Source organism: Hemicordylus capensis, chromosome 5 (genome assembly GCF_027244095.1).
Source record: "Hemicordylus capensis ecotype Gifberg chromosome 5, rHemCap1.1.pri, whole genome shotgun sequence".
Lineage (NCBI taxonomy): Eukaryota > Metazoa > Chordata > Lepidosauria > Squamata > Cordylidae > Hemicordylus > Hemicordylus capensis.
This window is the reverse complement of record NC_069661.1, coordinates 103,548,026-103,764,725: the sequence shown is the minus strand read 5'-3', so window position 1 is coordinate 103,764,725 and position 216,700 is coordinate 103,548,026. Positions and strand designations below refer to the sequence as shown.

Sequence of the window (216,700 nt, the reverse complement as noted above, 5' to 3'; positions counted from 1 at the left end):
CTACTCACACGCTTCAGTCTTTAGGGGAGATCCTCTTCCATCTTCCACCACCATCTGAAGTGTGCTTGGTGGTTACGAAGGACAGAGATTTCTCAGTGGTAATGCCCAGGCAGTGGAACTCCCTGTCCTGGGAGAGCCAGTTGACTTCATGTGTTTAGGCATCAAATAAAAACCATACTGATTCAACCTACATTTCAGTAGGACATCTGATAATCTGGTATTTGCTGATTCCCCCCCCCCCCACGGAAGCTCTATTTGTTTTGGTCTGATTTTTATTCTATTTTATGGGGCAGTATATTATTTTACTATAGCTCTGTTAGCCACTTTGTAGGTTCTTTTCTGGAACAGAAACATTGCATATCGAGAAAGGAAGAATCCCAGCACCTAGTGAAGTAGGCTTTAGCCTAGGACAGTGCATACCACAATAAATGCCTTAGTCTTCCCTGTTCCACAAATCACTATTGTTTTTACTTCCAACAGCTGCTGAAAACAATTGCTGTTCTCCTTTACTTCTAATAATTACAGATTGTGTTAAGTAGTGATTGCTTGTTCTGTATGTAAGTAATTGTGTCAGAAAGCCCATCCTTCTCTATTCCCTTGAAATTTAACCAAATCAACAGCCAGCATCCTCTGACAGCCAGCTACTACAACTGCAGTTTCATTTCAAACGGCTATAAATGGACTTGAGAAGCAGTAAGGATGATAACTTCTTTCTTCTGTGACAACCAAAGACACCGGCTAGGTGTCCTGGTGATTATAAGAAGGCCACCAGCCTGGGATTACGCTGCTTTTTGTGACCCATCCTAAGTCCTGCAGTCCAGGCTAATCATTGACAGGGGTTTTACAGTCAGCAAGCTTTTTACTGAAGCCTTGATAAGACACTCCAGCAGTTAGTGGCAAATGAAGACAGGCTATGCAGCAGGGATTCCAGAGAGTGAATGGATTTTCTCCAGCCTCCGTAAGAGAAATTTGACTTTTAACACAAGCTCCAAAGGGACACAATGTTTGCCCCGCAACTGAAGCGATCCGTAGTATTATGGGCATTGTTTTTCATATGGACAGCTACTGGACTGAGCAAGGATGGAAGGATGGTGTGGGAAAGAGACCACAGTTTAAGTCCTGTGAATGAAAGCCAGCTGTTTCTGCATGACACGTTTCCAACAAAGTTCATCTGGGGCGTGGGGACCAGTGCATTTCAGGTGGAGGGCACTGAGAGGAATGATGGAAAGGGACCCTCAATATGGGAACACTTCAACCCTTCACACTCCCAAGCTGACTCCAGGACAGATAACTCCAGTGACAGCTACAACTTTCTGCAAAAAGATTTGTCAGCTCTGGATTTTTTGGGAGTTTCTTCTTACCAGTTTTCAATATCATGGCCAAGGCTCTTTCCCACTGGGATGGTAACAGCTGTCAATGAAAAAGGGCTCCGTTACTACAATCACCTCCTAGATGCTCTAGTTCTCAGACAGATTGAACCTGTAGTCACCCTTTACCACTGGGATTTGCCTTTGGCACTGCAAGAGAAATATGGGGGCTGGGCAAATGAATCTCTCATTGATGTCTTCAACGACTATGCCTCTTTTTGCTTCCAAGCTTTTGGGGATCGAGTTAAGTACTGGATTACGATCCACAATCCTTACTTAATTGCTTGGCATGGGTATAGCACAGGTATTCATGCTCCTGGAGAGATGGAGGAAAGCGCTGCCTACACAGTAGGACATAATCTGATCAAGGTACAGTACAGCCAGATTTTATCCTAACAGATCAAGTGCTACTGCAGCAAACAACAGAAGGAAAGGCAGTATAAGAATATAAGGGTGAGAGTAATGTATATATGTAGTGTGAATTTAGATTAATCATCTTTCTCGCTTTTTGCTGTAGCCTAAAAGCCTTGACAAAAATACATAAGCTTTCCATTGTCTCTCTTCAAATGTTGGTTATTATAATTGGACCATTCTGTTAATGGAACTGCTCCCGGGGAATTAGCAGCCTACCCTGTGCTATGTTTAGGCTTGTGTGGGGGAATTAGCTAGCCTAAAAACACAGCATGGGATGTCTGCCAATTCCCCAGGATGGAGCAGTACCATTAACAACCCATGTTGTTAAATGTAAAATTAACCTGCAGTTTTAGGGCATGACCCTGCCAAAGCTAAGCTCTTTTAAATCCCATTGATATCACTGGGAGAGTTAAGCATCTGTTTCAAGCTACAATCCCTATCAGGGAGTAAGTCTAATTGGATTGAGTTGGTGGCATCCAGACCTTTGGCAGAAGGGCATACTGGCAACAGAAGCTCCTTCTGAAGGAGAACTGCATTCATGCAAGGAACCCGTCTACTCATGCAAAGGAGCTCTTGGGTGAACACAACTCTCCTTCCACTCACAGAAGAGTTTCTGTCAATGGTGTGCTCCTCTGCCAAAGGTCTGGATATCCTCCAGTGGGTCTTATTACTTCTGATTGCCCTGCACATTTCCCATTTAAATCAATAGCCCAAAGCATGCTTAATTTTTTGTATAGTGTCCTTAAAAAAATGTTGTTTACTTGCACTCCCCCCAGTGCTTTGTTTGCCTAGGCCAATAACAATACCCTGCATAAGTTGACATTATGTTATTGGCATAAACAAAAGCTCATTCAATAATCCTAAATCTGACAAATTGTAGCTAGATGAAGCATTAATACATAAAGAATAATTAAATAAAATACATCTTAGCCTGATAACATCACATTGCAAATAGTGCCCACTATACTGAACTAACAAGGTTACCAGGTTCTTTTTTAATTGTTTGAAGAGAGACATCCTTTATGTCAATATTTAAGAACTTCAGAATGACGTCAGTCCAATTCTATGTTCATCTAATTAAGTTATTAACAGTGAGTTAGCATGCCTAGCTTTCCCTCACTATGTTAAATTGTGCACTCGAGAAATTATTCTGTTTCTATTGACTTAACATTTTATGAAATTAGAGTTCTTATTCCAACATTGGATCAAATTCTGAATATGTATACTGAAACACGCTGCTAAATTAGACTCTGTCTTTATTTGAAAGAAGGTACAGCACTGTCATATAGATAACTACAACATCAGAGAGATAGCATACCTTAAAGAAGTACTGCAAAAATACTCATTGGTTTTCTCTTGGTAGCTTTACAACAGTTAATAAAAATTACCTACAAACAACTAGAACTCTGGACTTCTTTCAGTTCTCTTGCATTTCCTCTCTCTTATAATCACAATTTGCCACTAGTCCCTATTCCCAAATCTGGGGAAGTATCTTTCTTTTAATAGTAATAGGAAATAAAATAGTATTTCTAAGGAACCTTGCAGTATATCCATACCAATGTTATTTTCTTCCATATGAACCATGCCAAAAGGTATACAGAAAAATCAATTAATTAAAAAATGTGGGGACAAAAAATGTGTTGTTAAATTGCCCACACACTTCCTCACATGCCTACTTATGGTTGCCAACCCCCCAGCATTAGTCTGAAATCCCCAGAAACTAACATCTCCAGGTGAAGAAATCCTGATGATTTAAATGGTTTGTGAAAAATACTGGAGAAAGTGTTGAGGAGAATAAATCTTGAGGAATAGCTTCAGTCAGAATGGACAACCCTAGATGGGATCCCTGACAACGGAACACAAACATGCATGCTACTGGTGCTGTGTCACTCATGATTCCCATGAGCTTTTGGGCTGCCATTTTCCTCATTCAGCCTTTTCCCCTGGATTTCTCTTTCTCTTTTCTCCTCATTCAGCCTTTTCTCCTTCAGGCATTGGGGCAAAAGTGCCAATTATCGTGGAGAGAGATAGGCTTTTAGGAGGGTAGCAACAGCAAAAAGGGATGTCTGTGGCATGCCTAAGGAACACATAACAGTTGTAAAACACTCACCCTAGTGTCCTTGGAGCGGTCTTGTAAATAAGTCCACAGGAGTCTTTAGCCTATAAAGACAACCACTAGCCTGCCCAGGGGTAGCCCTTCCTTGAGGTGAGGTGAAGCTGCTGCCTCAGGCAGCAGGTTATTGGGGTTCCAGAAGGGTAGCATGATGCCCTCCTGCTCCCACGGCTTAAAAAAAGAAAGAAAAGGGATAGGAGGTTGCACACGGGGTGGGGGAAGTGGCATTTGACACCCTGCCTCAGGCACACAGAAGTTTTGAGCCACCTGCCTCTCCACAGATACATGTGTTAATTGTTTGTAACAAGCAGACAGCCCCCAACCCCCCAAAAAACAACCCAATAAAGCCTAACTCTAATGAAGTTTCACTTTCCAGGTTGGTCTCCTAGAGGTGATTCTTAGGCCACTAGGCAAGTGGCTATTTTCAAGCCTGCCTTGGGTATTTTCTCAAGTAATGGCTGAACAATGGATCAGATTATATTGGACACCAACATTATATGGAGAAGAGTGAATGCTCACAGCTGCTACCTAGATAGTATCCATCTGGCATACTATCTCCACTAATGGCTGGCTGTCCCTGTGGCCATATGTTCAGATAGTATTTGGGCACTCCTTTCTCAAGTATACATGCAGGATAGCCAGGGATGGGGATGACTTGTTGGATGGGTGGGGGAGACCTCATACACCCCTCTCCACATAATGGGCCAGCATATTATCAGATCTGGCCCAATATATAAAAGTAAGGGGCAAAGGGCAGGGAACAAAGAGCTGGCTCACATATGATGTTCATCATCTGATGACTGCATTTCATGTGGTGATGATGTGCTTGTGTGAATGAGCTATCACATACCAACCCCGGTAGAACTTTAATGTCACCTCAATGCAGCCGCAAGTCACCAAGTGATATTCAGATATATGAGATAAAGCAAGATTTAATGGGAGAAGGAAAAGCACGTGTTGTGACAAGGAAAGGGCGAAAAGTTCTGGATGCCCCCCTACATCACAGCTGGAGCCAGGAGCAAGATCTGGTTGCTTAGTGCCTTCTCTCCATCCAGAGTCCAGAGTTAAATGACCCTTTAATTCAGTGGAAGGAATGGCATTTAAATATTGCCCAGTGATCTCCAAAATAATGAAATGCAAATTAAATTAAATTAAATTAAATGACTAAGGGTTGATATGATGTAGTGTTCAGGTACCCCAAAAGTGGGAAGTTCAGCTCAGCCCTTGCAGGTTCATTTCTCTTGGAAGGAGAGAGTGGATTCTTATGGTGTTGTAGTATTCTTGTTTGATGTAAAAATCTTATTATTTACAGTCTTGCAAGTTGAGAAAGTATGCTAGAGTCTCTGTTGCTCTCAAAACAAAATCAGTGCAGGCTTTTTCTCCATTAGATAGAAATTGAGGAACAATGTGTGTTTTATATCAATGGCAAACTCTCCAATGTTTTGATCTCCATTTGGAGTCAGTTGGTCAGGTTCTCTCCACCTGTTATCAAAGCCAGATAAGAATTGTTTTGCCAACATTAGCTGAATGAGTCAGCTGGGCTTTTCCCTCATATCCTACTTCTTGCAGGACAGGAGGATTCTGTCTCTTTAGTTAACTCATAGTCCACTATTCAGTAGATTTTAAGAAAAGCTGAATTAAAATAATATACATTAGAATATTTGTGAGGAGACTTAAGCTTAGGGAATTCATTTGATTCTATCCCCACCACCTCCACCTTGTTTAAGTGCTGGAATGTATCCCCAGATTTATTGCTGCTTATGAAGAAAACAGGGGAACATCACCAGGCTGCTTCACTATTATTTTTATTTATTTATTTATTTATTTATTTATTTATTTATTTATTTATTTATTTATTTTATTACATTTATATCCCGCTGCTCCTCCAAGAAGCCCAGAGCGGTGTACTACATACTTAAGTTTCTCTTTCACAACAACCCTGTGAAGTAGGCTAGGCTGAGAGAGAAGTGACTGGCCCAGAGTCACCCAGCTAGTATCATGGCTGAATGAGGATTTGAACTCGGGTCTCCCCAGTCCTAGTCCAGCACTCTAACCACTACACCATGCTGGCTCTCTCATCATGGCACTCATTGTGGCAACAAGCAAGTTGCAGAAGAACCGCTGATAGCCATTACGTGCATGATCCCACTATGTGTGACGCCTGAAGCATTGAGTGGAGAATGTTGGCTGTCACCTAAGCCTGACATCATCAAGCCAACATCAAATGTTGGTTAAGAACATCAGGCTGAGGTAGGACATTCTCCAGACATTCTCTGAGAACTGACATTCTCCATCTAAGATTCACCAGACATTTCCAACATTATATGTCACAGAAATGATAGCAGTAGCAGCAGGAGCACACACCCAGCAGCAACCAGTGGCTCTCTCATGCTTACTTGCAGCCGTGACAAGTGAAGCCACTCACTGTGTTCTGATGGTAGCAGAGAGAAATACCCACAAACTAGGATCTACAAATAGGAAGTCTAAGGACTTGATTGCACATGAGTCATACAACTTTTTAAAAATTTGCATAGCAAGTGTTCATGCCATATTAAAAGAAACAAAAACAGATGGTTTACCATGCAACGTCAAAGACTGCTGTCTGAGGGGAAAAACAAAGGCAAAGCCCTAATGTGCACATATTTATTTGCATGGATGGCTGTCTATCAACAAACTAGATGTGAGCTTATATGAGTTATTAAGAGGTGTGCTTATGAATGATAGAATTATAAAGCTGGAAGGGAACCCGGGAGGAATTCTAGTCCAACCACTTTTTCAGTGCAGGAAACCACTACAGCCTCCGTAACAGACGGCTGTCTAGACTCCCTCCGTTTTAACCCTTTAGCAGAGGAGAGCCCACACTGCACAAGACAGGCTGTTCCACTGTCAAACAGATCATGCAGTTAAGAAGTTCTTCCTATTGACACTAGCCTGAATCTGTTTCCTTGTAATTTCAACTCATTGTTGTTCCTGCCCTGCCCCTCAGGAGCAACAGATCTGCTATTTCTTCTGTGTGACAGACCTTCAGATATTTTAAAATAGCCATCGTATCCCCACTGCACAGAACTGCTTCAATTACGTAGAAAGGGGGTATTCAATTTTAACAATAAAGATGAGAGGAGCTGAGCCCTCTCCCCACTTATACTTGCAGCTTTCTCTCTCTGAGTGCTTTTCTTCTCAGCTGACCTTTGATACCGGAAGTTACCTTAGTTGGGTGAAAAGTGCTTGGAGAAAGGAGCTGCAGGGAGGCAAACTGTGTGTGTGTGTGGCGGGGGTGTGTGAGTTTAGCTATCCTCAACTTACATGCTCCTTTTGCTGTTAAAACTATTTCCTAGTTCCCCTCTTCCTACATGATTGGAGCCATGCTATGGCTAAACATGTGGAACTTTCTTTGGCTGTTGTTGTTTATTCAGTTTCTGTACCGACTTTCCAAAAAACGGCTCAGGGTGGTTTACACAGAGAAATAATAAATAAATAAGATGGATCCCTGTCCCCAAAGGGCTCACAATCTAAAAGAAACACCAGACAGACACCAGCAACAGTCACTGGAGGTACTGTGCTGGGGGTGGATAGGGCCGGTTTCTCCCCCCCCCCACTTGCTAAATAAAGAGAATCACCACATTAAAAGGTGCCTCTTGGCCAAGTTAGCAGGGGACCAAGTTAGCAGGTTCCTTCACATGGCCAGGTTTCCCCCTTTCCATCCTGCTCATTTTTGACCAATATTTAGTGATGTAGAGGAAGCAGGGGGGGGGACTCCGCCTCCTGCTTCCAGTTGGTAAATTCACCTGTAAGTCTCGCAGAATCTGTAAATGTTACAAATATCGAGATCTTAAAAGATATGTAAGAAGGGTTGCCTAATTTTCAACCAACCACTTGGACAACAGATGGGGAAACATTAGCAGCTGGATAAGTTTCACTAAATGATTTCTGCACTTCAAGCTGTAAAAGGCACAAGAGCAAACTAGGACATTGTTTGTAGTCAGTTGGCAACCTTACCTGTATGTGAGTGAATGGAAACCCAACTGAAATTGGCTCTGTTTCCTGAAAGGGGCCCTTTTCCATACCAAAACTGACATGAAAAAAAACAAATATTTCCACATAACATACCATTAAATCCATAGGTGGCATGTAATGGCTTAAGAGCTAGTTTCGGCTAAGAATTAAATTAGAAATTATAGCATTGGCACTGTTAAGATGAGTTGTTTCAACATTCTATAGTTATAAGCCCTGAACATTCTATTGGTTGGAACATCTAAAGTGTCTATTACATCTGCCTGATCATATGTAGATATCAACTAGGTGACAAGCAACACCAGATTTGGTGCAGATTGAACGTAAAATGGCTGAGCTGCAGCAGCTTAAAATCTTACCTTAGACTCTAGAAAGTAAGTGTTGGATAATTTTTTTTTAAACCATCAGATAACATATCTTGTGTGCATGTGTGTGCGCATCCCCTAAAAAAAAAAATCAGGTATATGCTGAAGCATAATACTGTTTTGTTTGGGGTGGGGGGGGTTTTGTGGGGGTGGGATCCATTCAATATTTCCCAAGTTACTAACCTCTGAAGTCCCCATAATAACAAGGTAAAATCAACTAAGGACATTGATCAGTGATTTTGCCCACTCAAGGTTTTGTAGCCACAGTTGAGAGGGGCAAGTCCTGGCAAGTTCTGGAGAGTGACTTTCTGGTTCTTCTGAAAGTTATTGATAAGGAAAGTCCTGGAGCATTTTGGCACTTCTGTAGTTAAACAAATGTCCATTTCCCCCTCTTCTTCCTTGTATGGACCTTTGTTTTCTCCCTCACTGAGGTAAGGCCTAGCAATGAGGTGGAGTGGCCATGAGGTGATCCACTTACCAAGGGAAATGTTGCATACATGATGTCAGAATTTTGACTCTCTGGGCCTGCTGTGCATATGAAGGGCAGTCCCAGGGATGCTGCAAAGGTGGGAAGTTACACAACTACTTAAAACCATGCCCAATCACTTCTGCAGCACTCATTCCATTGTTTCCAATTGAAACAATGGAAGTTGCATTTTGGGAATGCTTGCACACTGTAGCTGAACAACTGCCCATTACTGCAACGACCACCTAGGTCAGCCTTTCACATGGACAGCAGTCCCAGAAGGTTAGAAATGCTAATGTTGGAGTGAGTGTTATGTTGACCATAGATTATTTGTTAAGAAGTATGTTTGTACTATCTGTGAAGTAACAATAAGGGATCATTCTTTTGATCTGAAACGAGTTTTTGCTTAATTTGAGTATAGGCCCTAACATGAATGAATTGTTTATATTTAACTTATAACAAGATATGCAAAGAGCCTATGGTAAAAACACAAGGGTTATTAAGCCTATTGTAGTGTTGCTATCACCCATTCCCAAGATTGTTTTTCACTGTCACAAAGTGATAAATTAGAGGCCATACACATTGCTTGCAATTCACTACTGCAATCTGTGGGCTCTTCTCTCCATAAAAAGTGTGTGGGTAGGTACAGATCAGCTATGACACAGGGTGAGACGGGCCACATCAGATGCTGGATTAAGAGCCGATTCTCAGAAGTGACACAGCAGTGCACACAGCACCCCGCCCCCATAGAGAGCCTGCAAAGGAAAGAAGGTGGAATCATGGCACCATTCTGCTGGAAAAGGAAGGAAAGAGGTTTGAAAGCAGGAAGGGACTGAGTGATTTTAATAGAAGGAGAGAAACGGGGGGTGGGAGGTGGAGAAAGGTGCCATTTGGTGCTCTGCTTCAGGTAGCAAAATGTCATTAGCTGGCCTGGCCTTCCAGGGTTTTTAAACTGTTGTAAAGGGTTTTGATGTACTTGGCTTTTCAGGATTTTTAAACTGTTTTTATTGTTTAACCGTTGTTTTATGGTATTTTAAAATTTCTGTTTTAATTGTTGATTGATCTTCTGTTTTATCTGTAAACCGCCCTGAGCCATTTTGAAAGGGCGGTCTAGAAATTGAATAAATAAATAAAAGATAGTTGCTCGATCTCTAATAAAACCTACCCCTCATTTGATACTTTTCAATTAACTTGATCAAATTTGACCGTTGCAACCGACTGAATGCTTTGAGAAATATAAAATAAGAACCAAGGGTTTCTTCGACTTCCTCTCTTGGTAAACACAGTTTAAAATTCAACAAATTGGATCAGCTAATTTTCTATTTTTAATAAATCCCATTTGGTCTTGGTCTTGGTCTTATCTAAATCATCTTCAACAATTAGTGATTTGGGTGTTAAAATCTCCAAAAACTTACCTGAGTTAAATAAATTAAATTATACTCCTGTTGTTAAATATATTAAAGTTAAGATCTGTAAATGGGATAACAGTCATCTATCCTGGTTGGGTCATAATGCTGTATCTAAGATGTTTCTTCTGCCCAAGTTGCTATATTTGTTTCAAGTCCTTCCTAGCTATTTATCACATTGTACAATTAATAGATGGTAGAAATTACTTTTTTAACTTTTATAAATGGAAAGAATAGATCCAGGCTTTCAAATAACGTATTATATACTAAAACCAAGGATGGAAGATGGGGTGTCCCCAACATTAAGATATACTAGCTGAGCCAGGTGCAGAACATCTGCGCCTCCTCCAGCCCACTTCTCTCCCCTCTGCTTCTCCCCCCACTCCTGGTGTGGTTTCTGGCTGGTGGGTCGGCCAGAAAGCTAGCCCGCCACCTCCTCCCACCCTCCCTCCCGCCAATTCCTGGTGGCCAGGCCAGGCCGCCATCACCATCTGTTGCTCCTGGCGGCCAGCTCAGCTGGCGGGCAGCCCAGCTTGCCGCCTGCTCCCACTGCTGTCTGTCCCGGCCGGCTGGCCGCTGGCAGGAGCAGCCCACTTCTTCGCCCACCCGTGGTTTCTGGTTGGTGGGCTGGCCAGAAAGCTGGCCTGCTGCCACCTCCTCCCGCCAATTTCTGGCAGCTGCCCGGCCCGCCGCCACCTGCTCTCAGCTGGTCACAACCCTATTTTCTTCCCTGTCCCTTCACTAATTGGCAGCTGCTCGCAAACTCTCGCGAGAGCTGCCACACATGGGATTAGTGACGGGTACCCCTAAGAGAAATAAATATATAGCTTATGAGGCATCACAAATGAGAAATGTTGTGGGATTAATGGTTAATTTTATTTTATTTATTTATTTGTTTGTTTGTTTGATTTATATACCACCCTTCCAAAAATGGCTCAGGGCGATTTACATCAAAGTAAAAACTATTAAAATCAATTAACAATTAAAATTTGGAACCTAAATCGTGATATGACATTGAATTTGTAAGTGATAGTAATATAATGACAATATGTATATTCCCCCAAAGTGGTCTTTTTTTTTTAAAGGTCAAGAATACAACTAATCCCTTTTTAAAAGTTACTTTGATAATTTGGAATAAATGGTTATTCCATATATCATCTTTTCATTCCCCACTTACCCCCCAGTAACATTTCATCCCAGAATTCTAGGAATAATTGGCAGAATAAAAAGACCTAATAATTGGCAGAATACAAGGAATAAGTTAGTGAGATTGAGAGATGTAAACCATAAAGGTGAACGTAAGACAATCAATCAAATAAAATCACTTTTTGTAAAACTCAATTGGTCGTGGTTTCAGTTGACACAACTGAAGTCATTTCTTTCTTTGTCCCAATGTTATCTATGGCCTAACTAATTTTGAGAAGCTGGTAACAGAAAGTGACTATGAAGCAAATGGTTTAATATCTAAGTTCTATTCAACTCTGTTAAAATATGAATTAAAACCATTGACTGGATTGAAACTTGCCTGGGAGATGGATTTGTCAAGAGCTTTTCATGAAGGAGAATGGGGGAAAGTCTCGACTAATAAATCTTGATATTCTGTCTCAGCCCAAATAAAAGAAAATTATATGAAAATAGTCCATTGATGGTATATGACTCCAGTGAGATTAGCACATATTACAAAGAACATGTCTGCCAAATGTTGGAGCAATGATTGTAAGGAGAAGGGGACCTACTACCATCTATGATGGACTTGTCCAAGAGTTGGGAATTTCTGGAAATTCTTTTTTATAGAGATGGTGAAAATCACTGACCAGCAGATTCAGCCAGATCCCTCCTTGGCATTGTTAGGTATTTTTTCGGGAGAATTAGAGACACTGAATTCTAAATATTTACTGTCATTTATATTGATAGCAGCTAGATTAATCATAGCCAAAAATTGGAAAGAAGAGAGTTTGGTACAACAAACTCTGGTATATTGCAACAGCCAAAAAACTGACTTATTATTTAAAGATTCAAAAAGGTGTAATTCCATCCCAATCTTTCATTATGGTTTGGTAGGGTTAATTATTATTTTTGAACTATAATAATTATGGTAATAAGGGGACAACCCAATTCATTTAAGTTTTGTTTAAGAACAATCAAGAATGGCATTGTAGAGTATTATATGTTTAATGTTTTGTAATCATAGGCTTGGGCCTCTTTTTTCTTTCTTTCTTTTTTTAAAGATGCTTTTTACAAATGTATTGTAATGGTATCTGGTGGTTTTAAATATTTTTTTAAAAATGCCATAAAAGGACAGAATAGCCTAAACACCTGAATGCTTTGGACTATTTTAAAGAACTTAAGATCTGAAACCTTTTTTTAAATTAAGGTTGCAGACCTTTTCACAATAACTTAGGAAGCATTCCCTTTGAATTCCATGGTATTTAAATGTTTAGGCTGGACACAATATAAATATTTCCTAAAAGCCTAGGCCTTCTACTATTGTAGATTGGTTGGAAAAATTCAAAACCTTTTAACAGAAATTCACATCCAACAGATGGCACTTCCAGCTCATGGTATATGATGTTCAAGTAGTAACATAATCTGCATTAAGGGGTCTTGAAAGAACAGTGGTAATTTTAATCTAAACGATAACATCCATAGGCATAGTAGCACTCGTGGAAGGACTTGTGGTTACAGTCTTTCACAAAGTATTGCTACTGCTAAGAGACAAGGAACCACCAAAACACAAATTGCACAAGGAGTTCCCCATTTGCACATATAAGAGCTTGTGCACAAGATGCTATTCTAGTTCAAGAACTAGATCAAAACAAAGATGCAGTGACCATGTGGTACATCATTACACTGGCACAACAGCATATGTGTTGGCTCAAGACTAGTATGGATGCTATTCTGTGTTTGCTTTTGGGATAACAGAATTGAAACGAGAGGTGAGATAGGGCCAGATTTCCCAATAGGCAGCTTCCTGACTTTATAGGGCCCTCAGAATGTCTGAAGATAACAAACAGATCTGTTGATAAATCCCCCCAAGACAGTTCTAGGAAATGTTTGCTACTGAGATGCTATCAGATGGTAGGAATGTGTGTAGAAATGTGTCCATGAAGATGGGCTGTAGGGGGAGTATCATTGCCACCTTTCCTTCCCAGGTGGCTTTGCCTCACCTTTCCTTCAGATGACTTCTAGTTTTTCCCACTCTCCATTTCTGAAGGTCTCATCTCTGTCCCTGTTTCATCTCCACCTTTAATTTAGGCCCATGTTTCCTTAACTTTCGTCTCTTTGAAACCAGAAAAATTAGTATGAGGGAGCAAAAGGATGGTAAACACCATTATTTGGTGAGCAAGGATTTTGTTAGACACATTATTTTTATTATTTATTTTTACACTTATATCCTGCTCTTCCTCCAAGGAGCTCAGAGTACATGGAGAACATAGTTATTTGTTATTTTTATCCTCACAACAACCTTGTAAGGTAGGTTAGGCTGAGAGCTACATGACTGGCCCAGAGTCACCCAGTGAGTTTCATGGTTGAATGGGGATTTGAACCAACACTCTAACCATTATACTGTGCTGGCTCTACTTTGGGTAGCATCTACAGTTGTCCTTCGTCTGGAAAAAGAGCCCTTACACTAGTAGAGCAAGCACTCCTACTCTGGAGCATTTTTGGAGCATTCTTGCTCCAAGGACAACTACTTACATATATGATAGAACTGAGCTAAATAATGTTCCATAATTTAATTTGGTGACATAATTGAACTTATAGCTACAAATTGATAGCTTTTTTTGAAAACACTTTGTTTGTTGTTATAATCCAAGGGTCCTGAAAAGGACCCTTGGATTATATTTTGTTTTTGAAGCATTCTTCCTGATGAGAAAGATAGATATTACATTATTTTCAGTGTAGTTGCTATACATTACAGTATTTTAACTTGTGCTAAGCTGAATTTGGGGGAGGGTGCTGGGCTGGGCCTAAAGAACTAAAGGACAAGAGCAGCTCACACCATTCTACAAACACTTGTTCAAGAGTTTGTACATACACGGTTTCCATGTGTTCCATCAGCCCTGGGGCCTTGGTCAGGGAGGCGGAGTGGCAGTAATTTATAGGGAAAATCTTGCGTTGATTAGGGGCCCTGCCCTGCAGGCAGCAGGTTGTGAGTGCCGTTTCATGACTCTGAGTCTTCATGATAAGTTGCTTATGTACCAGCCACCCCGCTGCCTGGCCTCAGCCCTTCCTGAGCTTCTCGACCTTGCTGCGGGCCTGCTGGTTGCAAACCCCAGTTTTTTTATTCTAGGGGATTTCAACCTGTCAGCCCTGGGCAAGGATTTGATGGTGGCCTGGGATTTCATGGCCTCCTTGGCAGCCATGGTCTTGTCTCAACTTATCCCTGGCCCAACTCACGTTGGCAGTCACACTTTAGACCTGGTTTTTGTCTTGGAGTAGTGGTGACGTGATCTTAAAATGGGGGGTTTATCCATCTGTCCATTGACATGGTCTGATCACTCCCTAATTCATTTGCGGATCGCTGTTGCTCCTTCCCTTCACAGGGGCACTGGACCTATTTGGATGGTCCGCCCCAGGCACCTTATGGATCTTGACGGTTTTTAGAGGGCACTTGGAGAGTTTCCCAGCAATCTGGTAGGCAACTCACCCACGCTACTCGTTGAGGCCTGGAACATTGGGGCTACTAGGGCGCTTGATGAGATTGCTCCTAAGCAACCTCTTAGGGCTCGTGGATCTTGTCTTCCTTGGTTCTCTGAGGAACTTCGAGAGATGAAGCGAGCCAAAAGGTGCCTAGAGCACCGCTGGAGGAATACTAAGACAGAACCTGAGCAAGCATGGTTGCTTGCCATTCAGGAGTATACAGTGGCAATAAGGGCGGCAAGATCTGCTCATTTCTCCGTGCTTATTGCATCAGTGTATTCCCATCCGGAAGCCCTTTTCCGAATCACCCACTTTTTGCTGGGAAGGGATGATTCTGGTGATCTTCCATCTGACCACTTTGACATGTTTGCCAGGTTTTTCACTGATAATGTTGCTCGCCTTCGGTTGGAATTAGATTCCAATTGCTCGTTATCCATTGAGGTAACAGAGGCTGGGTCTTGTGAAACTATCCGGGATAGCTTTGAACTTGTTGAGGCTGATGACATGAACAGGATTCTCACCAACGTGGGCACAGCAGCCTCTAGCCTGGACCCTTGTCCCTCCTGGCTCGTTAGGGCTGCCAGGGGGGATGTTATTTCCTGGTTTTGGTAAACAGTTAATTCTTCTCTTCAGGAGGGGTTTGTTCCATCAGCCCTGAAATAGGTGGTAGTCTACCCTCACCTGAAGAAGCCTTCTCTCAACCATGACAATCTGGATAACAATCGTCCAATCTCCAATCTTCCTTTTCTTGGTAAGATTTTGGAGAAGGTGGTTTGTGCTCAGTTGCCCTGGCAGAAACTGATTTTCTAGACCCTTGCCAGTTGGGTTTCAGGCTGAAGGACAGCACTGAAACGGCATTGGTCACCCTGTTGGATGACCTTTATTGTAACCTTGATGTGGGAAATGCACCTCTCTTGGTACTCCTTGATCTCTCAGCGGCTTTCAGTACCATTGACAATGCTATCCTTCTGGAATGCCTAAGTGGGCTGGGCCTTGGGGGCCCTGTTCTTCAGTGGTTCTGGTCCTATCTCACTGGGTGATTCCAGTCGGTGTCGACTGGGGGGGGGGTGTTCTGCACCCTGGCCCCTTTCTTGTGGGGTTCCACAGGGCTCGGTCCTTGCTCCCATTCTCTTTAACATCTACATGAAGCCACTGGGCCTGGTCATCCTTTGGTTTGGGGTAAGTTTGCATCAATATCCTGATGATACTCAGTTGTATATATCTCAACCCCTAGCCAAACAGGTGATGCCGTTCATGTGCTGGCTCAATGCCTAGAGGCTGTCAGGACCTGGATGGGCCAAAACAAGCTCAGGCTTAATCCCTCCAAGACCAATTTGCTCTTGTTCAGTCTGCAATCTGGCCAATTGCTGGCCAGTCCGTGAGTTTATCTCTACACAGGGTTGCGCTTCCCTTGAGAGAGATGGTTCGTGATCTGGGGATCCTTCTGGACTCGTGGCTCCTTCTTGAATAGCAGCTGGAGGCCATGGCCAGGGGTTCCTTTGGCCAGCTTTGGCTGGTTCGCCAGTTACAGCCTTTTCTTGACCAGCAGGCCCTGGCAACATTAACTCATGCTTTTGTTACCTCTTGCTTGGATTACTCATGCTTTACCTAGAGTTGCCTTTGAAAACGATTCGGAAGCTTCAACTAGTCCAGAATGCAGCAGCCCGCCTCCTCATGGGTGGCCGTAGATTTGATAGTGTTACACCTCCTTTATGGTTGCTGCACTGGTTGCCTGTTCACTTCCAGGTCCAATTTAAAGTGCTGGTTCTCACCTACAAAGCCCTTATGGACTTAGCACCTGTATCTCTGGGATCGCCTCTCTCGGCCAGTTGTATCCCATCCTGTGAGGTCTTCTCAGCTGGCCCTCCTTAGTGACCTGGGCCCTGGTGTAGTGCGTGGTGCCTGGGCCTGTAGGAGGGCCTTCTCTTTGGCTGCCCCTCTTCTTTGGAACACCCTTGCCCCCCAGATTTATTCAGCCCTCCTTAGTGGCTTTTTAAGGCCCTTCTTAAGACCTACCTTTTTCGCCAAGCGTTTGCCCTGTATTCCCATATTTATTTATTTGTTTGTATGTTTATATTGTTATTGCTGTTGCTATTGTTATTGTTCACTGCCTAGAGTCTTTGGAGGAGGCAATATAGAAGAAATTTCTAATAAATAAATGACTATAGTGATGCATGGATTCTACTGCAGTTCTCATGCTGCTGCTTGTAGAAGCATTTGCACAAGAGGTTGCACAAGCAGGAGAGCATTGTTGGATTTAATTTTACTTTTCTTGTGCAATGTTAGTGCAAATAATAAAACAGCCATTCCATTAGCAGAAGATACTTTTCTCCTGTAGAAGGGCACCTCTGGATCCAACTTGCTGTCATTAAAAGTCTCAGCATTGCACATTAAATGTGTGATAATGAGAATGGACTTTATTTTTTGTTTTCCCCAGGAGTTCTTATTCACTATGATCCAATACAGATAAAATCTTAGTTATCTAGTAAACATTTAAGTTACTAGAAGTCAACAGCCTAATCCATGGGCTCTAGTTGGCATAAGACCTTTGATACTCTGAAAGGTATTGTCCGGAGTAGGTCATTGGCTGAATTAGGATAAAAGATAAACCTTTGTTAACTAGCATGGTATCGCTTGATCCTCTAGTTTCTCCTGCACAATAGGCAAGGTGATTCAAGATAATCCTTTGCCTGTGTAATTATCTACAGTCAATACTATTTAACTGCAACGTAACATCTCCCACTCAAAAATTTTTCTGCAAAAATTTTACATATTTCAAGTATTTTAAATGTAATACATGAGTCTAAAGTGTGTCTGTCAGGCCTTTGTAAGGAAGAAAGAGTTTAAAAGTATAAATAAATATATCCGAATACGCCACTGTTGTGTTCTTCCTAAGATCCAAAACAAAGTGGCTGGTTCCAAGCCTCAGGGTTCTGTTTTAGAACTTTCAACAAGATATATTGATTGTTTTTTTAAAAAAAGAACTAATTCCTAATTTCTCATCTTTTTACAAGTCTGAAAGAGTCTGTGTCGTAACATGTCATTTTTTATACTTGGGGCAGGTTCCCAGTTTGTATCTTTTATAGGAGATACCTCTGGACCCACCTCTTGGGGTGACTGGTAAAATTCAAGAAGACTTACTGTACATGCCTGTGGCTTCTTCCTAGCATTAATCAGTGGCTGAATATGCTCACTGTGTTAGGCACAAGGGCCACAGAGAAGCTTCATGGATGCTACTCTGCCTACCGTCACAAAGCCTCAAAGCCAAGTGTTATCCAGCTTTTTATCTACCATCTTGAAAGCATATTCCAAATGGAAAGAAAGCATTATACAATTTAATGTTATTTTCAATAAATAGCAACATATTATATTACCCTTATGTCCATTATATACCCTTCCCCAGGTTGTGTCTATTGTCCTAACTTAGGACTTATTGTCCTAACTTTATTGTCCACTTATTGGGTGTCCACTTTATTGTCCACTTATTGGATGTCCACTTTATTGTCCACTTATTGGGTGTCCACTTTATTGTCCTAACTTATTGTCCTAACTTTCCCAGGTTGTGTCTATTGTCCTAACTTAGCTACACTATTGAAGAGTCAACACTTCTTGAAATACCAAATGTAAATACGAGCTGCAGCAGAATAACACATCCGCGAGTTATGCCTCTTTTGCCTTCCTTCTAATATTGTCCTGAAAAATCATTTAACTTTAAATATTAAAAAGGACAACTATGGTTGCCTAACCTTTGTGGTTTTTGGAAGTCAAGAAGCACTCCTTCAGACAATAGGCCATGATCTACTCTAGAGAGAAGTGTGTAGAGAGATTCTCTATTGCCACACTGTTATTACTGGTTTTTCAATCTCCTTGAACATTCAAAAGCAACTTGTGATGAGGCATTGGAAAGGCAGGAGACACTGAGAGGGAATCTAGGCAGCTGTTATTTGGGAAAGGAATCAGGTGAGCCTTTTGTACACTGTGGTTATCTTGACTACAGGGTACAGAATTACATTCTCTTCTGCTGTTTTTTTGCTGTTGCCATCCAGACAACTTTCAGAGAAAATAATCTGCACACAGGTTAACCACATTAGAACAGATGCAATATAATCTAATACTTTGCAAACGTTTTAGTAAAGAGGAGTTGTGTTTCTGAAACTTGTTTCCACATTGATGCCACCAGATAGTATTGAGAAAGCTGTACAAATATGAGCAACTGCCCAATGTTTGTACTATTTTTGAAATTAATATCTGTTCAGTAGTACAATCCTGACGAATCTAAGCATTCTTAATGGCTTTATAGTAACTAATTTAGCATTGTACATTGACTGCACTAGTAACAGGAAAATGTAAAGAAATTAATGTCATGTGTACCTAGAATATATTGTCCATTATTGATTGTACTGCCACTATCTTCTTAGCTTTCATATTTAGCCTTGATCTTCAAAGCATAAAACAGATTAGGCATTAAAGTAGCAACTGGGTGGAGGGGGGGAACCCAATTGTAATCAAGATCTTTAAAAAGCTCATATACGGGGGCTATGCTTAACATGTTTATTTTGCAGTCAATCTGTTGCAATAGGCTATCACTAGGATCATGAGGTAGTAATGGGTATCAAGAGTAGGAGCCAGGGAGAGGGGGTGACAGGATGTTCTGACTAGGAAAAGTTATTACCCCTTACTCTACCAACCTGGAATTTTATTCATAGATCACATTTGTCTCCCACTCTTCCTCCAGAGGGTTCAGAGTAGCGCATATGGAACCATTCCATTTATTTCCACAACAGCCCTGTGAATAGGTTAGGCTGAGAGGTAGTTATCAACTCAAGGCCACCCATTGAGTTACATGGCTGAGCAGGAATATGAGTCAAAAATATATGGCTGATACTGACTTCTCGCTTTTCCTCTGTCTCAAAGGTGATATGAATGTCTAGACCTTGGACAAATGTTCTAAGAGATTGTGGCATTGGAAACCCATAAAGCAGCTGATACCACATCACTCCATGTTATCATTCTGAAGTTTTCCCCAAGGCTGCCACCTCTACTCTGCCCTTGCAGTTAGCTGTGTCCTGCTTTGGAGATATGTTACTTGAGTAAAAATTTTGAAGTAAAACAATGTCTAAGCAGAACTGGTTTGCTGAGTCACTGATGATTTAACTCCAATGAGAAGTATTTCCCAACATCTGTCAGCATTTTCTTTGTATGTAAAGAGATGTTCTCTTCATCTCAAAGCAAAGATACCCACCTCAGAGGCAAGGCAAACTCTAGATAATCTGAGAGGCACCTTTATCTAAAGTGGAGAGGTCAAATTACTTCACACAAGTCAAATATATTTAAAGGAACTTCTTTGCTCAGGGCCTTTAAACAAAACTGATACCCCTCATCCTATTCTCAATATTGTTTTGCTTTTATGCACTGCTGTTCATCTGGAGATCACAAAGTCTGACTTCAGTGATACCTTACTCAAATAAGGAATGTGAAATAAGATATGTAACGAAGGGCACTGGGGAAGAAATCAGCAAACTACTCAAACTGTGAGCAGATTCAGGGTTGAATCACAAGCATTTACAATTTGATAGAAGATAAAGTTGGCCCTGCCATCAGGCATGGTGAAGTGGCCCAGTTAATGCAGCGGGATTTTAAAAAATGGCAGTAAATTGTCAATTGTTGCATTTATTATTTGTTGTTGTTGTTACCACCACCATCTGGGCTGCCCTTTAGATTTTATGCCTCAGGTATCAAAATATCTGAGTCTATCCCTGGTGGGCTCACCACACAGCAGCTCTTAAACACATAGAGAGCTGGTTGTCTGTAGCATCATCTGGCTACAGATTCCAAGCATGGAATTGGCCTTTTTCACAGCTGCTATACATTGAGTCGACACTTCCAATGAGCTGTCCACCATGACCTCAAGATCTCTCTCCTGGTCAATCACTGTGACAGCTTAGACCCATCAGTGCCTGATAACTTGCACGGACTTTGGAGTAAATCTGGCTGATATGTGAATGCACACCCTCCATTCTGGAGGAGGTGCAAGCTAAAAGCCCTGTGTGAAAAATGCCCTGGGAAGGCAGCAGATTTGAGCAGAAGTATGGCAGGGGTAGAGGTGTATTTAACCCTTTTCCTACTAGCCAGTTTTCTACTTAGACCACATACACACACACCATTATGATGATGAGTGCGATTAAGGCTGATCGCACAAGCAGCACTCCCCAGACTTGGGCAGCCCTACTTGGGTAGGGCTGCTCGCAGGATTTTGGCCAATCCCAATGCTGCTTCTCCAAGTAGCCCAGGGTTTTTATCCTGGCGTTTACCTGGGTAGAAGAGTATGAGCATGCCCTTCCCTCTGAGTCCACAGTTGTGTGTCTGCCCGGGCTGCCTGTAGCCTGAGCAGAAACAGAGCTAGGTGCCTAGAGTGCCCGGCTGAGGGAGAATCACTCTATGCACCACGCTTCTTGAACGGTGCATATAGGGATATCTGGATGCCAGGCTGCTTTTTGCCTGGCGTCCAGATGGCTGCACAGCTCCCAGGAGAGCTGCTTGTGTGGGCGCAGAAGCTGCACAGCCAGAAGAAGACCGGAGATTGTCTGGAGATTGTCTTGCTTCCCCTGCCACCCTCCCTGCCTGACTTGAAGGACATGTGAATGACCTCCATGTTTTACATATGAACACTTTGCATTATTAATCTACACAGAGTTCTGGATTCCCAGACAGGTTAACCATCAAAAGCACTGGAGAAGAATGGAAATTTTTTTTGAATGGTTGTAAAAATACTGACATCAGTAAAGATAAAGTGTGCCGTCGAGTCGGTGTCGTCTCCTGGCGACCACAGAGCCCTGTGGTTGTCTTTGGTAGAATACAGGAGGGGTTTACTATTGCCTCTTCCTGCGCAGTATGAGATGATGCCTTTCAGCATCTTCATATATTGCTGCTGCCCGATATATGGGAAACATACCAGCAGGGATTCAAACCAGCAACCTCTGGCTTGCTAGCCAAATGATTTCCCTTCTTCGCCATTAGGTGGCTATTGACATCAGTAGGTTATACATATTGCATAGAAGACTGTCAACTGTATGAACACTGCTAATGTTAAGAGAGGTATCTTCAGATTGCAACCTAGTTTATAAAAGTACAACCATGTCTCTTGAAAACTTTCTACCATAAGAGCATTCAATAGTTATACATTTGATTAATAGCTGTGTCTTTGAAATGAAAACAACCAAGGGTCTTGTGGCATTTTTAAAGACTGACAAACATATTGTGGCAAAAGCTTTCATAGACTGCATCAGATGAAGTGGGCTTTTATGTCTTATCCACAAAAGCTTAAAACTCTTAGCTATAGCATATACTCTGTGAACCACCCAGGGACTTGCGTATGGGCCAGTATAAAAATGTGTTAAATAAATAAATAGATAAAATGCTAAAGAACTTAATTAACGAGTGTTTCTTTTTTTCTATGTGTTTATTTTATTCTCATTAGGCTCATGCAAAAGTTTGGCACAACTATGACAAGCATTTCCGGCCACATCAGAAAGGATTTTTGTCAATCACGTTAGGATCCCACTGGATTGAACCAAACAGATTCAACAACCAGTTAGACATTACAAAATGTCAACAGTCCATGCAGAGAGTGCTTGGGTGGTTTGCCAAGCCAATACATGGGAATGGAGATTACCCAGAAGAGCTGAAGGCTGAACTTGCCTCTATCTTGCCAAATGCTACCCAGACAGAGAGGAATTATATAAAAGGGACTGCTGACTTCTTTGCATTTTCCTTTGGCCCTCATAATTTTATACCAACGAACACAAAATTTAAAATGGGGCAAAATTTCTCACTCAACCTGCGTGGAGTATTGAACTGGATTAAACTGGAATACGACAATCCAAGAATCCTGATTACAGAAAATGGGTGGTTCAGCCAGAGCCCTGTAACGTCAGAAGACACCACCATTATCTACATGATGAAGAAATTTATTAATAAGGTCTTACAAGGTTTGTAAAGCTATTAAGTTTTTTAAAACCACTAAATAAATTTGGAAGGGTGTTATTCAAAATGGACAATAGTGAAAGCCTAAGTAAGAGCTTTGAGTGTCTGCAACTTGCATTTCTCTGTGCATGTCCTAAAGGCTACTTGGCACATTAGGTGACAGCAAACCAAAGTGTACCCTTCCCAGAGAGTGTTAGCCAATCCTGGTTCCCTGATTACTAGTATTTGCAGACACAAGTATGTTTCATTCATACTAGATTGCATTTGTAGAGGGGTACCTTCTAATGGCACAGCGGGAAAATGCTTGACTAACAAGTAGAATTTGCCAGTTCAAATCCCTGCTGGTAGTATATTTTTGTTTGTTTGTTTGTTTGTTTGTTTACTTACTTACTTATTTAACATATTTTTATACCGCCCAAAGCTTACGTCTCTCAGGCAGCAGCGATATAGGAAGGTGCTGAAAGGCTTCATCTCATACTGCGCGGGAGGAGGCACTGGTAACTGTTGCTGGTGTCTATCTTGTGTTTTTTTTTTAGAATGTGAGCCCTTTGGGGACAGGGAGCCATCTTATTTATTTATTATTTCTCTGTGTAAATCGCCCTGAGCCATTTTTGGAAGGGTGGTATAGAAATCAAATTATTATTAATAATAATAATCCCCTGACAACTGGGCAAAGAGGCACCTTTTACCATGGTGATTCTCTTTATTTAGCAGGGGGAGAGTAACTGGCCCTATCCACCCCCAGCACAGTACCTCCAGTGACTGTTGCTGGTGTCTATCTTATGTTTCGTTTTAGAATGTGAGCCCTTTGGGGACAGTGATCCATCTTATTTATTTATTATTTCTCTGTGTGAACCGCCCTGAGCCATTTTTGGAGGGTGGTATAGAAATCGAATTATTTATTATTATTATTATTATTATTATTATTATTATTATTAATGTAAACCTCTCCTGTATTCTACCCAATAAAACCACAGGGCTCTGTGGGTGCCAGGAGTTGAAATCGACTTGATGGCACACTTTACCTTTAGCTTGGAATTGGAACTTGAATTTAAACATAATAGTACCCAGGTTGAGCCTAGAGGCACAGTGCAGAGTATGTCAGTCTCTTGTGGGAAAGCTGGGCAGGAGCCAGAGCTTTTTAGAGGGGATGGGGTGGAGCCCAGTGCAAAAACTGTCTATTCACCTAAGGTGTGCAGCTATTCCGCTTCCTTTTTAAGCAACTGACTCTAAAACAACAACAAAGTGGCCAAGCTGGATTTTTTCCTGACAAACCTACACTTAAGTTGACAAACCTACATACACCTACAAATATAATGTGTGGTAATCCAAAGTTACTTATACATCAGCATGACTTAAGGCCAGAACATGCATTAAATATTAAATTTGATCATGGTGCAATAAAATTCCACAGAAAATAAACATTCACAATAGGATAACAATAATAATGTCAGATCACATCAGCAGTCAGTCACAATGTTAGCCTGAGAAGGAAGCACCTCCACTGTGCAGCATATACGATCCTATCAAAGCCACATGAAATCTTGTCTCATAAATAGTCCCCTTGCCATGACAAAACACACGTGTTCTGCAATACAAAGGGCTACTTAGGCAAAATCCATGCCAGTGGGATTTCCCCCTTTTCTCTTTGAACAGTCCCCCCATGCTTGTCATGTGGCTCAAGGGAAGTTGTTTGAGGAACAGGAGTCCAAAGTTCTCTAACTGTGTGGTTCTTTGGATCCTGGTTGAAATAAATAATGAAAAAAATCACAATAAGTTGTGTCGTCATTCTGTTGTCTTATTTATTATTTAGTTATTTTTAAAATGTATATCCTGCTTGATAGCCAAAGCACACAAACCTGTTTACATGGGATAGACATTAGAACCATTAAATCACAATAAATATGATGCAAAACACAAAATCACAGAATCATTAACTAAAACTAATTATCTATAAAACAACCATTAACTAAAACCAATTATGTATGAAATACTAAGAAAGGCCAGCCTGGAAAAGTTGCATCTCAACTGCTTCCCCAAGGGTAATGATTTTATTTTGCTTTTATTTATTTATATCCTTCTTTTCCACTTTACATAAAGATGCTCAAGGCCGCTGCATATTATGTCATTGGAACTAGAACTATGCTACTCTGGTGTTTTCTGCAGTAAATGTATAAACAGTAGAAAAGATCCATGTACACATAAGGGGGCCCAGTCAGGTTCCCTCATGCACATATATACATCTTCATATGTGCATGAAGACACATGTATGTGCATGCAGATCATTTTATGTGTTTGCTGCAGGAAAAACTGGTGTAATGCTTATGTTCCAGCTGCAACTGAAACCTGTAGCACTGCTTGGTTGCTCAACAGAGAGCAAGCTTGGTGGGCCTCTAGACAACATATTCCATTATGAGGGGGCAGCCGCTGAGAAGGCCCTGTTGCATGTGGACACCTACCTCACTAGAAGACAGAGCACTCAAGTCAGGCCCTCCTCAGATAATCTTAATGCAAAAGGGGTATATACAGGAGAAGTCTGTCCTTAAGATACTCTGGTCCAAAACCACCTTACTCTGCATACTCTGCAACTCATGCTACCTAATTGGGTAATTTTAAATTTATTTACCTTCTGCAGCTATTAAGTATGATGAAATTGATGTGTTTGGTTACACGGCTTGGTCCCTCATGGATGGATTTGAATGGCATCATGATTATGATATCAGACGCGGATTGTTTTATATCGATTTCAACAGCAAAGAAAAAGAGTGGATTCCCAAGTCATCTGCATTTTATTATAAGCAAATTGTAAAGGAAAATGGCTTTCCAATGAAGGAATCTATCCCAATTTTGCATGGTCAGTTTCCCTGTGATTTCTCCTGGGGTATGACTGAATCAGTTATTAAGGTAAGCATAATAAATTATTTTTTAAAAATAGTCTTTAATTTGGTTGAGTCAATTAACCAAAATACTTTTGTAAGTGGACATTTTGGAAATAATGTAGAGCCTCACATTCCATCCAGTGTTTTACAAATATTACACATCGGCTTCAGCAAACCCTCTATGAACTATATTATTGTTTTTATAGGTTGGTCACTGCATTTAGCTTCTATTTTCTACCTAGAAACAGGGGCGTAGCTATAATTGAACGAAAGGGTTCAAAGAACACGGGCCCCCGCCAGCTCCTGAGGGCCCTCCAGCTCCATCCCTCCCTATTTTCTTCATTGTCTCCCTCACCCTGGGGGGCCACCTGAGAGAGGGATGAACACAGGCCCCCTCTCCCCTAGCTACGCCCCTGCCTAGAAACCTGTAAATTACATATTAGATGAATAGTGGAATAAAATTAGTAACATTGTTTCATGCCCTCCACTTCCTTGAGTGGAAGGAAGTTCCAGAGCAGTCTTTTACAGGGTCAGTTATGAAAATAAGTACAGAAGAATATGGCCCAGACTGCAGATTTGGTAAAGACTCAGCTCTAGGAGACTGGGACTGTATTGGACGACTGCATTGGTGTTTGGCAGGATATGCCATAAGAAGCAGAGAAATGCTGGGCAGGAAGTGCTTAATTCTTCCCTGGCTGCCACTTTCTCCCTGCAGCCTGGTTTTCCCTGCCACCTGGAGGCCTTACAGACAGGGCTGTTACCCCGAATTTCCTTCAAAAGAGAGTGTGTGCGTTCACACACCCGCCAAACCTACCCCGAAGTCCCTTTGAGATCCTTGGAAGCACTCCACACACAAATCAGGCTTTGTTTTGTGAATTCTAGCTTATCTCGATGTATTTCCGGGGTTTTTAAATGCTGGTTTTAAGCTACTTTTTCTGAAAACGCCAGAGCAAATACGGAGAGGCACTGAAGTATTATCATTAGCATGATAAGCGCGATACTCTCTCTTTAGTAATCTCTCCCCCCACCCCCATTGGCTAGAAGGAAAACATAGAGACATGTGATGTGAACTTGCAAAAACAAAAACAGAGCAGAGAGGAGGGGCTGCTTCCCTCAATGCCACGAGAATAATTCGAAGTGGCTTCACTCAATATTTACCCTGCAGCATGAAGCCATGTGCAAATAACTCCCAGGGGGAAATGTAGCTGCAAAATGTAACTGCAGAGAGGAAGCAGGCAGGCCAAGGGCAAAGCTAAAGACCTTCTCTTGCCCATCGCATTTTTATTTCAAATGGTGCCTCTCCTTCTTCCCCACTGCTTTGCAACCTTTCAGTGAAGACCCAGGTCTCCACAGGCTATGCAATGGCCTTTACAGAGTTCTTGTAACATCTGTTTATAGGCAGGTTGAGCAGGATGGCAGCAGCAGCTACATTGACAGACTGTGCTAATACCCAAGGCAGCATCACTTTCCCAAAAGCAACTGCATAACTTCACAGCCTCCCAAGGTTGCTTCTGACCAGTCAGCTGCAAAAAGGAAAACCCACATGCCACGCAGCATACTGCCAGTGTTTCTGAGCAGACCAGGCTGCTGCAGAGTCTAAGGAAGCAATTTACGTTGCTTTTAAGGACCACCAGTGCTTCCTTGGATGTCCTCAGCAGTGCGGATCAATTTGAAACACTGGCATAACTGTGCAACATGTGGGCCTCTCAGACAGACTGTTTACCATGACATGTTACTTCTCCACACACACACACCCAACACACATTACACTTAGCTCCAACCCTGGCTGTTAAATGAGATCTGCATTCCTAATTGAAGGAACATGGACCATTGTCGGTGCTCCTTAAGCAAGCACCTTCCGTTTCATCCAGCTCCATAAATGCCTCGTGAGAAGGTCTCCTGTTTCACTTTGTATGTCAGAAGTGTATGCCCCATAAATTACACTATTTGGTTGCTTCATATCCAATTTTCCTTCTGATATCAAACCATGCCAATATGTTTACAATAGTCTGATAGTTTATGTCATAAATACACATGACTGAGTATGCATAGGGCTGTGTGTACTCTGCATTCATTCATTCACTCTCACTCACGCTTACACTCACTTACTCACTCACTCTCACTCTCACACACACACTCACACACACACACACATCACACTCCTGCAATATAAACTAAATTCTGTGCAAAGAGAAATTGAATTCTGCAACAGTTTTATATTAGCCCAGTCCAATTAATCTACTTGTAGTCCAACCTCCGTAGGTCCGAATGTATAGTCTCAAGTCACTGTTCAATCATAGGATTGGTTCAAGAGTCCTCTAACACAGCAGATATCCTAAGTCAAGACTGGTGGCATTTGGGGGGGGGGGACCAAATATAAATCAACCTAAACCAACAAATAGTACAACTTGTCTGTTTTAAGGAGGGAAATGAAACCAATTTTCTTTCTTGAATAAATAAAATATTTTCTGCTTGTCTACAGGCAGAAACTGTTGCTTCTTCTCCACAGTTCTGTGACCCTAACCTTTATCTCTGGAACATTACTGGAGATGGTCTTTTCCATCAGGTGAAAGGAGTGAAACTGAAAACTCGACCAGCCCAATGTACAGATTTTGTCAGCATTAAAACACAGCTTGAGCTGCTCTCGAAAATTAAAATCACCCATTATAGATTTGCACTCAGTTGGTCATTGCTTCTACCCAGTGGTGAATTGTCATCCATAAACAGGCAAGTTCTTCGATACTATCGATGTGTGATTCGTGAGATGCTCAAACTCAGAGTCCAACCAGTCATCACCTTATATTACCCAACTCACCGCTCTTTGGGCCTGCCTAGTCCTTTACTTCATAATGGCGGATGGTTAAATCAGTCCACTGTCCAGGCATTTAGAAACTATGCAGAAATATGTTTTCAGGAACTTGGGGACTTGGTTCAATTCTGGATCACAATAAATGAACCCAACCGACTCAGTGATATTTATAGCAGCAGCAGTAAAGATACCTACCAGGCAGCTCACAATTTATTGATAGCACATGCCTTGGCTTGGCATGTGTATGATAAACAATATCGGTCCTTTCAGCATGGTCTAGTGTCTTTGTCTCTGCATTCTGATTGGGCAGAGCCTGCCAATCCCTTTGTTGACACACACAGGAAAGCAGCTGAAAGATTCCTTCAGTTTGAAGTAGCTTGGTTTTCAGATCCAATTTTCAAGACGGGGGACTATCCAGTTGCCATGAGAGAATATATCAACTATAAGAATAGCAAAGGCCTCTCTAATTCGTCTTTGCCATATTTCACAGATGAAGAAAATAAACTTGTAAAAGGTGCCGCTGATTTTTATGCACTGAATCACTTCACCACAAGATATATAATGCACGAATCTAGAAATGGAAGTAGGTATGAATTTGACCAGGATGTTCAATTTCTACAAGATCGCACCTGCCTAAGTTCCCCATCTCGCTCAGCAATAGTGCCCTGGGGGCTACGCAAAAATCTAAACTGGATTAAAAAGCATTATGGCAACATAGATATCTACGTCACAGCAAGTGGGATAGATGATCATTCAAATAACGATGTACTTCGTAAATACTATCTTGAAAAGTATGTACAGGAAGCCTTAAAAGGTGAGTGGAAGGTAAAAGATAACCTAGAATATGTTCCTAATGCTTTCAAACTACCTGAATGTTTATACAGAGCATATAGATGTATATAATGTTTATATAGAGCATTTTCAAGTGGTTCAATGTGCTTCACGTATTTTCCATACATCAGCCCTGGAAAGGTAAAATAGTATTATTATCCCCATGTTGCAGATGGGGTAATGATCTGAGAGAAGCAAAGCTTGTGCCAGCTAGTGAGCCCAGGGATGGAGTGAGATTTGAACAATGGACCTTAAGGCTTGCATTCAGAGTCCCTGCTGTATACCTTTCTAATACAGGCCTAGTTCCCACAGAACAGTAGATAAGATGGCAAACCTGGGTCTGTACTGAACCATTTCAGATTGCAGATGAGGACACACAGGATGGAATATGCCTCCCCCACCCCCAAATCTTTCTCTCAGGCATCTAGTTTCTCTCAGGCATCTAACCTATAAATCTTTCTCTCAGGCATCTAGTTTACTCTGTATGTACAGAGAATGTTTTGCACATGGAAGAACTATGGAAGTTCCATCATATGGGTGTCCCCCCCACACACCCTTTCAGTTTCAGGTGACATAATTCAGGCACAACTCAGGCTTCACTCGAGGCACAAATGACCAGGCTCAAACTATCATACTTGAGACACATTATGCGAAAACCTCTCCGTTGAGAAGTCTATAATGCTAGGGGAAGTTGAAGGAAAGAGAAGAAGAGGACGACCAGCAGCAAGGTGGATGGACTAGATTATGACAGCAATGAATGCACCACTGAGAGACCTTAAAGGCCAGGTTGAAGACAGATCACCCTGGAAAGAATCTGTCTATGTGATCGCTAAGAGTCGACACCGACTCGACAGCACTTAATCAATCAATCGATCAATCAATTCAGGCACGGGTTTATCACCTGTGAAGAGAACTACTGCTTGTGAGGAGCAAGCACACCACAGATTCAGGACCAATTCACACATTATATATGAATGTGGGTCAACATTAAGCTCAGGGCAGTCTCACCTTGGTAGCTTAATGTGGTGAATATTTCTTTTGCCTGCAACCCCATCTGGTGGCAGCTGGTATTTATCATGGCAGGGAGCTTGTTCGTTCTCAGGGTTTTTGCTTGGAACAGTAAACAGCAGTTGTCACCATATGAGGATAAATTTCCAAAACAAACTGACAAGGTTGAAATTATTACTTTACAATGACTTTATCAAATTAGAAAGTAAGAATGTTTTGTTATCCATGTGACTGCTTCCTCAGCATTGATCTTGTCTACGTGGGCACATATTCAGGGCTGAATCAACGTAAGATATATTCTGATATCTTGGTGGAGATCTGGTCTTGTGGTAGCAAGCTTTAATTGTCCCATTTACTAAGCAGGTTTTGCATTTGAATGAGTAACTATATGTGAGCACTGTCTGCTGTGAGATATTCCCCGTAGGGGACTGGCCATAACTCAGTTGTAGAGCTTCTGTTTGCATGCAGAAGGTCCCAGGTTCAATCTCTAGGTAAGGCTGGGAAAGATTCTTGTCTGAAACCCTGGAGAGCTGTTGCCAGTTAGTGTAGACAATACTGAACTAGATGGAACAATGCTCTGACTTGATGTAAGACAGCTTCCTATATTCCTATGTTCCTAATTGACCTCGGTCCCTGCAGTCTGCATGGTTCCGGGCAATCACAGTACTAGGGGAGGTTGCCACCTGCTTCCTGGTAAGAATAATTTGGTACAGCGTTTCTCTCTACATTGAACTTGCTTCTATGGGTACCCAGTTCTGGTTGTAAAGAGAAATGGGGGTGTAGAACATACTGTGCACACATCCTGCTGGACACTCCGGACTGAGTTTGATTTCTCTCATTGGTCCTTTCATTTAGTGCTACTGTTCTAGGCAAGGGAGGATCAGATGCTGCTGTCTCCATCATAGACTGGCCAATAGCACAATGGAGATTGACTTAAGCATTAATTATTCAATTACCAGTTTGCACTGCAAAAGCCATCTGTTGCCATCGACCAAAATACAACCACAGACATTCTAGTGGATTAATGCAATCATGTCTTGTCACATGGGGTGGCTGCAGATCACTCATAAGAATGTAAGAACAGCCCTGCTGGATCATGCCCAAGGCCCATCTAGTACAGTGTCCTGTTTCACACAGTGGCCCACAGAATGCCCATGGGAAGCCCAAAGGCAGGAGATGAAGATGTGCCCTCTGTCCTGCTGTTGCTCCCCTGCAACTGTTATTCAGAGGCATTCTGCCCCTGAACCTGGAGATAGCCTCTAGCCATTCACTTGGTGGCCCAGACAGTTAAAATTTCTATCCAATGCTTAAGACAGATTTTTCAAAATACACTAACTATTAGCATCACAGGGGAACAAAATAGATTTCTGATGAGCTTTGCTCAAACTAATAGGAGACATGAAGAGCTTCCTGAATCTACCCACAACTGTGGCAAAAAGAAAGGTGACCCCTTAACTGAAATGCTGTAATATGCTAAACATTATGAAATTCATGTTTAGAAAATGGTAAAATATAATTAGTATAACTATATAATTAATATAACTTAATATAAGTAAAATATATAAGAGTAACAGAATCTAATTCTGTAACACAATAACCTAGAATTTTTTTTCAGGTTTTCCGAAACCCTTTCAGGCTATGTTTTAAGGCACGTTGCCACAAAATCTGAAGATTATAATAATTGCTTCGGATACTATTATACATTAAAACCAACAATGTAATTATAATGCAAAAACAATCACTTCTTACCTCTTGCCTGAAAATACAGATTTTTGAGAGAAGGTTGAAGCAAGGAAACAGAGTGAGGGGCTACTGGGAAAAGCACTGGGGGGAAAGGATCATTATAAGGAAATCACATCAGGGGTTTCTTTAAAATGTAAAATAGCTTTTCAGTGTATAAGGAAGAGTGATATGTTGTAATAGTTACAATTCTCTTTACTATTATTTTCAGCTTACCATATTGACAAAGTCAACGTTAGAGGCTACTTTGCATTTAAATTGACTGATGAACAATCCAAACCAAGATTTGGATTCTTCTCCTCTGAACCAAAAGCCAAGCCTTCTGTCCAGTTCTACAACCAGCTGATCAGCAACAGTGGCTTTCCCTTGGAGCCTACAAATAATGTGTGTGGTCAACCAAGAGAAAAAGCAACGTGTACTCTTTGCTTATTTCTAGTGCAGAAAAAGCCTTTAATATTCTTTGGATGCTGCCTTTTCACTACTCTAATCTTATTTTTAAGTATTATAATATTTCACAAAAGGAAAAGGAGAAAATGGCATCGGTCAAAAAATTCCCAGGTCAGTGTTCCTGTTAAAACGAGATACAAGAATGTTCTCAACCAAATATAGAGCCATATTTGTTTCTGCATGCATGTTAACAGCAAAGGTGAGAGAAAGTCTTGGAAGCACTCCATGTCACTCCAGTTATATATATCAAGGTACTTGCAAAAGAGAACTTTAGGGATGGGATGGGGCCATCACTCAGTAGTAGAGCATCTGCTCTGCATGCTAAGTTCCAGGTTCAATCCCTAGCATCTGCACGTAGGACTGGGAAAGACTCCTGCCTGAAACCTTGGAGAGCCACTGCCAGTCAGTGTAGACAAGACTGAGATAGATGGACTAATGGTCTGACTCAGTATATTATTATTTAACATTTATATCCCGCTCTTCCTCCAAGGAGCCCAGAGCAGTGTACTACATACTTGAGTTTCTCCTTACAACAACCCTGTGAAGTAGGTTAGGCTGAGAAAGAAATGACTGGCCCAGAGTCACCCCGCTAGTATCATGGCTGAATGGGGATTTGAACTCGGGTCTCCCCGGTCCTAGTCAAGCATTCTAACCACTACACCACGCTGGCTTCTTATGTAGCTTTGTACTATTAGAATATCCAAGGAGGATGGTTCAGGGTTATTCTAAATCAATGGTCAATGTTTACACAGGCAGGGAATCCCATGGGATTTCTAGACCTTTGGTGCAGTTGTGGGCCATTGGCAGATGCTCTTTCTATGAATTGACTCAAGGACTCTTTGCTTGGGCACAACTCTCCTTTCATCCAGAGGTGTTTCTGCCAGTGTTGTGTCACAGCCCCAGAGGTCTGGGTGATGCCCAAGGTATTTAGCACACATTACTGTTTACCAGCAAGGCACTCTTAGAACACCACTAGGTCTGGGCATTCATTTTATTATGTGCATGGTCAGATAGCATGAGATGAAAGAGTTTAGGAAAAGTACCCAGTTACCAGGGCCTTTCCCCTTCCAATATTTTCCAGTCTCAGATGAAAAATGTAATTGCATAATCAGATTGATTCAAATTTAACTGCTGCCATTTCAGGATGTGAGCAAGCCCTAGAAAGTTATATGCCAATGGTGTATATTCAGTATAGCTATTCCCCCACCCCCTCCATTATAATCCAAATAGCCATGTTTTTCTGATGTAACTTGGTATAATTGTTTAACTAGTTTGACTTGAAAAGGACATAAAGTTGTAAGAATGTGTGCACTTGTATAGACAGGTCTTCAGATATGTGGAATTCAGCTGTGCCTGCAGCTATTGTGGTTTGCAGATATAACATTTAGACTTATTTTTAAAGTTACCATTCAACAAATACTTCAAATGAAGCAAAAATTTAAAATCTCATTTGTAAAGTCTGAATATCTCAGATATGCAAATATTAAATACCCAATTTGCCCTCCAACAAATTGGAAGTTTAATGTAGAGAACCACACTGTTTTTAGACAGCTGGAAAACTGAACTCCAAGTCAGAAGGGTGTCCTCCGTTATGAAAGAAAAACTAAAAACGTAACTGCAGTCATACGAAGAATTAAAGGGTCCTCAAAAGTGACAATTGTAGTAGCATGTAATGCTCACCATAATCTGCATCAAACTGTTATTGGGAATGGACCTGAAATAGAGTATGCAGACACTTCTATTGGGCCAAGTGTGTCTCAAGAGTGGCAATGAAGCAGAATAGCCAGAAGAGACTCAGGCAATCAGATGTAAATTAGCATGAAAGAACTTCAATCAACAGTGAGAGGGGCTGGGTGGAGGAATGAGACTAAGGGAGACTGACAACACCAATTTATGCACACAAGTGTCAGCCTTAAAAGCCTTCTGAGCTTCAAAGGGGGGAGCTCTAAAACTAGTGAGGCCATTTTAGAGATTTTGACAAAGGGGTGGGGAGACATTTGTTAGTGGGAAGCATAAATAGTCCCAGGGCACAATCATATTTGAGAAGCATAAACTACTGAATTTTGTTCAATACATTTGTCAAATATAATCCTGTTTATCCTTCAGTGGATGTAAGATACATAAGGAATAGCTGCAAATAGTTTCTTCAAAGGCTCTTATTTAAGAGCTGGGTACACTTCAGGCTGTTCAGGACCACAGCAATACAAATACAGCTGTTTCCCATTGTCTTCATACTTGTCATACACTGTTATTGAAGGAAAAACCTAATGTTTTCCATTGCATATTTATTTCAGGTGTGCAAATTAAACAATCCTTTGTGAAACTTTGGATAGTTCTTTATCTGAAATTGTAATTGTTTTTAATATGCACTTTACTCATTAAAGTCATTGTCACAAGCTACAAGAATGTCAGTTTTCATTTCCTCTAGTTGCTAACAAGCTTCTTTAAATTCACATTTTGGTATTTTCCTTAGGTATGCAAATGCCCATCTGATGGAATTCTAGCACTAAACTTTCTATACCACAAGTTTTGAGCAGTGTAGAAATATTTTAAATAAATAAACCTTTATATTTCATGTTGCTCTGTTTCCTCCCAGTTTGTGTAAGTCTCATCAAGCACCTGCAGCTGTATAGTGAATTTCACATTGGCTCAGTCAACAGTTCAGTATGAAACTGTGCTGTAGAATTAAGACTCAGATTCCTGGGACAACTCTAGGGTTATAGTTGTTTGATGCAGAAATCCAGGACTCTGAATTGCAACATCTATTTGCTATGGTTGCTGGTGTCTATTTTTTGTATGAGGGCATAGTCTGTGAAGTTCTTAATTTGCTGTGTGAACTTAGCTTAGCAATTTGCATAACATATACTAGCAAGTTGTCAGTCTTGCACTCTTGCCTGCTTTACATAGTTTATTTTTAAACGAGCAGAAATGTATACATTCGTCTTTCTCCTTGCAAAAGAACATCAAATATTTCAAACAGTTGCAAGAGGGCATGGAGGCAAGTAGGATGTGTTGGTGGTAACACAGGCACTAGCCAATCAGGGAGAGGAGAGCTGGTCTTGTGGTAGCAAGCATGACTTATCCCCTTAGCTAAGCAGGGGGGGGACAAGTCATGATGCATATGAATGGGAGACTACAGGTGTGAGTACTGTAAGATATTCCCCTTAGGGGATGGAGCCACTCTGGGAAGAGCATCTAGGTTCCAAGTTCCCTTCCTGGCTTCTCCAAGGTAAGGCTGAGAGAGATTCCTGCCAGCAATCTTGGAGAAGCCACTGCGTCTGTGAAGACAAAACTGAGCTAGATAGACCAATGGTCTGACTCTGTATATGGCAGCTTCCTATGTTCCCATCAGTACCCTTCACAGCTTCCTTTTCCCAGTTTAAACTTAATAACGCTGCTGCAGGCTTGCAGAACCAGTTTTTCTGACTTTACCTCTAGAAAGGCCCATCAACTAAACACACTTAAGTCACTCAAACTGCCCTAATACTGTAAGGGCTGTCTTTATTGACCAGAATGTATCTCTTGCTTGGATCATTGACGCTCCGGTCCTATGCTACCAAGAATACTCCAGCTCTACCATCAATCTTCCTTAACCACTATCTCAATTTTTAATTGGCATACTGATGGACTGCAAGTGACAGTGTAGGCTATATGTTCTTTCTGTGTTTACAATAAGCCCCCTGTGTACTATTGGCATCAGCACAATATTTTAGTTACTACAGGCTGTCAATTAATCATTTGAGGACGAGGATTTAAACAATTAACTTACATATGTATTACACCCAAGAAATGCAGTTTTAATAATATAGAGCTCTAAGCTCTGTAAAACTCTAGCATTTCAGGCAGGATCATGAAAAAAGAACAGCAATTTTGTATTTTATTGCAGTGTGGAATTTTTTTAATGGAAGTTCTGTTGATCAGCTAAGGACTAGTTCATTTGTGTGGATGCATCAAAGTGAATATAGGATAGATATATTCATCATCAGCTCTTCCCTTCCCCATGCCGAGTCACTTCTTTACCTCCCTGTTGCCACTCCTGTCCTATGCCCCCACCACCCATCACGGCTAGAGGAGAGCAAAGCTAAAGGGGCAACCAAGTCCCTCCCTGCTCCACTGTTGCTGCATACCCCCTTCCCATGGTGAAATGAGATATTGCCACAGGGGTCTCTGGTAGCAATCTCCCATGTCCCCAGGTAAGGGGTGCCCCATTGTTTTAGCACTGACAGCATCAGCAAGGCTAAAAGGAGAGTGAAAGAGTTGTGCTCTGCTCCCTCCAACTGGAATGGCCTCCCATTTTCCAATGGAAGAGGCACCTGAATCCCCCATGACCACCCATTTCTTGATGGGACTGTGACTAAGGAAAGGAGCTGCTGGAATCACAAATGGCTCCAAAGACTGAATGGGGGCAGCTTATAGAGGCAAAAGGTGGGGTGGTCCCTGATTAACTGGAGGTCTCCTTTCCTCAGTCTTCAGAATTTTAATCTGATAATCCATCCATTATAAAGAATCATCCAATTTTATGTATGAATATAAACATTTAAAACAAAATATTAAACTGTTCCACTCTCAACACTACAGCATACTGAAGATAAAGTTTATTTTTTCCCATCTTCAAACAGTATCAAAGTATTCAGCTGACACAGCTGACTCCTGATCTGGATTGAAGTTGTCCTTGGATGGTCATTTCAGAACCTAAAATGATAAAAATTAGAGTATTAAAGCATCTAAAATACTAAGTGCCTAAACTTTGCAACAATTCATGCAGGCAGGAGTCTCTCTCAGCCCTACCTTGGAGAAGCCAGGGAGGGAACTTGGAACCTTCTGCTCTTCCCAGAGTGGCTCCATCCCCTGAGGGGAATATCTTACAGTGCTCACACTTCTAGTCTCCCATCCATATGCAACCAGGGCAGACCCTGCTTAGCTAAGGGGACAAGTCATGCTTGCTACCACAAGACCAGCTCTTCTCTCCTATCTTAAAAGTTTCACCATCAGGAAGGCAGATGCATGTATGAAAAACAAACCACCAGAGTTTGCAAAGCAAGATTCTGACTCACTGCACTCCAACTTACTTTTAAGTTTAGTTATCAGAAATCATGATTAAAATGAAAGCAGGTTTCCCCACCACCATGGTTTGCACTGTTACACACATTTTGAGTGAAAAAAATGTCAGGACAACCACCATGCCTATATCAATATGTGAGCAGCTCACATCCCATGATGCAAGTCATGCTTCTGTAAAAAGATGGAGCTACTGACTCTTATTTTTCTAATTTCTAGAACAGTAATTCTAACTGTTCAGAACCAGAAGCCAGCCTTCCACATTCAGGTGTTTGGGCCCCCAACTCTTTCTGCAGATGAATCAGTGTGGAAATGCACACTGTTTTGTAGCAACTGAGGATAAGCTACACAGTTTTTGTAGTGGAGGCAACTGTTGCTATAAACCACAGCTGGACTGTGGGGTCCATTAAATGGGAAACACCTTTGTATTTACAGTACTGTACACAGATCCATTGTAATAATTTTTTTTAAAGTGCTCCAAGAACCATGGAGTGCTCTTTCCCTATCTGAATGTTTACAAGAAAAAACATTACAAGAATGTTTACATAGCTGGGCACATGATAAATGCATATTAATTTGAGGACCCACCAACAAGTGATCAGTTTGGATACCAGGCTTTAAAGTGCTTTCACCACCATCTATTTCCAAAACAGAAGCTGGGGAGAGACATTTCTTACTTGATATATAAACATTCTGGATAGATAGATACAAGAAATAGCATCCATTTGCCAGAAATTAGTAGCCCACACACACTTTTATCCAGTAATACCATAAGTCACTCATACTGAATGATTAGAGACCACCATTTAGACCATAAAATGACAAGTTACCACAGGGTACACACAACTACTTGGTCAGCCAGTCATCTGTATTGTCCTGCTGGGTGATCAGAAGAATTTTACCACTGCACTACCTCCCAGGATTTCTGGTGCAAGTCTTCTCACCATCCAGCAGTGCAATACAGATATCCAGGTTACGTGGTTACATGGACACTCTGGTAAACTGCCATCTTTACTGCCCTAAGAATCTCAGGGCTTCTGAGTAAAGGTTTCTGGTGCAAGAACATGCCAGATACTTCCAAACCATTTAAATAATCTGAAGCACTTTAGAGATGTATGGCTGAGATTTGAAACAAGGATTGCCTGGGTCATGGAGCAAGCAATCTTATACCCATGATACTATATCCAAAGTATCATTACGCCAAAAAAAATTTCCTCTGATGAGAAGACCTTACTTCCAGTATTTAAGGGTCTGGATTTTATTTATACAATACACTGAATAGTTATCTAAAGAAAGAGCACAAACCTATCAGTTTTAGTCATCTGCCTGTTGTACTGTTCCTTTCTCAGAAACATAGATACCATCCAAGAATTTTCTGATATCTTTGTTCTTCACTGTGGTGGCCTGCTGAATCAAGGCCGCTATAAATAAAATAAGATAGTTTAAGTCAAATTTCAGTAACAGAACAATTATATCCACCCTTATTTAATCTAATAAATCAAACAAGGTCAAACTCCCCCAGTCCCATTTCAATTAGGATAAAGCAGGTACTTCTAGCTAGAGCAGGGCTGCTCAATTTCAGCCCTCCTGCAGATGCTGGCCTACAACTCCCATAATCCCTGGCTATTGGCCATTTTGGCTGGATATTATGGGAGATGTAGTCCAAAAACAGCTGGGGGGCCCTAAGCTGAGCAGGCCTGAGTTAGAACAGTGAAAGCAAACAACTGTGGAGAATTCCAAACTTATTTAACAGAGCAGTACTTAACATAATAGCCACCTAATGGCATAGCGGGGAAATAGCTTGACTACCAAGCCAGAAGTTGCCAGTTCGAATCGCTGCTAATACGTTTCCCAGACTATGGGAAACACCTATATCAGGCAGCAGTGATATAGGAAGATGCTGAAAGGCAACATCTCATACTGCATAGAAGATGGCAATGGTAAACCCCGCCTGTATTCTACCAAAGAAAAACCACAGGGGTCTGTGGTCACCAGAAGTCAACTCACTTTATCTTTACTTAACATAATACAATGAAGTTCATCTGAATGTTAAACAAATGAGACAGCCTCCAGACTAACACACCATTAGAAGACGCTCCTCATGTGAATAGGAGCGTTGCATTCATGTGAAGTCTTGGGTCTCCCATGATAAACTAACTGGAAATTGTCTGGATGATATGCAACTATGCAAGCTGAACAAAATTGTAATTGTTATGTCTTCAGACAAGACACAGAAATAAGATTAATTTCCATTATGAAGCATTTAATTGGCATACCAGAGTTAGATACCAATTCAATGTCATTTCCTTCAAGGATCAGCTCATCCTTCTGGGCTTGGGATACCGCACAATTTACACCTAAGATAGAGATTAAATATATTTGTTAATAAGTCAATACACTGCACACAGAAGCTAATCGCTAAAGAAGAAATGTAGTAAATTACCACATCTATTATATAGCCTAATATCTTAGCTACCTACACCAGGTCCCTTTATATAAGGTTCTCACTTGCCTACACAAGCTGAGTACCAAGGACCAGGTTTTGCGACCTAAGGGAAGTGGGAGGATTCCGCTTAACTAGACATTACGGGCAACATCTAGTCATGACTAACTCATGCACAAAATGCTTCGTGAACATCCCAGGGGGTGGGGAAGGGTTCCCTTGAGAGGAGGTAGGTAAGAAGATGGGGAGCCTCTGCCGCCCCATCGCAGCACTACGGAGTACAGTGCTACCGTGACAGCAGCAGCCCATGACAGCACATAAATTTCTACTGTGACAGCTCCCAGCATCCCTCACACGGCATTGGCATACAATAGCATGCTGGCCCTGTAAATGGCATTGGTGCACGTGTCAGCACCAACTGCGTGCCAATGCCCCGCGAGGCAAGCCAGGAGCTCCGTCCCATCGCCACAGGGGGTGCTTTAAAGGAGACAGCAACACGGGCTGCTGGTGTCACGACAGAACTTTACGGAGTACAGTGCCGCGATGGGGGAGGGGATGGCTCACAGGAGGGGCAGGCAGGACCTGCCTCCTCTTAAGGGAACCCCTCACCCCATGCCAAAACATTTCAGCTGCAGGGAGCCCAATCATTTCGCCACCTTTGAAGAGGCGGCGAAATGATTCAGGCATATCCCTAGTCTTGACTAACTTAGTCTGGATATTGCCCTATGGTTACAGCCTTGGATAGTATTTGATTTATTACTGTAACTGGGATTTCAGATTGAGAAAGTAGCCTTGAGACCCGTTCATCAGTTCCTTTTGGTGAAATGGGTAAAACCTCTTGTCTAGTTCAGAACTGGAAACATGGATTTCCCTAGTCCAAAAAAGATGTTGCAGCATTTTATTCAGTAAAGGCATCAATAATATGTACATCAATGATCCAACATCCACAATAGCTTCCTGTGGTCTTCAGAACACAATCTGAAGTGCCCTAAGAAACCTCAGAGACCTAAAACATCATCTTGATCATAATGGCATGTAGGAAGGCATCATCCTTCTTCCCAAAGACTAACTGATATCTAAACCAGGGCACTGTTGTAAGACCTTCCCATTCAAATCTGGCTTTTTGTAGCTGGCATTAAGCCAGTACTGGGGAATACTAATTTTGTTGGCCTTTAATGAGGCAGTCTCACCTCTGGCACAAACTCACTAGCTGGCCTTTGGCAAACTATTTCCTCCCTGTCTAAGATCCCCAGATGTAATACAGGGATAATTCCACTTACCTACCTTATAGCATTATACCACAAAAAGATAATATATGTAAAGCATTCTGAACTCAAAAGTGCTATACAAGTATTATTATTCAAAATACTTAGTAAATAATGCACACGTATAAGCACTCTGCATTGAATATTATTTAAAGAATGTTATAATTTAAATGTTCTATTTAAAGCAAACAAGTTGCACCAATCTAGGACAGATGTTAAATCATCTCCCAAGTTGCTGGAGGAAACATCCCTACCAATTTCCCCTCATATGCCATAGAAATGAATACCATCATGCTAACTGGCTCCTTACCTGGCCTCATGCGCACTCGACGGATATATTTCTCGCCAAGAAAGTTACGGATTTCCACAAGTGAGCCATTCTCCTGTATAACCACGTTGATGGGGAAATGAGCGTACACAGACCTCATCTTGTAACGAAAGCCCTGAAATCATACCATTTAAATAAAAAGTTAAGACAACATATTTAAAGTAAAACAGCTGAAAAGATGACTGGTTAACAGAAATTGCATTTTGAGTTGTAATCCCAGTTAAGACTTACCAGTGTGACACCCTTGATCATGTTTTGTACATGACTGCAAATTGTACGGACTGTTGCCAACTCCTTTCTGTTACCCCACCATTTGTCAACACGCAGCTATGGGTGAAAAAAAAAAGCAAGTTGTTCAATTCCAATTCACGATTATAAAACAAGCTTTCCATTAAAAACATTCGAAGAGTAAAAAGCTTCACTAAATTACTCTTATTTCCACATCAGCAGCATTAGGTGTATTAACTCAGGTATGTGGCCAAATCAGGCTACTAGTTTACCAAACTATAAAGTCGTATTGATACATTCATCCACTGAAAGATAATGACTAAACTGATATCGCCACATGCCCCTTTTGCATAACAACTTCATACAGCACATGTTTAAATGAAACCACTTCATTACCACTTCAGATAAACTAAGAGTTGGTTCATAAAAGACATTACCTTCTCCAAATGCACATCATCCTGATTTCTCAGGCACACACAGATAACGCAAAAAGTATAATAGATGTACAAAGATACAGCCAGCTGCTTGATTGCAGCTTTTTTTTTGAACTGCAGAGATATTTTTCATTATTCATATAAATATATCTCCAGCAATGGTGAGGACTGATTGCATCACGATAACATCTTATGAGAACTAATTCTGTGTTTCCATCACTTTAAGTTTCAAGGGCAAACTATCTTTCAATTATGTGTTTATTCAGTGTGTATCAGTTAGACTACTGGTTTTCATGTTAGGGCATATGTCAGGAACATGACTCAAAAATGTATAACAAATTGATGCAATTTGACCACATCCAGTTTTTAGGGAGATGTAAAGAGAAACACATTTTTAAATAACGACAAATCTAAACCATCCTAAGTAAAACCAATAATACATAAAAACATGAGAAGCCAGTCCCATGTTGTAGACTGGGATTAAAAGGTGAATCATGGCTCTAGAAGGCTGATAGCCAATATTCTCAGAAATACTATTCAGAATGAATGTAGCTATTTCAGTACTCAAGAAAAAGCAGCACAGGGTTCTATTTTGAATCTTAAATTATCGTGACTAGTTACTGCCAGGAAAAAGCACATTTTAACAGGACTGATATCAATTGTCTGGATCGAATTGATATTTACAGCTAACTGGGATTATCATAATTTGCAGCAAAGATATAGTTGGTTAGTGTCTAACCTTTCCCCTGCCCACAACTTTCTTCCTGCAACACCTTTCCTCCTCCTGGTATTCCAAATGCATGTTTGCTCTATGACAAGGAAAAGTAACTGTGGGAGAGAGTTGCAAGATAGAGCTGTGGACACGAAAGGATTAAGCACCACACTCTTGCCTGCTGCTTTTCCACTTGCTCACTCCTCTGTAGGTGTTTGGTCACTGGGCCAAAATAAGTACTGATTGTTTTGTAGGTATACAGCAGAGACCCACCGGAGTCTGCTGTCAAATGTGTAGTTTCAGTCACAGACACTAAGAAAACCATGGACAACCTACAAACACAGCATCAAATCTGGAAACCTGACACAGGACTTACACCTTCCCCTTTGACAACAGAACAGCAGAAAAGTTTATAATCTCAGAAGATACCCAAACTGCTCACCTTCCTTCGTTTCTTTCCCAAAAGAGAAAGCTCCACATTGATGTGGTTGAAGTCCCTTCGCAGGGTTCCTCTAGGGCCCTTCACAATAACTGTCCGGCCCTTCAGAGTAATGTCAACTGGGTGGGGGGAAACAAACATCCAAACATAATACATTGTACAACAGATGATAGCAGTATGGTTCAAAAACTTGTGGTGTTTTTTTAAGTTAACACATCCAAACATTCACATACCTTTCTGAGGGATGTCGACTGTCTGGTTGCTGAGAATGGTCTTCATTTTAAATCTAGCACAAGAAGTAAAATGAGAAGCTAAACATCCAATACAGTATAGATCAGTGCCTCTACTAAATTCTTTCCAGACAACCACAACTAAGCCACAACACAGGCCAAGAAACCTCTCAGCATCACAACAGAAACTCAAAAAGAATATAACTTAACCTACATTATGCAGAACCACAACAGCACCACACAAGGTTTCAAACCCTTGATGCACACACTTTTACCATTCACACACACAGCGCCAATCACTCACTCACCCTATTCTATGCTCTTTCTCAAAAGCTCACTAAAGAGGCGGGCGAGTCCCAACGCGACCCGGGGTGCCTTTTTCTCAAGAAAAAATACAGAGCACCCGCGGAGCAGTCAAAGGGACCACATGCAGAGAGTGCTCCTCGTCCAGCAGGTCAGGACAGCCGGGTCGTCCAGGCTCGCACAGCGTGGGGCGCGCGGTCGCTCTCTCGCTGGTCAGACCCGGGAAGGGGCCCGGCTTTTGGGTCTCCCTATCTCCAGAGCCCAGCCGCACCCAAGCCCAAGGCCAGTCTCGTTCCCTACATGGGTTCCCGCCTGCGGCCCTCGCCTAACCTTCAGGACGACGGGCGGCCCCATTTCCCCGGATGGAACCGGATTCCCCCCTCAGACCGCGAAATTCCTCACCTTTTAGTTAACGAGAAAGGAGGAAAGGAAGAGCGTCTTGCGTCATCACGTTCTTGTAGCCTCCGCGACGCGGCGCTTTGGCGCAAGCACGTTAGCGTGCCTTGAAGGATCGAGGCGAGGCTAATCAATCACCGAACAAAGAGTATCTGCTAGGCCGTCAGCAGGGCAAGCCAGCGGAGAGCTGAGCTCTCCGATTGGGAGCCTTCCGCCTGTGCTGAACTTCAAGGCAAGCGAATCTGGCTACTGGCCCAGGCCGGAGGGGCTGTTTGTGTCCGTCTGCGGCCAGATATGTCTTTGCTGTACGGGGGTTTCCCCCGTGGAGCTGTAGCCGCAGCCTCGGGGAACCTGAAAAAGTTGGCGGTGTTGGGAAGGCCGCCGGTAAGTACGCTCACGCTGGCGCCAAAGGCGGGGGGGGGGGGCGGCGGTGTAGGAAGGGTGCCCAGCAAGGTGGGGGGATCTAGAGCCCTTCTGGATCTCCTCTCCGCACCCCTCGCCCTTCTTCGCCGCCCTCCAGTGAAGGGCAGCAGGCAGCGGTTCCGCAGACAGTCGCCGACGCTCTGATAGCCCCCGAGTCTCAGGGTCGGTCCCGATTTGCCGGCGCCTGCCCCGGGCACAAGCCTTGCCCTTTGCCTTCTTGTTGTTCCTGGCATGGTTAGAGTGGCCGTTTGCTCGAGCGGCCGGAGGTTTCAAGCCCCTTTTCATGGGTCGTCATTAGGTTAAATCTTGGAGGAGGGTTGGGGAGCGACAGGTGCGTTTGGGACCCCTGTGTGCGTACCTGAAAGCTACACTGCGCACTTGTTCTGAGCCAAAAGGCCGAGAAAAGTACGCTGCCTTCGCTTCCCCTCTAGACCTACCTCCCGAATGCTGTAGCCAGCCTAAAAGTTTTGGGGGTCCCCACAAAAGTCCGGGGGGAGGTTATATGGGCTTTTAAAAACAATTTGCAGTCTGGGGCACTTATTGAAGTAGTGCAAAAATCAACAGAAATTGCAATTTTCAGAATCAATGTCTAATAAATGCAATAAAATTTCACATTTCACAATGCAATTTGTGAAGACTTCAAAATACTTGAGTGCTCTGGCAACATTACATCACTGGGGTGAAGTGTACCCCCCATGCCATTCTCTGGTTATGGGTGCTGGGAGTTTGTGGGGTTTTTTGTTTGTTGGTTTGTGTGTGTTGTATCTGTTGGGGGGGCATTTTTTGTGCTTTTAACTTCTTGCAGATTTATTAACTTGTTTTTGTTTATTTAAGTTTTCTAGATTATGGGAAACACCTACATCTGGCAGCAGTGATATAGGAAGATGCTGAAAGGCATAATCTCATACTGTGCAGGAGATAGCAATGGTAAAGCCCCTCCACAGGGCTCTGTGGTCGTGAGGAGTCAACACTGACTCCACAGCACAACTTTACCTTTTTACCTTTACACCATCCCAAACTTGCTTCCCTGGGCATTTTAAAGGTAAAGTTGTGCCATTGAGTTGGTGTCAACTCCTGGCAACCACAGAGCTATGTGGTTTTCTTTGGTAGAATACACGAGGGGTTTACCATTGCCATTTCCCTCACAGTGTGAGGTGATGCCTTTCAGCATCTTCCTGTATCGCTTCCTATATCGAAACATACCAGTGTGGATTCGAACCAGCAACCTCTTGCTCCCTAGGCAAGTTACTTCCCCGCTGCACCATTAGATGGCTACCTGGGCAGTTTACAACAACATAAATAAAAACAAAAGTTAAAACCTTGAAACAATTTAAAACCACAGTTCTAGTTAATAAGCTTGGGTGAATAAATGTGTCCTCAAAGACTTTTAAAAAGCTATCGGAGACAGAAAGGCTATTTCTGCAGGGAGCGTATTCCGAAGTCTCAGGGCAGCAAATGTATGCAAAATAAAGAGTACCCCATTTCACCTAGATCAGATACCCTGTTTTGATGGAATAGTACAGATTCAGTCCCTGTTATCGCCAGTTAAAAACAAAAAAAGTCGCAATGCTGAGAATGCTTCAACCACAGTTAGTGAGAGCAGGCCTACCGAGTTAGGTGGACCAATAGTCTGAACGAGTTATATCTTTAAGCAGAAGTATATGTTAATATACCTTTTAAGGATTACTTTCTCTGACTCCTGTATAGCTAAGGTTTGTAAAGATTTAGTTGATCTCCTAGTATGTTGCCACTGGCCCGTCGCCAGCTGGTAGCATGGTGTGTACCTGGCACACACAAAAATTCTCTTTCCTTCCCAGCCTCACTGACTGTTTTCACTGAACATTTTTTAACCTGCCTCCCCTGACTTCTGCAATCCCCCCCAAAAAATTTTTTTTGGAGCTGGTTATAGGCCTAGTTGCCAGGGAGAGTTGCTTGTTTTCCTACATCCATCTGCGGTCAAGGCTTTGTGTTTCTCTTTATTTACTATGAAGCAATCTGTGGACATGCTCCTTTCTCTCTGGGCAGCAGTGTAACATGCAGCTGTGTGCTTCTCCAAGCATATCCTGATAGATGGTACTGCTCATTGGAGAAATCTCTGCTCGCTTCCCTCTGCTTTCTGAATACTCTCCCTTAAAAGCCATTTGCTCTGTTAAGGAAGACTTATATTAAGACAGAGCGAGAAGCCTTTTATCTAGATTATTCTTTCAGAATAAAATCTATTGAATTGAATGTAGCTTATTTTGTTAGCACATCGGAAACCGAACAACTGTTTGAAGCTCTATGCATGGACTTCTGAGCCCACAACCCAAAGCACTCCCTCTCACTGCTGACAAGATACTCCTGAAAATTAGAGACATTTCAGAAGAGGTCTCTGATGCAGTTTGGTGTTGCTGCACGGCAAGGCAGGTCACAGAGAACCCTGGTCTATGCAGGCATAAACTCTTGTATGTGCTAGAAGAGACTCTTCTGATCATGGTCTACCATTTTCAGCTACTGCATAAAGCTGGGGTTACTTTTTTTAAAGCTCTATATCACATTTTCAGATAAATGTAATTACATTCTCATAGGTGTTTGGAAGCAATGAGTGCAACCAATCCAGAGCATCAAGTTCATTACCAGAAGAACAGAAGGCATGTTTGCAAAATGGGCCTGATTTACAAGACTTTGTTTCTGGGGAACTTTCAGACAGAACCAAGTGGGCAGAATATAAAGGCAATTTAAAGCGCCAGAAAAATGAAAGGTAATTAAAAGAGTGTTTATTATTCTTTCTACTAGAATTACTTATAAGCAGGTGTAGATTCATTTAGGAAGATATATGCTGGCTCTTTAACAACTCCTCCTCTACCTAAACAGTAGGTCAGCGTCTTAAAAAGCATGTTTTTGGGTGGAGGAGGAGAGAAGAAAAGGACATATACTTAAGCAACTTCTTATAGTAAAAATAAGAAGCTTCAATCAAAGATTGGCATCATGATTGAAACCAATTGTCAAGTTTTTACCTCTCTACTATATAGGTTGTGTAATAGTATAGTATTATTCTATATGGTATGGTATGGTATAGATAATAAGTACCAATTTAATTTTTAGAATTCGGCATTATCTATTTAGCCTGAAATATAGAGTGCCACTGCCCTAAGAAGCCCGAATCCTTCCTACTGGGAATAACACAAGGTTTAATTTCTACAAATAATTTAACATTCTTCATGTATGCTTCTACGGCGGCCAGAATAATAAACGCACAAAAATGGAAGAGTAATGAACTGCCTTCAGAAGAAGATTGGCTGATAAAAATTTTGGAATATGCAGAGATGGCAAAACTTACAACACTGATAAAAGACCAAAACTTAGAATGTTTCAAAGAAGATTGGAAACCATTTTTGGTGTATCTAAAAAACTATTTTCCTACTATGGACCTTACAGCTGGATTTGAAATTTAGAGAGAGAGAAAAAATGCAGGTTGGGTAGACTAATTGTGTTTGTAAGGGTTTAAATTTATGTTTTGAATTATTATTATAGCAAGGGTAAATTTTATAGCTGATGTTTCACGAAGAGAGATGCGCGGGAAGTCCTCTTCTGTTTATTATGTTTGTTATGAATGAATATTATTACTGTTAAAATAAATAAAAATTCAATTTGGGGGAAAAAGAAAGAAATATAGAGTGCCACTGCTGAGTAACAGGAGGAAATGAAAGTTTTTATGAAAACTCTCTGAATGTTGTGAAATGTTCTTATAGGTTTGATAAATTAACTGAATCTCCATATTACTAAAATGAAAAATGAAGCAAACAAAAATAATTCTGTATTTGTTTATAGGCTACGACTTCCACCATGGCTGAAAACTCAGATCCCAGCTGGAAAAAACTATAACAAATTGAAGAATACATTGCGAAACTTAAACCTACATACGGTAACGAACGCCTGTGAAATTCCGCATAATTTGTAGTCCTGTTCATTCTTGTGATTAAGGCTGGATGCTTACTTGAAAATAAATTCCATTACAATCAGTGGGACTTGTTTCCATGCAAATATGCTTAGAATTAGTCTATAATGTTAAAGAGGTTGATTCAAAATCCGTATTTTATTCCCAGTAGTGGTACCTTATTTAGTTACAATAGTGGCTTACATTGTATTGTATTCATTACAATATCCCATTCTTGTCAAAACTCTGCTTTTTACCAGCAAAATCCACCCCTGAATAGCTTGAGGCCAGATCAGGATTATGCTAGCATGCATGCTTCAGAAATACTTAAAAGAAGCATACTGTATAGCTTCTGGAGCCTGCCATTATAGTTACTACAACAATTGTAGTTAGCACAACTTTGTAGTTACTACAAATTATCCCTTGTAGTTTGGTGTGTGTGAGTATATATCAACACTACAGCAGGGGAGTTGTGGCTGTTACACTGGTTTCTGTGCTGAGACTGGTTGCGGTAACTATGGCATTGTGACTATTGTGCATAATCTTAATTTCCTGCACAATGTAATGACAGTAGTAGTTACTGTATAAAGCTGGCTATGAGGCCACACTCCTTATATGCAAGGCATTGTATGTCCTCATCACAATGTGTATAACTTGCATTTCATTTTAACTGTAGGTATGTGAGGAAGCACGTTGTCCAAACATTGGAGAATGCTGGGGTGGGGGCGAGTATGCTACTGCCACGGCAACTATAATGGTAAGTTGGCCATTGATGAATCAGCTCAACAACAAACTTCAGTATTCAGAAAGCTCTCTGCTGTGGCTATTCAGGGGCATGAAAACAGCAAGAGGGAACCACATGTTGTTGCTCCTGTCGTTTTAGAAAATAGTGGGTTGTGATCAAGTAACTGGCTGTTTCTTGCATGATCTGAATAGTGTTACTGAAATCCTGTGAAGTTGTATCCCACAGTTGTCTGGTAACAAGGAGACCATATGTGGAGGGATAGATGGCATGTTTACCCTCTGTGCCATAGGGTTTTAGGAACTCACTTCAGCTGCTGTGTGCAGTTAAGCAGGGGTTGGTGCTGTCTTGCTCTGGGAACACAAGAACTAATGCAAGCTCAACAGATGATGCCACTCTTAACGTGTATTCAGTGTTATCTACCAAGGGGTGAAACCCAAACTGGCTTTCAGCATAATCTGGCTGTATGAGTTCCTAGCCCTAGTTTGTGTCATAACATTAATATGAGTATCAAAGAAAGGTGCTTGGTCTTTACTCAGAAAGCAAAATCTCAATGAATTGTTGTGAACTGGTGTGACCAGTGACCACACTAGGAAACAGGAGGTGATCCGTGAGGTTATGCAACTTGCAGGTTCTGGGCATCATATCTTGCTTAAATTAGCCATGAAGCACAGAAAGAGTTTTTTTCTTTTCTGCAGGGTGGCTGCTGAGAACCTTTGAATTTTTATAGTAGAGAGTTCTTTTCTGAAGACCCACAGAACAAACATACACCATGCTTTTTCTTATTTCAGCTAATGGGTGACACATGTACAAGAGGATGTCGATTTTGCTCAGTAAAGACGGCAAAAACCCCACCTCCATTAGATCCTGAAGAGCCATACAACACAGCGAAAGCAATTGCTGAGTGGGGTCTTGGTTATGTCGTATTGACCTCTGTTGACAGGGATGGTAAGCTTATATGTCTGGTTTTTTAAAAAAGAAAATGTCCTTGCTGTGTATACAGGCATCTAATCACTTAATGCTTATCTTAGGTGTTATAAGTTGTGCAAATAGTTAATTGTCTATAGATATTTCTCTCTGGTCTCAGGGTGGTGTTTGAAATGTCAGAAGCTAACTAATGCACGCCACCACTTTGGAATCATGTGGAGGCTGCTACTTCTAGCATAGCTATCTGCACAAACCTCCCAGCTGTTCCCAGGGATATAAGGCTCTGCTTCCTGTAAAGAGCCCCCCCCCCCCCCGCCGCCCCCACGAAGTGCACATTGCATGGAGATGACTGTACTGGGAGCGGTTCCAAAGAGACAATACACATTATTCAGCTTTGGACATTCAGAAGAGCACTCCTAGTTGCTGTTTGAGTGGAAACAGTACTACAAAATAATGTTCAGGTCCTTCTCAGTTCTTATAACTACATTTATGGGGGGGAAAGGAATCTCTATAAAGGAACCTAAAATAAATTATCATATGCAGCATATTGAGGATTAGGATTCAACTCCCCCATCGCATACCTGTCACAGCTAGAAGCCCCGTGCCACAGAAGAGCTTTTACCCTCGCCCATTGTCATGCCCTTCCCTCCGCTGTATTAGAACTCAAATACAGAAAAATCTCAGTTGCAGAGAGACTTTGTCCCTGTGACACGGGGAAGGTAGAAACCACAGAACATGTACTCCTCTTTTGCCCCTTTTACAGAGACATTTGGGCCAAGCTTATATTTCCACTACTTCGCATGTACCCTGGCTGCCCAAACCAGGTCTATCCCCAGTGGCTGCTTTCAGATGAAGACCCGGCCTTCATGTGTAACACTGCCAAGTTCTGCATGGCAGTGTGTAGGATCCGTCGGGTCGTGACTACCAGGCCATTCCCTTGCATCAGCTCTGTATCGTTTTAAACTGCTGACTTTTTTAGTGTTCCTATTTAGATGCCTTATTTTATATACCCAGTTTTAGCCACTGCTTTTTGCATCATATATTTAAAAGCCTCAGGACAGGACATATGTCGCACATCCTGCGGTACGTGGCGCATCTTGCGAGAGTTGTCCAGAGGAGAGAGAAGGCACGGAGTAGGGTTGAGCAGCGGACAGAGGGGCAGCTGCTGCGGGGTGGGGGGGGCAAGGAAGCGGCGGTGCTGCAGCTACAAGGAAGAAAAAGAGACATTGAGCAGTGGCCTCCATCGCCCTGCTGAGTTTCCTCACGAGGAGGACAGCCGGGGCAGAAGAGCGCACCAAGGGCCACCCATGCAGGCTGGAAGGGAATCCCTAGCTCGGCCATTCTCTTCATGAGGACACTCAGCAGGGTGGTGGAAGCCGGCTCTTGGTGTGCTCTCTCACCCAGATAGGCCATCCTCCTCGCAAGGAGGCTCAGCAAGGTGACACTACAGAGGCCGGCGGTAGGAGCCGACCTAGGCCGCAGCGATGCCACTCTCCCTAGGAAGATGGGTGGGAGGCTGAGGGATGGGGGAGAGGGAGAGAGTTGTGAGGGAGAGAGAGAGTGGGAAGTTGTGAGGGAGAGAGATTGTTGCGGTGGGGGAGGGGGGGAGTGGGAAGGTTTTACCACCTCTGCTGCCATCCCGGATGGCAGGGGGCCAGATTGTCTGGGGAGGGGTGTGAGACGGAGAACTAGGGCGCAGATGTTCTGCACAGGGCCAGCTAGTTTTATATATTTCACATTTTATATGTTCATAATTTTCTAAATACAGCTGTTTAATAATCTCATAGCTACCCTCTTTTCTAAAGACAGCAGCTTTACAGTTTCATAATATAGCTTAACACTATTAGAGTAGTAATTTTAAAGTAATATAGTTTTATGGGTCCATAATTTGTGTTTATTATTTTGAATCATGCTCTACTGTTCTATTTTACACTGGTCTTGGACTTTAATAAAGATGATTGATTGACTGGGATTCAAATATGTTCCTAGCACCACATTTTTCAACACTATGGTACTAAAGGTATTTTCAGGTGTAAACAATTCAAGAAATAATTCCATGATAGAATGTATAGGGTTGTTCGTTTGTTTTTTAACTTAAGAACTATGGAGGGATAGAATAACTACAAGGAACATACCAAGTAAGATACTTTTTGAAATATTGTAAGCCATCCTGTGTGTGACGTGCGCAGAAGTTACTTCCGCTTTTCGCAGTCAACATGAGGGCAGGGGCGGCAGGGAGTAACGCTGCCACCCCGAAAACTTCACTAAAAAGTGGAGCGTTAGAGGGGGAGAAGTGGCGGGAGGGGTAAGTACAACCCTCCCTCGCCCTTAAAGCGACACGCCCCACTCCGGCTTCGAACAGCCGGACCAGGCCACTTGCGAACCGGTTCGCAGGCCTCTAACATGGCCTGCGGACTGGTTCGTGCACATCCCTATTTGTAACCTGTCATACTGGTTTACAGTTGGTTCTTATGGTGACTAAGGAATATAAAAACACACTATCATGTTAAGAAACAAGACAAAAACACAGCATAAGCGGGGTGGGAGGTGGGAATCAGCAGAGCCAGAAAACGCACAAATAATAACAAGCATACCAGATTCTCCTTAATAGTTCGTGATTTCAATGAGATCCCTTCCAAATAAGATGTGGATTCAAATTCAGTTTCATGCAACAGTGCACATGCAGTGAGCATGGTGGCGGGAGTTGCAGTTTCTTACAAGCACAGCAGTGCGGCTGAAAATGCATATTCCCATTCGCACTATGGTGTGAATGAGGGCAGCATCAGATACCTTGTGTTCAAATGTATATCATGTTACAAATACACATCTGAACTTGCTGTAGCTGAGCTGCATGTGCATTTCCCAATCCAGCAAAGGAATCCATGTGTATAAGCTACCTCTGTGTCCACGTCTGCTTGTAGATTTAAGTACACCTACACATTGCCTTGAGTTATTCTATATTCATGAGAATTATTTACACTTCTCCTCTCAACACCACCATAGCTTCATAAAAGTAGATACCCATTTTGCATGTAAAAATATCTCCTGTTTATTGTTCTTAGATATTCCTGATGGTGGAGCAACACACTTTGCAAAGACAGTATCACATCTAAAAGAAAGGTATGAATAAAGTTAAAGAGGTTGCTTTAAAAAAAATTGTAGGATTTTACTGACTGCCATTAATACTTCATAATATAAAGACCATGCTATGTATATTTTTAAACCTTGTTTCTCAGGAACCCAAAAATCCTAGTGGAATGCTTAACCCCTGATTTCCGAGGAGATATGAAAGCCGTGGAGCAAGTTGCACTGTCAGGGTTAGATGTGTATGCCCACAATGTGGAAACTGTTCCAGAATTGCAAAGGTGATGAAAGGTGATATATATACATACAGTGAAATAAGGCTTATGTAGTGGAATAGCTTAATTTTTAGAGAATATTTTATTTCAGCTAGAGATGCATGCAAAAGGACACGGCAAGGACAGACCAGCTATGTATGCTGCATCATTATTGGGCCTGTTTCTGCTTACAAAATTATTGGGCCTGTTTCTGCTTTTGAACAGATGGAAGCAGATCTGTTCTACCAATCTGAACAGAAGCCCTTTAAATACATGCAGCCAGATCCCATTCAGGTTTCTGAATGTAGATGATGAGCCATGGATCTGTTTTTGTTTTCTGCTCACAGTGGGTTTCTGTACAACGTTGGACACTTATTTCTACTCACAGAAGGTGTCCCACCCCAGTTTCAGGGGTTTCCCTCCTTTCTCTGCAGCTGCCTGTACCATTGCCAAGGGTCCTTCAGCCCTCAACAATGACTTTTAAGGAAGCTCAGGGCTTCAGGAGGAAGCAGCTATGGAAATGGCTTGTGCTATTGCTGCTCTGGATGTTAGCCAGTTGTGTTAATATCCACCTTCACTGGGGTTTTTTCCTCTGCCATGCTTCCAACTGCTTGTTTCCCTGTTTCAGAGTAGGGAAGATATTTGCTGGTTCTGAAACACATCAATAGTTGTTATAAAGATCAGAGAAAACACACAAGAGAGTAGAAACTGTAAAAGGCAGATTCTGGACTTATGAAAACACAAGGATTTTACAATATATATCGCAAGAAGAACGTAGCATTAGCAGAAATGACAAATTTAATAGAAAACCTTTGTCACTTCATTGTAATGATTTTTGTTGTGACCAAATCCTTGATGTCTGATGAACCCAATTATGATTTTTTTAAAAAGTCTGTTAAACACTAGAAAATATGTTTTTGACTTTCTGTATTCTTTCTTAGTATGAGTGTTCTGATACATCAACCTCTGCAGAATACTATATGAGCCATGTTGCAATCCAGTTTTATGCTCAAAACATTATTGCTATCCTTCTTGTTTAAAGAATGGTTCGGGATCCTCGGGCCAACTTTGACCAGTCCCTTCGTGTTTTGAAGCATGCTAAGAAGGTTCAACCTGATATAATTTCTAAAACCTCCATCATGCTGGGTCTGGGTGAAACAGATGAACAAGTATATAGAACACTGACACGTGAGTCAAGCTTCTGTGTGCACCTAGGTCATGACTGAAAGGGAGTAGGGACCATAGTTCAATGACAGAACACAGTCAACAATACCATACCATGATTCCAGTATCTATTAAAGATATGCTTTATTCTTTTATAGTATTACGTGAGGCAGATGTGGACTGTTTAACTTTGGGACAATACATGCAACCAACAAAGCGCAGTTTAAAGGTAAACATGTTTTGTATTTGTATTTGTCATGGGCCAGTGTTTGAAAACTATCACTCTTTCTGGATTGAAAGTTTATTACGGTTGGTTCAAGGCATATCTGCACCAGCTGTTTTTCACTTGACATTTTCCAGAGCACAGTGCAAACGCAATTGGGGTGGTCTGTGCTTCATCCCCAGATCTGTCCTGATCTGCATGTTCCCTCTGCACTTTTCTTTAGGGAGATTCAGGGCCAGCACTAAAGAGGTTGGGCATTTGACTGAGTGTCAAGACTGATAAAGAACCCATTATCCCAACGACACCATTCCCTCATCTTGCACAGAGCAGCCAAGCAAGTCAGAAGCAATATAACTGAATTCTTAGTTTGCACCTTTCCACCTCTTCTCAGTTAAGGGGAAACCACTAAGAGTGCCTTGCCCAGGGGCCCACAGAATCCTGGATGCATCACTGAGCAGTTAGTATTTATTTGAAGTGATACAAGCTTCCCTAGAATGTTTTTCATGACATTTGAACATAAATTGTGAGGGACATGATCCTCCTTTTGAATGTTAAAACTGCCACACTTGAACATAGGTAAGCTTATTCATGAGCTTTATTAATCTCCCAGTCAACCTTTGTGCCACAGCACTCACTGTTAAGAATTATTATTAAAAATATTTATATATTTTATAAATTTATATATTTTATAAATATATAAAATTTATAATTTTTATTTATATATAAAATTTGCAACAAAATATGGTTTACATAGTGGTTCTCAAAATGGTTTACATAGCAATGGTTCTCTGTTCCAAAGAACTCACGTTCTAAAACATGCACACGTAGGAGACACCAGCAAAAGTTGCTATGCTGGGATATACAGGGACAGTTTCTGTCCCCTTGCTGAATATAAGAAAGGCACCACTTTAAAAGATGCCTCTTTGCCCACTTAACAAAGGTTAAACAACAACAACATTTATATACTGCTTTTCAACAAAAGTTTCCAAAGTGGTTTACATAGAGAAACAATAAATAAATAAGATGGATCCCTGTCCCTGAAGGACTCTCAGTCTAAAATGAAATATAAGATAGACACCAGCAACAGTCACTGGAGGTACTGTGCTGGGGGTGGATAGGGTCCCTGGATAGGACCAATAAAGTAAACTTACATTGCAATCCTTTGCTTGTTTACTTGGAAGTAAGTCCCTCTGTGTTCAGTGGGGCTTACTCCCTAGTATGTACATTTGGCTGCAGCCTTAACTGTGAGCATGCATAGCAGCGTTATTCTTGGGGAAACAATCATTCTCTGCCCTGTAGTTTTTTTCAGTATCTGCATAGCTCTCTGTGCACAAATTCAGCTCTGTTTGGAAGCAATGGTTTGGAAATAGTGTGTGTTGGAATAATGTCTACTTCCACACTTAAATACACCTGAAATTGTAAAACTCCCCCCCCCCGCAAAAAAGTAAATCCTAAGGTAAGGCAATTGTGCCAGCCACTATTTACCATGGGAATAGAGACCAATGTACCTGTGTAATTTAACAATTATGGGTATGTTGTTTATGTTAAGCTTAGGAAAATATGCATTTCCAAGTTACTAAATCATGCTCACTGTTAATTCATCCTATCCAGGTTGAAGAATATATTACTCCTGAGAAGTTTAAATACTGGGAAAAAGTCGGAAATTCCCTTGGATTTCATTACACTGCCAGTGGGCCTCTTGTCCGCTCTTCATACAAAGCAGGTAAAATATACTATGTGTTGGATTAGCTGTGCCCTAAGGATTTATAAACCTCCCTTTCCCTATACTACTAAGTTACAAAGCTAGTGGTTGGTGCTAAAGGTGCCTTGGGTGAGCAGAAAGGTATTTCTGCTTGTACAAGATCCCCACCCACCCAGTTTCCACTGATTCTCCCTTCTGTTGCATCCCACTGCATCTTGTTTCACACCGTTCCTGAGGGTTCCTCTGACCTTCAAGTGGATTTTGAAGAGGTGATAAGAAAGGTCTCTGAAGCTCTATTTGCGCTTCTTGCAACCTAGCCACTTTATTTTAGATATGTAGGTTAGCCAAATAGATTTACTTATAGAAAATGTTATATAACTATCAAGAATATGCCTATACATTCTATTCCATTTCTGAAACAAGTTGCATAGGGTGCAGTTCCTCAAACCCCGAGTTGTAGAACTTCCATCCCTGTCTGAATCTCTCATGCAAGCTCCTTTGGAACGAATGGCAGTGCACAGTAGATGGTGGCCATGTAAATTGCTGTGTACGGGGCTCAGGAAATCCACTAGTCAACTCGTCCATGATGAGTGAAAAATGATGCCTGATGAGTGAAAAAAATCCTGACAAGTCATTTACCAACATAGCTCAACGAGTAAAATTTTTGTCTGGCTGGTGAACAGAGCCAATGTTTCTTGACCCCTGGCTGTGTAGATATAAACAATTGCTGTGTAGCTTGCTCTGTTTGACACAGAGTTCATCCCTTTAATGCCAAAGAATGGAAACCAAAGGGTCTTGTCTTTTCAGTTCTCTGTTGCAGTTGCTAGAGATCTGGTTGCTAGGATATTGGCAAGAGAGTACTCATGCTCATTTCCTTCTTGTCTGTGTGTAGGTGAATTTTTCTTGAAAAATTTAGTAGAGAAGAGAAAGACAAGAGTAATCTGAAATGTCAACTACCCACAGGAAGACTTCTGCATTTTAGTGCATTTCAAATAGCAGCAACATAAACAAAGGAAGTGCATTCAAATAGCTTTCAGTGACTTATCAGAACTAAACTTCACCTTGAAGTATTTGGCTTGACAAGAGAAACAGCTACAGCATATTTGGAAAATGAAGACACCTAAGCTCATATTTAAAATATTGTTTGTGTAATAATAGTGACAAAATAAAGACCTGCTGGATATAGTGAGTGGCTTTCTCACTAAAATGTTCACACATAATTCAATATCCTTTAATTTCACCTTTTTGGTTTGTTTAGCCCTACAAGTCAACAAGAAAACCATGTTATAAGACACAACCCAGTCAAATCAGGCAGTTCTCGATTCCAGTTATTTTTGGCAGGAGGGATGTACATGCCCATTGAAGTGAAACTTAAATATGCTTAAATGTGGCTGGATCATAAATCACATCTTTGAAGGCTTAACTCATAACTGTGGACCACTAACCACTTGTAGTGAAGAGTCTGATATTATTTAGACACAGGATTAAGCTGCTCATAATACACTCTTAGCTGTGCTGACAAATCTGCACAGAGCTGGTGTTACCATCCACGCTTATTCTGCCTGACTCTCAGGAGCCTCCCTGTTTGCAGTTGCATCTCCAGGCATGGAGATTGCACTTTGGATATGCTCAGGAGCTGTACTGTAATGTGAGCTCTCAGTTTATAGTACATATGGGGACAGATCACTTAGTTGGCAGTGGGATAGTCGCCCCTAGATTTGGCTACAAACAACAAATTGGAACATGGATCTGAAAGGCGGTATATAAATTTAACAATAAATAAATAAATAAACAAATAAACAAACTCCTGAGGTCACTCTGAACTCAGAAGTGAACTCTAAGCTGCCCTCATCCCCTCCCAGGAGATAGCAACACGCTAACGAACTGATTATGCCAAGCATTCGATGCTCTCTACAATCTTCGTGCTCTCCCATGCTATACAATGGAGACTCTAAGGATCCCAACAAACCATCTTTGTGCTCCCTTGTTTGCAATACTTGGGACTCCACTAGGCACTGCTTCTGCCCTCCTGCATCCTGAAAAGAGTTTGAAATTACTATCTGGATCAGTCTCTATGCCAATCCATCCAGCTTGCCTTGCACCTATAAGAAGCTGGACCCATGGAGAAGCCATTCTCGTGGTCATCCCTCATATTAATCCCTGCACCCCTTCTGCTTTCCACCATGCTGAGGAGCGAGATTCTGCAGCCCAGAAATCTTGTTGTCTAGATCAGGTGAATATGAGTCTTAGCCCCTCCTTGGGCCCCAAAACTATCTCTGCTCCCCTTTCTTAAATCTAACCCCATCTCTCAGGTCTCTTTCTCTTGCCCACCTAGGAAACTGACACAATTAGACCTTGAGCTAAAATGCCTCATTGCAGTTGGTTTATTTAGAAACATACTTTATTGCTCTTTAAGTTAGAAAGTTAGTTAGTTAAGTTAGTTTAATTGCTTAGTACAATTTATTGCTTTAACCACAATTCTCTTCCTGTACCCCCACTCTCTCAAATAAATTCTTTTTTTAAATTTTGAAACTGATTTAATTTCTTGAGTCCAAACATTTGCACAAATTAAAACTAGTGGAGCTGACCCCTTTAACAGCTAATTCCCCACACAGCCCAAACATTGGGCCAGTTCCATTAACACAGGGTATAATAGTGCTATGTTTTGTACTGGCAGCGTGGCCCGATTCAAGACTCTTCACCATACAAACAGCCTGGGACAGTAATGTTGCTGGTGCACCAGAGTGGGAATTAGAAAAGGAATGTATGCATTGATAAGGGACCATACAGAGCATCGGTTCCTTGGGAACTTCATCTGCAGCAGTTCCTTCTCATTAAGAGGCAAATCTCTATGGTGTTTGTTCTGCAGCAGCAACTGCTACCATTTATTCCTGGGTAAATTAGTTTTTTAATTTGTGGCCAATTTCACCATTGTCCTCAGAACAGAAATTGTTGGAGATGTAAGTCGGTATGGGAAGGACTAGGGTCCTGAAATGGATGTGCACAGAAGAATTAGAGGGGGAATTGACTGTGCAACCCATAACAAGTGTTGGATACTAACATATTTTTATACTGAAGCTTGATTAAAGTTGAAACTCTAGCTTTGCTATGAGACACTGTGATATTGCAGTCTTTTGCCAAAACATTACTAGTTCTCCAATTTGCTAGACATTAGGAACCTGAAACGTGACAGCTGAAATAACATGAATTTGAGCTCACTGTCAATGACCTCAGCAGAAGTTCTAGCATCATCTCCATGGGGAATTGGATTGCTTCTAATCATGCCAAGTATTTTTTTTTTAATTTTGCATTTTCCTTCACTACTTTTCATGGTTGACTTCCTATTCTTTTGCACGAATCAAAGGAAGTGCCTTGCATTAACAAAAATGAGGCTTCTGCTCTCTTTTAAAATGTCTCTCTAATCTTGATTAGTGGGACAGCTGGAGATACATTAGAGGAATTGCTGTACCATAAGTATTGAGTGTGGTCTGTGGTCAATAACCCACCATTAAAAATAAAGCCTTTAATGGCTTGGGCCCACGGTTTTTCAGAGAATGCTTTCTTCATTATGAACCCCGCCACTTATTAAGGTCTTCAGGTGAGGTTCATCTGAGGGTGCTGCCATCTCATCTAGTGGTGACTCAAAGGTGTGCCTTCTCTGTAGTTGCCTCAGGGCTGTGGAATGCACTTGCTGCTGAGATTAGAGCTGCTCTATCCCTGTTGGCTTTTAGGAAACAACTGAAGACACATCTCTTCAGCCAAGCTTTTTAGTTAGTTGGTGTTTTTATGGATATTTTAATCTGGTTTTTACATTTTTTAACTCTTAAATTCTTGGTTTGTTTTTGTTTTCTGCTGTAAACTGTCTAGAGACTTTGGTAGTGGGCAGTATACAATTTTATTAAACAAAACAAAACTTCAAAAGGTGACCTTTTGAAATCTTGTAATGCAGGGGTTCCCAAGCTATGGTACTCCAGATGTTGCTGAACTACAACTCCCATCAATTTACTGTGGCTGGGGATGATGGGAGTTGTAGTTCACCCACATTTGGAGTACCACAGATTGGGAACCCCTGCTGTAACACATGGGCAATGCTTACACTATTTAACAAGAGCACTGAACTATAACCCTCTGTGGCTGCCTGGGACTAAATCAAAGCAATGGCAACTTTGGAGCATGGCCCCAGGCCCATTGTGATATCGGTCAACAGCATCAAGGAGGTGGGGCAAGAGAGAAGTCAAGCAAATTACCAGAGTACAGATGGCGGAAGATGATGAGATGCATTCCAGAGTTTGGAAGTTTTGCAAACTATTTTCCACAGTTTCAGAGATACTGCAAACACAGAATGGATTTGGAGTATTCCTGCATATGGCTAAGAATATGCTAGTTCAGGAGAACATGTGATGTGTATTAGCCATCAATGAACTATTGCATAGAGTCCATCTATCAAGACTGTGCTACAGTCTTGATAGTTGGACTATAATGCTGCTTATAGTCCTGCTACCTAGTGCAGAATCTGGTAGCACAGAAGTCCCATCTTTCTCTTAAGAGAGAAACTCTTAATGACTGATGTAAAAGTCACCTGCCTATATTTAATGTGTGCACTTAAGTTTTGGGTCTAGGGATAGATTGGGACTTCTGTTGATATACTGATCACCCTGCTGCCTTTCATCCAAGACTCAAATACAATATGATCAGTCCTCTCATATTTGAACCAACCTGGATACAATAATTGGTGCAGAGTCTTTTGAGGAGTGTCCAGTGACTCCTTTTGTATAGTCAAACTCTTGAGGACATGAACAAGCTGCTTGGAGCAGTGCATCCTACCACTTGTTCCCTTGCCCCTTGCCCAACTTGACTCATACTGTCTAGCAGGGAGATTATTGAAGAGGCTCTGCCTGAGGGAAAGTAAGATGCCCCCGTCTCAAGAAGGCAATTATCCTTTTTTTCTTTTTAAATAAGCCTACATTAGATTCCCTGTTAGGCTCTCCAACCTTTTATGGTTGGCCAAGGTGATTGAGAAGATGGTGGCCTCTCAGTCTTGGATTAAACAGATTATCGAGACCACGGGTTCCCAGCCTGTGGTACTCCAGATATTGTTGAACTACAACTCCCATCACCCCTAACTACAATTTATTGTGACTGGAGATGTGGGAGGTATAGTTCAGCAGTCTAGATCTAGACCTATTTCAAACTGGCTTTCAGGGAGGTTATGGGGTGGAAACTGCCTTGGTCAGCCTGATCTCCAACTGGGAATTGTGCCTGTCAGTCATTATGGATCTCTTTTATGGTTTTGATACCATTGACTATGGTATCCTTCTGGACCGCCTGATGGGGTTTGAGTGTAGGAGGCACTGTTTTACAGTGGTTCCACTCATACCTTGGAGACAGCTTTGCTGCAGCTTTTATATGGTGTCCCTCAGGGCTCCAGTTTGTCTCCAATGCTTTTTAATACATACATGAAACCACTGAGAGAGATCAACAGAGGATTTGGTGCAGGGTGCTATCAGTATGTTGATGACACCCAAATCTATTTCTCCATGATGCCTTCATCAGGAAATGGCATCTTCCCTAAATGCCCATCTGAGGCAGTAATGAGCTGGATGAGGGATAACAAACTGAGGTTGACTCTAAATAAGATGAAGGTGCCCATTGTAGGGAGCCATAATTCAGGAGATGGGATAGATCTGCCAATTCTAGATAGGTTACACTCCCCTAGAAGGAACAGGCACATCAGTGGGGAGAACTTCTGGATACAACTTTCTCTCTGATTACCTTAGGTGGAGGTGGCAGTGGTGCTCTTACCCCCGGACTTTGGGGCTGAAGTCCAGGGCCTCCACAACCCTTGGGGCCCCCCAAGTCCTCTTTAATCTGTCCTGAGTGGTGTGTTTGCCACTGGCCCGCAGTGCACCAGGCAGCCAAGCGTGATTGTGACCAGTGCCAGGTACTTTAGAAATAGAGGTGGGAGGGGAAAGAAATATGTGGGATAGGAATATGTTATTTGTTGAAATGTTGCTGCTAAAGTATATTTACATAAATATACTTGTTTTATATTCTTACCTTCTTGTGAATTCAGTTGCTGTTTGTGCCCTCAAGAACTCGTGTTAAAAATACTGTGTGTGTGTGTGTGTGTGTGTGTGTGTGTGTGTGTGTGTGTGTAGGAGATGATGTTTAACTTGTGGGGAGGGGGCCTCCAAGGCCTTTAGGTCCAGGCTCCAAAATTACCCAGATGCACCTCTGGGAGGTGGTGGTGAGGAGTACTTTTTATCAACTTTGGCATAACAGCACCCTCTCCTGGAAGACAGTGACCTTACAACAGTGGTGCACATGTTGATAACCTCCAGGCTTGACTACTGTGGTGTGTTCTTGCCTTTGTAAGTAGTCTAGAAACTGCAATTGGTGCAGAATGCTGCCAGGCTGGTCTCTGGGATCCTGAAAAGTCCATATTGCTCCTCTTCTGAAAGAACTACAATGGCTGCCAATAGGTTTCCAGGCAAAATACAAAGTGCTGGTTATTGCCTATAAAGCCCTTAACAGCTTGAACCTAGAATGTTTAAGAGAATGCCTTTGTTATGAACCCCACCTCCTATTAAGATTGTCAAAGGTGGTTAATCTGGGGGTGCTGCCAGTTCATTGGTGGCAACTCAGAGGCAAGTCTTCTCTATAGTTGCACTGGGCTGTGGAATATGCTTCCTGTTGAAAACAGAGCCACTCCATCCCTGATGGCTTTTAGGAGAAACAAAGACACCTGTTCAGCCAGGCTTTTAGTTGAATGCTCACTATTTATTTGTTTTGAATGGTTTTTAAATGAAATCTGTATATGTTCTGATCTTTGTTTTACATTTTTGGCTGTTTTTACTGCTTTGTTATCCATCTTGAGACTTTTGTACTAGGTAGTATACAAATATATTAAATTTATTTATTCATTCAATAAAAGCTTCGAAATAGTTAAAGAGTCTAGTGTATAATACGCCCAGTGATGTATGCTTTCCATGCCCTCCACAGTATCCTGCATCTGCTGCCTGATTCTATTTTCTTGTCTGGTGGCCCGATTCTTGGGGGAAATAAAAATCTAACAAATGTGAAAGCAAAATACATCATGTCTTATTAGGTAGGTATTAGGTATTGTCTTATGAGATAGCAAATAAAACCATATCTGCTTAATTTCTACTTCTTCTACTACTACTACAATATCTATATACTGTGTGTCAACCAAAGTTCTCAAAGCGCTTTACATAGAAAAATAAATACATAAAGAAGATGGTCCCCTATCCCCAAAGGGCTCACAAGCGAAAAAGAAATATAAGGCACATACCAGCAACAGCCACTGGAGGGATGCTGTGCTGGGGATGGATAGGGCCAGTTGCTCTCCCTCTTCTAAATATAACATAATCACTGCTTTGAAAGCTGCCTCTTTGCTTAGTTAGCAGGGGTGCTAACTAAGTAATAAAGACCTTTTATTACCTTTAATAAATGATTACCTTTAATAAATAAATAATTACTTTTAATTAAAGAACTACAGCTTCCCTCCATCAAATGTTGGATATGGCCACTGTCCTGAGCAGAACCTCTATCTTCAGCAGGTCATGGCTGAGTTGAGACTTAGCAAATTAGACAACATGGAAGGATGTAGTGTTGGCTACTAGTCTGGATGGCTTTAAGAGGGGTTTGGATAACTTCATGGAGGAGAGGTCTATCAACAACTACTAGTCTGAGGGCTACAGGCCACCTCCAGCCTCAGAGGCAAGATGCCTCTGAATAGCAGTTGCAGGGGAATAACAGCAGGAGAGAAGGCATGCCCTCAACTCCTGCTTGTGGCTTCCAGTGGCATCTGGTGGGCCACTGTGCAAAACAGGATGCTGGACTAGATGGGCCTTGGGCCTGATCCAGCAGGGCTGTTCTTATGTTCTTATCACAATCTTATTGTAATATGCATTGTATGTGAAGATAATGTATTAGGATCTTTAGCCTCTATCTTTCAAGTAGTTTAAATTATGGTATGATATTTTCCAATATGATGTCTTAAGGCAGGGGCCTGGGTACCCAGCCATTTTTAAGATGTGTACCCTTTCTGTTGCAAACATTCAGCTCAAGTACCCAGAGAGTGCATGTACACACACATCCAGACTAAATTACTCATGCATATTCCCACTGAAATTAAGTGTATGATATTAATTTCAATGGGCAGACTCAGTGCTAATGTTCTCAGCCCTTTCAGTTGGGCTGAGGGGAGGGGTATTCACACAACCAGCCAACCAGGAGCCGATGAGGAAGATCTTCACCCTCCAGCAGGTAGATCGCTGAGGACATGTCTGCTTAAATCTGACAATCTGCAGATGGGAAGCTGCAGCACTGAGAGGAAGGAAGGCTCTGAGTGTCCCCTAGGAGCCCTTCAAATGGCCCTAGGGTTACTAGTACCCCTGTTGGGAACTTAGGGGAAGAGTAGAATACCTGAAGCTGTTGTGGCATTTGGTTAGAAAGCACAGAGGTTACAAGCAACCCAAAAGCTGTTTTTCTGTCACTGAAATAAATGGAAATTATAATCTGTATCTTTTCAAAAATTGCCTGTGCCTCCAATGAAGTGCTAAGCATCAGAAAATGGAGTGGGTCTCTACGGAAACCTGGGGGCGGGGGGAAGGCTACACTTTTATTTCTTGTTTTCGTCTTCAAAACAAAATAAATACAGCATCTTTGTTTTCATTCGTGTTGCTTTTGAAAACCAATGCCCATTCCTAATACCCAGTATTCTGTGTCATAATAAGCATTAGAACAGCTGTTTGTTTTCCTGGGCATTTATATGTTGGAATTAAAAAACATGAGCTTTTAGATTGAAAGCAAATGGCCCAAGGAATTAATTACAGTCACAAGCTAATTTGGGACTTCTATAGAACATATTTTTTAAAATAATGAAATGTAAATAGGTGGGGAGTTATAATGGGCTGAAAAATTTCTAGCCCTCGTTGAAGTAGAGATGCACTGTGACCCAATGATATTGTACCAAGCTAGGGCTCCTAGATAGTACAAGGAGTTATGTTCATGCTTCTCTTCACAGTGGCCATTGGGAAGCTCTGGACATGGACACCAGTGAGCCTGTTCAGCTCATTCCCTCTGACAAACTGAGAAGATAAAACTAAGAAGGAACACAGCAAGCGTATACCAATGAGCATAAAAAATTTATTTGTATAATCACAGTGAGGTAGTAAGCAGATTAATATATGCCATAAGGTTTTGTACCAGAATGTTTGCTTCTGTAACACAGCAAAGTATCAACATGGTGGTGAGAAACCACTGGATTCCATGGTGATCATAAAAGAAATGGCTTTGCTTCACTCAGGCCGAGGGTTTCCACCTAAACTCATGGAAATGTCTGTGGTGTGTGGTTCCTGCCAACAGCAGCTATAGGTCTGCACTTATGCAAAAAGCCCTATAATAAGCCTCCTAACAAATAGTGCAATCCTCCTCATGCTAACTGAGAAGGAAGTCCTACTGTGTTCAACAGGGCTTAATCCCAGGAAAGTGTACATAGAATTGCAGCCAACAGTTTGTTTTTTTGTTGTTGTTGTTGTTTTTAAAGTATGGGAAATCGTTTTCAGGCAGTTATGATAAAAAGGCAGTTTTGAAGGGCAGTGCTCAAAGATGACCAAGAGGGGGAAAAGAAGGATCATGGCCACTTGTTATGCTTTAAGTCCCTAACCTTGAGAATGCAGGGAAGGAAATATTGGGGGGAAAGTGATTGTTCCATGGCCTGCAGCAAGTTTCAGAGAACTTAGGGAGGTGGGCAGGAGAGAATTACACAGCCATTCATGTTGCACTGACTGGAATGCCTAGGCCTGGAAGTGGAGAAGGAACTTGCCCTATTTTTACCAATATCCACACCTCTCACTTTAAGAAGCGCTGATATAGTGAAATGAAAGAAACATCAATAAAACTGCAGGGAAACCAAGGCGGGGGGTGGGAATAAAAGGGGGTGGGGTGTCAAGTGTTTCAGAGCCAATCCAAAAGTGTGGAAACATGACTTACGCAAGTCTAATTTGCCAGTACCACTGTTATCCACCGACAGTATTAGTTTAAAGCTGTACGGAGGAATAGGCCTTCCCAAGACGTTACCCAGCCTTTTAAGGCTTCTCTCACTGAATTTCACCCAGATCAACTCCAGTATATATGTTGGTGGAATCGCTCCTATCACTTAGAACGGGAAGTGGGATACTTCCTTATCCTCTAACATAGCCTTCCAAATAAGCCTGCAACATTGCTAGCCTATATTTTGGCACGGGTAGCCACATTAGTCTGCTTCAGCAGAAACCAGTCTTTTACAACCTTAATGACTAACAGATAAAGCTCCTGCATTATCCTGGCAGCTGTGGGTGACACTTCAGGTCCATCATTTGGATGAAGCAGACTCTTGTCTACAAACACTTATACTGAAACAGATCAGTGAATCCATATTTTGTCATTTGTGGCAAATCATCAACCTCAGGGAAGAACCGAATCTACTCAATAACATGTAACAAAAGCTTCTGATGACTGGTTGCCTTGAAATGAGTCTTACTCGCCTCAGGTGACCAGATGAGATGCTATTCACAAGCCTGTAATGGAAGTTAAAACAATCACACACATCCCCAAAGTAATACTGAGAAGCGTTAGCTACATATGGACTACATATGCAACCCATCTTCCCCTTTTAACGTGGCTCTTGAGTCTGCAAAAATATACTGCATGTGGTATTGGTGGTCACCACTGTTTTCAACAGGACCTGCACATTTACAGTGCAAGGAAGGTACTATTCCTAATGAGAGCTTGCTGCTGAAAGTTAGTCAGGAACAGCTGTACAATCAAGCAGGCTGAAGTGGCCGGCCCCAAATGGCACTTCTGTGGGTAACAGTAAAGGGGCTACAAATTGTTATCTTTTTATCCCCAGGGGATAGGCATCAACATGTCTAGGGCAGACTCTGAAGTAGGTGAGGCCCCACATCAGTGTTTGCAGAACACTGTCAATGTTCCCATTAACTCCTGGGGGTCACACATCATGCTAAGAAGTGGTCCTTAAGTAAGCTCCCCACACTTACTAAAGTCAAATTAAAAGTTTCCACAAGAGCAATGCTACAAGATATAGTACAGATTGTAGTATCAAAGGCAGGGAGCGGGGGAGAGAATCATTTGTTCCTTCTGGATTTGAAAACATTTCCTTGAAAATTTAAAGTGCAGTTTATAACCCTTCTAAGGTAGGGCTGCAGTTTGAAGCCAGCGGGATCTTTAAAAAAAAAAATATTAAAAAGTCATTACTAAAATTGTTTACGACTCTACATTTTTCCTTCTGTGACAGAAGTTCCAATATTATAAAAATAGAGATTACAAAACAGATTCTGGATTGAAATGTCCCAGGTACACGGCTACTATTCATGTAAAATTGTCTTCATTATGAGAAAATACTTAGAACAATCTCACCAGAGTTGAGTACTTTTTAGTCCTGATTGATTTCAAAGGGAGATATTTAAGTGTATTCTAAACATCTCCGCTGAAATCCAAGGAAATTAGAAGTGCTTAACTTTGGCTAGATTGCATCCATCCCCCGCCACCCACTTTTTCTTCTTCTAAATCATGCTGGTTTACAGCTCATATGTGAAGATTCATTATAACTCTTCAGTACTCATTAAAGTCTATACTCTCGGCTTCTTGAGTGGGGGATCCTGCAGGCTAAACTTTGGTATGTCACATGAAGAAGCAAATGGAATCCTTTTTGCTGATATCTTCTTCCCAATTGTCTCAATCTGAAAAGGGGAGAAGTCATTAGACAAGTTAAGTCTGACAAAATATGCAATTAAATTTTTAAAAATAAATAAATATGGGGAACATTCAAACATACAGTTCCCCCCATCTACTTCCTGAAGTGGTACAGTCCAAGAAGTGCTGTCTCATTTGACAGTTCTGAACATGTGGCTTGCCATTTTAATATGGCAATCAGCATGTATAGTTTTGCCAACTACAGACTGGTCTGTAGTTCACACACCTAGGTCTATTCAGAAGTTACTTCCTCTCAACACACATACCTACATGCAGTAAGATCAAGAGTGATCCTTGGGTTTATATGCTTATTCCATGCTCTTCTCACTTGGCATGAAAGGCAACACTCAAACTGGGAGATCCCTGTTATTTGAACAAAGGGTCTTCCATGTTCAGATATGTGAACTAGGAGATCCCACAGTTATTAGCTTCTCTGCGTGGTAAGGGTGGCAAGGAATGGGAGGGGCAGGAAGTAAGTGTGCATGTCAGAGGCCTCTTCCTAATCTCACCATACATAATATCCTAACAGGCCTCTGGCTCTTTCCTTTAGAGTCAATTTAATCTGGATGAAAAAATCCTTCCTAACTTGGAGTACGGCAATCCGTCATATCTGGGGGTGAGTTAAAATCTATCCACTTAATCGTTCTCTGTTGTTCCTCAACAGGAATTCCCAGGGCAGCTTGCCAGAGAGGAGAGGAGAGGAGAGGAGAGGAGAGCTGGTCTTGTGGTAGCAAGCATGACTTGTCCCCTTAGCTAAGCAGAGTCCACCCTGGTTACAAGTGAATGGGAGACTAGAACTGTGAGCACTGTAAGATATTCTCCTCAGGGGATGGAGCCGCTCTGGGAAGAGCAGAAGGTTCCAAGTTCCCTCCCTGGCATCTCCAAGATAGGGCTGAGAGAGATTCTGTCTGCAACCTTGGAGAAGCCGCTGCCAGTCTGTGAAGACAATACTGAGCTAGATAGACCAATGGTCTGACTCAGTATATGGCAGCTTCCTATGTTCAAACTGCTTTTTACATTCAGGGGAGTTCAAAACTGAAATTTGGTGGCTCAAGTGAACAGATCACAGGGTGACAGTAAATAGCAGGCTACCTGCAGGGCTGGCTCAAGGATTCTGGAAGCCCCACATGAGTGCTGCTTCAGAACCTCCTGCTGAAGATCCTAGGGTAGTGCCACAGTTCAGAGCATGTTCCCATTGGACTGTGCTGCCCCAGAAGGCTGCTCAGTCTGCCTGTATATTTGGGTTGTCCTGGCTCTGTCCTACAAACCAATACTTGCCCATATTACTGGACACAGGAGGCATGTTTTAACATTGTTACAGCTAATCAAACAACACTTTGTTATAAGTCTTTTAAAAAATCAAGATACTGAAAAGCTGATATATAATGTTTGATGAGTGGGGACTAGAAAAGCCCCTACTCTGTTTCCCTTAGAAACCATACAGGATCTTATGGTTCACCAGACCAAAAAATAAATAAATACCTGGAAACCAATGACTTGCAGCTCATTATGAAGATCATCCAGGACTCTCCTGCCATCGAAGATGAAAGCTGGCTTCAACATCTTTTTGTGAATCCGCTCGTAATCCAGCTCCTGCAAATGAACCCAGAGACTCTTTCAGTGACAAGGTTTCTTCCCCTTGATTTCTTGCATGCTACTATGCTGCATTTGCATTACCTTAAACATGTCCCACTCTGTGCAGATAACAAGGGCATGGGCTCCATCGCATGCTTCATAGGGATCTTTGCTAATGGTGACCAATCGAGACACTGTAGTGAGGAAACAGATCACAGAAAAAAGCTGTAAAAGCTCAATGCTGTAAGTGACACTGAGCCAAAGTCAAATACTGTTAAGTCCTATTGGTTTCACTGCGAGAGATATAAGCGCTTGCCTAACTGTCCTTTTGAAAGCAAACAGGACTTTGGCTGCAGCATGTCTTTTGTGGTCCTCTTCCCAATATGACATTTCACAAACAGCTACCATCAAGGTCATGTGTTGGGTGCATTAAAAAAAACTGCACCCAAAAAACCCCAAAGCACCGCATTCTGTGACCTGTAGAAATGATGCCTCTTCTTTTGTCAAATAATGTCATCTTCTTTTGCAGAATAAAGAGGAGTCACACTCCTAACGATCGCAAGTCTTAAAACATTAAGCACTTCCTGCTTTACATCTTCATAAGAGTTCAGTCTACTCCAGTAGTGGCTAGATGGACACTAATGTTCCAAGGAGTCTCAGGTTTAATCCCATTTCAGATTTTTCCACAGCATGCAATTTTATATGTTAACATCTATGCCACATTTTCCTTTTCCTGTACTCAGTTGTTGTTTTGTGCTATCAATAAATGTGCTGCCAACATGTTTCCCCAATAAGAAGGGATCTAATGGAAGCTCAATGCCATTCACACCAGCAACCTTATTCAGCTGCCCCTTTTGGTTTCTAAAATTGCAGCAGGCATTCAAGGATAACTTTACAGGCTTGTAACTTCCTTATTAAAATAAAAAAACCCCACAGATTCTCAAAGAGCTGAATTCTATACCCCCATATCATCTTCTGAAGGTTTGGGGTTGGGTGTTTTTTGTGTGTGTGGTGGTGTTTTGTTTCTTTTTTGCACTCCCCTTGTACATGAAACATTACTTGCAAATTAAAATGAAGCCAATTAACATGCTAAGATCATAATCAAGAGCCCTGTTCTACTCCGGCAGACACATTTTAAGCAGTAAGGAGCAACAATTTCTCAGTGGTCACTTTGAGCCCCCCAGAGAACAGTTTGTTATGGTGCGGTAAACAAATAAAGTTGCTGTTATTAGATGATGATGATGATGATGATGATGATGATTTTGCTGCTGCTCTAAAATTGTAAGATTTCATTTAACATGATTTTATTGTTGGTTTGCTTACACTCTCAGAATAGCAGGTAAAAAGTAAACTTTGTAAAAAGCAAACTCCACTCACCTTGATCATCCTCTGATACACCTGGGTGAGAAAGATCCAGAATGATCTGTTCCCTAAGCACTTTGGGGTCATAGATGTGTAGTTTTGCACCTTCGTCCATTAAATACTTGCTGATGTAGATGCTGGACGATTCTCTAAGTATAAATTCAACAGTCTTTTATTCACTAGTCTTGATGAAACAGTTACATTCAGTAACTAAAAACCACAATGAGACATACAGCATGCAGATAAGCAGGAGCAGACTGGACTATAAGACGGGAGCTGTTAACAAGTATCATAATCTAGCAACTGCAGCCTTCTAATTTCAGAAAAGATTTTTTTCAGTGAAAGTTTTCTCTGTGACCACGAGGGCTAGAAACATCATTTTGAAAGCTATGAGACCGGACCCTCCCCTGGTTCGGTTCGATATAAAACCAACCACCCCGGCCTGTTCAGGGGGTTCTAAGTTTAGAAAGTTTTTGTTTAGTCTCCCTTCTGGGGGGCACTGCCACAGCTGGGGGGGAGTTATGGAAGTACACCACCCCCACCCCACCCCGCCAGCCTCCATTTATGCCCAAATTGCCTGGTTTGGGAGATCTTCGCCCTGTTCCAGGCCTGCCCTCCATTGTGGTGGCCATTTTGGAGGCTGTCACACATGCCAAATGATCCAGTCATGCAGAAGCCCATTGGACATGTGTAGCAGCCTCCAAAACGGCCACTGCAATGGAGGACAGGCCCAGAACAGGCTGAAGACTATCTGAACCGGGTGATTTGGGCATAAACTGAGGCCGGTGGGGGGAGGGGTGCCTCTAGAGGGCCCCCTCCATGGCCATGGCAGCACCCTCCCCAGGGGTGAGTAAATTTTAAAAAATAAAATAAAATAATGTGTCACACACACACACCCAAATTGAACAAGTGGTTGGGGATTGCCAAAACCAAACATTCCCAGTCCAGTTCAAGTCTGGTCTGGACTCGAACTGAGGCGGGCAACCTGGTTTTGTGCACACCTCTAGAAGAGAAGCAGGCTCCCTGGTTATCACAATCTTACAATGCAATAATAAACTAGCAAAAAGTATAGAATGAAATGAAATACAAATGCATTAGTCTTTCTTCCCTGCTGCTCCTGGCCACACTCATGACATTTTCTAATCCCTGTATACTGTCATGTTTTTGAAAAACAGATCTCGTTTTATTAATATCTCAGTGGTAAATATATTTCTACAAGCATAAAGTGTAAACCTGGGAATTACTGCTGAGTCACAGAACTGGCATGCTCTGTTAACCTCAAGGCCATAAAGAGAGGGTCACCGAGGGAAAGGTGACTAGAACAGGAGATACCAGTTGGCAAAAACCTCCTCTTCCCTGCTTAGTGTAAGAGCTTTACTTGAATGTATGAGACAACAAGAAATCAAGCCTCAGAAAGAGGAGGAAGGATATCTGTGCTCTATTGTGCACAGTATGAATAGCTAATCCGTACACAGTTTGCAACCTCACAACACTGATCTATAGCAACAGGGACAAGATGTTGGACTTGGGCAAGGCAGACCTGGGTTCAAACGCACACTCAGCCATGACATTCACTCTGGACCAGCCTCCCTCTACCCCAAACAGTCAGCCTAGCCTACCTTGCAAGATTATTGTGAAAATGTTAAAAATGGGGGAAATCCCAGGATGCCACCCTAAGCTACCAGGAGGAAGGGCAGGACAGCCAAATGTTAACAATTATCTCACAGCAGCAGACACATGGAGGATAGCAACCCTATACCATCAGCTCTTTGATGAATCCTTGAGGCTTTACAGCTGCTATGGGTTGCTCACAGAATCATTAAGTTTTTATAGGACACCATGCCTTGTCATGCAGATCACAGTCAAAGTGTCTTTTTGGAACTTTAACCCCTGGTTCTCTCTCATTTATTCACTCACTCACTATAATGTTCTACTGCCTTAATATGAGCCTAAACGAAACCTTACTTTTAACTTGTGCCAGGTGATCATGTCACCAATTCTCATGGAGGAAATCTGGGTCAGGCTGTACAATGAACTCAATGTGCCTCATAACTAAGACACACAGCTAAGTTTCCACTGCAATGGCCTGATACATCATTAGACTGATTTTTAATCCATGGAGGTTCATAGTACTAAAGGTCCATTTGGCTGTATTACAGACTAATCAAATGAACATCTGGCAGCAGAGTTGTCTGTAATGTGCACTGAACTCACTACAAGGATGGAGGCAACCACCGATAGGCACCTAAGAGCTCAGAATCAACCAAGCTTGGATGAATAATGAAGGCCCATTGATTTAACAGGTTAAAAGGAATTTATCTATCAAACTTTCCCCCCTAATACTTTGTTATACAATTATGGGGCTTGAGATACAAATCAATACCAGGAATGTTAACCTTTTGAAATTCTGATCACTGGAAACTGGTGTCTGGTGCAGAATTTGCATTTCTGAGAATCTCAGCCTTCTCTCAATTCTCTCTCGTAATACGCACATTTCCAGTCCTTATAGTTCTATAGGTAATATTCTGAATACATGGAGGCAGCATCCACAGACAGAGGTTGGATCCCAAAGACCAATCCAATAGTATTTTCTACTTTTTTTATTTTGAAGAGCAGACCCCAACCCATCATAAGCTATCTTTGAAAGTCCAGTTTCAAAAGCAGTTTGCTATGTGGCATCAGGGTTGGTAGTACAGAAAGAACAGCGAGAACAAGAAACACAAGTCTGAAGTCTCCTGGGGCACATAGAACTGCTGTGAAGCTCTCTGGGTTCTGGTCAGGGGAAAAACTACTCTTGTTTACAGAGCAGAACTTCTGCACCTTGTGTAGCACTCCCTTGCTCTCACTCTTAGGACTTTTCCACACATCCCTGTGGACTTGGTCGAAAGAGTCTGGCATTGTCCAGGGATATGGGCACGTCCTTGTCAAGAGACAGAGACAGTCAGGACAAGGGAGAACAGTGGTGGATAGGGTCATGGGAATTTAGCAGCAGTCTACAATGATTCATCTTTGGCGGGGGGGGGGGGTGTGGAAGCTGAGCTTCAGAAAAGCTAATATTTCAAGGTGCCAAACTGTGCTCCAGATACACAGCTCCCTTTGTAAGTTAAATTCCTCTGTGTGATGACTCTGATCCCTCCTTTTCAGAAGTTCTGCATACACATTACAGTATAAAAGGGCCTGCATGGGATGCAGAGTTGTCCCACTATTACTTCTACTCCGTAAGTTACCATATTGCTTGTGGTGGGGGAAACCTTAAATTCTATACATCTTCCAATGTCCAATAGAGCAGGATAGTTAAAAAGAAGTTATAAACTACTTGTCACTCAATGTAGGCACAGAGTTTGGATTTGCTTTGTGCAAGGCGGATTTGATATGGCACGCAGCGTGGGCAGCCCAGGGGATAAGTGCCGAGGCATTGCTTATGACTTTTTGTATTACCTTGTGTCTCCTGTGTCTTTTTTGAATGCAAATCCTAAAATAGCAATCTTCTTGTCAGTGACTGTGTTAAATAAGCTGTCAATGATCCGGGAAGCGAATCTTCTTCTCTGATAGTCATTCATGTCGATCACCTGCCATTTATAGAGGAGACAGTGATGGGATTTAGAAAGTGCACCTGTTTGGTGGTAATGCAGCATTGACAGTAACTGTCATGATTTTGCTGAGGAGTTTATACAAACTCAGATGTGGAGCTCTGGATAATGGATTCCGTTCAATAAAGCATATGCAAATTCGTTGCTTTTGTGTCTTACAAATGGAGTTAGATTTTCTGCAGAGCCAGATATCTATTCTTGTCAGGGTGCCCTTGACCAGGAACTGAATAATAGCATCAGGGCAGTTATGCATCAGTAAGGGGCAAGACAAGTGTATGAATGAAGGCACAGAACAGGAGGCCATGATGGAGATGTAGCTAGAAATGCCAGAGAGAGAACCTCCTACGGGATGTTTTGAAATGTAATCTCTACAACAGCAAGGGTAAAAACATGCTTTTTCATGTATTTGCCTGGTTTAAAAACCTAGTCAGTTTCAAAACTGTACAGGAGGGAGGACCTCAGGTCTGCAGGCCTGGATCTGAAGGTCTCCCTCCTCTTCAGGCAGCTCCAGTGCAAAATCCCCAGCCTCTGCTAAGAAGTCAGGAGACAACTCAGGTTCCCTTGGCTTCTAGATCCTGTAGGTGGACTCTGGCTCACGGCCAGAGAGCAATTTCCTAGCTATCAGGAAAAACCCAGGTGTAGGTATACTCAGAATTATGTCAGAATGATGCTATTTTTTACTTGAGAAGGAAGTGGGGTGGGGTGCAGACCCTCCACAAGATCTGATCCCTTCTTATAACAGGTTAATAAATAAATGTTTGACCAGAACCTCAGAATTCCCAATTCCACTCAAGGACTATGTGCATAAGAGCAGAAGACAAACAACACTAAATACAACAGTGAAGAGGCCTGGATTTGCTTGCCAATTCTGTTGCTCTTTTGCCAGGAAATCCTGGTAAGAGATACTAGATTTCTCTTTGTGAATACTATGTCTCATCTGCTTAATAAAATCTGTAAAAAAATTGAGAGGAGGCAAAGAGCTCAATTTGATAAGCACCTTGAGCCTAAGAACTCAAGGCTTTTCTGATATAATGATTTTCCTCCATAGAAGACTATAATCTGCACAAGTGTAGCCATGAAAAATAAGAATGCCAACTGGATTTCTCAAGGAAAGCCAGCAAACAGAAAGCCAGAATTCTGCCCATCCCCATTTAGGGCTTATTAAAAAATAATAATAATAACATGGATGTGGAATTCTGTCAATGTTCTTTTCCTCACATTTTGCAAGCCTGAGCCAGATCCAAATGTGGGAACAGACTCACTCAGATGAAGACCTCACTCCCCACAGGAGATCTCATCTGTTCCAGATGCCTTGGCAGTTGAGGCCATTAGGGGAATGGACAGGTCAGTAAACTCCCTGGCCATGATTGTGGGAAAACACACCTACATCAGGCCTGCCATCAACTAGCTCTCTCCAATGAATGCCAGGAATGACGACGACAACAAACGTATGCAACACAATTATAGGCATATAATACACAAGTGGGCAATCTGTGCTTCAGAAAGAGTCAGAACCAGATTATTGTTGGGGCATTGGGCCACAGAATCAAGCCAGAATTCAGACTCCTTCCCTGGCCTGGCTACATGTCTTCAGCTGCACCTAAGCTGGTGCACCTTCTGCTGTATACTGGATTTGTTTTGCCTTTCTCCAGACCAATCCCGAACTTTGTATCTCTGCTCCTGACTTGCTACCTTGGAAGACTATTGCTGGGTTGTCAAGTCCTTGGTTTCTCCTACTGGGTGAGCCTGGCACTTCAGCCCAGCTCCTCCCAGACTCCGCTCCAGCGGCTGCTGCTTGCTTCCTCTGGGTACTCTCCCTTTGCTTCCAGCTTGGCACTGTATCGGACAAGACACTCTGCTTCTCCACATATATTTAGATCAGATTTTACTCAGAAGTGTTCTGTTGTTTTCAGTGTGGTTTATTTCCAAGTAATGTGTTTAGGGGTGGGGAAACCCAAAGCTATGAAATCAACTGGAATGTTGCTATATCTTAAAGAAAGGTGGGTGTTTTTCAGTTCTGTTGCAACTCAAAGCTTATCAATCATTTGGAAGGAAGAGGTGGGAGGTTAACAAATGCACAAGTGATGTGAAAGTAGATACTGGCTGACATCCAGACTCATATTGTGTGTGCCAATTGACGTTTGGTACATGCCATGGGAGAGAGGCAACTTTTGCCGACCCTCCCTTCCATCCACAGCTCTCTATGCCTCCCAAACATATGCCTCTGAGGGCTGAACAAAACATTATTTGCCACATAGAATGCTAGTCTAGATGCCAGCCATTATTTTCAATTCTATCAAAATGCTTGCTAACAAAGAGTGGGAGAACAAATGTATTCATGAAGTTCCATCAGGGGAGAATTTCCACAACCTGCATTCTTACCTGTTGCCAGTAACGAGCTACTTCTGGCAAATTCAGAGCCTCACAAAGGTAAACCAAATTCAGAACATCTTTTTGAAAACAGCTCCCACCAAACCCTGGGAATAAAGGAAACAGTTACTCATACTCAGTCTACATCAGAACTATTTCTCTTTTATGCACCCTGATCTTATGCATGTCCTGATGAGTTCAAAAGGGCTTACTCTTAGGTAAGTGTGATCAGGTACTGTAGTCTTAGAGGTGCCTGATGAGCCTTATCTATGTCTAGTAATTATTAACCAAATGGTTTATTTGTTTCAGGATTAAGGATCAATCTTTAAAATATATATATTAACCAGTTTCAAAGGCCTTCCAAAAGAAAAAAGAATCCGCATTCTGAAAATGTTTTATATTCCTCTGAAATAGAAGACAAACATGTAGCTTCAAGTTTGAAGTCTAAAGCATAATTACTTGGTTGACTCCATCTTAAAACTACACTCTCATTGACAACAAAATTGTTAATATTTTTTCCTTTGACTGCAGTCATGAGTTATATTGCTTTGACTATTCTTTAATCAAGAAGTAACTGGGTTTGGTTTTGTTTTTTGCATGCAAGCAAGCAAGCAGGATTAAGAAACAAACAATTACAGATAAAAAAAACCAAACAATCATTTGTACCACCAAAAATAAGGGCACATTCTATACTGGAAGGGAAAGGCGGGGATCTTATTCTGTTTCACTTCCTGAAAAACCTCTTACTAACAAGGAACAGTGGCAAAGGGTTGTACCTCTGCTTCTAGATCTAGAGCAAATGGATGCTCTACAGAGAGCTGTCACAAACATCTCCCCAACCCATGGGAATGCCTCCCTGCAACATCCTGGCCCCCAAAAGCTCCTGTGAAAGTTCCTGAGTCATTTCTAGCCAGATGTGCCCTACAAGTTCAAAGGAGAAAGGCTTTAGTGACAGGATCCATAGGTTGCTTCATTCTAGCCTGCAGAGATTTCAACCAGTGCCAGCTCAGTAAAAAGCCTTGATATGTAATGCCAAAGCCCTGCTTCCTCCCACCAAGAGGGCAGGAAACAGGGCAGCCTCATCTGGGTCCTAGCTTCTCCCAAATTACTAGATTTTGTGAGACAATCTAACTTTTTGGTGGGTAGCCAGTTAATAGCTGTCTAGAATCCCTTCCACAGCACAACCATATTATAGAGGTGAATTGAAAGGGCTCTAGCACTGTTAAATCAGTGGTGCTTCTGCATCTGCACCGGGCTCCTTTGCCAAGAGCTGGAAAGCATGAAAAAGGTTTGGAAAATGGTAGCATATGTTTGGAAAATATTGGGGGAATAGTGACAACATGTCTGGGGGAAAACTGGAGGTGAAGACCAATGTTAGAACTTCACAGAGCTTGTTTATCAAAGTACGTAGTCTAAACATGGCATTGCCCAAAGACAGCTCTCAGACACAACAAAGAAAGAAAACATTTGCACTTTACCAACACTGGCTTTCAAAAACTTATTTCCAATTCTTTGGTCCATTCCAATTGCTCTTGCAACTTCTTCAACATCAGCACCAGTTGCCTCACAAAGAGCACTTATGGAGTTGATGCTGCTAATTCTCTGGGCAAGGAAAGCATTAGCTGTCTGGAAATTAAAACAACAGAAGAAAACCAAATGTTACGCTCTGTTGAAATGTTTGACAGACAATAGAGAATCAGTACAATATCGGCATCTAGACTGAAGCAGGAAAATAAAGTTACATACTGGATTGCTGAGAAGACAATTTCCATACATTACTAACTTCCACAGTAATATACTTTCAGATTCTTATTTGTACATATGTTTTGAATTCTGGTCTTTGACCATAAATAAACTTGACTGACTACTTTCAGCATGATACTAAGATGTTCACTAGCATGCAGAAAAAAAAAGCATAATGACTATCAGAGTCATATTCTTGCATACCACACTTTCCTAACACTGGAGGCAGGTTATGCCTTCTGCAATGTGTGCTGTATGTGAACACTGAACTTAGCACTTGGCACAGAGTCAGCATGCTGAGAATCTCATTAAAAGTATAAATAAAAAGCAAGTTTCTAGCTCTTAAGCTTGATCCTGTCTGTCCAGCGTCTGGCCCAAGCTCAGATACTAAAGGCGGTACAGTGGTTGGGGTCAGGATCCAAAGCACTGCATAGCCCTCAAAGTGATGATTAGCAGAATAAAGTACATAAAGTTAGCAAGTATATTTCAGTGCCCCTAATTTAGATTATATATACTGGCAGCAGAGTTTTATGTTGTACGATACATCTCTGGACATACAAGTGCTAATGCTGATGTTTGGAACATGTGTTTGTGCTCCTGTCATTTGCATAAATATGGCAGTTCTCAAACTACAGCTGCTAAAGATATATTACAGTTATTTTGGATATTCCTAATCTAGAAATATTTGCCTCCAACAAGTTAAAAAGTGAATTTTGAAATCATTAGGATTGAGGCAGGGGGGAAGGGAATGATGATTTGAGAGTTCTTAATTACCATTATGGTTGCCAAGTATATTTCTGAAACCATGAGGTACTGAAACTTTTTCAGTCACAATGAATGCTTGGATTCAGGGGCGTAACTACCATTAGGCAAGGGGAAACCATTGTCTTGGGGCCCCACTGCCTCGAGAGGCCCCCCAGAGGCATGTCACATGACTCCCCGCCCACCCGTGTTGCACCCCCTATGAATTATGTTGAGTCTCTTGGAGATCGGCAGGAGCAGAAAGTAAAAAAAACCTAGATTCAGTGTGAACTAGATATTCACTGTATTCATAATGGGGATGTGAGTGTGAGTGCTCTATATACTGTGAAGTGTGTTTGTGTGTGTATATCAGCAGGGGGGCCATTTTAAAATCTCGTCTCTGGGCCCACTCCAACCTTGCTACGCCCCTGCTCGGATTCCTAACATTATAACAAAAGTCACATCAGCATACTACAACAGCCACTTGTAGTCCACAAGCCATTTAACAAAAAATATCTATGGGCCGGTTCTTATGATCAGTGTCAAGTAGATGAAAAGTGAGGATCCCATTGGCATGCACACTCCCACAAGCATGTTGTATGAACTCTAAAATAGACAGCGATGCCACATTTACCCAAGACCAGTAATCTAAGATTTGAACTTGGCTTACTGATCTTGGGTAAAATGTCAGGTTGCTGCAAATTCTTTTGGGTTCCCACAATGTGTTTCGTGGCAGTGTGTGCACCACTGGAATCTCCAGTTTTCATTTACCAGACTTTGGTTTGATCATGAGAACCAGCCCTATCTATATAAACCTATCTGCTATTACATTTAATTTAGTCTTGTTTTTCCTAATATGTACAAATCTGAAGTGTTTGTAGCAGACTACTTCTGATGTAGAGAAGTTGCAATTTAAAGAATATAGTAGTGGAATTGTATCCCCTGAGACTCAACAATGAGCATATATTCACAGCCCACCGGCTGCTCTGATAGGACTGTGGAACTGCATAGGCCAAGGGAGATGGTCTTGAACAGTTGCAATCAACGCAGCTAATGGGATCTTATGGAGGGGTTAGGCAGCCTGGGCCAGGCAGAATTAGAACTCCAAGACCGACAAGCAATTAAAGTTAAATTAAACCATATACATGTTGTCTACATGCCACTGACTTTTGAATGACACCTTGTCAATGCAAATCAATGGAGCAATTTCTGTGGAAACAAACATGCAAATTCAGCTTGCTTCTTATATGTGATATTTTATACTAGTGTTTTTTTCAGAAAAAGGTTGATCTGTCACTGCCAAGCTGATATTTTATATATTTATACTTGTGTGTGTGTAAATATATTTTTATACTTTCTTTAGTTCACCGAGATAAAAACTTTAAATGACACCAACCAATTTGGAAAGTTCAGACGACCAGGTATTAGTTTTAAGGATTCTGTCTTTGGGCACCCACTGCTCATAGACTGCACAGAGTGCACTAACAGCTTTCTGGCCCTCAGGAGTCTCATCTCCACCAATCAGTACTCGGTCTGGATTCTTTAGGTCTTTGATAGCGGTGCCTTCTGCTAGGAATTCTGGGTTAGACAGAACCTGCACAAAAACATAAAGAACATAAGAACAGCCCTGCTGGATTAGGCCCAAGGCCTATCTCGTCCAGCATCCTGTTTCCCACACTGTCTCAGCAAATGCCTCTGAGAAGCCCACAGGCAAGAGGTAAAGGCATGCCTCCTCTCCTGCTGTTGCTCCCTGCAACTAGTATTTAGAGGCGTCTTTCCACTGAGGCTGGAAGTGGCTTATAGCCACCAGACTAGTAGCCATTGATGGAACTGTGCTCCATGAATTTGTCTAAGCCGCTTTTAAAGCTGACTAAGCCAGGGGCCATCACCACATCCATGGCAGAGAATTCCATAGATTAATTACATGCTGTGTGGAAAAGTACTTCCTTTTGTCAGTCCTACATTTCCTGGCCTTCAGTTTCATGGGATGACCCCTGGTTCTAGTGTTGTTAGAGAGGGAGAAAAATATCTCTCTGTCCTACTCTCTCTTCTCCATGCATAACTTTATACACCTCAATTATGTCTCCCCATAGTCACCTCTTTTCCAAACAAACAAGCCCCAGATGCTGTAGCCTTGCCTCATAAGGAAGGTGCTCCAGGCTCCTGATAATCTTTCTTGCCCTTTTCCACACCTTTTCCGTTCTACAATGTCTTTCTTAAGACCAGAACTGCACACAGTACTCCAAATGTGGCTGCACCACAGATTTGTAACGGCATTATAATATTAGCATTTTTATTTTCAGTTCTCTTTCTAATGATCCCTAGCGTGGAATTTGCCTTCTTCACAGCTGCCAAACACAGAGTTGACACTTTTAACAAGCTGTCTACCAAGACCCCAAGATCTCTCTCCTGGTCAGTCGCTGACAGCTCAGACCCCATCAGTGTAAATGTGAAGAGGTTTTTTTTGCCCCAATATGCAACTCTTTACACTTGCTTACACTGAACCACATTTGTCATTTATCACCCACTCATCCAGTTTGGAGAGATCCTTTGGGAACACCTCACAGTCTGCTTTGTATCTCACTACCCTAAATAGTTTAGTGTCATTTGCAAATTTGGCCACTTCACTGGTTATCCCAACTTCTAGATCATTTATAAACAAGTTAAAGAGCACTGGCCCCATACAGATCCCTGGAGGACCCCACTTCTTACTCCCCTCCATTGTGAAAACTGTCCATTTTTCCTACCCTCTGTTTCCTGTCCTTCAACCAGTTAAAAATCCACAATTAAACCTAACCCCTTATCCCATGACTGTTAAGTTTGCTCAAGAGCTTGTGGTGCCACACAGAGAGTTACTTGAAATGCATAAAATATATCAAAATCCACCCAGTACAAACTGGCTAGTATTTGTTATTTTACCTGCAAATTTAAGTTAGGTTTTGTGTTGGCATCAAATATACGTCGAATGCTCTCTGCAGCACGGACAGGAACAGTGCTTTTCTCAGTCACAATTTTATAACCATTTGAGTTTTGCACAATCCGTCTTGCACAGGCCTCTATGTACTTCAGATCTGCTGCCCGGCCTTTTCCCATGCCATATGTCTTTGTTGGAGTGTTAACCTAGTTACAAGGGGAAAAAAAAGGGGATTCTTAGACAAATCTGTCAACGTTTCCCTTTTTGGTTGTCACAGAATCATGCCCAAGTCTGATTAAAATTTAGAAAACTATTAAAGAAAAGAAAGCAGTTTCCTACTTTCTGTGAAGGTCCAAGGGAATACACTGCTACAGGGCTGTGTGTCAGTAGTGGGTTCGGGAGCCTAAGGGATGCAGCCTCAGCCATTTAATATATTTGGGAGGGAGTCTCCATTGGACATAGCGGTACCGATTCCTGAGTAAACATGCACAGAATCATGCTGAGAGTTTCCATGAACATAAGAAGAGGAATGATTTGTCAATTGTTCCTTCCACATTTATTCTAGAGAAATGCCACCACTGAAACATGCATGCACTAGTCACAATTGTCAGCACTATGCAAGTATTTTGCCATTTTGGTTTTTTTGCACCCAAGCTTGTGCAACCCACAAAAAAATGGGAGAAGTTGGGGTTTTTTGGTTGATTTTTTAAAAATTATTTCACTTTGCAACCCCCCCCCCCTGCACTGCAGCCAGAGGTGCTCTTACCCTTGGACTTCCGGGCCCAAATCCAGAGCCTCCACACCCCCTAGGGGCCCCCAAATCTGTTTTAGTCGATCCTGGGTGGTATGGTGATGTTAAAAATACTGGGTGGGGGTGGGGGGCTCCAAAAGCCTTTAGGTCCAGGCTACAAACTTACCTAGATGCACTATTGACTGCAGCCCACACTACAGACCCACTAGCCAAGAGTAACCTATTGTGAATGCCAGAGAAAGTATCCCTGCTTTCTCTCCCTCCCTCACTGCTGCCAGTTGGTGACATATCCAAAGTTATTTAAGGACAAAAATAATCACTTACGGAAATAAACACAAGATCAGCTTCTCTGATTGCATCATCAATATTGGTGGAAAAAAAGAGATTCTTTCCTCTGCAAGATTCTACCACTTCTTTTAACCCGGGCTGGAAAAATACCAGGAAGTTATTTAAGAATTAACATGTGAGCTTTATATCTAAGCAAGAAGCACATATCTTATGTAAAGAATCCCTCCTTTGATCAAGATACTTCACTCTAATGCACATGGTTTGTATATGTAAGTATTCATATTCTGATGATGGTCAATTAGTCAGTTACCACCACTCATAAGGTAGATGATGTCACACACAAGGGGGAGTGAACAGAGCCCCAGAAGGGTCGCACAAGCTCTCTGGAGCTCATTTCCCAACCACATTTGTTGCTGGGTGTGTGTGTTGTTTATTTGCTTCCAAAGGAGGGAGCAAACAAACAAAACACGTGCCCAGCAACAAACATGGCTGGGAAATGAGCTTTGTGGGGAGGGGCAAGTAGGTGGCCCCAGGACCTGGGCGGCTTGGGTTCTTTGAACCCATATGACCTATTATAGCTCCTCTCCTGGTCAAGCCACAAACTCCCTCCTCCCCTGAGACAAAGCTGAAATTGGTTTCTCGATCAGAATTTCCTGTGATATCCGAACACAGAAATTCTGGCTTAACAGTCCACACAAATGAGGATTTCAAAACAGAATTAAACTATGCAGGGGCGTAACTACAATAGGGCAAGGGGAGACAGTTGTCTGGGGGCCCACTGCCTTGGGGGCCCCCCCGAGAGGCAAGTCACATGACTGACTCCCCCAGCCGCGCACCCGCCTGGGCTTCCTTCAGTTGTATTCATCCTCCAAAATTGATGTGAGTGTTAAGACCTGGAGCTAACAGAACAGCATGTCTTTGTCTAGTACCATTAAATGACTTGCATCGTCCACAATTTACAAAACCTTTTAAAAAATAATTTAGGATAATGTTCTATTGTGGCACATAGGAGATAGATAGATAGATAGATAATATATTTCTATATTTCTGTTTTTATATCTATTTCTATTATTTTACTATGCTTTTTGTTACCACTATTCAGCCTCATTTAAGATTTCTTTACTTCATGAGCTGAGCTTCAGTGGGGGGGGGGCATTTTAAAATCTTGTCTCTGGGCCCACTCCAACCTTGCTACGCCCCTGAAACTGTGGTTTGATATACTGGTTTGTATGTTTTCAAATTTGGACATTATGCAAAACTCTGATTTAAGAAACCAGGATATGTTTAGTTTAGTTGGACACATGAGAGGAGGGGACAGGAGGGTGCAGGCTCAGTGCTTGCTCCCAATTTAACAAACAATAGTTTGTTGGACCTGGATAGTCACATCTGCATTTGACCATTACCATTCTTGCAAACTGGTTATCTGTTCTTATATCAAGTAGCTAAGCCCAGGAGGCATTTAATAGGTGAACTGCTATAAGGGAGGTAGAATATGGAGGTTTCACAACAGTTCTGTGAAGAGGCTTAGGTTGGAAGGGAGTTTTATGTTATGTCTTTAATATATATTTGTGAGTAACCTTGAAGTGCTTTGGCATAAAATGTGGGATACAAATATTTTATTAAAGATAAATAAACTGGCTTTTAATCAGTCAGTGAGCTTCCTGGGTGAATAGAGGCTTGAACTCAGGTCTCCCTGAGTCCACAACCAACACTATTATCAGGGTCCCCCCGCCGCCCATCAGCTCCACCTATGGAATTCAAGCTCACCTATGACTTTTGACCAACCCTGAACTCTTTGGCAGTCTCCCAGCAACCCCTTAAAAAGGATGAGGTTGCTAGCAGGCTAGTCAAGAGTTCTTGTTCAAACCTCCTTGCCCATGCCTTGAACCTGCTTACCTGCCCTGTTTCCTTTGCCCTGACTCTCCTTGAATCTTGCCTGGTATGTTTGTGCTTGACTCTCCACAATATGTTTCTGCTGCCCATATCACAGTTTGCTTCCTGGCACTATCCATTACACCCTACTAGCTGTCCCGTTTTCCAGATAGGCTCCATCTGGAAAACAAGAATTCTGTACCATAGGCACAACCTGTTTTTGTTGTGAACTTGCTGCGAACTGGATATGCAGCCTAACAGAGATAATTTATCACTGCCTTAACTCACGTATAAAATCACACTTCTGTTTAAAATAAAAGCCAGAAAACACACCCAGCTTATGAAGATTACTTTTCCAGCACACATTTTTGCTGAGCTTTAGGTACAGAACAATAATTGGTCACAAAGGAAATAGAAGATTAACTTGCACTCTCAGCAATGAAATAAATGTCCATAGGTTGTACGGGTCATGTGGCAATGCTCAGCAAATCAAGAGCTTGAACTAGGAATCTCAGGGATGTGGCTTAATGAGCTACCCTAGACTGTGTCTTCTCAGGTGTCACGGGCTCCTTGAGGCACAGAAAGAATTGGGGCATTCAACATCGGCTCCTGCAATTGGTAGATGGTATGAAACCTCTGAATTGGCTGTGCCTGGTATAAATGTCAGGAGCCTAGCCTTCTACCCTTGTCTGGTCAGCAGAGCAGTACTTTCTACCCACTGTACATTTATCTCCAGCAACAGAAAATAGGGACCCAGTTGGTGAACACCAGTCCTGAGTCTTGATTCAGGTACAGCCACCCAAGGCTGAGCCTGGCCTTCACAGTGACATACTCTCAGTTCCTTGCTGGAAGTTTTATTACATCATTTATAACAACAAATATCACAGGTGTGCTTTTTATGGGACAAGACTGGCTACGCTTTATATGGGTTTATATTGAAAAGTGTACATTTCATGCATCACACAAAGTAATATTTTATCCACATTCGGATGTGTATCCACAATTCCAGTAGATTCATCTCAGAATATATACTTTACACCCTGGATTAGAATTTAGCTTGGCCATGAAAACAAGGGCACAGGCCTTAAACAAAGGTTCCTACTTTTTCTTACAGTTGAGATTACAGCAAGGATAATATCCAGTAGCAGTTTAAATTGGCAGCAACCAAAAACTCTTGCCATATTTTCAGAAAATAAGCCAGCCACTGTAATGCGCAGCCACTGTAAAGACACCTTACAGAATTTCTCACACTCTCTTTTTAAATGACAAACTGGAGTATGAAAAGAGATTGCTATAGCTTGAAGCTACAAGAGTTCTCTTCCTCACATTTTATGACAGTTTGAGTTAACAGACTGAAGGCATTTGAAAGAGGACTGTGCTGAAAACCTGCTGCCCAACAAGTGCTAGGATCATCTTGGAGTACTGACCAGTAGAACTGACCGGTCTGATAACACTGAAAAAGAAAGATGTACTTTTGCAATGGCAATGGAGCAGTGATAACCACTTCTGTGATGTCAGTAATTACTTCCACATGTCTTGAAACTGAGCCTATTTAATTTTTCTTGCTCTCAGATGAATGATTTGCATGGTAGCTGGAACTGATTCACCACTTTACAACAACAAAGAACGAGGTAATGTTGCATCTTCCTAGATGTGCAATTTATGTTTACATTAAATAGCCAAAACGGCAAACCTAGGCCCTCATTTGCAAGCATTTGTCACCTTTCATATAATTACATGCCTAGAGGAGACCCGAGAATAATCTGACCTAATCCCTTATCCTGCAGCAGAAGCCTACAGCCATTATCCACTTTCAGCCATTATCACTCAGATTAACTGTGTTCCGCAAGAAGAGCAGAGGTGTACATAAGCATTTTTTGTGTCTCTGCAGGGAAACATAACTACTTTTCTGAAGCACTATATTTACCTGAATCTAAGACTAGGCTTTTTCCAAGTTTTTTGATATTAGAAACTGGGAGGTCATTTTGATATTAGAAACTAGGTTTGCCATTTTGGCTATTTAATTGTAAAGATAAATTGCAAATAAATTCAGTCTTGTTCCTTTTGAGTAAATGCTGGTATAACCTCTATTTAACCTCTACTTTTTAAGGGGGTTGTCTTAAATTCAGAATTGTCTTCCATTTGGGAAAATACAGGTATGGATCAGTGATGTGGGATTTCCAGAAAAGTTTGCATCTGGAGCATTTTCTGGTGCCTTACATAAACTGGATCTGATTTAGCACATTTGTTTGCCTTGTATTAAGCTATTTTAAACCTGAAAAGGGACACCCAGGGCCAGTTTGGATGATACTTTGCCCTACTAGCTCGACCCACATGATTAAGATGTGAGTGCACATATCTATCCCTCCACACGATGGTCCCCACTCACCGAGAGGCAGTCCCTCTGTATGCACTCCAAGTAATTTAATTATGATTTAAAACAGCATTGTGTGTGTGTGTGTGTGTGTGTGTGTGTGTGTGTGTGTGTGTGTAGAGGGGGTGGTCCAGATGAGCCCCTGCCCTGCAGTTAGAGAGATGGCATGATGGGGAATGGTATGTGCACTCAGAGCATGCTCACATCTTAATCAAATGGGTTCAGGTGCAGTATTGTCTGAACCATCTCCGTGTTAATTTTATATACTGTATAAACATTGCAACAGTTTTTCAAAGGCGAGGAACCGGTCCTATTCCATCCCAGCACAGCATCCCTCCACTTCCCCCCCTCCGCCCGCAGCACATAATTAATCTATGGGATTCTTTGCCACGAGATGTGGTGAGGCCACTAGCTTGGATGGCTTTAAAAAGGGCTTAGAGAGATTCATGGAGGACAGGTCTATCAGGTCTAGAGCCAGCGTGGTGTAGTGGTTAGAGTGCTGGACTAGGACCAGGGAGACCCGACTTCAAATCCCCATTCAGCCATAATACTAGCTGGGTGACTCTGGGCCAGTCACTTCTCTCTCAGCCTAGCCTACTTCACAGGGTTGTTGTGAAAGAGAAACTTAAGTATGTAGTACACCGCTCTGGGCTACTTGGAGGAAGAGAGGGATATAAATGTAATCATCATCATCAACATCATCATCATCATCAATGGCTACTAGTCTGGTGGCTGTGGGCCATCTCCAGCCTCAGAGGCATGATGCTGCTCAATACCAGTTACAGGGGAGCAACAGCAGGAGAGAGGGCATGGACATACCTCTTGCCTGTGGGTTCCCTAGAGGCATCTGGTGGACAACTGTGTGAAACAGGATGCAGGATTAGATGGGCCTTGTGCCTGATCCAGGAGGGCTGTTCTTATTGGCTATTGCTGGTGTCTACATTTGTGCTTATTTTTAGTCTGTGAGTCCCTTTGGGAACAGGGAACCATCTTTTTAATGTAAACCACTTTGATAACTTTTTGTTCAAAAGTGACATACAAGTAGTAGTAGAAGAAGAACTCCTTGGAGAAAGAGTGGAATACAGATGTGATTAATAATAATCACATTTTTCATAAAGGAGACATATTTTTGCAGAAGTTCACAACAATAAGATGCAGAGCACAGACAAGGCAATAGAGTCAGGTGAGGATAGAGAAGTGTATTCTTAAACAGATTTACCTCGTAAATTGGAAGTGAGTCAGAATTCCAGGCATTGATTCTAGCTTCATTGACATCAACAACGGTGACCTTAATTTTCGGGCACATGTGTGCAATGACACTGCATGTTGGTCCACCAACGTAACCAGCACCAATGCAGCAGATTTTCTTAATTTCAAACATGATTGTTCTGGTGAGAAGGAAAAACCAAATTGGAACATAATCAGTTTACAGTACTTTAAACGTAAAACCCAGGCACATTCTGATGTTACCCATAAAACAAATAGGAAAATTTCCTGATAAATAATATTGCTACTCATTCATCTTAAACCATGCTTGATCGCTGCTTAGAAACATTTTAAAGGCCTACCTGTACCAACCTCGGGAAATTGCAGTCATCCATACACTTGTAACAAAATATCCGTGAACCCTTAATAAATACAGTAACATAGGCTGGTTGATCCTGCTGTAGAGACTTCAAAGATCAAGTGACTGGATTTTGAAAACAAAGTATCTACAGCTCTTACAAATAAGTGTTTGCAAGCTCTATTTGATTCTGTTAGGACAAGAGTTAAAACCTTCAACCAGATTAAAATCCGTTTGGGAGATGGACTTACCAAAGATCTTTAATGAAGGTTGGGGGAAATCTAGTCTAGCAAGTCTTTACATTCAGTTTACATTCAGTTTCAGCTCAAATTTTTAAAAGAAAGAAAAAAGATAATCCCTAGATGGTATATGACCCTGGTAAGATTAGCTCATATTACTAAAAATACATCGCCTATTTTTTGGAACAACTGTAAAGAGAAGGGGACTTGTTACCATCTATGGTGGATGTGCCCAAGAGTTAGGATTTTTGGGGGGATTCTTGTTTTTTCCCCTTTTTCAAAGAGATGGTAAAAATCACTTCCCAGCAGATTTGGCCGGACCCCTTTTTGGCCTTGTTAGGTATTTTTTCCAGGAGAACATTAAAATATAATTATCTTATATGCTAATAGCATATTAGCTAATATGCTAATAGCAGCCAGACTGACCATAGCTAACAACTGGAAAGAGGTAGTGTTATCTTTAGAAGACTGGTATAATAAACTTTGTTATATAGCAACAAATGAAAATTTAACCTATTCTTTAAATATCTGAAAAGACATAATTCCATCTTTATCTTTCTTTATGATTTGGCAAGATCTATTATTATTATTGATTCATAAAAATTATGGAAGGGACCAATTCAATTAACATTTGGAAAGGTATTTGTTTAAGAATGATTTTGATGATGTAGATTATCATTTATCATCAAATGTTTGGGGGTTTTTTTGTTTTGATGTTTTCCTCTCTCTGAATTGTAGTATTGTTTTTATTAATTGTAATGTTATTTTATTTTTTAAGAAGTGTTTGCAGAGGTCACTCAACCCATTTTACTGCCCTGCCTGGATGCTGCTTTCCCTGCCCTGCTATACCAGAGCGCTATCTTTCATCCAAGGAGGAAATGGAGTTCTGCAGTATGGCAGCTACCAAGCACCATGAATACTTCCTCCCACCCTTTTTTTAATGACAGGAGGAGAACAAGAGTGCGCACAGCTAGGGAAATACAACGTGGTAGTTGTATGGTGGTTGCCCCTGTGGCTTTCTGTCAGTACTCCAACAGTACTGGGCTAAATGCATAACTGGTTGACCTCAGAGCCCTATGCTAGTTTTCTACATATGGGGAAGAAATTGTGATTGTGCTGTGCCAGATGCCCCTCTGGCTAGCCCAACATCTACACTCTGGACATCACATTTCTGTAGGGCCTCATGCACAGAGATTCCAACATGCATAGGCCCAAATAGAGCAATTGCTACACCATACATCTTGCAGTGTACAAACTATGTGATTCAGACCTACGTGTATGTGGGCACCTATGCAACATGACATCCAACACCAGAGATCAGCTCTGCAGAGCGGGGAGGTCTGCCAATGTGATCTCAGTCTTCTGCACAATACTAACATCTGTACTGAGCAAACCATTTGTATTTGAGCAAACCATTTCTATAATTAGAGATGTGATAATCATTTAGCACATATTTGGAGGCGGCAGGGGGAAGGAAAAACAAATAAACTTGCTTCCCTTCTGCTAAATAAAGAGGGTTAAAAGACAAGACGGTTAGAGAACCAGCCTCTCTGAAGAGCTGTATGCTTTTCATTTCACGAGTCTTCCTGGCCTGAACAAACATATCAGGCTCCTCAATTAACCAAAGTGAAACGGCTGTATTCACAGTGAAACACAAAGGCTATATTGTAGGCCAGAAAGTTTTCTTAGGATTACAGGCAGATCTTCCTAATGGGGTCACCAAATGGTCTCAAGATTCACACTGTTGCATGCAGGAGGAATACGTCAGAAAAATTCCAGACAGAATTATATGGGCACTACAAGATGCAAAGTATGGAAGTGTCACTTTAGCATAGGCATAAAGCAGAAATTTCCTATTTTCTCCTCCTAAAGTACTACTGGGTTATTAGCAAATACCTTCTCTTCCCCCAAAGCAGGCTCTCTATCATTTCTCTTGTCAGTACAGAGGATTGAACTATTGGAGTGGAGTGGAGTGGATCTGTTGTGCAGGAGACACACACACACATGCACAAAATATCAGTGGCTTTCCAGGACCAATGTATGTATTCCACAGTGATGGCCAAGCCCTGATTTGTGGGTTGTAGCTGCTCAAACAGCTCAAATTACAAGCATTTCTCAGTTTTCTTTATTTAAGTAACTTGTTTGAGGGCTGGTTTGATTGGATTATTTTTCTAGTTTCTAAAATGTGTCTATTACAATCATGCTGGGACAGAACTTACAAGTTAGGCTGGATTCACCTTTCTTTGAACATGCGAGCATCTCACTACTGTACTCACAAGTACATTGGTCCCATTCACTTTAGCATATTAAGCCATTTGCAATCAACAGCAGCTGTATCTCCCTTTGGGCAGCCCACTTTCTTTTGTCCAGAAAAAGCTCTTCATCATGTTTAGATCATAAAAATTCACTGATTGTAATGTCATATTTCCTTTCTCCTCATTTCACATTCCAAAATGTATTTAAATGGCATAGTAGGGCTTCTTTTTGCCTACAGTGAAGTTCTGTACATTTTCTGGCAAGAAAGTGATCTGAGTGTATGCCAACTTCCTTTCAACCAAACTAGTCACAATATCAGGAGAAAGTACATCTGCTAACATCTAATGTTTAATCAGCTATCAGAATGTAAGAACTGCCTTGATGATCAGACCAAAGGTCTACCTAGCCTTGCACTCTCTCTTCCACCGCATCCACCTAAATGCCACTGGAAATTTTATAATCAAGGCATGATAACCCCTGCTAACTGGGCAAAGAGGCACCTTTTACCGTGGTGATTCTCTTTATTTAGCAGGGTGAGAGTAACTGACCCTATCCACCCCCAGCACAGTACATCCAGTGACTGTTGCTGGTGTCTATCTTATGTTTCTTTTTAGAATGTGAGCCCTTTGGGGACAGGGAGCCATCTTATTTATTAATTATTTCTCTTTGTAAACTGCCCTGAGCTATTTTTGGAAGGGCGGTATAGAAATTGAAATAATGATGATGATGATGATGATGATGATGATGATGATATAGTGAACCATCTCCTCTCCTTTACCCCTAAAGGTAAAATAAAGTGTGCCGTAGAGTCAGTGCCGACTCCTGACGACCACAGAGCCCTGTGTTTGTTCTTTGGTAGAATACAGGAGGGATTTACCATTGCCATCTCCCGCGCAGTATGAGATGATGCCTTTCAGCATCTTCTTATATCACTGCTGCCCGATATAGGAGTTTCCCATAATCTGGGAAACATACCAGCGGGGATTCAAACCGGCAACCTCATGCTTGCTAGACAAGTCATTTCCCCTCTGTGCCATTAGCCTTTGGTAATACAGGGATTCTATTCTTAGTTATTATGGCAAACAGCCACTGAATCTAAAATCCATTAATTATCTAAATCCTCTAAGAACCAATTAGTGGCCATCATAACATCTTGTGGCATATATTGATTTATGTATTGTATTAAGTATTCCCTGTTGCTCATCCTGTACCTACTAAGAGTTTCACGGCAATGTCTCTATCCCACCAAAATAGGGATGTAAACTGATTCTTTTACAGTTTCAAATGAATCACCATAATTTAGTGGACAAAAAAGTTTTAATTGTGACAGAACAACTAAAGAGTCCACTCCAGTCCTTGGACCACATGCGGTCAACCTGTAATGGTGTCAATTCGAATTCCCCAAAATGGAACTAGAAATCATTTTGAGACTTCTAGTCTTCTGAGAGCCAGCATGGTGTAGTGATGAGTGTTGGACTAGGACCAAGGAGACTCAAGTTCAAATCTCCATTTAACCATGAAACTCACTGGATGACTCTGGGCAAGTCACTTATCTCTCAGCTCAACCTACTTCACAGGGTTGTTGTGAGGATAAATATAACCATGTACACCACTCTGGGCTCCTTGAAGGAAGAGTGGGATATCATTATAAATTAAGTAAGTAAGTCCAGATTCAAGAAGCATCTCACTCAACTCACTGAGTGGTCTTCAATATTGTCAACCTCAAAAACCTATCTGTGAAGGAATCATGGTAACTTGCCTCAAAGAGTGAAAGCGAGAAGATAAAAGCAAATGCTCTAGTTCAGTTTCTATTGAGTCTCTCAATCAATTGAGGCAATACTACAGGAACCACCAGCATTAGGGGAGTGCCAGAGTGTTCCAATGGGTAGAGTGCCAATTTGGACTGACACTTTTGGACTGGCTTTGATAATTTGTGCTGAAAAAGGGTTATAAATAATTTAAAATTAGCAAATAAGTAAGTCCTCATTGAGCCACAGACCTCACTAGATGACTTTGGTCAATCACTAGTTTCATCCTGATATATTTAACATAATTGTTGTGGGGATAACATAGGAAAAATACACTGCTCCATGCAATTTGTAAGGCAGGCAGAATACAAACATGACCAATAAATATAATAAGGCCACTTCAATAACGAACACAGTAAAATGCGCTGAAGTCAAACAGTATGCTAACTACTGCTTAATATGGTTAAGCATTGAGTTAACCACTGCTTAATATGGTTAAGCATGTTTGTTAAAGGGCACATTTTAACACACTCGCTTACAGATGGAAGTACTATAGATTTCGATCTACATGCCAGAGTAGAGTCAGAGTATGATAGTTATTCCAGATTAATTTACAATGTGGCAGAGTATACTATGCTTATTGCAAAATAAGTTACTCCTTAGTAGTTCTAGAGATAGCCTAATTTTTAGCAGTCCTCTAACAACCTAATCTAGACCCAGTCTAGATTAACAACTTAATCTAGACCCAGACTTCCCACTGAAATCAATGAAACTTCCTACCTATTCTAGAATAAATGCTGAATGAACCGGAATTTAAGGGGAAAATGAGAATGTGAGCGAATGAGTGTACAAGTAAGCATAACCCACCCCGATACAGGAAGCAGTACTGCAAAAACACGTTTTGGAAAACCACACAAGTCATTCAAAAACTCAGACAATGGCCGTCTTAATACAAGCTTGTAAAGAGGAGGATCTTTCGGTATGTCTTTGATTAAACAAGATAGATTTGCAAAAGCCATCAACAAATTTAACAGCAACTGCACTGAAATATTTGAGGAAATCCGAGAGATCACATGCACAGGCATACACACACACCCTTAACAACCTCCCTACTCCTTGCAGAATGAACTGATCTTCTTGCGCAAGCCCTTTGTCCCATAAGCAAGGAAAAGATTCCGAGAAGACGGGTCCATCCCTTCCGATGGGCAAGGCAAAGTGATCCAAGGAAAAGAAAAGAAAGCGCGCACACATCTTCGAGAAGAAGTGGGGGGAAATAACTCAGCCAACCCATCAATGGTATACATAGAAGATACATACAGCGATGAGGATTTTGGCTAAAAGGCACAAGAGGCGATGCCGCAGCAGGAAAGAGGTGGGGCGGATGCGCCAGTCCAGAGGCGGCCAGGCAGGCAGCAAGTAGGCGAATGGAGCCCCGCCGCCCGCGCCGCCCCTATTTAAAGAGTCGCATTCCTCGGAGGAGGGGAGCAAAGGCCGATCCTCCCCCTGTCAGCAGGAGGGAAGAACAAGGCCAGAGAGCGGCGAAGAGGAGGGGGCCAATGATAATGCAGGGAGGCTTCGGGAGCAACGAAGGGAGGAGATCGGTCCGGAAGCGCAATTCCAGAATCCAGCCGACAAGGAGGGGATCTGTTGCAGCAGGAACCACCACAAGTAAACTCTACAGAGGAGATCTTTCCTAGGCGGGAGGAAAGAGGCAGGCAGGCAGGGAGAAGCTGAGTTGGGGGGAACAAGGATGGGATGAGAAGGAGAGAGGTCACTTCGGGAAGGCACTGTGAAGCGGGGTTGGGACGGCGAGGGGAGATTCACCGAGGAGCCAGCGGCAGTTTTGGGATCGTGGTGGGAGACGAAGAGAAGCTCATTTGGGGGAGGAATGGGAAGGATGTGGAGAAAGGCAGAGGGGGGAGAGGGAGAAGCTGCTGGAGGCGGGGGGAGGGCGGGGGCTAAAAGCAAGAAGATTAAAGATGCACGATATTTAGGACGTGTGAAGGGAAGGCAAAGGGGCCGTGGTGGGCAGGCAGCGGGGCCGGAGAAGGATGCAGCGAGAGGAGGTACAGCGGCGGCACTCTCCCGCCTCCTCCCCTTCCGCCGGCGAATGCGTGGAGTCCAGCTCGGCGCCCAGGTCCCAAGGCCGGCCCCCTGTATGCTCTTCTTCTCGCCGACGCCAAAGCAAACAGTGTCGTCGCCCGCTCTGGCCTAGTTGCCTGTTGCTTGCTTCCCGCGCGGGGAAGAGGGGAGCGCCAGGGCCGCCGGGTGCGGATGGGAAGGTGGCGGGCGCGGGCGGGGAGAGCCACCTTCGCCTGGCCCAGCGGGGAAGCCCTGGCTGCGCTCCACTGCCACACAGCCGCGCGAGCGGCCTGCGGCAGCATTGACTACAAGAATGGCGGCGGGCTGCAAGGCCCGGGGGCTGCCTGGGCTGGGCTGCAGCCCGTACCTCCACCCCAGGGCGAAAGGCTTGGCTGCTGCCCGTAGCCGCACCCCAGGGCGCAGCCACTGGAGCTCTCTTCCGTCGCTTATTTTCCATCATGGCCTGGACACTTTTGGGCATCCAGATTAGCTTTTTCGTGAGACTGGGGAAATGCGTGCCTCGATTCTCGCCCCGCCCGCCCAGCAGCAAATGTGCCTCTGTTAGCATTAAAAGCGTCTTTAAATGAATGGTCCGAGGATCGCCTCTTGAAGTTGCGCTTGTGTTCTGGGGACACAAAAAATTCAAACCATTTTCCCAGCACTGGGGTGGACAAGGTTCTGTAGTGCAATGCATAGGAGAATAGGGCCAGGGGTGTAGCCGTAATTGAGCAAATGGGTTCACTTGCTCCACCCTTCTCTATTTTCTTTATCATCTCCCTGAGTCTGGGGGGCTGCCCGAGAAAGGGGTGAACACGGCCCCCTCTCCCCTAGCTACACCCCTGAATGGGGTGTCTAGCCTTGTCCTGATGTGAGGTTGGTTATCTATGATAATGCAAAGTGTTGCTAATGTGGATATATCATGTGAAATATGGGTTGCATAAATGTCACTGGCATCTTCTGGGTAGCGGCTTTGGTGGGGGCTGTTGCTTACCTTCCTGCATTTATGTCTGTCCTGTATTGCCCCCCTTGTGCCATACCTAGATTGTAAAGCCCTGGAGGCAGGGATCTGTCCTCTAATCCTTTGTAAAATACCACATATGTGAATGATTGTGTGAAAATGATATAATAAAATAATAAAATAATTAATAATAATAGTCAATAGCATGGAACAGTTTTGTGTGTTTACTTGGCATTAGGTCTCATTGTTTCCTTGGCATCATGTTCACTGGGGGTTACTCCCAAGTAAGTGTACATAGGATTGCAACTTTAAAAACTCAATCAAGGAAAGGCCTGTACACCCCTTTAAAATGGAGCAGAATTTTACTGTCCTGCTGAAGAGCAGGAAACTTCCATAGAAGCATGTAAGATGTTAGTGATGTGCACAGAATTTATTTATTTTATTGTTAAATTTATATACCGCCTTCCATTAAAAACAATCCCAAGGCGGGATTGTTCATTCAAAACAATCCAAATGCATTTTGTGTTCTGTTTCGAGCTCAAAACAACTCAAAATGGCCAGAACCTTCTATTGAAACAGTAGTCGACTTTTGAAACAGTTGTTTCAATGGAACAACTCAAAATGTTTTGAGTGTTCCAGCCGTAGAGAACAATGGGGAACTCAACACCCTATTGCTCCCCATGGGTAGTTTCTAGGGACACCAACGTGGATCCTGTGGCGGTTTGGATGAAAGGTTAAAAATTTGTTTAAAATCACCTGCTTGCCTGTTCCTTTTGTGGTTTGGGTGGTAGGTAGCACCCATCATGCCCTACCACACAACCCACTTGGGTGTCCCTAGAAACTACCCATGGGGAACAAGGGGTGTTCTGAGTTTCCCCATTGATCCCTATGGTTGGAAGAAGCAGGCCTCGGAGTGCACTGCACACATTTTGCAACCCTGCCTTGAAAAAAACCTGAAGATTAGAAGCAGACAGTAAAAGGGAATCTGTTCCTCCCAAAACATAACACACATTTCAAACACAGACCAAAAAATGTCCAAAAAAGAATCACTGTCCCAGAATCCACTGCCAACCACAGTGCCTGTGCTGCAGTAACATCATTGGTACAAGTTGCTCTCTTGCATCCGATTATAACTCCCTAGCATTGCAACAGGTGCCACAGCAGCACCCTTAGCAGCAAGCATAGCCATCTAAACTAGAGCTATGACATGCCAAATCACTTTTGCATTCTGTGTATGCTCAGAAATATACACTGGAAGAGTTTGCCAACACTGCCCTCAGGAGGGCTCTCTTGTTCTTACATGAGTCAATGCTTGGGTTTTTGGCAGAAAAGCAAAGAAATACCACTTTATAAAAATGGATTTGTATTTACCTAATAAAAGCATAACTGTGGATCTAAGATTACAAACATGATAGTGAATCTAAGAGCTGGTAGGGAAAATATTATTTATTTTATTTATCATATTTTTATACTGCCTGATATGTAATCTCTAGGTGGTGTACAAATCCCAACTTAAAATCACAAGTTAAAATACATAAAACACAATTAAAACCAATATTAAACAAATTATTAAAATTATAATTAAAAGCTTGTGAGAACAGGAAAGTCTTGAGGGTCTTCCTGAAAACAAACAGAGAAGGAGATGCTCTTAGTTCAGCAGGGAGCATATTCCAAAGCCCTGGGGCAGTCACAGAGAAAGCCCGGTCCTGAGTCGCCATCAGATGAGCTGGTGGCAACCACAACCAGACCTCTCCAGAAGATCGTAAAAGGCGGGTGGGTGCATGAGGCAGGTGCATGACAGAGGAGGCGCTCTCTTAAATAGCCTGGTCCCAAGCCATTAAGAGCTTTATAGGTAATAACCAGCACTTTGTATTTCACCCGGAAACATATTGGCAACCAGTGCAGTTCTTTCAAAACTCTTGTACCATGTTGTACGGTCTCTTTGTGTTGTCCCAGAGACCAATCTGGCTGCCTCATTCTGTACCAATTGTAGTTTCCGGACTATGTACAAAGACAGCCTCACGCAGAGTGCATTACAGTAGTCAAGTCTGGAGGTTACCAGCATATATACCACTGTTTTAAGGTCATTCACCTCTAGATATGGACGTAGCTGATGAATCGGCCAAAGCTGATGAAAAGCACTCTAGGCCACCGCCTCAACCTGAGAAACCAGGGAAAGCTTGGGGTCCAGGAGCACTCCCAGGCTACGTACCTGAACTTTCAGGGGGAGTGTAACCCCATCCAGATATACATGCATAATATGCATGCATAAGGACATCGGCTACAAGCTAACAGTTTCTAACATTCCTAATCACAAGGAAAGGGGAAAGAGGAAAAGGGAAGGAGGGGAAGGCAGATGGAGGTGGAGGCTGGAATCCGCAAAGAGAAAAGAACACAGAGGCTTGTCATATTACGTGGCTTTGGAGTGGCTGGCAACAAAACAGACTGTTGCTAGGATTCTTTCTCAAGACAATCCTCTAAAAATTAGTATTCTCAAGACCATCTAAATATCTAGCCTGCCAGCTTACAGTACTACATATAGGTTATATGGTAGACAGTGGCGGAACCAGTGGAATGGCGGCCCATGTTCCACCCAGCTGGCACCCCTGCCACCCATATGAGTGATGCCATGTGCAAAGGGCGTATAGCCCAGTCACCAGAGGGTCCACCCCTGCCCTCCGGTTGCATTTCCAATTTACCAGCCAGCCAGTGTTTGCTGGCTGGGTGCATTTATTTCCCTTTCTCTCCGTTGTAGGTGGGAGAGGAAGGTAAATCAACATAACCAGCCAGCAAACACTGGCTGGAAAAGAGCTCCGAAGAGCGCTCTCAGGCTTTCTGAGCATGGGCCATGACCCCTTTGCATGTGATGTCACGCCCAAGGAGGGCTCCGGTGGCCCTTTTCATTGGTGGCCTGGGTTCTCTGAACCCTACCGCTCAATAGTGGCTCTGCCCTGATGGTAGATATTGTAAACAAGAAGTATCTCTAAAGGTATGTGGATTCCCTTCTTAGTAATGGTTTAGACACAGATATAAAGAAGAATACATTTTGAGAATGCAAGCAATACAACTGATTTCCAAAAACAGTTAACTAGTTACTAACAGTTAACGGGAGGAGAGCTGGTCTTGCGGTAGCAAGCATGACTTGTCCCCTTAGCTAAGCAGGGTCTGCCCTGGTTGCATTTGAATGGGAGACTTGATGTGTGAGCACTGCAAGATATTCCCCTCAGGGGATGGAGCTGCTCTGGGAAGAACAGAAGGTTCCAAGTTCCCTCCCTGGCATCTCCAAGATAGGGCTGAGAGAGATTCCTGCCAGCAACCTTGGAGAAGCCACTGCCAGTCTGTGTAGACAATACTGAGCTAGATGGACCAATGGTCTGACTCAGTATGGCAGCTTCCTATGTTCCTAGTTATAACGAAAAAGTACCATCATACATTCCAAGGGGCCAGGAGCGTAGCTAGGGGAGCGGGGGCCTATGGTCACCCCTTTTTCCAACAGCCCCTTGGAGTGATGGAGATAATGAAGAAGGGAGAGGTGGAGTTGGGCAGGCCCTCAGGAGCTTGGGAACCCGGGTTCTTTGAACCCATCTGCTCAATTATAGCTACACCCCTGCTAGGGGCAATAAAACCATGAACAACTGAACCAGCTGTACCAAGTGGCGGGGGAGGCAATAAAACTATCAACATTCAAGAGCTGCATCTTGCTGGTCAATTTCCCCAGAGCCTAGCTAGTCCACTGAAAGTTCAATACGTCTTTGACCCAAGAATCTCTTGCTGGTAACTTGGCATAGAAGCTATGGCAAAAAGGCACTCAGGCCTAACACTACAAAGTGTTCATATGAAAGTAATACAGACAATATATGGTTACATGTTACAGAATAAATTCACATGTGTCTACAGAGAGAAGTATAGGCAAATTGTGGCCCCAAGGTCAGACATTTCAAAAGGCATACATTTCCCAAAGACATGCAGGCAATTGAAACAGTAACAATTCTGAATAACCACAAACAAGCAACGTGGTCTTTCCCCAGGATTCAGCAAGTTCATACAGAGTTTAGAGGTCTCTTTGCTGGGGTCTTTTGCTTCACAAACAGGCCAAGCAGCTATCTTAAGAGTGAGCCTAATAACTCTTGGTACAGATGACAGCCAAATTAGCCAGTGTACCACAGCTGCTTCAGCCATATTTTGACTGAGTACACTTTGCAATGCAGATTGCAGAGCAGACCAGAGCAGAGCAGTGAGTGAAGCACAAGTTAGTCTCAAGGCCAGACATTAAGCTCATCACAGCAATCACCAATAAATATTACACACACACACACACACACACACACACACACACACACACACCAGCTGTCACTGTTTATTTCTTGCCACAACACTTTCTCACAACGCAAACCACAACTCAGCGAAGAAAGGCACCCAAGTGAGATCCAGCAAAACCAGATATTTATATTCATTCATTCATTCATTCATTCATTCATTCATTCATTCATTCATTCATTCAATTTCTATACCACCCTTCCAAAAATGGCTCAGGGCGGTTTACACAGAGAAATAATAAATAAGATGGATCCTTGTCCCCAAAGGGTTCACAACCTAAAAAGAAACGCAAGATAGACACCAGCAACAGTCACTGGAGGTACTGTGCTGGGGATGGATAGGGCCAGTTACTCTCCTCCTGCTAAATAAAGAGAATCACCATGTTAAAAGGTGCCTCTTTGCCAAGTTAGGGTTTATAGCAGCAATAGCACAGCATTTTATACTCACTGCTGAGAAAACCATCAAACCTTTCCATCCTGCCTGCCACAGAGAGACAGGAGGACAGAGCAGTCACGGCCTGGTGTAGACAATACTGAGCTAGACGGATTAATGGTCTGACAAGAAACAAAGATTCAAAACTCTTACCGTGGGAATAACTCCTCTTCTTCTCCAGCATATATCCCGTGACATTGCTGCCTGCCTGTGTCTGGATAACACCATGGCCTCAGATTGGTGCTGGGCCCTGGCTGACAGCTTGACACATCCAGTCCATCATTGGCCATGGTGGTGGTGTGCATGCATCAACAGCACTAATGGGCAGACTGTGACACATCTGATTTGGGGGTTGGCCAGGGTGGGGCAAACTGCCAGTTATTTTGCTGTGGTGCAGGTGACCATGAGTCACTCACTCTCCATGGCCAGCTCCGGATAACCCAGCATGGGGAGGTTGGCCTCCAGAAAGACCAGCTGCTCCACCAAGTCCGCCTCCAAGCATGAGCGGATCTGTCTCATGTCCCACATCTCCGGACATGGAGAACACCCTTCCCCTCCCCACCTTCTCTCTCTGGACGCTGGTTAGCAGTCATGACAGGAACCATCTGGCAACTCTCACCAAGTCCAGCCAGACCTGGAGATGCGTTGCCCCAAACTGGATGGGCTCAATCTCCCAGCCTGCTGCCAGCTCCTGCAGGTACTGCAGGGCTCCGTGGGCTCTTCCCGTACCCATGGCAAGGCACCAAGGAACCTCTCCGTGAACCACCAGGTGGAACGCTGAGGCGGAACTACTTGCTCCCTTGGCCCTGCCAGGGTCACCATACTGCTGGACCAGGAAGTGCTGGTGATGTTGCTGTTAGGAGTGGACTGTGCACTAGCAGTAGGCGCTCCAGCACCCTCCTCCTGGTTGCACCCCAGCCTCCTCTCCTGGGCTCGCCTAACCAACAAGGAAGTCCCTCCACCTGGCAGCTGGTCAGGGGTGACCATTTTGCTCATCGTCCGTGGGTCACACAGGCAGGACAAAACATGTGCTGCTGATGCACCCAAGGGTGTCCTAAGCCTATCCACCACTCCAGTCCTCAGCCAACCTGCCAAGGCAATTGCTTCCTCAGTGTTCAGCGTAGACTGGAGCTCACTCATCATCTTCTCAAGGAGAAGAGTGGTGGGCAAGGCCTGCATCAGCATTGCTCACTTGGTACACAAGCTGTTTGTGACTTGTGTACCAAGAGAGAGAACCAACCAAGAAAGATCAACCCAATGTGTACCAACCAGAGAGAAGGCGACCTTGGACTTAATCCTGAGTGGCACCTAGGACCTGGTGCATTATGTCAGTGCCGTGGACCCTTTAGGGAACAGTGACCACAGTGTGATCAAATTCAGCATACATGCAGAGAGATAATCCCCAGATAAATCTAACACAGACACTTTGAATTTCAAAACAGGAAACTTCTCCAAAATGAGTATGGTGAAAAGAAAACTGAAAGGGAAAATCTGGAGAGTCACTTCACTCCAAAAAGCATCGAGTTTACTCAAAACCACAATAGAAGAAGCCCAGATAGTATGTATACCAAAAAGGAGGAAAGGTACCACTAAGTCCAGGAGGATGGACTAATCCTCCTATGACTAAAAGCATGGCTAACAAGTAAAGTCAAGGAAGCCATAAAGGAGAAGACTTCCTTCCCAAATTGGAAGGCCTGCCCAAATGAAGAGAACAGAAAGGAATACAAAATCTGGCAAAAGAAATGCAAGGTGACAATAAGGGAGGCAAAAAGAGAGCCTGGGGAATAACAAAAACTTCTTTAAATACATCAGAAGCAGGAAACCTGCCAGGGAGGCAGTTGGACCGTTAAGACAATGAGGGAGTGAAAGGGATTATTAAGGAGGATATGGAGGTTGCAGAGAAGCTAAATGAGTTCTTTGCATCTATCTTCACAGCAGAGGATACTGTGCATATATCTGTTCCTTAATAGGGCTGCCAAGAGTGGGTTAGTTGGGGAAAAAAATTCAGGTCCCCCAGCAAAGGGAGACCGACTAAAATCCTTTACACAGGATTTGCAGTGGTGTACCTAGGTCATTTGGGTGCCCAGACCAGCCCTCGTTGCGAGTCTCCCCACGCTGCCATGGGTCTCCCTTCCCCACTGCCACTGCGAAGCCAAAATTCTTGTGAAGCTCTTTGATTTATTTTCTGAGGCTCTCATAAGTCCAGTTTCTCCCCCTGCCCCAGTAAGCTGCAGCATCAAAGGGATGTCCATGGGGACTGGATGTCTCCGTGCAAAGGCTTGCCTCCTGATCCTAACCCTATTTCCTCAGGAGAGCTTCCTGTAGATCCCCCTGCACCTGCAGACCCACGTAATCCTCATGATTCCACTCCCTGAGTGGCTTTCTCTCCCATCTCCCCACAGGGGATGTCTCCCAAGGGGTCCTCTCCCTCGCTGGCCACCAACAGCCTTCCTTCCTCTCCCAGCCCCTGCCTGCTTCTGCTGGAGGCAGGAGAAGCACCTGCCCACCACCAATTGCCCTCAGAAGCTGGTTGCCCCAGGAAGGTGAAAGGCCGTCAGGGCCTCACCAAAGGCAAGAGTGATGGGCTGGGGCCGAGCAAGGCCAAGAGGGGTCGCCACATGAAGGCCAACTATCACGAGTGGAACTGCATGCCACATGCTGAAATGTCAGGCCCAGTGGCCACTCCTGCTCTGCACGCTGCCGCTGTCACAGGGGGAGGCCGGCTCGGCTCACCCCACCAGCACCCTGCAGCCGCACACATGGCAGCTGGAACTATTGGAAAAAATGGCGGTTTGGGCTCATAGCAGCGGGGGAAGGGTCATTTCAATGCGGCTTCGTGGCGGCAGGAGGAAGCCCCCCAGACCTTGGAGGCCACGGGCCAGTATCAACATTTAATAGCTTCTCATTGTTATTTAGCGCAGAGTCAGAAGTTGGCGATATTGTTTTTGTCAAGCAAGAAGCAGAACAAACCCTGGTGATGGTAACATCAGTTAGTTTTATCTGCAGAAGTGTATTGTGGTTTTATCTACAGAAGTGTAGTGTCAGGCCCCAGGCCCACTTCCAGACCACTGGGCCCCAGTAATTTGTACCTACTCCACCCCACCCCCACCCCTCTCATCGGGCCTGGGGATGGAGGCTAAAGAAACGAGTCATATAGAAGTGACAAGAGATGATGTTCTAAACTGTCTTGAAAAATTGAAAACTAGCAAATCACCAGGGCCAGACAGCATCCATCCAAGAGTCCTTAAAGAACTCAAATGCGAAATTGCCAACCTTGACCAAAAAAAAAAAAGAGAGAGAGAGAGATAACTTATCCCTACAATCAGGCTCTTCACCTCTTCACCAGAGGACTGAAAAGCAGCAAATGTAACACCAATTCTCAGAATGGGATCCAGGGGCAATCAGGGAAATTACAGGCCAGTTAGCTTAACTTCTATTCCAGGCAAATTGATGGAAAGCATCCTCAAATATAAAATTGTAAAGCACATAGAAGTACAGGCCCTGCTGGGCAAGAACCAGTATGACTTCTGCAAAGGTAAATCTTGCCTCACAAACCTTTTGGAGCTCTTTGAGAGTGTCAACAGGTGTGTGGATCAAGGTGATCCGGTTGACATAGTATGCCTGGACTTCCAAAAATTTGTTGACAAAGTTCCTCATCAAAGACTCTTGAAAAAATGTAGCAGTCGTGGGATAAGGGGACAAGTACATGTGTTGATTGCTAACTGGTTGAAGGACAGGAAACAGAGGGTAGGTATTAATGGAGAGTGTTCACAATGGAGGAAAGAAGATCCCCCAAGGATCTGTACTCAGACTGGTGCTTTTTAATTTATTCATAAATGATCTAGAAGTTGGGGTAAGCAGTGAGCTGGCCAAATTTGCAGAAGACACCAAACTATTTAGGGTAGTTAAATCCAAAACGGATTGTGAGCAGCTCCAAAAGGATCTCTCCAAATTGGGTGAGTGGGCAACAAAATGGCAAATGTGGTTCAATGTTGGCAAGTATAAAGTTATGCACATTGGGACAAAAACCTCCACATATATGCTGATGGGATCTGAGCAGTCAGTGGGACCAGGTGAGGGATCTTGGGGCTGTGGTGGACAGCTTGTTGAAAGTGTCGACTCAATGTGTGGCAGCTGTGAAAAAGACCAGTTCCATGCTAGGGGTAGTTAGGAAGGGGATTGGAAATAAAACTGCTAATATTATAATGCCCTTATACAAAAATATGGTGCAGCTACACTGGTCACCACATGGAGTACTGTGTTCAATTCTGATCACAATATCTAAACATTGGCACTGTAGAACTGGAAAAGGTGCAGAAGAGAGCAACCAAGATGATCGGGGGCCTAGAGCACCTTCCTTATGAGGCAAGGCTACAATACCTGGGGCTTTTTAGTTTAGACTGTGGGGAGACATGATAGAGGTCTATAAAATCATGCATGATGTGGAGAAAGTGGATAGAGAGAAATTCTTCTTCCTCTCACATAACACTAGAACCAGGGGTCTTCCCATGGAATTGATTGCCAGGAAATTTGGGACCAACAAACGGAAGTACTTTTTCACACAACACACAATCAATTTGTGGAATTCTCTGCCACAAGGTGTGGTGACAGCCAACAACCTGGATGGCTTTAAGAGAGGTTTGGATAACTTCATGGAGGAGATGTTTATCAACGGTAACTAGTCAGAGGGCTATAGGACAACTCCAGCCTTAGAGACAGGATGCCTCTGAGTACCAGTTGCAAGGGAGTAACAGCAGGAGAGAGGGCATGCCCTCAACTCCTGCCTGTAGCCTTCCAGTGGCATCTGGTGGGCCACTGTGTGAAACTGGATGCTGGACTAGATGGGCCTTGGGCCTGATCCAGCCAGGCTGTTCTTATGTTTTTAACAAATAACGGCTCGAGTGTCAAGACAACCTCGGAAAGGAGCACCCAGCCCTGGATGGACAGGTCGTACACTACCAAGCCATGCCTCCTTGCCAGGCTCCTGCAGGCGCTGGAGCAAGAGTGTTCCACCAGGTCGGAACATCCTGAGGGATCCGATATTCACATAGGCTGAGCTCAAGCTGCTTCTCCTTGAGCATCTGCCTACCCTTTTCACTCCAGTGGAAGTAAGCTGCTATCCTGTGTTACCACTCTGCAAGAACAGCCATGGCAGCAGCAGACTGGTGCTCAGCACCTTCAGCAGGGATGTCTTGCCTGGCCTTAGAGAGGTCAAGCGCATCCCACACAATCAGCTTCAGAGTGTGTGCCACACAATGGATGGACAAAGCTGAAGTTGCTCGACTGCCCTCACTATGTTCAGAGCATTGCCAGTCACCATGAACCCTTCAGTGAAGGTTTGGCTGCCCAGACAGTCCTCCCTCCACCTGGCGACCCATGGCCGCTAACAACTCATCTGCTGCGTGGTTAGTTTCTAGCACCTCCACATGCAGCACAGCCCACCTGTGCTTTGATGCATTGGAGGTGCTGGCCATGCCACCAGCAGCAGATGTCTCCTTGCTCTCCTGCCCCCACCAGTACACTGTGAGTGACATGATAGAAGCATGCATCCCACTGCTGCTGGAGATCAGCAGTTGAGTGCATGCTTGTGTCAGGAGTTGCTGCATGCAGTAGCCCCAACCCGGCCTCTCTGCATGCCTGGTACAGGGAGGACAACACCCATCTGCTGGTGCATGAGGAGATTTTGTAGCCGGTGGCAAGCAGCAGGAACAGCTGGTGGAAGTCAGTGTTCTCCAGCACCTGGAATGGCTGGTCGTCCAAAGCAATCATCTTGGCAATGGACCGGGTGATGAGATGAGGCTCTGGGCAACCAGATCCCTTGCCCACTGACTGCACCCACCATGCAGGCAACTTCCCCTGCTTGGAAGCAGGAGCCTTGCTGCTAGTCAAGATCACACCAGGCGTATTGCTGCCAGCAGGAGTAGAGACCCCCGGGTGACGCCACTGCAGTGCTTCAGTATCCCCAACATCCCAAAATGCTCAGGGTCCTCCCCCCTGCTTAACTGTGCCCTGCAGTGGATACCGGGGCAGAGCTCGAAGTGGTTCCATACCACACTGCCTTTGGAGCTGGTCTAGCCCCGTTTCAGTGGTGGTGGTACTGGGGCTGCTGGTTCCTTCTGGGGACCACTACCACCACCATTGCCCTTAGCTGGGGGCTGAAAAGGTCCAGGAACAGGAAGTGGAATGACTTCCTCCTGTTCCTCTTCAGACCCAGACCCTGGTGTGTGTGTGTGTGTGTGTGTTACACTGACAAGGGGGATTGGAGATGATAATTGAAGTGATCTGGCTGGGCTAGTAGCAGCCGACATAATCACCTCCTCCTCTGCTGCCACAGGAAAACCTTCTTCCCTGACCGAGGAGGGCCTCCCCGCCTAATTCTAGCTCAGCCGTGACCACCCTCCTCTCGTAAGGAGAGCCTGTGTGCAACCCCTCCTGCTATGGCCCACTATGAGCAGCATCACCCCTCCCTATGACTCTGCTCCTGTCTCTGCCTTGCACCCTCCTGGAGGACATCTTGGGGGGGTTTAAATTCAAGCCCTAACTCTGAATGGGGTGGGGGAGAAAAAGCAGCTTTAAGGCGGATATTTTAAAAAGGGATGTGGGGTCAGAGTGGTCTATTTATGCAGTGTGTGCCACACAGAGTGCTTTCTATAGCATTGTAGTGCACACACAGAAGCTAGAAAAATTAAATTCCCCCAAATAAAGAAACAGGCTTTATTTGTGGGGGCAGGGGGCAGATTGGAGACGAGTATGCAACAACAGGATAAGTCAAAGAGAAAGGGGATTACTGTGGCCTCTCCTAACCCACCCTGCCTATGCTATACTCCTAGTACCTAGGCTAGTACTTAATCCCTTCCCCAAATTAGATCCAACAACTGGGGGTAGGGCAGGTAGGCACCACTGCCAGGCGGGCAACCACCCACCCAAAAAATAAAAAGAAAACACCAACCAAAATACACCAGGGAAACACTACAGAGAGCACCTGGCAGGCTGAGCACCAGACAGAAGTTACAGAACACACTTGCCTACAAACACACAAAAATGAATTCCAGTTCAGGCACATAGTAGCAGCAAATGTGCAGCTTGGGGCTGCAAAAGAAAAGAAAAAATCAACATAGCACTCCAGTTATTAAAGACACTGGGGGCTGGCTGCAACAACAAGAAGAAAAATCTACAGAAGAAAAACACCCACAGCAGCACCCAGTTAAAGCCACTGGGGCTGCCGTACTAGAAAGAAAGAGAAAAGGCAGGGGCGGGGGGGAAGCAGTTGGTTGGCATGGCAAAAGGGGGAGAGAGAGAGAAACCAGCAGGCACACTCTGTCCCTCTCTCTCTACTGTGCCTGGCAGACCCCAGGCCCCCACCTAGTCTGTTCTCGGTACTGTTGCAGTCTTTGATCCGTCATCCTCCTGATGTATCCTTTTCACACACAAAAAGCACACTATATGGGCTCTGCCTCCAGTCCCAGTTCCCTTAAATACATTTTGAAACTTCTTCCTTTGGCCTCCCTCCTCTCCCCCCCACCGTAATGTTATATATATTTTTTCCATCTATGTGCAGAATGCGTTTTGTTCTGAGTGGCAGTATCTGGGTGGCAGTGTGTGCACAAGTGCATTCAGAATGGGGCCTTTCCAATTCAACCTGAGCGAAATCTAAAATTAACTGGAGCAGAATTTTTTTTTAAAGTATGAGCATGCGCGCACACACACACACACACGCACACACACACACGTGCCTTAGAGGGAAAACCCCTCCCTCCAGCCAATGTAGGCACATTTGCCCATGACAACACGTTATTTGTATGATAACAAGCAGCTCTCCAAAATGGCTCTTGTAACGTTCCTATCGAAATGAGGTTGTTCTGTCCTGAGCTCAAAACAGACCCTTTATTTGAAGGGTGTTATGTTTCGAGCTTGAAACACTCAAAATGGCCCATTTCAAATCAGAACATTTTGCTGACGATATGTTCTGCATATACCTATAAGGCGCTCTGTCCATGGCCAAAACAAACTTGGGCAGCAGTATGGTGTTAAGAAGGAAAATATGGTTGGGGAGGAATAAGTGATTAAAAAATCCATGAGTAGGCAAAACATCAAATGTCAAAGTAACTCTGAGAATAATATGGGATATAACAGAGCATAACAAGGAGGTGGAGCCCCATTGCAGTCCGTATTGGCATTCTCAGTATTAAACTGAATGGTTTGTCACACTTATAGTGGACAAACTGGCAATGTAAAACATGTAAGGCCTTCATCATAGAAATGCTAGGGAGAGCAAGGCCATCCTGCTTGCACAGGGAGTCAGGACAAATGGCAACTTTCAGTATAATATTGGAAGTTCAGGCTGTGTGACTTTAGCCTTTTTTCTACATCTATGGCAGGACAAGCTGAGGAACTGGGAAGTAACAACCCAGAAAGAAATAGGGTATCATTAAATGGCTTCCCTTGGCTCACAGCTGCTCAAACAGGAAGCTAGATCCTGGAGTTTTGGAAGACAGAAGATGGTTAGTTCCCCATGGACACCTATCAAGGGGAGTTCTGCCCTAACTTGCAGATGTCAGCAGTTAATCTCCTCCAACTAACTGCCCCAATAGTGTAGTTAGTACATCACCAAGATGTAGTTACAGACATCAGTTGGTGTCTATAATTGTTACACCAAAAAATACACATACATGGATATTGCAGCAGCACTGGTCGCACTTGTGGGAGCTGTGTTGAACTTTTCCTAGGATACAGTTTGAAGTGCTATGAAAACCTGCAAAACTGGTTAGCTCAGAGACCACTTCTGGTTAAAGAAACCAAAACAAAACACCACAAATGTGTGTACCTGCCTCTAAAGCACTGGCATTAAGCTTCCATATTAATGAAAACCAGTACACCACAAGGCACATAAGAACAGCCCTGCTGGATCAAGCTCAAGGCCCATATAGTCCAGCATCCGGTTTCACACAATGGCCCACCAGATGCCTCTGAGAAGCCCATAGGCAGGGGGTGAGGGCTTGCCCTCTCTCCTGCTGTTGCTCCCCTGCAACTGGTATTGGGAGGCATCTTGCCTCTGAGGCTGGAGGGGGCCTATAGCCACCAGACTAGTAGCCATTGATAGACCTGTTCTCCATGACCTTTTTAAAGCCATCTAAGCTAGTGGCCATCACCACATCCTGTGGCAGAGAATTCCGTAAGTTAATTATGCACTGTGTAAAGAAGTACTTCCTTTTGTTGGTCCTAAATTTCTCAGTCTTCAGTTACATGGAATGACCCCTGGTTCTAGTGTTGTGAGAGGGAGAAAAAACTATCTCTGGTAATTTAAGCAGGGGGCCAAGAGGTAGGGGAAAACCAGAAAGCATGGTTTACGATAACAAGGCAGACTAGTATCCACCCCAGACTTCCCCAAAAGCTTATCAACATGTACAAAATCCAAACACTCACAGAAGGTTACTAATGGCTACTATTTATTGAGTTCAATAAAAAGTGCATAGTACAAGCCCTTTATCCCAAACCAAATCTCAGTATAAGATTAAACAGAAATCTCAAATGGCAGATATGATTTTTGTTTGGCATGATTCAGATGATTTAAGACATCAATTCACACTAAAAACATCACATTATCCATCACCTTTATTTGTCTCAGAAAATTACCATTATGAACTAAAGCTAAATTATCTGTAGACACTCTAAAAATGTGAATCTTAATTTTGGCATCTAAGGGCAAACACAATGTGGCACTGAAGATCCACAGTCAGGCTCTTTTGCATATTTAAAATTAAGTTAATAATACCTGCAAAGGAGGGGGGACTGGATAGGGGCTGTGGCACTGGAAGAAATGCATTTTAATCCTCCTCCCCCCTCCCCCCCCGCTGTAGAATTTTCCCAGTTAAATCATCACCTCAAATGCTGCTCTTGCCCTCTGCCCTGCAGGGCAAACAATCAGGAAGACAGCATGGGGAAGAGAGAGGGTTAAAGCTCCCTTCCCCAGTGGCCACAACTGCAGGCTGATTCTCCCCACACCCTTGTGGCTACTATTAACTTTACCAAACAAGACACAAGAGATCTCAGTGACAGATGTCTCATATTGTCTCTAGTTTGCACATTTAAAGCAGAATACATATTTTAACAATGTTATAAACTAAAAAATAAACTGTAAACCTGCTTTCTTATTCCCATCAAGTAACTATTATCCTCTGTGTTTTCTGACTGAGCAATGACCCTAATGTATTGTGGATCAGATCTGATACTATGGTTCTTAAAGTGAGAGGCGAGTTTAATAAGAAGGCACCAGTAATTGCAAAAGGGGAAAACTGCTTCCCCCAGCTCTCCCCAGATTGTGTTATGCATATTAGACTACATGCAGAATGTAATGTGGGCATCTGTCCAGACAATGGCCCCTTCCCCCAAACACACAATAGACACCAGTTGACAGTCCTTATTTTGAACAAGCATTTTGCTTCCCCAGTGGCCTTCTATCCAAAATCTTAGAGCAGCGGTTTTCAGAAGGATTTGTTGGCACCTTGAAGTTCCTTGGAAGCTTGTCAGGATTTCCTCAGTGAAAAGATCAATAATGGCAGACATTTATCTGAAAGGCAGCTTGCTTACTGCGATCTTCCTCTATATGCCTAATTGCAAGGGAGTGTTGGGTGTGTGCTCAGAGCTCATGCACAGTAGCAGCAACATCCTAGCCAGCAGCACCCTATCCAAGCTGTGCATACACTCTTCCCAAAATCCTCTGCAGCACTCGGGTTCCATGGCAGATAACTCTGTGGAAAGGGCTCTCTGAAGCTAGTCAGTTTAGTCCACCACTACCTTCAGGTATGCCGTGGACAAGCAACACTGGGATTTTGCTTTTGATCTAACAGCCTCTGGATCAGCATGAACATGAGCACCACCAGCTGAACTACCTTCCTTTGTCTGGTTTCAGCCATACTGGGCATGAGAGATGGGGGTCCAGTGCAAAGCTTACCATGACACAGTTGGAAAGTCTTGTTAGGGTAGATTTATTCTACAGCAGTCATCATGAAACGAATATAATTTTCACACTTCTCTCCTAAGGAAGGTGTGTACATTTTTTCTTTGAGATCTTTATTCTAGGCCCAATGAATGCAAACTTAGTACAGGACTGAATGAGTATGAAAATTAAATCAAACAGAGGTTTGTACTATCAGGCTATTGAAATAGGTGTATGCTATTTTGCTATAATCTTGCTGAATTACTACTGTAATCTTGTTGAAGAAGAAGTTTCATGTCTGCATGGGAACATAGATACTTTATACTGTTTCCCCCCACAAAGTGATCAAGAAAAATGGGTTGAATTTTTAGTGACTTTTAGGCTGCAAGCCTACACACATATATGTGGAACTAAACTTCACTGAAAATAATGGGAATTACTTCCAAGTAAGCCTGCATAGGCTTAGACTGCATGCAGTTTTTAAATTAATGTACATACAACTTTCCATTAATTAAACTGGAAGAGACAATCTCCTGCTCTCAAATACTCATGCACATCAAGTCATCCAAGCAATCTCACTATATTTTTCTTGTTGGTCATTCCAAGAATAAGTACATAAGGAAGTATTATTGACAGAACATGAGAAGAATGTTAATTGCAAGTTTTACATTCCATTGCTGGCAACTATAAATCATGTATCATTACAGCGTCTGTTCAAAAACATTTGCAGCCTTAGAGCCATTCTCACATTATACATATTAAGTGGCAGAATTATGGATGGTACCACTTAAAACTGCAGGTGGGAAGGTAATCATTTGAATGTTCTTTCACAGAAGAAAAAAGCAAGTCGTAAGCTAGCACATCAAGTGGAAAGATTCATCATGTTCCTCTGCCTAATATGCTACTTTACTTTCACATGGGGGAGCATTCAAAATACGACACACATCACCACCTGCAACCATAAGTGGTACAGGCAAAAATTTTATAATGTGCCACTTCATTCACTGTAATATGCAGAATGACACATAAATTCTAGTTAGAAATTCAATTCAATTTTGTACAAAAATTTAAAAAATGAAGCAACATTTATTCAGTAACCACACTTGTACAACAAGTAGTCTCAGCGCGCTAGCAGAAGTAACCCTAAGACAACAATGTTGTGTCTCAAATTTTAGGGAGTGAGGAACTTGTGAACACAATTAATGTGGTTTATGATGCATCAAGCAGTGCTTTAAAAAAAAAAATCAAATGGCAGTTTCTGAATATAATGACCACATTTTCAAAGGATCCTTCCTGTTTTTCTGAGCAGATGCTTTTAAAAATATACATTATTAGTTGCTGATTGCCACTTCTTGCCATTAATAAAAATAACATTTGGCCTCTTACTATAGAAGCACAGCCTCTTCTTTATTTGAAAATGGTGGCTATGCTATTCTTAAGAGTATAAAAATGTTGACATTTGAAAATAAATAATGCAAGTTGGAATGATGTGATTGCACAGACATGGGAATATTTTTCAAATGTATTTTGCAAAAGCACCCTTATGATTAATTTTTACTATAAATCTTATTGACCTTGGTAAAGATTACTTCCAAGTATACAATATTTAGGACTGAATCATGCAAACACTGACAGTGGCTTTAAGGTTAAAGTAGTGATCACATAATCTCATAGTTTTCTATGCTAGATTGGACCAGACACTGGTAAATTCTATCCAAAGTACACTGCTTGCAGAGCAGGATCAAGTCACAAAGGATTCATCCTACCAGGTGAAGCCAGTGACACAATACCCACTGCACTTTCAAACAAGTGTATAGAATGAATCTGGCTCCATTACTTTCAAAATGGAAATGGGCTGCTGTGTCCAATCACTGTGTCCAATGGGCTGCTGTGTCCAATCCAATCACATTTGAATAATATGTACTGAAGTGCTCAATTTCCACTCAAGAGAGCAATTTCATATGTTAATCCTTTTATGCACACAATACTGCTCCTCCTCCATTGAAGTGAATGAGGAAGCCAAAGTCAGGACAGACCCAGGAAAATCACAGAATAAGGGTTACTGTAGATTATTGTTAACATCACAGAGAAGTCTACAAGATGCCTGCCTTAGATATTTTTTATTTTATGAAATTTGTAAATAATTCCTGTTTTAGAATGTAGCCTTTGGTTCTTTGGGCTTTGTCTTTAACACCATCTTGGATGATTTGCTAGTTTAAAATAAATACATTTAATTTGGCCTTATAATTAGCTCATATGAACTTTGGACAAGACTAACATAAATATAAATATTAGATTAATTCCTATGTGCCATATGAAGTTCTGGTTAGTAGGCACAGAGCAAATTAAAAGTCACTCTGATAAAGGACAATTTGGATTATTCTATATGAAGTCCAGTCAATGAATACAATTTACTGGATCTTCTGTGCAAACCCCGGTGAATGAACTGTATAAAGAACACAGAGGAGTTGCCAGTGGAGTGCACTCAACATTGTAACTTTAAACTAGGAAAAGAACAATTAGTTTGAAACACAGTAACTAACTATAAATACGGAGGTTTTAATTTTCCTTCAGAAAGGACTGATGGGCAAGGTCTATAAGTCCAACAATCATCACCAAAATACCTATCACCTCCTGCCACATAGGTTTATTCAAATGTAAACGTCTAGGAATTATAATAGAAAAAGCAAAGGATTTTAAATATGTGGAACAGAACAATATTATATGGGGTTTACGAGTATTCTGGTCATTTTCGGTCATTTGGTCGTGCAACATTACAGCTGTTAACTTTTCCAGCGTGCTCTAGTCCACAGGTGGAGCTGGTGGTTCTTGTCCCTGTTTGTTGAGAATAAACTGAATTAGAACAGAGGAAAGAAACAAGTATAAAAGAAAAATAGTTGCCTGTTCAAAGATCTGCCTATACCTCTTCCAGTCTGTTTCTGTCAGGGAATGTAAGGCTAGAAGTAGGATCATCAAGGACCAAGACTGCAGCCTTGCTTAGTGAAATATCTAGAACTGGGGACACTCAAACCTTGGCCTGACCTTAAAGAATTGGAATGCTTAATATCAACCCCTTCAACAAGCAGCAAATAATAGGCTTCTAGACTGACTAAGGCAAGTATTGCTGTAAAAAAAAAACCCAAGCTCTGTCAGAGCCTGACAGAGCAGATCATCCTGCCTGCTGCTCTGTAGGGTACCAGCCCAGATTATGCCAAACTAGGTTCCAGGTAAGGCCTCCCAGACTTCCAGTCTGAATCCAACACCAGTTACAACAATTCTTATTTCTTGGCAGAAAAGTTATCTTTAATAGTCTCAGAAGATTCTTCTTACAGAGACCCATTTCTGTTTTCTCCTTCCGGATCTATATGAGGTTGATTATTCAGTCCTCCGTATGAAGTATACTTCGGAAGGCAATTCAAACATGCCATGAATATGAAGCAGAAGAATCCTGTGCAGGATTACTGAATTGTGTAGAATTAAAAAGGGACACCTATTTGTGTAACACAAATATAGGAGAGCTGGTCTTGTGGTAGCAGGCATGACTTGTCCCCTTAGCTAAGCAGGGTCCATCCTGGTTGCATATGAATGGGAGACTTGATGTGTGAGGACTGCAAGATATTCCCCTCAGGGGATGGAGCTGCTCTGGGAAGAGCAGAAGTTCCCAAGTTCCCTCCCTGGCATCTCCAAGATAGGGCTGAGAGAGAGACTCCTGCCTGCAACCTTGGAGAAGCTGCTGCCAGTCTATGCAGACAATACTGACCTATGGTCTGACTCAGCATATGGCAGCTTTCTATGTTCCTAACATAGTTTTCCACATTTCCTTCCAGGACTTGCTTCAGAACACTTTTGTTTAGAACTGTGCCAGATTCCTATAGGAATGGCTGAGGGGGAGGGGGATAATAATCATAATGTAAATTCTCTCCTGATCCACTCTAATTTTATTGATACAATCTAGTACAATCTAAAAAAGTGTTTACTCTTGGAGGTTTTTTGTTTTCTTTTTAATGTTTTCAATTTGTGAATCACTTTCCTTTCAAGGAACACGCTGTTTTAATACTTCTCTCTCACCTTATCCAGGCAGGCTAGATAAAGCACCAGAAAACACACTCACGTTATGCAGGTGGGATGGCTTTTCAGCTCCATTAGATCTTCTTAGGTTAGCAGGTCTCATCAAGAACAAGACAAGGGCCAGAACCAGCCAGCCCACCATTATCATTGCAACACTGATGCCATGATCAGCAGAAGGATTTGGTCCTGGCACTGGAAAGAAAAGAAAACATAGCTAAAACTGAATCAGGAATCCAATCATCTTTGTCTTATCATTGTAATACAGATATCGTTATCAGCAGAGGGATTCAATCTTGGTACTAGAAAGAAAACTCAATTAGAATCAAGTGTGGAATCCAAGTCACCTTTATCTTTATGATGGGATCAAGCTGTGAACCAGACAGCATTTGGAGATCATCCCTTAGGAGGAATCCCTGGCTCCACCGGGAACACAGGTTTAGTTTCCAGGAGAAGAAAGAGGGGGCATATAACCTCATCCTCCCCATGCTGAGGTCTGCTACCAAAGGCATTCAAGAGCTCAACACTATGGAACTAGCAAGACAAAACCATTTACAATATGAAATGAAAATGCAATCAAAACTACCCACATTTGTGTAACCAAACATTATTTTTGTTTGGTTTGAAAATTTAAGTGCTTGGGCTCATACTTTGACAGAGACTCCTAGAACTGCAGCAGCCACTGAGAATGTATATATGAACATACAAAGTTGTCTTATGCGGAATCAGAACACTGGTCTATCTAGTTCAGTATTGTCTATTGCAGGGGTTCCCAACCTGTGGTCCTCCAGATGTCACTGAACTACAACTCCCATCATCCCCACCACAAATTGTGGCTAGGGATGATTGGAGTTATAGTTCAGCAACATCGGGAGGACCACAAGTTGGGAATCCCTGGTCTATTCTAACTGGCAGTAGCTCTCCAGAATTTCAGGCAGAGGTTTTCCCCAGCCCTACCTGGAGATGCCAGGGATTGAATCTGGACCTTTCGCATGGAAAGCATATGCTCAACAACTGACCTACAGCCCCTCCCCTAAATTCTACTCTCTTTGCTTGTTATTCTGGCTTTATTCAAGCTGTTCACAATAAAGTTTTCAGTTTATCTGACCTACGTAATCAGGAGTTCCATGCAATGTTCCTGTTGCTGTACTATACCGCTTCATACTGCATAAGGGAGCATTTCATATGTGAATGATCCTCCAATATAACAAAAACCCCATCCAAGTATATCAACCCTTCTTTCTATATTTGACTGTGCAATTTTATTTTATTTTTAATGTTATGGAACATTCAATCATTGTCCACCATTTTTGACCTGAATTAGTACAGTCCAGCAACAAATACATTATATCAGTCTACTGATCATGTAGCTTGACTAAGAAATTTTATTTTACATTTATAAACCACCTAACACTTAGCTCTCAAGGTCAAGGTGGACCTCGTTACATGTGAACTTGTTATCCGTGGTTTTGCATATCCATGGTCAGGGAAAAGACACCAACCTCAGCATATGCGGGAAAAATATTTTTTAAAAACACGTCGACCTTGCATATTCACGGTCTGAGGTGGGCAGAAATTACTGCGACAGTCATTTCTGGCCACCATTTTGGGTATTTGGAGTTTCTTCAGATCCACAGAATGGCTCCCATCACAGAAAAAATATTTTTAAAGAGTGCTTTTCAGCCATTTTGGCGGAAAACTTGTGGGCAACAAGACTCGGGGAGCAGCAGAACAAGGTAGGAAGTCCCCCCCCTGCAAAAAATTGGCTGATTTCTGGCCAGTTTTGGCCAACCGGGAACCTAACCCCCATGGTCCCATAGGCACCCATTACTTGATATTCACAGTTTTAATATTTGTCGTCATAGCCACAGAAGCTAACCCTCACGAATATCAAGGTCCACCTGTATACACAACAAAACAAATTTAAAAGCTTAAAATCTTAAGAATAGTTTTAACCAAAAGAATTTTTTCCCCAATAAATTTAGCAAAAAGTTAAAATCCATTAAGATTGTAATGGACCATCAGAGAAAAGGTGATTTCTAAGTGTTGTTAGGAACCAAGCTATTTAAACATTGACACAGGGCAACAATGCCCAATTACTGTGAAACAAAAGCTACCCTGACTTTACATATAAAGAAAACTTGTTTCTGGGTTTTAAAAGAAAAATATGGATTCTGAAGAATAATTTAGCCTTTGTATTGAGATGTTATAATGGGTATGCATGGAACTGTTCTCAGCAGTTCGCTTCAAATTCGAACCAAGCCACCGGTGCACAAACTGGTTCATTAGAACTGGCTGGCGGTTCGGCTTGTGCAGTCGAGCCGGGTCAAACCAGTTTGACCTGGTCCGAGGGGCTATGTTTGAAAAGGGGAATTTGGTTAAGATTCCCCTTTACAAGGAAAGGGGATCCCTACCTCTAAAGGGGTTCAAAGAGCAGACGGGGTGGAGGGGGAGGTGAGAAGGCACCTTACTGGCAGGGGCTTCTTAGTGGATCCAGATAAATTTGAAATTAATGAGACTTAAGTTAGTCATAACTAACTTGCCTCATTTATTTCAGTGGTTCTTAGTCTGGATACTGCCCCTGTCGGAGTTATAACATGACTTCAAACCTTTTGATTTCCATGAGTTCTACACAAGGGTACCCATTTATGAACTTGCTCACAAAAACCAGGGAGTAGCTACAAGTTTCCTCGTATATGTAAGAAGTACAGGTTGGGTCAAACTGATGCAATATGCCGATGATGCCCTTCTGTCCATAAACAATTCCAAGTATCTAATCAGTTCAAGTATTTGGAGAAACATTTCACTACAAAATAAGATCAGGACAGGTAAAATAAGTTTTTTGGCTATGGAATTGTAGAGTATTAGCTAACAGTTGATTCCAGTCCATGTGTACTTTTGGATATATTTCCATATCCCACATCCCACAAAGTCAGCAGGACTTATTCCAAAGTAAGTGTGCATAGGACTTTAGTGGAATTTCTGTAGAGAATCCATTAAGTATTTCAGCATAAAAATAAGAAAGCTCAACAAATAATTTTGAATTTGTATATTACTTTTTTTCACAGTATGGCTTGTTATGGATATCTTATTTTCTTAAAAAAAACAACCCAAGAATTAATGAAACTGAATTTGAGTGTGCTTCACCCAATAGCTACCAACAGAAAATATCACAGATCAAGTTAGTGAATGTGCAATTTGAACAATGCATTTTAAGCCAGGGATAGACAACAGTTTAAAAGGCAGTTTGAAATAAGCATAGCTGCGTGTAGTGAGCACTCATCTCGCTGTCATCTCTGGTAAACAGGTTTTGTAAGTTATTGCATGCTCTCAAAAACCAGTCAAACCTATTTGATGGGAAGTAACAGTGGAAGAAAAGGCTTATACACACTGTGGGAAGAGATCAGAGATGTCCACGAACCGGTTCGGCGCTCCTTTTCTGGAGCGCTGAACCGGTTTGAAAGTCTGCTATTCAAGCCAGCTCAGAGGGAGGGGTGTCCTTTAAGGGGCAGGGAGGGTGCCCTTACCTGCCCCAACTGCTTTTCCCCCACCGACACTCTCCCCAAAAGCATTGGTATGGGGCTGCAGCATACAAGAAATGGCTGACACGCATGCGAGAGCATACATGCGTTGGCCAATTTTGCTATGACACTGACTGGGGCTGCAGGGAGGTGCGCTGCAGCCCCATGCCAACACTTTTGGGGAGAGTGCCAGTGGGGAGAAAGCGACGGTGCAGGTAAGGGCACCCTCCCCACCCCTTAAAGGACTCCCCCCACGAACCAGTTCATGCACATCCCTAGAAGAGATGCGCCTCTCGGACCACTTTCAGGTTTCTTAAATATTATTGTCTGTCTCTAAATATAATCATGTAGTGACTGGGCGGAAGAAGCAAGAAAGATTTGGATGCCAAAATATGATAGTAAGATAGGCTAAAATATTATATAAGACAGTTTAGCACAGACCAATTGCCCTGTGCTAGAGGAAACAAAGAAAATATATGAAAATACTGATGTGAAGAAACTTTAGTTACTCATTTACTCTGCTCTTCCATTAAGGAAGTCACAGGAGTTTCCATATGGTTTCCAGGAAGGTTACAGCTTCAGCACCAGAACTGCATCATATTAGGTCAGTTCCATCTCTGGTTAGCGGAGGAGAACAATGGAGGGGCCACAGTCCTATGCAAACTAAACTGGGACTTACTTCTGAGTAAACATGCAACAATTGCATTCTAAAACTTTTTCCAGGATGAGAGGAGAGGTGCCTTGTCTTTGGTTCCCTCAGTACCTACGGCCGGAAGCATACTGGCTGTACCCTCACTAGGGCTCTGCAACAGAGACCTTCCTCCAATTTACATCTCCCCTTGTAACTTACCACAAACCCATAATTACCTCACCTCAAATGGAGTGCCATTTAGAAAAAGCATTTTATGGGCCCTCAAAACATGCTCTTATTATTTATTTATTTATTTTATTTTTACACTTATATCCTGCTCTTCCTCCGAGGAGCTCGGAGTACATGGTTGATTTTATCCTCACAACAACTCTGTGAGGTAGGTTAGGCTGAGAGATACATGACTGGCCCAGAGTCACCCTGTAAATTTCATGGTTGAGTGGGGGTTCAAACTTGGGTCTTCCTGGTCCTAGTCCAACACTCTAACCACTATGCTATGCTGGCTCTGGTTTGCTATTTTATATTGAATATATCCAAGAGCAGGTCCTAAAACCTTGCTGAGAAACTTGCCCTCTGTACTGCCTCTTGGCCCATTAATACTGAGATCAGTGGGGCCTCTGCTTCAAAACGTCCTAATTAATCGTTCCTATTATTTTTAATTCCCCACTGTGGTTACTGCTGAGTAAAGTGTGCCATCAAGTCGATTTCAACTCCTGGCACCCACAGAGCCCTATGATTTTCTTTGGTAGAATACAGGAGGGGTTTACCATTGCTGCTGCCCGATATAGTAGCAGCGGGGATTAGAACCAGCAACCTTCTGCTTGTTCAAGCATTTCCCTGCTGCCTCACTTAAGCTGACTGCTGCTGAGTATACACATCAATATCATACCAAATCAGAGCCTCTCAGTAGCTTTAAAAGCTTCAATTCCTGCTGGGCCCTTCCAATTGAATAAGTATGGCTGCAAAGTTTCTTAGACCGAGATTTCATCCTGGCTAGACCAAGGTTTGATCTGCTTCTGGTTTGATCCTCTAAGTTCCCATGGGACTGATGAAATAGTTGTAGCTCACTCTTGATGAGGGGAGTTGGATGGTAAGGGAGTAGCAGTTCCACCCCTCTGATTCACCAACCAAACATGGCCCATATGAGTCACTGTACTTACAATTAATATCACCAGACACATATGATTAGATCTTTAATGCTGTCTGCTTCATTTCCACTATCTTTGATTATAAATTGATCACAGAATTAGTTATTCTATCACATCTCTCATTTTGCCCATTTTTGAAAATCCATTTAACTATCCATGATACCATCTGGCAACTTTCCACTAAACCAATGCCTCTCAGGCTTCCCTTTTCTCTCTTTTTCATTCTCCCAGTGCTTTTGACTTGCCAGTCAATGTGGCTCTTAATGTTAACATCGTAATTCTTGCTCTTTATATTTTTCAAAATACTAACTGTTGTGAGAGAATACCACCATGTAGTTAACCCCTGCTAAATGGGCAAAGAGGCACCTTCTTAACGTGGTGATTCTATTTAATTAGCAGGGGGAGAGTAATTGGCCCGATCCACCCCCAGCACAGTATCTCTCCAGTGGCTGTTGCTGGTGTCTACCTTATGTTTCTTTTTTAGATTGTGAGCCCTTTGGGGACAGGGATCCACTTGATAGATAGATAGATTCTCTATGTAAACCACTTTGGAAACTTTGGTTGAAAAACAGTATAAAGATATTTGTTGTTGTTATCTGCAACACTTTTCTTTAGCTTAATGTAGGACTGAAAGAAGAAATTTTATAGTGGTAGAGGCCAAAGGGACATGACTTGTTCAGTACATGCATGATTAGGTCAATGCAAAACACCAGCAATCTAAGTACAAGGAACCCAATAAGTTCACATTAACATTAAATTCAAGTTATATGTCATTATAGCTTTAAAATAAAAGGAACCAAGCAATTATCAATCATCACGGTATCTTTGCACTCACTGGTCTGAGTAGTATATGTTGGGAGCAGATTTACATCTTACTTAGCAGTTGAGTAGAACACCACCTGCATATACTCCATCTTCAGATTTGTTTTGAAACTGTAGCTAGAATAAGGCAATATTTTTCTCTTTAGGTTTAACAAGCAATCCTGGTTTGTTCTAAACCAGAAGAGAAGGTAGAATTCTTCCAGCTGCGTGTGAAGGTGAGGGAGCAATACACACTCCAATGTTAAGAGAATGCCATCAAAGCCAGGATTTAATCCTGGTTCCATATTATATATGAACCGGCCTGTAATTTAGAACCCAAATTCTGGTTTGAGCTTCCAAACATGTAGCAGGCATACCACAGTTTAAAACTGCTTGTCTGCTTTTGGTCTTTTACGACTCAGCTTCATAAGCTCATTCCTATTTCCAAGGTACAACGGCATACGGAGGCAGAGCAATGGCTGTAACTATAGCATCTATATAGCGCTTTTTTGAGTGTGTAAATCGGTTCACATTAGGGATGTGCATGGAACTGGCTCCCTTCGAGCTGACGGTGGGGTGGGTGTGGCTTTAAGGATGGGGGAGGGTACACTCCCCCCCCCCGGCGCTTCCCCCTCCAGCGCTCTGTGTATAAATAGTTTGGCGGGGTGGCAGCATACCTTCTTTCTGCCCCAGTCTCTCTTACCGGAAGTGCTATGCTAAAAGCTATACTCTGTTTTACAGCAACTGTTAAGCTGCAATTAGCTGGGGGGGGGGGTGGAGCCAACATTGCCGACGGATAGTTTGACTCCTCTCAGCTCCTCCAGTTTTTGCCTTTTTTTCCCCTGTAGAGGCCTCTTTTTCTGGATTATCCCTTTGCTATTTTATTGTTATTGTATTGCTATGCATGCGTCGTGGGCAGGTGCACAAACGTCACACCCACCCACGACGCACACACAGCACTTTCAGTCAGGGAGACAAGGGGCAGAAAGGAGGTACACTGCTGCCCCACCAAACTATTTATACACAGAGCAGTGGAGGGGGAAGTGCAGTGTGGGGGGAAGAACACCCTCCCCACTCCCGCGTTCGAACTGGTTCAAACACAGGGGTTCCAAACCTGTTCAGCATTCTAAGAATAGGATGCTGAACAGGTTCGTGCACATCCCTAGTTCACATATATAATTGTGATGCAAAGCTTACAAACAACCCTGTAAGGTAAGTAAATATCATTCTCATATTGCAGCTGGAGAGCCAAGACTGAGAGGGTGTGGCTTGCCTAAGGCCACTTAGTGATGGCAGCGGGAGAGTCGAAGCAGGGAAGTCTCCATTCATAGCTCAGTCTCTTAGCTACTATGCAACACCAGCTCTCTTTCCTTCTACAGTGGCTTAAGGCAGACATCATGGCAAACCATGGGTTGCACAAACCACAGTTTACAAACCCACTTCAAAACACTATTTTTAGTTTGCCAGCTGATCACAAACCATGAGTTTCACACTTCGCCATATTTTGCTATGATGTTTGACCTAAGCCACTATTAGAAATAAAAGTCATAACTGGTATGTTCTTTTTCATTCCCTATCACAGTAATGCTAAAGCCAAAATGGTGTCAAAAACAAAGCATGCCCTCCAATCTCTTCCTCACAATTAAAATTTGCTTGTTTACTAATCTACCAACTAAATCAGTTAAAGTGTATAGTGTGAATTCAATGTCAAATTAACTCATGCTTAGAACTACATGCCTGGAAGGAGCTAACTACTGAAAGAGTGAGTGTAAAACAAGAGAGCACTGAAGATCATGTAGCCAAGGTATGCTATCAAGTAGCCAAGTTGTGCTTTTATTTGTCACAGTTCAGAGGAAACTTGAGAAACACAATGCACTCTTCCCTAGTCCTGCTAATTCTATCTACCTTCCCACCTCCTGCTTCTCATATTCTCCTAATTTATTGGCAACATTTAATGCAACTTTGGCAATGAGATAGTAAGTACAGAGGCTGGGCTGCTGCAAAAAAGGTTTTCCAGGAGATCCACAAAATATCTGAAACGCAAACAACCCACAAATGTCTTAAAAGGAGGTGGGAGAGGTGTGCAAGCAGATGACTTTACTACTTTTCCTCCAAGGACAGTATCAAGGGCTCCTTATCTGAATCAAAACAGCCTCTAGTAGACTAGTCAGTTCTTTGCATATCCAAACCCCAGCATATCCTCCATGACAACCCTTTTAATGAAAGGGCTGTTTGTCAAACTGTGAAAGGTACCTTCAGCTTCACTGGGCAAAGAAATTAGCAGTCTGCTTTAGAAAAAAAGGGTTAGCAGGAAATCACCAAGAATGGGGAACATTTAAGACATGAACGTTTAAAGCCACTGGAGCAAGGATTCTTTCTTCCTTATTTATTTATTTTATTACATTTATAGGCTGGCCCATCCAAAGGCTCTGGGTGGTGCACAACAAATTTGAGACATTAAAAAAAACAATTTAAACACAACTCAAAAGCATTTAAAACCAATTAAAATACCCCAAACGATGTAAAAACCTTGGAGGGTCAGGCCAAACAAATAGGTTTTCAGGGCTGTCTTAAAGGCCAACAGCTGCCAGGAGTGCATTCAAAAGGCCAGGAGCAGCTACAGAGAAGGCTCGGTTCCGAGACACCACCAGACGTACTGGTGGTAACCTCTCCAGATGACCTCAACGTGCAATGGGGATCATACAGAAGGCAGCGCTCTCTAAGGTAGCCTGGACCCAAGCCATTCAGGGCTTTAAAGGTAATAACCAGCACTTTGTATTTTGCCCAGAAACATATCGGCAGCCAGTGCAACCGGTTTCAAACAGGCATAATATGGTCTCTCCGAGTTACCCCGGAGACCAGTCTGGCTGCCTCATTTTGAACTAACTGAAGTTTATGAACTATGTACAAAGGTAACCCCATATAGAGCTCATTGCAATAGTCAAGACTGGAAGTTACCAGCTGATACACCACTGTTTTGAGGTCATCCTCTTCAAGGAATGGGCACAGTTGTTGAATCAGCCAAAGTTGATGGAAAGCACTCCTAGCCATAGCCTCCACCTGAGATACCAGGATGAGGCCTGGATTCAAGAGCACTCCCAAGCTGCATGCCTGTTCCTCCTGGGGGAGTGTAAGCCCATCCACCACAGGAAGTTCTAACTCATCCCTCAGATTCTAATCCCCTAAAACGAGCACCTCCGTCTTGCTTGGATTCAGCTTCAATATTTTGTCCTTCATCCAGCCCATTACTGCTTGTAGGCAGGCATTTAGGGAGTGAATGCCATTTCCTGATGATGATAAGGAGAAATAAATGTGGGTGTCATCAGCATACTAATAACACCCTGCACCCAATCTCCCGATGACCTCACCCAGTGGTTTCACGTAGATGTTAAAAAGCTTTGGTGACAGAATGGAGCTCTGAGGGACTCTATATAATAGCTCCCATTTCAAAGAGCAACCATCACCAAGCTCCACCATCTGGAACCTGCCTGAGAGATAGGAGCGGAACCACTGCAAAGCCCAACTATCCCCAACTACCCAGACGATCCAGAAGGATACCATGGTCAATGGTATCTAACACTGCCAAGAGATCCAAATGAATTTACAGAGTCACACTCCCTCTGTCAATTCCCTGGTGAAGGTCATCCATCAATAGCAATAGCAATAGCAATAGCACTTACATTTATATACCGCTCTATAGCCGGAGCTCTCTAAGCGGTTTACAATGATTTAGCATATTGCCCCCAACATTCTGGGTACTCATTTTACCGACCTCGGAAGGATGGAAGGCTGAGTCAACCTTGAGCCCCTGGTCAGGATCGAACTTGTAACCTTCTGGTTACAGGGCGGCAGTTTTACCACTGCGCCACCAGGGTAAAAGTCAGGCCGACCAAGGCAGACTCAACCCCATGGCCTGCTCTAAAGCCAGTTTGAAATGGGTCTAGATAATTGGTTTCCTCTAAAACTGCCAGGAGCTGGTTAGCCACCACTCTCTCAATCACCTTGCCCAACCATGGGAGATTGGAGACCGGCCTATAACTATCCATCACTGAGGAATCTAGGGAAGGCTTCTTAAGAAGTGGTCTAATAATTGCATCCTTCAAACAAGGAGGCATCCTACTCACACTCAGCAAAGAGTTAAATTATATTAACCAGGCCATCTCCAACAATTTCCCTGCTAGACAGAAGCAGCCAAGTTGGGCAAGGATCCAGAGAACATGTTGTAGGCCACACTGCCCAAGCAGCTTGTCCACGTCCTCAGGCATCACCGATTGAAACTGATCCAATCTAATACTGCAAGAGGGATTGCTGGACACCTCCCTAATAGGGATGTGCACGGAACTGCGGTGGAGGTCTCCCTTTAAGAGAGGGGGGGAGGGTGCACTTACCCCTCCCGCCGCTTTGTCCCCACCGGCGTTGGTTTATTTTAATAGCCCATCGGGGCGGCAGTGTACCTCCCTACCGCCCCATTGCCCTCATCTTCCAGATACGACCGAAAGTTGCTGACGTGCCTGTGCCGGTGTGCACAGGCGAGTCAGCAACTTCTGGTCATATCCAGAAGACGGGGGCAACAGGGAGGTATGCTGCCGCCCCAATGGGCTGTTTAAAAAAACCCAACGCCGGCGGGGGCAAAGCAGTGGGAGGGGTAAGTGCACCCTCTCCCCGCTCTTAAAGGGAGACCCCCACCAGTTCTCTGAACTGGTTCGGAAGCCCATAAAGGGTCTCCTAACCGGTTCCATGCACATCCCTACTCCCTAATAGACTTTGCAAAAACAGTGGAGTCCAAGACGGCCCAAATACAAGAGATTTTATCTGCAAAAAAACCATTAAAAGCATCGCAGCAGAACAAAGTCTCCGGGGATTGGTTTAAAATGAAGAAGCCTGAACCAAACTCCTCACAACCCGGGACAGCTGCCACATGCACCACTTCTGCATAAACCTTCAAGTGGGCTCTATGCTATTTCCTGTCAATTTTGAGCCGTTCTCCTCTATTTGCACCGCAGTCGCCTACCTTGTTGCTTCAGATCCCACAGCTCCTCTGTATACCAAGGGACCACTTTTAAAGCAGGTCGGAAGGGACGCTTAGGAGCAATCATGACTACTGCCCTGGTGAGTTCCCTATTCCAGGTTCTCACCAGGGCATCAACAGAATCACTGGAGGACCAACATTAGAACCCTCCAAAGCTTTTTGGACTGCTACTGGGTCCAGCAGCCATCTTGGGTGGACCATCTTAATAGGTCCTCCACCCCTGCAGGGCTGGGTTGTGGCTGTGAAACCATCCGTAACCAGGTAGTGGTCTGTCCATGACAATGGGGAAATCACAGGATCCCCCACTCAGTGAATATCCCTCCGATCCGAACAAAATACCAAATCGAGTGTGTAGCCAGCAACATGAATTGGTCCTGAAATTAGTTTAGATAGGCCCATAGTTGTCATGGCCATTATGAACTACTGACCCGAACCAGACAAGTCAGCCTCACAATGGAGCAGCAAACCAACAGCTAGTCAGAGCAGTCTCCTAGCTATCCAAGCTGGGCTAGAGAGGGAGGAGGCTGTGATATATCTCCAGGCTGCGGCCAGGGAGACAAGCTGACAAAATCCACGCTCCCATATCTTCTGCTCCTATCCACTCCCTTCCTTGACTTATTTCTGCTCTACATACTTGGCCTCTGACCCCCAAGTATTCCCTCAAAGCAATGCAGGAATACAAATACTATGTATATGTAAAACAAGGGTAAATAGAGATGATTGGTATATTTTAAGGATTCCTGAGATCATGCGTACGAACTACTTTAAGCACATGAAATATTCAGAGCAATAATTCAAAGTTCATGCCTTCTTTCTATCAGCCTCCTATTTGGCAAGTGATTCTGCTGTGTCTTTGCACTGGGGGCGATCAAAAGCACTAATCACACCTGATCCACAACTGCCTACCCTCAAAAGAGGGAATGCCTCTTTTCCAGACTTTTGGGGTGTAAGGTGAAGTGGGGCTCCAACTGAAAAGAAGTGATATTCCTCATATCAGCTATCAGAAGCTGGAAGGCACTGCTGTGTGCTTATCTCAAAGAAAAATGGGAGAATTCCGTGTTTTTCTAAATGCAGCTACTGCAGTTTGTCAGGATGCAAAAAACACACCAAAATGAGCCTTAAACCCTCTAACGTTTTATAGAAAGACTCTGAATCTGCAAAATTTGGCGAGTTTCCTCTAGTGTCTGGATTTGCATGACGGTTTTTACGTTTGTAGCAACAGAACAACAGACGTCATTCTGACTTCAGCTCAGCCACAGACGTCCTGTTTCCTAACCTAAATCAGGCCCCACCCAAAATCCCAGCCGTTATTGCTGTAATGTGTAACCAAAAGGGCTTGTTTAGAACAGCAGCAGCTGAACATCAGACAGGAAGAAAAAGAATTACTGGAATGAAGAGCTGGAGAAGTGCAGCAAGTGGTTTAGCAGTTAAAAGCTTGTGGCCAGATGAGGCAAGGCAACCACATGAAGCAGCAGAAAAAGGAATTTGCAGCCAACTCTTGCTAGTCTTCTAGACACCCCCCCCCCCCCGCCCCAGGAAAGAATTCATATGAGCTAGCATCAATCCTCTTCCCAATAATAATTCTATTGGGAATAATATAACTGAAAATACAATGTATAATCATTCATTTATTACATACTTAGCACACATAGTTTGTATTTAGAAATTCCCCACCACAAGTGTTACCTCTAATTTTTATTATCAGTGAGTAGAAAGACTTTTGTTCTGGGGGGCAGTATAAAGGCAGTGTGTGCATATAACTCACACACATGGAAGTAATTAATGCGCCCCACACAGCATGGTGCGCAAAACTTTGGGGTTGCCCAGGGGGTGCTGCCGGACATTCATCTATTTACTAGACTAATACTCAATTGTTAGAGCAAATCTGCTCTAAGATGAATGCATTTAATAACTTTGGAGTATAAATGGAGAATATCTCCAATTCTCTCCCCCTTTCTAGTAAAATTTATAATGATGAAATTGTAATCCCAAGATTACAATTGGGCATTAGTATTCAGAAATTCTCACTAGACGACGAGGAAAGGATGTCAACAACTCAGACAATGCTCAGAAATTCCATTAACTAGTTATGAATGTTTTAAAATCATGTTTCACCCTTGAAAACCTCATCAACTTCTATTTGAATTCTGTCAAAATTAAAGACTTCCACACATAAAGAAGAAGCCAGAAATGATCCTCACTATATACAGAACGAACGCGCTCTCTCAATACCCAGTCTAGTGTCTGTGGTCTAACGTCTTTTAATGGCTATTACTCTGTTATAGATTGTGCTTTTTGCATGAATTGTCTTCTGCATGCTGACTTCACTGCCTAGCTCAAGGGTCAAAGCCAGCGCCCTGAATCCCTCCTCTGGGAGCCACAGGAGCGGGGCTGCCATGGAGAGCTGCTGCCATCACCTCCCGTCTTCCTCTGGGAGGGCGTGATTAAAAGCACAGCCCCAACCTTGCAAATCTAGTTTTCCAAAACATGACAATTCTTCACCCTGCATTATTCAGTCTTCTATTTACAAAATACTTAAAAAGCTTTACCACACAAAAATGTGCAATTCTATTACCCCATTATCTGGGGCAACAACGTTCTTCTTCTTTTACCATTTTTTTCAATAGAACATTCACCTATTACAAAATCCATACATGGATCAAATCCTCTTAATATCCCCTGGACATGCTGGCCGCTATTTAGTTTCAATGACAGCTTCTTGTCCATAAGCCGGGGGTGGGGGAGCTGCCGAGCTGCCACCACCAACCATCCTCCTCCCTCCGTCATCCTCTGGGAGCCGCCGCCTCTAGCTCCATTTGCAGATCTTGGCAGAAATCTAGTGAGATCTGCAGCTGGAGGAGGCCCGGCCGGGGAGAGAGGGAGGGAGAAGTAGGCGGCAGCTCAGTCGGGGAGAGTGGGAAATGGGGCAATGCTTCCTGGCTGGAGGGCAGGGGAACAGGGTGCCAGGCAGTTGGGTGGTGGTGGCTGACGCTGCAGAGACTGCGTACCTGCCAGAAGCACGGGGGCCTGGGGGTTGGTGCACGTGCATTTTAGAGGGAACAATCCCCCCCCACCCCGCCCTAGTTTCTTGAGGATACATTCCCAAACTTCTAACACTCATAAGAACATAAGAACCGCCATGCTGGATCAGGCCCAAGGCCCATCCATTCCAGCATCCTGTTTCACACCGTGGCCCACCAGATGCCTCTGGGGAGCCCAGAAGCAAGAGGTATGTTCATGCCCTCTCTCCCGCTGTTGCTCCCCTGCAACTGGTATTGAGAAGCATTGTGCCTCTGAGGCTAGAGATGGCCGACAGCCATCAGACTAGTAGCCATTGATAGACCTGTCCTCCATGAATCTGTCTAAACCCCTTTTAAAGCCATCCAAGCTGGTGGCCATCACCACATCCCATGGCAAGGAATTCCATAGATTAATTATGTGCTGTGTGAAAAAGTACTTCCACTTGTCGGTCCTAAATTTCCCAACTTACAGTTTCATGGTTCACCCCTGGTTCTAGTGTTGTGAGAGAAGGAGAGAAAATTTCTCTCTGTCTACCCTCTCCACTCCATGCAGAATTTTATTACACTCGATAATTTTCCAAGGCAACTGTGTCAAATTTGGAGAGGTAGTGGCATGTGTCATCTTGTTGCCAGCAAATTACAATTTGGATGAATGGTTTCAGTTTTAGGACCAATAAATACAATGTTGAGGGCTTTCTTTTTATTGGTGCTAACATCTAAATGATCTATCCAATCTGTCTAAAATTTGGCATAGTACATAAGTGCCACCACCTCCCCAATTTTTGGTGCAGATGTGTTGAGAAATGACTGAGTTACAACAATTTGAAAACTTATCCTGACAAAGATGGGGAAAAGTGAAAGATCATGCCAGTCCTATTCAGACATTAAATTATACATGCATACTGTTTGTATACATGGAGATGTTTGTGTGTAATGACTGTATGTGTGTTGATTTTTAAAATGAACCTGGGTACAGGGTCCTTCATATGCAAGGTGCAGATAGGAAATATATAAAGATAATGGCCAACATGAAAACAATTACTCAAAGTAGTCCAAATGACTACTTTGCCCAACTTGTCCTTTTAATTCCAATGGGACTACTCAGAGTAGTTTTCTTCATGTCAGCCAATATAGATAACATTATATATTTACACTGGCTAACATCCTAACATGAGCTTCTGTAACAAAGTTGCATTAGCACAAGAAGAGAAAATTATGGGGATTTTTAGAACTGCACTATTGCCCAGAAGCTCCCTTTAAAACATGCGGTATCCACAATTTACACACCTGTTGCTCAAGCACAAACATGTGCTAGTGTAACACTAATCTGGAACACAAACTCCAATTTAGCAGAACTTGCCTGCAGAACATCCTTGTACAAGCGCAGCATTCTCCTGTAAGTGCACTGCTAGTCAGGATGTCAGCAACTATACACAGATTGTAGGTGTACTGAACACAGTTCAGTCAAAGCATAGCTCTGTGAGCCCTCTGAGTTCATTTTTCACTTCTAAGTTTCTCTGAGCCCCTTTTTGCAGAGTTGAAAAGTGTGAACTGCATTGCAGGTGTGTTGTAATAAGTACTGTATGAAAATGTTGGTGAAAATGCTCTGATCTCGCTCATCAGTGTGTTTGTGTGTCATTTACAGATAGCAGCCGCTCCTTTGCTCATAGTTGGAAAGTTCTGATAACTGAGTGGTGCATGTTGCAGAGTTATTGTAACTTTCTGGATTGTTTGTTACCTCTGAAGACCAAGGCTGCATTTAGCAAACATGTCTATATTGTTTCAAGACCTATATTTAATGAACTTCTGTAACTATAGCCCTCTTCAGAGAACAGTGTTCACAGTTACAGCTTGGAAAGTGGGGAGGAAGTCCTGCCCTGGATCTGTCACTCACCACCTCCAGCCAATCACTCACGACTCTGTTTGTCTGAAGGGGGAAGGGCCATAACCATGATGGCTGGTGCGTCCATGAATGCCAAGCTCAAGCAATCAAGTTGCCGCTCACGGAAGCACTAGCCATCACGGTTTCAGTGCTTCCCCCTCCAAATGGAGCTGTAATTGTGAGTGGCCGGCTGGGGGAGGCGAGTGACCATGTCAGGACAGTCTGAGCTGTAGCCATGAGCATTGCTGTGCTCAAGAACATCTGAAGAGGGCTAATCTGTAGATTCTACAACGGATTATTGGAACTGGCCCACTTACAGTTATTTAATTTTGACATCTCCCTCCCCCGCAAAAAAAAAATTGGGTCATGGAATACAACATGCTTATGTATATGTTTAACAAACTAATATAGGTCATTTGAACAACCCAAATTGCTGTGTAAACCATTGTTTTAGGTGTGGTCACCTTAGCTTTCATGCCATATAAGTTGTAAATACAGGAGGACCTTGATATTCGTGGGGTTCTGTTCCTGGCTGCAGCCGCGGATATGGAAACTGCAAATATTGAGGCATTAAAGTCAATGGGATCGTGGGGGTTAGGTTACTGGTTAGCCAGATATTGCTCAAAAATGGCTGAAAATCAGCTAATTTCAGGGGGGGCATGGGGAGAGCTCCTTACCATACTTTGCTGATCTTCCCGAACCATACCCAAATGCCCCCAAATCAGCTGAAAATCGCTGTGTTTTCTGTCCCCCCCGCAAACAGGGCAATTTTGTGGCTCCGAGAAACAAAATGGCAGTCAGAAATGACCTCCGCGGCCATATCCGGCCACCTGCAACCCACAGATATATGAGGCCAATGTGTGTCTCCCCAGCTCCATATGCCAAGGTTTCCCAACAGCAGACATGTGAATTTGCAGATAATGAATCCGCGGATAATAAGGTTTCCCTGTACTTTGTCTTGTATGTTATGCTAGCTTTACAAATTAGGCTCTATGCAGTCACACTTTGCCTTGGTCTTGTAGGTTGACCCTGGACAAGGGAGGGATGTGTCCAAATAGAAATTAAATGCGTGCAGCATTTACAACTGCTTGCTGCAAATAAACCTGATCAATTTCTGACCGATGCATTGCGACATCCACAGCATTCTACAAATGGGTTGCTAAGGGAAGGTGCCATCAATACCATGCAAAAGATCTGCATTTTCGCAGCATCCAGCTGTGGTTCTTGGATAACCTCTCTGGAATCCAGTCAGCATACATGTAGAATGGACTTGAAAATTTATCAGAAGCATGTTCCTTCTGTTATTTGGTATAGCTGACTGCTGCTGCTGAGTTTCTCTTTCTGCCCCTCCACTTTAAGTCAGAGATGCTACCTCAGTTTGCTTGATTCTTGAACATAATCAAAAGACCTGTTATTACTGAATTACCAACAATGTACAGTGTCATTTAGTTCCGTAGATCAACTGGCAAAATAAATGGTAATGGCTATGGAATCACTTCCAGTTTCAGACAATATATGGTTTTTTTCAGGTTTGAACAAAGCTCCTCTTAAATGCTTGAAAGGAACTAAATACTTGATTCAGCACTCTACAATTCTTCCAACAGGTACCACTTTGGCTGAGGTGCAAGTTGTTGGTGCCAACCTGGACAACATTCTAGGGCCAAGAAGACCTTTGAATTGCCATCAGATTGAATGGGCAGAATGAAAGGTTAGTTGGAAGAGTGAAAGGAGAAGCTGCCCTCTGTTGAAATTCCATGACATTACTCTAATGGTAGTATTTGGGTGAGGCGGGGGGAGGTCAGCATGCCTTGTAATGATGCAACATGTGAAATTTTGAGCAAGTGACAAGGGAAGCTGCACCCACTGAATTTCTGTCTGGACACACAACTCTCCAGCCCAATATTGAGCTAAAGGGCCAAGGCCAAGGCCAATGGAGCCTAATCTGAAGCCAGCCTAATATACGACACTGTACAAAATCTTTACAACTTACATGGTGCAGAAATTAGAGCGACCACCTTAGCTTGCAAGTTGATACAAGTTCCAAGTTTATTAAACCATCACAGATCCATTATCTTAACTTTCAATTTCCACAGTTTTGGGCACAGAAGTGAAAATTGAACCTTCTCACTAATCTTAGCCTGATGGTTTTTTAAAACATAAAATAGACTGTAGTGTGATATTTAAAGCAAATACACTGTGCTTTACTAGCCCCAATGGGAATGCATACGAAAAATGGAGTAATGATTCACACCCAAGAAAAATGCAGGTGTTCCCTATTTGTTTTGGCTCAAAATTACCGATACCTCAATCCATGCTAGAAGGACAATTTTTTATAAACAATCCAGGTGGGTGTTTCTCTACTTCAGCCCAAAAACACATGCCCTGCGATTCCTCAAGATGCTGATTTGATACCCCTGTCTGAAGGCATTTTTTCACACTATGTTTTTAGGTTCAGGATACACAAGGCTGTCATATGTAGTTCCCTGTCCCCAAAGGGTTCTCTTTTACAACATTCAGCCACAGAGGCTGCAATTTAAGTGGAAGACCAACTTGGGGCAGGGGGAGATGTCGCATGCTTCTTAACCATTGCCCCTCCAACAGGTTTTTCCATTAAGAATTATCCAGTAGGAAAACAGAAAAACCACTGGAGGGCACGCACCCCCACAAGTCTTATTTTTTAGATTGCAGTATCCACAACTGCATTTCTATAAAAGCAGCAAGCTTTGGTGGGGCGGGGGGGAAACTACATGTATATTTGGCCTACATGCATCATGTTTTATTTTCTAACTATTTGCCGACAGTGATTTCCTCAGTTTTCCTGGTTACTTACGTTCCTGAAGGCATTCCGTATCTGTGCAGTAGGACTGGGATTGTCGTAACTGAAATGAAGGAAAACAGAATCTCAGTTAGCAAAAGGAGACCTGATCCGCTCTGAACTTTACTGGGGAGTTTTCTGAACTTCTGGAATCAAAATAATTCTGGAGAATAGAACATGCAAGAACCTACCGCATCAATTATGTGGTGGGTCCAAATGTGTGATATGCTTATATCCTGCTTTTGTCCTCCCTGCAAAAATGGGGACCAGAGAACACATGCCCAAGGCTAAAGCTTTCACCTGCACGGAGAGGAGTCCCTGAGGGACACATGATCTGAGCCCAATTCCCTCCCTCCTTGAGACTCCAACTCTGGTCGACAACAGCTCACACCTGCATGCTCTTAACTTTCACTAGCAGCAAGAGGGCATCACTCATTTTATGTATTTGAAATCCTTATCCCCTGCTCTTCCCCTCCCAGAACAGCTAAAAAGCTATAAGAACAAAGCAGAGCAGCTTCTTCCAGAGCAGCTGTAAGAAGCTTCACTTCCCAGAGTAGCTAAGAAGTCTATTTCCAAACACAATAGAAATAGAAACTAAGACATAAATAGCAAAACATCAACACAGCACTAACACAGCAGCAGCATTGGGGGGGGGGAGCAAACCAAGATTAGCACACTTGTGCAAGGAAGTGGATTTTCAAATGCTGGCAGAACACAAGAAGAGAGGGAGCTAATCTTACCTCTAGTGGTAGAGTATGCCACATGGTAGGTGATATTCACCATGAAAAAGGACTTCTTGTGTATCGTCACCAGACTTCTGAAGGAAGTAAAACATGCTATGTCCACTCTTAGTTCCTACTGGTTTGTAAGGACTTAGAGAGAACACTTCCCCGCTCTCACCTGAGCAGCATTTTCCTGCACACCTTGAAGATTCATACAAATGGGGCAGTGATCTCAAAGGTTGGGCAGCCATTATCATTCATGTGGTTCTATGTACAATAGCCATAATGCATAGTAACAGAACACACCTGAATCTTTCTGCTTATTGGACAAAATCCACTAGAAAGATCTCTTATATGAGCCCCAGTGAAATGAATGTGTATCTAAAATACATCTAAAATAACATTTTGCTATTTCAGTTAAAAGCACCATTCTGCACAAGGGCAAAAACATGGACCTTGTAGTGCCAGTTCCTTGCCAAAAGAGGGCAATACTGACAAAAACAAAAATTATAACCAAGGGCAAAACCTATGGTAGCATTAATCTAATGTCTACAAAGATATCCTTCTCCATATTAGATACATCCTTGAGATGACGGTGTTAGGGAGAGCAGTAATATATACTATTGGGTTGCTCAGCCTTTGATCTAAAATGAAGACTGAGTTCCAGTTTTCACACTGATACACTGGGTTCCAAAATTCACTTCCTCAAAGCCAACCTTTCTTAAAAAGAATGAATATAAAACTCTGAAACAGTTGCACCCACCTGTGCTGTAGCAGAATTTTGCTCTGCCTTTCCCCCCACAACCCTGATGTTCAGGCCAGCTGCTGGCAGAGATGTGAGATTTCTAGAACATTCTGAATTGGAGCATTTTCCATCGCTTATTTTGATAATCTCAGTTAGTTTTAACGGTTGTACAGTATGCCAGACCCAGTGGAATGAGATACTGCAGTCAGATTTCAAATAAAGAGTGGAAGAGAGTATTTGTCAGGACGCACATGGAAACAGTGGAGCAGCTATGTGCGGAAAAGCAGCAGGACAGCAAACAAGCAGGTAAGGAGCTTCTTGCCTGCTTTTTAAGGGAACCACTCCTCGACCTACCGGTGACTGCACGAACGGCTCGAGCACATCCCTATCCACTACTGCCTCTCCTTTCCTGTCCACCTTCTATTTCCCTTACCTACTCCTCTGCCCACATACTGTTTGCAAGCATTTCCTGCATAAAGTGCTGAAAAGTGACATGCGGGCAGGAGGAAGTGGACAAGGAGAGAATAGGTGGCAGTAGGCAGACAAGGCAGGAGGGCAGTGGAGGGGGCAGCAGGAATGGCCAGGTGGCCAGAGGGGGGAGACGGGGGCAGAAGGGCCCCTAGGAGTTTAGTGGCCCATGTTCAAAGGACACCTATGCTTATGAAAGGATAGAACACTCTCAATTGCAGACTGGTGATTTGGAATAACAAAGCCACTGCTTCAGCTTCTTAGCAATCGTACCTGTCCGATCCGAAAGGATATGAACGGTGTATCGAACAAGAAGATAAAATGAACTTCAGAAGGTCAACATAGCAAGACTGAATCTCAACATTATTCATCAGATGTTGCAAAATATGACACCTAAATGAATTACTCTTTTCCAATTTAAGCAAAAGAAATGAAAAATGAGACACAGAAAAAAGAGAGAAACGGTTCAATGTAACCTTTGAACTGGCCCAGAGTTCTTTTAAGGTTCTTGTGCAAACTAGGTCTATGTCACCCAAATTCTGCTGTTAGTGGACAGAGAGCAGAAGAAAAACACCACGATACGTACAAACATACTAGTTGAAAGAGGGTTTCCAGTTTCCACTTACTTTGCCTAAAAGTACTTGTGAACAATTATTCTAGCTGCAGGAGTGCTACATAACAAAATTAGGAAAAATAATTGAATGATTAAAGCAATTACTACTGGCCATAGATCTGACTGGCCAGTTTACATGTTACAATTCGCCCATTTATATGCCCAAGCGCAGTTTGGGACTGCTTGTGTGCAATCCCTGACAATATGCTGTGTGAACAAGTTCTGATACACAGCTACTATTCTTTATAAGTAATAGCCTGTATTCACACATATCATTTATGAAACCACATATAAATGTCAGTGAGGAACAGGACACTCATATGCACAAAATGCAACATTCAGGGCCTTGCAAAACAATCTGGTTTGTTTAAAAGGAAAAACATTGAACAGCCATTATCAGTTGTTGTAAGGGACCCAAAAGAGAGCCAGCATAGTGTAATGTATAGAGTGTTGGACTAGGACTGGGAAGACTCAAATTCCCATTCAACCATGAAATTCACTGGGTTACTCTGGGCCAGTCATGCATCTCTCAGCCTAACCTACCTCACAGGGTTGTTGTGAGGATAAAAATAACCATGTACACTGCTCTGAGCTCCTTGAAGGAAGAGCAGGATATAAATGTAATAAAATAAAATAAAAGTCTTTCCTTGAAGGAGTGCTTTTTGTTGCATGGAAATTGTGCTCAAATGGCTATGTTAGTTGTTGGGGAAATGTGATGTTTTTACTACCCCCCAGAATTGTTTTGTTTTGTGCTTTTTAAAGGTTTTAGGCACAATCTAGGCAGAAGTATACATTTTTATTAAAGACAGTCCTTGACTTGTTGTTCCAAGTTAAGAACAACGGCACTTAAAATATTTGTAAGCTGCCACTTTGTTTCAGCTTTACACTATCCCTGCTAATTGAGCAGAAAGGCCTTTTTAAAGTGGTGATTCTTTTTGTTTAGCAATAGCAATAGCACTTACATTTATATACCGCTCTATAGCCGAAGCTCTCTAAGCAGTTTACAATGATTTAGCATATTGCCCCCAACATTCTGGGTACTCATTTTACCGACCTCGGAAGGATGGAAGGCCGAGTCAACCTTGAGCCCCTGGTCAGGATCGAACTTGTAACCTTCTGGTTACAGGGCGGCAGTTTTACCACTGCGCCACCAGGGGATCTGTTTAGCAGGGGGAGAGCAACTGGCCCTATCCATCCCCAGAACAGCATCCTTCCAGTGGCTGTTGCTGGTATCTATTTTATGTTTCTTTTTAAAATTGTGACCCCTATGGGGACAGGGAGCCATTCTTTTAATTTATTCATTCATATCTATGTAAACCGGTTTCTGAACTTTGGTTGAAAAGCGATATATAGATATGCACCGTATTCGTAACATCCACTATGAGAAGGGAGGCTCCATTAGATGGCAAATAGTACATAGGCTACAGAAGGAGGCGACAATGGTGACTCAGGCTCAGAATGTCATTAGACTGGCAGTCCTGGCAGCAGCAAGGAAGAGAGCTGGTCTTGTGGTAACAAGTATGAATTGCCCCCATTTGCTAAGCAGGGTCCACCCTGGTTTGCATTTTGAATGGGAGACTACATGTGAGCACTTAAGATATTCCTCCTAGGGGATGGGGCCACTCTGGGAAGAGCACCTGCATGCTTGCATGCAGAAGGTTCCAAGTTCCTTCCCTGGCATCTCCAGATAGGACTGAGAAAGACTCCTGCCTGTAACCTTGGAGAAGCCATTGCCAGTATGTGTAGACAAAACTGAGCTAGATGGACCATGGTCTGACTCAGTGTAAGGCAGCTTCCTATGTTGCTGCTGAATCTGAAGCGGCAGAGGGAGTGGCTGACTTGCCCAACCAAGATACTCCCCCTGCCGCCGCCACCACTGCTGCTTTCGCTCCTCCTCCTCCAGGCTCGGCTACTATGCCGTAATGGCAAGAGGGCCATTCCCAGTCCATACACCATTTCCTCCCCCTGCCCACATCTCTCTTCCCTGTCTAACCATTGCCCAGGAGGAGACGGAGGCAAACTACCCTTGCTGTGATCAGATCTCAAAGAAACCAGAAATGAACCAAAAGGGAGACATTTCCCCACACTGTCCTCACCAGGTTGATCAGCCTCCTCATGGCATGTTCATGTGAGCAAATACATTCACAGGGATCAAATCCACCTTCCGCCATTGCTATCCGGATAAGCCTTTTGGGCCGTGATAGTGGATGCCTAGGAAAAGACATGAACACTGTTAGTCACACTCATTCCCACCCCTCACAAAAGATATCAGTGTTTGTGCAACCTAAATCAGATGTCCTTAGTTGAAAAAGTGTAACCATACTTTGTTAACACAAGGAGCACAACCACCCAGTGGAAGTTACTCACAGCTAAGCAAGACTGAAAGCAATGAACTTTAACTGGATTTAAATTACAGTATATTTACTTTGAAGCAAGTTGCACTGATGTCAATGGAGTTTACGTGCAAGAGTACACTTAGTCAGAAGCGTCTTCTCTCATTCCACCTTCCCCTACCGTTACCTCTTCCTATCATACCATATGTATTTTTCTATTTTAAAACAAAAACTTTGGTGACACATGACAGGTCACATCACCTTCCAGGCACCAAGCCAGCTAACGTTAGTCACCGCTAGGTCCCATTGAAACCAACTGAATAAGTTAGTCATGTCTGCTCAGGTCTCCTTGCTTTCTATAGAAGGTTGTCTTGAATCACTACAACTGGCCTAAGACCACCCCTCTTTTTTGTAATGTATTACTGACAGACTGCAAAGAGATGGGGGAGAGAACAGCAAAGCCTCTTCCTAAGCATAAAGCTGGTGAAATAATATTCTCCACACCTGCCTTCCTTTTTCATGCCAAAGCAATGAGGAAGCTTACTATAGTTTCCAGCTTCTGGAAACCCATAGGTGTGGCACTTCATTGAAAGGTCAATATACAAGTGCTCATGAAGAAAAGAATATTATAGATTTTAAAATTTTTATATGAAATCAGGTTTTTTAAAATTGTCATTTTTTACCTTTTGTTACTTGATGTACACCACCATCGCGGGCACTAAACTAAACACCTTTCAACAACATCCATACTGCTTGAGTCAAAGGCACATGGAGAAACACACAGTTCTATACAGGGTTGATAAAAATCGAGGCTTGGTTTTTTTTTTAATTGTTTTTATTTAAATCAGAATTTTTAAAAATTTAAATTGGATTTTAATTTTAAAACACAATTCATAAAAAAACCTAGATCAGAGATATCACCATGAATATCAATCATAACTTCTAATTATATTCTATGAACATTTTAAAAGTAGTATATGGGGAAGAGAGATAATAGATCTGATCAGTCCTGTTCTGCAGGTTGTATACATGCAACACACACATACTCTCTCTATCTCTAGCCTTTGCCTCTCCCCCTCTAAAATTGCAAAGACAAAGAAGGTCAATAAATGAATAGAGGATTTGGAGGGATGGAGTAGATCTGAGCGAGAAGTCCTCTGGATAAAAATGCAAGGGATTAGGGAAAGGAATAGAAAGTGAAAACAAAAGTGAACACAACACATTAATGCAGTACTGAGGACACTTTTTTGGAGTGTATCTTCATTGCGGAAGGGAAATACCTATTATGGCAGCAGGCGGTAAACGAGACCCCCATTTGGGAATATTTTAATGACATTCATGTACCTGTGGGTACAACAGGCATGCCTGCGAAATGCAAAGCCTGGTTGCCCAAACGAAACAGCATTATGAGAAGTGTGTACCTATTACGGTATGTACCTACCTTGTAAAATGGAATCTACATCTATCTCTGAATATGTATTAAGGTTATATTAGACAACAAGAATGTACTTTTATTAGAAATGATGATTAAATAGAATCTTCCCAACTAGTGATTTAAATCATTAAACCAAGTCATTCTGTGAAGCAATTTAATTCACAATTTAAAGCATGATTTAAATCAAATCAACCCTGGTTCACATGAACCATATACACGAGGCCTCTGTTTAGATTCTAAGCCTTTCCTGTTGAGGGACCTCAGAGACTGGAGTTGAGGAAAAACTTGTACTTTAGACCCTGCAACACTGACTTCAACACCCATTGCAAGTAAGGATTGACACTACTCGGCAAGGGGAACCTTGGGTCTGGCACAGACTTACACATTGTGACCCACTAAGAATACAGCCCACACAGTACTGCAATGTAAAGCAGTCAGAGGCTTGATAAACCTTATTAGCATCCTGCCCTAAATAGCAAGAGAGGGGGCTGTCAGGAACTTAATGTATAGCCAATGGGGTACGTTGGCTCAGTAGGAACCATTGACAACTGAATCTGCTCTTGATTTCATGGAACCATTTTTTTCATCTACTCTGGATATTTTTCCTTGAGTCCCATTTAAATACAAACAGTAGATCACATGGTAAAATGGTGCCTCACTGCAGGCAGGGAGAATCATACGACTGAATGGTCATACATACATATGACACATATTGGGGGGCAGCAGAACAGTACATAGCAAACTAGATGTCAGGGAGAAGGGTTGTAGCTAAGCTTTCTCCCTGATCTGCTAGTTTCAAAAATGCAGGGGAACAGTCAATCCTGCAACTCCACACCCACAATCTAAAATAGTACAGTCCAGTTATTTAAAAATTCCACTTTTGCACCAGATCCACCAATTCTCTAAACACATCTCAGTTTATATCCTGGAAACTGCCACAATCCAATTTACCAAAAGCATACGGAGTGTTCTTATGTGCTGTAGTTTTTCTAACTGTGTAATGCTTAGTCTTAAACACGTCATGGAACATGGATAAAATGGTAATGCAGTTCACCATGTATTGGGGAAAAAAATGAATAAATCATACGCCTTTCACAGTCCCCAAGAAAAATGACAACAAGAACATTACCTTCTGACTGTACCTTTTTAATGGGTACAGTTCCTATTTTTTCAATATATTAATTGGTTTCTGGTAAATAATGGAACCCTCTCTTGTACTGGAACTTCTCTGCCAGACATACCTGTTTGGCTGGCACAACACAAAGGAACTTGTGCAAGTTCAGTAAGTGAGTCAATTTTCAACATCTGAAGATGTGTTTTTTGGGTCGCATGGAAATGTGTATTTTGGAATAATATTTCCAAAGTCATTTTGTGATGTATAGCAATATTGGTGCTGGCCAACAGAATTCAGTAAATCCTGTTGGCTTGCTTGTCACTATACTACACAATTCTTATTTGCTTAAAATAAAACCATAGTCCAGCAAGTATATTGGGTATTATAATACTCTAAAAGTGAATACTTCTGTTAAAATTTGTGCTGTTGGGAACTTCAATCTTGGGCCATTTTCAGATTACATTCCTGGCTGACACTACAAGTCACCATTCTCCCTTTCTAAGGCTGGGATGCAACGCCGACAGATTAACAAACCATCCCATGTGTACCTTGGCTTGCTCTGTGCTGGCCACTGTTACACGGCACTCCCAAGTTTCAGTGGACAGAAGTAAACATGACATGTTTTGAAGAACTTACTAGTAATCAGGACGTATTGGCTGCATGTATATCAGATATTAGCTTTCTTTGCCTTGTGAAACTACCATAACAATTTTGAGACCCTAATCCATTAGAGAGAGTAGCAGGGAACAAGAGCGGCCCAAATGTTTAGATAGCTACAAGACTTCACACACTCAGTAGAATAAAGACACACTTTTGAATGACAGCTCAGTAAAAGCCATCTATAACACATCATCTGCCAAACTCTACTCTTGTACACCTACGTAGTGTCTATTACTACTGTCTGACTTGTTTTCAGCAGGATCATCTGTTCAACTTATTTTAAATGGATAGTAACATCCCCCCCACCCGCACTTTTAGCATCCTTTTATTTAGATTGGGTTGATTCTCTCCTTTCACCAACCTACAGAAAATCTCTTGGAAGTCTGTCAAATCCACCAGGTGACACTGGTGTGGCTGAAATTGCTGGCACTTCGCCTTTTGGGGTGCAGCTTCACACAAATAGCTTGCCCTATAGCTGCATTTTTAAGAAGCTGCCTGTGATGCAGATTATGTGCATTAATTGCACCTAGGAGGGGGAGAATGCAAAAACACTTCAGAGCAATTAATAATACATTCAGCCAAATCTTTAGTAGAGATTTAACTTAAACAATTATAAAACATGTAGAACAGTTATGTGAGCTGACATATGTCAATATATTTCAAAGTGTGGATACTCTTCAAACATGAAAGCATTGACATAAATGCATTGACACACACACTGCACCTTCCTGCCTGGTAATAATACTGAATATGTCCTATCAAGTTTTGTACTATTACTTTATTGCTTTTAACCTCACTTTGTTAAGAACTTCCCAACGATGCAAAAATCTAGACCACAGTTTCTCAACCACTGGTCCCTGGACTGCTGCCGGTCCCCGAAGGGTTGAGTGCCATTCCATGACTGGGAGTCAAACCCTCCCCCCCACAACTGAAATCAAGGCACTCACTTCCTCAATTTTGCACATGGCACGGAAGAGGAAGAGTATTACGGAGGCGTTGGACCCTTCTTGTGCCTTGCCTCCACATGCTGCTGAGATCTTCCTACAGCTATCTTATTCCCTATCTTTACAGCTTCAAACTGTATGCAGTGCGGGGGCATGGAGGAAAAGGCATGGCATTGGGTGCCACTTGAAGGGCTGCTGGTTCTTGCATGCTCATTGTTTGCAGCCAAAGGTTGATGGATTGAAACCCAGCTGCCTGTTGCGGCCGAGGCACCTTGAGAGGGAACGAGGTATCCCTCTTGCATTGGTGGGGCGTTGTGGTCCCTCGGTCCCCTGTAACCCCCTGGTCGGCACTGCTGGTGGAAGACGGCGGTGCTCTTTGTGACCTCGCCAGGGGGTGGAACCTCTGGCCGGGATCATGCCACAGTGAGGGCTAAGTGGCGGAGGGAGGGAGGAGGGCCGCCTTGGCTCGGGCTTTGCAGAAAGGGAGTGCAGGTGGACCTTCCTCGGGGGAGGGGGAGCAAGCACGTGTACTGAGGAGGGCTAAGTGGAGGAGGCAGGTGGCATGGTACGGGGGAGAGGCAAAGTACCATTTTGTGCATTCATGCAAAAGGGTCATTGGATGAATGGCACTGCTATGAAGTGATCCTGGGGATTTGATGCCCAGCACGGTTCGTGTCCGATCCAAACCGATTTAAAACCAGCTGCCTGTTGCGGCCAAGGCACCTTGAGAGGAAACTCCATTTCCCTCTTGCATTGGTGGGGTGTTGTGGTCCCTCGGCCCCCTATAACCCCCTGGTCTGCACCACCGGTGGAAGACGGCGGTCCCCTTTATGACCTCACCGGGTGTGGGGGACAACCTCTGGCCGGAATCATGCCGCGGTGAGGGCTAAGCAGAGGAGGGAGGGAGGAGGGATGCTTTGGCTCACCTCGCAGGTATGCGCGGGCAGCATGTGGGACCACATGAGCTGCATGGCACCAAAGGCAGGCTGGTGTGATTGGCGCACACAGGGGAGTTGGGAGGGGAGCACAGAAACGCGCGTTGTGAGAGAGGATGGGGGAACTGGAGAATGGGGTTTTGGAGAATTCAAAAGCTTGCTTGTGTGTTGTTTTCATTGGCCCCATGTAGCTTTTGAATTTTTCTAATGGCTCAACATCCCCTCTCCATTGAGTAATCACAAGCACCCCCACTGAACATACTGAAGACATACTGGAGACAAATTTGTTCACCCAGGCGATTCAGGGGTTCTCAACCTTGGGTCCCCAGATGTTGGTGGACTTCAACTCCCATAATCCCCAGCCATAATGGACAAATGCCATTGTGGTTGGGGGTTATGAGAGTTTAACTGAGGGACCAAAGGTTGAGAACCCCTAATATTCCATGTCTGCAAAAGATTCCAAATTTAATGATTTTAATGCTTATATTATTTTAATTGTAAACTGCCCAGAGATGCAAGTTTTGGGCAGTATAGAAGTCAGATAGATAGCTGCTGGTCCGGGAAACTGTGCATGAAGAATGTAGCGGTCCTTGAAACTCTGCATGAAGAATTTAGCGGTCCTTTACTCCAAAAAGGTTGAGAAACACTGATCTAGAACATTGGTTTTCATTATTTTACCTTCAGGGAACACTTTTTACTCACACTAGAACCCTACTTAGATATTACACTGTACATACATACAAGGTGTCTGCATAAATGTACCAGTAGATGTTTGTGTGAAGTACTGTACAAGCATTCATTTTAAAAATGAACCTAGGTACAGGCCCCCTCAAATGCAGAGTTAGGACAGAAAATCTACATGAATGTATGTACATTCATTGACCATAATGTGTGGACAGGCTTCATTTGCTCTGATTACCATAGAATAATTGTGCATGGTAGATGACTCTACAGGTCACAGTGAGTTCAGTCAGGCCCTATACTAGGCCCATTTAGACCTCACCATCACCCCATCTAAACTGAGAATGTGCTCTGGGACACACCCAACATTCCCCTATACCTTGCAGACAAAGCTTGGTAAGGTAAGGTAAAGTGTGCCATCAAGTCGATTCCGACTCCTGGCACCCACAGAGCCCTGTGTTTTTCTTTGGTAGAATACAGGAGGGGTTTACCATTGCCTCCTCCTGCACAGTATGAGATTACAGCATCTTCCTACATCACTGCTGCCTGATATAGTACCAGCGGGGATTGGTAGGGAAAGCCAAACTATCTTCTGGGCCTCTTGCTTATTCTTAAAGTAAAGTGTCAACAGCTGGTGACCACAGAGCCCTGCTCTTCTAATTGAGGTATCTTTGAAAAGCACCACTACAGAGAATAAGGGCCATCAAGTACTGAAGCATTAATAGTAGCTCCATTTTAAAATGGATGTTTGCTATGCAAATATAATATGCTCACTGCCGCAGTTTACATCTAAATATATATGAAAATAGGAAATGAGAAATTTGCTGCAACACAAAACACTTTCATTTAAAATAGTTTCTTGTGGTTAAGAAAATGCAAATGCCATAAAGCATCTGTACTTTTAAAATACATGGTAATTATTCATTTAGTAGTTCACCATAATGCTGCTTATATTTTCATTACCTACAGCAATAACATGTGCTACATAGGTCTGGTACTCTGTGTGTGTGTGTGTGTGTGTGTGTGTGTGTGTGTGTGTGTGTGATTATTACATATTGTGTGTATGCAATTTGTGTGTGTGTGCAAGTGCACACACAGAGGCATAGCTATAACTGAATGGAGGAGAAGCAAATGCCCTGGGTCCTTGAGGGGGAAGAGGCCCTCCCCTGCTAACTGAGCAAAGAGGCTGTGATTTTTTTATCTAGCAGTGGGAGATCAACTGGCCCTATCCATCCTCAGCACAGCATCACTCCAATGGCTGTTGCTGGTGTCTGTCTTATGTTTCTTTTTCAGATTGTGAGCCCTTTGGGGACAAGGAGCCACTTTATTTATTTAATGTCTATCTATGTAAAAGCTTTTGGGAACTTTTGTTGAAAAGTGGTACTATATACATATTCATTGCTGTTGTTGTCACTAACTGAGCAGCAGTTTACTCTTCACTCTCCCCTACCTTCCAAAGGCGGTGGCAGAGAGGTGGGGGGCAAGGGCCCATCTTCACTTTTTGGTTGGGGGGCAGGGGCCCACCAACCATGCAATGCCCATGTATATGTGAGTGTGTGCATGTGTATATAATGGTTACAATCCTGCACACAGTCAGGTTGTTTAAATTCCACTAAATTCAGTGCAGGACTGCACTCCTTATATTTTGTTCTGATTCACAAGTAGTAACTCAAGCCAGAGCCCAGATTCTTTTGTTCTAAAAACTTGTGTGAAAACAAGAACAATAGGAGACAGAGGATTTGTTACACTCACCAGTTATAACTACCTAGATAAAACTCAACAAGTTCCCAACTAAAGCCTCTATAGTGCCTCATCAAGGATCTACAACTTATCTTGGAAAACTATCTTTCCTTTTCACAGATCTGTGAGGCAGGGAGGCCAATCCATTCTTACAGACCCCACCCCAAACCTGTAGCAACTACTCATCAGCAACAAAGGACCACCCAGCAGAGATACAAATGGTATAACCAGACAAGCACACCCCAGCCATCTCCGTCCCCATAACTACTAGATTAGCTCCTAGGATAGTTTCAATGGTATCAGCCACACAATCAGGGGCTCATTCACTTCTCTATAATTGGATAAATGTCACAAAGGGCTATCATTACCCTTACATTACCCTTACATAAGCTCAGCCCTGCTGAATCAGATCCAGGTTCTATCCAGTCCAGCATCTTGTTTCATGCCTCTGGGAAGACCACAGGCAAGAGTTGAAGGCAGGCATACCCTCTCGCCTACTGTTGCTCCCATGCAACTGGTATGCAGAGGAGGCATCCTGCCTCTGAGCCTGGAGATAGCTTATAGCCATCAAGACTAATAGCCACATTTATGGAGGACAGCCACCTGTCCTCCATGAATGTGTCTAAGCCCCTTTTAAAACTGTCCAAGCTGGTGGCCATCAACACCTCCTGTGCCAGAAAATTCCACAGATTAGTTATGCACAGGGTGAAAGAGTATGAGAGCCAGTATGGTGTTTTGGTTAGAGTGCTGGACTAGGACCGGGGAGACCTGAGTTCAAATCCCCATTCAGCCATAATACTAGCTGGGTGACTCTGGGCCAGTCACTTCTTTCTCAGCCTAGCCTACTTCACAGGGAGAAACTTAGTACACTGTAGTACACTGCTCTGGGCTCCTTGGAGGAAGAGCGGGATATAAATGTAATAAATAATAATAATAATAATTCCTTTGTGTCAGTCTTAAGTTTCCTGTCATTCAGTTTCATGGAATGACCCCTGGTTTAAGTGTTGTGGGAGAGGGAGAAAATTTTCTCTCTATCCACACCATAACATTATAGACCTCTACTATGTCTCTTTTTAGTCACCTTCTACATTGGCCAAACTGAACTCTGCCTTTCTTTACAAGAGAATAAACTGACACAGATTAGACACTAAAAATGGCAACACTCAGAGACAAACTGGGAGAGAGTTTCAATTTCCTGGGACATTCAGTGCCAGACATGAAAGCTACCATACTTTAGCCAAAAAAGGGGGGGAAAGAAAGTTTCACAAGGAGACTCTAGCCTAAAGCTGCTTACTGGAATTGATATGCAGATGTGATGCTATCAGATTTGGGCTGAAGAGACTGAGTGAATAGCTCACTCCAGCAAGTGATTGTGCCTGCTAAGGCGCACCATTTATCTTGCTTTCTCAATTTGTTAGCAGTTGGGAGTGGGTCCACCACTTTGATCTTTTTAGCTTGCATTTTTTCTGCCGCACCTATCCCTTGCCTTCCTGGGCCTTCTGGTCTTGTTTTGTAATAATGGCCCTGTGGTCGACACAGACTCTTCAGCACAACCTTTTTCCTTTCCCTACCACCTACTAAAACCATAAGTCAGTAATATAACAAAAAGCAGACAAAAGCTAAATTAAGTTTATAGCTGCCAGAGTAAACTCAGTCCTCACTTGATGTGTTTGTTTACAGACTGGTGTCTATTGTGTGTGTTTTTCTGCTCATGTTAATCCCATCGTTCCTCAGAGTATTTCAGGGCTGTATACTTGACAACCAACCTCACTCCATTTTAGTCTCCCAATGGCTGCCTAAAATAGGATATGCTGAAAGCTAGTGACTGGACCAAGGTCACTCGGGAAGCTTCACAGCTAAAGCACAGATTTTAATATCGAGGTCTTACCAGTTCAAGTGCAACATTCAATCCCAGGCCTGCTCAATTTAGGCCCCCCAGCTGTTTTTGAACTACAGCTCCCATAATCCCCAGCAGCAAATAGCCAGAGATTACGGGAACTGCAAGCCAACATCTGCAGGAGGGCCGGAGTTGAGCAGCCCTGTCTATCCACTACTATGGGGTAGGCAAACTTGGCACTCCAGTTGTTGTTGAATTACAACTCCCAATCACCTCCAGTCACAGTTTATTGTGGCTGGGAATGAAGAGAGTTGTAGTTCAACAACAGCTCAAGTGCCAAGGTTGCCTACGCCTGCACCACCACATACTCTGGACGGAGTATACTGTATTCTCTACATCTGCCAGTACTGCTTCAAGAGACTCAAATTTTAAAGTGAATGATAAGGCACAGAAAATATACATTGGTTTTTATTTATTTATTTTTATTTATTAAAACATTTTTATACTGCCCAAAACTTACGTCTCTGGGTGGTTTACATCTCTGGGTGGTTGCATTTAGTAATCAAATAGGTTTATTTGGCCACAGTCCAGAGAACCTCACATCTAGCTCTGTGCACCCAGTGTGGCTTTAGACTTTGGTTCTTGAGCAGCAATTCCTCCTATTACCCAGAAAACTACTTGGGAAGCTGGAGAAGTTTCAGAAATTGTATGCAATGACATTGGCAGGGGAAGTTCTGTTGTTCCAAAAAAAAGTCAAAAGCCACCTGGTGGGTGGAAGTTTTAGTAGTTCTTGAAGCTACAATGAGTTAAAAAAGATTTTTAGGACAGACTTGGTCTCTGGCATCTCACATTAAGGGGTCAGTACAGGGAAACATAAGAGAATTTTGGGGAGGGTTACACAGAAATGTAGATGCATGAGCACTATTTTTAAGAGGCTCTGACTCGATACTTTAGAATGTCTAATAAAATCACTAGGCAGGTCAGTGAAAGTCAGGAATTTGACCTCATAATGCTTGTGAAAGAATAATCATGTATAGCATCAGCACATGCACAAGAGTAGGAGGATTACATCCATGGGATAACAACATTTTCAACTCTACAACATCACAAAATCATACTCAGGATCATACCTTCTAGATCTCTCTGAATGCTCAGTTTTTACCAGTAGTATAATACTAGTACACTGTTAAGTGTTAAGCAGCAAATACATAATATTTGCAAAGGTCCTATCTTGAATTATAGATAATTACTCCTCAACATGAATCCTGATCCCAAGTGTGTTTACTAAAATATAAATCTCACTACACCTATACATTCTGGAATTGTTGTTAAGGACTGCAGCCTTCAATTGTTTTAGAATCAAAAGAATCAGCACAAGTAGGCACAGAAGTGCCATAGGTTGCCTTCTCCTTTATGGATGGAGTATCTCACTCACTCCACTAGAGAATTTGTTGTATGTTCAGTGGAACTATTTTACATCATAAAGATTAATGAGAAAATTGTTGCTTGAAATGCAAAGTCAACTCTGTGTGTGTATGTAATCATGTACACACACCCCTAGGCTACCAATTGGAGGAAGTGGAATATATAAAGCTGATTTGGTTAACATGGAACACAATCCTATGCAAGTTTAAGCCCTACCAAGTTCATTAGGATGTATTTCCTAGCTAATGCACAGATTGCAGCCATGCGGTCTGCTCCTCTGCACACTTACTTGAAAGTAAGTCCTACTGAAGTTAACAAGACTTCTGATTAAACACACACAGGGGATCACCCTACAAGGTTTTGGCTAAAATGTTATTAGTAATGATGCCATGCAGCTCAGTCCTACACATGTACTTGGAAGTAGGTCTCACTGGGTTCATATAATTGCCATGCATCTCCAAAACAATCTAGGGTCTCATTAAAAAAGACAACTGTACCATCAAATGTCTTGCTGCTGGTTTGCAAAAACCTCTCCAAAATTAAGTAAACAAATCTTAACCGGCGAACAAAGGGCCTGCTTCCTCTGGTCACAGATGGATTATCATGAACACAAAGTCGGTGGGACTGATTTGGCACCGAGAAGCTCTGCAAAAGGCTTGAAAGGAGAGATCCGGTTTATATGCAAACCTCATCTCGAGGGACCGGTGCAGGATTTGCTTATGGTTGGAGCTTAAACGCCTGCAAGCACCCGAACTCGAATTTTCCCTTTCTGAAAAGCTTATATTAGTTTCTCAAAAGAAACTAGAGCCAGGATATCAACCCAAGGCAAAAAGAGGGGGAGAGCTTTTGGTTAAGCAAAACTTTACTCCCATCTGGAAACTAGCATAGCAGCTGACTACAAGAGGAATAGGATGGGAAACTTGCTGTTTCCACAGCCTCCTTTCCTCCACCATTAAAAGTACAACCAGCTCCTCAGCCTCACAGCACAAAGCTAACTAAGTACTGTGAAAAGAAGACAGGCAACACACTTACCCGGTCTGCCCTGCTGGCTGGAAGAGGCGGCTTTGATTCGGTGGTGAAGCCGCAGATAGCAAGAGGCGACTGCGCAACCTCAGCACGCCAGGTGTGCGGCGGCGCTTCCCTTCCCCTTCTGTTTTGATTCGATTGACCACGTCAGTCTTGCCACCACCAGGAGACCCGGATCTGCCGGCTCGCAGAAGGGGGAAGAGCTTGCTTGGCAGCCTCCCTCTCGTCGGCTGCTGCTCCCAAGCTCAGCGGTGGGCGGCGCAGAAGGTAGAGGGGCTGTCCTCCGCAGCTCTCTCTTGTAAACAGTCTCAAAGAAAAATCGTTGGTAAGAGCCGCGTTGATCCTGTCAAGAAGAACAAAACAAACACCCCAAAGTCACAGTCTGGCAATACTTTTAGGAAGGCCAGACGCAGAGTTGCAAGCTTTCGAGTTCTCAACTATTTTTCATCGGCCTGGATGTTAAGCGCGGGGGCTGTGGGGCGGAAGCGGGGAGGGGTTGAGAAAAAAGAAGGGAACTGTTCGGCTTCCCCCACCCCACCCCCCAATCTAGTGGCAAAGGAGATCGGTGCCGCCCTATGCAGTGAAGGCTAGGTCCGAGATCCTGCACACGTTTACTTGGCAATTGCTGCTGAGTTAGTGTCAAATCTGCACATCAATTATTTCAAATGTAGGCTGAAGAGAGTCTGGTGTTGATGTACGCCATGCCTCTTTGCTCTACTAACTGGTTACATACCCTCTGACTGAATCTTTTACCTTTTTCACTGGATCTCGTTTGTATTTGTACAAGCCTTAAGAAACATAAGAACAGCCCTGCTGGATCAGACCCAAGGCCCATCTAGTCCAGCATCCTGTTTCGCACAGTGGCCCACCAGATGCCACTGGAAGCCACAGACAGGAGTTGAGGGCATGCCCTCTCACCTGCCATTACTCCTCTGCAACTGGTACTCAGAGGCATCCTGCCTTTGAGGCTGGAGGTGGTCCACAGCCCTCCGACTAGTAGCCATTGATAGACCTCTCCTCCATGAAGTCATCCAAACCCCTCTTAAAGCCATCCAGGTTGTTGGCTGTCACCACATCCTGTGGCAGAGAGTTCCACAAGTGGATCATGCGTTGTGTGAAAAAGTACTTCCGTTTGGGCCTTCTGGGTTCATTTTATAATAACACCCACCACCACCATGTGTGTGCGTACATGTGTATGCATTGAGGGTACATAGGAAGCTGTCCTCTATCAAATCAGACCATTGGTCCATCTAGCTCAGTATTGTCTACACAGAATGGCAGTGGCTTCCCCAGCGTTACAAGCAGGACTCTTTCTCAATTCTGTTTGGAGATACCAGGGAAGGAAACTTGGAACCTTCTGCATGCAAGCATGCAGATATACCTTTCCCAGAGCGGGCCCATCACCTAAGGGGGATATCTTACCGTGCTCATATAAAGTCTCCCATTCAAATGCAAACCAGGGTGGACCTTGCTTAGCAGAGGGGGCAAGGTAACCCTTCATACATATGACAAAGTAGGTTCTGGTTCACAAGAAAGTTTATTATTTATATACAGCTGTTTAATCTGGAGCCTTTAGGTGGGGTGGTATGAAAATGTAATAAATAAATAAATAATGAAACACTTCTCAAAGCAGTTTACATATAATACGTTTTCCACAATAAGAGTATTATCATTTAAAGTTCCAGGGGACTCTTTTTTAAATTTAAAGGGTATCATTTATTTCAGTGGGACTTCATTCTGGGTAAACATATGTCGGAAAGGAAAGATTGTGTCATCAAGTCGGTGTCGACTCTGGTGACCACAGAGCCGTGTGGTTTTTATGGTAGAATACAGGAGTGGTTTACCATTGCCTTTCTCCCATGCAGTATGCAAAATTATTCTCCATTTACTAGGATTGCTAACAAAAAGCATTTTACCCACCCATTTGGTATTTTTATGCCCCCTCAGTTGTTCCACTTTCCCAAGTCGTGAAAAGTTCCAGAGGTTTGTAGCCAATGTAACATTTTAAAGACAGGAATAATGTGGTCTCTCCACATTTTGCTGGAGACCAACCTGGCTGTTGAATTTTGCACTAATTGGAGTTTCTGGACTACATACAAAAACAGCCCCATGTAAGCACATTGCAATAGTCACGCCTGGAAGTTACCAGCATGTGTACCACTGTTTTAAGGTAGTCAGTCTCTTCCAGAAACAAATGCAGCTGACATAGCCAAATCTGATAGAACTCTTATTCACTGCATCAACCTGAGATACCAGAGGGAGGCTAGGGTCCAGAAGTACTTTCAGACTGCATACTTGTTTCTTCTGGGAAACTGTAGCTTCTAGAACAGGAAGATATATCTTGTCTCCAGAGTTATGGCCTCGCACAATGAGTACCGCCATTTTGTTTGGATTCTGTTTCAATTTATTATCTCTCATCCAATACATTACTGTCTCAAGGAAGATATTTAGGAAAGTTATGCCATTTCCCCATGAAGTTAGCATGGAAAAATAGATTTGGGTGTCATCAGCATACAGATAACACCCTGCACCAAATCTCCTAATGATTTCCCCCAATGGTTTAATGTAAATATTACAAGCATTGATGCCAGAATGGAGCCTTGCAGATGGTAGCACCATTATTGTATTTAGCACTTTATAGAGTAATGTAACAACAATAAATTATGGTAAGAACTAATCCACCGACTGTCCTTTCACTATAATTTTAATTTAGAATTACCATCTTCACATTCATGTACTTTTTATTGTTAAACACCAAATGCAGTATGTAGGTACAGTAAAACAGTAGTTGCCAGAGCCTCATCTGTAAGAACAGGGTGCACCACACATACCTAGGCAGAGGTGCACCTAGGTAATTTTGGAGCCTGAACCTAAAGGCCTTTGGGGGGCCCATGCCACTGCCAACAGATAAGCTGCAATGCATTATTTTTTACACCAGAACATGTTCAGACTGGAAACTTTTTTTAAAAAAAGAAGATATTCTGAATAAGATACTTCCCACTGATCTGCAGAGAGATACCACATTTTGCATGGACAATCCTGCCACTTAAATTAGTGGACTGCTCAGGGCAGCATTTGGAGGCCCACCAGGCCTGCAGGGGGCTGGACCTCCACCCAGTCGTCTAGTCCAAATAGCGCCACCGCACATAGGTGGAGGATGGCAATGAGATAAGGACAGCATAAAACACACCATTTAAATGTCCCTATGGGGCACTACAGTTGTACTAAATTTGATCCACATTGGTCTAGGCATTGCAAAGTTGCTAGTGGGGATGTACACACATAGCCACCTTGAAATGAATTCTGGAATTCATTTATGAGATACCAAGGTTTAATGTTCTCTGGAGTGGATGATGGAGTGGATAATGGATGATGTCATCAAAAGATATCCCATCAAGGTACCCCTTTGTGGCACTACAGTTGTACCAAATGTGGTCAAAATTGGTCCAGCATTGCAAAGTTGTTAGGGACACACACACACACATACACACACCCCAAGATGGTCTCCGAAGGCTATTTCCATGATGAAAGCAAGCTAAAAACACACCATTGAAATGTCTCTATGGACATTTGTACTAAATTTAACTGTACTAAATTTGATCCAAGTTGGTCCAGGCATTGCAAAGTTGTTAGGGAGGAAGACACACACAGCTGCTATTTTTAAATGAGTTCTGGAAATCATTTCTGGGATATTGATAATAATATTAATAATAAATCTCTAATAATATTGAGGTTTAATGTCCTCTAGAAATTTAACATGTTTACCAAGTTTAGTGCAAATTGGCAGTTCACAAGTTAGTCCACTTTCACCTCAAAAGTTCATGTGTCCTCCATCTTGGATTGGAGCGGATGACGTCATCATAAAATATGCCATTGAGGTGCCCCTACGTGCCACTACAACTGTACCAGTTTGGTTCAAATCAGTGCAGGCACTGTGAAGTTGTTAGGGAGACAGGCACACACACCACAGTGATCTCATAAGACTACTTTCCTTGAGGAAAGTAGGCTAAAAACAGACAAGCTCCTGAACCAAGGGGCTTATATCTAAATGTATACAGTGGGGAAAGAAGTGCTGAATTAGCTAATCTGCTCACGTTATTTTTAATTACATGTTTAAAATAAATTCATAACCAACAAGCAGCTTAGTACATACTGCACTGGGTTGCCTCCATCCCTTGATACCTTTGCCCTTCCCATTCCTCCTCTCTCTATATTGATTATTACTCTTTCCTCCCCTTAGAAAGGCAAAAGTAAGAAGGGATGGAGGCAAGCAAATGCAGTTACATATATTTAGATTTCACTATAGTTATTAATTTTAAACTTTTAATAACTCAATAACTAGAGCAAACAAACTATTTCACCACTTGTACAACATTTAACATTTCCTGAATGTAATATATAGTCATTCCCCGCCCACCTCCATTTGTATGTTGACCGACTCCTCAAATCTATTATACTCATATTGGTTATAATGTTAATGTCACTGATGAAGGACTCCTGGTAATATTGCATGAAAGCTAAAATATGGTTGGCATGATATGTTAGTTGTACAGACAGGTCCTGAGTTATGAGGGGCATGTAGCCTAATCAGAGGTACTACCTAGTTAATAGTTTCCTTATACCAGGGCTAAAACTTCAGTACTGCATGCTGATCACTGTCCAAAATAGTAGTAGCAGAATTTTATTTGTGCTAGCCATTAGTAATGGCACACACAAACAAGCAAAAGATAAAAGGCAAATGTGGCAACCCAAATTGACCAGATTAAATTAAATGACAAACCACAAGAAACAAAACACAGATTATACCCAGCTGGACATAAACATTGCATCACCCCTAAGGCCTTAATTCCCAGAAGTCTAATTTATTTTGGCATAAAGGAAAAAGGAAAAGTTGTGCCATTGAGTCAGTGTTGACTCTTGGCGACCACAGAGCCATACAGGAGGGGTTTGCCACCTAATGGAGCAGTGGGGAAATTACTTGACTAGCAAGCCGGAGGTTGCCGGTTCGAATCCCCTGCGCAGGAGGAGGCAATGGTAAATCCCTCCTATATTCTGCCAAAGACAACCACAGGGCTCTGTGGTCACCAGGAGTCGACACCGACTTGGCAGCACACTTTACATTTACCATTGCCATCTCCCGCATAGTATGAGATGATGCCTTTGAGCACCTTACCTTCCTATATCGTTGCTGCCCAATATAGGAGTTGCCCATATTCTAGGAAACACACCAGCGGGGATGAAGCCAGTGCAAAATGTACCATACATGTGACTACCAAAATAATGACTGGGTGAGGTAAAATGTGACATTCATGTGACAACCATATAATGACTGAGGAAGGTACTCCAGAAAATAAAGAATACATTACAAATTACGTGTTCGGAGCTGAAATATATACAATTCATTTTCAATAACTTCCTGGTGTAGGGGGGAGAGATTTTTACTGTTCTCATAAAATTTCTAGTTTCTCATCTGCCAGTAAATATGCTACCATAGTTTCATGGCACCCTCTTACTGCCTTCTAAAACTATAGCGTGTGGTTGCCTTTTGGTGGTCCTATTTATTTAGCAGCGAAAACTTTATTACCTGGCTATGCTTCCAGTTTTTCCAAGTTTCAGCATTTTAGAATAAAGAGAATTAACCTATATAAAATAACAGGAGGCCAGGGCTGGCTCCAAATTTCAGAGGGCTCTTGGAAAACTGTCTTCCCTTCCTCCCTGGAAGGGAAGGACTTAAGAGTTGCTCTGCCACCACACAGCATGAAGCCTATGGACATAGAGATGGCCTCAGAAATCAGCAGTAGACTCTGAGGGCTCTGGCCCCAATTATGCTTGTTTCTGGTGCCGTCCCTGTATTTGTTTTAAAAGGATATGTGGGAAGCTTTGTCTAAATGTTGAAGGAGATTACTTGATGTGGATGAAGCAGACTTGTGTTTATTCTGTATATTGTCCAATATGCAGCCAATGCAGTGAGCTCGCTAAAGCCAAAGTTTACTGTTTCAGCCTCCCGGATCTGACTGTCTTGTGTTTCCCACATGGCTGTTGTCAGCTCTGCCAGGCAATTTATCTTATACTTTCCTCACAATTCATTAATAAGGCTTCAAATCTAAGCATATGCATAAAAGGGACTTGCACCTCATTATTCAATAGGTTTATACAGAAGTAAGTATTTTGTCCCATTTTAAATGGTTACTGAACTGAAGTGCTTTCTCTTTCTGAATGGCTTTCAAGTACTTGAGTTGTGGAGTAAATTTTCCAGGAAATGTTGTACCTTTGCCTATCAGCTTTGCACATCTGAGCAGCAGCAACTATTCGGACACAAAGTGTGTAAGTGTTTTAGAATGACTATCATTTGCCAAAGGAGAAAATACATAATTGTATAAATTATAATTTATATGTAACCCTCTGAGTGTAGGGCCCTGTTTACCAAGGACAGATGGGTTTTTTTGGACCTTTGGGGTTACTGTAGTGTGGATTCTGAGGTGAGAGCTGGACTGAGGGAAGTGAAGGGAACAACAGGAAAACATTTAAGGTCTGGAGCAAGAGGATTAGAGTGAGAGAAAGTGTTTTATTGAAACACTGGCTGCGTTGGGGCGGGGGGGGGGGGGGAAGCCCAGCCAGTCAGAGTTTCAATTAAATACTGTCTGGGGAGGATGGGAGAGCATCTGAACAGCCCCTCTCCCGGGCAGTAGCCACACACCCTGCATCTGATGTCAGATGTAGGGGCATCAGGGGTGCACTTAGGACTGGACCTCGAGGTCTTGTTCCATAGATTAATTAGTGAGAAGCAATACTTTTTATTTGCCAAAAATCTGCCTTTAAGAGAGAAAATGCACTAATATCTAATTTTACAGGTTCTGGAATTGGTTTGGCATTGTAAACTTAGAAACTGAGCCCTGGTGAATCTTAGCCTAGACCGAACACTGGAAATTGCCGCTACAATAATACATTTGGATGGCAAGTCATCGTTCATTGAAATAATTAACTTTGGATTTTGTTGGAGTTAAAAAAAAAAATTAAAATCCCATTGTTTAATCAAAATAGCCATAAAATATTGCCCTCTGCAAGATAGTATATGTACCAAGGAAAAACAAAGTACTCAGGGAAAACAAAAGTATGTCAAAGTACTCAAGGAAAACAAAAGTACGTCAAAGTACTCAGGGGAAACAAAAGGGATTTTTGTGATATTTTTTAGACAGCAAAAACTGAGACTATAGAACAAATCTACACAAAAAAAATCAGGGGAAAAGGTGGGGAGACGTTAGTATAATCTTTATATAATTATAAAGTCAATCAATAATAAATATATATACCAAAATACTCTGGGGAAAGGCTCCCAGTACTCACATTCTGGTGTAAACCAAGTTCTCATTAAAAGCCAGTTAACTTATAAGAACTTTAATTACAGCAAAATATTTAAATAGAATCACAAAACCCCCATTTGTTTTCCCTGAGTACTCTTGAATGTTCTTTACTGAAGCTGCCCCTTCATTGTGAAGGAGGTCTGTTTTATAGACATATACTATCCTGCAGAGGGCAATGTTACATCTATTTTTCTGTCCATAGGCAGAACAGCAGATAACAATTATAAAGTATTTCAAACACATCAGGGGGTAAAGGAAGAGGCAGCAAAGTTGTGACAAGAGAGGGAGGTGCTGTTAGGTGAAATATGATGTCACAATAATTGATTTGCTTGTCTAAAACATTCAGGATTGTTATTCATCTGTTTAATAAGGTGGAAGAAGGATGGCTCATGCTGCTTTGGTCTGTTTAATTGTAATAGTGTGCTTCAAGATCTAACAAGCAAAAGGTAGAAAAAGCTATGCATTATATTTATGATAACATCTACATGAAACCGCTGGATGAGGTCATCAGGAGATTTGGTGCAGGGTGTTATCAGTATGCTAATGACACCCACATCTATTTCTTCTTATCATCATCAGGAAATGGCATTCACTCCCTAAATGCCTGCCTATGGGCAGTAATGGGCTGGATGAGGGATAACAAATTGAAGCTGAATCCAAGCAAGACAGAGGTGCTCATTGTGGGGTATCGGAATCTGAGGGATGAGTTAGAACTTTCTGTGCTGGATGGGGTTACACTCCCCAAGAAGGAACAGGTACGCAGCTTGGGAGTGCTCTTGGATCCAGGCCTCATCCTGGTATCTCAGGTGGAAGCTATGGCCAGGAGCGCTTTCCATCAACTTTGGCTGATTCAACAGCTGCGTCCATTCCTTGAAGAGAATGATCTCAGAACAGTGGTGCATCAGCTGGTAACTTCCAGAATTGAGTATTGCAATGTGCTCTACGTCGGGCTGCCTTTGTACATAGTTCGGAAGCTTCAGTTAGTTCAAAATGCAGCAACTAGATTGGTTTCTGGGGCAACCTGGAGAGACCATATTATGCTTGTTTTAAAACAGTTGCACTGGCTGCCGATGTTTCCGGGCAAAATACAAAGTGCTGGTTATTACCTTTAAAGCCCTGAATGACTTGGTTCCGGGCTACCTTAGAGAGCGCCTTCTTCTGTATGATCCCTATCGCACGTTGAGGTCATCTGGAGAGGTCCGTCTCCAGTTACCACCAGTACGTCTGGTGGTGTCTCGGACACCAGGCCTTCTCTGTAGCTACACCTGGCCTATGGAATGCACTCCCAGCAGATATCCGCAGTTTAGGCTCGCTGTTGGCCTTTAAGAGAGCCCTAAAGACTTACATGTTTGGTCTGGCCTTCCAAGGTTTTTAAATCATTTTAAAGTATTTTAATTGGTTTTACATTGTGTAAAAATTGTTTTTATATTGTTTTAAGTAGTGTGTTTTGGATTATGTTTGTTTTTATGTTTTTTAAACTAGTTGTACACCGCCCAGAGCGTCTGGATGGGGTGGTTTATAAATGTAATGTAATGTAATAAATAATAAGATAGATAGATAAAGCATCTAAGCAATTCTAAGAGTTTACTGTTGCTTTGTTTTTGTTTTCTATTTATGTCTCTGGTTAGCAATTCATTTTTTACAGGGACCACACTTTGAATTGAGCAAGGCTTGAAGGGCTGGCATTCTCTCTCCCGTTCTCTCAGGACAGAGGCGTGAGCACACACACAAACAGTGTCCAGCAACAGAGATTTCGCCCTTCCTTGAGGCACTTCAGCAGCTTACTACGATTTATCTGTGACTTGGCTTGGACATAGGAATGAACAGTTGGCTGCATAATACTGTGCAATACATGCATGGTGGAGGTGTTCTTAGGATCAATTTCATTCCTGTTCTCATGTTTTAATTCCTTCTGCCATGGAACATATGGAGAATAATATTAGGAGAGATTATTTATGTATGTATGTATATATGTATGTATTTATTTATCAATTTTTTATACTGCCCAAAACACGAGTTCTCTGCTCTTTCTCTGATTTTTATACCTAGGTCTCTGATTTTCTCTGATTTTTATACCGCCCAAAACGCGAGTTGTCAATGTGGCTGGGAATAAGATTATACATTGCACACACTTTGATTTGCAGCTTATTTTTAATTAAACAAAGGCTGGCTTTAGGATCAGGCAATCCTAGAGGCCACCATCTACAACAGAATTTTGCAGGGGATTGCTGCAGTCCTGTGCAGTTATATTATTTTACTTATTTTTAATTAAACAAAGGCTGGCTTTAGGATCAGGCAATCCTAGAGGCCACCATCTACAACAGAATTTTGCAGGGGATTGCTGCAGTCCTGTGCAGTTATATGTGTGGGGTTTCACTCAAGTAAGTGGGATTAACCATACATTACATTACAAGTAAGGAGGGCAGGCCTCAGAATTTTGACAAACACCATTCTAAGCCTATCTTTTCAATGAAGCCTTTGGCATAATTTGGCATACCATGGGTGGATTCAGATGACCCACTGAAAGTCCAGGTCCTGGGAACCTCTGGTTTCTGGGGAGTGCATGCTCCCAGCAGGCTTGTCATCCGCATCTACCACCTCTGGTTCTGAGCCTTCCAACCAACATTTGCCCAACATTCTCCACCCAGCTTCAAATGAAGGTTACAAATGGGCAGAGAAAGTCAGATGGAACACTCGGGAACCGAAGGTTGGCAGCTTTGAATGAGATGCCTGCCAGGAGTGCACACTCCCTGGCAACCAGATTTCGACAGATAATCATCACTTACCTCATAACTATGTCCACGTATGTGTAACTGCAACAACAACATATTCATCTCTTTTTTACCCTTGCTTCCATGTTGTCCCCTTCTGCTGTTCTCTCCCTAGCATAATTTTCTAGATTGTAAGCCCCTTGGGATAGAGACATGTCCTCTCATTCTTTGTAAAGAGCCATGTTCATGCATAGCACAATATAAAACATGAATATGGTTCTACTCATCACAACCGGAGCAATTCTTCTTATTTTCCTTAAGAGGAGAATTAGGACGAAAGACTAAGTAGATTGAAATACTTGAACTGGAGCACACATTTCACTTCAGTCATTCTAAACTTCTGTGTAGCTCAATATTGTTCTGATGTCAGACCATCCTCAGAATACTTGATTTATATTTGCATGAAAGTTTGGGTTGGGCCATGATCTAAACCATTTGTAAGATCAGTATATATGCGGTTATCTACCTTGAAGTGTCTGCGTGATATATAGGACAGCTTCACATGATCAGCTGTAAATTGTTAAGAAGTCCAGGAGAGGGAACTGGAGGTGTCCACAGCATGCAAGCTCTTGTGCAGCATGTTGTCTGAAGCCTCTAATGTGCCCAGTTACCAACTTCCACCAGAGATTCTATTGACTTTTCAAGCCAATTTCAAATCTTGGTGAAGAAGCTGGTAGAATATCAGAAGGAAACTGACTTGGGCGGCTTCAAATGATATGCTACATGGGAGTATATGTGCCACAGATAGAGATGTAAAATGTCCATAAATTTTGAAGTCATGGAGGGGGAAAAACACCAATTTCCCATGAAAATAATTGAATTTTTGGGAAAAGTTGCAATACTTGTTTTCTAGCACCCTTTACAGGCCTAAAGTCAAATTGTTTATTTAGGAACATTTATTATGTATAACCTGCTTTGCTCTTAAATTTATTATGTTTCGTATATTACATTTAGAAGTAATGTATCACTATACAGTACTTCTTCTGATCCTTCATTTTTATCAACTTAATGACTCATTAAAACTGAATTGCCTGTACTGAGACAAGCCTCTTTACCTTTTAACATGTTCCTTTATTTCTTGATCTGGTAGATTTCCAAACATAGACCAGTTTCTTTCACATATTGAAGATGAAAGAATCTGAAGTAAGCAAGAAACTTGGGAGAGTAAAGGCCAGAACGCCTTTTCTTATATGAATATACCTGAACACCTTTTCTTAAATATTTTTAAGTCCAAAAGAAAACACCCCCCTACACACACAATTTTTTTGGAGGGGAAACAAAAAAAGTCCTTTAAAAAAAAATCCTGCCCCCGCACCCCCCTCCGCCCACGTGAAGCTGCCAATAGAGTGGGTGATTTCCAGAAAGGTTTGAGCCCAGGCATCTGTCATTTTAAGCCCCACTATGCTCATTGGAACTTACTCTTAGATATGTGTGCATAGGATTATAGCCACAATGTAGGTTTTTAAAATTAAAATGGAACATGCATCTAGGGCTACTAGCTTTTGTGTGTGACGTGTGACAAAACTCCAAAAGTAACATGTTCTGTATTCCGAACCGTAACATTTAAAGAAGGCCATACCATTTAAAGATGATATAGTTAACCTTTTGATCTACATCAGCACAAGTGCCTCCTGCAAAAATATGTAACTTGTGGTCACCAGCGACATAGTGCAGGTAGAAGTCTTATGTATGTGTACATTTGTATTATGCAGACGAGACTCTGGTACTTTCCAGAGACAACTGTCCGAAACAGCATTGGAAAGTGAAAGTAGAAGTACTTCAGGAGGCTATACAGCTTAATTAATTGCTTGCAGGACACAATGGCTCTGGGGTAGGGTTGCCATATTCAAGCTTCCCAAATCCGGGTGGCCTAAATTGCATATTATGCAAATTATGCAGTAACAAATTTGCTTTTTATTTATTTAGTTATTTGACAGATTTGTATGCTTCTCCTTCTCTGCCCTCCCATGTGATTGGATCCAGAGTAAAATCCGGGCAGCGCAATTGATATCCATGTAAATCCAGGTGGAATTTAGCAGCCAGGTGGAGGAGCAAAAATCTGGGGGCTACCCTAAATTCTGGGGGACATGGCAACACTACTCTGGGGGTCTCACTTGGGTCTCACTTTATAAGCGAGGGTGGCTTCCTGGGCATTGAGGAGCAACAGAACCATCAGTGGCATCACACTTTAGTCCCTCCACAATGCCCCTGAAGTAGTGTTGCTCCAGACATTGTGGGGGGAAGGGGGGTGGGGATGTAAATAACTTGGTGGTGATTCAGACATTATAGCCATGAACCAGTGTTCCCTCTAACAGGGATTCCCAGATGTTGTTGACTACAACTCCCATAATCCCCAGCCAAAGGCCATTGAAGCTGGGGATGCTTGGAATTGTAGACAACAACATCTGGGAATCCCTGTTAGCGGAAACACTGCCATGAACCCTCCTGAGGTGCTTGGCTCTTCATATTTGCTTAAGGGTACAGTGTACTGACACTGAATTTTTTTGGGGGAGGGGGATAACCCACTTCACCCCTTCCCTCATCAAAAATGGACTTTTCAACTACAGCTTACCACATATGACAAAGTGTATAAGACATATGTCAAAAACTAAAATATAATTACAGTATATATAAAATTCTAACCACATAAAATGGAGGGGGTGCATTTTGTCCAAAGGTTACGTTCAGGGCCTTTTTAACTGAGAGGCCCGGGAGTACAATGTTCATTTTAAGCTCCCCATTTTCCTCTGGCTGACATACTGTGCAATGTTACACACATGAAGGCAGGGCTGGCCAATCCATATAAGTGACCTAAGTGGTTGCCTAGAGTAACGAGTTGTAAGAAGCACCAATGCGCCAGCACAGCCCACAGTGGAGGCTGTGGTTGTGGATACCAGGAGATGAGCAAAGATTGCACCTCAGTACATAGCGTTGCTGGGAGCGCACCCATAGAGGCACTGCAGCTCAGGCCTGGGATCGCTTCCAACTAGGCATCTGTCTGGCTGGGAGTGCCCCAGCAGAGGTGGTCACACCTGGTCTGGCTGAGAACATTCCCGCAGAGGTGGTACAGCCTGAGCTTCAGAGCACTCCCAGCTAGGCACCTGGCTTGACTGGGGAGGCCCCTGCAGAGGCAGCTGCACCTTGCCTGGCTGGGAGCGCTCCTGCAGAGCTGCTACAGCTTGACAAGGAGAAGCCCCATTCCGGGGAAGGGGCTTGTTGCAGAATCTGCCCCTCCGGGATCCTTCACTGACAAAGTAGTGGTGGCAGAGGAATCCAGGAAGGGGGCAGCAGCAGAGGAGAAGACACAGATGACTGTTGGGGAGGAGGTGCTGCCATCCTCATCTGGTGGGGCCCGGACTGGTCCATGTGGTGAGTGTGTGCCCCAGCAAAGGCAGCCGTGGCCGCTCTGTGCACCTGAGTCATGTGCTCACTCAAGCATCTGCTTTTGTAGCAAGTAGCTCTACTGGGCTGCTGAGTGGGTGAAGTGTGGCGTGACTCAGGGGCTTGAGGGCTGTGGTGGAGAAGGAGTTTGCCCCATGCGTGCACACCACTACTGGGCACATGCACGGCTCTGCACTTCTTGACTGAGGTGTGTGTGTCAAAGCCTGGGGTGCCCAAAACCCATACCTCATAGAATCAGGGCCGGCTCTGGGGGATCTGGCGCCCCAATGCAACATTCTGTTGAGTGCCCCCCCTTATAGTAAAAAATAAAAATTCAAAATGATTACAATTAGTGTGTATTCAAAATTTAATACACAAAGATTTTACTTAATTATGTACATAACATTGTATCCTCTATAATAAAGAGCTAAAGTGTGCACCCGTGTCTCTGCGCCCGTGTCTTTCTTGGCCGTTCTGGGCATGCGCGGAGTGCATGCTCAGAGCGTCCAAGAAAGATACGGCCGCAGGGACATGGCTGCCATGTTGGGGCCAGGCCAGATGGAGGAGAGGCAGGAGGGAAGAGGCGGCAGTGGCGGAAGGAGCCCTGCCGTTGACACACACATTGGGACCGGGAGGAGGAGAAGAGGGGAACGGGGAGGGAAGAGACGGCAGCGGCGGAAGAATGGCAGGGACCCCCCCGGCCGCCGAGCCAAGCCTGGCTCTGGCGAGTCGCCGCGGCGCTGAGGAGATGTTGGCAACCCTGAGCGGGGGGGGGGGGAGCAGGACGGAGCACCTGGACTGGGGGGCGGGCGGGCGGGCGTGTGTGTGTGTGAGAGAGAAAGAGAGGCGAAGACCTCCGAGCAGGCGCCCGCCCGCCCCCCGCCCAGGCAACGGGGGGGTGGGGCTCCCGAGAAGAAAACCTGCCTCACGGACATGAGGACTAGCGCCTTGGTCACCCAACTGAGGGAACGCAAGGAGGGGCTACTCACGCGCCGTGGTCCGGTGTGGCAGGCATTGCTGCTGCTGCTGGCCCTCTTGCAGCTGTTGCTCGCCCCGGCGCCACCCCCGGTTGTGCCCTGCCTGGCTCAGCCCCACCACCCGCTCGCTGCTGCTGCTTCCCCACGTGCCACCCAGGGCGAGGGATCAAGTGTGCCGACCCCACTCCAGACCAGAGAAGGCACTGGGCCCAGCCAAAAGGAGGAGGACACGGTGCAGCCAGAGGAGGCAGAAATAGGCGGCACCAAAGGTCTACTACCTACCATGGGCCAGGGACTGAGGGAGGAAGGCAAAGACAGAGAGAGATAGAGATAGATAGATAGAGAGAGAGAGAGAGAGGGAGGGAGGGAGAGGGAGAGGGAGAGGGAGAGGGAGAGGGAGAGGGAGAGGGAGAGGGAGAGGGAGAGGGAGAGGGAGAGGGAGAGAGGACAATAGAAAGATGGAAAGAAGGAAAGAAGGAAAGAAGAAAGGAGAGAAAAGAGAGGAAAGGGAAGGAAAAGGACAAAAGAAACAAGGAGGGAGGGAGGGAAAAATAGGAAAAAGAGAAGTAAGGAAGGAAGGAAGAAGAAAGAAAAAGGAGAAAGGAGTGAGGGACAAGGACAAAAAAAGGGGGGGGGAGGGAGGAGCAGACAGCCCCATAGAGCAAGCCCGTTAATGAAAGAAAAGAAGAAAAGAGAAATAAAACAGAAAGATGGGAGTGAGAAGAGGTGGAAGAAAGGAAGGAAAGGAGAGAGAGGGAGAGGGAGAGATAAGAAAGGAAGGAAAGGACACAGAGGAAGATGGAGAGAAAAGGAAGGAGTGAAAGAGAGAGAGAGAAAAATAAAAAAGGAAAGGAGGGCGAAAGAGAGAGGGAGAAGGAATAAAGGAAACAACAACAACAAAAGGTCCTAGCGCCCGTTATTTTAATGGGCTTAAAAATACGAGTATAATATAATTATGTACATAATATGTATATAATATAATTATAATTATATTACTCCTATACTTAAAGAGCTATTTGGCTACCAATACGCTTCTGGGCAAAATACAAGGTGCTGGTTATAACCTATAAAGCCCTACACAGCTTAGGCCCTGGGTATTTAAGATAATGGAGCAGTCTTGGCTTGAAAGAGAGAGAGAGAATGGAGCAGTCTTGGCGAGAAAAAGAGAGAGAGTCAGTTCCCCATTGTTCTGGAGGTCCCCGTCCACATCCTGTCAGAGGCAGCTTCCCCTGCCCCCGACAGTGCTTTCTCTCCCCACTGGGCTCCCTCCCTCCCTGCCATTTTTGCCCGCCCTTTGCCAAGCTCCCTTATGAGGCCACCGGCCGCTTCCTTCTCCTTCTCCCTCTTCCATCATCACTGCGTCTGGGGCCATTTTCTTCTCGCCGCCTCCCGCCAATTCGAGCCGCCGCACAGCTGAGGGGATGGCTGCGGGGGTGCGTGTGTGTCCTTCTACCCCCCCCGCCCGGTGGCAGAAGATATCAGAGCAATGTCGTGGCCTGCTGCTTGGCCTGGCATTGCTTCCCAACTGCGAGGCGTGCCTGTGCAGTTAAGAGACCTCGCAGTTGGGAAGCGACTGTGCCTCGCAGTTGGGAAGCGACACCCCGACTCATTGGCTTAATGCCCTCCTGCAGACTGTGCCCCGATGCGGTGCATCATCTGCTTACTGGTAAGAGCCGGCCCTGCATAGAATATAATGTTTGTGTTGTTGTGCACCCCCCCCCCCCCGCCCCATCGTCGCTAATCCTATCCGGCAGCTGCTCACGAACTCTCGCGAGAGCTGCCACACATGAGATTAACAACACGTACACCTAGAAGAAATAAATATATAGAAGATACACTCCTGCAAGTGTCTCCGGAGTGATTTGCAAACACCCATAAACACAAAGCTACCACTACTGCTAGGGGTACAGCTAGGGGAGAGGGGGCCTGTGTTTGCCCCTCAAGGGAGATAATGAAGAAGACAGGAAGGGGTGGAGCTGGGGGCTCCTCAGAAGCTGGGCGGCCCGGGTTCTTTGGACCCATCCACTCAACTATAGCTACACCCCTGACTACTGCAATATGCAGCTGGTAACCGGAAGCCTGTTGCTCTCTAAAAAAAACCCTCCTAGCCCATATTGGAGGGTGCCTGTGAAGACAGAAAAGTGGGCTACAAATGCAGTGGTGCCCATTACCAGAGGATCTTCGGGTACAAGTCTGTTGTTTAATAGCAAAGTTCTCGATGAATAAGAAATCAGCCCATACACACAAAAGCCAGTTGTTGTGTTGCCTGCAAGCAGTTTGCAGAGTTCCTCCTTACATCCTAGAAGTGCTAATTATTTTCTTTGTTTTTGTTAATACCTCCTAAAGGAGGAGGCTTACAATAGCCTTGTAGGGCCAATAATAGCCCTGAGTCAGGAATATGGCAAGTCTTACAAAGTTTATTGTGTTTTTAACACTGGCTGGTCTTATGGGTGAATTTATTGTAAAAACAGTTTTTTTATATATATTTTCTTGCCATATGTTAAAGAGGACTTAGTACTTTGAGCTCCCTGCCTTTTTGGAGAGGTGAAAGATGACCCAAGAAAAGTGTCAGGTGAGGCATATGTCTTACCTTGAAGAGGCATATTTGAAAGTCAGCTAGAATATTTGCTTCATATCCCCATTCCATGCACCAAATAAACTCATATGTGACTATTCAGTTGCTGTGTGTGTCACACGTGGTTTCAGGAACTATGAAGATCCCTCTAGTCTACACACATACACACACATTATTCATTGTGCACTTCACAATTCAAATCATGCACATTACTGACAAGGAGGCTGGGTTAATCAGGTGAAGCTTTCTTCAGCTTGGAGAAACAGTAACAAGGAGGGCATGATGAATAAATACCAAGGAGGAGAGAGCCTCTGAGCATGTGCAAAGACTACCGAAGCAACAGCAGGCTCACCTTCAAGTCTGCCCCGGCCCCCGAGGCTGTAACAACGGATGCCCACAATGCCATTAGCTCCAGACCCTGAAATTACTTAGCTACATCCCTCTACAAAATGTATTAAATGAAACCGAGCGCCATGAAATGAAATGAAATTTGTATGTGGCACATATTTAAGTTGCAGGAGCATGTGAAGGCAGCGTAGGGGTTAAGGAGCAGGTGTGTGACACATCACACAGTGGGCAGGATTTCATCACAACACCTTAGCTGTGTCTTGCTCCCCCGACTTCCTCCCCATCGTGTTTTTGCCTATTAGCACCCGCGCCCTCATGAATTAACTCCTGCTGCCTCACATTAAACAATAAACTACATATACGCTCAGGGAAAAGGCAGCTCTACTATATATAGTCCGTCAGTGACAGCGAGGAAAGGGGAGGGAGCAACAGATGCTGACCGGTCAGGGCGGAGAGGAGGCCCTCGCGTCGCCCGCCCTCCAGAGAGGAGAGACGGATGCCGACCCTCTCGCTCTCTGTCTGCTCTTCCTCCTCCTCTCTTCTCCTTCTCCTCCTCGGGCCGGCGCACCTTCTCATTCTGCTACCCGCGCCCTCCCTCCCTCCCTCGAGCCAGTTTTGGAGGAGAGAAGGAACTTTCTCTCCATCTTTCCCTTTCTCTCTCTGACGGAGAGGAAGGGGCAGGCGCCGGCTTGCCGCAACGCGCATGCTCGACGCAGGCGCCATTTTGGAAGGGCCGGGGATTAACCAGCGGGAGCGGTGGCGGTGGTGACGGGTGGCGGTGCTCGGCCCGGCTCGGCTGTGAGGCGGCTGCAGCGCCCTGGGGTTGTGCGGGTCGTTGGAGCCCGCTGCGGAGATGGCCAACATCGCGGTGCAGAGGATCAAGCGAGAGTTCAAGGAGGTGCTGAAGAGCGAGGAGGTCAGGCTTTCCTCCTTCTTGCCCTCCTCGGCCGCTGGGTGGGGGTTGGGAGGGAGGAGGATGCTTCCCTTTCGTTTCCCCCCCGCACCCCGCCCCATCCTCCCCTTCGCCTAAACTGGGGTTGGGATATGATGCGGGGTGGGGGGGCGCTATTGCCTAGTTTCCTGAGTCAACGCTTATTTCCCCTTCGTACAGGCAGGAGGAGAGCGGGGAGGGTCGCCCCCTGTTGGGGAGGTGTTCTATTTGAAGGGAATGGTGTGGGGTTGCCAGGAGAAGGGGTGGATGACAAGAGAGAGTTGTGGGGAGAAGCCTGGCCTGCAAGGGAAGGGGGCAACGCCATACCCCTCACAATACATGTTATCTGCTCTGGCGAGGTCCACATGTAGGCTCTCATGAGGGAAGGTTGTAGGCCAAACTCACACGTCCCTGTGAAGCATTTTAACTATCATTTGGGCTTCTTCTCTTCTCCATTTGATGTGCTTTTCTATGTGTCACAAGTTGTACACCTTAAATATCACCACATCCTATTCAGGTTGTGTGGGGTGAGGGAAAACTGCCTTACCTGACTGTCCCACGTGCTGGCCCACACTGCCAGTGTCCTGTGATTAAACTTGGGTTCAATCGCACAGGTATCTTTTGAACTCATCACTATTTTCTTGCTGTCCTTCTGTTTCTGGTGAAACTCATAAGGGCAGAGGGAAACATTTCATTTTTCTTAAAACTAATTCTTAACTGTATGTACCAGTACTGATTGTTTTGGCCATTGGCCGTAAATAAAGTATCTATCTATCTACCAGTACTGATGTGTATCCCTGCCCTTTTGAAGGAAGTAAAAAACAACCCCAAGCACCTCAGAGTTCTAGCAGTGGCATTAGGGAAAAGGAGTCAACTGTGGAAGTTTTCTGACAACTGATGAAATTAGCAAGGTTCTTCTCTCTCCCCCCCCCCCCCCCGCAATACCTTGTAATTTTTACTGGCAATCGGAGAAGGAAAATAGTGAAATTAGCAAGGCTTCCATACAGGGGAGAGAGATTATAATGTGGAGGGACAAATTAATTCCCAAATGTATATAATTCTGGGGGGAAATGGGGGATGGCAGACTAAAAGAAGGCTTCAGATAGAATGTATCTATTTATAGGCGACTTAATAAGGTTGAAATGTGACTGTAAAGCCAATGTCTTGTATGACGATCAATTAACTTAAAAATCTCCATATAAATGTTCTTGAAAATTCATTTTGGTTTTTCACACATATGTACCAACAGTGGGGAGAAGCGTGTAAACACTTTCAATGGCTCATTGAAATGTATCTGCGCTTTCAAGGATGTTCTGAAAGGCTTTATTTATCTAAAGAAGAAAAACCGTGGAATTCTTGTACTTAAGTATTAGCATAATGGTGGATGTAAACCGTGTTGATAAGGAGCCAAATGGCACTACAAGCAAAATGGCACTATTTTAAGTCCCAGTGTGAAAAAAGAGTAAATACATATAGCAGAGATAGGCAAAGGGTGTACTGAAACACATTTGCTTTTTGTAACCAGCTTCTTGGGAAAGCGTAAACTTCAGTTACAGATGTTGAAGATTAAACTTTTTAAAATAAGTAAAATGTACTTTTACTATCTTATTCTGTCTTTCACCACTCTGTTACCATCTTGAATATGTAACTTGAATATGTTACCATCTTGAATATGTAATATTCCCCACTGCTTTTCTGTGTTAACAAGAGCCATTTCATACATTACATGAGACCTGAGTTTGCTGCAAGAGCCATTTCATACATTACATGAGACCTTGGTTGTACACTGCCCAGAGCCTCTGGATGGGGTGGTTTATAAATAAATAAATAAATTAAATTAATACTGTACATCAAGCCACCTAATGATGCAGCAGGGAAGTAACTTGCCTAGGGAGCAAGAGGTTGCTGATTCGAATCCACACTGGTATGTTTCCCAGTCTATGGGAAACACCTATATCAGGCAACAGCGATATAGGAAGATGCTGAAAGGCATTTCATACTGTGAGGGAAATGGCAATGGTAAACCCCTCCTGTATTCTACCAAAGACAACCACATGTCTCTGTGGTCACCAGAAGGTGACACCAACTCAATACCACAACTTTACTTTATGCTGTACATCACCAAGGAGTTAGTGAATCCAAGCAACATAAGTGTATCTTTATGATACATGTATTAAATTATATTCATGTAAACATCTTACGTATATACCTAAAATGTCATGTGTGAAGCATTCTGAAGGCCAGTTCACATATAAGGCATAATTAGCTAAAGTTATACATGGTCATATTCCTTTGATTTCAGTATAGGAGTTGAACGCATCCTCAGCTCACTGATGGAAGTCAATGACACACAAGTTTCTAATTCTGGCTGTACTGGGTCAATAGTATGATTTGTACATAATTCCTGATCTGTGCACGAGTGACACACTCTCAAGTCACACTACTAAAATATCTTTCCTTCATGTGGTCATCCCTTGGAAAATTATGTGTGAAGTGTCTTTATTTCCAATTAGTGTATCTCTGATAGAGATGCAAGTTTAGTGCCTAAGGTTCAGTGTATGCTATATAAATATGAAGTCAAAGTTTATATTGCCTTCCAGTGAGGTGTTTTAACCAGAATGACCACCCCACTTGGATACACAGCTATAGTAGACTTTGAAACTGTTCAACATTGGCATGATTAATAAGATTTAATGAGAAATCGAGGAATTTATATTCATATATAGTGTCCTTTTAAGGTGCTAAGAGTGGTGTAAGTGGTCAGTTTTATCTTCCCAACAGCCCTGTGAAGTACTTTAAGCAAAACAGTAATATTTAGCCTGAAATTTTTTTAACCTAGGGATTTCAACACCCAGCCCCTGGTCCAAGTCCAGCTCTCTAAGCAATTAGCTAATCCATGTTAGCTTTTAACCTTACGAGGGTGTTTGTTTTGTTTCAGTGAGCATGTGATAGGTTTAAAGTGGTTAGTATAACTAATTCTGCTTCTCCTCTCCTGCCAATATTGAGTAAATGTCAGCCAGATAGGTTATATAGCAATATTGTCCCTATCCTCTTAATCACAGGATGAGACTGTATTCCTATAAAATATTAATCTGAATGCCATCTCAGAAGATAATCAAATTTTTATGGTATGAAAACCAAGACGATTGTAACTTTTGATGATTTATAGGAAACTTTTTCTATGGTTGTAGGTGATGGATTATTCTAGTAGGCTATGTAAACAAAAAGCAAGTAGTGATGCCCAAAATCAATTTAGAAAATCCAGAGGATTGCTTCACAGTTGTTATGCATGTGGAACTTCAGTTGATTTAATTCCAGGTTTCTCAGTGGCAACTACAAAATAAAGAACTGTATTACAATTCCTGAACATGGAGCAGTATAGGGCAGCATCCAAACTAAGCAAGTCATGACTAAGTCCCATTTAAATCAGTGAAGCATAAGCTAGTTATGACTAACTTGTCTCATTGATTTCTGGAGCTTAGTCATGATGAACTAGTATGAATGCAATAGTGTTCTTTCATATAAAAGCAGAGCCTCTCATATATCGTCATGCCAACAGAAACAGTCTTGGTGATAGCCCTGCTCTGCAAAGTTGCACAGTTGCTAGCGCTAGAGGTCATGGAGCACAACCAAATGGTGCAGGCACTGTCTTATTCATAGAGCAAATATAATACAACCTCAAAGCACACTGTGCAAGAGCTTCCCTGTTTTGGTCAGAGGTCCCACTTTTGCACCACAAACTTATACAGCTGGGCTCGCTTTGGTATTTAGTCTACATATACAGATAACTGGTTTTTGGCAACCTTATTTGGCTGTAAAGAAAAAAATGCATTTTAATAATAGAGAAAATAAGTTATAAGAGCTCAATCCTGTTTCCCATCCTTCATTTTTATTATACATGTATGCTGAGACACTAGATGAGCTGAAATTACAAAGAAACAAGCTTGTGACATGCAATTCCGACACATGTTGAGCAAGAAGAACCTAGTATAACATGTTCTGTTAGTGCAACCTCTTACACTTGGCGCAGTATCTAGTCTGGAACAGAGTTCACTTGCTTTGTGTTACAACCTTGCATTGCAGTTATTGTAGTGCAACACACTTACTACAAGCACAAGTGCTCGATATACTAGCTAGAGTAGCCTTTCCACAACTATTTTTCAAGTGTACAGAACATACATTACCTGAATAATTTTATCTGTATAAAAACTTGGTGGATCAAAAAGGGCTAGAAAATCTGGAATAGTGGTAAATGGGCACACGGTTTACTACAATGCCACAGAGTTTATAGTGATTTTTGGATTAAGAATACGCTTTAAATATTTCAGTATGGTCCTTGCTGTATCTAAAAAGAGGAAAGAAACTACCAACAAGGCATTTTTTTCCTAACTGTGGCTTGAAATTTCTACCTTTTTAGTATTTTGTTTTAAATTAAAATACATCTCACCTTTTTCACAGTATTGACCCCCATGACAGCCTAAACAGATAGTTAAAAACACAACGAATTACAATAAGAACAGTAGAGAAACAGTTCATTATGGATAAAAGTGTCATGTAAAATATTGCAAAAGGTTGGCATCAAAAGCTTGAGTGCCTTGGAAAGGTGTTCCATAGTTTGTCAGCAGAGTCCTCTGAAAGTGAAGATACCTGGAGCAAGTCCTCAGCAAAAAAGCTTAATGCACAGGCAGGCTCATATGGGAGCAGGTGCTGTTTCAGATAAATGGTCTTAGACCAGGGTTTCTCAACGTGTGGGTCCCCAGATGTTATTGGACGTCAACTCCCATAATCCCCAGCCCCAGTGGCCTTTGGTTGGGAATTATGGGAGTTGAAGTCCAATTACATCTGGGGACCCACACATTGAGAAACCCTGTCTTAGACAGTGGTAAGATTTTAAAGATTAAAACCAACACTTTGGCTTGTGCTGGAAACACTGGTAGCCAGTGTAGATATTTAAGCTTTGGCGGGATGTGACTGGCTCAGTAGGTTCTAGTTAATAATCTGGCTGCTGTACTTCGAATAAGTTGAAGTTTCTGAATGTTCTTCTTTTCACAGGCAACCTCATGCATAATGCATTCCAGTCTAACTTGGGTATTATCAAAGCATGGATTCCTGTGGCAAGATCAATTTCTTTTAAGGAAAGGTTCTCAAAGTCAGTGAAAAGCACTTCAGATGACACTTGGTATCTATTTGCAATCTAGTAGTATCCTCAGGACTCACTCCTCCTAAAATATCAGATTTGTAACCCTATTGAAGACAGGCTGAACAGTAACTTCCTAATCAGTCACTTGCCTACCAACATCAACAGATGTTTGGATTGAGCTTTCATTTATTAGCCACCTATGCAGATTTTCAGAGCATAGATGAAATGGAGCTGGATGTTGCTGGTATACTGATGGCACATTGCTCTAGAATTCCCAGATTATTTCCTACAGCAGTTTCATGAATATATTAAAGTTGTGAAAGGGACAGGATGCAATCCTACAATACTCTATGGCATAAATACTGTGGGGAGGAGCAGAAGTCCCCCAGAAGCACTATCAGTAGAATCTGCCAACCAGCTGAGAATGAAACTACTAGAGCAGGGATAGGCAACCTTGGCTCTCCAGCTGTTGCTGAATTACAATACCCATAATCTCTAGCTACAATTTATTGTGGCTGGGGGTGATGGGGGGTTGTAGTTCAGCAACAGCTGGAGAACTAAGGTCGCCTACCCCTGTACTACAACATGGTGGCCTTATTCCTGCCTGAGACAGGTAATTCAGGAGGTGATTCATGGTGTAATGAAAACTGCAGGAAGTCCAGGAGAATCAGTGGGTCTCACTTCTCCATTTCTTCTAGCAAAGATTGTTCAGCAGGGTGACCAAAGCAATTTCAGTCTAAAAAGCAGGCCAGAACATAGACAGCTGGGTCTAATAATCTATGTCACCCAGAAATATCTGCTTAGTAGTGATGTGCATGGACCGGTCTGGACGCCATTCCGATCTTGGGGCAGTTTGGTGGTTTGAATGCCAGGGTGGGGGTTCCTTTAAGGGTGGGGGGAGGGTTACTTACCCCTCCCACTGCTTTCCCCCCACCGGTGCACGTTTTTTTGTAAGCATTTGGGGCGGCAGGATACCGCCCTCTCGGTAGCAAATAACCCCTCTCAGCAGCAAAAGGCTTCAGAAAGCCTTTTGCGTGTGTGCACGCCGCGTGCGTGTCATATCTCCGCGACGTGATGCTTAGAAAAAAAGCTCCCCGGCAGGGGAAAAACAGCGGGAGGGGTAAGTACACCCTCCCCCCGCCCTTAAAGGAACCCCCACCCCAGTGCCGGACCGCAGCTCCGCAGTTCCGTGCACATTCCTACTGCTTAGCCCTGGTCCACTTACCAACTTGCCCCAAAAGGAGAAATTAGTGACTGACTAATAATATTTGAATCCAGGGAGAGCTTTTTTTAAATGTGGGCCTTGCAGCCACCTATACAACTTTTGCAATGCACAATTCTTTCCACGTTGACAGCTGTTGGGAAACCTCATAGCATCTGCCATGGAATCCCTGCATGCTTAGAGGATTCTGAGGCATGTTCTGGGATACACACTCGAGACTCACTTTTAGTTCACATCAGTTGACAGTATATCCTAAAATATAAGTACAGTTCCCTCCAACTTGATATTGCAGGTAAAGACTGGTAATGATGGCTTTTGGGGATGTTTGATTGCCACTACTAAACTTCTAGTTGAGGAATTCCTGATAAATTGTCAAAAAACCACAGAGTCCCCTGGAACACATTTTGAAAACTGCCGTCTATAGAAAACATATCCCTCATCCACCTAATAAACACACAAAGTAGCTAAAATTTGAAAATTTTTGTTCACGTGTCTTCGTTTAGAGGCTACTAAAGATTTGGAACTTTCCAGGAGTAATGACTGATAGTTATTTACTGGGCAGTAGACATTTTCATAAAATGAAAAGAAAAATATTCTGATTTTGCTAGACAGAGTAAATGTTCACAATCTGAGCAAATTGCTGGAGTCAAGCAGTTTAAAAGCATACAAATAGGAATATTGCCTAGCCCTGTACAGTGGATTATCCTCTTGGTGGCACATGGAAGGGCATCTCCTGGAACCAGGAACTGAATCCCTGTCCTGTGAAATCATGACAACATAACCATGTATTTTGTTGTGGGCTCCTTGGAGGAAGAGTGTGATGTTAATGTTTTGGCCTAACAAATAAATAAATATCTATCCATTGTTTTTATTCCATTCTCTTCTAATTCATTTTGTTATGTAAATGACTTTGTGACCTTTTTATTAAAAAGGTCATATAAACTTCCTTAATGTTTAAAAGGGGCCTATAAACATCCTTAATAACAGAAAAGCAATATTTACCGCTGTGTCTTAGAAGATCAGTGTCATCTTAAATGTGGGTTTAACACTTTTAAAATTCAGATTTTATTTAAACCAGTCTAATATTCAAAAGAGAAATTATCTATATTGGGGGAAAACATTTAGAATTAAACATTTTTAAAATTTAAAACATAAATTCTCAACCTTGATTACATCTGACTTGCATGAATAAATGTCTAAGTATGTCAATAGTATACATTTGGCTAAATGTTACAGTATACAGTAATCCCTCGCCAACTGCGAGGGTTCAATTCTGGGAAAACCTTGTGGTTGGTGAATTCGCAGTAGACAAGCCATTGAAATCAATGGCAAATAGGGGGTTACGGGAATCATGGCTGCAAAAGTACTTCAAAATACAGTAAAAAATAGGGGAATCCCCCCAAATCACCTGGCCTGCGGAAGAGGAGTGAAGGGGACTCTGAAAATAACCCCCCAAAAATCATGGAACCCTCCCCCCCAATTGCAAAAAAAACCCTCACCAAACCGGATATTCAGGTTGCGGTTGGCGAGACCTGCCACAAACCGTGATTGGGGAACCCGTGGTAGGCCAGGGATAACTGCATTACTAAAAGATTCCTGTTGTAATTCCAGTCCAGTGAGCTGTCTACATCAGACCAAAGTGTATCCTCAGATTTATTGGGGTTTCCCCCACTCTGGAAGTTCCATATATTGGTTACCAAACCTGTTTGTTGCTTTACACTGTTATTTGGGATTAGGAAAATGCTTGGTAACTCCTCTGGGATACATATTGTTAGTCACATGTTTAACAGCATTTCACTGGAGCAGGACATAGCTTAAATGATAAAGAATTGTCTATCAGATTTGTTAGTGCTGTGAATAGGAACATAATGGTCTATACTTTGTGATTTTTACAATAGGGCCTCATATCAACATTTTACTTGGGCAAGAATAATTTTTAAAATACATATTTTTAGTAGAGAAATGGTTGAGTATAATTGTTATAGTAACTAAAGAAAGAGTGCTCAGAATGAATTGCACGACTGGTTCATTTATTCCTGTCTCTGATAATCAGATCTATATGTTTGTTGTGACAGCACAGAGTAGTACAGGGGTAGTTCATAGTCTGATGTCAACACCCAGGTTCTAGGGGGCTTAAACTTTAAGCCTTAAAGCAGGAATGGGAAGACTGTTATCTTGCAGGATCTCCTTCTTTTTTACTAGAGCCTCGAGGCCTACCAACTGGAGCCAGGTGCAAAATAGTGGTTGTGGCAGTGGAATTAAGGAACAGGGTGCCTCTGAGCACATGCTTAGCCCAAAAAATGATTCTTGGTGCTAGAGCAGTCCTTTCAAACACAAATCCACTCTAGGTTTTCCCCCAAGCTTTTCCCCATCAGATTACATGGGGGAGGGATAACTGGGAGTCAAACTTACTGATCCACTGCAAGTCACCCAGCGAACTACCAGAAGATCCTGACCTACTCTGCCTCACCCCTGGTATAAAGATGATCATTCTGAGGCTTTTAAAAACATTTAATGACTTGAGCATCTTCATGATAGTTGTGGATATCTTTCCCACCAGAAACCTTACTCCTGTATGCTGGTCAGTGCTGGTTCTGTTTATAGTATGATTGACTTGCCTGTGGTATGGGCTCCAGAAATAACAACATCAACAACAACAATAATAAATATAATACAAACAAAAAAGTTCTCAAAACAGATTACATAGGAAAAAGACTGATAAGAAGATTCCTTGTCACAAAGGGGCCTCCAATCTAAAAAAGCAATGCAAGAGGGGCAACAGTCACTGGAAGGGACACTATTTGGGGTTGGGTTGAGTAAGGTCACCTTAACTGGCACAGCAGGGAAATGCTTGACTAACAAGCAGAAGGTTGCTGGTTTGAATCCCCGCTGGTGCTATATCGGGCAGCAGTGATATAGGAAGATGCCGAAAGGCATCTTCTCATATTGCGCTGGAGGAGGCAGTGGTAAACCCCTCCTGTATTCTACCAAAAGAAAACCACAGGGCTCTGTGGGCACCAGGAGTCGAAATCAACTTTACTGAGTAAGGACAGTTGCTAATCTCCCTGTGAAATATAAGGGGGGGGGGCATCGCTTTCAAAGGTGTTTTGTTCAGTTGGCAGAACATGGCACCAGAAGCAAGAGTGTTGGCCTGCTGACAGGAGCAGGAAGGCCTGTCTGTCTGACTATGACATAAGCCGGGGTAGGCAATGTGTGGCTCTCTAGGTGGGGATGAACTACAACTCCCATCATCCCAAACAAAGTGTATTACAGCTGGCAATGATGGGAGTTGTAAATCAGTGACATCTGGAGAGCCACACATTGCCTACCCCGGCATAAAGTGAGGCCTCCACTCCTGCTGCCCCTCCGATATTGCACTGCACTGGTACTGCACTTCCATGACTTAGTAGAGAAGAAAGCAAACTCCCCCAAAGCATATGGGAGAGCATCTTCATTGTGGTGTGCACTAGTGTGGAATTATTTTATCCTTTGGACTTGTGATGCTAGAAAGTTTCACCACCATTGGGTTCTAGTGTTCTGTAGATGTGTAAAAATGCAGTGTGTTTAATTCAACCTTGCACATATGTCTGTAAAAGTAACTGGGTCAAAAAATCTCTTTCTAGTTCCCAGTACATCCTGTTTTATTTTTTTGTGGCCTTACAAAACCATCTTGCTTAAATCTTCCCTATCTGGACTTCTGAAGTTAGTGCTTACTACTCAAAAGGATAACTGGAGCTGCTAGATTGCTTACATGCTGTAGAACCCATTGGCTGACATCCAGATTAATCCTGCATCGGTGTGTCAGTGTTTTCAGTCATGTGAGGGAGGGGACTGATTTTTTAGTTATTTTTACCCATCCCTCTGCAGCTGCTTGCAGAGGAAGCGTGGTTTCAGAAGGCACAGGGGGAAGCAAGGATGTTGAAAATTGTGGATCTCCTCATGATGGAAAATACTGGTTCATCAGTGCAGGGTTATTCTGGGTTCCCTGAAATTATGTAACTGAGAAAGGGTTAGCTATCTCTGAGAAAAGTAGTACCTGGCAATTATAAAGATAATCATCTAAAATTCTTGTAAATATTGGAAAATTATAGTGTCCTATTGGCATGACAGAAATTTCAAGATGAGCAGAAAGTGTCATCTTAAGAAGGATAACTCCCTAATTCAAAACACTGAGGTAAAGACAAGCATGGTCTTGGGCTTCATGGCAAAAAATAAAATAAAATAAAATAAAATAAAATAATTGATAGGTTATTGCAAAACAGGAAACAGTTGCCTGTTAGGGTTGGACTAATTCTAGGAAATCCTGCTCTTGCAGAATGTTCTTCCATCTCAAGGACTCAGTGGACCAAGGTATTCATTGCTGCATTCCTCTGTACCGTTTCAGTTTTCCCAAAGTAATGCAGTTGTAAAAGGGCTACCAGCATATAATCTCTCTAATGTTTTAAATTGCTGTAACTTGTAGACAAACCCTCAAAGAAAGGGAAAGTGTTGGATTCTCAGGACTTAAAGTGTGAGGTTTTTCTCAGCAATATCTTGTAAGATATGCTAAAAGATCATTGTGCATGAATGCTGTTCTTGTTAGTGGCATGTTTTCTTCACTATATTATCTTGCCATTGAGTATCTAAAAATTCAAAGCCTAGACTTTTCTCCTTGAAAGGGCAAACTGTTGTCCTACCTCAGGCAAGAGGAAGATAGGAGAAATCTATCCTTTTCTTTGGTAACACAGATCATATTAGTAATCTGAAATATTTAATAGAATAATTATTTTTCATTAGATCATTTCTCTGTAGTGCTCTTGTAGTGCATTTCTCTGTAGTGCTGTTGTCTTCCCTATTTTTAAAATGTGGCATGAGCTCTCTTGTGCCACAGAAATCTTATCTTTCATAGAACTTTGTAGAAAGACTTTCACAGTTAAAAAAATTTTCAACCATCAGAAAGAAATAACGTATAAGATCTAACGGGGAAGCTGAAAGTTGTTTTTGTAGTGGTGTACCTACAGGTTAATTTTAAAACTTATCTCAAAAGGAATAACAGTAGAAAAAGTAGGTAGAAGGATAATGCAAATGAAAAGAGTGTATGAAACAGCTGTTGTACTACAAGATAAAAAAGTAGGAATCCCCTTTAGGTTGTGATCCATGTAAAATCAGTTTCTTACTTCCAGTAAACATGTTATGGGATGAGGTGAGGCTTAGAAAGGCCGTTGATCTAAGAAGAGGGGGTATGCATGGATCTGCTAGGAAAGCAAATTGGACATGTTTATATACAGGCAAACCTCACTATCCATGGACCCAACATCTGCGGTTCCACGGATCTGTGGTCAGGGAATTGACACCCAACCTCGACATATGCAGCAGGTGGGGGAGGATTTAAGAGTTAATTTTGCGTATCTGCAGTGTCAGGATGGCCAGAAATAACCACTGATGTAATTTCCAGCTACCAGTTTCAGAAAAGGAGCCATTTTGTGGCTCATTAAAAAATATCCCCCCCTACAATTTTTTCATGGGAAAATGGGGGACTTGAGACTTGTGGGGGGCATTCCTCGTCAGCTGGAGATCTGTGGAGCATGGTAGGGCACTTTCTTCCTTTTTGGGAGGGGGCTGGGTTTTTTGCTGATTTTTGCCCTTTTCCCAGCCTCCAGGAACCTAACCCCCTCTTTGCATTGCTTTAATGCCCCGTTATCTGTGGTTACATTATCCATGGTTTTAGTGGAGAATGGAACCCCCACGGATAATGGGGTTCACCTGCATACAGCCTTCCCTTCAGGGTTGATTGACATAAGGGTTCTTCTGGTTCTTCTGCATGTAGCAGAAGTTGGCCACAGAGTCCCCATGCTGACCCCCATGCTGTTACACAGTCACTCCCCTACTTTCCAGAGTAGACTTCCTTAATATTGCTTTTTAAAAGTGCCATAGTTTCAGATGACTGTAGTCTTAAAAAATAAAATAAAAAAATTAAAGGCAGACAGCCTGCCTGAAGTGTTGAGGAGGGGCAAGACAGACCTTGGTGCAATTCACTTGCCATTATGTTTGTCAAATGTGTTGCAGAGGCCAGGCTATAGGATGGGAGAAAACAGTAAGCTTGAATGTTAAGGTATGGCCATATTTGGTCCATGAGCGATCTTAAGAAAAGCTGTATGGGATGAATGTTTCATGATTTTATCTGGTTTTTTCTTCCACAAATTGAGAAGGAGATAACATTATCTGCTGTTCAGCAGTAGTTGTTTCTCCTGTGGGCCTTGTAATAATAAACCTTTCAGTTTTTGAGTTAATTACATCAAGAGTTCCCAACATTATGTTGCAAACCTTCAGCTCAGGTACCCCATAGAGATTTTGAGAGAGAGCACGAGAGTGTCTGTGTACACAAAAATGGTTTGTACACATACATACAGATGATTTTTAAACCTACAAGCAGACCCGGATCCCTGAAGGATGCTGTTAATCAAAAAGAATAGTATAAAGTTACTGTTGATTAACAAAACAGAAATATAATAGGCAAGACATTTAGGCTTCTGTCTTCTTCAGCTGCTCTGATGTTACCACATCTTGCCCATTATATTTAATCTTCTTTCTCGTTATATTTCTGTTTTGCTAATCAATGATAAATTTATATCTACGCACATGGCTGCAGCATGGGGAGGCAGAAGAACTCTAAGTACCTCCTGAGAGCACTTCAACTACTCCTGGGAGTACTAGTACCCCCTGTTGGGAACCCCTGAACTAAATCATGGAAGATAGGAAAACTCATTAGGATTCTAAGAACACTGCATTTTTGATGCTACTTTCTGCTTAAATCTTAAACATCTGGAATAAGTAAAATTCTAAGTGTGTGTGTGTGTGTGTGTGTGTGTGTGTGTGTGTGTGTGTGTTTTAATGTACTTTTACAATCTAGTAAAGATTATTGTCAGGTGGACTATTGTGCTAGAAAGTCAATTGAACTGAACTATTAAGACTGTTTAGGTACTTAACATTACCCTGTTGTAACAATGAAAGCAAATACATTGTTGTAACTGAGCAAAGAGGGACCTTTTTAGTGGTGATTCTCTTTATTGAGCAGGGGGAGAGCAACTGGCCCAATTCATCCCCAGCATAGCATCCACTTTGTTGTATTTGTGTAAAAGCCTGAGCATGTAGTCTGGTTATATAAAAATATCACACTGGAGACAGAAGACAAGATGGTATAAATAAAGTTAGACTTTGGCTTTTTAAAATAGTTTCTCAAGAGAAAGTGTTTGCTTAGAATGATCTTTATGATTATGTGTGTAACCAGGCGGGGGGGGGGGGAGGGATGAAAGGAATGTGATTGAAGACCAAGATCATAATCCCAAGCCCTTCATATGCTTGTGCAGTTAATAAGGTCTCCCTGGTAATTGCAAGAAAATAAAACAGTTGAGCTTGCACAAGCAAGCCACTGCAAGGGCTACTTAGAATGTTACATTGTGGGGGTGGGGGGGAAGCATCTGGACGTACACTTCTCACTATAAAGGAGAGCAAGTCACACTTCCTCCCCTCCCCAACGTCACTTCTAAATTCTGACAGAGTCTTGCTGATTAAAAAAACCTTCAGTGTATGTCTGTGCACAGAACTTCAGTCCATAACACTTTTGTAGTCCCATATGCCTCTTGGGCTGGAGTTGGTAGATACATAGTTGTTCTCAACATCTTTGAAAATATTTTATAGGAGTGAGTGAAACTAAAACTTATTTTCATGGCTACCTAAGGGAAAATTTATAGCATAGTGTAGGTGTTTGAACTAGTAAACTTTGTGATTTAATAATTGGTTCATAATGTATGTTGTTCAGGTCCTAGGCGTGAACCAATATGATGTGTTTGAACAGGTTCTGTGGGACAAAGCAGGGTAGGTCAATCAGGAATCGGAACCTTGGTCAGAGTTCCAGCTGTGAGCTGGAGTTGGTGCTCCCAGGCTGAATCCAGAGCATGTACTATAGAGAATAGAATATTGCTTCAACAACATCTCACCCAGATTGAGGCCTTAAGGCCTTGTTACCCTAGGACTCCTGTCACAAGCTCCTCCCCTACTTTCCAGGAGTTTTTAGAGCTTAAAGGAGCAGGGATCTCTTCTGCAGGCCTAGACTTCTATGGCAGGGGGAGGTCTCCACTGCAGTGGGTTGGAGCTCAAGTGAGTCCTCCGAATCAGTGAACCAAGGGCAATGGTGACAGTAGCTTTAAAGGGTCCGGGACCCACTCTGCTGCCTCATCCACAGAACTCTCAATATCCATTCTGCAGTGTTGGTTCATGACAGACGTGAAAAAAGGAGGGAGCTGTGTAGAAAGTATCTTAATTCCAAAAAGACCTTAACTTTTTTTAGAAAGTTTATATTTTTGAGACATTGAAGATCATGCTGTTCTTTGTCCAGACGAGTAATTCAAAGAATAAAGTACTTTTCCAGTAGTAATTGAAATAGTGGCTGACATCCAGATTAATGCTGCACCAATGCACCAGGGAGCCACCTAGTGGCACAGCAAGGAAATAACGATTAGCAAGCCAGAGGTTGCCAGAATCCCCACTGATATAGGGAACATCTATATCTGGCAGCAGTAATATAGGAAAATGCTGAAAGGCATCTCATACTGCGTGGGAGATGGCAATGGTAAACCCCTCCTGTATTCTACCAAAGACAACCACATAGCTCTTTGGTCGCCAGAAGTCGACACTGACTTGACAAGACACTTTACCTTTAATGCACCAGGGATCAAGATCGAGATCCATAAGAATGGGTACTGAGCCTTTGCAAAACGCCCGCAGTAGAATGCTGTAGCTCATTGAGTCGACCGAGCCCCCCTCCACTCCTACTTAAATTTAAAGGTGGGGCAGGCACAATGTTCTTCACTTCTTTTCCTACTGCTGTTGCATCCAGTCCTCAGGCTGTTGCTCCTTGTTGGTAAAAGTTCTTTGTGTGAGTCCATCTATTTTTTTTAAAAAACGGACTGTTAATTTCAGTATTTGACTTGGGAATGACTTCCGGACTTCGGTGCTAATACTACCTTTGAATGGACCTAAACTACGATTTTGGATAACCCTAACATGGCTGAGGAGAAATGGACTTTCAAGAGATGCACAGGCTATAATGCCAAGCTTCCCTTGAAAGACCTCCACGATCTATGTCTGATTTGCTTAGGAGAGGAATACAATGTCTCCTCTTGCAAGATATGCTTGTCATTTTCTAAGCAGATGCATAGAAATTGGGCTCTTTGGCTTCACGCCGCCATTTATGACAAGGTGTGACGCCCTTCGACTCCAGGAGAACCCCACCCTGCAACTTTGACATCAGCTTCTAAAGATTCTATGTCGACTCCTAAGCTGACTTCCTCAAAACCATCACAGCCATCGACATCGACCACTTTCAAAAGCCCCAAATCTCCTTTGAAGTCGACTCCTACTTCAACACCGGGACATTTGAAGTAGAAGGATAAGCAATCGAGATCGGATACTCGTTTGTCTTCTCCACTACCTAAGAAGTAAAAGACGGTGGACTTGATGAAAGAAAGAACACTGTACCCACCCAGTTTACAAAGCCATTATTCAACATCGGAAACCTCAACATTGAGGAAGGAGACGCGACTGGAATCAGAGAAACCTCTTGATGTCGACCGCACTTTGACACGGAGGCTGTTGATGCTGATGACTCATTTTCTGTCTCCAGCTCCTACTCCAGCCGACTCTTCAGCCTCATTGATGCCTAATCTGCATCAAAAGTCTCCATCAGTGTTGATACGTCTTTCATTGACACCAGCTATGGAAGTTCCAATTTCCACTTTAAACACTCCAGTGTTGCCGGCATCAAGATTGGTGACTCCACGATGCCAAGCCCCGATACTGATGTTTGATGTCGAAGAAAAGGACAGATATGCGTTATTGGATCCTACCACTGCCTGCACCTTGCTTTCCATACTGGATACTAATTCAAGCACTCCTTCGACATTGACATTTAAAGGTTCCCCTCCACAATCTTCTGGTTTGGGAACTCCTAAGGAATCGGTTATGGCTTAGTCATTTGACCAACACACTCCGGCACCATGTGCTCTGTCTGCTGTCCATTTGGCACACCCATCTTTGTGGCATTCATATGGCTTTGCACATTCATCAGTTGCAGGGGCAACTCTTGCATCAGCGACTCTGGGGACCAGGTCCCCCGGCTTACCTTATAATTTTCAATAGGACCAACCCTGGAGATCCTCACAACTAAAGTCTTACTTGCCTCTGGCATCTGCTGTGACACCAGTTTGTACTGTACAGTCTCTGGCAGGATGTGATGGTCCAGCCTTACCAATTAAACCTACTTTGCCAAGTTTTTCTGTTGCAACACAGACAGTTGCCTGGCCACCTGCGAAGCACCTGGTGCATACAGACACTGAGACATTTTTCAAGGGCACTGATATCGGGTTACAAACTCTACCCATTCCAACATCACAAGAAAAAGCTACCATTGAGACGCAGATGTACGTACCACCTTCACCAACACACTCACTATCTGATCATCACGGCTCCTCTGACTTCGGGTCTGACCCCGATGATTCAGAAAACTTGGCCGATCCTCCTACTGACGTGCCTCTGGACACACATGCCTTGCCTAAGGAGGAAATGCAGGGTTATCACCATCACTTTAGGGAGATGGCAGCAGCTCTAGGACTTTATCTCAAATCCGAGCTAGCCACTATAGATGACCCTGTTTATAGTTTTATGATAAAATATCAGTCATCTCAACCTGTGGTGATTCCAGTTCTCCCGGTCATTTCTAGGGCTGCTAAGTGTGCATGGGAGGTGATCCATTCTACAACCCCCACTTCTAAACATCTATAAAGTTTATATCAGATTCAGGAGAAAGATAATGAGTACTTTCTGAAACATCCTGCTCTAAATTCCCTGGTTATCAACTGCGCCACCTCTTCTTTTAAGTCAGGTCATTGCCACACTACACCTGCAGACAAAGAGAGAGAAAAATTGATATTTTGTTAAAATCTACTCCACCTCATGCCTATCCATTAAGGTAGCAAACTATTCAGCTTGCAGTGCTGAATATAACCATGGCATATGAGAGGCTCTTCAAAATGATCTAGATGTCCTCTCCACAGAAGAATATAAGAAAAAATTTCAACAGATACTGAATAAATCTGTGGCACTTACTCACCAACAATGGAGTTCTGCCAAACATCTGGCTGAGTTGGAATCGCGTTCCTTGGCTGCTGCAATCTCTTTGAGGAGACACGCCTGGCTTTGCTTTACCAATCTACAGGGCTACATGAAAGACAAAATTGAAGGTTTACCTTTCGACAGCAAGGGCCTCTTCAGTGAGGAGACCGACTCCACCATGAAAATGAAAAAGTCAAAGTTTACTTGCAAAACTTTCACTGCTTCAACATCAACCTCTTCCTATGGCTTGAAATATCGTTTTTATTCAAGACAGAATTCCACATTCAGATAGCAAGAGTGCCGAGACTTTAGGAAGCAGTATCATCCTTATCACAAGAGCACTTATCAGAGCAAAGGGAAATCTAATCAGTCCCAATGTACAAAACAAGTAGAGCCTCAAAACCATCTTTGAAGTTCAAGTCCACCCGCTGTCACCACAGCACTCCTCTCTCTTCCCACCACTGGGAATTTTAACATTTTGGCATGTGAGGGATATCACAGACTCACAAACTCTACACCCTTGTCAGCAACCAACATCAGGCTGGCACGCCATGTCCCCATGTTGCACCACATAACATTGGACCGCTGGGTACTGAAGATTATAAATTTGGGCTATGCCATAGAATTCAAGTTTACGGGAATAAGGTTCTCTCAACCCTCCCTGGCATTGTTGGAAGAATTGAAGGAGCTGATAGGAAAAGGGGCTATCACCCTGGTGCAGTGGGTACACAGACGGGAGGGTTTTTACTCCCGTTACTTTCCAATTTCGAAGATGGATGGTGTGTTTCAACCCATCATGGTTCTACGCCACCTGAACAAACTTGTCCATGTGCAGAAATTCCGCATGATAGCATTACAAGAGATCTTGCCTCTTCTATATCAGGAGAACTGGCTTGTAACGCTGTATTTCCATATTGGTATCATGTCACAACACAGGAAATATCTGAGGTTTGCAGTAGGAAATCAAGTGCACCGATATACAGTCTTACCCTTCAGACTTTTCACTGCCCCCAGGTTATTTACCAAATGCATGGCTGTGGTGGTGGCCTACCCACGGACCCAGGGTATCGTGGTCTATCAATTTCTGGACAACTGGCTCCTCACTTCCAGGGACAGAGAGGAGTTAAGTTCTCAAATTACATTTTATCTCTCCTCCAAGACTTGGGAATCCAAATCAGTTGGAAAAAGTCCAAACTGGAGCCGGTTCGTGTCATCAACTAGATTGGAGCAGTCCTGGACACAGGGGCCAGGAAAGCATACTTACCTCAGGAGTACTTCCAGTGCATGAGGGAACAGGTGCTCCATTTCCAACAACACCCATCTCAACTGGCCCAACTCATTCAAAGGCTCCTGGGACTTATGGCATCCTGCAACACAGAGGTGTGGTATGCCTGCTTAAAAATGTGCAAGTTACAACTTTTGTTTCTGTTGGTCTTCCGCTCAAATGTGAACAATCAATGCCTGCATCTAGTGATCCCAGATCAGATTCTACGCTCACTTACCTGGTGGTCTATGGGCAAAAATCTGCTGGAAGGGGTTCCTTCTCAGATACTAGCTCTTTCTGTCTGGTTAACAACATTCTCTGCTGGGCTGGGGGGCCTACTGTGGGGAACATCAGATTCAGGGCAAGTGGACCCTTCAACAAGCACAGTTTCATATCAGTTTCCTGGAACAGCTGGCTCTCTTCAAAGCAATGAAAGCCTTCTTCTACAAGGAAGAGTCGTACAAGTACAATTGGAAAATACCACTTGGCCTTGGCCTACATCAATCATCAGGGAGGAACAGTGTCTCGAACTCTTTGTGCACTCAGTCTACTACAACTATGGCATTGGTGCATCAGGTCTACCTGATAACCATCCACATAAAGGGCCTAGACAACAACCTGGTGGACGACTTAAGTTGAAATTTCCCACACCAACAACAAAATCTCTGGCAATTTTTAAAAAACTTCTGAAAACACATCTCTTCAACCAAGCTTTCTCAGCTTTTTAAAACTTGTATTTAATTGTTTTAAGATGTTTTAATTGTTAATTATTGTTGCTTTATGCTGTTTTATAATTTCTGTTTTAATTGTTAATTGATTTTAATGGTGTTGTTTTAATGTAAATCACCCTGAGCCTTTTGGAAGGGCGGTATAAAAATGTAATAATGAATGAATGAATGGGAAATCAAGACAGATTCTATTTCACCTCTCTTCACGAGTTGGATAAGACCAACTATAGATCTCTCTGCCACCTTGGGGAACACGAAGTACACTCGTTTCTGCTCCAGGGGGTGCTACGACCTGAGATCACTGGGGGACGCCTTCCAGTTAGACTGGCAGCAGGAGATGCCATATATGTTTCCACCGCGATCACTGATCAGCCGAGTGGTTGCCCGCATTCTGACTACACCTACATCATGTATCCTGGTGACTCCATGGTGGCCTAGGCAACCATGCTTTCCACAGGTACTCAAATTGTCAGCAAGCCAGTACCAGAGACTACCACAAGAGGTAGATCTCCTGACACTAGGCCATGGCAATGTCCTGCATCCAGACGTTCTCACTTTCTGTCTAATAGCATGGCACATCGGCTTCTGAATAAAATCCTACTTAACCAAAAGAAGTCTTCCACCAGATGAAATTACCTTAGTAAATGGCTTCGTATCAAAGCTTATGCAAGGACGCATGGGTTTCAACCTAGACAAGCCACAGTCAAGGATGTGCTCCTCTACTTGACTAATCTAAAATCACATGGGTTGGCTAATGTATCTTTAAAGGTGCATCTAGCAGCATTCCCTTCAAAACATTTGGGCTCTGATGGGAAGACTCTCTTTTCGCACCCAGATAGTAAGGCTTTCCTGAAAGGCCTCATGAATTTGATACCCCATACACCAACATCTATCCTGATAAAGTGCTAATGTGTCTGGACCTGGACTTTTTACCCAAGGTAATGTCAGACTTCCACCTCAACCAGGACATTGTTCTCCCTACGATCTTCAGGGATCCATGTACGCCTTTAGAACATGCAATTCACTCCTTGGATGTGCGGAGGGCACTTTTATATAATTCCTGAACCACACTAAGGACTTCAGATCTACCAAGTGTTTGTTTGTGGCATACAAGGGCTCTGTGAGCGGTTCCTGCATTTCCAGACAAAATGTCCAGATGGCTACTTGAACTTATTATGCTGACCTACAAGTCACAGAACGTGCAATCGCCTGAAGTAATCAAGGCCCACTCTACCCGTGCCTACGCTTCTTCAGCTGCACACCTATCAGGGATAACCTTCCAAGACATCTGTAAAGCTGCAACTTGGTCCATTGAGTTACCTTTTGTCAAGTATTACGCCATAGATGTGCGCTCTGCTGCTGAGGCGAGCTTTGGGAAAAATGTTTTGAAGCGGGTGTTACAATAGCTACTACCGCACCCTCCTCCATTGGGAGCTAGCTGAACACCCATTCTTATGGATCTCGACGGATATCAGTCCAGACAAACAGGTTGCTCACCTGTAACTATTGATCTGGTAGAGATTTGTCGACATCCATAAGACCCTTCCGAACTCCCCCTCTGCAGTAGTGCTATGCTTTGTGCATATTGAGTGGGCACGCTATTCTCCTTCGATGATGAACTCACCAGATTCCAGATGATCATCCTCCATGGCAGTCGTCCAAGAACTGAAGAACATGGTGCTCGACCCACGCTGTAGGTGTGGAGCGGGGCTCGGTCTCCTCAATGAGCTGCAGGTGCAGGACCCATTCTTATGGATGTTGATGGATCTCTACCAGATCAGTAGTTACAGGTGAGAAACCTGTTTTCTTCTGATGTACAAGGGGAAGTGTGATTTTCAGTGACGCCATCCCTCTTCATTCAGCTGCCTCTGCCTCCCAAGAGTTGGGGGACTCTTATGGGCATATTTTCAGGAGGTAGAGGCAGCTGCAGTGGGAAGGGGGTCACTGAAAATCATGTCCATCCTTACATGTTGGAGTAATCTGGTAGTATTAGTCTGTAGTGGAGAATGTTGGATGCAAACAATGCTGGGCATATTCAATGGATCCTAAAGCTTGACTTCTTACATTGAGAAATGAATGCCATCAAAAGCCAAGGTAGTCTTACTAACAATGGTGCTTGTAGCTTAAATCAAGGTAAGAAAACAAACTATGTTTAATATTGTAGTAGTAGAGTCCTACACTGATTTTCCGAGGTTTTCATTCTTCAAATTTTCATTTTCATGAAAATTTTCATTCTTCAAATTACGGAATTATCTTATACATAGGTAAAAAAATAAAGTACTGCCTAGGACTGCAGTGACTATCAATCCATTTCCTAACACAGTTTCAAAGTGCTGGTTCCACAATTCCAAAATGCTTTTAAAAACTCATAATGGCTTGGAATGTGGGAACTTGAAGCACTATCTATTCCTGTATGAACCTGCCTGAATTTTAAGGGAGTTCTTAACCATTCTCTGGTTTTTCTTGCCTTTGGTAGTGATGGGGGATATTACCTTTTTGGTTGTGGTGTGCCCACTTTGGAATGCAGGGAGGCTCTTCTGACAATGGCTGACATCCAAATGAACGAAGCCTTGTACAATGAACAAAATTGCGCTTGTGCAAGGAGAGTACGTAGCTTCATGAAGTCATGAGGATGTTTTGAAATTGCACTATTGCACAAAAGTTCCCTGCAAAGCATATGAGGAGTGCCACAGGTTGGGCACCTTTTGCAAGGGCAAAAATATTTGTGTTCAACCCTAGTTTGAAAAGCAGGCTCTGGAATGAGCACTACTAGCTAGCACAACATGTTTGTGCAGACACATTGTTAGTCTCAATGTCATTGTCTTTTCAGCCCTAAGTGAAAACACACACATGCCTCATTTGTCCAGGCCTTTTAGATCTTTTACTCTGCTGTGCTGAGTCTTTTAACTGCTCTCCTGACGCTTATTTATTTTATTGTTGTGTTCAACTATTAGCTGTTCTACAAGTCCTCAAATTGAGGGGGGGGATATTAAATAATGGTAACCTAATAATAATAGCAACTTTGTAATGTCAGTTTCACTGGCATATATCTTGTCAGTTAATCCTCTGAGTTAAGGAAGTTGCTGTGGCTCCCGACACCATTTAATTCTGACTTTGGTAGAGAATACTACCTATGGCATTTTTAAGGAGTGATGTAAGTGATGTCACATGTCAGAAGTGCTTGTATGGTTGAATAAACAGTAGAGGAAAAAGAGACCATCCATAAAGTGGAAAAACCACAAATGGAAAAGTGGAAAAAACACAACAAATGGGGAGTAGTAAAACTCTGACAAAAGAGGGATTGACCAAAATAGAGCAAAGTGTGGCAAGGGAGTACAGATTTTGAAAAAAGGCCTTGTGTGAAAATACCTCTGTACAATCCCAAAGATATGCATGACTCAAGCAAGTGAACCAATAACCATGCCAATGATTATTCATTGTGAAGTTCTGTTTTGATTCTCTGCATACAGTGTTCAGAAAGAGCTAATGCAGATATCTCTATAGTACATCAACCTCATGATTTCAGATCTGGTGGATATCTTAAGAGGGGAGAAAAAGCCCCTTTAAATATTTTCTTCAACAGCACTATATAATTTAAGAATTATGAACACAAGTGATAATCAGTGGTCCACCTTGTTTACCACATCAGTTAATATATCTTTGTAAGGCAACATCTTCATTACCTCGTAGACTTTGGACATGAAGCAAAATCTATCTGTGTTGCCTCTTCAAGAGAGATTGTTCATGGCTGTCTCACTTCAACTAATTTTTTACTCAAAGTCAACCAAAGCTAAAATTCCACTTCAGTCATGACAGTGATGCACCACTAGAAGAGATGGAATAAACCCCTTTTGCAAAATAATGGATGTTGGTTGGGTTACCAAATTATAATCATATCCTTTGTAAAGAAAAACAGTTTTGTTGCAAAGGCAGGCCTAGAATCCCAGTTAGAGGAAAAACAGCTGGTGAGGGAGTTGTGGTGGCAGAGTAACAGATAAGCATCCTGGCCACCTGCTGCTTCTTCCCTCCCCATGCCATTTTGTAGAGGAGAACTGGCAGCCAGAGGTTCATGACACGAGGTGACTATGGAGCATGTTTCAGCCTCTTAATATTGCTAAATGTTATTGCCTTTCATTAAAAATAATCCCAAAGTGTTTCGCAACTTATTAAAAACAGTACATATCTGTTTTGACAGTTAACAACAAAGAGATTAAAACAATACCAAAAACAATACAGATCTATTTTTAAAATAAAACATATACCCAATAGAACCATAAAGAGCAGCACATAAAAGCTACCTTAACAAAAGCACAGAAGAGAACCCTTATATAAAAGCCTGAGTAAAAATCCATGTTTTTATATGTCTTCTAAAAACTGTGATGGAGACTGAGGGGCAGATGCCTATTGGGAGAGTATTTTAAAGCCTCGGGGCAATGACCAAGAAGGCCCTATCCCATGTGCACAACAATGGAGCATCCCTTAGCATTGGCACAGAGTAGTCCCGTCTCTTGATCTTGTCAGGTGTACAAAAACTTTTGGGAGCAAGTGGATCTTCAGATACCTAGGGCCCGAACTGTTCAGGGATTTAAAGGTGCAAACCAGCACCTCAAATTGAACCCAGAAACAAATTGACAGCCAATGTAGCTCTTTCAGAATGGGCATGATATGGTCCCAGCAGGCAGTTCCAGACAAAACCCTAGCTGCTGCATTTTGCACCAGACGGTTTCTGAATATTCTTCAAGGGGCAGCCCCATGTAGAGTGTATTGCACTAAACCATCCGTGCTGTGACTAACCCATGGGTAACTGTGGCCAGATCTGCCTTCCTGAAAAAGGGACGCAGCTGGTGCACGAGCCTAGCTACTGGTTCCACTTGGGCATCCAAAAGCAGAGCCAGGTCTGGGAATTTGTGCAGGTCCTGTTCTTTCAAGGGGAGTGCAACCTTATCCAGAGTAGATCAGAACAGCTCATCCCAGTTGATTTTTCCCCTGGCCAACAGCAACTCCATCTTGTTTGGATGAAATCTTAGTTTACTAGTCCACATCCAGCCCATCACTGCCTTCAGTCCCCAACTGGCAACTATATTACAGTAGCTCTATAGTGTAATTCATAGACTGTCGAATGCCCAGCTGAGAAGAGAACAGTGTGCCATCTTGTGTCTTTGTGTTCTGTCCATATAGACAACCAGCTAGCACTAGTGGTGTTCCAAGTTCTTTTAAAAAATGGGTTTACATATCCTGATTATAGTTGCCACAGTTTGCGTAGTAGGAATAATCAGGTGAGAAGACTTCATTACACTGAAGGATGTGCATGTCCCACTTGAAGAACTTCAACTAGGTTTTAAAATATATATTTCATTTGGTGTGGAGTAGCTACTATAGTGTTGAAGATAGATTTAACTTACTGTGAAGTAAAGCTGTGACAGAAGTACCAAGTCTGCTTCAAGGATTGTATTTTCTGTGGAGGAAAATGGTATTTGATTCTTAAATAAGCAACAATGATTCTTGGGGAATTTAAAAACACTGTTGTCATGGTAAAAAAACCACCAATTTTAGAAGAAAATAAATTACACAATATAGCTCTGCTGAGGATTGAGATCGAGTTGTGTGGGAATATCTCCCATTCTAGTCCTGCAAATAATTTGTGCCATTATTACTTTACAAGGTAGGCATGAACTCCTATAGTTTCTTTAAAGGAAGTTGGACTTGATTAACATATCTTGAAAAACCAGCTTGCTTAGCTAAGTAGAAGCTTTGCCAAGGTGAATGGGTAGGAGAGATGCTTGAGGGCAGGGTGAGGCAAGAAAGGAAAACATCCCCAGGCATCAAGTGTGTGAATAATGACTGGGTGACCCACATTAAACATTATTACAGAAGCATTACGCATTTAATGTTTGAGTCTGCTATAAATAAAAGTTGGTGCGTTAAGCTGAGTCATATCTAGGAAAACAAGACTAGAATCTTTAAATGAATCTTTTGGGATACACCATTTAAATTAAGTAGAAAGACAGGTGAGCCACCCCTCACTTTTATATTTGTCTCTCTTTTATTGCCTTACCAGCTTTCTGATTTCATACAAACCTTTGGTGCTGGTTCAGGAATGGAGACAGTTTGCCTCCTAGCAATAGTTATTTCACTAACTTACAGCCCAGTCCTGGTGGGCTGTAAGTTAGTGAACTATGATGGCATATGAGCCACTGTCGTACTGTTCCTTTCTGGGCTACTGGGTGTTATGAGAAGCTCTAACCATGTGGGAGGAGCCTATGCTGGAGCTCATTTCAGTGCCACTGCTAACAAAATTTCAGGAAGGGTGATGTTAGCATGGGGAGGAGCCGTGTTGTGGGCACCTCCTATGTGGTCCAGGTCTTCTCAAGATATGGCAGTAGCATGGGAAGGAGTGACACTGCAGCAGCTCCCACTCCACCAGAACTGCATAAGAGCTCACCATCTGGAACTCATCCCATTGAGTTCAACAGGTACTACTATAATTTCCAAGCAAGTGTGCATGTGATTACAGCCTTGATTGGATTCCTAAAGTGGCAAGAGAAATATCTCCACTCTGCAATTGGTTGATGTTAGTGATTGCACTTCTAACACCAAATGCAGCCATAGTGGGAACTGCCTGCTGTCACTGTGGGGGGAGAGGGCAAAGCCTGATAACCATTGGCAGAGACTGGGCATCTTGGTCCTTTCTTTGCAAATGCATGGCCTCTGACTGGCTCCCACTGATATCAGCAGTCCATCTGGAAACCACTAGCCAGTAGGAAGCCACATGTTTGCATGAGCTTGACCAATATGTCCCCAGCCTCCATTGCTACTTCCCCACTGCCTCTCGCCCTACATTGCCCTAAAGTGCAGGTGGTGGTTCCTGCCAGCAGGCTGCTTCTGGCCACATGGATTTGCCATCTTTCTTCCAAACTTTTCCCCTAAGCCTATTTAGTCTATAGTAGAGCACATTAGTCCCCAAAGCTCTTATGACAGTGTGTAATTGCTGTGAAATCCGGAGAGGGTCAGTTTTCTCTCTCCTTTTTTTTTTTTTTAGTAACCATCCTGTAAGTTGCCCTAATTATTTAGGTGACTTGGCTGCTTCTAACACAAATGTGTGTTTGATCTCATCAGCAAAGATACACTTTCTACTTCTTTCCTCTCTTCTCTGCTCTCCCACCACCCTCACGTGATATATAAAATAGATGAGTGCTGGTCAAATGTCTAAGAGTGTGGGAGGATGTAGCGGAGCTTGAAATGCTTGCTTCTGCCAAGTATTCATATGCATAGGCTGACTACAGTAGCAAAATACCTGTCATTGCCACACTGATATTTTCTTGCTGACATAATAATAATAATATATCTATATCTATATCTATCTATCTATCTATCTATCTATCTAATATATATATCTATAACAGCAGCAACAACATTGACAATAAAATTCAGCCATCCTAGGTCCTTGGGAAGGACTCAATGTCTGGATAAAACAAACCAGTCAATAACACCTGTCTGACTGTGTAAATAAATAATAATAATAATAATTAATCAAGGTGTTTTAATCTCACTTTTAAAACACCAATTGAGAACTATGCTTTAAAATAGGCTTTTAAGCTACTTTGGGAGGTCTTCCTGTTGCTTTGAAGTTAATATTGCTGGATGAAAATGTGCCATGCAGCTTTAACGGGATTGTTTTTAATGTCTTATTTGTGGTTTGATATCTGGAGTAAATCTGTAATTCTTAAGTAGTCACTGTCAATTTGAAAAACAAGTCTGAAGTCCTCTGTGCAGTTAGATTGCTTAAATCCCATTGACTTGAGAGTAAAATTTAAGCAGCTTAACTGTGAGCAGGTTTGGAGACCTAGTCGAGTTAAAAGCTGTTAATGGGAGTACTACATGCTTTCCAGAGTGTCTGCTCTCTAATTTTATTTGAATGGCTGCATAAATGCTATTTCAGAATAGTTAAGTCTTGGGTTATGTGGCTTCTAGTGTGAACTGTATGGCTTCTAGTATAACAGCATTGGCTATTAATAGCAACGAGCTTTAAAATTATATCTCTCTAAATTTAAAGAAAGAGAATCAGCTACATCTTAGCATCTGACTGTAATTTTTCTGTTTTTGTTTTTTAAGACGAGCAAAAATCAAATTAAAGTAGATCTTGTAGATGAAAATTTTACAGAACTAAGAGGAGAAATAGCAGGACCTCCAGACACACCATATGAAGGCAAGTAATAATATTTTTGTAACTATAGAGCATTTCAAACCTTGTTGCTTGAAGCTTAAGTGTATATGAGACTCCATTGTGCTACATTTTGATGCATGTTACTGAACTCAAATATCTTAGCCATTGACATGGGATAAGTAAAGGTTGCTTTCTTGTCACTCATGATGGCTTGTGAACATCCTGTTAAAACTCAACTTTTGTCTAGAATGTTTGTGGGCTAGTAAAGCATAAAAGTCTTCCTAAAAATGGAAATATCTAAACACATAAAGGGTCCCAGCAGCAAGGTCCGAGGACACATGAAACATACAACCATCTTACTGAAACTAAGCAGGTGTAGATCTGCTTAATGCCTAGATGGGTGACGGTATGAGAATCCTATGTATGTTGCCTTGAGTGCCGTGATGGAAGAAAGGAAGGATATCAATATAATAAAAATATTTTTTAAAAATTAAACTGTGTTTTGCTTTAATAGAGATGCCTCTAAAGATAATGTAGCAATTGCAGTGGGGACTGAGAAAATTAATTATAAGGATTGATATAGACCTGTGTTTTCCAGCCTATCTCATTCTGGGGCACTTTTTTTTTTTTTAAATGTGGCACACTGCCCTCTCAACGCACAAATTTTGTTTTGCAGTGCATGATTTTTATATTTATATATTTGTTCTCACCAAAAGTGTGGTGTTTAACCCTCAATTTATATCATGAAATGAAAACTGTGTTCTCATGGGGTATTTATGTATCCCATACATCCACTTCGTGTAGTCATCTGCTCAACTGAGTCTTCTCTGTTCGGAGTTCCTTATGAGTTGTGCATTGTAGCAAAGGAGCCACAAAAATTCATATATATATGCCAAGAGCAGAGGGGGCCATGTGACATTCTTGGTTGCTGCAATCAAAGCATCTCGATGGGTTATCCCCGTCACATGCTCCTGGGCAGGACTATGCTAAGTAGCTAATTGGAAAAGCCTTTAGAGCCTGACGGGGATGACCCCTCCCAGTTCTTACAGTGCTGTGTTGCTCCTGGAAGGTTTTTTCTCTCTTTCGTCTAGATTTTTCTGATAGCTTTCTTCTTTTTTCCTTAGCTACTTCTTGCCCTATTCTACCTACTAGACTATTTTTCTGTTTTCTTCTGCTAAATTATTACCTCCAAACAAACAAAAACCCTCTCTTTACTTCTCCCCTCTTATTCCCTTCCCCTCCCTTCCCCCTGTTTATGGAGTGCGCAGGAAGGGTAAGGAATATTTGTGTTCCCACAGGACAGCCCAAACTGACCTTCCCCAAAGGCTCAAGAGCACCAGGATCACCCCCACCATTACAAAGTTTATCAGCTGCTACAGAGTTGTCCGTTAAGGCTGGAAAGGGAGCCCCTGTGAGTTTCCCGCCTGCGGGCTGTGAAACATGGGTGGAATGGTTTGCAGGAGACACGAGGGGCGCGGCAGCACATTCCCCGCCTTCGGGCTGTGAGGGAAGGGCCGCGTTTTCTGGCAGGGAAATAAGGAGCACGGCGGCGGCAGCCAGATTATGAGCAGAGTGGGCAGCTGTTGAGGGAGCCTTTGATCTACTGAATGCTCAGCTGATGGCAGGCTTAGCCCGTTTGGTCCCAAAGCCTCCCCCATCCCAGGCAGAGATCAGGGCCTTGTGTGGAGCACCTGCAATGGTGGCGACAGTGAGGGCCGCAGGGCAGGAGGAGTCTCAAAATGGCGGCCACAAGGAAAAGCCTGTGAAACTGCAGAGTCTACCCATGCCAGTTGGGGATGACGATCTGGTGAGCTCTTTCCAGGGGGAGGGGAATTCAGGAGCAGGCCCCTCCACTCATATTGCACCTCAAATGACTGTTCCTATGCCCAGGTCTGTGCCTCCGGAGTGGCAGGCATGGTTTAAGAACGCGATTGTTGAGACTGTACTTTAACTGAAACCGCCTAAGAAGGGTAAAAAGTCAAGAAAGCGTCAGCTTTCCTCCTCCTCTTCCGATGAATCTTCCAGATCCCCCTCCTCACCGCCCAAGAAAGCAAAGTACAAAAAGAAACATACTAAGCACTCTAAGGGTGCAGTTAGCAGACCAGAGGGGACCCTATTGCAAAAAAGGCAACAAAAGACAGGTCAAAGAGGGCAGTCTTAGACCTCAAGTTCCTAAACAAATGGGTGCATCACATCAAGTTCCGCATGGAGTTGCTCTGCTCAGTTATCAAGGCACTTCATCATGGAGATTTACTTTCATCAATAGATCTAAAAGAGGCTTACCTTCACATCCCAAGTCACGTGAAAAGCCGTCCACTAGTAATTTTCAAATACACGGGGGCCGATTACCAGTACAGGGCCCTGCCATTCGGCCTGTCCTCGGCCCCCAGAATATTCATGAAGGTTCTGTCTCCGGTAATGGCTCATCTACATTTGCAGGGCCTTCGTCTGTTTAGATGACTTGTTTGTCCAATCAAGCTCACACGTCATGGCGCAGTCTGATTTGGCAGTTACCCTGGCTGCATTAAACAAGCATGGGTTCTTACTGAACGAGAAGAAGAGTCACCTTGTTCCTTCTCACAGGATCCTACACTTGGGAGTCCTCATAGATACCTTGCAAGATCGCCTTTTCTTACCAGAAGACAGAATACACACCTTGATCTTAGAAGTAACACTAGTGTATTATGCACCAACCATACTGCTGTTGGGCCTGGCGAGACTCTTAGGTCTGATGGTGTCAACTCTGGACTCCGTGCCATGGGCAAGATACCACCTCAGGGAATTGCAGTGGTTCCTACTCCCTTACCAGTCGGCCATAGCGGTCAAGTGGAATCTCCAAATAACCTTGTCCCCACAAGTTCGCGAATCACCGTTGTGGTGGAGCTTCCCACGGAATCTGAGGTTGGGGAAGAGATTCCTCGAGTTTCCGAAAATGATAGTAATGACAGATGCCAGCAAGAGAGGCTGGGATGCTCACTGCCTCTAGTTCTCGACCCAGGGACGAGGGTCATCAAAGGAACAACCACATTCCATCAGTTGGTTGGAACTGAGGGCCATCCACTTTGCGCTGAGCAGTCTACAACAACATCTGGAAGGCAGGGATGTATTGATAAAGACCGACAACACGACTGCCAAGGCGCACATGAACAGACATGGGGGCACAAGATCCAGGTCCCTCTACAGAGAGTCTGTTCTTCTGATGTCCTGGGTGGAACTTCATCTGGCATCACTGGAGGCGCACCACATCCAAGGGGACTTAAACTCTCTAGCCAACTGGCTCAGCAGGGAGGACCTCCTGCTGGGGGAATGGGCCCTGAACCAGCGGGTCTTAGACCAGGTGGTAAACAGGTGGGAAAATCCTCTTCTCAACTTGTTCGCAACGTCTCTCCATGTGAAGCTTCCAAGATTTATGACCAGGTTTCTGTGCCAAGTGGCAGAAGATACGGATGCCTTGTCGGCGCAGTGGCCAAGAGACGTCCTCTATGCATTTCCTCCGATTCCTCTCATGGCTCGGGTATTGAAGTGCACTAGAACACGGAGGGCAGAAGTTGTATTGGTGGCCCCGTACTGGCCAAGGCACCCATAGTTTGCGAAGCTAGTCCATCTCAGCGTGCCAGAATCATGGCACCTCCCGGTTACGTCAGACCTGTTGACGCAGGGACCGGTTCTCCATCCCAATCTAGCTTGATTTCAGCTGACTGCATGGAGACTGAGCAGCGGTTACTGAGCAGCCACGGTGTGTCGGACAAGGTCGTCGCCACCATTTTGGCCTCTCTTAGATCATCTACAAACAGGGTATATCAGTGCACCTGGAGGGCTTTCCTTCGTTGGTCATTTCGTCACAACATTGCCAAAGGCCAAGCAACCATAAACCATTCTTTTTCAACTCCTCCAAGAAGGTCTCGGAAAGGGATTGAGGCCTAACACCTTGAGGAGACAGGCTGCCTCTTTGATTGGCCTTATTTCAGGAGTGTCCTCTAGACTCTCAGTTGGGCATCTCTTACTGAAAAGTTTTTTTATGAGGTGCCACTTTACTTTCATTTCCCAACAGTTCACTGTTTTCCAACCTGGAATCTGAACACTGTGTAGAGAGCACTGCAGCATCCTCCATTCGAACCTATAAGATCGATACCAATGAGGCTCCTGTCTTTCAAGCGTGCCTTCTTAGTTGCGATCACCTCTGCGAGGCGAGTATCAGAACTCAGGGCCCTGTCAATTCACAGGTCCTTCTGTGTGTTTACAGAAGACTCTGAGCATCTCATTCCAAATCCCTTCGTAAGACCAAAAGTTCTGTCTCCCTTTCATGTCACACAGGACGTATTCTTGCCATCCTTTTGTCCGCATCCTGCTCATCCCCAAGAAAGATTGTGGCACAAATTGGATGTTAGACTTTGTTTTAAAAAGTATATGGACAGATCTGCTTCATTCCCCAAGTCAGATGCGTTGTTTGTTTCATATCTTCCAGCATCCAATGGGTGAAGCCGTTTCTTCTGTGATTTTTGCAAGATGGATTAAGTCCTGTATCACACTCGCTTACGAAGTCCAGAAGATTCGACAGCCGCAAAATATAATGGCTCATTCAACCAGAGCATCAGCAGCATCTGCAGCTTTTGCCACTAACATTCCAGTTCAGGAGATTTGTAAGGTGGCGGTCTGGAAGAACCCGTCTACATTCATAAAACATTATAAACTGGACCTCTATGCCTCCGCTCAGGTGGCATTTGGGAGTCAGGTTCTTCAAGGAGTGCTTCCCCAGGAGTAGGCAAAAAGGTTCCCTCCCGGAGACAGACTGCTTTGGTATATCCCATCGAGATGCCTTTATTGCAGCAACCAAGAACGGAGCATTGGTCACTCACCGTGAAGGCTTCTTCTGGTTGCTGCAGTCAAGGCAGTCAGCAGTCAAGGCATCTCAGCCCACCTGACTTGTGTTTTTCTCTATTCCTGGGAAATTACTATCTTTCATGTCAATCTCTGCTGGTTGGTCTAACTAAATTTAATGTTGTTGTTTCTTACCGCTTGTTCACATGTTATGTCATTGAATCTGTTCATACCTTCTTTTGCTAACTTGGCCTGTAAGAACTGGGCGGGATCATCCCTGTCAGGCTCTAAAGGCTTTTCCAATTAGCTACTTAGCATAGTCCTGCCCAGGAGCACATGACGGGGATAACCCATCGAGATGCCTTGACTGCAGCAACCAGAAGAAGCCTTCATGGTGAGTGACCAATGCTCCGTTCTAGGTATCTTCCTCCCACTCCCCCCAAGGAAAAGAAACGAGGTAGCATTGAGATGGCACAACATCCTGGAAACAGAAATTTCATCAAAGTGCAAAAATGTGTATCTTGAAAAAATGTTGCAAAAGCAGGATGTGAGATGGGGCCTTTTGCAAACCCTGGTCATATATGTCCAGGCAAGTCTTGTAAGCATTTATGATACTGGGACCTTTGCATCCAAGTAGGAAAACCCCATTCATGTCTGGAATACAAAGTTACCCTGTCACTTTCTCATCCACAGAGACCAAACCATTTATGGTAACTACATGATATTTGGGGATATTGTGTACTCGGGTGTCTGTGATAATGTCCTAAATGAACAAGAATACAGAATTAAAAACCTTTTGAGTTATTGCGCAAAATGTATGGTGGGGATTGAAATTTGCCTCATGACTGCTGTTGAGGGTTAATCATCCCACTTTTGGAGCTAACTCGCTCCTTTATGCACTGGGAAGGACACATCCTTTCCAGTGCTTTATGGGGTACCTTGGCTCCAAATGGGGAGTTCTCAACCGGCTTTTTGAAGCTGATTTGCAGTGAGTCAGTGTGGCACACTAGTTGGGAAACACTAATATAGGCAGCGCTAGAAAAATTCCAGAGGTCTGCTTTCCTATACCTTTGATGCTAAATAATACCTAGCAGGGACTGTAGAGTGTGTAAGGAGATACTAGATTTAAAATCAGGTGTTCAGGCCCTTAGATGTTAGTTTTGGGGGTTTCACCACCAACCCGCCAGGTGTGGAGGGGGATGGCGATGATCTTGCTCTACCTAACTGGGCGGCTGGTCCTGGCAGGAGGCGGCACTTACTTCCCTGAGGCTGGGGAAGATTGTGCCTGGCCCCCCACTCATTGCGAGACTGCTTTGGGCCCAAATGACGTCTCGCTAGATCTGGGGCAACTCTTGCGAGATCACGGACCAAAGTCTTGCAAGATGCAGTGAGTGAGACACGAGCCCAGTGACTCCTTAGGGAGGCCGGTGGGGCACCAAAGGAGAGGCCTGGTCTGTGAAGGCAACAGCCGATGCCTGAAAGGCCAAAAGGATTGCCCCTTTGCATGGGCCAAAAGCTCTGAGTCCAAACATGGGCCGGCCACTATAGCCCCTGCCAGAGGCCACTCACAGTTACATTAGAAAGTCACCTGTTTGCTGGGTCTTTTGGCTCACTCTTTTTCTCTTGTCCTGCTTGACAAAACATTGCAACAAATTTCCAAACAGCTGTTAGGTATCTGTACACATGTCACCCCTTCAAAATGTTAAGGTTGTACCTACAGCCCTGTCCATCTTTTTTACTGTTGCTACTTTGTCAAGCACCATGTTCAGTGATGAAACTATATAAATAATATAAAAACTCTCCATGGTTTCTATAAAATAGAGAAATCATCAAATATTCAGTATTCTGAGTTTATGTAACTTTTCAAGGATGTTTCTATTATATGCAAAAGATTTCCCCTTCATCTAATGAGCTTAATTGCTAGAGATGAAACCTTTGCACATAAAATGAATACAATAGTAACATTATTTTTTGGCTTTCATGTTTTCCCTATTAAAAATAAATCGGTGTTCTAGTTTCTTATCTCACACCACACTGAATACTATACAGGTTAAACAGAACAAAGACAAGTGAATTTTTTCTCCTCACTCCCCCAAGCTACAGATATAGATAGATAATGGCCAGTTTGTTCCTGAGTAGAACTTGCAAAACTGGATGGCCATGTCAAAGCAGTATTAGACCTTGGAGGCTAAATTTCCAGTTTAAGCACCACCATCACTTTCTGAGAAAGAGAACCTAGTGATGATTGCTTAGAATGAGGGACACACCATAAAAAGTCTGGGGTTATTTATTTGACATAAATAAATCCTGCTCTTCCTCCAAGAAGCCCAGAGCGATGTACATGGTTATATTTATCCTCACAACAACCCTGTGAGGTAGGTTAGGCTGAGAGATATGCGACTGGCCCAGAGCCACCCAGTGAGTTTCATGGCTGAATGCGGATTTGAACTCAGGTCTCCGGTCCTAATCCAACTTTCTAACTACTGCTCCATACTGGTTTCAGTTCTGATTCCAGTTCATTAGTATTATTTAACTCTCTGGTTTGGTTCAGACTCCTATATTATTAAGTGGCTCAGTAATATTTCAGACACTTTGTACTGGTTTAGATATTTTTTTGGCAGAATAATATCAAATGATTTTGCTTGCAGTGTAACTCTATGCAATGAGTATAACTATTCACTTTAGGGGAAAAACGTATTTAAACTTTCTAAATGCTTAAGCAAGCCTTACTACCTTCTCAGCAATTTGCAGCACAAGTGAAAATTGAAAGCATCTTGACATGTTAAACCAGATGGTTTTTGGATGGCTGAATTTGCAGGCTTTTTGAAAAATAAAATCTGATTTGGGCATTACCCAAGCTGGCTAAGTGGAGCCTCTCAATTCACAGGCAGTATATCTCTGATGTAGAAAGTTTTTGTTCAAAAGCAATCTGCCACGACCTTGTGTACCCTTGCAAGGCCTCTGGCACCTCACTGCCACCTTGCTTTCCTTCCTGAGAAAATGATAGCTGTTTGCACCACAGAAATCCCCCTTCACCCCCCTTTTCCTGAGTTAAAAACCAACTCGAAGAGGCTTGTAAAAAGAAAAGAACTAAAAAACCAGTTTTATTCATTACTACAGACTGCTTCCATCTGAGGCTTTCTCAGCTTTTAGATACAGTTAAGAATACTTAGTAGGATTACAAAAATAGGTTGCCTTAATGCATGCTAAGATGTTTACAGAGGCAAGCCCTAGGTGTATTGAGTGTAGGCTAGTGTTTCTTATTTCAATTACGTTGCAGGTAAACTATAATAGACCAGTATCCAGAATATGCAGAGCACATACACAAAGAAATATAAGTTTCTAATGTAAAATCTGACTAAACAAACTTTCCCCTAAATTAATCTTCCCAAAGCCGAAGCCCAGGCTTTCTTTCCTTGCTCACCAAACTCTTGTTGAGAATCAAGCCCCTGCAGTTCTTTCTTCCAAGAGCTGTAGTCATCCTTTTGCAACAAACTCCATTGCCACATGTCCCCTTCCTCAGCACAGAACTTCCTTTCTTAATCCCACCAGCAGCTAAGTCCCTCCCACCCACCCCCACCCCCAATTTGTCGATTTCTGTAGGTCACTAGCCTGTCAGTCAAGGCAAGGGTTCACTTCTGGTTAACTCTTTAGAGGAGGGGAGCCTGGACACTACAGGTATGTTTGCTTAAGTATGGACATGTCAGGATGTCCCTAAAGTCTCCTTATCAAGCAGCTGCATTCAGAACCAGGAAGTCACTCTCTGGAATTTGCCAGGGCTTGCCCCTTCAAACTCTGGCTTCAGAACCCTCATTGGCAAAATCAGTGATAAACACTGATAGATAAACAATGATTTAACCCTGTTGTTATAGGGACTTCAGAGGCTAAGAACTTGGGATGTACTAGACTGATTTCTTTGAAAACAAAGGATTATGCTTCAGCATTTTGACTGAAATTTTAAAAACATTTTAAGGGACATATATGTTATCTGATGGCAAAAATGTATAACAGACATTTTAACTCCCTATTCTTAGGAGTTGATATTTAAACTGCTTGTATCTCAGCCATTTTTCAGTGAATCTGTGTCAGATTTGGAACTGTGGTGTTTCTTGTCACCTAGTTGATATCTGAATGCAGTCAGGCAGGTTTAACAGATGGTTTTGATTTTATGACCATTAGAATGTTCAAGGCTTTTAGTAATAGAATGCTGAAATAACTCCTCACTACGTGCCACTATAATTACAAAACAAAAATGAATTTAAAAGTCAAGTGCCTAATTACTGAGTGTGTGTGTGTGTGTGTTTTGAAGGTTACAGGTTCAAAGCAATCAAGAAATTTTAAATTTGGATTCAGAACTGGTTCACAGGAAAAAATATCTGATCCACATTTTGGGTTCTAGTCCAGGTTAGACATTGCTTTGAAACCTAAGCAAATCTTCAAAATGTCCTTGGTGCTCTGGAATGGATCTACCTAATTCAGATACTTTATATCTATCTAGCTGAGTTTATTTTGTCCCAGAGGAAGAAAAGTTAAGAATCCCAAGAGCTTTGGGTTGTGAGGAAAATATGACTTTATTCCAATGAACTTAAGCTGAGGCATGAGATCTAATGTGATAGTATACTTTGTATACTTACAGTTTGAATCCAATCACATTCTTCACTCCCAGATTTGTTCTAACCAGACTGTTTGGAATGTTGTTCCTCTAACTCAAAACCTAGAATTTTCAGCCTACATGTCAAAAGTTCTTAAACTTTGGTTTTTGACATTCTTTCCATCTACCGTAGAATGCTATCCTATCTTCTTGCCTTCTTTTCTTCAACACTTTATCATAATATGTCTTTTACAGTTCTGAAATCAGACTACCTTTTTAAAGCTTGAATTTGCCCTACTTGAACATAAGAATCCAATACTGGGCACTGAATTCTCACTAGTGCAGCTTATGACACAAATACTAGGAATTTACATGAGCTGGTTTGACACCTCTTCTGGGAAGCACCGAACCGGAATGGGCGCTGGTGTTTGAACTGGCTCAGCAGGGTAGGGAGCGGTTCCCGTAAAAAGCAGATAAAGAACTCCTTACCTGCTCATCCCCAACCTGCTGCTTTTCTGGCAGGGGCGCCCACTCTCCAAAAGGGCTATTCCCTGCAGCCTCGGCACAGCATCAGCACGCACATGCGTGGTCAGCAGACCATCTGCGTGGTCAGCATGGTTTTGTTGACTATGCAAATAGCCACCATGCATGTGCATGCTGATGCTGTGCAGAAGCTGCAGGGAATAGCCTTTTTGGAGAGTGGACACCCCTGCCAGAAAAGCAGCAAGGTGGGGACGAGCAGGTAAGGAGCTCCTTACCTGCTTTTTAAGGGAAGCACTCCCTGCCCCACCGGTGGCTGCACAAATGGCTTGTGCACATCCCTAACTAATACAGCCTTATTTCTTCTGAAATTGTCTTGTTTAATACATTTTTAGACATTTGTGTTTGCTGCTTGATCTTCTTTGCAATTATTTCACTTGGTGGCTCATAGTCATTTTTGACTGGCTGGCAGTTTCCAGATCTTTTCCTCCAGTTTCTAGAAGAGTTCTCAGCCAGCTGCAAAAGCATTTATTGCTAGCCTTCTAAATGAGTTAATTTAATTTCTTGTTCACTCTGTGTAACTAGATTCTTATATCTAGTAATGTTACCAATGGTCGTCAATAAATTTTATCAAAGTGCTCCTTCCCTTTAAGAAGGGTTTGGATAACCTCATGGAGGAGAGATCTATCATCGACTACAAGTTGGAGGGCTAAAGGCCACCTCCAGCCTCAAAGGCAGGATGCCTCTGAGTACCAGTTGCAGGGGAGTAACAGCAGGAGAGAGGGCATGCCCTCATCTCTTGTCTGTGGGCTTCCCAGAGGCATCTTATCTGGTGGGCCACTGTGTGAAACAGGATGCTGGACCAGATGGGCCTTGGACCTGATCCAGCAGGGCTGTTCTTATGTTCTGTTCTTATGTTCCCTTCCTAGAGCTAATCATGAAATTACTGCATAGAATGCATTCCATGAATGATCTGAGGAAGAAGGGTTCCTTAAATGTGGACAATTGCCTTTTGCCTGCCTTGATCTTTTTTTCTACTTATAACTTAATGGTGCTGCATCAGATATTAAAATGCATAACTATATTTTCTTTTTCTGGAAGGACATTATTTTGAAAAAGAATACTTAATGCTCAGTATCATGGGTTCGGATTTGTCTTTTGATCTGGGCTTTGCTGTGGTGTTGTTTTATAGGTAGAGTCTCTCATGGGTTGCTGCTTAATTGAAATAAATGCAATTCTTAGTCAATTGAGTCAATAGTTGACCAGTGGGGCAGTGATTGATACAATCTGTTGTTAGCGCTATGAAAGATCTCCATTGCACATATATGTTATGAAATCTATACATTTTGATTACTTAAGTCTGCAGTTAAATTAGCATGATGTTTATAAATGTTTAAAATGTAACTTGATTCACTTTATCTGAAGATTTACTGTTCAGATAAGATAATACTGGCAAGAATATAACTCCTGTGTGTTGGCTCTTGTAGGAGGAAGATATCAACTAGAAATAAAAATTCCAGAAACATATCCATTTAATCCTCCAAAGGTACAGTGCATAATTCCTGTAAATAATTAGTCTGAATTGTTTGTGTAGTCAACATTTTGTTACGTACGGCTGCTGTTTCAGGATCTTTCTGAATAGATGACACAATTGTTCACCCTTAATTGCTTTTTGTCAATAGTTTCTGGCCACAAAATGCTATACAGGCAGCAAATTATTGGTGGAATGCTAAAACAAAACTACCTTCATAGAAATGAGTTCTTTTTTTCGTTACTCTGCTCTGATAGCTAATGTGAAGGGCATTGCTTTTTGATCTGGATATAATTCTTAATAGAATATTCATTACTTCTTAGGATCATACTAGAAATATTAGTACTTGTTTAAGGATCCATATTGATTAGGAGTTGTAGATTGCATCTTCTTGGCTGTATAAGTATAAATCTAAGAATGCGTAGTAACAGAAATATAACTAGTAATTACTGAACTCGGCGCCAATTGCTTTTGGCTGCAATTCCAATGAGCAAGCTGAACTCTGCAGTCTTGATGCATCACACATACCCAAGCTGATAGTTTTTTAAAATGAGGAATCTACTGGCTGACATCCAGATTAACCCTGTTGCACTGATGCATCATGGTTTTCTGTCATGCAGGTGGCGGTGCAACGTTTGGTGATTCCCATCCCTCTGCAACCACTTGTGCCTTCCAAAACAATGTCTCTGAGAGTCCACTCAGAGGGCAGGGGGCATCAGTGAACATCCCCACCCTTATGACAGAAATTCTGGTGCACCAGTGCAGGGTTAGTCTGGATCTGTGCCATTGACTGTAGCATCAGTGTAGCTCATCCAGTTTAATGTGTTCATCCCCAAGTAATCCAGATAATCTGATTCATGTTTGTCTAGTTCTCACAGACAGCAGCTGATATAGTAAACCTGTGTCTGGACTGTACCATTTGAGACTGCAGGTCTGTACACATAATGGAATGCTTCTCATTAAAACCAATCTGACACGGAGAAAGCTAGGGCATTCTTTCTGACATATAATTTTCTATATCAATTTTTTGTTTTGTTTTTTAATGGAAGAGTTTTCAGTGGTGTGAACTCTACCTGCAGTGGTAGAGTCCAGGCATAGGTTTAGTACCTCTAATGCTGATTGTGAGAACTGTTCTAATTGAAGTAACATGGCATGTTTAGAAGCTCTTTTGAATGTCCAAGTTGTATACTTAGCAGCTACGTTCATAGAAGTCTTTCTTTTATTTTCTAGGTGCGGTTTATCACCAAAATATGGCATCCTAATATTAGCTCAGTTACTGGGGCTATTTGTTTGGATATCCTAAAAGATCAATGGTAAGGTAGTACATAACATTCTTGAAACTTCTCCAAATAATTGGACAGCCTCCTGCAACAGATATAGATACTGAAGGGATGTATAGTCCACACTCTTAAGCCAATTTTCACCCTTTATATTTGATTTACATATAAGATGTGATATCTATTCAGATTGATTGAATTGTTTGAAAAAAGAAAACATTTGAATTGAGCCACTGAGTAACACCAAACACTGTTTTGACAATCATGAAAACCCTGAGAGTTCGCTTCTGCACTTCTTGGGTTTTACTAACCATCGTTGGCTGTGATCTCTAAATTCACAAACTATAGTTAGTGCTAACCTACAAAACCTGGTTTCAAATCCATTTCCAACTGTCATTCCAAATAGAGTAGCATTACTGATAATTGCCAATCCCGATAGCAAAATATGGTTAGTGCAAAAAAAAAAAAAAAAGTGCAGGAGGAAACCTATAAGTGAGAAGGAAGGAGGGAACCTGCAGGGCTACTCCCATTCATCAGACAATGGTTTAACATATGTCTAACTTGAGCCACTCTTATCTGTCAAGAATCTTTTTGTTTAATAAGACGATTTGGCCTCCAGTAGAAATGCTCTGTATAGCAGTTTGTACCCTATGAGAACACTGTTGTTCTTTGTTAGTGTAAGGCAGGGTTGTGCAGATTTGGCCCTCCAGCTGTTTTTGGACTACTACTCCCATAATTTCCAGCCACAGTGGCCAGTAGTCAGGGATGATGGGAGTTGTAGACCAACATCTGCAGGAGGGCTGAAGTTGTGCAGCCGTGGTCTAAGGGGTGCTCATTGAGATTTTCTGCTGATGTGCTGTGGAAACTACTCCCATTAGTAAAAAATGTGATCTGTTTTGGTCCTTTGCATTACTGTTGCCACAATTTCTCAAGCCGCTATGGAGTAGTCTAGTCTTGAGTGTATCTTATAATCCATTGAACTACTGAAATATGGCGCCCTGATACCCTTCTCAAAAACCTCTCATGAGAAAGGATATTGTGGTCGATGGTTCTGAAGGTCTACAAAAATTATCATGGTCTAATTCCCCCCCCCCTTCCTGCCTTGAGGGTAACCAAGGCAGTTTTTTCTGTTGAAACCACATAGACATGGTTCTAGAAATCAGTTTCACCTGTGAATTCTTGGAGTTGTATAACTGCCACTTCCTTAAGCATCCTTTACTATAAAGGAATATGAGCAATTGGCTAATAAGTTGTTTAAATCCTTCAGGTCCTTCAGGTCTGCTTTAAAAGAGCAGTTATTTGATGCTGAAGTACGTTACTATTGGTTTGGAGCCATAAGTTCTTGTCATGAAGTTTGATAGGAAACATTAACTGATACTTGGAGTAGATATAGGCTAGTTCTCATTTGGGTGGTAAATAGCGTGTAGTCTGTACAACTGCATGTGGCGGGTGGGGATGTTTTGAAAAGAGGGTTCTAGCCTAGACTTCTCCCTGACATCTTAGGGTCTTACGTGGAGAGAGTCCCCCGCCCCCACCCAAGCATGTCAGAGTGTTAAGTCTCCTGTCTGAAGTGGTATAGCCCAGACCCAGGTTTAATACCTCCCTAGTTTCAAGTTTGATATGAAAGTGTTATTATGTATGCATGGCAGCCTATAACAATAATTCTACCGTGTTGCATGAACTGACAAAATATGGCAGATAGGCAGTCCAGAAACCCGCCTGTTGGACACTTGTGTTCATGTTTGTGAGGAGGAAGATTGTGGCTGGCACGGTTAGCTATGTAGCAGATGTAAGACAGGCAAATGCAGAATTGTAAATTTTAATAGTATGGTCATCTTTGCTTTAGATGTGTATATTATCACATCTGCTCTTTCTGCTAACTGTGCAACACAGAGCGGGAAACAGTAGTTCCCAGTGAATTTGTTTTCAAACTTTCTATTTCAGGGCAGCAGCAATGACTCTAAGGACAGTGTTGTTGTCACTGCAAGCACTCCTGGCAGCTGCAGAACCCGATGATCCACAAGATGCAGTCGTGGCAAACCAGGTAGGATGCTTGGGGGAAAGTCTTGCTTTCCCCCTCTTCATAATGTTTTTCTCACTTCCCCCTTCAAAAGAACACTGAGAGCTTTCAAAACAGCTTGAAAGCTTCCACTGACAGCTTGACTAAAGCTGTAATTGCTTCCCATTCATTGTTTTTTAATTCATTACATCTGTGAATAAATGTCCATTTCCAAGTGAACAGTCCAGATAATGTTCCTTGGAACGCCTGAAAATGGTGCTAACTGTAAGAGATACCTGTTGATATCGTGCACCCCTCAGAGACATATTTTGGGAGGCACAGTGAGCTTCAGAGAGAAGGGGAGATTGGCAAAAATTGCCTCCTGCCTGCAGGGTGCATGCAGTGTAAGTCTGGTTAGCCAATATTAACAACCAATATTAACGCTTTTCATTTATCCTGGTTCTAATCACGTTGTAAATTTTACTTTGTTTAATGACTTTCTGTGAACTGCAAGATTATTTTGGAAATGCACTTGTGCTGTTTGTCTTTTCTACTGCATTTCTTCTACATTACCTCCAGTATGAAGCCTTGTTTTAGGAGGATGTTTACACTTTGGCTGACATCATGACTAAATTTACTTGAAGTTTCACTGAAAGTAAAAGTAGCACATGTCTAGCTTGTCCTTTTAATTTTAGTGGGACTTTCACAGGATGCCAGCCACAGATTGCAATGGTTGCTTAATAAGTTGTATCAATAAACATGAGATTTAGGCAAATACATGCCAAGGTAATGCCAAGCAGTAAAGAGCCTTCCTAAGATAGTTTGAATGCAAAAACTGATTGAATTCGAACAGTTGTATAAGTTTGCTTTTCCCTTTTCCCTTTCTTTGGTATAGTACAAACAAAATCCAGAAATGTTTAAACAGACAGCTCGGCTTTGGGCACACGTGTATGCTGGAGCACCAGTTTCTAGTCCAGAATACACCAAAAAGATAGAAAACCTTTGTGCTATGGGCTTTGATAGGGTAAGTATCATTTCTTACAGAAATGACAAGACTACAGTTGGGTTAAAAGGCTGATTTGTACTGTGTTGCTTTCTTTCTGCCCTTACTTGCTTAATGGTATCGCTTTTGTTAGAGTAAGGTAAAGGTAAAGTGTGCCGTTGAGTCGGTGTCAACTCCTGGCGATCACAGAGCCCTGTGGTTGTCTTTGGTAGAATACAGGAGTGGTTTACCATTGCCATCTCCTGCGCAGTGTGAGATGATGCCTTTCAGCATCTTCCTATATTGCTGCTGCCCAATATAGGTGTTTCCCCACAGTCTGGGAAACATACCAGTGCCGATTCGAACCAGCAACCTCTGGCTTGCTAGTCAAGTCATTTCCCCATTAGGGGAAATTAGGCGCCATTAGGTGGCTACTTTGTTAGAGTACCTTGTATTAATGTCTTGATTATAGTTTTTAACACATGGACATCTGAAGCTGCCTTGTGCTGAATCCATTGGTCCATCTAGCTCAGTATTGTGTAGACCAGAGATTCTCAACGTTGGGTTCCCAGATGTTATTGGACTTCAACTCCCATAATCCCCAGTCCCAGTGGCCTTTGGTTGGGGATTATGGGAGCTGAAGTCCGATATCATCTGAGGACCCAACATTGAGAATCCCTGGTGTAGACCAGGCCTGCTCAACTTTAGCCCCACAGCTGTTTTTGGACTACAACTCCCATAATCCCCAGCCACAGTGGCCAGTAGCCAGGGATTATGGGAGTTGATGTTGATGTTGGCCTACATCAGGAGGAGGGCCAAAGTTGTCTAGACTGATTGGTAGCCACTTTCCAGTGTTTCAGATGGATCTTGCCCTGCCCTCCCCAGTGATGCTAAAGCATTGAACTTGGGACCTTCTGCATGCAAAGCCAGTGCTTTTCCACTGTGCTGTGCCTCTCCTCTTTTTCACTCTTTGAAAATTTGGAGAAACCCTGTTAATGCATGGTTTTCTGTTAAGTGTCCAAATGTAATTTAGCAGCAGGCAAATGGCTGTGTGAGCTTTCCTTTATTTCAGTGGTGCAGTTGGACTAGTATAAAAAGCAGGTGCACACGATGACTCTTTTGTTTTCTCCCCACAGAATGCAGTAATAGTGGCCTTGTCATCAAAATCATGGGATGTAGAGACAGCAACAGAACTACTTCTGAGTAACTGAGCCATGTGTAGAGAACTGCTTCTGTAGGCCAGCTTGCCCCTTCTTGAGGAGCGTCACCATCTCTTATTTTTAGGTTTCTGTATAGATTCTCTTTTAAAACCGGCATTCTTGCCTGATGCTATCTAGGCACTATTGGAGACTGAAAAAAACTGCTCTGTAAATAAAGCTAATTAAATGTCTGTGTAAATTAAAAAAAAAGAAAGAAAAAAAAGGGGGAAATACTTTAATTTTTTCTTACTAAATATTGTAAATTCCTTGAGCTTGGCTAAAACAATGGGGATAATATGCCTACTTTAGTGTTAGCAGTGTGACCAAGACTAGCAGGAATTTGCGTCAAGGTTTTGACTTTAAGAATTATTCAGAACACATCTGATTGTGTCCATAGTCATCAGTCGTTGATGTCACTCATCCCAGCTACCTTACCGTTTTAAAAAATGGATCCTATGTGCCTGTGGACTGATCTTATATTTGCATGCTTGTACTATACTTAGACACTAAAAAAGAAAAAGGAAAATAGGGTAAATTGAACAGAGCACCATTTGAAGTACTTGAGTATTCATTCTAGTAACTTTTCCTAAGACTTTCCAGATGTGCTCATAGATCAAAATGACAACCTACTCAAAAACATTTTCGCCACCTGATGAATAGAAATCCTGCATATCTTCCTCCCTTTCCTCCCATTCCACCTGTGCACACACACACAACATCACCACAATAGAACCTCTCCAGAATTTGTGGGTATGTGCCATTTAAAGTAGTCTAGTTTTCCACTTCAAGTGGTATATTTTGAATAACTGGTAAAAGTGTTTCAACCATTGTAATTTCTACACGATTGTATAAAGGTTTGGTATATTTGGACATAGCACAAACAAGTGGAGCTGCTCTTTTGTTTCTTATGCAGAAATCAAACCTCTTTCAATAAATTCTGGACAGAATGAATTACCTGGGAAGAACTGATTCTCTGTTAACACTGAGAATGCCACCTTTTTTCCTCCAGTATTTGCTATGATACAATCAGGTTTTTTTGGCAATAGCTTCTTAGTTTTATTGTGGACACTAATTTTAGGTGGGGGGTTACTTATGAAGAATCTTACAAGTCACTCTTGTGTGCATTTCCCCCTGATTGACACTTGGAAGTCTTGTTGGGTGTTTTTTTTTCAACTGTACATATGTTAAATGCCAATAGAAGTTCCTTCTGGATTGATGTTTCTGCTAAAACACTTGTACATATAGCCAATATTTCTATTCATTCTGAGAGATCTAAAACCTCCAAATCATTAGTTTTATAAGTCCAAACACTCATACCGTTGTTAAAGGTTGTAAAATCATTATAGAATTACATCAGAAATTACTCTTGAGCTAATACAGAGATGCGAGGGCACAATCTGAGGGTATCAAATGCTGCAAGGTAATTTCCCCCCATTCTTCTATATGGTAGATAGGAAAGTTTTACATTAGCCCCTTTTTTTTGCTTGAAGAACAGACCATGAACTACATCACTGATTTGGTTAATCAGTCATGTTTCATTACTATTAAACATCTGTTTAAA

The 216,700-nt window shown here is 42.8% G+C and overlaps 6 protein-coding genes and 1 long non-coding RNA gene across 10 annotated transcripts; 4 read left to right on the top strand and 3 right to left on the bottom strand.

Moving 5' to 3' along the window:
- The first annotated feature begins 900 nt into the window (after window positions 1-900).
- KLB (klotho beta) lies at window positions 901-32,645 on the top strand. The gene is given in 6 exon segments (XM_053254155.1): window positions 901-987; window positions 990-1,736; window positions 22,264-22,774; window positions 25,405-25,673; window positions 28,131-29,271; window positions 32,248-32,645. Coding segments are annotated over 6 exon segments (3,153 nt in total).
- Window positions 32,646-37,063: 4,418 nt separating this feature from the next.
- RPL9 (ribosomal protein L9) lies at window positions 37,064-44,426 on the bottom strand. 2 transcript variants are annotated; one of them, XM_053254157.1, is made up of 8 exons: window positions 44,326-44,426; window positions 43,624-43,676; window positions 43,394-43,509; window positions 41,809-41,904; window positions 41,560-41,692; window positions 39,818-39,898; window positions 38,847-38,962; window positions 37,064-37,175 (listed from the first exon to the last, which is right to left on the bottom strand). In XM_053254157.1, exons 2-7 carry the CDS (start codon window positions 43,667-43,669, stop codon window positions 38,856-38,858), a joined length of 579 nt encoding a protein of 192 aa, XP_053110132.1. In that variant the 5' UTR covers window positions 43,670-43,676; window positions 44,326-44,426; the 3' UTR covers window positions 37,064-37,175; window positions 38,847-38,855. The 2 variants fall into 2 exon arrangements, with proteins under 2 accessions (XP_053110132.1, XP_053110133.1); XM_053254158.1 differs by lacking the exon at window positions 44,326-44,426 and adding an exon at window positions 44,254-44,316.
- A 24-nt stretch (window positions 44,427-44,450) lies between these two features.
- Window positions 44,451-59,286, top strand: LIAS (lipoic acid synthetase). The gene is made up of 11 exons (XM_053254156.1): window positions 44,451-44,703; window positions 47,310-47,482; window positions 48,553-48,646; window positions 49,335-49,415; window positions 50,192-50,348; window positions 53,390-53,447; window positions 53,564-53,692; window positions 54,708-54,853; window positions 54,988-55,058; window positions 56,664-56,775; window positions 57,647-59,286. Exons 1-11 carry the CDS (start codon window positions 44,614-44,616, stop codon window positions 57,697-57,699), a joined length of 1,164 nt encoding a protein of 387 aa, XP_053110131.1. The 5' UTR covers window positions 44,451-44,613; the 3' UTR covers window positions 57,700-59,286.
- Window positions 59,287-65,905: 6,619 nt separating this feature from the next.
- On the bottom strand, window positions 65,906-96,440 carry UGDH (UDP-glucose 6-dehydrogenase). Its single transcript, XM_053258062.1, has 12 exons — window positions 95,237-96,440; window positions 89,332-89,500; window positions 83,903-84,004; window positions 82,833-83,033; window positions 81,310-81,507; window positions 78,908-79,055; window positions 77,442-77,536; window positions 74,908-75,038; window positions 71,485-71,618; window positions 70,210-70,301; window positions 70,015-70,125; window positions 65,906-68,519 (listed from the first exon to the last, which is right to left on the bottom strand). The coding sequence occupies exons 2-12, from the start codon at window positions 89,491-89,493 to the stop codon at window positions 68,409-68,411; spliced, it is 1,485 nt and encodes a 494-aa protein (XP_053114037.1). The 5' UTR covers window positions 89,494-89,500; window positions 95,237-96,440; the 3' UTR covers window positions 65,906-68,408.
- Window positions 96,441-111,137: 14,697 nt separating this feature from the next.
- On the bottom strand, window positions 111,138-170,529 carry SMIM14 (small integral membrane protein 14). 2 transcript variants are annotated; one of them, XM_053252736.1, is made up of 6 exons: window positions 170,106-170,283; window positions 152,259-152,595; window positions 140,219-140,333; window positions 135,590-135,638; window positions 116,756-116,904; window positions 111,138-115,479 (listed from the first exon to the last, which is right to left on the bottom strand). In XM_053252736.1, the coding sequence occupies exons 3-6, from the start codon at window positions 140,291-140,293 to the stop codon at window positions 115,447-115,449; spliced, it is 306 nt and encodes a 101-aa protein (XP_053108711.1). In that variant the 5' UTR covers window positions 140,294-140,333; window positions 152,259-152,595; window positions 170,106-170,283; the 3' UTR covers window positions 111,138-115,446. The 2 variants fall into 2 exon arrangements, with proteins under 2 accessions (XP_053108711.1, XP_053108710.1); XM_053252735.1 differs by lacking the exons at window positions 111,138-115,479; window positions 116,756-116,904; window positions 135,590-135,638; window positions 140,219-140,333 and having other exon boundaries at window positions 152,264-152,595; window positions 170,106-170,529.
- Window positions 152,312-163,420, top strand: LOC128326243 (uncharacterized). The gene is made up of 2 exons (XR_008307903.1): window positions 152,312-152,577; window positions 161,242-163,420. It is a non-coding gene; the product is annotated as an uncharacterized LOC128326243 (long non-coding RNA).
- Window positions 170,440-216,090, top strand: UBE2K (ubiquitin conjugating enzyme E2 K). 2 transcript variants are annotated; one of them, XM_053252733.1, is made up of 7 exons: window positions 170,440-170,581; window positions 198,211-198,304; window positions 209,639-209,697; window positions 210,913-210,995; window positions 212,904-213,003; window positions 213,854-213,982; window positions 215,077-216,090. In XM_053252733.1, exons 1-7 carry the CDS (start codon window positions 170,519-170,521, stop codon window positions 215,149-215,151), a joined length of 603 nt encoding a protein of 200 aa, XP_053108708.1. In that variant the 5' UTR covers window positions 170,440-170,518; the 3' UTR covers window positions 215,152-216,090. The 2 variants fall into 2 exon arrangements, with proteins under 2 accessions (XP_053108708.1, XP_053108709.1); XM_053252734.1 differs by lacking the exon at window positions 198,211-198,304 and having other exon boundaries at window positions 170,450-170,581.
- Window positions 216,091-216,700: the final 610 nt, after the last annotated feature.

Bases quoted from the DNA above. Each gene is read 5' to 3' on its own strand.
- RPL9 (XM_053254157.1), bottom strand. From the start codon at position 43,669: ATGAAGACCATTCTCAGCAACCAGACAGTCGACATCCCTCAGAAAG. The intron at 43,510-43,623 runs GTATGTGAATGT...CCCCCCACCCAG, and splicing joins AGTCGACATCCCTCAGAAAG to TTGACATTACTCTGAAGGGC. The intron at 38,963-39,817 runs GTATGCCAATTA...TTTTATTTATAG, and splicing joins TGAATTGGTATCTAACTCTG to CGGCCTTGATTCAGCAGGCC.
- LIAS (XM_053254156.1), top strand. From the start codon at position 44,614: ATGTCTTTGCTGTACGGGGGTTTCCCCCGTGGAGCTGTAGCCGCAGCC. The intron at 44,704-47,309 runs GTAAGTACGCTC...ACATTCTCATAG, and splicing joins CGGTGTTGGGAAGGCCGCCG to GTGTTTGGAAGCAATGAGTG. The intron at 49,416-50,191 runs GTAAGTTGGCCA...TTCTTATTTCAG, and splicing joins CTGCCACGGCAACTATAATG to CTAATGGGTGACACATGTAC.
- UGDH (XM_053258062.1), bottom strand. From the start codon at position 89,493: ATGTTTGAAATTAAGAAAATCTGCTGCATTGGTGCTGGTTACGTTGGT. The intron at 75,039-77,441 runs GTAAGAATGCAG...TATAAATGGCAG, and splicing joins TAGCTCGTTACTGGCAACAG to GTGATCGACATGAATGACTA. The intron at 68,520-70,014 runs GTATTTATTTAT...TCCCCTTTTCAG, and splicing joins TGCAAGTCATTGGTTTCCAG to ATTGAGACAATTGGGAAGAA.
- UBE2K (XM_053252733.1), top strand. From the start codon at position 170,519: ATGGCCAACATCGCGGTGCAGAGGATCAAGCGAGAGTTCAAGGAGGTG. The intron at 210,996-212,903 runs GTAAGGTAGTAC...TTTCTATTTCAG, and splicing joins GATATCCTAAAAGATCAATG to GGCAGCAGCAATGACTCTAA. The intron at 213,983-215,076 runs GTAAGTATCATT...TTCTCCCCACAG, and splicing joins GTGCTATGGGCTTTGATAGG to AATGCAGTAATAGTGGCCTT.
- SMIM14 (XM_053252735.1), bottom strand. From the start codon at position 170,529: ATGTTGGCCATCTCCGCAGCGGGCTCCAACGACCCGCACAACCCCAGG. The intron at 152,596-170,105 runs GTCAGCATCTGT...TCTTCTTGACAG, and splicing joins CCTCCTCTCCGCCCTGACCG to GATCAACGCGGCTCTTACCA.